Source organism: Leopardus geoffroyi, chromosome C2, assembly GCF_018350155.1.
Source record: "Leopardus geoffroyi isolate Oge1 chromosome C2, O.geoffroyi_Oge1_pat1.0, whole genome shotgun sequence".
In the NCBI taxonomy this organism is placed as follows: domain Eukaryota; kingdom Metazoa; phylum Chordata; class Mammalia; order Carnivora; family Felidae; genus Leopardus; species Leopardus geoffroyi.
In genome coordinates this window covers 6411898-6696913 of record NC_059333.1, presented here as the reverse complement: position 1 = coordinate 6696913, position 285016 = coordinate 6411898, and the positions used below count along the sequence as shown (strand labels likewise).

General features: G+C 44.4%; 2 protein-coding genes and 1 long non-coding RNA gene across 5 annotated transcripts; all 3 read right to left on the bottom strand.

The window, feature by feature from the left end:
* Nucleotides 1–115150: 115150 nt before the first annotated feature.
* Nucleotides 115151–118358, bottom strand: LOC123610575. The gene is made up of 2 exons (XR_006718207.1): nt 116766–118358; nt 115151–116558 (listed from the first exon to the last, which is right to left on the bottom strand). It is a non-coding gene; the product is annotated as an uncharacterized LOC123610575 (long non-coding RNA).
* Nucleotides 118359–119138: 780 nt separating this feature from the next.
* On the bottom strand, nt 119139–129612 carry PSMG1 (proteasome assembly chaperone 1). 3 transcript variants are annotated; one of them, XM_045501359.1, is made up of 7 exons: nt 129385–129612; nt 128083–128189; nt 126696–126847; nt 124858–124920; nt 121875–122073; nt 120861–120997; nt 119139–119354 (listed from the first exon to the last, which is right to left on the bottom strand). In XM_045501359.1, the coding sequence occupies exons 1-7, from the start codon at nt 129516–129518 to the stop codon at nt 119280–119282; spliced, it is 867 nt and encodes a 288-aa protein (XP_045357315.1). In that variant the 5' UTR covers nt 129519–129612; the 3' UTR covers nt 119139–119279. The 3 variants fall into 3 exon arrangements, with proteins under 3 accessions (XP_045357315.1, XP_045357316.1, XP_045357317.1); XM_045501360.1 differs by lacking the exon at nt 124858–124920 and having other exon boundaries at nt 129385–129570; XM_045501361.1 differs by lacking the exon at nt 128083–128189 and having other exon boundaries at nt 129385–129498.
* Nucleotides 129613–137202: 7590 nt separating this feature from the next.
* BRWD1 (bromodomain and WD repeat domain containing 1) lies at nt 137203–265887 on the bottom strand. The gene is made up of 41 exons (XM_045501358.1): nt 265551–265887; nt 265382–265440; nt 265202–265231; nt 264958–265017; nt 242088–242238; nt 239935–240033; nt 239412–239572; nt 237844–238065; nt 225040–225140; nt 223605–223675; nt 221952–222052; nt 220665–220705; nt 219718–219816; nt 216246–216396; nt 215856–215990; nt 211157–211285; nt 210487–210712; nt 202727–202912; nt 200371–200554; nt 196354–196447; nt 191979–192110; nt 182150–182244; nt 179743–179932; nt 178216–178341; nt 178013–178120; nt 175216–175340; nt 174505–174587; nt 171050–171161; nt 170391–170452; nt 169502–169657; nt 168927–169047; nt 167334–167459; nt 166085–166157; nt 164253–164294; nt 161504–161650; nt 160485–160637; nt 157243–157409; nt 151113–151339; nt 148656–148820; nt 145935–146846; nt 137203–144949 (listed from the first exon to the last, which is right to left on the bottom strand). The coding sequence occupies exons 1-41, from the start codon at nt 265597–265599 to the stop codon at nt 143808–143810; spliced, it is 6813 nt and encodes a 2270-aa protein (XP_045357314.1). The 5' UTR covers nt 265600–265887; the 3' UTR covers nt 137203–143807.
* Between the last annotated feature and the right edge of the window lie 19129 nt (nt 265888–285016).

The window sequence follows — 285016 nt, the reverse complement described above, 5'->3', positions numbered from 1 at the left end:
GGCTCCAGGCTCTGAGCCATCAGCACAGAGCCCGATGCAGGGCTCAAACTCGCAAACCGCAAGATCATGCCCTGAGCTGAAGTCGGACGCTCAACCGACTGAGCCACCCAGGTGCCTGCCTCATTAACTAAAACTTTGACCTAGGTTCACTATGCAATAGTAGTAGGAGAACCATGTGCTTTTGAAAACATTTTCAAAATGATACTTTTTTCAAGACTCGACCCTTTCCTTTCCTGCTTCGTTCGAGGCGTCTCCAGAGCCTGCACCCACCCCACACCTGCATCAAAACCTCCATCGCCTCCTTCTTCAAAGAGCTTTTGTTAATTGAAAGCCACTCCTTCCTGCCCAGGGGTTCAGGGAGGGGTGTCCTGGGGTCCAAGCTGACGATTTGCACTCAGGCACCTTCTCGAAGGAAGTTTGGCTGCTCCTGAGCCCCTCCCAAAGAGCGCGGCTCAATCCAGCCTTTCTGGGCGTTCCCTTCCTAATAATGAAGCTGGTGAGGGGTGACAAGGTGGCTGAGCTGAGCCAGAGAATGGTGACCCGGACCTGAGCCTTTCTCTATGCACCTCAGTTGCAAACCAGCAAGTCTGCTGTCTTAAGGTCATTCACCTCAGCCCTGCACTATCAGTTTATAGCGATCCAGTCCTGGTCTAGAAAGCCAAGGGGCTTCAGTGAAAAAGTTTGGGGCTGCTTTTGATCTGGGTTTTATCTTATTTATTTTAGTATTTTTAGACATAGTTAATGTAGGTAATGCAGCATTTCAGGGTCTCAGAAGGTGTAAGAAGGCGGACATGTGAGAATTTTTCCTCCTGCCCAGAGGTCCCCACTCTCAGTAGATAATTTTATATATTCTTCAAAGTCTATGATGCAAACACAAGCAAATATATATCCCCGCTTCACACAAAGGGCAGCATGCTGTAACCCTACTCCGCCCTTTCTTTTTTAAGTGAACACTCTTTCTCAGAGCCGTCCCCTTCCATACCTAGAAAACAGCCCCCTCATTGCAATTTCTTGTATGGATGTCCCATAATATACAACTAGTCTTCTCTTAGGGGACAATTATGTGGTTGCCGATGTTTGGCTGTTACAAAATTACTCAAATCTATTTTCCAAATGTGACCTGTTCGCTAGCACTGAGCACAGCGTCTGAGTCCGTCACTGGTCATCCCACGGGACCCTCATGGCTCAGTGTTGCGGTCCTGAAGAGCAGATTTCCGACAGGTAGCACTCATTTTTACCATCAGAAATTCGGACCTAAAGATTTTTCCCTCTCCACCTAAGTTCTCCCAGAAATTTTTCCCAGCTTTTGCCTTCGATCTAAGAATGTGTAACCCCCTTGTTCCCAATATACAAAAGAATCCAGGGGTCCTACAGATGAAAACAAGCTCAAAGCTATCAGACAATTAAAGAGCCCAGGAGCACCTTTGAATTTCCATTAACATTTGAGTCTTTTGACTCAAACCCTTTGTTATGCTAAAAGACACGGATTTTAGCTAGAGAAAGAGCTCAGCAAAATGAGTATCCCACAGGAAGTGCTCAGTAAATCATAGTGAAAAACACAGCCACTCCCTACAGTCAAAAAAATTAGCCCTAATGAAACACTCCAAAGATGCGAATAAACACTGAAAAGAAAATTTACTACCTGAAGCACCTCAGCTTTTCCCCACCCCCATTCCTAGGTTAATATGTGATGATGTCAGCCAGACTTCATCCCTGGATCTCTGCCCCATACTTGATGTGGGGCTCCTACAGTCAAGGATCACTGCACACACACCTTCAGAAAAGGTCAATGCCGTGGTCCTCAGTGTGACCTACCGGGGACTCCTGGGAGCCCCAGGCCCTTCAGGGACTCCATAAAGTCAAAGCCACTTCTGTAACAACCCTAAGATGTTATTTGTCTTTTTCAGTCTTGTTCTTTTGGTGTAGAGTGGGGTTTCCCAGAAGTTTTGTAACATGCACTATTACAATGTGCTAAATTCAGAGGCAGATATGAGAATCCAGATGTCCTCCATTAAGCCAGCCCAAAAGGACCTGAAAAAATGCAAAATAATGCCGCTCTTCCTATTCGACTATTTTTGTTTGGGAAAATACTGTGTTTTTTAAAAAATAACATGATATAGGGGCACCTGGGTGGCGCAGTCGGTTAAGCGTCCGACTTCAGCCAGGTCACGATCTCGCGGTCTGTGAGTTCGAGCCCCGCGTCGGGCTCTGGGCTGATGGCTCAGAGCCCGGAGCCTGTTTCCGATTCTGTGTCTCCCTCTCTCTCTGCCCCTCCCCCGTTCATGCTCTGTCTCTCTCTGTCCCAAAAAAAATAAATAAACGTTGAAAAAAAATAAATAAATAAAAAATAAAATGATATTGTTTATGCCAAAATGTAATGGGTTTATTACTTTTTTATCAGTTAATACATACTTTCGAAATTTCTGTTTTACTTTCTAATACCATAAAAGTGCTCTGCTTAGCATAATCCACAAGAACGAAAGCTTTTCAAGGTCTTCGGTAATTTCTAAGAGCGTAAAGAAATCGAAAGGTTTGAGAACTGCTGGCCTTTACGACAAAGAAAGATACTTAGATTATCAGTTCACGAACTTGACGTTCTGGAAGGTCAGCCAGCCTGTGGACTTGGTTCCCTGTCACATTCCTGGCTCGGGCAGGGTCCCAGCATGCGGTGGGCCTCCTGCGTGTGAATGAAGAAGGGAGAGAAGGACCAAGGAAGGCAGCGGGACCTTTCCACTGATTGTTAATAAATAAAGCAACTAAGTCAAATGTAGGAAAAGTCTCCAACAGTAAACGGCAAGTCATTCGGGGTGAATTGCCTAACCAGCAGAGAACAGGCAAATGGTAAAAGACGCAGGATCTATGTTGAAAGAGAAGAAGGGGAAGACGTCAATAGAATATTCGTGTCCCAGCAAGGACTGTCCAGGACATCTGGGTCCTCACCTCTGCCAGTGCTCCGCGAAGAGTTCCCTCCATGTTACCCACCCATGGGCCCCAGCAGTGGGAGGCCAGGTGTGCCCAGCTTAAGGTGACCACTCACATCCCCTATGGTCCTGATGACAACGCATTTTGAGACCTCCGCCCAGAAGTACTACTGCTCAGGGTTCCTGTCCTGGGTGTTCATCACTGAGCGTGCCTGTACCAACTTAGATTAAGTGTACATTTTGCTCTCCAGAGTATTGTACCTGTCTACACCTGCCAGGGAAGCCTGAGGGTTCCTCTCTCCACTTATCCACCAACACTTAGCGTAAGAAGGCTTCCTAATTTGCCTAATAGACTTAAAGTGATATCTTATTCTCTTGCTTTGTATTTCTCCTGCTCCTAATGAGGGTCTCCTCCTAAGCTTGAGTATGGGGTCACCTCGCCTGTAAATCGCCTGCTTATACCCTTCATCCTTTTTCCCATTAGAATTCCTTCTTTCTTTTATTGGTTTGCAGGTGTTTCTGGATATTCTCCACCGGTTTTAGTTATGGACGTATCTTTCTGCAACCCAACGCCTTCTTCAAATCTGTCATCCCCTGACTTTGTTCATGGGGTCCTCACGGGCAACAACATCTTACCCGCTATTTTTGCTTGGGATATGAGCTTTCAGAAATTTGCTTACTAATCCTTTCCCATCTCTAGGGCCGAAGAGATCCTCCTACATTGTATTCTATTGAGTCTCTGGCTTTATCTTTCACTTTAGTTGAAGTCGAAAGAGATAATGATGTATGTTTATGTTGCAAAATAAATAGGAGAGCGGACACTGTGGAAAGCCAAGAATTCCCTTGCACTGGTCAGAAGACGGTCATCTGGAGCCTGCACCGTGCATTCTCGTGGCTGAAGGCATCACAGAAGATGCTTCCCATGGAGCCACTCCATTCAGAATCCCTGGGAGGAACACCTTCCCCTTCGTCACCATGAGAAAGCCCTCTGGGAACCGGTGTATCGGACCATCTCGGTGCCAAGAGGAGCAGGTATCATCAGAGGAGTGCCTGAAATGCGTTCATGTTCTTTTCATTTTTTAAAATTTTTTTTCTTTAATGTTTATTTTTGACAGAGAGAGAGAGAGAAACAGAGCGTGAGGGGGGCAGGGGCAGAGAGAGAGGGAGACACAGAATCCGAAGCAGGCTCCAGGCTCTCAGCTAGCCACACAGAGCCCGATGCAGGGTTCGAACTCACGAACCGTGAGACCGTGACCTGAGCCGACGTCAAGAGTCGGACACGCAACGGACTGAGCCGCCCAGGCACCTGCCGTCCATGTTCTACTATCTGCCAGGAGCTGCTGTAGGCAGTTCACACAGCTGATCCCAGGATCCTGCCTGTTGTGTAAGTTCTCCCTAAAGCCTCAACGGAGACACTCCAGGAAGTGTTGAGACACGGCTGGTGAGAACTCATCGGGCCGGCTCCTGCTGTGGGACACGGAGTGACACACGACACCCCGCAGACAAATGTCCTCAGCCAACCTACTAGCATCCGCTTCAGAAAACACTAACAGCCTGTGTATCTTTTGAGGCCAGCCCTCTGCTGGAGAGTGATGGTGACAGTGTGACCTTTACACCCAAGTGGGGCAAATGGGCAGCCACGGTGAGAAATTCTCCTTGTTAAAGTTGTAATCCAATGTGGGATCGAAAAGAAAAAAAAAGTCAAATTCATAGAAACGGAGAGTAGAATGTTGTGGCCAGAAGCTGGGGATGAGGGAAGGGGGGAGGTCGACAGGAGGGTACAAACTTTCAGTTATAGGATACATGAGGTCTGGGGGTGCCCCGGGGGCTCAGTCAGTTAGGATCCAACTTGGGCTCAGGTCGTGATCTTGCCGTTCATGAGTTCGAGCCCCGCATCGGACTCCGTGCTGACAGCTCGGAGCCTGGAGCCTGCTTCGGATTCTGTGTCTCCCTCTCTCTCTGCCCCTCCCCCAGTTGCACTCTGTCTCTGTCTCTCTCAAAAATAAATAAACAGTAAAAAAAATTTTAAAGGTACATAAGGTCTGAAGATCTAATGTATAACACAGTGATTATAGCTGCTAACATTGTCTTGTGTGAGATTCGCTAAGAGAGTAGAAGCTAAGTTTACACACAAAAAGGTAAATGTGTGAGATGGTAATTAACTCAGTGGTGGGAATCTCTCACAGTGTGAACATATATCAGATCATCACGTTGCACACTTTAAATGTATCTCATAATTTTATTTGTCGACTCTACCTCAATAAAGCAGAAAAATAGATAAATTTGAAGTCCAGGCGTTAAGTGGGGTTCTCCCCACTCCCTAGACCTAGATGAAGTGAGTGTGAGTCCCCCAATTCCATGCGGGCTGCCATTTGCCATTGCCTGTGAGGCCTTTGCCACTAATTCTAAGGGTCCCTGAGGCTACGTTCTCCATAGACCAGGTGGTCTACATGGGCTGTCTCTGTCCCTCATGGTGGTAGCCAGAAGTAAGCACACCTCGCCTCACCCGTCTTACACAGAGACACGTGTATGTACAGGAGCACAGGTGCCTAGCTGGACACGTGCATGCATGTGAACACGCGTGCACACGCAAAGAGCTTGGCACAGTGAACACTGCATACGCGGACACGAGCACGTACGAATATTTGTGCGTGAAAGTGCGCATGCACAAACACATGTGAACAGGTATATGCATGTGGAGACATACATGTGCACGAACAGGTGGGCACACGCTCTCACAAAACAGACTCACACAGAGCATCTGTTAGGGTGGCTGGCATTGCTGAAGATTAGGGCCAGAGAAATATGGAAGAGGGGTTCACTCTGAAGGCTTGAAAACAATCTCCAGTTGCCAATGAGGCTCTTAGGTCGAGAGTCCTCTCAGCTCCTGTCCCACCCACCCCAACCCACCCAACACCATCGCTAACGTTTCCTGACATCTCCCTACCCCTCCCTCTTTCTTCTTCTGCCCCTTCTTGTCTCTGACAAAGCAGTTCACCTTGTTGGGTTTCATGAGCCCCCATACGACACCCCTTCTTGGGGGTCTTTCTCCTACCCCACACCTTCAAGAAGTTTTCCGAGCATCACGATGGTTTCCTCCTTGAGAAGAATTCTCCCGCCAGTTGTTGACATAATTAGTTTTTAAAATCTCTGTATAAAAAGAGGAATCTACAATTGCAAGAAATTCCTCTCCTGGGCTAGCCTTCCAGCCTTCAAGAGTAGACTCTTGAATGAGGCTCTTTGTCACCTGCCATGGAAGGTTGGGTGCCACTGAGGTGTCTCACCGGGTCAGCATGCCAGGATTCCAGCATTAGGCATGTTGTCTGCACTCTGCCCAAGAGATTTTAAAAGAACAACGCACTGAGGCATTCTCAAAGAACAGGAAGGCAATTCACACTGGTGGCTCCTAAACATTTTTAATCCCTTGGGACATTTTCCTACTGACCACCTTCTCCACACCTAGTTTAATTGCTCATGAAGTTCATCAGCCTGGAACAGCAGTTGGAAAAGTCTGTGGAGATGACACAGTACATTTGGAACCCTCAAAGGCAAATGGTTCAAGACATCTGCATCCATTGACGGGGCCTTTCAGGAAGGTGGATGAGGTAAGTGCTGAATGAAAGGTTCCATGACTAATGAGGAGGAGTAAATCAAGGGTACAGAGTCACTCTCCCCAGAAAGAAAAGGAATAAAGCTTATTTTTAATTTAAAGTGGGTTCATTGTAGGCCATCCAAACTTTTTGATGGATCAAATATCAGTATTATTTACTCCGAAATAATGGTTTAAAATAAATAAATTTCCAACTTCACATTTCGTCCCCTTTAGATTCCAATCATGAGGGAAATTCTGGATTCTTTCCACACGTTCCTCCTCTGTAAGGTGATGATTAGGACACTAGAATATGGTGCTGTGCTTGGACTCCTAGAAAGCAGTGATTCTACCATGTACACAAATTTCAAGTTCAATAGAAACTCTAAATCCAAGGATTTGGTGGATGTGGAGTGACAGTTGTTTAGACATTTGCAGACGCGACTTTAAGACTTGTCATTTAAGATCAACTTTGGCAAAGACGTCTCCACACACCCCTCCCCCAATGCACACAGAAGTTGCAGCAACTAAATATCGGTGCATTGTGGGTGTCTCAACACTCGTGATGCCTCCGTATGCAACTTAGAATTAGTATTTGGTGTCTAGTGAGCATTTTTCCTTGGAGCAAAGATGCGTTTCTCTTGACTGGGTCCAAGAGAAGGGGTTGGATCCTATTTGTAAGCTTTCAGTCCCTCAGAGCCTCGCTGGGGAGCTTGGACCAGTAACCACCTGCACACCTCCATTAATAGTGGTGTGAACTGGTTTCTTCCCAAGAGGATTCTATGCCCACGCCTTACAATGAAAGGAATCGACCTAGAAATACATACTGAATTTGCAAAAGGGTCCCCTTTGCCCTGTCAATTCCAACGACACGCATCCTCCGAGTGAGCAATTCATCTTGTGAAACAACTCATTGTTTCACAAAAACGCAAGGGCTGGACAAGGCTGGCTTTTAGGAAAGAAGTCCATTATAGGGCATCCTCTACAACTGCAGGAGACCCTGCTGAGTGCCCACCCAGTGCCAAATGTTGTCCTTAACCTGAAGGACAAAACTACCAGCACGGCGTATTAATCCTTTGTTACTTCTCAAGCTCAGAAAGATTAAATAACTTGTCTGAGTTATTCAGTCAACAAGTGGGAGACCCGGAATTTACCCTGATTTCATCGGATCCAAAACTATTAATCCGTATTAGTCTGCTCAGGCTGCTAAAACAAACTACCGCCAGCTGAGAGGTTTATACCGCAGAAATTTATTTTCTCACCATTTTGGAGGCTGGGAAGAAGTCCATGATCAAGGTACCAACATGCATGGCCAGTGTCTGATGAGAGCTCCTGCCCTGGTTTGCAGGCACCCAGGCTCCCTGGTGGCTCTTCTGATAAGGACTCTAATCCTATCAGAGCAGGACCCTACCCTTCTGACCTCGTTTAGCCTTAGTTGTTGCCTTAGAGACCCCGTTTCAGTCACACTGGGGTCAGGGCTTCAACAAAAAAATCTGGGGGACACAAACACTCAGCCCATAACATGGTCCTTCTACTCTACCTTATCATGCTGCCTTTATGTACCAATATATCTCCTAGTGATAGATATCTACTTAAATATTTTCTACCATTAAAATTTTTTCTTCCTTATTTATACAGAACAGACACTACAAACAATCAAGAGGCAAGAACGCAAGTTAGCAAGATCTTTTTCCTGATGACCTCCAAGAATGTTTTCTCTTTCATTAAGCCTCCCCTTTAATCCTCTATCTGTGTGAGATATTACGAGTATCTTCTCTGGCATGACACCTGTATGTCTGCTTTATCTGAGGTCGTTTTTATTGAGCAGCAAATCTTCATTTTAATGCGGTCAATACAACAGCATCAGCACACACACATTTGGAAGAATAGAGAACAACTTGGAATTTCGCTTTGCTGGGCTCAGAGACACGTTTCCTTGGGTTCAGTAATCAACAGGGGCTCGCCTAACCCCTCCATGCCAGCCTTGCCAAATAAATCTGTTCCTCACACAGAACGCTGTAGAATTAAGATACTCCCCTGGAGAATATTGAGCCACAAATCAATGAATGACAGGCACCAGAGAAAAATCAGATTTGTTCCCAGCTGTGAAAGACATAATCCTCCTTTAATATTTTGATCCTTAGCAGAACAGAAGTCATTTTTCTCAGAGCATCACACTCAGAGGGGTCCTCGCCGCGGGAGGGAGTTTGAAATACATGCGACATCATGCTTTCATGTCTAAGGCTCCAGGGAGTCACAGAGAGGCGGGCCTGGTGGCTGTGGATGGGACGGAGGAGGCAGGAGGCGGGGGCTCAAGTTATGTTCCAGGTACTGATTTACATACAAAGATGTGAACGACACTGACTGCCTTTGACGGCCTCTTGGTCTCACGGGGGAGGCAGGTGGGCAGACGAGTACATGAAATACAACAGGCTTTGTCCTTCAGAAGCACCAGGTGTCATGAAGACACACAAAAGGAAGCAGCTCCCAGCTCAGAAAGTGCGAGAGGCTTTCGGCGAAAGGGGAATCTGAGCTGGGTTTTGAAAACCTGAGTGGTCATAAAGAACAGTCAAGACCGTGGGCCTTAGAAGAGACGGACGAGGGTCCAGTTTCAGTTTCCAGCACTTTCTAGCTGTGTGACTTGGGAGTAATGGAGCTGACGCAGGACAGGCACAGGACTTGGAAGACGAGCAGTGACTAAACAGGCTTGCGTCAGCGCCTGCACCTGGCGAGGCCCCGAGCAACTGTCTGCGGCTGGGAGAGAAGATGAAGTGTCTTGACCTTGGGACAGAGGGCTTTGCTCCTGCTCCTGGGCTCAGCGGGGAGGGCAGAGCACCCAGGCTCAGAAGCCCGTGTCATGGTGCCCAACCCTTTGGAAAGCTGATCTCGTGTCTCTCCCGATGGGGGCAGGGAGCTTGCTCCTCACAATGGCTTTTCATTTTTTACCGTTTTTTTTTTAATTGTGGCAAGATATTCATAACATATAATTGATCATACTAACCATTTTTAATTGTCTAGGTCAGTGTCACAAAGCACATTAACACTACTGTGCAACCATCCCCACCGTCTCCAGAAACTTTTCATCCTCCCAAATGGAAACTCTATCCCCATGAAACACCCCCCAGATCCCCCCCCACCCCCGCCAGCCCCTGAAGACCCCCCCATCCCACCCTTCATCTCTATGAATTCGACTCCTCTAGGGACCTCACACAAGTGGAATCATGCAGAATCTGCCTTGTTGTGACTGGCTCATTTCCTTAGCACCGCGTCTTCAAGGTTCATCACTGCATAGCAGGTGTCAGGATTTCCTTTCTTTTGAAGACTGAATAATATTCCATTGTATGGATTGACCACATTTTGCTTATCCCTTTATCCATCTATGGACACTTGGTTTGCTTACACCTCTTGATGACTGTGAATGATGCTGCCGTGGACAGTGGTTGACAAGAACCTGTCCACGAAACTGCCGAGGACAATGGTGGACGGGAACCTGTCCACATCCCTGCCACTCCTCAGCACCCTCCCCCACTGGTCCCGGCCCTGGAGACCTTCCTCATATTCACATGCACTTCTTTGATGTTGCTGATGCCTGGACATGTCACTCCCAGGTCTCAGTAATAGCAATGCTGATGTCATGCCTTCTCTCCAGCCCTCTGTACTCATCTGATCATGTGACTATTCTAGGAAAAGTTCCAGAACAAATCTCTGGAGAATGTCATGGGACCCTGGCAGGGAAAGGAATCTAAGTCACCTCTTTCTCAGCAAGTGCAGATGACACAATATCCACCCACCACTTGAATGTTCCAGAGAAGCCACTGCTCGTCTTTTTTGTCAAACAATATTTGGGGGATCTGCCTTAGTCCCAAGTAGAGAGAATGACCTAGAATTTCCTGGACCCAAAATCAGACAACCTCCAAGCGGGGAGGCTCCATGCAAGCCTGGTTCACCAGAACACAAGGACAACCCTAGAGAGACTGTGGGTCTCAAGCTGGAACCCAGGACTCCTCTGACTGGGCGATTCACCCCCACCCCTGAGTGTGAGCAAGGATGGCTTATGTATGTGTTCCTGGAGCAGGGATTTCACCTGAAGATCTGAGGGCAGGGGTAGAAATGGGGAAGAGGGGACCAGAAAGTCAAGTGTTCAATTGGTGATTGATATGTACATTTCAAAATCAAGCAGGCTGCTGTATAATGAGGTAGAATCCAAAAATGTTCACAAACTTGTGGAGAACATGAGAAAGAGTCTGTGTAAACACCCTCCGAGGCCAGCTCCATATTGGAACCACCGAGGTAGGTCTGTCCTGTCCCTTATTCCTTCCCCTGCCCTGGCCCTGGCCCCCCTGGAGAGGTGGGAGACACCGTGGGGGAGGGGCTTAAGGAAGGAGAAGTGGAGTAAAGACAGAAGCAGCCCCCTCCCCCAGTCCTCCTTTCCCAGGTCTGGGGACTCTGAGCAAAGTGGGGGGCTGAGCACACAGGCTGGACGTGTGGTAGCTAAGCTGAGACTCTTGAGGGGGATAGGGGCCCAGAGAATGTCTAAGGATGTGAAAAAGCAGCCAGGACAGCCATGGGGCCTGCCCTGACTTCAAACAAGGTGGTGGGAAAGACGGGCTGGCACCACAGGGCGGTATGCGGAGAGGAATCAGGTTGTTGCCCACATAACCTGTGTGTCCTGCTCACATTAGCAGCTCCAACAGCTTCCAGGATTACCCTCCCTGGCTGGCGGGACAGATGACAGGTTGTTTGGCCGAGGGATCAGGAGCCTCCGGGCTGATTGGTGTCTGATTCTAGGTAGCCGAGGGGGCTAAAAATCAGCCAACGCCAGCTTCAGTGACTGTCAAAGTTATCCTCACGTGATTAAAGTGCCCTGAGAGACGGGGTCTGGGGCACCCAGTTAAATCCCTATTTCAGATAAACAGTAATTGATTTTTTTAGTATGTCCTAAATATTGTAAAAGACATACTTATCCGAAAAACTTGGCCATTATTTATCTGAAATTCAAACTGAACTTGGCATGATGTATTTTTTAACAGCAATACGTTTATTGAGATATAATGTGTATGCCATACAATTCACCCACTTAATGTGTATGATTCAATGGCTTTTAGTATGTTCACAGAGTTGTGCAACCGGCACCATTGTCAATTTCAGAATGTTTCCATCAGCCCAGAAAGGAACCCCGGTCGGAAGTTTAGCAACAGGAACAAAGTGCGGGTTCCTTTAATCTTCGGTGGCTCACGGATGATCTTTTCTAGGAAGGTGCTCATTCTCTTCTTTGTTCTCAGATGGATTCACATCCCTTGACCTGAAGCACTCGGTGGGGGCTGCAGAGGTGAGGCCACCGAGCCCAGCCTCTGGTAGCACGTCCTGACTTCCCAAAGCTGGCATGGCCCAGGCCGGATCCAGCTTCCTGGCGAGGGTTTGATGGGTTGACCTACCTTCCTGTTCTGCTGCAAATTCACAGCTCTAAATCCTGAAACAGCCCCTGAAACTCGCAAATGTCCCTTCCTCCCAGAAGCAAGCCCCCAACCCTGCGTCTCTGATAGTTTCTCCATTTTAACACAGGCGCTTTCCCAAGCAGGCGGACACCAGAAGGCCCCCCTGTCTGTCCTTTGCTCTCTCTGACCTCTGAAGTTAGTCATTCCCCCTGTCCAGTACTAGCCAGTTCCCAGAAATCCCCTTTTGGTGTGCAGGCCATTGGCCAAACCACACGAGAATTTTGTGAGCACTGAGAGATGCTGGTCGGACTGTCTCTGCAAGGGGGACAGAGGCTGCTCAGCCCGGCCGCTGTCTGTGAGAAGACCCCTGCCCAGGAGCCCGTGCCCTCTCCCTGCCTGGCACTTTGCCTGAAAGTCAACCTGCTAACTTACTTTAAGGGTCAGGCTCAACATGGCTCCTAACTTTCTCCTGAGCCCCTGAAGTCACTTCCCCAGGCTGGCTATGCCATCTCCCCACATGACTTACTCATTAGTGAGGGTGAATAATGCCTAAATGCAGTTCTGGACTTCCTCACAAAGCCATGCTAGGGGACACATGACCGGAGTAATCTCACCTGCGGAGCTGAAATTAGGCAAGCGCCCACAATGCCTTCAAGTGTCATGATTCATACCTGGGAGTCATGACTGAACATCTCCGCCAAGGCCTGGCTAGACAACCTGGGGGGGGGGGGGGCAGCCATCCACACACTTTCAAAGGGTTTGGGTTAACAGAAGCCTCAGTGTCTCTTAAATACCCCAAGGAGGAAGGCAGAAGAATCAAAAATGTCTCCACCTTCTCCATTCAAGACAGATTTTTTTTTTCTACCTTCACAATGGAAAACATACCATTAAGCTCATTTTATTAACAATATTGATTATCCCAGTTAGACCTCAGCTTTGCCCTTACCAAATGCGTCAGGGTCCTTGCAGAAAACAGAACCAGTAGTGTGTGTGTGTGTGTGTGTGTGTGTGCGCGCGCGCGCGCATGTGTGCATGTAGACAGAGATTGGTTGATGCCCAGGAAGTGGTAGTATGATTGTGGGTTCTGGGTTCTGGCTGGACAACTCTGAAGTCTGTAGGGCAGGCTGGAAACGCTCGGGCAGAGTTCGCACTTCAGTCCACAGGTGAAATTTCTTCTTACTCGGGAAAGGCTCAGATATGCTCTATGGCCTTTTCACTGACTGGTGAGGCCCAACCAGATTATGGAGGATAATCTCCTTTACTGGAAGTCAGCTGGTTGTGGATGTTTAATCAACATCACATCTCCAAAATACCTCCACAGCCACACCTAGATTAGTGTTTAATTAAATAACCGTGTGCCAGAACCAGACTAGGCTGACACGTAAAAATCACCACTGAACCATAAAACGCCTTCCGTCTTTGGGTGAGGTAACTGGTGAATAATCTGAGACACACACACACAGACACACATACACACACGCACAGGGTAAGGAATCTGCTGGTTGACCCAAGGTCACATAGACACAAGTGGCTGAACTTGGGGGGCTCTCAGGAATTACAAGCCCAGGCTTTGGACTGAACTTACAGAGGACTCAGAACACATCCAAGGGTCCTCAGGCCAAGGCCAAGCCTCAGCATCCGTATGGCAAGGGTTCGATGGACCAGGGATCCAACCCACTTCTGATGCCCCTTCTCACCATCTTGCAAATTCTGATTATGTCTGCTACCTGCTTAAACATCCTCAGTGCTCTGCAGGACCCAGATTCCTTTGCATGAAGCAGGACACCATGAATGGCTTGGTCCTGGCCTGCCTTGCCAGCCTTTACTGCCGCTGAAGTTGGCCCCCTTGATTTAGGTGGTGATATGCCAGAGCGCGTGCGGGACCCTCACATTTCGGCTCTGCCGAGTCTCAGTGCCTTTGCACGTGCCATTGGTTTTCCCTGAATCCCCTTCTGGCTTGACGTCCTGAAGCTCCTACTTTCTCCTCAAAACCCATCTCATGCACCACTACACCTGAGAAGCTCCCAGACCCTCTCCTCCCTCCAAGCCTTTTCACCCAATGGGAGTCCCAAATGTAGATTAGGTGTCCCTCCTCCATGGCCTACCAGCACGTTCTGTATTCCTCCATCCGTTCTGTTCTTCTCAGAGTGATGTAACTATGCTGGCGGAGTCAACAAGCTGAGATACTGACAAATGAAACTAGTGCTCTGCCTTTCAGTTTTTGAGCGCAGAAGCGGGCAAACCAGCCAACTGGGCAAATCTGGCTGACTACCTGTCTGTGCAAATAAAGGTTTATTGGAACACAGCTGTGTTCATTCATCTAAGTATTGTCCATGACGGCTTTCATGCTGTAATGGCAGAGTTGAGTAATTGTCCAGATGACCCACAAATCTTAAAATACCTGCTATTTGGCCCTTACAGGAGAAGTGTGATGATCACTACTATAGACTCACCAGCAAGAAGGCACTTTTCCTCCCGCCCTCCTCCACCTCCAGGAAGGCAGACATGCTCTGCAGCTCCAGAACTCCTTGAACCTAGGGGGTTAGCAATAGCTGTAGGGTCTTCAAGACTGCCAGAGAAGACGTCCCCCGACCCTGGCCTCTGTTAGGAGGAGGATGCCGGAGAAGAAGAAATGCCGCAGGAGGAGTGTCAGATTGGGGAGCAAGCCCAAAGGCTCTCGACGTCTCTGTAAACAGGGCTTAAGTGCTTGCTCAGTCCTCATCGACTTGTTGCCCACAATAAAATTCCAAGGGAAAGACTCCACACAATTACAGGATCTCTCTGAAGGACTTTGAGATTCTCAGAAATCTGATGCATGAACCAGAACACGTGACTATTTTGTGAAGCTTGAGGCTCTGGAAACGACATCAGGGACCCACTCTTCAAGGAAGAGATCGGTTCATGGAGGGTCAGGGGAGAAAGGGACAAATTCCTTCTTCCCCTCCCATCTTCAGATACCCGCATCTGTGGAGTGGGGGCCCCAGGCCCTGAAATTGACTGTATCTTTCTAGCCAGAGGCTTCACGAGCAGGTTGGTCACAAATCCAGCAACAGTAGCCAGGATCTGAAGAGCCATTCAGATGCCATTTCCCCCACTGGCAGGTGGTCTAAAGAACTTTAGATTCCTAACGAACTTTAGTGATTTCAAGTCAGAGCAAGCACCTTAGGGGAAACTTTCATTTGGATGCTCCCTTGATATAATGTCAGCTGTTTGCCAATTTTCTGAGGTCCTAGTTGTGGGGCGGAGCCACGATCATGGCGGGCAGGTCTTAGAAAGAGAGGTCAGCCACCCCACGGGCTTGGAGATGCGTCAACCAATATTTCCGTTAAGAGACGGTCAGTGTCCATTTTGGTCTGCCCTTTTGGCGACTGGCAAGAAATATTTGTGTGCTCTGGTAGGGATCTTACTCATCTCCAATATCCACTTCCCTGGGAGGGGGCACAGCCCCTGTCTTCCAGCCAACCCAGGAGAATTTCCCCAGGATTTCAAATTCTTTGCAGAGCCGTGTGGCCATTTATCATGTTGCCACCAACGACTCTGAAGTTCCACACCAGGGAACCCGGCAGAATCACACGCTGCTCAGGAAAAGGAAAAAAAATATTCCACCTTCCCCCTCCCCAAAGGAAACCAGAAACTTCACTTGTTTTCCCAAGACACTCCTACCGGTGGTTTACAAGGGACCCGGAGAGATTTCTCATCAAAGGATTTGGGCGATGACAATTTCCAACATGATCGGAATTGTGACTGCAGAAATGACGGCTTGGCGGTTCAGAAGCGTTTTAATTGCCTTGGCTGATCTCTGCCCGTGCTTCCAGTAATATTAGTATTATTATTGGGGATTTTTCTCTTTTCTTTTTTTTTTAGAAAATATCTTAGTGTGTTTTCCACGTTGTCATGGAGAGTTGGCACCACGGAGGCTCATGTCCTCAAGACAAACACACCAAAAAAAAAAAAAAAAAAAACTTTGCAGGAGAAAAATAAAGGAAGACAAAAATATTATGATACGATCCATAAATCCATTTCTCTCTCTGGCACCCATTTGTATCCTCACCATCTGCCATCACCTACAAATTATTGGCTTTTATTACAATGTTATGATTATATATGAGAGCAAATACGAAACTTTAACAAATTAACAACGCATAATTACCACAACTGATACATGATTGAAAACCAGCTGCAAATAAAAGCTCTAGTGAGAAGCAAAAGGCATGGGAGAGCAGGTCCACACACAAGAGTTTGGAAACATCTCCACATTGAGACCCTTCCTCAGCTCAAAGGCACCAGGGATTCCCAATATCAAGAGACATTCCAAAATTTCCAAGCAGTTCTACAGCAAGTGGGTACTGAGTAACCCACAGATTCACCAGGCAAGTACGTCGAGGTTCAGTAATGTTGGGTGCGAGGACAGAGCCTCTGCCTGTTCCACAAACGTATATACACACAAGACCCTTGACACTGTGTCTTTCAGCCATAAGGAATGTCTTTGGAGTCAGGTGAAAATCAGTGCACGATACAAAGGCACCGTGAGCCAAACTGTGCCACAAGGCCGTGCCACTGGAAGAAAATGTGGTCTGTGTGTTGAGACTCAGCCGTGGAAATCCCTGGAATTACCATGGAGGAGGCATGAGCAAGGGCATCATTCCACAAACTATCTGTTCTTTCTAATGCAATGAAGCTTCAAGAGAAGACATCTAACAGAAGACAAAAGATCAGAATAGAAAAATCAGAGATTGGTTTTACTGAGCCCAGTGCACCTGAGCACTAATTTTGGGCTCTCCCTTCCCTACCTTTCCCCACACGCTTCAGTACATATTCAAGGCTCTCAATAACATGGATGGGAGGCCAGCATGCTCCTTCTGGCTCCTTCCCGCCTAGTCTGGAAACCTCTTTTGAGATGCTCTAATCTCTTCCCGTGATCACCCACGAGATACTCCTTGCTCCTCTGTGCTAATGCTACAAAGGATACTTCAGGAGTGCAGCCTACCTCAGGGCCTTGGCCAGTCCCCACCAGGAGGGGATGTGCTCCTCTTTGCCAAGTGTATCAGTTGCCCACTGCTGCTGTAACAAATAACCACACACATAGTGGCTTAAGACAACAAAAACGTATTAGCTTGTATTTCTGAGGTTGAGAAATCTAAAATCTAAACGGGGCCCAAATCAGTTGTCAGCAGGGCTGAATCTTTCTGGAAGCTGGAGAGCACAACTTGTTTCCTTGCCTTCCCCAGTTTCTAGAGGTGGCCTGCATCCCATAGCTCCCTCCTCCATCTCAAAGCCAGAAATGGAAGAATTAGGTCAACATTGCACGCATAAGAACCATTTCTGAGTGGTCGGTGTTTTCATACGTGTGATGGTTTCCATTACAGTAGGGAGGGTTGAGAGTGGCTCTCGGTTTCTCGTTTGGGCAACTGAGAGGTATCTTTCCCTGAGAAAGGGGGCAAAGCGGGAGAGGGGGGCTTCATGAGAGTAGGTCAAAGTAGGTACTTATTCATTTGTTGGGCAAGTATTCATTTACATAATATTCATATGTTGGGAATCATAATGGATTGATAATAAATGAATATTCACTTATTCATTCCTTCCTTCCTACATATTATTTGAGGCTCCTCTGTGCCACGCAGTGTGCTCTAGGCACTGGGTCAACAGCAGTGAACAAGATCAGTAACATCTCTGCCCCGGGGCATCTCGGGTCTCCTGCCAGCACCCATGAAACCGGCAGCCTCAACTGTTACCTTGCACAGAGGGTAAAACCTAGGCCCCTTCACAGTTCTTGACAGTGTTTTTAACCGTGTTATTTAAGGGGTGCCTGGGTGGCTCAGTCGGTTGAGCGTCCATCTTCAGCTCAGGTTATGATCTCACTGTTCCCGAGTTCAAGCCCCACGTCAGGCTCTGTGCTGACAGCTCAGAGCCTGGAGCCTGCTTCCGATTCTGTGTCTCCTTCTCTCTCTGCCCCTCCCTCTTGCACTCTGTGTCTGTCTCTCAAAAATAAAATAAATAAACACATTAAAACGTTTTTCAACTTTTTAAAAACAGTGTTATTTAAGACCTTTGTATAGAAAATTTTAATTTGGCCTATGGAACCTGACCAAACGCTGAAGGAAACTTCATTAACAAGGTACTAATTTTTCAAAAAACTTCTCACTGAGTCAGAAAGGAACTGAATCCCCAAGAAATATGGTAGATACTAATTTACTGACCTCTGATTCATAAAAATACTATCTTCCCATTCCTGGGATGGTTCGGTTTACCAATTTACAGGTTGGCCAAGGGGACAGAGACTGCCTTGGGTCCACAAGGGGTTCTCTGCCTCCTCAGCACGTAGCTGCACCACCTCTCCAGTCTCCCTTGCAGACAGGCAGACGTGTGATAGTTCTGGCCCATCGGACGTGGGCAGATCCTTATGCGCCACTTTCCTGGCTGGGCCCGTAAGACTTCTGTGCGATGCTACACGCCCTCTTCCCACGTCTGCTGGCTGAACGGAAAGGATGTTAAGGCCCTCGAGAGTGGTGCAGCCAGAGGACAGAAAAGGTCTGGTTCCTGGAACAATGCTGTGGAGCAAACTTCCTCCCCCCGCCCCCCACCGCTGCCCCCAGATTTCCAGCACCAATTATACTTTACAAGAATAAGAAATAAATTCTATTGTATTAAGCCGCTAAAACATTGAGGTTATCTTTTACAGAGCTTAGCCTATGGTGACTGATTCAGACAGCTTCTGTATATGGATCTCAGGATTATTGCATGCGCACACACACACACACACACACACACACATCAATAAGTGACACACAGCTGTGCAGAGAGAAATGCCAGGATGCAGCAACCCCCTGCCGTCTCACTAAATCTTCTCCCCACCAATCTTGCAGGCTCCTCTAATTCAGAGAAATGTCCCAGATTCGTGTATTATATTTGCAACTGTTTTCAGCAAATGATGGAAGTTATAAAGTTATATAAATTACATGTGACCCCTTTTGCTTGTGGAAAAACACACAGAACGCTGCTTGGTTCAGAAGGAGACTCAGATTACCAACAGAGAAGACACCGGTTGTCCAGCCCTCCTGGTGACACTGAGAATTCAGGGTCCACAAGCTTTGCCTGGGGGGTTTATGCAACGGAGCCCCTGGCACTTTCTTTAGTGATCAGTTGGTCACCCTATTAGAAGCTGCTCCAAGAAACAGTCAAGGAGGGAGTGCAGCGGGCCCCCAGCTCCAAAGGAGAACGCTGAGCTGCTTTGGTGTTTATTTAACTCACGCCCTCCAGTCAAAACTGTCTGAACCTGATACTCTTCATGGGCGCAAGAGGTTGACCAAACGCCTGGTCTTTACCAGACTCCCCTTTCTCCATTTCTGACCTGTAGCTATTCGGGGAACAGTTCTAAATGGGGACAGAGAAAGAGGTGATGTGGCAAATGTTCATTGCACACACTCTACGTGGGGAGCCCACACTCAGCACTTAGCAGGGCACCAAACCACAGCCCCTGCCCATGTGTCTGGTGCCAGGACTGCGCTTTGCGCCTCTTAGACTCAGAAGCATCTCTCGCAGGCCCTCTCCTCGTCCACACCCCACAGTGCTGTGGGGCAGGAAGGCTTGCCGCCCACTGGTACAGATGAAGCGAGTGAGGTTCGGAAAAGCCCAAGGTTGCTGCTGAGGTCAGCTCCTTGTGGGTGGCAGAGCCGAGGCCTAAATGCAGTTCTGCCCTCTGCCCGCATCACTACACAAATACAGAAACCTGCTTACGATCCATCCAGTTAAGCTCGGGCAATAACAGAAAATACCTGAACTTGGAGAACCACATTCATTGTATCTCAACCACCCGGCAAAACCCAACCTAGAGGCAAGGCAGTTATCTCACACACACACACACACACACAAACACACACACACACACACACACACACCCCTCATCCCCACCCTGTGAGCTTTCTGGAAACTTGCCCCCACAGGGTTAAGTCACTGGGTGACAGTTTCCTCCCAGAGGAGATGACCCAGAGGATGACCCAGAGCTGCAATTACTTGTCGACATGTAATTGACATTGTAATTGACATTGTAATTGACAAGCACGCTTTGGCCGAAGACTTGCTGAAAGCCCTTGACAGACCATGAAGGGGCATTTGCAGAGCCTGGCACCTTTCCTGCACTGGGGGCCCAGCCTCTGCTCATTCACCCCAGTGCAGAGCAGACTATCACACCTGTCTCCACCAGGGGTGCGGGGGGGGGGGGGGGGGGGGGGGTGCTGGGGTCCAAGCCCAGAACCTTCCACCACGCCACCTGCCCCTCCAGGAAGCTCTCAAGGGACAGCCCATGGAGCCTGTGGAGGGATGGAGCCACTGCACATCGCCTGGGCCCCAGGGGCCAACCCTTCCTCTATAGCCTCATCCAACTCTCTGGATGCGTGGCCACCTGCCACCTGCCACCCACCCCAATCTGCAGCCCTGATCCCACATCCCACCAGGAAGGTTGAAGAACCTTTGATATTTTCGCACCAACAGCTGGCTTTTCCACACTGCGAAGCTCGTGGTCACTGTGCCCCCGTTGGAAACCCCACTTAAAGGCTGAATTGAAATGCATCTCTCCAGGAAGTGGGGACGGTCACCAGCTTGCACAGTGCCAGAACCAGGCAGGGACGTCCTTGAGTAGAAGATGCATCTTCCGACCCGTCTGGGGACTGCCACACGTTCAGGCAACAGGGGCCAAGGTACTATGTGGCAGAGTGAGTCACCGAGGCAGTTCAGCTGGTGCATGAGAGCAGGCAGGTGACGGAGGTCCTGGACAAGAGAAGGTGCTGCTGATGTGAGTGCTGCTCAGACTCCCCATACCAGGCATCCTATCTGACCTGGTGGACTTTCTTCTTCTTAATCCTGAGCTGACCTGAGAGAACGGCCTGACCCACAGAATGTGGTGAAAGTGACATCCTGGGACTTCTTGGGCTGGGTCCTAAGAGGCTTCTGTGAGCATGCTATCTCGGGAGCCCCAGGCCACCATATAGGAAGTCCAGCCAGCCTGAGCCCATGCTTCCGGCATCCATTGGAAGTCACCAGACGTGGGAATGAAGCCCCCTTGAGTCCTCCAGACGGGCACACCCACCAGCAGAATACCACAGAGGCACCTCGGCCCATGCCTCCTGAAACAGAGGAGTTACCCAGCCAAGCCCTGCCCAACCACAGGACATAAAATCATGTATGAGTATGAGTTTATGACGGGTTTTATCTTTAAGAAATTGCACACTGCCCACTGAGAAGACCTAGAAATAATAATCAATCCAGTAGCACTGAGCACCCACAGTACCGTATTATGGTCTCTAAATACCATTTCCCAATTAAAAAGTCCCAGGGTGCCTGGGTGGCTCAGTTGGTTGAGTGACCAACTCTTGACTTCAGCTCAGGTCATGATCTCATGGTTCATGGGATCAAGCCCCATGTCAGGCTCTGAGCTTACAGCACAGAGCCCACTTAGGCTTCTCTCTCTCTTCCCTTCCCCTACTCGCAGTCACTCTCTCTCCCTAAAATGAGTAAATAAACTTAAAAAATAAAAGAAGTCCCAGGGCTGCTCGGATGGATGGCTGATCCCAGGCCTGACCAGGAAATACACAAGATAAATCTAAAGTTCATCATCCAGAAAATAAGAAAGCTACCAGAAATTTCTAGGGATGTAACAAAAGAAATCAGGAGTCGATCTAAATGGTATAGTTTGAGCATAAATAAAATAATAACTGTAATAGATTAAATCCCCGATATTATTTCATAATCATACTGAAAAGCTCATTGGTCACAACTGGAAGACGGTATTGAACGGATCACTACTTTGAAAACTGACAAAGAAAAAGGCTCTGGCATCGATTGTGCCTTGCCTCCACAAGACAAACTGCAGAGGAACAAAAGAATTGAGAAAAAGGATTCCAAGTAATAAACAGAGAAAAAAAACTGATCTCACGACACCATCTTGAAACTCCTAGTGAAATAATGGATCTAGGCAACAATAATCACAAGAGAGGAGAAAAGCTGGCATTAAGTACATCCCAGTGGAAGGACCAACAACATCTATGAAGTCGTCGTGACCCCTCCCCAAAACGAACTTGACTCTGACCAAACCTCTGCATCTAACCACTAATGGACAGGAAAAACAAGGGATGGAGAAACATTTGAGACAAAATCTTGGGGGTTCAAACAGCGCTATCAGGCTCTAGGAAAATACGGGGCAAATGTGTTGGTTTCTTCAATAAATAAATTACAAAAAATAAAATAAAATAAGGGACACATGACCGATCTCCATGAATTGACTTTGTTTGGTTCCCAGTTTGAATAAGTTGTCAAAAATAAAACAAAACTCACAAGACGATTGGGGAAGTGTAAACATTGGATCTTTAGTGATATTAAAAAATTATTGTTTTTAGGGGCACCTGGATGGCTCGGTCAATTAAGTGGCAGACATGTGATTTCAGCTCTGGTCATGATCTCATGGTTCATGAGTTCGAGCCCTGCCATCAGGCCCTACACTAACAGTGCAGGGCCCACTTGGGATTCTCTCTCCCCCTATCGGTTCCTATCGGTCCTATCGGTTCCTCCCCTGCTTGGGCTCTCTCCCTCTCAACAATAAATAAATAAACTTTTAAAAATTATTGGTTTTAGATGAGTATATTGTGGTTTTATTAGAATTATTTATTTCTAAGTTCTTTGCCCTGTCCTTATCTTTCAGATACATACTGAAATATTTAGAGATAAAATTATATGATTCCCGGAAAATGAATAATGCAAAATAATTTTGGATGGGGGAGGGGGTTAGAGGCTTTGGAACAAACAAGAACGGCCATATACTGAGAGTTGTCCATGCTTGAGGCTTATGAGAAGCCACTCTCTAACTTGGCATATGTTTTTACATTTCCATAATAAAAGTTTTTAAATCATGCTTACAAATAATTTTCAGTGATATGGCAAAATGCTAATGACACAACATGAAGTAGAAAAAAGGTCAGGAAAAAATCAATACGGTAAGGGGCGCCTGGGTGGCTCGGTCGGTTGAGCGTCCGACTTCGGCTCAGGTCATGATCTCGCGGTCCGTGAGTTCGAGCCCCGCGTCGGGCTCTGTCCTGACAGCTCAGAGCCTGGAGCCTGCTTCAGATTCTGTGTCTCCCTCTCTCTCTGACCCTCCCCCATTCATGCTCTGTCTCTCTCTGTCTCAAAAATAAATAAACGTTAAAAAAATTAAAAAAAAAAATTAATACGGTAAGATCCAAGCTATACAAATCAATATGCTCTCTACCAAAACGTTTACAGTGGCTGTTTTGGCTGGCGGGCTTGTCATTGTAAATTTCATTCCTTACTCTATGCTCTAATTTTTCAGCTTCTCCCGGGGGCGTGGATAACTTAGATAATGAGGGAAAATGGGTTTTTAATTTTTTTTTTAATTTTTTAAAGATGTTTTTATTTATTCTTGACAGAGAGAAAAAGACAAAGCATGAGTGGGGGAGGAGCAGAGAGAGAGGGATACAGAGAATCCGAAGCAGGCTCCAGACTCTGAGCTGTCAGCACAAAGCCCGATGCAGGGCTCGAACTCACAAACTGTGAGATCATGACCTGAGCCAAAGTCAGACGCTTAACCGACTGAGCCATCCAGGTGCTCAGGGTTTTTAATTTTTAAGGGTGGACGAAATAAGGGCCGTTTGAAGTAATGCTCTTGAGTCTTCAGCCACATGTGTGGGCGCCATCCCCTCAGGAAGGGCTAGCGCATCCCATGGTGCATGTTAGCACTAAATATCCACGTCTGGTGGGCGATGGTGAGTGTGTTGGATTTAACGTGAGGCGCCATGTTGTAGAACGCAGGATCTACTTATGACTCCAGAATTCCACCACATATTACCAAAGGAATAAGAGAAGCCAATCATTTCACTATCTGGCTGCCTGGGTGTCCCCCAAAGAACAGAGTCTAGTAAATAACTTGTATTAGGTAATCATTGATCTAGAAACTTCTGTCCCAGGGATGGCTTGGATATTTATACTCTTCTACCACTTTCTCCACAGAAAATCAGACCTCAAGCCCTGGCAGCATGGCTGGGCCATGCCTGGTGGTCTTGCCCCCCGCAGCTATTTCTTCAGAGATCCTGAGTTGTTCTGCCTCCTACAAGCAGGGAATTTGTTTCCCAGTAGAGTTTTTGTGCCAGTGCCTTCTTAGGAGACTCTTTTAAAGAAACGTATAAAAGGAACACTGATTAGAGATCAGAGCAAGGTGTATGTCACCCTCCAGCCTTGAAAGTTCCAGAAGGACTCAAAATGTTAATACAGCTACCAGCAGGCCCTCTCCACTCCCATGGAGTCATTTGTGCCCTGGGAGGATCGGGCTAAAAATTTTCCCCCATAATCTCTTAGATTGCTTTATGGTTTTGTTTCCTTTTATTTTTTCCTCTTTTTTTCTCTACACTGCCTATGGATGATTTGACCTTTCTGGCTAAATGTTAACTTGGGAATCTCTTGGATTTCTTGCTTGGAGATCATCACCCCAACATTTCCATATCACATCTGCACACATGCGGTGTTCCCAGAGGCTGAACTTCATTCCTTCTCTCCCAGGTGCCTCTTACACATCTTCTCCAATCTCAACAAACCACCCTCTAGGGTTGTAAACTCCATTTCATCAGTGGGAAAATAGAGACGCCAGGAGACTGAGTGACTTGTCACCGAGGAATTTGGCTCCAAATTCGCTTGCCTTTGTCTCTAGAGCCGCAGCTGGCTCCCTTTCAAGAGAAGCACGGGGATAAAACGAGTGGCCACACTCAACACACAGGCCTGCGTGGTCCACTCTGACATCCAAAGAGGCCTCCTTTTTTTTGTTGATGTTTATTTATTTACTTTGAGAGAGGGAGATAGAGTGAGGGAGGGGCAGAGAGAAAGGGAGAGAGAATCCCAAGGCTCCGTGCTGTCAGTGCAGAGTCTGACACGGGGCTCTATCCCAAGAACCGTGAGATCATGACCTGAGCTGAAGCCAAGAGTCAGAGTCTTAACCAACTGAGCCCCCCAGGCACCTCAAGGAGGCCTCCTCTCTACACGTTCAATCCCCCCAAACCGGAGACCGTGGTACCTCCCCTCCAGGCTTCCTGCCCCAACCACAGGCACATCGGCTGTGACTACATCTACCCCAGGATCCATAGGGGAATGAGTCAAAGTCACAGCAATCAATCAGAATTTCCAATCAATTTCACAGGACGGAGTTGCAATTTATAGGAATCCCGTGTATGGGAATCTAACTGCAGATAGAAAGGAACTGCAGAGGAGAAAGGAAGAGCATCTCTTTCCAGAAAGTAGGAGAAAAGCTGAGACGACCCCCCTGCCTCCCTGACTTCACCCAGATGGACGAAAGAGTCAGTTCCCGTGACCTAGGACATAAACATGCTTTTTTACACTGTCCCTCCTGCTTCAGGGCTAACGGTGCTCAGCGACAGTCAATTCGCAGTTTGCAGTGTGCAAACCAGCTTTCCTCACCAGCCACCAGATGTGAGCGGGCGACAATTCAGGGCACCTCCCCCAGAGAGCTTGGGGAGGTGAGCCCTCCACGTGCAGGGCAGCGGGATCAGCGGGGACCCCGAGCCCAGGGCCATGAGAAGCTGGGACGGCAGAGCAGCAGCACAGGCAAAGAGACACCTTCTCGACAATCCTTTGCACAGAAGCATCCTGCCGGCAGGGACTGAAGACGTGAAGTCTACAAGGAGGTTCTCAAGGAGATGCCTGGTTAAAATGCAGCCACTGATTCCTCAGGCCTGGGGGGGTGGGCGGTGGGGGGTGAGATTCTGTATGTTAACAATTCCCAGCTGAGGGCCTATGCGTGTCTCAGTTGCTTGAGCTTCTGACTCTTGATGTTGGCTCAGGTCATGCTCTCAGGGTTCATGGGTTCAAGCCCCACGTCAGGCTCTGTGCTGACATTTCAGAGCCTGCTTGGGGGTCTCTCTCTCTCCCTCTCTGCCCCTTCCCTACTCTCTCTTTCTCTCTCTTAAAAATAAACAAATAAACTTAAAAAATAAAAAAAACAATTCCCAGTTGATGCAGATACCCCTGGTCCCCAAGGACCACACTTTTGAGTAGCAAAGGTCCAAAGCTGAGCTGTCCCCTTTTCCTCTGTGGCAGACGGCAGTAGCTACTGGGACTTGGAATCAGCTTGTCCGAACTGAGAACTGAAATGTGCCATAGGCATAAAAGACACACTGGATTTTGATTTAGATGCAAACAAAGAATGTAGACATCTCGATAATTTTTATATTGACTACATAGTGACTATAGATAGTCATATGGCAATATTTGGGCTATATTGGGCTAAACAAGCTATATTATTCAAATTAACTTCATTATTTTACATTTACATACTACCCCTACAGCAGAGAGGGCTCACACTGTATTTCTCTTGGGCAGCACTGATCTACAGGATTTCCCCCAAGCTTCAAAGCCATAAGTTTTGTAGGGATTCTTAAAGGCCATTTTATATCTGTTAGTCTCTTTGAAAATTCACACAATTTATCAGCCTGCCAAACAGTCTTGGCATCCCACCTCTTCTCACTGGGAGGCAGAAGGAAAAACACTAATGGAAACCAGATATTTATTTATCTATAAATTGTCCCCCACCCTCGCTGGGGCTTCCTTTGACTATTATCATGTTGGCCTTTGATTTAACACATCCAATCCAGATATCAGAGGCCTATTCTTGTTAAAATGATCATTAAGTCTATTTGTCAAAATATTATCTGAAGACCTGCTGTCATCGTCATGTCTTTTTTTTTTATGTTTATTTATTTATGTTTGAGAGAGAGCGACAGAGCATAAGTGGGGTTGGGGCAGAGAGAGAGGAAGACACAGAATCCGAAGCAGGCTCCAGGCTCCGAGCTGTCAGCACAGAGCCCGACGTGGGACTCGAATTCACAAACCAGGAAATCATGACCTGAGCCGAAGTTGGACGCTCAACCAACTGAGCTACCCAGGCACCCCTATCACCCTCACTTCTGATAAAAGCAACAAATGTGGCTAGACTCCCAGGCTGATACTTTACCACCATGATCTGGCCAGTGACTTCTTTTGTAATGATGACACTGTCTTTCATCCCTTTAAGCTAAAAATGTCTTTCTCATTAGCCAACGTTTTTGCAATAGGAAGGTTGTTTGTTTTAGGCTTCAAGACCCAGGCAAACATTTGTTATAAGGCTCCAAAGGATTTTGCAAACAATTTCCACCCATGATTTCCAAAGCTTGTGTAACATTCTGTGCAAAATACGTGGGCTGCTTCCATGAAGCAAGCATTTCCAGAAATGTTTACTTTGCAGAAGTAAGCGTACATGTTCGCCGTCCAGTTTGAAAACTTCCGCATGGCCACACAACCACTAGAGTGTTGAACAGACGCACACCTGCCCCTCCAGAGACGGCCTTGGCCTTCTCTGCGCCTGCCCTCTGATGAACTGCATTTCTATGACTCAACACCTCTGGATTTACCATGGCTCATTACTCACAGGTCAGGTACAGACAGGTTCTCCAGCCCTCTGAATGGAAGCCATCCAGCCAAGTTTAAGGACAGAAAGACCATGGACAGTCCTGGGGCTGTGTTATGGGTTGAACTGTGTTCCCAAAAAAAGATATGCTGAAGTTCTAAGACATGTGTTATATATAGACTGGATATTTGTGTCCTTATGACATTCCCATGTTGAAACCCTCATACCCAATGGGATGCCACTAGGAGGCGGGTCTTTGGGAGGTAATTAGGTCCTGAGGGAGGAGCCTTCCTGACAGGTGTAGTACCCTTAGAAGAAGATACCCCAGGGGCACCTGGGTGGCTCAGTGGGTTAAGTGTCCGACTCTTGGTCTCAGCTCAGATCATGATCTCACGGCTCCATGAGTCCAAGCCCTGTGTCAGGCTCTGTGCTGACAGTGCAGAGCCTGCCTGGGATTCTCTCTCTCCGCCCCTCCCCAACTCATGCTGTCTCTGTCTCCCTCAAAATAAATAAATTTAAAAACTAAAAAAAAAAGGAAGAAACCCCCAAAAGCCCTTCACCCCTTCTGTGAGGACACTGGGAGAAGGCACCCTCTGGGAACCAGAAAGTGGGTTCCCACCAAAAATCATTTCTGTTGTTTAGAGGCCACCTAGTCTGTGGTGTTCTGTGAAAGCAGCCCCAATGGACGAAGACACCCTAATATCTCCGAATGTTACCCGATTTGGAAATAGGGTCCTCCAGTGAAGATGAGGTCATTATGGTGAGACCCTAACCCGATATGACCAGTGTCCTTGCAAAAAGGGGAAATGTGGACACGGACACACAGACAGGGAAGAACCGTGTGAAGAGAGGAAGGGGGGATACCCTGGGAGGATGGGAGTTATACCGCCGTGAGCCACAGACTACCTGGGGCCTCGGGACGTGGGGACAGAGGCCCGGAACACATCCTCCCCCAGATCTTCAGTGAGGACAGGTCCCTGCCCACACCTTGGTTTCAGCCTTCTACCACCGGGCGCTGAGACAGAACACATTTCTGCCATTCTGAGCCACCCGGTTTGTGGGACTTTGTTGCAGCCGCCCCAGGAAGCTAATTCTAACCACTCCATAGTCGTTTTACTTGCCAACTCAGATGGGTCAGCCCACCCTGGACTCCAGATCCACATCAGTGATTTGGAAGCTACCACTGAAAGTCCAAGTGTCCTAAGTATGCATGAGGTACAGACTGATCAGATGGAACAAATCAAAAATACAGGACACCCAGCGAAATTTGAATTTCAGGAGGGGCGCCTGGGTGGCTCAGTCGGTTGAGCGTCTGGCTTCGGCTCAGGTCGTGATTTCGCAGTTCGTGAGTTCAGGCCCCGCGTCAGGCTCTGGGCTGACAGCTCGGAGCCTGGAGCCTGCTTCAGATTCTGTGTCTCCCTCCCTCTGCCTCTTCCCCGCTCATGCTCTGTCTCTCTCTGTCTCTCAAAAATGAATAAATGTTAAAAAAAATTTAATTTGAATTTCAGGAAAATGACAAATAGTTTTCGGCATAAGTATGTCCCATACGATACCTGGGACACACTTATCCTAAGAAGTATTTGCTGTGTATCTGAAATTCAGCTTAAGTGGGTGTCCTATATTTTCTCTGGCAACCCTAGATGGAGAGTGTCTTGGGACTATTTTAAACTCCCTGGAAAAGACATGCCCTTAGTGCCACAAGGCGGGCGGGGAGAATTTCACGAGGCCAGGCCAAATAACAGGGTCATGGTCTGGCATCAGACCGTTGATGCTCCCCTGACGAATAGCAGAAACTTAGTTACCCTGGTAAGAAAGCTCAGTTCTGGCATTTTCTAAGAAGGTAAAATATTTCTGTTGTTGCCATTTATTTAATACCTCTATTGTAGTTCAAAATGCAGAGTCTGTTTTAATGCACGTCCGTGACTGACTGACTGTCCCCCCTGCAGTGAGAATGGTTGGTCACCCTGGACTATTTAGAGCAGACAGAACCAGCTTCTCGCGTGTGGCCCACGCAGTCACACAGGGCCCCATGCACAGAAGGGCCGTGGGCTTGGTTCAGTATTATACTGCTGCCATCTTGAATCCTTGCTAACATCTGAGCAAAGGGCCCTGCACTCTTCTTTTCTCGGGCCCCACAAATTACATAGCCGGCCCCGAGGCCCGATATACCTAAAGACGGGTAAGCAGGCTACCCAAAACGCTTTCACCTCCAAAACCTGTAAGTCCCCTCGGTCTGTTCCTCGCCCGACTCACAAGCCGCCCGAGCCCTCTTCCCCCTGGAATGTCTTCTCAGCCACATGCTGGTGTTTCCAGAAATGCTTTGGCTTCACTGGCGTCTTGCTGGCTCAAAGGACTGTTGTTGACTCTCTGCGTGCTGCGTGCGCCGCGGTCGGGATCCTCACCAGACTTGGCATCGGGAACAGCAGCATACAGATCCCGCTGTCTTTGGCTCCACGGGGCCGTGGTTCCTCCAGAATAGCTGTTGGCACAGCCACTTGAAGTCTGGGCGGAGATTTTCCTGAAGCCTCCTTGAACCAGCAGATTCGGGCTGGTTGTCCCCCAGCCACTGATTCCCGTGCCGCGTCTGTGCAGAACCACGACCCGCCACGGGCTGCACTTACTTCCGGTCTCTGTTTGTCCCTCCCTTCCACTGGGCTTCAGTCTCCCTCTCCTTCTTAGCATTTCTCTTGAAATGTCCCTGGCTTGTGGGTCTCCGACACACCCTTTTCCCTGTCCTGTCCACGTTACTAACCCTTCCGTGATTCTACCAGTGCCCAGGGCTGAGCTGCTTTTTGCTCAGGTCGAGGAAAAAAGAAACAAAAGATGAAATTCAAGTTCATTGTGCTATGTGTTAATGTCCCTTTTAAAGGGAAGCCAAAGGTTAGAGGGAGAAATTTTGGAAGTTGGGTTTTCCCACTCATTCCATTTCTACATCAACCTCATCAGCAATTGCATAGAGTATCGGGAGAGGACAGAATTCTGGCTTATAGACTCTGCAGTGTGACTTTGGATAAGTCACTCAACCCTTCAGAATCTTGGTTTCTTCCTTTCTCAAATGAGAGTTAGATTAGATAGTGATCTCTGAGGCGTCTGGGTGGCTCAGTCAGTTAAGCCCCTGACTTCGGCTCAGATCTCACAGTTCACGAGTTGGACCCCATGTCGGGCTCTGTGCTGACAGCTCAGAGCCTGGAGCCTGCTTCGGATTCTGTGTCTCCCTCTCTCTCTCTGCCCCTCCTCTGCTCTCTCTCTCTTTTTCTCTCTCTCAAAAATAAACATTAACATTAATTAATTAATTTTTAAAAAGATAGTGATCTCAGATGAGTCAATAATTTGCACATCAAAGTTACAACCCTGAATTATTCCACAAAGCGGAGCAGGTATTTTATAAATCTGAGGTTTGCGATCTCCTGTATTCAGCAGCAGTTGCTAATGCCGTATAACAAACAATCCTGAATCTTAATGGCGTAGAACAGCAAACATCTTTCTCTTGCTCACAGTTCTGCAGACCGGCTGGGCCAGCCCTGCTCTGGGCTGCAGACCGGGGTCAGGTCGGCTCCCTATATCTGTCATTCTGGGACCCAGGCTAACCTGGCAGCAGCCACATGGGCCATGTGCTTCTCGCAGTAGATGGCAGGGGTGTAAGAAGTCAGGTCAAACCACCCAAACACATGCAAAGCTTCTGCTGGTGTCACATCCCCCCCCCCCAAAACATATCAGAGTCCTAACACTCCCCAGATTCTCTGAATGTGACCTTATTCAGAGATAGGGTCTTTACCGAGGTCATCCAGCTACCGAGTTGATAAAGACCTGTGTCCTTATTAAAAGGGGAAATTTGGATGCAGAGATAGACACAACAGGGCAGATGGATATGGAGTCACAGGGAGAAGGTGACCGTCACAAGCCAAAGAGAAAGCCTGGAGCACACTCTTCCTCACGGCCTCAGAAGGAGCCAACCTGCCTGCACTTTGACCTTGATTGAACTTCCAGCCTCCAGAACTGTGAGAGAATGCATTCCTGTTGTCTAACTGCCCCCCCACCCGAGTCTGTGGTACTTTGTTATAGCGGCTCTAGCAAACTAGTATACCATATGCACATTCGTCTAGGAGAGAGTTCGTAATTTTTACTAGATTTTAGAGGATCCGCGATCCACAAACGTAATGCAATTAACATCACCGTGAGTCACAGTTTGGCACAATAAAAGGGCAAGGGTTAACACACTGGCTTCCAGATTGGTCCCTGTGGACCAGAAATCTGATTCGGTCCAAGCCCATCCTAGGACAGCTCCAGAGACTCAGCCGGCCCCAAAGAAGGCATGATGGCCCGACCTCCTTCTCAGCTCTCTCCCTGCTGGAGCTGGTCAGATCTGTTCATCCCCTCGGGATTTTGATTTGTCCTGGATCAAGAAAGGTTGAGTTGGCCTGTCGGTATGGCTAAAATTAACAACTCAGGCAACAATAGATGTTGGTGAAGGTGTGGAGAAAGGGGAACGCTTTATCACTGTTGACGGGAGTGCAGACTGGGGCGGCCACTCTGGAAAACAGTGTGGATGTTCCTCAAAAAACTAAAAATAGAACTACCCTATGACCCAGCAATTGCACTACTAGGCATTTTATCCAAGGGATACAGGAGTGCTGATTCGAAGAGACACATGCACCCCAGTGTTTACAGCAGCGCTATCAACAATAGCTAAATTATGGAGAGTCCAAATGTCCATCGACTGATGAATGGATAAAGAAGATGTGGTATAGGGGTGTCTGTGGCTCAGTCGGTTAAGCGTCCCACTTTGGCTCATGATCTCATGGTTTGTGGGTTCGAGCCCCGTATTGGGCTCTGTGCTGAAAGCTCAGAGCCTGGAGCCTGCTTCAGATTCTGGGTCTCCCTCTCTCTCTGCTGCTCCCCCACTCATGCTCTCACTCTCACTCTCAAAAATAAATGAACATTAAAAATAAAAAACAAAACAAAACAGAAGATGTGGTATATATATAATGGGATGTTACTCAGTCATCAAAAAGAGTGAATCTTGCCATTTGCAACAACATGGATGGAACTAGAATGTATTATGCTAAGTGAAATAAGTCAGTCAGAGAAAGACAAATATATGATTTCACTCATATGTGGAATTTAAGAAATACAACAGATGAACACAGGGGAAAGGAAGGAAAAATAAGATGAAAACAGAGAGGGAGACAAACCATAAGAGACTCTTAAATACAGAGAACAAACTGAGGGTCGCTGGAGGGGAGGTGGGTAGAGGGATGGGCTAAATGGGGGTTGGGCATTAAAGATCATCCCTTGTTGGGATGAGCACTAGGTGTCATATATAAGCAATGAATCACTGGGTTCTACTCCTGAAACCAAGACTACTCTAGATGTTAACTAACTTGAATTTAAATAAATACATTTTAAAAAAAGAAAGGCTAACTTTGGAAAATTCTAGGCTACACCTAGAGTCTCGACTGTCCACACTCACCAACCAACGTCTTTCCCAGGGCCCCATGTTACTAGCCAAAAATCAGTTCAATGAATGGCAATTGACCAAATAACTAACATACTAAATTTGTCTTCTTAACTGACATCCATGTCTTATAGAATTGCTTAAGGACTTTAACAGAAATGTATTAACAGTGTTAATAAGAACTTAGCTTCTAATGATTAAATATACAGAAAAATATATTTCATTACCAGTAACCAAACTTTATCAGTGACCAGTGAAGCTTTTTATATTATGCTGACATGTGAACGAAATAATATTCAGGCTAATTGGTCTGGTGAATTGATTTTCACTCAAGAGACCACTGCATATAGTTGCTCAGGCTGTGCACTATGCAACCACAGGGACACCATGTTTATAGCCATGATGTAAGCATGCCTCCAAAACTGCACAAGGCAGCCAGCATGCCTTCTACAAATTACCCCACTCCAACCCGTCCCGAGAGCCTTGTTTCCATGCTAATTTCCCATAGGGACTGTGTCTCTGACCACAGTTTTCAGCCTCTCCTCCTCCTGGTGCCACGATCCTTTGCCGAACCCTGCGACAAGACCCTCTTTGTTGGTGCATTTCCATCCATTGTCTGCCATCTCTGCCTGCCCACCCCCTCCAAGAAATGTATGTATATATAAGATGGGCGCAGTGTATAAACAAGACCTCTGTCCAAGCAACTTTGCTTGTGTAGGAAACTCCAAGCAGCAGGAAGGTTGGAATGGGGAAGTTTATTGGCAGTAGACAGGACTTACACATAGGAGAGATTCTGAGGAGGGCTGAAAAGAGTCTGCCTACCTACTTAATAGAAATAGAAATGTATATAGCATTGCATCAAAGGGACTCGGGATCATCACAGACACACCATGCACAAGGGCATCAGAGAAGCAGGGAGGCTGGCGCATCTACATGTCTCAAGGCAGCAGATGCCTTTCTGGGGTGTATCGGACTGTTTAGCATCAATGGAGGTAAATCCACAAAACATAAAATTAGCCATTTGGAAGTAAACAACTCAATAGCATTTAGCACCCTCACGGCGTCGTTCAACCACTGCCTCTACCAAGCTCCACAATACTGTCATCACCCCAAAAGGACACCCCGTACCCACTAAGCAGTCACACCCTATTCTTCCTTCCCTCCAGCTCCTGGCGACCACTAATCTCATTTGTCTCTTTGGATTTACCTATTCTGGGCATTTCGTAGAAATGGAATTGTAAAATATGTGGTCTTTTGTACCTGACTTCTTTGATGAGGCGTAACATAGTCGAGGTCCATCCGTGTTACAGCACGTATCAGTGCTTCATTCTTCTCGGTTATGGCTGAACAGTGTCCTGCTGTGTGGACATACCATGTTATGTTTACCCAGTTATCTGTCAGTGGACATTTGGGTTGTTTCCGCCTTTTGGTTATCATGAATGATACTTCTGTAAACATTAGTGCACAAGTTTTGTTGAGTGCTTATTTTCAATTTTGGGGGTGTCTACCCAAAGATTCCACATCATTTGGATTGAGTGGCAAACCCTGCTGAGAGCTTTTATTTCAGGGCATTATGTGCCATATCTGCTCATATTTTCAGCATGTGTCCTGAATCTTTTTACTATAGATCAAAGACCAGCAAACTTTTCCTACAAGGGCCAGGGGGGCAGATATTTTAGGTTTGCTGAGCCTTACAGTCTCGGTTGCAACTATTCGCCTCTGCTTTTGGGGCGTGAAGCAACCCCAGACAATACATTAAAAGTGTGTGTTTCAGGAAAACTTCATTCACAAAAATTGGCGATCAGTGAGATTTGCGTCTCAGGCCATGGTTTGTCAACCCTGGCTCTGGGACAAGCACAGGATGTGGCCTTGTCCAAAGTGCTGCAATTCTGTGGGGACTGGACCTCCCCCAGCCAAGCAGGATAGGGTAGGGTGGGGCAGGAAAGGGTAGGAGAGGGTGGGGCAAGGTAGGGGAGGATAGTGTACAGTAGGGTCAGATAGGGTGGAGAAGGGTAGGTAGAATAGGGTAGAGTAGGGTAGTGCAGGGTAGGGTAGGGTAGGGTAGGATGGGGAAGAAAATAGTTGGGTGAGTAGGACAGGGTAGGGTCGGGTAGGATAGGGTTGGGTAGGGAAGAGTTGGGTAGGAGAGGGTAGGATAGTGTAGATTAGGGTCAGACAGGGCAAGACAGGCCAGCTGCATGGTACACGTGCACAAGGACAGGGGCACACTTACTCCTCTTGCCAGTGAGGATGACAAGGGAAATGGCTCTGCTCAAGCAGAACGGAGTTGAGGCAGCCCTTTAAGGCCTCCGTGGCTATGATGTATGTGAAATCCTGGGATGTCCTTACATGAGCAGGTGACTTGAGTTCTAGGAAAGTTGGCTTTGAGGATGGGGGTTAACTCACAGTCTATCCCAATATTCCCCCTTTCTGAGAGTCATTGGAGAGGAAGGGTCACCCAAGCTCCAAAACTCATTCATCCAACAAGCATTTATGGAGCCCTTACTGTATGCGGGCACTATGCTAAGTCTTGGATACTCAAAATGATAACTTCCAGGCGGTTTACTCGGGCGTGGATGGTTCCAGTAACGGGGAGCTTCTTACCTACACAGGGCAGCCTCCCCTGTGGCTCGACAGTGCTTAGCCTTCCCAGAAATACTTAACCTCACCAGCTTGACTACACCCCCACTGAGCACCTACAGGTGTCCCCACCACATACAGATACGGAGAGAAGAGGCAAGAAAACAAGGAAATAGCAGGCAAACAAAGAACACTGACTTAAGCTTTTATCGCTCCTGGTGTTAAAAAAAAAAAAAAAAATTCATATCCAGTAACTTTCTGAAAAGTTCCCTAATTCGGGCAGAGCCAACAACCGAACTCTAAGGAGCGATTTCCTGTTAACAGCAGTCTCCCTCCAAGGACATCATCAGAGCTCTTTCCTTCCACCGTGGGCTCCAAAAAAAGGGGAATGAGAGTCTGTGGACAGCACAGCACAGAGATGAAAACCCAGGCAGGTCTGGGTTTAAAAGGCCGCCCTTTCGGGATGCCTGGGTGGCTCAGCCAGTTAAGCATCCAACTTCGGCTCAGGTCATGATCTCACTGTACGTGAGTTCCAGCCCCGTGTCAGGCTCTGTGCCGACCACTCAGAGCCTGGAGCCTGCTTCAGACTCTGTGTCCCCCTCTCTCTCTGCCCCTCCCCTGCTCACACTCTGGCTCTCTCTCTCTCTCAAAAATAAATAAATATAAATATAAATATAAATATAAATATAAATATAAATATAGGGCCACCCTTTCCCCTACTTGCGGCAGGACCTGGGGCCTGTCTTCCCCCCCGGGGTGAGCAGAGTTTCCCCATCTGTGAAACCAGGTGAGGACAGCGGTGACTTAGCACAGCTGCTGAGTCACCGAATGAGACACAGCACTTGCAGTGACCACGAGGCCACCAGCTAACAGCAAGGCAGAGGGCTTTCCCACCTGGCGTCCCTCACACACAGCTGAACAGACTGGAGGGCAGCCCAAGGCAAAGGAAACCCCACAGAGACCTGCTCCGAGGAGCCACAGGGGCTAGAGAGAGAACAAAATCAGAATCAGAGGGAAACCGAGGCAGGCAGAAGGCAGAGCCAGCAGAAGACAGGAGGCACCCAAATGCTGGAGCCCCTAGAAGCAGGCCCCCCTCGCCCCACCTCTGCAAGCCTCCAAGGAAATACTCCACCGCACTGCGGGGCTCCCCGCTTCCTGTCCACACGCCTGCCAGATCCTGTTCTCCGGCAGCCGTCCAGATGGCCGCCCAACCCACCAGCATGTCATGAAATCGGTTTAGATGGTCACAGCTGGCAACTGATAAAAAAGGAATGAGAATAGCCTGTGTCAGATGCACGACCTACGGAGGGGAGGTATGTGCTCATCTTCAGCAACATGTACGCGTATGCCTGCCTGTGTCACATACATACGTGATCCGGCCGTATGTACACAGACTAGGGGAGGGAGACATCAGCCTGCACAGTGCGTGTTAAGGGTAAGCACTGTTTGGAGAAACCTTTCCAATTCCACACACACACGGACGTGTGTGTGTGTCTGTGTGTATACATATTTTGCTAAACATTTTTCAGTTACAGTCAGAAAGGATTAGATGCCTCTGTCTAAACCTTCAGGAGTGGCACCCCAGGGCTCTTGAAGCCCATGACAGGGGACAACCTGTGGTTGAATTCCATGACCCCATTATGCTGTCTGGGGAGGGCAGACAGCACAGCAGGAGCAGAAGTATTTCACGTAAATAGAGAGATGCGATACTCGTTTATTAAAGAGACAGGTGCGGGGCGCCTGGGTGGCGCAGTCGGTTAAGCGTCCGACTTCAGCCAGGTCACGATCTCACGGTCCGTGAGTTCGAGCCCCGCGTCGGGCTCTGGGCTGATAGCTCATGATGGCTCAGAGCCCGGAGCCTGTTTCCGATTCTGTGTCTCCCTCTCTCTCTCTCTGCCCCTCCCCCGTTCATGCTCTGCCTCTCTCTGTCCCAAAAATAAATAAACGTTGAAAAAAAAATTAAAAAAAAAAAAAAAAGAGACAGGTGCATGAAATTGATTCTAAATGCAACTCTTAAATTCCACAATTAAAAAATGTGAAAAAGGTGCTAATAGTTACCAACCATGACACTTTCCCGATCCCTTACGCACGAGTGATAAACAAAGCTTATAGCCGTCGAGAAAGTTCTGAACTTTCCTAAACCCGGTATCATGTGCTCGGGAAGCATCATTAGAATGCTGCCTTTTCCAGCTTTCAGACCAGCTACCAGCATGTGGGCGGGGGTATAAACTTCAACAAGTCCACTGAAATATCAGCCCAGAGGATAGAATCCTGATTTTACAACACTTAGGAAGAGATCCCAAAACATGCGGGTCTGTCAAGAAAAACTTCTAGTCACCAAACGTTGGTTGCAGCAAAAACAGCCAAGCCCCAGAATCCCACTGCTGGTCTCCACGCGAGCGGGAAGTCCAAGGTGAACTGGGGTCCCGTGAGCACGGCGCCCAAGGCCCCTCTCGCAAACCCCGTCCATTCATCATGCTGGGGTTCCGAGGCTCTGGACTTCATGTGTTCCCTTCTTTGAAGCGCTCGGTTTTTTTTTTTTTTTTGCTTTGTTTTGTTTTTAATTTTTTTTTTTCAACGTTTATTTATTTTTGGGACAGAGAGAGACACAGCATGAATGGGGGAGGGGCAGAGAGAGAGGGAGACACAGAATCGGAAACAGGCTCCAGGCTCTGAGCCATCAGCCCAGAGCCCGACGCGGGGCTCGAACTCCCGGACCGCGAGATCGTGACCTGGCTGAAGTCGGACGCTTAACCGACTGCGCCACCCAGGCGCCCCAAAGCGCTCGGTTTTTTAAGGTGGGTTCCAAAGGGAGGGTATCCTTTTGAGTCAATTGTTAAGAAAATCAAAATCCCCCCGGGCTCCCGCCCCTCAACACCAACCTCTCTCCTCTCCTCTCTGGCAGTGCTGATTACCATGGTGATGGTGGCACCTAGCGGGGTGACCACCTCAGCCCGTCTGTCTGGGACTATCAAGATTATAACATTAAACCCCCTGCAAACAGCTGGGGCCAGCTGGGCACCCTGACCATGGCCAGAGCAAGCCCCCCTTTGCCTTCGTCCCGTCACAGCTATTTTAAGCACCCCCAATTTATCGGTTCATGCAAACAGAACCACCCCCTCCCCACGGGGTGAGCATCGCTATTGTCCCCTCTTTTCCAGTGTCAAGCTGGCACACCCAGCGCTGGGGACACTGGGAGAAATTACAGTTGTGGGGTCCAGGAGAGGTGTTAGCAATGCTACAGCGTCAATCGTGTCGTGGCGTAAATGCACCCCATCAGTGTAAGGCTGCACACCTTACACTTCCATCATGCTGTGTCGATTGTGTCTCAGTAAAAAGGACACGGGGCATGCCGGTGGCGAGCTGGGATCCCGGCCAGCACGACCCGCTGCAGCCGCGTAGCCCCACGCTGGAGGAGGAGCAAGGACGGAAGCAGAGGACAAAGTGCTGAGGCCAAGGGCTGCGGGCAGCCTCCAGGTGGCACTAAAGAAGGCAAGGAAATGGACTTCTCCCCAGGAGCAACCAGAAGGCACACCGTCCTGCCGGTGACTTGACTTGAGCATCTGGGACCCTCAGGGATCTTACGATCTAGGAAAAACGCACACAGTGGAAACCAATAAGCTTTCACGGTGAAGGTGAAATCATTATTCAAGGCTCAAGCAACGTGTTCTAGCAACTGGCCACTGTCCGGCCGGCGCGTAGCTAACTGCAGGCTACAGCAGGCGATATCGTATGTTTACAAAACGCGTTCTTCTCTCTAAAACCTCTTTTACCTTCCGGAGCTGCTGATGCTCAGACCCGGCACCAACATTCCCACTTTGCTGGGTGACTTCGAAGGTCGGAGAACTCACGGGCAAAATCTAGCCCATAGATAATATTTGGTCTGGCCCATGCAAAACAAAAAAGTTTAAATTTGGAGTTAGTTGGCAATATTTAAGATTCTAAAATTTTGATAGAAAATCAAGATCTCCTTCTTCCCTTAAAAACACTGGGAGACTGGTAACATCAAACCCCAGATTCCTGCCTGGCCACCATCAGCAGGACCAGGGCCATGCCTGCCTCGTCACAATCAAATAGAGCCCAGACAGCAGCAAAAGCTGCCCTTTGCCCTCTTCCTCTGCCCTCTGACCTCTTAAATCTCCCTCTAGCCTCTAGGACTGTTCTGGAGGAATCTGCCTAAGTACTAACCACAGGATTGCATGCGGCAGAGCTGAAACGTTTTTGCTTAGGACACCAGGTCCTGAATAAACTGAACGCAGTTTTGCAAACTCCTGTGTTTTGCATAGTCAGTCTCCTGAGTGTGTGGGGCTGGGGGCGGGGGTCATGAGTCAATGAGGCAGGTCGCATAAGCTTTGCTCAGACCAGATGAGTGAGAATTCAGGAGCGCGTGTTTGCATAAACATCTTCATATCATTAGCTACTGGAGCGCATCTCTGCTTTCTTGGGAGACTCAAGGTAAGAATCCAAAATGCTACAATCAAAGTCAAGCTGAGCCTCCTCTCAAGGAAACAGTCAACAGCCGCTAACGTCGGGGTCGGAGGGGGGGGACAGGGAACGCTGTGAGGTCCAGGACCCAGTCCTGATGAGCTTGAGAAAAGGGAAACTGTTCCTCAAGAGTGCCGGGACCTCGCCGTCAAGAATACCGAATGGTGCGAGTGGTTTGCAAGATACCAGCATAAGATGATGGGCATTTGGGCACCTGCTAGACCCACGTTAGTGGCTACACTTTTGCTGTGACAGGTCCTGGCAGCGGGGGGTGGGGCGGGGGGAGACGCCAGGGATGGGCGACAGGATGACAGACACTTCCTTCCTGTGGAGGAGGAGCCCTTACCCCCACCCTCTCTCCCCCCTCCGCCCATTGTAAGAGTCATGGGGGTGCTCGTTCAAGGCGCAGGTTTGGGATCCCGCCCCAGAGCTCCAGAACTCAGCTCTCCAGCACCCCTATTCATATGCCAGTGGCTTTCAAATATCAGAATCCCGGTGACTTTGTCCAGATACGTTCATTTACCCCAAAACATGGCTGATTTACTGAATTTGAGCCTCCTGAAGCTGGGCCCAGGTGACTCTCGGGCATCCGAAGTTTGGGACCCCATCTTGGGCAAGTGGTTTTCAAAGTGGGGTCCCCAGGCAGGCAAGAACAGCATCACCTGGGAGCTTGTGGGACATGCAGATTCTTGGGCCCCGTCCCAGACCTGCTGAATCAGAATCTCCGGTGGGGGGGGGCGGGGGGGACGGTGACTCTGAAGGAGCTGAAGGCTGAGACCAGCTGGGCAGACTGTGAGCTTCTGGACAGCAGGGAGCTGGACTCAGCCTAGCCTGGCTGCTCGGGGAGCCCTCCCTGCCCCCAGGGGACGGAGCACAGCTCCCAGGGTGGGTGTGTTTGCAGAGAAGCCTGAGCTGTGAGCACAGCGACCCCTCGCTGTAGTTATTCGAACCATTTTCAGGCTCTGGTGTGGCCTGTTTTGCTCCATACTCGCCCAAGAGCCTGCCCAGAGCCTTATACACTTCGCTTCAGATCTAAGTACACCAAAATCCAGCACGGAGCGTGTTTCTCCGCTAATGTGAAGTATAGAACAAAGAGCCTCCTACGTGCATATGTCTGGCCAGGCTTCGTCACTGCTCTGAACGAGACCCGGGCCCCTTGCTGGTCCCCTGCAAGTTGACATAGGCATTTGGTTTCTGCTGCCATCCTGCCAGTTCCCTGGCGATCGAGGAACACACGGAACCCCCCCACCCCCCGCCAAGCCTTCTCCACCACTATTCCCGTCCCACACCCACCCTCCCTCGCCCTTGCAAGCCCCACTCACGCTCCCCTCACCCGTGCACCTTTTCTGGCCCTTTCCAGCCCTCCCAGCCCTGCCCACTCTCCACACGTGGAAACACAGTACGCTTGAGTGCTTGGCACTTTTGGGTCCCTTGAAACCTCTGCTTTATTTCCCCACTGAAAAGGCCGGTCTGCTGTGCCAGGGACAATAATACCCACTTACTGTTTTTCGCTTCCCTTCCCTCAAACTGCTCAGCACCTGAGAGAGTTGTCATCGAGGTGCCCAGTGACTATCTGCTGGATGGCGGTCAAAAGCAAGAACCATCATCCCCAAAAGCAAGAACCATATGTCACTATTGCTGCCTGAAAGGCTCCAGACTTGCACGCACACACACACCCTTAGAATGGTTCCAGAGCAATGGGCATTTGTGCTGAGGCCTGGGAGTGAGTTTGGGGTCCTTTACAAAGATGCGAAGGCGGCACCAGCCCTGAAAAACCACGCCTCACGGTCAAGCTGGCTCCCAGCGACTTCTGGCAGGCCCGTCACACCTGCTCCTCTTTGAGACGTGAAAAGGCTTGAACTCCACAGCCCTGTGTTCAAGTCCCGGACTCACCACTTACTGATAGTGGTAATATAACTGTTAACTTACAAGGACCTCGGCCACCTCCTCCTCCCGTCCTTGTACATCCTTCCCACATGCCCCGAGTCTGGGAGAATCTGGCTGTACACACCCAGGATGTGCCCTTCCTGCACACCCAGGAGGGGTCGTCCTACTCTGGGAGGCATTTGAGTTTGGGGGTCAAGGAGAACGTGGTGGGAAGGAGTTGAATGGCGTCCCCCACCAGCGTGGAGGTCAGAAGAAAACGACCAGAGCCGGTGAGAAGGCTGAGGGGCCCAGGAGAGGCAGAAATGAGACCCAGCTGGGAGTGGCTGTCTGGAGCCCTGTCACATCTTCCCAGAGGCAAAAATGAAAGTGGCATTTCCGGGGCGCCTGGGTGGCGCAGTCGGTTAAGCGTCCGACTTCAGCCAGGTCACGATCTCGCGGTCCGTGAGTTCGAGCCCCGCGTCGGGCTCTGGGCTGATGGCTCAGAGCCTGGAGCCTGTCTCCGATTCTGTGTCTCCCTCTCTCTCTGCCCCTCCCCCGTTCATGCTCTGTCTCTCTCTGTCCCAAAAATAAATAAACATTGAAAAAAAAAAGTAAAAAAAAAAAAAAAGAAAGTGGCATTTCCTTTACATGATCTCTGACGATCAACCGTTCTCCAAAACGTGGCAATTCTCAGGCAGTCTCAGCCTGATAACAGGTCACAACAACAACAATGCACATTTACTGGGCACTGGGGCTAAGGGTGTCACAGGAGGTGCCCCTGAGGTAAGGACCACAGTCATAAGCACATGATGAGGGTCAAGAGGCACACAGAGGTTCAGAAGTTGCCTCAGATCCCACAGCTTGTCATTGCAAAGCTGACGCTTGACCCCACCCCAGTCCCTCGTCTGCGCTCTCAGACACTCTTGTCCTGTGTTTGGGGAGAGACGTGGGTCCCAGGACCCAGCCCCCCTCCATGAAGGCTCTCACTGGACTCGTCCCCTTTCCCTGAACGTGCATCAGGTCCAGAACTGCAGGCTCCCGGCTGCCAGCCTCGGAAACTGATCCGAGGGGACGTCTGTGTCTCCAGTTCACTCTGCACCCACCCGTGGAGGAGCCGGCTGGGGTCTGAGCGGGGCAGCGGGGACAGAGCCACCGGGGGTCTGTGCCAGCGGGGCTGTGATGCAGAGGAGGGCGGAATGGAAACCAGACGGGGCTCTGCCCGTCCAGAGGGTCTGCAATTAATTAAGACCGAAGGGAGTGCTGAATAACCCTTTTGTGGATCAAAAGCGCTCAGTTGGAAACCCAGCTGACAAACTCAAGGAAACCAGCTTCATGGTTTCTCAGGAGAAACCCAGCACGTCAAGGCCTGAAGAAGCACTTTGTTCCAGACCTTCGTGTGAGCTCCGGGGATTCAGGTTACAAAGTAGCCGGCGCTGCCCGCCCCCCCCCCCCCCCGCCCCCCCGGAACAGACATCGCCTTGCTGAAGCCAAGGCCGCCCCGCTGCAGAGAGGCCAGAAATAACACATGACCGCTGAGGCCGGAGCTAGGGTGCCCACCACTGCCCTTGCACAGAAAATACATGCACACACACATCACCCGATCCAAGGAGGCACCAGGCGGGACTAGAAACTTCGCTGAGTCCTCCGCCAGCTGGACCCCCACTGGGCCTGTTTCAGTGTGGATTTTCCAGGCATATAAAAGGCAACTGAAAATACAAAGACTTCTTTTGGTTTTGCAACCAGGAGCTTTGAAAACTCCCCAGGACTGTGCCCCAGCTCCCGAAGGCTCTGGTGTAATCGACCTGCGGTGAGCCTGGTCCTCAGCACTCTTTAAAAGCCTCCAGGGAGGGGCGCCTGGGTGGCGCAGTCGGTTAAGCATCCGACTTCAGCCAGGTCACGATCTCACGGTCCGTGAGTTCGAGCCCCGCGTCAGGCTCTGGGCTGATGGCTCAGAGCCTGGAGCCTGTTTCCGATTCTGTGTCTCCCTCTCTCTCTGCCCCTCCCCCGTTCATGCTCTGTCTCTCTCTGTCCCAAAAATAAATAAACGTTGAAAAAAAAAAAAATTTAAAAGCCTCCAGGGATCATGGGTTGAACAGTGTCCCCCCAGCAGAAAATAGGTCCACCTGAATGGGGCCTGAGTGGGAATAAAGGTCTTTGCGGATGTAATTAAGGGAAGGTTCTCCAGATTGAGATCATCCCAGTTCGGGTGGCCTTGAAGCCAGTGAGTAGGGCCGCCTGGGTGGCTCAGTCGGTTAAGCCTCCGACTTCGGCTCAGGTCATGACCTCACAGTTCGTGGGTTCAAGCCCCGTGTCAGGCTCTGTGCTGACAGCTCGGAGCCTGGAGTCTGCTTTGGTTTCTGGGTCTCCCTCTCTCTCTGGCCCTCCCCACTTATGCTGTCTCTCAAAATAAATAAACATCAAAAAAAAAAAAAAAAAAAGTCCAGTGACTAGTGTCCTTATGAGAGACAGACAAGGAGGCACACAGAGACCCGGGGAGAAGGGCATGTGAGGGAGAAGGTGGGAGCCAGGCCTGGAAAAAGGTTCTCCCTCAGAGTCCCCACAAGGAACCAGCCCTGCTGACCCCACGGTATCAGCCCCCGAAATGTGAGAGAACCACTCTCTGTGCTCAGTTTGTGCTGTTCTGTTACAGCAACCCCAGGGAACGAGCCCACCAGGTAACTGTCAGGCGCAGCAAGGACAAGCCGGGCGGGGAATCTGGGACACCGGCAGGATCTAGAACACTAGACACACCTCCTGAACCGCTGTCCCCCGAGCGTGCTACGCGCTTGAATCCACTTTGTGAAACACTGACATTTGGCCCCTCCCCCAGAGATTCTGATTCATTGGTCTGTGCAGGGCTCTGTCGTGGGCACTTTTTTAAATGCTCCCAAGGTGATTCTAATGTGCAACCACGACTGCCAAAATCTCAAGGCCTTTTGGAAGCCAAGCTTGGCTGTGTCCATATGGCGGACACCAGAGATCTGGCCCTTAATCAGCCCAACACAGATCACCGCTCCAGGGCCTTTCTTTGCTGAACTCCCTGCAGCTTTGGCTGAGCTGAGCGGCCTCACCAACTGGACAGAGAGCCCCTCTACCGGCCACTTCCCCTGCCGGAACCCGGATCCACAAGGAGTCGAGCTGTTATTTCTTTGTTTGTTGCTGCTGCTCTGTGGTCGGTCGGTTTCTGTGGGGTTCTCTCTTTGGTTTTTGAGATGCTCCCGGACAAATGATGCCTGGAAGCAAACAGACATGCCGAGAAAGCAGCTCCAATAGGGTTTCCTGGGAGGCCACCCCAGGCAGGTGCCCACAGACTGAGAAGTGTACAGAGAAACTGACTATCTTGGGCTCTGGAGGCCAGAAGCCTGCGCTCAAGATATGGGCAGGGCTGGTTGCTCCCGAAGTCAGGGAAGCAGGCCCCGCTACGTCCTCTCCCCCAGCTTCTCGGGGTTGCTGGTGATCTTTGGGGTTCCTCAGCATGTAGAAGCATCACCCCATCTCTGAGTCTCCCCACGTGTCTGTGTCCACATGTCTCCTATTTATAAGGACACAGTCCTACCGGATAAGGGCCACCCTAATGAGCCCATTTGAACTCGATTAGCTCTGTAAAGACCATATTCCAAATCAAGTCCCCTTTGAGGTCCTGGGGTTAAGATTCCAACAATGCCCCCTGACGGGGCCCGAGCTCATACTCCTGTGCGGACCCCAGGGGCTGGCACTGGTCCTTTGAAGGTGGAGGGGACAGGGCACCCAGACGTCTTCCTGAGATGAACGAAGCCCTCCAGCCTGCAGCCTGCTCCTGAGATCTGCTGGGTCAGCAACACTGTTCACCATGGCAAGTGCCTCGACCTGAGACCCTGGTCCCTGGCTTTGTCTTGGGACCTTTGGCCCAAGGGTAAGGGTGGGTGGAAGAGGAGGGTCCCTGGAGGTCAAAGTGGGTGTGTCACATGTCCTCAGCAGGCATCCAGGGGCAAGGAAACTTCCAGAAGGGGCCTCTTCCAGTGGCAACTCAGGAGGGCAACGTTGTCTGTATTAAGCAACGATGTAGTCACTTACAACAGGGACTAGATTTTAGCTCCCATTAATAACAATAGCACTGCCCTCATTTTATACTGAAATAAGCTGTTCTTAGCATTTTTACCAAAAGTGGCTATTTTGATCCATAAAACGAACCAGACTCAGAGAAAGTGGGTGCTCAGTTAGAAGCCATGAGTGGTCATGTTAGACCTAAGGTCTTAGCTCTAATTAGAGACAAAGCCTTGGGTTCTAGAAGTTTCTGCACTCAGCACAACACCCACCGCGCCCCACCTTTTCAGGAAGTTGACTCATGGGTCCATACACAGCCTAGCTCAGACAGATCCACTCTCCCTTCCTCTCCTCCCTCACAGCGCGGCCTGTGGACACTGACCTCCTCCCACTCTGCCCTCCTCCTCTCCCACTCAGTCGGGGGAGGGACCAGGGAAGGCAGTTCCCCTGGCATCCGCTGGTTCCTGGGCCACAGAGGGAGTTGTCAGTGGTGACCGAATTCATTCATGAGTAGGCAACTACCCCAGCTGGTTACTTGAAAGCTTCCATTTTTATTTTAATTTTTATGTCTCATAGTTAGTATTGCCAGTAAAAAACAAAAGACTCCTGGCAATGATACTTCAGTAAAAGCAAGAAAAAGAGAGAGGGGAAGGAGAGGAGAGAGGAGGGGGGGAGGGAAGGAGGGAGGAAGGAGACTCCTTTATAGATTAAGTGACAAATCTTCTGAGCTAAATAAAAATTGATTCATGAACACAAGATGGGCATCATTTATAACAGCAGAAGAATCACTGTAGGAACCCCAGCAGGTTGAAGAACTGCATTAGGGATACAAATTAATTCCACACACTGAGAAAGTAGGTCGTATTGAAGAAATAGTGGACCAACACATGTTCTCGTGGGAAGATGCTCATAATAAACTGCTAAGCAAGAGAAGCTGGTTACAAGCAGTCCGTAGACTGAGGTCTTTTCGAGTATCCAAAGATCAACCCCAAATCTTTAGCAGCATATTCCAACAGCAGAAAGTTGTGTTGAAGTTTTGCCTCTTAATAGATCCATTTTCTACAATCAACAACGTTAATACTTTCATAACAAAATAGCTTTCTTCAAATAAAGTTAAAAAGAAAGAAAACTTCCACGCATCATGGACTCCAGGGTCTCCAGGAACGTCCCCGTGGAGGAGACTTAGGAACCCAACAATCATCAAAAAAATCAGCCCTGTTGGAATGGTCTGAGATCAAAGCACAGTGCTTGAGCAGAAACCAAAGAAAAACCAGATCTGGGCTAGACTTTCACCCAGTCCCAGGGCGCCTGGTCCCCATGCTGACCGAGCCTCAGACCCGCTAGGCCACAGGGGTGTTGCCAGCCTGGCCTGGGGGGGCGATGCCCCGACTTAATGCTGACTCCTCAGCATCCCCAGAGTTTCTGTGACAAGAGCAACATGGGTGTTGAGGCCAAAGGAAAGGGGAAGACTGTCTGTGTCCAAGCCCCTGATCTTGTGCAGCCACGTGGGGAAGCTTACGGTTCCCTTCCCAGAAGAGTGCTTTCAAATACATGAAATAAAACACATAGGATTGTGGGGCGCCTGGGTGGCTCAGTCGGTTAAGCGTCCAACTTCGGCTCAGGTCATGATCTTGAGGTTAATGGGTTCAACCCCACATGGGGCTCTGTGCTGACAGCTCGGAGCCTGGAGCCTGCTTCCGATTCTGTGTCTTCCTCTCTCTCTGCCCCTCCCCCACTCACTTGCGCGCTCTTTCTCAAAAATAAACATTAAAAAATTTTTTTAATTAAAAAAAGATCACATAGGGTTGCAAAGAAAACCAATGATAGTGGAACATTCTGGGCCATCAAAACAGTTCTTGGCATCAAAGCAGATATGCTCCTTTAACACATTGGATAACAAAGGCCAGCAGGGCATCCGAGAACGCCGACATTCTGAAGGAGTGAGGAGCCTCAGCCGTGTTTTCTAGAAGTCTGGAACTACTGTAACACAAACTACTGTCTCTGTGAAGACAATGTGACGGGAAGGACACACTGCTGTGTGCTACTTACCCTGCCCTGGAAGGGGATACTCCATTTGTCGACAGGTAGAGGTCAGCACAAATGAAGATGTGGTTTGTTCCCAGGTAAGTCTTCAAACGCTTCGACTCCAGCGGTGGTCAAGAATGGCATATCCCCAGGCACAGCAGAAGGCCCGCGAGTACTTCCTCATGGCCCCCTCCTGCCTCGTTACCTCACAGTGCCCCTTCGGCACCCACACACGGGCCCAGGCCAAGACTTGCCTATAGCCGTGACACCGTGGTGACAGCAATAGCCCCGTGTGAACGGTGTCTTTCACAAAGATTGCCACCGGCTGTGTCTCCCACAGTCAACGCCAAATGAGGCAGGACAAGGAGACGGGGCCGCCAGACAAGTGTACCCCACCTGCCAGTGCATTGGCAAATGATTTCACCCACCTTCCTGGTCACCCTGAGAAAACCCTCAGGAGCTATCAAAGGACAAAGATAGGGCCGAGATCCCTGTCCTCATCTCCCTTTCTCTTCCCCCATGTGTGTAGAAATTGACCAATATGCATTTATGAAGCGCTGTTTCTGCAGGTGAACAGGGGCCCTGTCCAGGCGAGGAGACCAGTGGGAAGGGCGGGCCCATTTCAGAAGGAGCAGAGAGCGATAGAAACAGCAGGCTGCCTGTCTTGAACCAAACTGAATAAGCAAAGCCACGACCTCATTTGAAGGCATGTACAAAGCAGACCAGCTCATGAATAAACTTACCTCCACTTCTTCTTAAAGTCAGTTGGCAAAGGGGAAAAAAGAGAGAGAGAAACCCAAAAACAGACGCTTAACTCTAGAGAACACACTGCTGGTCACCAGAGGGGAGGTGGGAGGGGAGCTGAGGGATTAGGGGGTGGGGATGGAGGGGTGCACCTGCCCTGATGAGCACCGGGTGATGTGTGGACGTGTTGAATCACCATGTTGTACACCTGAAATGAATATCACGCTGTGGGTTAACTAACAGGAATTTTGGTAAAAACTTAAAAATAGAACAAAATAAAACAAAGTCAGTTGGCCAGTGGGCAGCTTTCCAACCATGAGCCACAGGCCTTCTGTGGAGAATCCGTTCAGCAGGGGGTCATCGCCAACACAAAGAGCAAGGCCAACCCTCCACCCAAGGAACCCAGGATGACTCCTCATTTCCTCATCTCATTCTTAAAAAGCCTTCCCAGAGTCCGCTGCTGAGCACTGTCCTTAATTCAGGGGCCTATTTGCTGGAGGTGCAAGTCATATTTTCTCTAAGTATTTCTGGGGTTTTCTTCTTGAATGGAATTGTTTTGCTCATTTGTTTCACTTCCTCTTTGGGGCTACCAAGGAACATGAGTTCCCTTTTCCTGGTATTAGAAGTACGTCAGTTCGAGCATGAGTAAATGAATGGGAAGCTGGCTCTATTGTCTGACAAACGGGACTCACAGGGAATGCAGAAAGCTATGGCTTGTCACTGCTTTCTTTTCCGAAGTGCTCACAGCATGTGCATGCGTCTCTAAAAGGATGTCCGCACCAGGTGACGCACGGTGTCGACGGCAGGATGGGGGTCCCAGGGCATACCTGCCCACGAAGGCCCAGGGCCTCCCACCAAGTTCTACTGAGCAGCAGGGAGCAAGACAGAGCCAAACTCACCAGTTACAGCTCTGTGCCTTCTCTGCCCCCAAGGGACTTTGCACTTCTGGAAGCCTTGGACGTGAACAATAAATCACACATATGAAGATGGCCACTTCTGGCCTGTTCGATTAGAATCTCAGCATGATTCAACACTAGAGGAGCAAAATCATATTTACCAAAAAAAAAAAAAATGCAATGTCATCCGATGCAAAGGGCAGCGTGGATTTCTTCCCTTGCCCAAGAGAGGTGGACAGCAGCACTGTAAGGGCAGTACACGCAGCCCCAGTGTGACAGCAGGTAAGAACATTACGTCACAGGCGGCCTTAACCAATGTGAGCCATAAACGCCATCAGCACAAGGCCCACGAGGGAGCGGACACACAATGCCACACGGAACCACAAAATGGCCCTCCTGATGGCACCTCCAGGTGTCAGCCACCTCCTTCGTCAAGTCCTCATGAGTGTAAAGTAATTACATTCTTTAAATCTATCCCCTTTGGAAGTTGTCCTAAGCGCCCCCTCTCTGCTGGGAGACGTTTGTGTGTTATTCCCATGTCCTGGTTAACTTTCTCAATCTGAATTTTTTTAGTGTGTATTTATTTTTGAGAGAGAGAGAGAGAGAGCGGGGGAGGGACAGAGAGAGAGGGAGACACAGAATCCGAAGCAGGCTCCGGGCTATGAGCTGTCAGCACAGAGCCCGACGCGGGGCTTGAACTCACAAACCGTGAGATCACGACCTGAGCCAGAGTCAGACACTCAGGCGCCCCGTATCCTTTTGAATCTAAAAGCTGGGTGCCTTTTTTGTCAACCAGCAGAGCTTCTCTGGCAGGTGATTTTCCACTGCTTATCTTCGTCCTTGGCATTTATCTCTAAATAAAGCCAGCGGTATATTAACCGAGGGCGCCGGAGTCCCTCGAGCCATGGGCGCGGACCCAGCAGGGCCAGCTGTACACCTTCCTGTGTGACCCCAGGCAGTTACTCTGCTTTCTCAGATTAAAGGAGATCGTTCGTATAAAACAATGATGGCTCTTTGCAGCCTGAGTTTGGACTCGGCAAGTGAGCTGTGCCCCGTGCTGAGTATTAACAGCAGCCCAGGGAAAGGTTGAAGGTGAGATACCTCCCCAGGCCGGCCCATAGCGTGAGACCCAAGATCACTCCCCACCTGGGTGGGTTTGCAGTTGGAGGGGGTCCCAGAAGAGCGCCTTCAGAGCTCTTACTGGCCAGATCGGAAGGTACTGAGGGTTGAGCCAGATGCAGAAAAGTAACCTCAGACCTCGGTTTCCAGAGAAGTCACTGTCTTTTCCAAGCGGTGGAACCACTTACAAATGCCTTTAGAGCATGTGGAGATCCTTCAAAATCTCACTCTGTGCGAGGCCGCCAACAAAAACGCATCACATGCATTGCAGTATAAACTCCAGGAGTGAAAGGGGAGAGGTAATTTAAAGCACAGGACCACCAGTCGGGGAATGACGGCAGATTAAATGAGAATTCAAGAGACACACGGTGAGAAATGCCCGTGGGGAGACTGTCACATGCAATATTAAATTGCAAAGGATTCGAAGCCCAGATAAACACCGGGAGCTAATATCAGCCAAGGAAAGCTCGATTCGCCCGGTAGAAATAGGCGCGCTCACATTAATGCTTATAAACAGTCCTTTTAATAATTTCTCCCAAAGGAAGAAACTGGAGGGCTGATCCTTCAGTGTGGCCACCGAGGGAGGAGACGCACTTTCCAGTGATTGACTTCAAGTGTTTGGGCTCCAGTCCAGGCTCCCAACAGGGGGCTGCAGAGACCCAGCAATAGAGCCCACCCAGGTTTAATCTGGTTGGAAACAAGACAGAAACATCTGGGAAAAAATTAAAAGAGTATGTATATACATGCTTATATGTACATGTGTGTGTATGTACATGTGGGTTTATATGTGTATGTGGGCGTTTAAAATATGTTATTTTACGTATTTGTTTTCTACACACACACACACACACACGTAATCTTTTTTCCATCACAGAACGACAGCATAGATTTCCTGTTATATGAAGCACACTCTACTGCTATAGATTCAAGTGGTCCAAGAAAGTGTGGACAATGTGGCAGGAAGCATCCTACTCATTGAGAAGGAACAGTGCAGAGAGAAGGGGCTGAGTCCAGAAACCTTGGGCGACATACGGCAGCAGAAAGGGTCACCCATATTCTCCCTGCTAGAGCCACTGTTCACATTTTTTCTATTTCCTTCCAGACTTTTATTCCTCAAATACATTTATTTCAAATGCCATATACACGTTTTCACTTCATATTACATCATACTCTCATTTATATTGTGGCCTACCCATAGCGGTCATCATTTTTATGGCAGTATAACATTCCACCCAGGGATACCCTGATTCGCAGGTAGCCATTCTTTACTTTCCAAATTTTGTTTAGAATCGCTTCCTTAATAATCATTCACATGGCCATGATTATGTCTGAAGGAAAAAAAAAAAGCTGCTTCTCAAGTCTGGAATTTTGTTTTATTTGTCTTCGTATCCCCATCAGTACTTGGGGAAAATAAAGGAAAGCAGCTACATGAGTGGATGGGTGGGTAGATGAGTGGATGGGCGGGTGGGTAGGTGGGTGGGTGGGTGGATGGATGGTGGATAGATGGGTGGATGGAAGGGTGGATGGGTGGGTAGATGAGTGGATAGGCGGGTGGATGGTGGATAGATGGGTGGGTGGAAGGGTGGATGGGTGGGTAGATGAGTGGATGAGCAGGTGGGTGGGTGGGTGGGTGGGTGGATAGATGGGTGGGTGGAAGGGTGGGTGGGTGGATGGATGGTGGATAGATGGGTGGATGGAAGGGTGGATGGGTGGGTAGATGAGTGGATGGGCGGGTGGGTGGGTGGGTGGGTGGATAGATGGGTGGGTGGAAGGGTGGATGGGTGGGTAGATGAGTGGATGGGCGGGTGGGTGGGTGGGTGGGTGGATAGATGGGTGGGTGGAAGGGTGGATGGGTGGGTAGATGAGTGGATGGGCGGGTGGGTGGATGGGTGGGTGGATAGATGGGTGGGTGGAGGGGTGGATGGGTGGGTAGATGAGTGGATGGGTGGGTGGAGAAATGAATAGGTGGGTGGATGGATAGATGGATGCATGGTGATGGGTGAATTGAAGGCTTTAATTATAGGCTTCTTTGGACTCAGAATCCTCAAAACCTCATCTCTTCAGCCAGAATATGGGTCACATGCTGTTTCTGGTATTACAACTGAACCTCCTAGACATTTCTTTTTTGTCAGTCTTCAGCTACTCTTTTTTGAAGATGAACTCTTGGTTTCTTGAAAATCTGAAAGAGGATCCCACCACAAAACCCATTCATTCTTCCAACTGGCATGTATTAAACACCTGTTGTTTCCACTTGTTTGGAGGGAAGCAAAGAAGGCCCTGCTGATCTCTGGGTAGCTGGGCATCACCTGAATGCCAGGTAGATGCAAAGATCAAGGCTGGCTCATAAGTGCTCTCCTGGCAGAAGGGAAGACCATGCTCACTCTGGTGACTGGAGAACTGAGCTATGGCTCCCCCAGCGGGGGATAGGACACTGGTCTTTGGACTGTGCCCAATGAATGTGGTTGGCACTGCAGAGTGAGGAGGGAAGTGAGGGCATTCCAGACAAGGAAAAGGTGGCTACAGGGACAAGATTTATCCGGTACATGCCAGGAACCTCATCAGCTGGAGCATGGGAGCCATGGAGGGAGGAGGGAGGAAAGGGGAGGCTGGTAAATCAGGGCAACCGGTGCCTGTGAAGCCGCAGAGACATTTACAAGCTGTGGGGCTGCCCCCATTCTCCCCAGAGAGGCCCTGGCCTGTCCAAGGGAGTTCCTTTAAAAATCAGGTCAAGACATGGTCCCCAAGAGGACCGTGCTCCAAAAAGCAAGAGAAACCCTTGTTATGGGTCAGTTGGCCCACTCACTAGAGCAGTCGGAAGAGACGGGACCCACCACCTTAACCTGATGCCATCATGGTAAACATCGAGACCATCGAAATCTTTCCTGATTTCAGCATCTTCCCTCCCTGGCCCCCCTGCCCCTGCGCCTGTCTCAGGCTCTCGGTCGGCTCCGTCTTCCTCTCGGAGAACTCGGGCCCCCTCTGCCTTGTTTACACTCAGGCCTGTCCCTACTCCAACTCAAAAGTTCCCTTGGTCCACGCATTTGTCCATGGAGCCCGGGAATCCTGGTGCTTTTGAAAGCCAAAAGCGCTTTCTCAAAAGATGACCTTTGGCAAGAAACAATTTGTTCCTGTTCCTACGGCCTTGACAAGATATTAGGGAAGTGAGAAAAACAGTCGGGCGAGGAAGTGAACTTTGAGGGGACCCAAAACAGCCCCGTGAGGCCCAAATTTTAAGCAATAAACATGAATGTGCTGTTTTCCTTTCTTGCAACAGGGTCCTGGGCATGCCTGTGGGCCGGATGCCTTCCAGTACTGTAGATGTGTCCCCCTGCTGGTGTCCGAGGTCCACACGGGGACCCGTGTCCCCATGGGCTTGATAAGGCCCATCATGCCGAGGGCAAAGGCAGGAACCAGCTCTGAGCTGTCCGCTTACTGTGCCGTCCCCTCACTTCCTGAGTGAGGAAGTGTCAAACATGCAAAAGTGGCGGGCGGGGTTTCTTGAACAAAAAACTGGAGGCCTTTGTCAGCATCTCAAAGCGCTGATGAGAGAATCGTCCCCATTTAAGGACCAAACCCAGATCAAGCCTGCCTCTCCCCCAAGTGCCCTCCTGGGCAGGAGCCCCATCCTGGGCACGAGATTGCCTGCAGTTACGCGGTCACACTTGCATCTGGTTTTCATCAGAAGCCCAAGAGTCAGCCTGTTTTGCACTGGGGCCAGCTGGTCATTACGCCGGGGAGGAGAGCCGTCAGTGACAGCCCACAATCTCTCCCCTAATTACGGTGTCCGCGCTAACCGCCCGGCCCCCCGTAACTGGGGTGAAAATCTAACACAGCACTGTCTGGAGATTTTCCACATTCACCTAAGCCAGGGCTCAGGAATTAAAGTGTTTCTGACATTACACTGCCAGCGGATCTCCTGCACACCTATTTGCAGAGTGAAAATGATCCGCAGTACAAACCCTGTCTCCGTCTGAAACCTGCAAGGGAGATCAAAGGGGACAGCGTGACAGACGAGGGTTTCGGTTCAACCGTCCGGAGGGAAGAAAGGCCTCTCAGGGAGGGCACACGGGAGGCCGGCACCGTGCATCGCATGACGCACAGGTTTTAAATCCCACTTTGGCGTGCAGACTCTAGAAAGCTCGGTGGGAGACCCGTGTGGATCATACCCCCACGTTACAGTCCCCAACTTAGGTCTCAGAAATCTGCAAAGTCCTCGTGCCTGGTGGACACCAGCGTCGTTGATTAGAGGCCAACACGGCACACGTCAGCCCAAAAGTGGCCTTGGGTTTTCCAGCAGCAGGGCCCCGCCTCATCATTCTTTGTGTAAACTGACCCAGCAACCACAGAGGAAAGCCCTGCGCATCTGTAACCCCTAGGAAAGAACGGGGTCAAAAGTCACCCCAAGAGGAAATTTGGCCTCACCACCATCTCTGTCTGCAGGAAACTCGCATCTAACAAATCAGATATTCGCACCATGAACCCTGAGTGCTTCTGCTCACCCCAGGACCTTATCCAGTGACACCAGCAAACACGTGGGCTCACTTAGTCCTTGGTTACCCAAGGGTAGCCAAAAAAGCAAGAGAGTGACAGAAGGAATGGCGATCCAGGATCTCAGTGGCCATTTTACAAGGATATATCCTGGTTGGCAACTTTACAGCTTCCCCCCCAAGACAATCATTATGGGAACAGATGGCTTTGCCTTTAGCTGGTCAATAAATAAAAAGGCTTTAAAAAAATTTTTTTTTAATCTCTTTCAAGCTTCATCTCAATTATCTCAGGAAAAAAGTCTCAATTGCATTGACCGGGTCTTTTAAAATAGATTAATTGGCTGTCATAAAGTTTCCTAAGTTAGACTACAAAAATCACGAAACACATACTCCTAGCCAGAGCAAACGTCGGCTTCCTGAAAAGGAGCCTGACTTTTCCAGAAGGCGTTTTACTGGTTTGCCTTTGTAGAGATGGGAACGGCAGTCTCCTCCTGCCCATGAGAAATGATTTTCCTTGGTAACCTGGGGACGGACGCCACCTGATGAGCAGGTGGCCCACCCCTGAAGAAGTGCCCCGATTCGTCAGAACAAAGTGCCCGTCTTCCTGTGTAGAGGATGACTTAGAATCTTTCCTATGCCTACAGCGCCTAGCGAGTACCAAGCCTTCGATCATTCATTCTTTCATTCATTAATGCCTCGGACAATATTTATCGAGGCTGACTCCAGGCCAGGCACCGTGCTAAGTGCTAAGTCTGTTCAATACAGGGGCAAACAAGACAAGGTCCTGCTCTCTTGGGGCTCCCGTTCTAGTGACAGGGACCAAATAACACAGAAGCACACGTCCGATAGTGAAGAAAAAGAACACCATGGAAGCAGAGAGAGGACCATGGGCAGGCGGGCAAGGGATTCTTACAGAAGTCGGAGAAAGCCTCTCTTAAGAGGTGATGCTTGAGCAGAGACTTGGGTGATGTGAGACAAGAAGCCAGACAAATACCTGGGAAGAACTTTCTGGGCAGAGGGAACAGAAGTCCATACTTGGGAAAAACTTGTTGTGTTCAAGGAACATCTACTCGAGAAGGCTAGCAGCTCCCACCTGTCAGGACGGCTAGCACCAAAAAGACAAAAGAAAGCTAGTGTTGGTCAGGATATGGAGAAAAGGGACCTCTCCAAACCATAAGAGACTCTTAAACACTGAGAACAAACTGAGGGTTGATGGGGGGTGGGGGAGAGGGGAAAGTGGGGGATGGGCATTGTGGAGGGCACCTGTCGGGATGAGCACTGGGTATTGTATGGAAACCGATTTGACAATAAATTATATTAAAAAAAAAGAAAAAAGAAAAGGGACCCTTCTACATGGTCTAGCAATTCTACTTCTGGTTATGTATCCAAATCGCCACCTCAAAAAGACATGTGCAGTGTTCAGTGCGGTATTATTGGGGATATGGCTCAGCGGTAGAGCATTCGACTCCAATGCGGTATTATTTACAACAGCCAAGACATGGGAACAGCCTGAGTGTCCACCAATAGGTGAATGGATAAAGAAAATGTGGTGTGTGTGTGTGTGTGTGTATAATGGAATTATTATATCATATAATTTATTATATAATAATATATATAATTATATATGTAATTAATCTATAGTATGTATAACATATAATATATATAATGTATTATAATATAATGTATACAATATAATATGTAATATTAGCTGTTATATAATATCATATAATACATTATGTATGATACATTATATTATATATTTAATAATTATATAATTATATATTTAATAATTATTATATTATATATTTAATAATAATTATATAATAATTATTGTATTATATATTTTAATAATTATTATATTATATATTTAATAATTATTATTGTATAATAATTATTATATTATATACATAATGGAATATTCAGCCATAAGAAAGAAGGAAATCTTACCATTTGTGACATTAATGAGCATTGAGGGCATATACGAAGTGAAGTAAGTCAGACAAAGACAAATACTCTAGGTACTCATTTATAATGGAAACTAAATAATCGAAACTCACAGATACAGAGAACAGATCTGTTGGTTCCCAAAGGCAAGGGGTTGGAGGTGAGTATAACGGGTGAAGGGGGTCAAAAGGTAGGAACTCACAGTCGTAACAGAAATAAGTCCTGGGGTGTAGTATACAGAATGGTGGCTGTAGTTAATTATACTGTATTATATATTTAAAGTTACCAACAGAGTAGACCTTAAAAGTTTTCATACAAGAAAAAGAATTGTGACAATGGGAGGTGATGGGTATTAACTAGACGGATTGCATTTTGCAATATATGCAAATGTCAGATCATTATGTTTTGCACCTTGGACTATCACGATGCTGTAGGTCAATTGTATCTCACTGAAAGTGGAGGACAGAATACTAGAATAAACCAGGTGCCGGGTGGTGCAGGATAAGGGGGACCCACCCGTGCAGTCTTGGTTGACTGTTATAGGGAACTTGGATTTGGTTCTTCTGAGGTTTCCCTTTGTCTCTGGGGGTCAGCAGTTCTCACCATGATGCGCTTAGATGCGGTTTTCTTTCATATTTATCTGGCTTGGCGTTCAGTGTCCCTGCGGGACATGTGCTTTCCTACCTGGTTTGGAATTTGTTTTAGTTACTATCTCTTCAACTCTTACTTCTGCTTCATTTTCTTGCTTGTCTGCTTCTGGAACTTCCAGTATTTGAGTGTCAGACGTTTTCTCTACATGCTTCTGTCGCTGCCTCTCTCCTGCTTTCCTCTGTCTGCATTTCCTTCCAGATATTTTCCTTGTCCTACGTCACTAACCTTCTCCTCAGCTGCATCTAATCTGTGGATAAAGCCTTTGGGTCTTAATTTGCTATAGTATTTTTCATTTCCAAGATTCTCTTTTGTTTCTCTTTATAGCTTCTAATTCTCTGCCACAAGTTTCCACTCATATATATTTCCTTGACTATGTTAAGCATAGTTATTATCTTAAGTCTGTTTTTTTGGATTCCCTGCTGCTATGTTTCTTTCACCTCTCCTCTCTCTCTCTCTCTGTCTCTCTCTCTCTCTCTGTCTCTCTCTCTCTCTCCTGTCTGTCTCCTCTCTCTCCTCTGTCTCCTCTCTCTCCTCTCTTCTCTCTCATCTCTCTCTTCTGTCTCTCTCTCTCTCTCTCTCAATCTCTCTCTCTAGGTATTGCTGTCTTGCCTCCACATGTACCAGGAGATTTTGACTGAATGTCACACGTTGGCTATGAAAAACACAGAGATGTAGGGAAGTGTCCTTGTTGCAGAGAGAAAGTGCATTTACTTACGGCAGGCCGCTACGGATGCCGACAATCCCTAATCTCCTTAATCTGATGTGGGATTGAAACGATCCAAAGCTGGGCTTCATTTCTCACAAGGGCCAGTCTATGCATTGGCACCCCTTCCTCTTAGAGCACAGCCCCGTGTGGTTCTCCGGCACCAAGTACTCTGGGCTTGTGGGGACATCCAGGACATCCAGCTCCAGATGGGCCCTGAAGTCCAATGCTCGTCCACCCCCATCCCGTTATCTACCAAGAGCTCTGTCAGCTTCTTTCCCCTTCTGCGAAAAAGACACCTAGTGGTCCTACAAGCCGGCTTGCCTTTCTGTGTTCATCCGTCTCCCACATCTTGGCCCTAGAAGTCTTCAAGCCGTGTTAACTCTCCAGTGCCTTCAAATGTTATTCCTATTTTCTTCATTTCTGGCTGTTCTTTGGGGGAAGGAGTTGGACTTCATTCTATGTGTATGTGATAGATGGCATGCAAAAATAACCCAAATTCTCCAGCTCTCCCTCCATAGATACGTGCACGCACGCACGCACACACACAGACTCGCACACATTGTTTCTAAACACATTCTGTTTCAGTCGTATATTACGTACATTAGAACATGTACAATACATACATTATTGAATAGAACGAAGGATGGGAAACCAGCAAATATAAATAAAAGGTGTAATCATTTCTTCTCCCCCTCCCCCCCAACACTGGAGACCATTGGTCCAGGAATAGCTTGGGAGCGGGGGTTAGCTATGGGGAGCCTCGAGGACTGGCGTGGGGGGTGAGAAGTGGCTGTTGGAAGTTTTGAAGGTAGAGTTGACACTTACTGATGAATTGGGTGTGGAGTGCAATGAAGGGTCAAGGACAAATCCTATGTCCGGTCCAAGCAGCTGCTGACTGACACGGGGAGGACCAGGCTGGGGGAGGGGTGGAAAAGTCTGTTGTGCAGAGCGGCATGTTAGAGGTTCTAAAACCTGGTCGGCAACAGCTTTTCCCCCAGAGGATCCTTCCCTCTGAAGTCGAACTCAAGAAAGTGGGGCAGGGGCACCTGGGTGGCTCAGTCAGTTGAGCATCCAATTCTTGGTTTCTGCTCAGGCCATGATGTCATGATTCGTGAGTTTGGGCCCCACGTCAGACTCCACACTGGACATGGAGATTGCTTGGGATTTTCTCTCTCTCTCTCCCTTTGCCCCTCCCCTGTCACTCACACTCGAAAGAAGGAAGGAAGGAAGGAAGAAAGGAAGGAAGGAAGAAAGGAAGGAAGGAAGGAAGGAAGGAAGGAAGGAAGGAAGGAAGGAAGGAAAGAAAGGGAGGGAAGGAGGGAGGGAGGGAGAAAAAAAGAAAGAGAAAGAGAAAGGGGAAGGAGGGAGGGAGGGAGGGAGGGAGGGAGGGAGGGAGGAAGGAAGGAATTTGGGCAAACTGAAGTCCCAGATCTTCCAAAACCTTCCTTAGACTCCTTGCATTGCTTCCAAACTGTGTTCTCAACAGCTTTTGGACCTCTGGGCCAGCATTTCCCAATTTGGGATCTTCAGAATACCAGTTCTACCAGGAGTGAACACATCTTCTGTGGCAAAGAAGGAGGACGAGGAAGAGGAGGAGGAGAAAGTTTCCCATGACCAGTTTGGGAACAGCACTAAACAGCATGAACTTGTTGCACACTTTATTTACTGCAGGACTTCTCAGAGCCTTTAACATGCTAATGCGCACTGATCCTCTAAGAAGGATACCGGGTCTGTAGTGGTTCCCAGATGGATTTTCCTGCATGCCCACTAACAGCCCATGAAGTAACTCTGTTCTACTAAACAGTTCAGGAGACTGCTCCAGACCAGGGGTCGGCGACTATAGCCCACTGTCAAATCCAGCTCGATGCCCGTTCTTGTGTGGCCAATAAGCTTGTAAGCTTGGTTGCTCCTTTTTTTTTTTTAATTGTCCTGTCTCAGCTCAGTGCCTCCTCCTCCAGGAAGACCTCCCTGACACCCTAAACTGGGTCAACTGCTTCTCCCTTCACTCTCAGCACTTCCTGGAGTTGTCACATTTTTAAACAGTTGGGGAAAAAATTTTTTAAAAAAAACAATGTTGCTATAGTTTTCAGCATACAGACCTTTCGCCTCTTCAGTGACGTTTATTTCTACCCAGGTATTTTATGGGTTTTGGTGCAACTGTAAATAATCCAGCGATGAAATGGGCAGAAAACGTGAATCGACACTTTTCCAAAGAAGACATCCAGAAGGCTAACAGACACATGAAAAGATGCTCAACATCACCGACCATCAGGGAAATACAAATCAAAAACCACACTGAGATACCACCTCACACCTGTCAGAATGGCTAAAATTAACAACACAGAAAACAAAAGGTGTTGGCAAGGATGCGGAGAAACGGGAACCCTCTTGCACTGCTGGTGGGAATGCAAACTGGTGCAGCCACTCTGGAGAAGAGTATGGAGGTTCCTCAAAAAGTTAAAAATAGAACTATCCTATGACTCAGTAATTGCACTACTAGGTATTTATCCAAAGATACAAAAATGCAGATTCGAAGGGGCACAGGCACCCCCATGTTTATAGCAGCGCTATCGACAACAGCCAAAGTATGGAAAGAGCCCAATGTCCATCAGCTGATGGATGGATAAAGGAGATGTGGTTTATACATACAGTGGAGTACTACTCAGTGATCAAAAAGAATGAAATCTTGCCATGTGCAACAACGTGGATGGAACTGGAGGGTATTATACTCAGCATAAGTCCATCAGAGAAAGATAAATATCAGGTGATTTCACTATATGTAGAGTTTAAGAAACTCAACAGATGACCATAGGGGAAGGGAAGGAAAAATCAGATGAAAACAGAGAGGGAAGCGAACCATAAGAGACCCTTAAAATACAGAGAAGAAAGTGAGGGTCGCTGGAGGGGAGGTGGGTGGGGGGAGGGGCTAGATGGGGGATGGGCATTAAGGAGGGCGCCTGTCGGGATGGGCACTGGGTGTCGTATGTAAGAGATGATTCACTGGGTTCTACTCCTGAAACCACGACTACACTGTATGTGAACTAACTTGAATTGAAATTAGAAAACAAAACAAAACAAACAAACAAAAAGAAAACCAATATTTATGACAGGCTAAAATTTCATCAAATTTGAATTTCAGTGTTCATAATAAAGTTTTATTAGAACACACCTGTGCTCGGGGCGCCTGGGTGGCGCAGTCGGTTAAGCGTCCGACTTCAGCCAGGTCACGATCTCGCGGTCCGGGAGTTAGAGCCCCGCGTCGGGCTCTGGGCTGATGGCTCAGAGCCTGGAGCCTGTTTCCGACTCTGTGTCTCCCTCTCTCTATGCCCCTCCCCCGTTCATGCTCTGTCTCTCTCTGTCCCAAAAATAAATAAAACGTTGAAAAAAAAATTAAAAAAAAAAAAAAAAAAGAACACACCTGTGCTCATTCGCTTACGCATCGCCTATGGCCGCTTTCTTTCTACAGCTGCAGGGCCAAGCCGCTCTGGCAGAACCCCCATGCCCACGAAGCCCAAGCTATTTACCCTCTGGCTTTCTTAGAGTGTGCCAACCCCTGCTGTCAACTTCCCACACAATGTAGCATCAAAATACATGCCCTTTAGAGGAATTTTGGGACAGTGAAACTGTTCTGCAGGTTACTATACCATGATGGATTCCTCATTACATGTTTGTCCAAACCCCTAGCACGCACACCCCCAAGAGGGAGCTCACGTAAACTAGGAAATCTGGGTGCTGATGGTGAGCCAGTGGAAGTTCATCGATTGTAACAGATGTACCACAATGGGAGGGGGGATGCTGATGGTGGGGGGAGGCTGTGAGTGAAGGGGGCGGGGGCCATACGAAAAACCACTAAACCTTCGGCTCCATTTTGGTGTGAACCTGAAACCACTCTAAAAAATAGTCTAGGATTTTTAAAAAGGACTTATTGTGGGCCGCCTGGGTGTCAGTTGGTTGAGCGTCCAACTCTTTTTTTTTTTTTTTTAATTTTTTTTTTCAACGTTTATTTATTTTTGGGACAGAGAGAGACAGAGCATGAACAGGGGAGGGGCAGAGAGAGAGGGAGACACAGAATCGGAAACAGGCTCCAGGCTCCGAGCCATCAGCCCAGAGCCTGATGCGGGGCTCGAACTCACGGACCGCGAGATCGTGACCTGGCTGAAGTCGGACGCTTAACCGACTGCGCCACCCAGGCGCCCCAGAGCGTCCAACTCTTAATTTCAGTTCAGGTCATGATCTCATGGTCGTGGGTTGGAGCCCCGCGTCGGGCTCTGTACTGACACCTTGGAGCCTGCTTGGGATTCTCTCTGTCTCTCTGCCCCTCCCCCCGGTCTCTCTGTCTCTGCCTCTCTCTCAAAATAAATAAAGTAAAAAAAATAAATAAATAAATAAGAAGTAGCCTGGGTGGCTCTGTCAGTTAAGCCTCTGACTCCAGCTCAGGTCATGATCTCACCATCTGTGAGTTCTAGCCCCGCATCAGGCTCTGTGCTGATGGCTCAGAGCCTGCTTCGGATTCTGGGTCTCCCTCTCGCTCCCTGCCCCTCCCCTGCTCACACTCTGCCTCTGTATCTCAAAAATAAATAAACATTAAAAATTTTTTTAAAAAAGAAAGAGCCTTGGAGGCTAAAAAATAAGAGAGGACATATTGTTTTACCACGTATATAAAAGGGAGACGAAGAAGTGTGTGTGTGTACAATGCACATGTATCTGTATTGAGTTATATATGCATCAAATATCTCTGGAAGGAGTGAGTGAGACTGACTGCCTCCAGAGCAGGGAGCGGGATGGTTGGAATTCGGTAAAACCTTGGAGTAACTTGTTCTGCCAGTCTGCAAGAAGAGCAAACATTTCTAATAAATGGTGGCTTGATAAACGAGCGATGTCTCGCAATACGAGTAGCACGTGAGACCAAAGGTCACATGATCACAACTGAGCCAATGGTTCTCCTTTCTCTCTCTCTCTCTCTCTCTCTCTCTCTCTCTCTCTCTCTCTGTCTCTCTCTCTCTCGCTGCAAGATTGTGGGTGACTGTCTCCTAAGCTCAGGTGCTCAGTCTCAGGCCTCGGCGTTTGGCAGAAATCGGTGATTTTTCAGAACATTGGAAGGCGCCCCCAACAGGCACTGGTGTATTTTTTTGGTCACTTCAAAGCCCCTACGGACAGCCCTTTGCTTTTCCACACAAGAGTGGGCTTAGGAGTGCTTTGCTCCATTCTAGCTCATTGGATAATTTCCTTGTTAAAGTTGCACAAAAAGAAAAAGACTCCATTGAGGCAACAGACAGCAGTGATTCCGTTAGTGATAGTGAAAGTCGTCCTACACAATAACCCTCCTCTCTCTTGTCTCCCACACACCAGCCACAAAGGTTTTCAAAGTAATTGCAGATTAATTTATTTTTCTTTATATTTTGTACTTTATCATTTTGCATTATATCACACTATTGTAATCATTTTTTTTATTTTTTTAACATTTATTCATTTTTGAGAGAGAGAGACAGAGAGACAGAGAGCAAGCAGGGGAGGTGCTGAGAGAGGGGGAGACACAGAATCTGAAGCAGGTTCCAGGCTCTGAGCGGTCAGCACAGAGCCCGACGTGGAGCTCAAACTCAAGAACCACGAGATCATGACCTGAGCCGAAGTCAGACGCTCAACCGACTGAGCCACCCAGGCGCCCCAGTATTGTAATTATTTTTTTACGAATCATTTTATATGAATATTTCCGTTATTTCTTATGGGGAAATTCACTTTGATATACAAGTGCTCTGAATAACAAGCATGTGTCCAGAATGAGTTATGCTCGCAAACCAGGGTTTTACTGTACTTGAGTTGAGGGGAAGACATTTGTGGTTTACTGCTTTTGAACCAGCTGAATGTATTACCTACCACATATTTTAATTAAAATTGATGACAAATAAGTTTTGTTTTTTGTGGGGCCTGGAGGAGGTATTTTGGGTTTTGTTTAGGAAGAGGGAGAATACCACCCAGGCGCCCCGAGAAATAAGTTTTTTTTCAGGCAAGTGCTCTCCCACTGGGTGTTATATGCAAGCCAATTTCACAATCAATTATATTTAAAAAAAATTTTTTAGGGGCGCCTGGGTGGCGCAGTCGGTTAAGCGTCCGACTTCGGCCAGGTCACGATCTCGCGGTCCGTGAGTTCAAGCCCCGCGTCGGGCTCTGGGCTGATGGCTCAGAGCCTGGAGCCTGTTTCCGATTCTGTGTCTCCCTCTCTCTCTGCCCCTCCCCCGTTCATGCTCTGTCTCTCTCTGTCCCAAAAATAAATAAAACGTTGAAAAAAAAATTTTTTTTAAATAAAAAATAAAAAAAAAAAATTTTTTTAACGTTTATTTATTTTCGAGACAGAGAGAGACAGAGCATGAACGGGGGAGGGTCAGAGAGAGGGAGATAGAGAATCCGAAACAGGCTCCAGGCTCTGAGCCGTCAGCACAGAGCCCGACGCAGGGCTCGAACCCACGGACCGCGAGATCATGACCTGAGCCGAAGTCGGCCGCTTAACCAACTGAGCCACCCAGGCGCCCTGACAATAAATTATATTTTAAAAATAAATAAAGTGAGTGCTCTCCCATTCAGTATGTTTTTTTTTTAATATTTAGTGTTGAGAGAGAGAGAGAGAGAGAGAGCACGAGCGAGGGAGGGGCACAGAAAAGAGGGAGGCACAGAATCCGAAACAGCCTCCAGGCTCCAAGCTGTCAGTACAGAGCCCGACACGGGGCTCGAACTCGGGAACTCGTGAGATCATGACCTGAGCTGAACTCGAACTCGTGAGATCATGACCTGAGCTGAAGTTGGACGCTTAACCGGCTGAGCCACCCAGGCGCCCTTCAATGTTTTTCTTCCTCAGTTCTCCTCACTGCCCTGAGAGCAGGAACCATGCCCTACACTTTTCTGTCGGTGGCAGGACCTGGCACAGCTCCGAGCACAGATATCCCCGTAGCGATTTTCTCCCTGACTGTCCGATATTTGTTAGGAGGGGCGTGTGTCCCAGACCTTTTGGAAACACACGGAGAATGACAAGTGCAAGAACATATCCAGGGGGGGAAACAAAGCCACCGTGCTACTTAGGACAGGCAGAGACCGGCGTCCTGCACGGGGGACATGCCAGTGTGATGCATCCTGGCCCCGTGTGCATGGTGCCTGGGTCATTTCTCTTCCAGGAGAGAAATTTAAACTGCACGATTGAACTGCATGATGTATTGGCTTTAACACTTGTCAGGTGGGGATCGCAGGAATACCTGGCCTTCGGCTGCTTTGAAAGTTAAACAGGAGTAGTTGAACCATAACAATTAAAACCGCTCTGTCGATGGTTAAGGCACCATACCGCCAGCCTACCAACTACCACAGCTCAGCCCTCGGGAGGGCAGACCCTGAGAACAGTCTTGGGACAACTGGGGAGGGAATTACAGAGTCCCCGGCATGGGAGGCTGGTCTGGAGGGTCACAGGCTCCAGCCTCAGCCCCCAGACTCCTGGCCCCATGGGAAAGCCGGGGGGAGGGGCTCCGGCAGGACTGATGTGACAGGAAGCTGATATCGGCTACTTCTCCCCGAGAACTCCCTACGTGCCAGGCGCCCTTCATGTGCTTTACACACATTATTTCACTTAATAGCAAAGTCTTCCCTCAACGCTGACTGCTGAGTGGCATTTTTGTTCGCAGCTCAGCAAGACTGTCCCTTGAAAGCCTGCTGTCACCTAGAAGGACTTTCGAAGTTCTAGGCAGAGAGGAGTCAGATCCTCAAGATGCTTCCCGGGGATGGGAAGATCCCCCTTCCTATCACCTGTGGTGACCACGCCATAGGTAGGAGAAGCACATGAGGTCAAAAATAACCTTACCATGTGAGCTGTGTCTCCATGGACAGGACAAGGGAGAGCACTGACTCTTGTCCAGGACAATATCTGGAGCCCTAGAACATCCCAGGCACAAAGGAGGGAGGCTGCAAGCCCTTAGCTCAGAAAAGGAGGGGCCATGGAGATGGGAACCCGGACAAGCCTCAGGAATGGCCCCCTGGCCTGTGGATAGCATGCAGGGGACCAAGTACCCCGGTAAGGGGGTATGGACTGACTGAGTGTGCCCATGGGCTGGAAGAAACCTCGAGTATCTAGAAAACCTTTCCTCTTTGATAAAGTCAACTAAGGAGGAATCAGTCTGCCTCCAAACAGCAGTGTGTTGAGGTGATGGCTGGTACAGCAGCAACCATTTTGTGACCAGGGGAGGACAAGCCTAAGGCATTAACCCCCAAAGAGGAAAGGGACCCCAGTCCCTGATGACATCCCTGAGCCACTGAACTCCAGAAGTGCTACCTGTGGGCCTGACAATGTGGATTTGAGGGTTTAAGCCCTTTTTACTGAGATTCTTCATGGCCCACCACTCAAAACTTCCTAATGACAGCAAATCCTTTCCTGCTCAGACACAGTTTATTTCCTACCAAGAGACTTAACATGGTTGCTTTTCCTGGAGAAAGTAAAGGGAAGGCAGGCAGGTCACCAATACCACATGCCTTGAGAAGTAATTGTCTGAGCAGGGACGGTTATTTATTTATTTATTAAGTTTACTTATTTATTTTGAGAGAGTGCGCACTTAAGTTGGGGAGGGGCAGAGAGAGAACCCCAAGCAGGCTCCACACTGTCAGCGCAGAGCCCGACTAGGGGCTCGAACTCGCGAACCACGAGGTCATGACCCGAAGCAAAGTCAGACGCTCTCACCAACTGAGCCAGCCGGGCGCCCCCAGGGACGGCTCTTGTGAGAGAGAAAACCACTTGGAAGTATTTAATGAGACTGAGGGCGTCTGGTTCAACTGCCCTTTGATGGAGGCAGCGAGGGACATCAAGGAGAGGGGGCTGTCCCGAGTGATCTAGCTCCTGAGCCGAGGCTGGCGAAGACGTCCGTTTTCTTCTGGAATCCTGGCCCCAAGATGCCAAGGGAGGCCGAGAAGATCCAGGGAGCTCTCTGAGCCTCAAGGTTTTCATCTCCGTATCGGGAATAAGGACGGAACCTTATGCGGAAGGCAGGACGTGGTCAAAGCCAAGTGTCCTCAAGGCCCAGGCTCACGGAACCCCATCTGTCATCCCCAGGAGCAATCCCCACCTAGTGAGCCACTGGCCGTGCAGCACTCATGTACCAAACTGCTTTGAGGGGAACAATGAGCTGGATGAGAAAGTTCCTGAAAAACTCCTCCCCGGACACCAGCTTGAGCCACACACGGTCTCAGAGCCCATCCTCCCCAGCTAGCCAGAACCCACCCCTGCCTCTGCCCCCCAACCCCCGGCTCGGGGGCCCCTGGGGGCGCCTCACCCATCCTGTGAGCCACCCCCAGTTGTATCCTCACTTTCCTTCCTCAGCTCCTCCTCTGGGCCCAGCTCCAGAACCCACCGTGCCCACCAGGCACCACCCTCCCGACTGGTCTTTCCTTCCAGCGCAGGTCACGTGCAGCTGCCCGGGGACCCTGGACACGCAGCCCTGAGGAGGCTGAGGAGGGTTGGGTCTGGTCTAAGCTAAGAACTCATCAGTACGCACAGTGATGCACAGCATGGGGAGCGGTTAAACCAAATCCACTTAAAGTACAAACAGGAGTTGGCTGTTCACGCGGCAGTATGCTTACGAATGTTTATATACACAGTTGAGAAAAAAAGTAATCAGACTTCCCAGCCCTTGGCGGTCGAGGTAAACAAGGACACTCTCCGCTGGGTTTTGTTTTTGACTTTGCCATTAGGGTGGTAGCGATCGGAGGCACGATGGCTAAGCGCGGCTCGTATGCGGAACACTGGTTTATATTCCCCCAACTATGACTTCTGTGTGGAATCAGAAATCATCTAGGGGCGCCTGGGTGGCGCAGTCGGTTGAGCGTCCGACTTCAGCCAGGTCACGATCTCGCGGTCCGTGAGTTCGAGCCCTGCGTCGGGCTCTGGGCTGATGGCTCAGCGCCTGGAGCCTGTTTCCGATTCTGTGTCTCCCTCTCTCTCTGCCCCTCCCCCGTTCATGCTCTGTCTCTCTCTGTCCCAAAAATAAATAAACGTTGAAAAAAAGAAATCATCCACTCGGAAAATATCTCTTATTGATACAGAGAAAGAAACGGCATTGCCCACGAGATCAGAGCCTGGGCAGTGCCGGCCATAAGGATGGCACCCCAGGAAGATGCGGTAACCGGCTGATTGGCCCTTAACCCAAGGGCCCGCGGACCATGCGAGCTCCCTGGGGGCACGCGGCGCCTGCAAAAGTTAAAAATAAGTAAGTAAATAACTCAAGCTGGGGAGCCTGGGTGGCTCAGTAGGTTCAGCATCCGACTCTTGATTTCGGCTCAGGTCATGATCTCACAGTTCGAGGGTTCAAGCTCTGCATCAGGCTCTGGGCTGAAAACACGGAGCTTGTTTGGGATTCTCTCTCTCCCTCGCTCTCTCTCTCTCTCTGCCCCTCCCCCGTTTGTGTTCTCTCCCTCTCTCTGTCTCTCAAAATAAAAAATAAACTTTAAAAAATAAAATGAAATAGGGGCGCCTGGGTGGCGCAGTCGGTTAAGCGTCCGACTTCAGCCAGGTCACGATCTCGCGGTCCGTGAGTTCGAGCCCCGCGTCGGGCTCTGGGCTGATGGCTCAGAGCCTGGAGCCTGTTTCCGATTCTGTGTCTCCCTCTCTCTCTGCCCCTCCCCCGTTCATGCTCTGTCTCTCTCTGTCCCAAAAATAAATAAATGTTGAAAAAATAAATAAATAAATAAAATAAAATAAAATGAAATAAATCAGGCGAATATATGAATACAGTCAGCCAGTCTTGCCATCGTCCATCAGACACTGCAGGAAGACAGATGGGTGGGGGAAGGAACAGTGGAGCTGATTCATTTCATCCTGGGCCTCTCTTGATTTGCCATCCAAACAACACGTTCTGGACCTGCGAGCTGTACAAGCAAGCCTGAAAAGGGAAGGGGAAAAAAAGGAACCCCTTGGACAAAACTGGAACAGCCGAGTTGAGAGGCATGTCTTTGTGTGGGTTGAAATCTATTTTCTCTGGGTTCGATGGGTTATTCTAGCACCCAAAGTTTTCCAAAAAAACGTCAGACGAGTTTACCACAGCAATTAAGCTGTCTGCCATCTGCGAGAGGCTTGGCTTAAGGTTTGCTGAAGTTAAATATACTTTGAAAGAAAAAATTAAGACTTTCATGTTTTGCATATCAGTCGGGCTCAGCAGCGTTGAGACATCGGAGGCTCTTCAGGGAGAAAAGTTCTCCCTAAGGAATAGTTTAGCGTTGGCATGCTGGTATTTCAGAACCCAGGAACACACTGAAAGTGAGTTATTCCTTAAGAAACACTGGGCCTGATCTTGGGATTGGCAAACTTAAAATTTCATGGGGAAGTTCAGCCAAGCAGCTGAGATTAACACTTTATACCGTCTTCCCAAATGGCAAGTTATTTTCAGAAAACCAGACTCAGATATTAACTGAATGTCACATTCCCACCCCACAGTTTCTGGAGAGTAAACAAATGTCTAAAATGATGTTTAAACCTGTGGTTTAACATTCTGAGTGTCTGCAAAGCCTTATACTCTCCCAACAAAAGGTTCTCGATGAACTTCTTTCCCGAGAAAAGGATGTGCTGTCTACCTCAAGTTCACGTGTGCCTGGGAATGTTACGATTCTTTTCACTCGCCCATCTTTGGCCCAGAGGTATGTTTTATTCTTTTTTGAGAGGAAAAAAAAAAAAAAAAACATTCCGGAAAGCAAAAAGGCATACTTGAATTTTACCCTCTGCATATGGGGGGAAATATCAATGTGTCTCCTCATTTTTTTCCAAGAATGAATGACTGGAGCTTTCTCCCATTTTCAAGCAGTGGTGTGCTGACAAAGCAGCTCTCCAAGAGGAAACTCAAAATCTTGGTTGGTAGCACTTGCCGATCTCCATGATGTAAATATCATTTGATATTGATTTAATATTATTATTGTCCACATGTATTATTCATCCAAAAATGTAAATAACCTTACCAGCATTGATAAAATTCCAACTAAAAATACAGACAATAGAGCACCTGGGAGGCTCAGTCGGTTGAGCATCTGACTTCAGCGCAGGTCATGATCTCACAGCTCGTGAGTTCAAGCCCGATGTCAGGCTCCTCGCTGACAGCTCAGAACCTGCTTGGGATTCTCTCTCTCCCTTTCTCTCTGTCCCTTCCCCCGCATACTCTCTCTCTCAAAATAAATAAATAAACTGTTAAAAATTAATTAATAACAATAATAAATAATAATAATAATAATAATAATGTTTTAAAAATACAGACAATAGTAAAGACCTCTGCCATTAAGAACCTTACTTAGCATTTGGGGAGCCTGGGTGGTTCAGTCGGTTAAGCGTCTGACTTCAGCTCAGGTCATGATCTCGCAGTCTGTGAGTTCGGGCCCCGCGTCGGGCTCTATGCTGACAGCTCAGAGCCTGGAGCCTGCTTCAGATTCTGTGTCTCCCTCTCTCTCTGCCCCTCCCCTGCTCATGCTCTGTCTCTCTCTCCCTCAAAAATAAATAAACGTTTTTAAAAATTTTTTTTAAAACCTCACTTAGCATTTAACAATAGGAAAAGTATGCAAAGACAAAGATCTCTAAAAACACATCAGTTTGGAATATTCTTTCCCATTCTAGGCACAACTTTTTTCAGGTAGTCATAGCATACAAGACTGTCCAGGCAGTGCAACCAGGATGGTGTGAGGCATTGGAACCACGTGGTCTGGGGATGGTGGACAGGAATTAAGGGAAAGAGGAGATGTGGACAAACATGAATTGCTTTATAAATCAAGTGCTTCCAAGAGGACTGTCACTTGGAGGAGGAGTTGGGAGTGACTTCCTTTTTTCTAAAGATGCAAACCAGGTCTTTCCCAGGCATTGGATTAGGAATTTGAACCGGAGACAAGAATCCATTCGGAGCTACTTGAAGTTTCTAAGTAAGGGCAAAGTGTGAGCAAAAGAGTGTTCTCCTGGAGATGGTCATAATTTACCTACTTACATACCTGAGGCGGGGGGAGCTAAGAATCAAAGTCAATGATAATAGATGGTCCCAGAGCTTCACAGACCACCTTGGACATGCTACTCCAAGCACGAGAACCAGTGGAGTCTACCAGAGAGGGCTCGGAACAAATTTATCCCACTCCTGGGGAAATGTCCTGGTAAACATTCTATCTGCCGAGCCACCATCCACCAAAAATGAATATGTGCAAAGATTATATTACCATCATTCTAAGGAGAATGATGATTTCTCCTCTGGGCATTGTTAGGGGTCATCGCAGATGTAAGAAGTTTCCAGAACACGGCAGACATTCCTCTATCTACACTGGTCCATCTACTGCCCACCCAACCATGTGCCTCCCAAGGCTTGCACTCAACCAGGGACACAGACAGTGAGGCCACAGACTCTTGAACTTGGATCTGCTGACATTGGATTTTCTGTCACAAACAACTATCTTGCAATCCACAGATTAATCGATCGGTACGACACAGCATAGACCTTGGAATAAAACCTGAAGACCTTTCAGGCAAGTGTTTTTAAGCTCTCAAAGGCACTCTGAGTTGGAATCGTGGCACGGACACTCAACACTCCTGTGAATTGACCCTGAATTTGAGACACACCAGGCTGGCTTAGCCATGCAGTTGTTTCCACGGCCCCCCTCGCTCCCCACACTCTACTCCCCTGTGGGCTGGGAGGTACAGCTCCCCCACGGAGGGCTGACATTCCTGACCAGTGAGGGCTGACAGTCAAGCTTGCCTCCAGCGACATAGACCCCAGCAAGGGAACTGACATTCCCAAGGCCAAGCTTTGGGCCCTCTGGTGGCACTTCCCCTGCTGATCCTTCTGCTGTGAGTAGCGTCTCTACTCGGGGGTCAAGTGTTCCGTGAGCATCTTATCTTCTCCAAGACAACAGACGTGCTACCCTAAAGCTGGGGGAGCTCTGGGCCCTTTAGGAAAACAAGGGGGTGGGGGTGAAAAATGAAACCTCACTGTGAAAGTATTGAACGGCCTCCAAGGAACACAGCAGGAACCAACATAGAAAACCAGAATATTTTCTGTGCACACACAGGGGGACCCACAACCAGCCCCCGGGGGAAAATAAACCAGCACCACACTTGGCCCCTGGACAACATCCCCCATCTCCGGATTTGGGCATCTGTAGATGGTCCCTGATGGTTGCTCAGGACAGTGGTGCAGGAATGAGCCCCCTGCCCAGACAAATGGGCTATCGCTCAGGCAAATATCATCCCTACCCCGACACCCCACCAGGAATATGCAAGAGAACTGTGCAACGCTCACCAGGCTCCGGGGGAGAGCGGGCGGCTTTCCAGCAGCCCTACCCTGGCTTCGTTTCCAGCTGGGGTGTGCTACGTATGTCCCTGAGGATTCTAGAACCTCCGCCCTCAAGTCTCGAGAGCCCAGCACGGGGGCCGCTACGGATTCTGTGTGCACAGCCCCACTGCACATGAACCCGTGAGTCCTCACTCACAGCAGCAAGCCCTGGGGTCTTTCCCACCCACAACTCCTCAGTGGCCCACGCAGGAGGCACAGGTCGGAAGACCAGACGGAGGCCAGGAGCCTCCTGCAAACCTCATCTGCTCTTCCAGGCATTGCTCCCAGTCCTTGGAGAAACTGAGCCCTTGGGCCCCCATATACGAGCAGCCCAATCATGCCTTTGTTATGTTCGATTTTTTTTAAGGGGGTCTGGTTAATTTCATGCGTCAACTTGGCTGGGCCACAGTGCCCAACTGTGTGGTCTAACACCCATCTGGATGTGGCTGTGAAGGTATTTTTTCGTTGTGATTAACAGTTAAATCAGTAGACTTTGAGTAAAGCAGATGTCCCGCTGCGATGTGGGTGGGCCTCGCCCAATCAGTTGAAGGCCTTAAGCTGAAAAAAGACTGAGGTCCCTGGAGGAAGAGGGAACTGTGCCTCCAGGTTGCCTTTGGACTCTGACTGCAGTATCATTTCGTCCCTGGGTCTCCAGACTGCCTTCCCAGCAGATTTCAGATGTGCAGATTTTAGATAGAGACAGATGGTAAAAACACATCCTCTGTGTTCTGTCTCGAGAGGACCCTGACGCATGTCAGTGGACATATGGGTTTCCCAAGATGCCATCTGGAGAGCAAGTCACAAAGAGGCAGAAGCTGAGTTTCCTCAACCCCTGTGACCCCCAGCAGCATCCAGCCATGGCCCTGCCACACACAGACCCTCCACAAACACACATTGGATCGACAGAGCCCACGGCCCGGGCTGGGACACAGGGACGGGCAGGTTGCCAGCCCTGAGAGGGCCTTCCCCAAGCGTTGCACCACAGGTGCCCGGCCGGCTTCATAGGGGCTGCAGGAAGAAGTCACCGGGTCCCCGTGGACGTGGTGGCCCCACTCACCTCTGGCATCTGCACCCCACAGAGCCAGGGGGTCTGGTTGGCACTATCTGAAAATCTTGAGGCGCTCACTTGGCACGAACAAAGTCTGGGAACCATCTGCAAATTTCAGTTGACCACGCTGTCCCACAAAAACTGGGCTGGGCACCCATCTGCCCAGTGGCCGGTACTCCTTTCCAACAGCCAAGGGCAGCCCCGAGCGGGATGCAGCGGACCAGAGCGTCAGGTGCGGGTCACAGCTCAGCCGTCCCAACTTGAGACGCTTCTCCTGGACCAGTAAGGCCTTCCTGCCCTGGGGCCCCCGTATCCCTGGCAGCACTTTCCATTTCTGGCTGATCGGAGAGAGGAAATAGCCGCTCTTGGATTACTGGGCCATAAAGCTTCAAACGTGTAAAGACTCGGGTGTTGATATGAAACCCAGCACCGCCAGGGTGCAACCCAGCGCAGGGCTCGCACCCAGCCCCTGAAGCGCCTCCCTCCTCCGCTCCCTGGCTGCTCTTGGCTTCCGTCTGAAATCCCAGCAGTGGCCCCAGCTCCTTCCTGGGGCCTTGAATGTGGCAACACCCACCCTCCCTGCTGGCAGGACCCAACAGATACAAAAGGCGGTCCCTGGCTGCATCCCCACCCCCGTCAATGCCCCCTCCTCACTGGTGGGGGTCCTGCCTCCTCTCCCCTCCCTCCATCACTGCCACAAAATAGACAAGAGAGGCACAGAAGCCTTCTGCATTTCGGTGTCACACAGGCGGTAGCCAACGATCTAAGTATCTCTCAGGACACAAGAAGCCATGAATGAGAGTCTCGATGTGTTCAAAAGGCTTTGAGCCGTCCACACTAAGTGGAGAACCACAGGGGCCACTGGGCTCCTCCCGGGAACCCGCCCACTGAGACAAATCAGGTGACAGAGAAGCTGGGGGGTCGCAGAATCTCTTTGAGGCTGACAGAGCAGCTGTGGGTGAGCCCCCCGGGGAGGCGGGCCTGGTGTGTGCAGCGAGGGGCAAGTAGGAAAACCAGCCAGGTGGCTCAATGGGGCTGGAAGGTGCTTTGGGCTCATGGCCTGTTCTCTCCCCCAGGAGCCTCAGGGCAGACCCCTCCCAGGGCCCCCAGTGCACCTGGCAACAGCTCAGCTGAGGACCACAGCCTGTGCAGGGAATTCAGGGGACTCAGAACGTTGGAAATAGAGGGAAACGGCCACCGTGCACCCCCATGACCTTGGAGCCCAGAGCCCCAATATCCGCACCATCCCCGACTCGGGGAGAGGCCTTGGTGCCCAGGGGGAGCCCCTGCAAAGGATCCCCTCCCCAGTTCTCCCCAGGGCCCTTTGTGGGAGGCTGGCTTCCTTAAAAAGGGATGTGCCTGGAGGGAAGTGAGAAGGGGTGGGGAGGAGGGGGTGGGAGCCAGGGAGAAGAGGCTGATGAGCCCTGTGCACTAGAAGTTTCTGTGTTCCTAAAACTCACCCCCAAGGACCACAATCAGCGTGGCCTTGCATCCAACCCCAGCCTGATGAGAGTAGTAAGAAGGTAAGAATTAAGAAGAAGATGACCTTTCAAGTCTCCCGAAAGAAAAAGTATTCGTTCACTTGAGATGCCTTAACAACATACCACAGATTGGATGGCTTAAAACAACAGACGTTTCTTCTCTCGTTGTTCTAGAAGCCCAAGACCAGAGGGCAAGCAGGGCCGTGGTCCCTCTGGAGGCTCTAGGGGGAGAACGTTTCTGACCCTCCCGTGCCCCCAGCTTCGGGTGGCTTGCCAGAATCTTTGGCATTGCTTGGCTTAAGGACACATTGCTCACTCTGGCTGTGCCTCTGTCCTCCCGTGGCATCTCCTCTCTGTGTGTCTGTGCCTCATCTCCTTTGTTTTTTCTTTTTTTTTTTTTTAATGTTTATTTATTTTTGAGACACAGAGACAGAGCGTGAGCAGGGGAGGGGCAGAGAGAGAGGGAGACAAAGAATCCAAAGCAGGCTCCAGGCTCCGAGACATCAGCACAGAGCCCAAAGCAGGGCTCGAACTCACAAACTGAGACATCCTGACCTGAGCCGAAGTTGGACATAACCGACTGAGCCACCCAGGTGCCCCTCGTCTCCTTTTCTGATAAGGACCCCCATCACGTTGGGTTAAGAACCCCTTTTACCCCAGTCTGACCTCATTTAACTAATCACATCTGCATCGATCTATTTCCAAATAAGGTTGCATTTACAGGTACCAGGGGCTAGGACCTAAATGTATCTTTTTAGGGGGACACAGTACCTACAAAAAGACAAAAAGAAGGTTTTTATTGGCGCTTTCAATGGTAATGGATGAAAGAAACCAGTGGAGTAACAGCCGAAATATTGTGAAGGGAAAGCATGTTTAACCTAAAACAGTATACCTAATTAAATGATTGCTTGACATAAGAAAGTAACATTATTCTTGTACAAACACGGTTTCAAAGAATTTATTCCACAAAGCCTTCTTTGACAAAATTCTTGAAGGGTTTACTCTGGCAAGGAGAAAAAAAATGAATCCAGAAGAAAGCAGAAAGATTTAATAAGTAGGGATCAGTATAGAATTCAGCAAGAGAAAAAAAAAATGTTGTCAAAATTAGCAGTGAGTCTAAAATACTAGGTTCTCAGAGCCTCAGGTCAAGTTCCTGGAAGCAGAGCCTGAGACAGGGGTTCTTGTAAAGGGCGTTTACAGGGCAGCTCAGGGGAGGGAGTGTGAGGGAAGAAGACCAGGCAGGCGAGGCTGTGGGCAGCTGGAATCCAGCTCCAACCGGCTCACCAGTGGACCGTCACCGGCCAAAGGCTGCCCAGGAGGGTGACAGATGATGGGGACCAGGGAGCTGTGAGCAGGCAGCTGGCTCTTTTGAGAGACAGAAAGAAGACAAAGAATCCGAAGCAGGCTCCAGGCTGACCTGTCAGCACAGAGCCCGACGCGGGGCTCCAACTCACGAGCTGTGAGATCATGACCTGAGCCGAAGTCGGACACTTAACTGACTGAGCCACCCAGGCACCCCAGACATGATTGTTTTTTAACTGGAGACTTAAAAATATTCATGCTCTTAGACTCAACAACTCCACTTCCAGAAACAGAGCCGTGTTCAAAGATTTATGTGTACAGAATTCCATCATCACATTATTCATGAAATGAATAATGAAACCAGCCTTGGGGCACCTGGGGGGCTCAGTCGGTTAATCGTCTGACTTGATTTCGGCTCAGGTTACCATCTCGTGGTTCATGAGTTCGAGCCTCGCATCGGGCTCTGCGCTGACAGTGCAGAGCCTGCTTGGAATTCCCCCCTCCCTCTCTCTCTGCCCCTCCCCTGTGCACACATGATCTCTCTCTCTCTCTCTCTCTCTCTCTCTCTCAAAATAAATAAATAATTTTTTTTTAATTTTACAAGACCAGTGCTCTAACCCCTGAGCTATAGGGCCTCTATTTTTTTTTTTAATTTTAAAAATTTAAAATGTTTTACAAATTTTACAAAATTCGTAAATTTGGTAAATTAAAAAAAAAAAAATACCAAAAAAGGGCTTTTTACAAGAGCCTTTGTATCCAACAACAGGAGCTTGGTGAGATCAGCAACGGCGGGGCGGGGAGACTGGCCTACAAAATCACGGAGTCCATCCCGGGCTCAGTGTCCAGCAGGCCGCCTCTGACCGCTCTGGGAGTGCCTCCATCGCTAAAACGGAGACAAAACCGACACCGTCCAGCCCGAGTGCTCTCACTCCCAGTAAGTGCGGCCACAGAACCCAGACAGGATTCCGGGCAGCGGGAGGGCTCAGGAAACCAGATGGCAGCGGGTGGGCGGCCGGAGAGAAACGTCCACGTTCAGCGGCCCACCGAACAGGTGCCAAGTGTACCATTTCCCTTGCCCACGAGTGGCCTGAACCCGACGGCCCCAAAGCCAGAAGGGGCCAGCAGTGTGGACAGGGAGAGCTCGGGGAGTGGGGAAGGGGGCCGCTAATACCGGAGAGAGCGGGAGAGAGCTCTGTGGGATTCTGCCTTCTTCATCCCTACTTGTGGGCGGTCCCCAAACGATTCCTTGTGGTGACTTTGGCGGGGCTGTAGGGGCCTACTGGGGGGGGGGGGAGTAGAGCTGAAAGACACCCCCCCACCTCAGAACTTTGCAGAAGCCATTCCCCTGCCTGCAGCGCCCTTCCCCGATGTCCCATGGAATCCCCCCCAGCTCCCAGCTCCGGGCAGCTTCAGGAGCCAGTGAGCTGTACTGGAGAGGACTTCCCGGCCATCCAGTGCCAAAGCAAAGTCACCACCCCACTCCCGTCCACCCAGACATCCTCGGTCCTGGAGTTGCTCAGAGTCACCTGGGGGCTTTCACTCAGCTGGTCCCAGACTGCCCCCCTCCCCCCACCCCCACCCCGCGGGGTGTCTCTGAATCTCTTCTGGAGCTTCCCATTCAGGTTGCAAATTCCATCCCCTCCCCGCATGCCTCGGGGCATCTATCACTGGCTTCCTTAGCTTCTCTGGCTTGTTCGTGCACTATCTGTCCTCTCCTCCCAAACGTGAGGTCCTTGGAGGCAACAAGCCCTGGAGTCCCAGGGCTAGAAGAGGTCTGGGAACTCCCAGAAACAGGCGCTCAACGAATAAATCCAGGCATTGTTGGGATCTTTTAAATAAGCATTCATTGCTTTCATGATAAAAAGTGATTCCAAAATAAACATTTTTTAATATTTACTTATTTGGGGGGTGAGCACAAGCGGGGGAGGGGCAGAGAGAGGGGAAGGGAGGATCCGAAGCTGGCTCTGTGCTGACAGGCTCACAACAGTGAGCCCCACGTGACACTCAAACTCATGAACTGCAAGATCATGACCTGAGCTGAAGTCGGACCTTCAACTGACTGAGCCACCCAGGTGCCCCCAAAATAAAAAGTTTAATCTCAAGCTCGGAACAATAATTAAAATAATAAAATTCAATACTAAGAGGTACAGGAAATGAACCGAGTTCTGCATTCGAGGTGGCGCTACAAAAGAAACCTGCACGGGGCGCGCCTGGGTGCCTCAGTCACTTAAGCATCTGACTTCGGCTCAGGTCATGATCTCGCGGTCCGTGGGTTCGAGCCCCGCATCGGGCTCTGTGCTGACAACTCAGAGCCTGGAGCCTGCTTCAGATTCTGTGTCTTCCTCTCTCTCTGCCCCTCCCTGGCTTGCACTCTGTCCCTCTCTGTCTCTCAAAAATAAATAAACGTAGAAAGAAAGAAAGAAAGAAAGAAAGAAAGAAAGAAAGAAAGAAAGAGAAAGAAAAGAAACCTGCATGGCAAGCAAACTGGCAACATGTGATGACGGTTTATAAAGGTACTCATACCCTTTGCTAGGACTCCAGTGAATGACCAGTAAGGGGGAAAGAAGGTGGGTGGGAGGCAGGGGCAGCGGCCGGCACTCTGGAGCAGTGAACCATCATGGTGGACACACAACACGACACGCTTTTCAAAACCCACAGAAACTTCACACAAAGAGTGAACCCTGATGCACACTGGAAGTTGGGCTAATCACGTATGAAGGGGCGCCTGGGTGGCTCAGGCTGCTAAGCATCGGACTCTCTCGCTCTCCCGCTCTCCTCCTCTCAAAATAAATAAAGTTTAGAAAACTAAAACCAAAATCATGTATCAATATCAGCTCATCAACTGTAACAGTTGAAGCACAGCGCCTGCAAGATGTTGGTAAAGGGGGAACAGTCGGGGGAAGCCAAAAGGCATATGGGAACTCAGTGAGTTCTGCTCACTTGCCTGTAAAGTTAAAACTACTCCAAAAAATAACATCAACGGGGGCACCTGGGCGGCTCAGTCGGTTAAGCATCTGATTTCGGCTCAGGTCATGATCTCAGAGTTCATGAGCTGGAGCCCCACTTTGGGCTCTGTGCTGACAGCTCGGAGCCTGCTTGGGGATTCTCTCTCTCCCCCTCTGTCCTTCCCCTACTCTCTTTATCTCTCTCTCTCTCAAAAAAAATTTTTTTAAAATAATTTCAACTAAGGATAACAAAAACATTGCACCCTACAGCACCCTTGCCAGCTGGAAGCAGATTGAGGACCAAGCAACAGAAAAACCATGCGCAGCACGGAGAGGGAACCGCAATGGTGGCTTTGCAGAATATGTGGCCGGTTTTCTCAATCTGCTGCAGACCGATTTGAGTTTAGCCTCCAAACCCCCGAGGAGGGTGGACGAAGGTGGAGAAAGGGAGGAGCCTTGCTGGTCCCTGAAGCCTCAGGGCTCGGACCAGACCGGGTGTCTGAGTCTGTGAGTTCTGTCCAGCAGAGGTCAATAAATTAGGACTCAAGGAGAAAAATCTAATCAACGCCACAAGAGATTCTGACGTCGGAGAGTGGTTGATAAGAGTTGAATGTCTGTGGGCTGGTTGTTTGAGTTTTATGAAAGTGGCTTCGTTTATTATGGTCTTTTTTTTTTTTTAATTTTAACATTTATTTATTTTTGAGAGCGAGAGCACAAGTGGGAGAGGGCTAGAAAGAGGGAGCCAGAGGATCCCAAGGAGAGGTTCCTCGCAGTGATCTCAGAGCCCAACGCGGGGTTGGAACTCACGAACCGTGAGGTCACAACCTGAGCCGAAATCAGGAGTTGGCTGCCTAACTGACTGAGCCTCCCAGGCTCCCCAGTCATGGTCTGCTTGTAAAGAGACCCAAAGCTCAGGGTCTTGGAAGGCACTCTGGCTGAAACGCGCTGACTCCCCCAGCAACCCGGCCGCCCTGGTCCGCAGATTCAGAGTCAGGATTCGAACGCACGTACACGGGTCCACAGTACCTCCCCTCAGGGCCCCGCACTACTGCCCCTGCCGACTCAGATGAATATTGGATGATGACAGGAGTTTGCCAGTCAGGAGGGCTTGTTAAAAATGACTCAGTACCCAGCGGGAAAGCTGCCTCGTGACTCAGACATGCCTGGCTCTCCCGAACGGGTCACCTCGGCAGGCAGCACGGAGTTCCTTGGAAAATCCGAAGGAGCTGAGGGTGTGCGGCTCCTGGCACTGGCCATGCGGCTGGGTCTCTCCACTCCCCCGAGCAATCCTCGAGGGTCACCCTCCTCTTCATTTTAAAGAAGACATCTCAGCAGCTTGGGGCAGTTCAGGGAGTTCCTCAGGGCCACAGGCTTCTGTGCAGCCGCTCAGAGCCACGCCACACTCTGAGAGGCCACCAGGGGCCACCAGTCCCATCAGAGACTATGACATGAAGCTGAGAAGGGCTGGGGGGTGGGGGGGAGAGCACCAGTGGTCTACAAAGGAGTTGGGGGGGGGGGGTGCTGGAGGATAGGGATCCTCCTTCCCAGCCTTACTGGCAATGACTTGCTTCCCACCACCACCCACATCGTTCCCAGAAAACGGTATCAGACCTTTTAAAACACCCATACACGCATACACACACGCGCACACACACGCAGCCTGTGTTCCGTGGAGAGTGTGCCCAGCTTAACGCCCGTTCGTCCACACCCGACGGGGGAGGCCGGACCCCTGCCCCGCGGGCTGGCCCTCCTCCTCCTGCCGGGAAACGACAGAAAATGCTACAATGGAAACTCTAATTAAGGAAATCTGACCTTTTGTTCCTCAAATAATTTAGGGGTAAAAATATGTGCTGATTCTTTTTCTGAGTGTAGTCACGATATTTTCCCGTTTAAAAAAAAAAAAATCATCGACAAAGGAAAAGGAGACAATAGTGCAAAGGAACAATTCCATTTTCAAGGGAACGGGAATGAGGGCCCCTGCCCATACCTGTAAATAGCCAACTGTGGAATCAATGCCAAGGAAACCAGTGTGTGCTCAGGGCTGGGGAAGGACGAGCCTTCCAGAAACTCCCCCACCCTCGTGTGGCAGTGAGAAACCATCCAAGGTGTCGGGAGCCCACAGCCCCCAAGGGAGCCCCGGAGGCAGACGCTGTTTCTAAGGTGCACACAAGACCCTCTCCAACCACTGCACGCACACGAGCGTGCACACACACACACACACACACACACACAACATACATTCAGTTTCACTGTGCTTAAAAAATTTCTACTGAAGGGACAAGCAGAGGCAGGGGACAAAGTGAAAGCAACACTTGCTTTACACAGTGTATCTTTGTGACTTCTGAATTTTATACTTGAAAACGTGTGTGTGTGTGTGTGTGTGTGTGTGTGGAGCAGATGAACTGTCTTCTAAGAGATTTTGACACAACTTTTTTTTTATTACAAAAAAACACCTTTTTTATGTTTATTTAAAGAGAGAGAATATGAGTGGGGGAGGGGCAGACACAGAATCGGAAGCAGGCTCCAGGCTCTGATCCGTCAGCACAGAGCCGAAGCGGGGCTTGAACCCACAAACCATGAGATCATGACCTGAGCTGGAAGTCTGACACTTAACCAGCTGAGCCACCCAGGCCACTGACATAACTTCTTAATCTTCCGCAGGAACCTGCTCTCCTCGGGTGCACACCGTGCTCTCCCCATGCACCCACAACACACACACCACGTACAACCCCCCCCCACCCCCCCACCCCCCCCACACACACACACAGCACACCATGCACCACACACTGCATTTGTCAGGGAGCCGTCTCTCACCACCCCCGCCCACAGAGCCTTCCCGAAGCATTTCTGAACCAGGTGCGGGGCAGGTCTGCATTTGCAAAGCGGGTCAAAGTCCGGTCACCCTGCGCGCAGCTGGGCCTGGAAGGGCGCCACTTTCCTAACCTCTAGGACTCAGTGCCACCTAGAGGCTCCTTGGTGGCACTATTTCCCGACCTGAAATAAAAAGAGACTGGCGACCCGGGCCTGGGTGACTCTGTCAGGTGCACGTGTGACTCATGATATCGGCTCAGATCACGATCTCACCATCCCTAAGTTCAAGCCCTCACAGTTTGTGAGTTCAAGTCTGCTTGGGACTGTCTCCCTCTCTCTCTCTCTGCCCCTCCTCTCTCTCTCAAAAACAGATAAATAAACTTAAAAAAAAGGGGGGGGGGGGGGGGGACCGGCCAGTGGATGGCATCATGCAGAACAGAGGGCAGGGATGGAGTGTCCGAGGAAGGCCCATTTCTCACTTGGACTTGGAGAGTTGGGGCCGCCCTTGGAGCTCTGGCCAGGCACCAGCCGGCTGGGATTTTGCCACAGAACGCCTCCTTTCACACACGTACAGACGCGTGCACAGGCATCTATATGTAACGTTCGCCTAATGATCAGAGTAAAGCGCTTGAAATCGGTGGTCAGAAGATGCACCCTGAGGTCACCCCCACCCAGCAGGTGGTAACACGAGCCCCTCGAGCTGGTGAGTCCCCCCGCCCCCGCGCAGACGCGTGAGCCCATCAGCCACTGGGGAAAACCATCCCGCATCTGTTACAGCGGCGCATCCGCAGCCCTCCGCGCCGCATCCCTACTGCGCGTGCGGACACGCAGACCCCGCCCCCCGCCAGCCCACCCCCACTACACGTGCGGACGCGCAGACCGCCTGCTCGCCCAGGAGGATGACACAGGAGCCTGGGGCAGGGGCGGACTCTTTCAGGGGGTCGGAGGCTGTGGGGGGGGGTTAGAGGGGGGACACCTCCAGGTGGGTGGCGGTGCGCGGTGCCTTCCGCCCTGCCCTCACTCCAGCCTCACCCTCTGAGCACTGGTTCTCAACGGGGACGATTTGACCCCCAGAGGACATGTGGCAATGTCCGGAGACATTTTGGGGTGGCACACCTGGGGTGGGGGTGCTGCGGGCACCGAGTGGTGGAGGCGCGCCTGTGCTCAACATCCCGCCGTACGCAGGGCCACCCCCACCTCCAGCCAGGGATTATGTGGCCGAAACGGCAGTGGCGTGAGGTTGAGAAACCCTGCCTTAAATGCTCGGCTGGGACGCAGTGGTGTAAATTATTACTGCTTTTAGATAAACGGATGTTTGAAGCTAAAAGTTTAAAACAAAAAATTCTAAGAACTCTGTCGAAACGTAAACGCATTTTGCCTGTGTTGAAAAGGACAAAGCCGCTTGCCAAATAGGTCAAGGAATGAGATGGTGAGTTTTTCCGGGGCTTAAATGCATCTTTTCACACTTCCTTTATCAACATGTGGGAGCCACTCTGTCCCCAGCTAGCCCATCTCTCCTTCACTTCCTCGGATTTGTAAGTGCATCCACATGCAAATCTTTTCATGTGGATCTATTCGAGGAGATGAAAACAGGTTTCTGCGAATTCCTTTTTCCCCTGAGGGTAAGTAATGTCTTGTTCAACATTCCGTTTGCCTAATTGGGTAATTTAATTATTTTTAACTATGAGATTGATGATTATAAGGTCACCATAGTCAAAATGAACTGATCATATGATCTGTTCCAGTCGACATTGGCCATGAAAATTGTTTCTGCCCACCGTGGATTGATCAAGCATCTATTTATTGCACAGAATTTGCTGGATCCCACGGGAGGCACAGAAGAGCTAGAAGACACAGTGTCCACAAAGGAGGAATCCTGTGTATTTTTTGCCAAACGGCTTCTCGATTGTGGTGTTTTAGGAACCCCACGGGATCTTTTGATAACTTTTATTTATTAATTCAAATCATTCAAATACAACCCAACGAACTTTCTAAATGTACTCTGACTGTTCTGCTGTTGAAGAATTAAGGATTATCCTTTGGCGGGGGGGAATTTTCTAGAAAAAAACAAAACCAAACAGCTCGAAATGTCTCAGCAGAAACCGACATGGGGACACAGCACCATTCTCAGTGGCGGCCCCCGGAGGAATGTCAGGAGCCAGTGAGGGAAGAAATCCAGTGGGCTTATCAATGATTTGTTTTAAATTTTAAAAATAAGACAAATTAAAATTCCAAACCACACGGCAAGGTGTGCAACGAGAGGAGGGCTCCCCACAGTCGGTTTTCTTTGTGTTCTTTTAGAAATTCTCTACACACACAGGGATGCCTGAGTGGCCCAGTCAGTTAAGCATCTGACTTCAGCTCAGGTCATGATCTCATTGCTCGTGAGTTCGAGCCCCACGTCAGGCTCTCTGCTGTCCGTGTAGAGCCTGCTTCGGATCCTGTGTCCCCCCTCTCTCTCTCTGTCCCTCCCCTGCTTATGTTCTCTCTCTCTCAAAAGTAAACATTAAAAAAAAATGTTTTTAAGTTACTAGAAAGTAATTTTTTTTACTTTTTTTTTTTTTAATACATTTTTAGTGCACTGTTCAGGGGCACTAAGTCCATTCACACTGTGTGGCCATCAGCAACATCCGTTTCCAGGACTCTTAATCCTTCAAAACTGAAATGCTGTCCCTAGTAAACACTAACTCCCCCTCCCCCAGCCCTGGCTTCCTCCTCCTACTTTCTGCCTCGGTGGATCTGACTCCTCTCGGGACCTCACGTAAGTGGAATCACACAGTATCTGTCCTTTTGTGACTGGCTGATTTTGCCCTCAGCAGAATGTCCTCAAGTTTCATCCGTGTCGTAGCAGGTGTCAGAATTTCCTTCCTTGGGAAGCAAGAATAATATAAAAACAGGGAGGGGGACAAAACATAAGAGACTCTTAAACACAGAGAACAAACTGAGGGTTGCCAGAGGGGTTGTGGGAGGGGGGGATGGGCTGAATGGGCAAGGGGGTGTTGAGGAGGACGCTTGCTGGGATGAGCCCTGGGTGTTGTGCGTAGGGAATGGATCATTGGATTCTACTCCTGAAATCATTGTTGCACTAGATGCTATGCTAACTTGGATGTCAATTTAAAAGTTAATTAATTAATTAAAAAAAAGAATTTCCTTTCTTTTTTAGGCTGAATGATATCCCATCATCTGTGTGTTCTGCATGTTGCTTATCCACTCATCTGCTGGTCGATACGTAGGTTGCTTCCACCTTTTAACTATTCTGCATCACACTGCTGTGAACGTGGGTCTACACGTATCTCCTTAACGCCGTCTTTTCAATTCTTCTGGGTGCATACTCAGAGATGGAATTGTTGGATCATATGGTAATTCTGTGTTCGAGTTTTCTGAGGAACCGCTACGCTGTTCTCCACGGCGGCTGCACTATTTTCCGTTCCCCCCAACGGTGCACAAGGGGTCTAATTTCTGCACATCCTCACCAACACTTGTTATTATGGGTTTTTTATAGTAGCCGTGCTAATGGGTCTGAGATGGTATCTCGTCGTGGGTTCCGGTTTGCAGCTCCCTAATCGCCATTCGTATACCTTTTGTTCCCATGCCATGGGTTAGAGCTTGGTCAGATGATGACATCTAAGGAAGACTGAGAGATGAGATGCATTCGCTCACTGTTGGGCCTACCAGTGTCACTGCTGACTGAGCAAATTGAAACCAAATATTTCTGTCCCCACAGTTCCTGTAGGTCGGGAGCTTGGACAAGGCTGAGCTGGGTCCTCTGCAGGTCTGCAAGTAAGGTGTTGCCCAGAGCTGCTTCCTCAGCTGGGCACCAGTGGGGGTAAGAGCTGCCTCCAAACTCACTCTGCTTGTTGGCAGAATTCAGTTGTAGGACTGAAGACTGTGACTTCTTGCTGGCTGTCCATCAGAAGCTTCCTTCCACTTCGGTAAGTCTCCCCGAGTCGCCTGTCCCCGATGGGATTTCCTCAAAGCCAACAAAAGAGGGAGAGGGGAAAGTGGGGGATGGGCATTGAGGAGGGCACCTGTTGGGATGAGCACTGGGTGTTGTATGGAAACCAATTTGACAATAAATTATATTTAATTAAAAAATGAAAAACAACAACAACAAAAGAGAGAGAGAGCCCAGCAAGGTGGGTGCTATAATCTCACGTACATCATCACATACACACCATCACGGATTGCCCACTACCTTTGCCATACTCTATCGGTCAGAAGCAAGTCACAAGCCCTGCTCAAACCCTAGGGGAGGAGAGTACATAACAGCAGGAGCCAAGGACTGGGGCACCACCCAGGGTTCTATGGGGGTCCCCCCTCGAATTCCATGACAGTGAAAGAAAGGACATAGATTTCAGAGGACACCTATTTTTCTTAGCAGTGGGAAATTGCTAGGCTAAAGATTGGCTTCATATTTTCATTGGGTGGTTATTTCGTGGTTGGTGTTTTAAATTTGTTTATGGTATTCTTGACACACAGAAGCTTTCAATCTGTGTGAAGTGAAATTTATCAATATTTTCCTTTACCGCTCCTGAATTTTGTCGTCATTTATGCCGTGTCCCAAAAGACCTTCCCCATCCGAGGTTACATAAAATTCCATCCACAGTGTCTCCTAAGATAACTCATATTATTATGGCCCAGCATCCCATTTGGGGGGATGTTTGATTCACTACCATGGTGATTTGCTTATATAAACTTGCTGCTGACTTGCTTGAAAAGCTGTTTGTTCACAATTTTGCTAATCAGTGACTTTTTAAGGGGAAGAAGTGGGATTTCAGCAAATTATTTTCACCCTTTAATATACGATGCTTAGTATGGCTCTAAGGTAAGCAATAAAATTTCACAGAGAACTCTTTTTGTGCTGCAGAATCAGCATCATTCACGTGTAGTCAATGATACGGTTTGTTCCACTTTGTTTCGGTCTTTCTTGTATAGGGCACAACTTTTTGTGGCTTCGGATGTTTAGCCTCAGAGGTCACTTTGTTACTGTATGGTTACTTCCAAAGAGAAGATCAGGATTGTGTCAGTAGGATCTATCCACTTACAGTCACCTCCCTCTCAAGTGGAGGCTAAATCTTGGGAAATCTCAAAGAAACGCAGGGAGTTCTTTTGCTTCAGCAAATCTTCAGTGCACCCCCCACCAGCTCTGGGCCCAGCACCCTCTGCCAAGGGGGTAGCTACTAACAAAAAAGAGGGGCTCCTGGGTGGCTCAGTTGGTTAAGTGTCCAACTTCGGCTCAGGTCATGATCTCGCGGTCCGTGAATTCGAGCCCTGTGTCAGGCTCTGTGCTGACTGCTCGGAGCCTGGAGCCTGTTTCCGATTCTGTGTCTCCCTCTCTCTCTGCCCCTCCCCCGTTCATGCCCTGTCTCTCTCTGTCTCAAAAATAAATGAACGTTAAAAAAAATAATTAAAAAAAATAAAAAAGATACTTTGAAAATTTGCCAGCAGCAAAGGAATGCCTTATTTTGGTTCTAAAGATACTACACTTGTGATAATGTTATTATACGCCAGTATTTTTCGGAATGACCAAGTGGCATCGGGGCCTTCAAACGTGGCCTCCTAGGGGCCCGATGTCTGGAGCAGGGAATAGAAAGCTGGAAAGAAGAGACAGGTGTTTCATGTATCTTTGTACCTGCAACATTTTTTGAACCCGCGATGCCCTGTGTTTTGCCAGGCCCAGAACTGACGTCTGTAAATGCTGGTGTGGCAGACACAACACTCCGCCGAGAGATGCAAATGTGGGAGCGATGTGACCGTGCACTTCTCTGCCTGATTTCCACCCAGAGCCCTCCCCCTGTCAGTGGCAGAAATCAGAACTCAGTCAGACTCGGGCCCCCCACTGTTCTGAGGTGCTGCTGGGTTCCAGGGGACCCGCATAGCTTCGGGGTGTTGGGGAGGGGAGCCGTGGGGTCATCTGTCCCTGCTGCTGCGTGGGGTGGGGGGCTCACCCCAGCCATCCTGCTGCGAGGGCCCCCTTGGGGCCCCCCCACCCCCACACCTACCCCCGGCCAGATGCCTCCCTCCCACCTGCCTCTCCACACGATGTCCCGCTCAGGAGTTCTTTCAGAGCCTCTGAGGTTGCATTTAGAAAACCAAAAGCCGAGACCTGAGTCTGGCGTTTCTCTTTCTGTTGCCCCATCCCTTCCCAGAGACAAACCAGAAGCCTCCCTCAGGGAAGGGCCTGAGCACTGTAGGAGGGCGTTACCCCACATCCCGCCCCACCTGCCAGCCGGGCTGACACCTACGGAGATTCAGACTCAAGACACAAGTGACCACCATCCAGTAATAATGCAGAAAACCCCCCTTTTTTTAATGGCATATGGATGATAGTGTTATATGTTTTTTTTTAAGTTTATTTATTTTGAGAGAGAGAGGGAGAGGGAGAGTGGGGGAGGGGCAGAGAGAGAGAGAGAGAGCGAGAGAGAGAGAGAGAGAGAGAATCCCAAGCAGCTCTGCACTGTCAGCACAGAGCCCGATGTGGGGCCCAAACTCATGAAATCGTGAGATCATGACCCGAGCCCAAACCAAGAGTTGGGCACTTAACCGACTGAGCCACCCAGGCGCCCTGAAACCCCTCCTTTTTAAAAGGAAGCTATAAATAGTTCCTTAAAACGCAAGGCTATGCAAGCATTGATTCAGGTAAGTATGATTAAAGGAGCTTTCAAAAGACACTAAAAACTTATGATTACTCATTATAGCAGAGGCTCAGAGCTTTAGCGGAGCTGCTGCCACACAAATACTGGTTTAAACAAGAAAGGCTTTCTTTTCTGGCACGTGACCGTGCAGGTACAGGGGCCTCGGCCACCAAGACGGTCTCTCTCCGGCCCGGGGCCCCCCCACTCCCAGGGTGGCTTCAGCCGTGGGGCCCACAGTGGCTCAGCACCACCCAGGTCACATGCCAGGCACCGGGGAGGGGGTGGAGGGGAGGGGGGCCCCTTCTCTCAGAGGGCACAACCCAGAAGCCACATTTAACGCTTGCCTTCACCTGCCCCTGCCTCACCTCGCGGCAGGGGAAGCCTCACGGAGCCCAAACCTGGGGGGACAGTGGACCCTCGAGGGTCATGTGCGGTCGTGGGTGCTCCACACCCTGCCACGAAAATAGTCTTTTTCTTGAGCTTTGTGGTCACAGACAAACTTCCATCACCTACCCAAGGCCCGTTTTAACACGTGCACACACACACAGACGCACGCACACACTCGTGAGCTCACATACAGGCTCTCACACACTCACAAGCTCACGCACACTCTCCTACACTCAAAGCTCTCTCTCTCTCACACACACACACACACACACTCACAGGCATCTCTGCTGATGGATCCCTGATGCTTGCCCAAGCGGTGCCGGGTAAGCCTGACCTAGTGCTGATGTGACCCCAGATCGGCCTTTCCCCTTTGCCATCCAGAGACGGCCACAGGGCCCAGTTCTGGCCAATGAGATGTACAGGGATGTTCCCTGCAGGACCTTCTAGAAACCCTTCTGCTTTCCTCCTGGCAGCACCCTTCCCTCTGTGCCCCATCCCTCTTTCCCTGCCTCAGGCTGGGGGGTATTTCCTGGGGACGCGGCTGTCCCCACAGTTCCCGGGGGCTGAGGCAAGCGGCCGCAGAGGCCCGTGAACCCCTGAAGCCCAGAGCAGCCCCTGTGCCAGACCTTCCAATAAATGTGACTACTCAGGTATCAGCACAAAAGAAATAAGCTATAAGCCATGAAAAGACACAGAAGAAACTTAAATGAGTATTACAAAGTAAAAGAAGCAGATCTGAAAACGTACACACTGCTTGATTCCAACTGTTTGATATTCTGGAGAAGACAAATGTGTGGACATGAGAAAAACATCGGAGGTTTCTAGGGGGTGGGGGAGGGAGGGATGAACAGGCAGAGCACAGAGGATTTTTAGGGCAGGGAGACTCTTCTGAGGACTCGCTGGTGGATGCGTGTCGTTACACATCTGTGCAAACGCTAGAGTGTGCAACACCAACAGTGAGCCCTGATGTCAGCCGGTCAACTTCCGGGCGGTTATGTGTCAGTGCAGAGTCTTTCATTGTAACAAATGCACCACAGCGGTGGGGGTGTCGACAGTAGAGGGTCTGTGGTGTGAGAGTACAGGGGTATACGGGAAGCCTCTGTGTCTCCCACTAAATTTTGCTGTGAAACTAGAACTGTTATTGAAAGTAGTCCATTAACACTATCAACAGTAGCCCAACTATGGAGAGAGCCCAAGTGGTGTCCACCAACTGAAGAGTGGATAAAGAAGAGGTCGTGTGTACGCGCACACACACACACACTGGAATATTCCTTGGTGATGAAAAAGAATGACATCTTGCCATTTGCAACAACATGGATGGAACTAGAATATTTTATGCTAAGTGAAATAAGTAAGTCAAAGACACATACCCCATGATTTCACTCATATGTGGAATTTAAGAAACAAAACAGATGAACATAGGGGAAGGGAAGGAAAAATAAATTAAGATAAAAACAGAGAAGGAGGCAAACCATAAGAGACTCTGAATCCAGAACAAACTGAGGGCTGCTGGAGGGATGGGGGGATGGGCTACATGGGTGATGGGCATTAAGGAGGGCACCTGTTGGGATGAGCACTGGGTGTTGCACGTAAGTGATGAATCACTGGGTTCGACTCCTAAAACCAATACTATGCTGCATCTTAACTAACTAGAGGGCACCTGGGGGCGCAGTCGGTTAAGCACCCAACTTCTGACATCAGCTCAGAGCATAATCTCATGGTTCGTGAGATCGAGCCCCGCATCAGGTTCTGTGCTAACAACTCAGAGCCTGCTTGGGATTCTCTCTCTCTCTGTCCCTCCCTTGCTAACTCTTTCCCTCTCTTTCTCTCTCTCTGTCTCTAAATTAATAAATAAACTTAAAAAAAACTAACTAGAATTTAAATAAAAATTTGGAGGAAAAAAACACCCATTCCTATTTGTTTCCACCTCAGCAATCAGATGTTCTGATACCCAAACTAGACACCCTTCCAACCGCCATGATCCCAGCCTGCCTTCGGCACCTCCTCCTCCCCCCATCGTGAGCTCGCAGAACCCATCCGGTCCCCTTCCCAGGCCGAGGGTCTGGGAGGTGGCCTGCGCTGAGCCCACGAGCTCACCCGGTCCTGTGGCCACAGCACGCACAGGGTTTCATGGACAGGAGCTGGGAATGGGTTGGCCAGGCTGGCAAACTGGAACAGACCTGAGAGGCCACGGCCCTGATCTCCCATAGCCACGCTAGGCCACGATGACCCAGGAGTCACTCTGAGGCTGGAGTCTGGACTCTCCGGCCAAGTGGGCCGCCCACCCCTTGGATCCACCAGCCAGCCGGTGCCGGGCGCCCAAGCCACGCTGTGCTGGCCTTAGTTACGTAATAGGGAGCCCTGGGGACCACAGGCTCCCAGGGGACAGGGTGGCGGCCGCTGTGTCCACCTGTGGGTCCCCAGGGCTTGACACTGTGCCTGGCACTGCAGAGCGTTCACTATTATCCCCCGTTTTCCTTAAACAACGTGAAGTCCTGTTGAAATCCTGTCATGGCCTCAGCCCAAAGAAGAGCTCTCAGCAATGAAACGGCAAACACCAGAGAGAACGGTGGGGCCTGTCACCTTCCTTATCGAGTGTGGATTTGGCTCCCAGAGCCAGCAGAGGCCTTGATGGCTCTCAAGTGTGGCCAAGTGTGAGGGGGAGACGTTGCCTGAAAGAGGCCCCAATAGACCCAGACAATTTACTGTTCCCAAGAGGACACCTGGGGGGCCAGCGTCCTCAGAGGTGGCCGCCAAGGGCACGTGGGGTCACATATGGAAACCATATCAGGGGCGGAGAACCGGGCATCTGGAGACGTGGCCCAGCCGGGGGCTGCGCAGTAAACAAAGGCAGGAAGCCTCGTTAACCGTGCCCGCCCGTCCAAACAGCACATGCAGACCCGGGGATCTGTGGACCCAGCAAAATACCTCACATTCCAGCGACTTTTCAGTAAGATGCCCTTAGAAGGCACAGTGGAAAAGTCCACGCACTTCCAGTCTTGATAAATGTCACCGTCGGAGGCTCGTTCAGACTAATATGAACGAGGAAGTGACAGGGCCCAGAGCACAGAGGTACATACTTGGAACAAGGGACGGGGGACAAGGGCTGTCGTCGCATATCTGGGAGAGTCCCCCGCAGCCCCTTTAACTAGTGTTTGTTCACTCAGAAGAAATTCTGGAAACAACTGACACGCTCAAATAACACAATATTGAGTTTCTACATCAACAGGCTTCCGCACAGATCAACTTCTCAAGAATAAAACCTCCCTAACTTAAGAATTTAAAATTTTTTTTTAATGTTTATTTATTTTTTGAGAGAGCGAGACAGAGCGCTAGTGGAGGAGGGGCAGAGAGAGAGGGAGACACAGAATCCGAAGCAGGCTCCAGGCTCCGAGCTGTCAGCACAGAGCCTGACACGGGGCTTCGAACCCACAAACCCCAAGGTCATGACGTGAGCAGAAGTCGGATACTTAACCCACTGAGCCACCCAAACGGCCCCCCGAACTTAAGAATATTAATATCTGCAGGGCTGAATGTTCCCACACTGCAGATAAAAATCAGCGTCTTCCAGGAAAGGACCACTTTTTTTAATCTTTAGGAACAGTTAGCTAGGGTCGCATAAAAAACCGCAAGAGAAATACAATCCTTAACAAATATATTGTAAAACAGTCAACAGACATTTTAAAGGGTCTGATGCATACAGATTTTCTCTGGTATGTTTTTAATTGCTCACGGGTCCTGGGAGAAGGAAGAACAAACAGTATTACCCATACAGGGGGTATTTACAAAGAGCAGGTTGTAAGCACCGAGGGGTCACTGGCAACAAAGAACCTTTGCGGGGCAATACCGCCCCCTTGCGACCAATTTTCACTGACCTATTTCTGTAAGTTGACCCCTGCATAAGGACACTCTGCCTGATTGTACACCGTACAGGTACACCTGCTCTATTTTGCACACCTCCCCATTCCCTTGCCCTCCAGAAGAAAGCATGGAGGTTCAGTGCCTTCTGGGCAAGGAGAAATGTGCTGTGAAAACACTCATCAAACATTCACAGTGAAGGTTCCCAGCGGGTCTTACGAGTGCATGAGCTAATTCTATGATGAAGAAGCCCTCACTTCTATAGTCATTTTTTTTAAGTTTATTTACTTCTTTTGAGAGAGAGAGAGAGTGCGCAGAGGAAGGGCAGAGACAGAGGGAGAGAGAATCCCAAGCTGACAGCACAGAGCCCAACACAGGGCTCAAACTCATGAACCGCAAGATGGTAACCTGAGCTGAAATCAAGAGTCAGCCACTTAACCAACTGAGCCACCCAGGTGTCTCCACACCCTTTTTTTTTTTTTTTTTTTACCATTCCCTGTGAATCAGTGAACTACAAATCCCAAGAGAGGTAACACATTAAATTCCTTCCAGCCCACGTAACCTACCTGCTGGATTTTTTTGCAGTAACAAGAGACTGCTGTCCAAAAACTTCCGGTGACTTTTAAGACTGTCTATCAAGGCAAGGTCACTGGGAGAATTTCTACCCTGATTACGAGGTGTAATTGCTGGCTCCGTCCTGCTCTTCCTTTCCTCCCCATATTCACCAAATATTTATCCAATTCAAAAGGGTCTTACTGAGCACCTACTATAAGCCAAGCAATTATTACTGGGACAGTGTGCCCCCCAGTCCTCCCAGGAGCAGAGGCCACATCACCAGGGACTCTGTGAGGGATACAGGATTGCAGCACGCTCAGACCCACTGAGACTGCACCTGCCGTGTTGCCAAGATCCCCACGTGGTTTGCATTAGGGTCTGAGACGCTCTGCACCGGTTTCCAGACATGAGCGAGCATGAGCGTCATCTGGAGAGTGTGCTAAAACACACACTGCTGGGGCCCCGGCCCGGGGTGGGGGGTGAGGGGGTTCTGACTCAGTGGATCCAGGTGAGCCCGAGAATGTGCTGGTCTAACAAGTTCCCGGCTGATGCAGGCCTGAGGGCCACACTGGCTCTCAAACTTGGCTGCGTGCTAGAACCATCTGCGAGGTGTGAACAACACCGATACCTGGGCCCCACCTCCAGAAAATGGATGAAACAGCGTGGCTTTGGGCACTGAACATTTGAAAAGTGCCCTGGCTGCTTGGGGAGCGAGAAGCCGCGAAAGGCAGGGAACCGCTTTTGCGGGCGGAGAGAAGACAGAGACTGGGGAGGGGGGAGAATACAGGAAAAGCACCCCTCCGCAAAAGCAGCTGGAGAGAAAGTGGAAAATTGGAAACGGCCACAGGGACTAAACTAAAAAAGGAGAAAGGAGAGGGTTTAAATTCCATTAAGACTGTAAACGAGGGGAGCGCAAAGGCTGCAACCCCGCAGCTCCCTACCTGGCGGTGCTCTGGTGGGAAGGGCGAATCCCCAGGAGCAGAGTGGAGTCCGGGAGGTTCTCGGGCCACACGGGGAAAAGCGGTTCCACTGCTGGAAGGACATTTGGTGGAGACCGTTGAAGCCACCTGGTCCCAGCAGACCCCGGAAGGCGGCCACATTCGCTGGTGCCCGAACAAGGTCGTTAAGGGTGAAGCCTGGTGCCAGACTCATGTTGTGATTTTCCACAATCCCTCAAACGTTGCTGCTACACTGTCTCGCGAACGTTTTCTGGGACGGGCTGGCACCTGGCCACAGTCTCGGGGCACCGGCAACAGCAGGGTCCAGCGGGCGTTCCTGGCTGCAGCCGACATTCGGCCGTTGCTCGCTTGGCCATGGCTCGGTGAGACCCTCCCGCAGATGGGCGGAGCGGGTCAAAGCCAGGGTCCTTGGGAAGTAAGGGGCCGGGGAAAACAGTCGCCTCTGGGACAGAACTCAGGAGAGAGTTGCTGCCTGGGGCCTGGTCACGGAGAGTGAAAAAGCGGGGAGTGGACGAGAGCTGAAGCCAGAGGATGGGTGCGCCATTGCTGATGGGGAGAACAGACCGGGTAGCTGGCTGGCGCCATTTTTACCACAGCCGCGCAGGCGCATATGCACCTATGAGCCCCGCCAACACTCCACCCCAGTGAGCTGAGCAGCGCCATCTAGTGGAGAGCGGAGCTGTTGCACGGAGCCCCGCCCAACTGGGCCAACCTCGCTCTTCAGGAAGACAAGTCTCAACGCCTACTTAGTTTATGGGCTATAAAGAGATACATGGACTGACCTCTAGGGGAAAACGAAGCAATTTCAGTCCTACTTCAATCTGTTAGCAGGTTCATCTATTCAATTTTCTTTCTTTCTTTTTTTCCCCTTTTTCCTTTTTCTCTTTTACAATTCTTTTATTTTTCTTGAATACAGAAACAGAAAACAATTCATTTTTATTTTCAATTTTTATTAAAAGTCTTTAATTTTTATTACTATATTTTCTACTTTTGTGTAGATTTTTTCAAATTCTACTTTACTTCCATCATTTTAGTTTAGTCTACTTCAGTGTACTCACCTTTTCAAATTTTCAAACAATTTCCTTTTTTATTCTTTTTCTTTTTTCTCTTTCTCATTTCTTTTCTTTTTCTTGAATGCAGAAAGACAAAAACTTCATTTTTACTTTCAATTTCTTTTAAAAATACTTTTATTTAATTTTTATTACTATATTGTTTGTCTTTTTGTAAATTTTTCCAAATTCTAGCTTACTTCCATCATTTTATTTTAGTCTACTACAGTGTATTCACTTTTTCAAATTTTCACAAGTTTTTTTTTCTTTTCTTTTTTCTTTTTTTTTTTCTTAAATACAGAAAAAAAATTCATATTTATTTTTAACTTTTATTAAAAATATTTTTCTTTATTTTTTTTACTATATTATCTACTTTTGTGTATATTTTTTCAAATTCTATTTTAACCCCATCATCCCATTTTAGTCTACTTCAGTGTATTCATTTTTTCAAAATCTCATATGATTTCCTTTTTTTTTTTCCTGCCCCCCTTTTTTCTCTCTAATCTGTCAAACCAGTCTCAACACCCAGACCAAAACACACCTAGGATCTAGCATCAACTATTCAATTTGTATATGTGTGTGTGTTTAATTTTTAATTTTAATATTTTTTAACTTTAATTTTTTTAATTTCAATTTTTCTACCTCATTAATTCCTTTTCTCCCTTCAAAATGACAAAACAAAGGAATTCACCCCAAAAGAAAGAGCACAAAGAAACGACAGCCAGGGATTTAACCAACAAAGATACAAGCAAGATGGCTGAACCAGAATTTAGAATCATGATAATAATACTAGCTGGAGTCGAAAATAGATTAGAATCCCTTTCTGCAGAGATAAAAGAAATAAAAAATAGCCAGAATGAAATGAAAAATGCTATAACTGATCTGCAATCACGGATGGATGCAGCGGTGGAAAGGATGGATGAGGCAGAACAGAGAATCAGCGATATGGAGATTATAGAGAATAGAATACTTATAGAGAATAACGAAGCCGAGAAAAAGAGGGAGATTAAGGCAAAAGAGCACGATTTAAGAATTAGAGAAATCAGTACTCATGAAAAAGGAACAACATGAGAATAATAGGGGTCCCAGAAGAGGAAGGGAGAGAAATAGGGGTAGAAGGGTTATGTGAGCAAATCATAGCGAAAAACTTTGCTAACCTGGAGAAAGACACAGACATCAAAATCCAGGAAGCACAGAGGACCCCATTAGATTCAACAAACACCAACCATCAACAAGGCATATCATAGTCAAATTCACAAAATACTCAGGCAAGGAGAGAATCATGAAAGCAGCAAGGGAAAAGAAGTCCCTAACCTACAAGGGAAGACAGATCAGGTTTGCAGCAGACCTATCCACAGAAACTTGGCAGGCCAGAAAGGAGTGGCGGGATATATTCAGTGTGCTGAATCAGAAAAATAGGCAGCCAAGAATTCTTTATCCATCAAGGTTGTCATTCAAAATAGAAGGAGAGGTAAAAAGTTTCCCAGACAAACAAAAATTAAAGGAATTTGTGACCACTAAACCAGCCCTGAAAGAAATTTTAAGGGGGACTTTCTGAGGGGAGAAAAGATGAAAATAAATAAATATATATATATATATATATATATATATATATATATACCAAAAGCAACAAAGATTAGAAATGACCAAAGAACACCACCAGAAACTCCAACTCTACAAGCATCATAATGGCAATAAATTCATATCTTTCAGTACTCACTCTAACCATCAATGGACTCAATGCTCCAATCAAAAGACATAGGGTAACAGAATGGATAAGAAAACAAGATCCATCTATATGCTGTTTACAAGAGACCCACTGTAGACCTAAAGACACCTTTAGATTGAAAGTAAGGGGATGGAGAACTATCTATCATGCTAATGGTCAACAAAAGAAAGCTGGAGTAGCCATGCTTATAGCAGACAATCTAGACTTTAAAATAAAGACTGTATCAAGAGATGCAGAAGGGCATTATATCATAATCAAGGGATCTACCCACCAAGAAGACCTAACAATTGTAAACATTTATGTGCCAAATGTGGAAACACCCAAATATATAAATCAATCACAAACATAGAGAAACTCATTGATAGTAATACCATAATAGTAGGAGACTTCAACACCCCACTCACAGCAATGGACAGATCATCTAATCAAAAAATCAGGGGCGCCTGGGTGGCGCAGTCGGTTAAGCATCCGACTTCAGCCAGGTCACGATCTCGCGGTCCGTGAGTTCGAGCCCCGCGTCGGGCTCTGGGCTGATGGCTCAGAGCCTGGAGCCTGTTCCCGATTCTGTGTCTCCCTCTCTCTCTGCCCCTCCCCCGTTCATGCTCTGTCTCTCTCTGTCCCAAAAATAAATAAACGTTGAAAAAAAAAATTAAAAAAAAAAATCAACAAGGAAGCAACGGCTTTGAAGGACACACTGGACCAGATGGACTTAACAGATATATTCAGAACATTTCATCCTAAAGCAGCAGAATATACGTTCTCCTCCAGTGCACATGGAACGTTCTCCAGAATAGACCATATACTGGTACACAAATCAGCCCTAAGTAAGTACAAAAATATCGAGATCATACCATGCATATTTTCAGACCACAACACTATGAAACTTGAAATCAACCACAAGAAAAAATTTGGAAAGGTAACAGATACTTGGAGACTGAAGAACATCCTACTAAAGAATGAATGGGCTAACCAAGAAGTTAAAGAGGAAATTAAAAAGTATATGGAAGTCAATGAAAATGATAACACCACAACCCAAAAACTCTGGGATGCAGCAAACGTGGTCATAAGAGGAAAGTATATAGCAATCCAGACCTTCCTAAAGAAGGAAGAAAGATCTCAGATACACAACCTAACCTTACGCCTTAAGGAACTGGAAAAAGAACAGCAAATAAAACCCCAAACCAGCAGAAGACAGGAAATAATAAAGATTAGAGCAGAAATTAGTGCTATCGAAACCAAAAAAACAGTAGAACAGATCGATGAAACCAGAAGCTGGTTCTGTGAAAGAATTAACAAAATTGATAAACCACTAGCCAATTTGATCAAGAACAAAAAGGAAAGGACCCAAATAAATAAAATCAAGAATGAAAGAGGAGAGATCACAACCAACACAACAGAAATAAAAACAATAAGAGAATATTATGAGCAATTATATGCCAATAAAATGGGTAATCTGGAAGAAATGGACAAATTCCTAGAAACATATATACCACCAAAACTAAAACAGGAAGAAATAGAAAACTTGAACAGACCCATAACCAGTAAGGAAATCGAATTAGTAATCAAAAATCTGCCAAATAACAAGAGTCCAGGGCCAGATGGCTTTCCAGGGGAATTCTACCAAACATTTAAAGAAGAATTAACACCTATTCTCTTAAAACTGTTCCAAAAAATAGAAATGGAAGGAAAACTTCCAAACTCTTTCTATGAAGCCAGCATTACCCTGATTCCAAAACCAGACAGAGACCCCACTAAAAAGGACAACTATAGACCAATTTCCCTGATGAACATGGATTCAAAAATCCTCAACAAGATATTAGCCAACTGGATCCAACAATACATTAAAAAAATTATTCACGACCAAGTGGGATTTATACCTGGGATGCAGGGCTGGTTCAATATCCGCAGAACAATTAACATGATTCATCACATCAATAAAAGAAAGGACAAGAACCATATGATCCTCTCAATAGATGCAGAGGAAGCATTTGACAAAATACAGCATCCTTTCTTGATAAAAACCCTCAAGAAAGTAAGAATAGAAGGAGCATACCTCAAGATCATAAAAGCCATATATGAATGACCCAAGGCTCATAACATCCTCAGTGGGGAAAAACTGAGAGCTTTCCCCGTAAGGTCAGGAACAAGACAAGGATGTCCACTCTCGCCACTGTTATTCAAAGTAGTATTGGAAGTCTTAGCCTTTGCAATCAGACAACACAAAGAAATAAAAGGCATCCAAATCGGCCAAAAGGAGATCAAACTTTCACTCTTTGCAGATGACATGATACTCTATATGGAAAACCCAAAAGATTCCACCCAAAAACTGCTAAAATTGATTCATGAATTCAGCAGCTACAGGATATAAAATCAATGCACAGAATCGGTTGCATTCCTATACACCAACAATGAAGTGACAGAGAAATCAAGGAATCGATCCCATTTATAGTTGCACAAAAAAAAAAACATAAAATACATAGGAATAAATCTAACCAAAGAGGTGAAAAATCTATACACTGAAAACTATAGAAAGCTTATGAAAGAAATTGAAGAAGACACAAAAAAAATGGAAAAAGATTCCATGCTCCTGCATAGGAAGAACAAATATTGTTAAAATGTCGATACTACCCAAAGCAATCTACATATTCAATGCAATCCCTATCAAAGTAACACCAGCATTCTTCACAGAACTAGAACAAATAATCCTAAAATTTGTATGGAACCATAAAAGACCCTGAATAGCCAAAGCAATCTTGAAAAAGAAAACCGAAGCAGGAGGCATCACAATCCCAGACTTCAAGCTATATTACAAAGTTGTAATCATCAAGACAGGATGGCACTGGCACAAGAACAGACACTCAGATCAAATGGAACAGAATAGAGAACCTGGAAATGGACCCAGAAACATATGGCCAACTAATCTTTGACAAAGCAGGAAAGAATATCCAATGGAATAAAGACAGCCTCTTCAGCAAGTGGTGCTGGGAAAACTGGATAGCAACATGCAGAACAATGAACCTGGACCACTTTCTTACACCATACACAAAAAGAAACTCAAAAGGATGAAAGACCTCAATGTAAGACAAGAAGCCATCAAAATCATTGAGGAGAAAGCAGACAAAAACCTCTTTGATCTTGGCTGCAGCAAATTCTTACTCAACACATCTCCAGAGGTAAGGGAAACAAAAGCAAAAATGAACCATGGGGACCTCATCAAAATAAAAAGCTTCTGCACAGTGAAGGAAACAATCAGCAAAACTAAAAGGCAACCGACAGAATGGGAGAAGATATTTGCAAATGACATATCAGATAAAGGGTTAGTATCCAAAATCTATAAAGAACTTCTCAAACTCAACACCCAAAAGACAAATAATCCAATGAAGAAATGGGCAAAAGACATGAATAGACACTTCTCCAAGGAAGACATCCAGATGGCCAACTGACACATGAAAAAATGCTCAACATCACTCATCATCAGGGAAATACCAATCAAAACCACAATGAGATACCACCTCACACCTGTCAGAGTGGCTGACATTAACAACTCAGGCAACAACAGATGTTGGCGAGGATGTGGAGAAAGAGGATCTCTTTTGCCTTGTTGGTGGGAAAGCAAGCTGGTGCAGCCACTCTGGAAAACAATATGGAGGTTCCTCAAAAAATTAAAAATAGAACTACCCTACGACCCAGCAATGGCACTACTAGGCATTTATCCACAGGATACAGGTGTGCTGTTTCGAAGGGACACATGTACCCCCATGTTTAGAGCAGCGCTATCGACAATAGCCAAAGTATGGAAAGAGCCCAAATGTCCATTGATGGATGAATGGATAAAGAAGATGTGGTATATATATACAGTGGAGATATTACTCGGCAATCAAAAAGAATGAAATCTTGCCATTTGCGACTATGTGGATGGAACTGGAGGGTATTATGCTAAGTGAAATTAGTCAGTCAGAGAAAGACAAACATCATATGACTTCACTCATGAGGACTTTAAGAGACAAAACAGATGAACATAAGGGAAGGGAAACAAAAATAATATAAAAACAGGGAGGGGGACAAAACAGAAGAGACTCATAAATATGGAGAACAAACTGAGGGTTGCTGGAGGGGTTGTGGAAGGGAAGGATGGGCTAAATGGGGAAGGGGCATTAAGGAATCTACACCTGAAATCATCATTTCACTATATGCCAACTAATTTGGATGTAAATTTTAAAAAATAAAAAAGAAAATAAATTTAAAAAAAAAGAAAGAAAATTTCCCTGGCTGATGCTAACATACAGTGACGATTGGGAACCACTGTTCAAGCAATAAAAGGGGAGAAGTCAGAAGTCCTTTACCACCAAATCTCACAAAGCCATGTGGTCATTTGATGAAAATATTTTGATTCCACAGTAAGGGTTCCCCAAAAGCCTACATATACCCTCTTCGATAGACAAAATAGAACAGAAGAAGGTGTTGGCACCAGAGGGCAGCATGATGTCTGTCCAGTGGGGCAGGAGGGAGGGATGGGGAGGACAGTCAGGTTCACCTGAGCCTCAGAGAAGTCACGCTGAGGTTGGGATGTTCCAGGTCAGAAAGCAGGCTGCTGTCAGGATGTCTGCAAACCTTCACAGCCATGAGCTAGGGCTGGATTTCATACTGAGAAAAGCCATGTCCATTTCACGGAAACTACCCTTAAAACCTTCCGCTGAGCGTTTTTTTAAAGTTTATTTACCTTGGGGCACCTGGGTGGCTCAGTTGGTTAAGCAGCTGACTTCGGCTCAGGTCATGATCTCGCGGTCCGTGAGTTCGAGCCCCGCGTCGGGCTCTGTGCTAACTGCTCAGAGCCTAGAGCCTGGAGCCTGTCTCAGATTCTGTGTCTCCCTCTCTCTGACCCTCCCCGGTTCATGCTCTGTCTCTGTCTCAAAAATAAATAAACATTAAAAAAAAAAAACCTTTAGACTTTTATAAAGCAAGCAATCCTGATCGGACATGAGCCGAAGCTATAGTAGAGCCTGTTTTTGATTCGCTGGTAAGTTCGCCTAAACCGTTTTTTGTTTCTCTCTTCATGATTTCATAGCTCACACGCCCACTATCCCACGCACACGCACACACACAACCTCACACACTTAGAACTTCTGAAGTTCCAGCCACCACCATCTGTTCTTCTACTGGTGGCCAAGGTTAAGAGTGCGGGAGCTTGGCGCCCACTGAAAACAACCACGCTCATTGTTACGACCTCCGGGGAGAGTCTGCGAGCCTGCCTCCTTCCTCAATCTCAGAGCCTGTGCGGCCTTTCAGGACTGGCCTGGGGCAGGATCTGCTTCTCAGGAACCCAAGTATTTATAAGATTTCATTTGCTTTAAAGGAAACTAGGTATTGGCCACACAGCAACAGGCTCCACTCGCGTTACTGACGCATCTGCAAACCTTTTTGCGAGCCGAGCACTGGGAGACGCTGTTGTAGGCGGCCACGTCTCCTCCCTTCCTGAACCTTCAGTGCGGGAGGGAGGCTGGCAACAAACAAGAAAACAGCGATGCAAGGTATTGACGGTGTCATCAAGGAAAAGAAAGTGTGGTCGAGAATGACTGGGTGGGTGTGGGTCTTCCTCTGCTCGGGCTGCCAGTGGCTTGAACAACAGAACAAGGTTTCTCCCAGCTCCGCAGGCAAGATCAGAGTTAACAGGGCTGGTTTCTTCCATGGCGTGCAGACACAGTCTTCTCCCCGTGTCCTCACATGGTCATCCCTCTGTGCATGTCTGTGCCCTGATCTCGTCTCTTAGGGACACCAGTCAGATTGGATCAGGCCACCCTGGTGACCTTGTTGTAACTTAACCACTTCTTTATAGACCTTATCGCCAAATGCAGTCCCATTCTGAAGTACTGGCAGTCAAGTCTTCAGCCTGTGAATTTTGAAGGGACAAAGTTCAGTGCATAGCAGGGTTTGAGACGGTATCTTAGGCAGTACGGGAGGGAGAGGGGGTCGGACGAGGGATGCCCGTGGACTTACAGATGCGCCAGACTGACTTCTGAACTTAACCTCTTGCAGGTAACTTCAGAATGGAGGCCGTAGAAGGGGGACATAAAGCAGGTGCTGGGGCCTCAGCCTGGTCCCCGAGGTCAATTTCTTCATCAGCCCTGCTCCTGAGGGAGAGGGTGAGTCACTCCCCAGTGCCGCGGATGCCAGCAGTTGCCCTGCCACAGAAAGGTGCTGGAAGGATGCCTCCCAAAGCCGGGGAAACCTCGCAAAGGGCACACCCACACCCCGGGGCTGGCGGCAGAATTATCCTGCATCTTTGCAGCCTGAGGTCTAAAGAAACAGGGGTAGCCCCAAGCAATGCTTCTGTTTGCTTCCGTGTCCTTATAAAATAGCTTAATAGTTTTAATACCATCACTAGAAGTTAAAGAGAGCTTCCAGACGACCAGAGAAAGATACTGGATGTTGCCATAAGGATCAGAGAAGCACAGGAGGGAGCACAGACAGGGGATCACCAAGATGCCAAGAACCGCCTGCGGTAGCAGGCACCACAGGGTGGACCCCAACCAGACCCGTGGGGTCCCCTCCGGCACCAAGAGCTGCAACCCGGAGTAAATGCCGGGAGAGATCTCCCCAACCGAAAGAAAGGGGAGCATCAGACCCGTTGTTTTTACCATTTGGGGAAGAGGTGCCTGTTCGTGTTGCTGGTTGGAGAGGCCTTCCACAGGGTGACACCTCAGGGAGAGAGGCCCAGCCAAGCCCGTCCCAGACCCTGCAGCCCCAGCGGAGTCAGCCCAGACCAGGACAACCACCCAGCAAGTCCACAAAACCATGCTTAACCCACGAAGTCCACGGTGGTGTGTTGAGAATTAAAATCCTCCAAGTTGGCTCTTTCTTTATCTTCCAGCTGAAAGGAAGGGACTCTGAGGATCTAGAGAAAGAAGGAGGCAGAAAACGGAAGGAGCTTGGTCCCCAAGGGACCGGGTAGGGGTGAGCATTCCTGCCCCGCCCCCAACCCACGTAGGTCGGAACATGAGTGAGCTATAAACTCGTCCTGTGTCAAGACCTTGAGGTAAGATGGCCAGAGAGGTAGACAGGATCTGTTAAACTGTGATAAGTCAGACTGACTATTTCATAACAGCTTGATTAAAGTATCATTTACATACTAAAAAAAAAAAAAGTGTGTATTTCCATGAGTTTTGGTAAGTGTAGCCCTTACTGTCAGTCAACACAGTCAAGTCTTAGAACACTTTCATTACCCTCAAAATTTCTGCCGTGTGCCTTTGCCCTCAGTACAGGCTCCTACCCTGCCCTAGGCAACCACTGGTCTGTTTTCTGCCTCTATAGTTTGGCCTTTTCTAGGATTTAATACAAATCGATCTGGACAATGTGTAGTCTTTTATGTATGGCATCTTTCACTCAGCATCATACTTTTTAGATTCACTCACGTTCTTGCATGTAGCCACCATTTATTCTCTTTTGATGGCTAACTATGATTCCATTTAGGGACACGCAACGTTTTGTTCATACATCAGTCAAGGGACATTAGGGTTGTTCTCGCTTTTTGGCTATTACAAATAATGCTTCTAGAAACATTCATGTGCATGTCTTTTTGTGGCATGTTTTCACTACTATTGGACGGACACCTAGGACTGGAATTGTGGGGTCATGTGGTAAGTTTAATGCTTGGGGTGTGTTTCACTACAGAAGAAAGTACAAAACTGTTTATCCAACCATTTTCCATTCCTGCCACCAGTGTCTAAGAGTTTTAATTGCTCTCCATTTCTGCCAACGCTTAGTATTTTTATTCTTTTTTTTTTTTAATTTTAGTTATTGGGACTCAGTTGGTTAGGCGTTCGATCACAATTCTGCACTGATAGCATGGAGCTTGCTTGGGATTCTCTCTCCCCCCTCTCTGCCCCTCCCCTGTCACGTGCTCTCTCTTTTTAAATATGTCTAAAATTATATGTGCATATATGAATTTTACATATGCATTTATATATATTTTACATATATACGGTATATTCATATATACAGATATATTATTTATATATAATATATAAATCATATATTTTTTACATCTTGACACGTTTCCATTTAAGGTTTTCTTCTATCCTTTTTATGTATCTCAGTTACTATCCAAACTACTATCTGATGTCATTTCTCCTTAGCAGCTCTTTTAGCACAGGTCTGCTAGTGACAAATTCTCCGTTTTGTTTTCCCCTTTAAAAAACAAAATATCAAGGGGTGCCTGGGTGGCTCAGTTGGTTAAGAGTCCAACTTCGGCCCAGGTCACGATCTCACGGTGTGTGGGTTCGAGCCTTGCATCAGGCTCTGTGCTGACAGTGCAGAGCCTGGAGGCTGCTTCGGATTCTGTGTCTCCCTCTCTCTCTGCCCCGCCCCCGTTTACTCTCTCTCTCTCTCTCTCTCTCTCTCAAAAATAAACATCAAAAGAAATTTCTTTAATAATAAAAAAATAATTTAAAAAATTGAGAAATGGCTTTATTTTTATCTTTGGTTTTGAAAGAGTTCTTCACTGGTTATAGTTTTTTCCAGCACTTTGAATATGTCATTAAACGGAAAGGAAGCCACCGTTCTTTTACAGAAAGTGCAGTAAATTCACACTCTCTTTGGCTCTTCATGTTTCTGTGAAAAGTCAGCAATAAATCGTATTTTCCATCGTTCCCTGTACATGATGTAACATTTTCATTTTGTTCCTTTAAAAATGTTTCCTTAGGGGCGCCTGAGTGCCTCAGTCAGTTGGGCGTCCGACTTCAGCTCAGGTCATGATCTCACAGTTCGTGACTTTGAGCTCCGCGTCGGGCTCTGGGCTGACCACTCAGAGCCCGGAGCCCACTTCGGATTCTGCGTCTCCCTCTGTCTGCCCCTCCACTGCTTGCAGTCTGTTTCTCACATTGTCTCAAAAATAAATAAACATATTTTTTAAAAATGTTTCATTTACCTTTGGCTTTCAGAAATTTAACTATAAGGTGTTTTTCTCTTTGTTCTGTAGATAATGGCTGTCATTCCATCAAATTCAATTGTTCTTTCTTCTGACATCTGACTCACGCCATGAGCTTTTTATTTCAGTTAGTGTACTTCAAGCTCCAGAATTTCCATTTGCTTTTTTCCATTTCTGTTGAGATTCCTTGTGATTCATTGTGAGCATATTTTCCTTTAGTTCTTTGAACACATCTTTAATAGCTGCTTTGAAGTCCTTTGCTGCATGTCACGTCCGAGCTCTTCAGAGTCAGTTTCCGTTGACTGGTTTCCCCGTCTCCCTTCCCTGAGTTTGCGGAATACTTTAACTTTTCTTTGCAGGTCTGCCCCTTTTTTTAAAACCAGACATTGTAGGCAACATGTGGTAGCCATTCTGGATCCTGCTTTGTTCTGAGTGTTGTTCGTTTTAATAGACAATTAACTTGCTTCAACTTTGCCTGCAAATCTATGTCACTTTCAGTGGATAGCCACTGAGAGCTCTGCTTATTATTTTTATTTGTTTAAGTCTGGCTCCTGGGGTTTTCCCCCAACGTGCATAGTTTTGTAGTCAGGCAATGACTTGGGCAGAGATTATGCTAAGACACTTCAGGCCAGTAAGTCTTCCGTCTCCACTGTCTACACTGCATGTGGACTGAGGGATGTTTTCACAAGGGCGGCAAGTTTACCAGTCTCCCAGCCTTCAACTTTTGCTGGATCTCCTATGGTTCCAGTATGCCTACACAGTTTAGCCACCAGCCAAGAATGTATGTGAGATTTGTCATCCATGGTCTTCTTTGGCTCTCTCGCTTCCAAAACTTCGTTCTTAAATTTCTAGTTGCTCTGTCAATCCCCCGATTCAAATCTGTTGTATGTAGTTGGTAAAGTCGCAAGTGTTCACCACCTGAGCTGGGTGAGATGGGAATGCCAGGATGCCTCCAGGCAAGATGGCCACAAACTCACTGCTCTGCCAGAGGTGGTATCAGTTTCCATGGGCACATTCTTCTCAAGTTGTTGCCTATCTTTAGTCGTTTTCCAATGGCCTGAAATGACTATCCTTGAAATCACCTGACTTCCGCACTACATCACCAAAAGCAGTCCCTAGATTTCATCCTAAAGGAAAGAGAAAGCCACTGCAAGGTCGTGAGCTACAAAACAGTATGAATCTAGCTCTATATTCTTAAATGCCCACTCTGACTGCTGTGTGGGAAATCAGTTGGTCAGGGAAAGTTCCAGTTAGAGTGCATGTAGTAGCAAGTTAACAAGAAACACAACACAATGAGCTGCAACAACGAAAGAGATTTGTTGTGAAATAACTAAAAAGTCCTGAGGTAGGACAGCACGTTGTGAGCCTTGTATTCATGATGTCTTCAGAACTGGAGTTCTATGTCCCTGGGATGCCAATGGATCTGTCTCAAGCCCTCATGATACTGAGATGTCTCCTCCAGGCTCCATGTACCTCATTTATATCCAAGGAGAGGGATGGTGTCTTTCCCCCAACCATTTTACAAAGCTCTGAGCTTCCCTCTGATTGAACCAACATGCACACTCCTAAATTAATCACCATGACCCAAAGAATTCAACGCGTAGACTGATTTCAACTGATCAGGACAGACCTCTCCCTCCACACCCCCGCAGCCATCCACCCACCCAAACCCCATAACTGGGTATCTCTGGGACCTGTTAGAAAGGAGGAAGGACTCAGAGGAGACTGAGGAGACAGCCCACGAGAAGTGGCCCTGATTCCATTGTTCATGACCAGTCATATTAGTCAGTCTGTGCTGTCATGACAAAATATCACAGACTGTGGGGCTTAAACAACAGACATTTATTTTCCCAGAGTTCTGGAGGTTGGAAGTCCAAGATCAAGGTGTTTTCAGGGCGAGTTTCTGGGGACACCTCCCTCCTTGGCCACCTTCTCCCTGTGTCCTCACATGGCCTTTTCTCTGTGCCCATGTGTGGAGAAAGAGATTTCTGTTGTCTCCTCTTCTTCTTATAAGGACACCAATCTTGGTGGATTAGGGCCCCACCCTTACCTACTCATTTAACCTTAATGATTTTTAAAAGCCCAGTCTCCAAACACAATCACATTGGTGGTTAAGTCTTCAAGGAATGAATTGGGGTGGGAGAGAGGCATAACACCAGGCAAGGGGCAAGGATCTGGGTCTCCTCCATTCTGGCCAGCATAGCTTCAGATCAACAATGAGCCGGCACTCCAGCCTCGAGATTTTGCACTGGACTCCCTGGCCAGCCTGGTAGGGAAGGGAGGAAGGGAGAGCCATTAAAAAAAATAATAAAAATTAAAGCAATAGCTAAGATTGAAGACAGGAAAATATACCACTCATTATAATGAAGGGATTAAGGCAGTGGCTGTCAGCTGTGACGCAAATACGGTGGCCACATCCTAAGCACTAGACTTTTAAGTTCCAAACCATCCATAAGTCAGGGGGGAAATGGTAATTGAAAATGAAAAATAAAACCATATCTAAAACAAATAAGTCAATTTTGAACCCAGGGAAGAATTATAATTAGATCTGCCCTCCCGCAGTGTGTTGCTGGTGTGGTGGCCTGAGGACTGCTCTCCACACCATGGAAATATGCCTCCTCAGCTGCCTCCCACCTCCCTCCCTCTGCATTTTCTTCCCATTCTTCCCCCAGGGCTGAGCAGAGTTATCCTTCCCTGACCGCCCAGATCTCTCTCTGATTCCTTACCCAGGCTGCCCCACAGAGCAACTGTTCTCTGATTTTGCTATGGACTGAGTTATTGTCCTTCACACCATGTCTCCAAATTCATACCTTAAAACCTAACCCCCAGTGTGATGGTATTTGGGGATGGGGTCTTTGATAGGTGATAAGGTCATGAAGGCGGAGCCCTCACAATGGGATTGGCGTCCTTTATAACAGGAGACATGAGAGAGCTTGCTTCCTTTCTCTTTCCACCAGATGAGGACACAAGGAGAAAACGGCCATCTGCAAGCCAGAAAGAGTCCTCACCAGAAACTGAATCTGCCAGCATCTTGACTTTGGACTTCCCAGCCCCCAGAACTGTTAAGAGTAAGCTTCTGTTGTTTAAGGTGCCCAGGCTATGGTATATTGCTTGTTATAGCAGCCTGAGCCAACGAAGATACTCAACAGCTCTCCTCCTCCTGCCCCACACAGTCTGCCCCAGTCCTCAGGGGACAGAACTGTCACCTGGAGAGACGTCCAGCCGAGAGGAGCCTGTTTGACTGGAGACCTCTAAACCAAATACAGTTGATTCTCGTTATTCGTGGTAGTTGTAAAGTCTCCATGAACACTGGCTTGGCAAGTACTGAACCACTGCTCCTAGGGGAGATATGAACATGTATACAGTGTCCACCTATCTCAAACATTACAATCTTCAATTCTAAAAACAACTCATCCAGGGAGATTCTATTTTCTTTACTTTATGAAAGAGAAACAAGGTTTAGCAGTACTAAGTGACTTGTCTGAGGGTATAACCACCAACAGATGCCAGAGTTGGGGTTTGACATCATCCAACCGACCCCAGAGCCTCTTAGTCTACACTGCACTGTCCACTCCCGCATCCACCCTCCTGCTATCGCTGTATGAGGCAGGGACAAGAGCGCATGGCGTCCCGTCGTTCAACCTCAGTTGGAAACACGCACCAGGCGACTCATTTCGCTACTCTGTGCATGTCCACATGAATGGCCAAAGAAGTCTTAGGAATATTGACCTGGGGCTTACAAATAAATGTTAATGGAGAGGAGAATTAACAAATATGGAATCCACAAATACTGAGGACTGGCTGCACTTCTCTGCTGCTGTAACATGAATAGTCAGGAGAGAAACCAGCCTTGAGAGGACATCTGTAGATGGGGCTGTTGTGTCTGTCACTCGTCTGGGACAGTGGGGACAGATCCAGGCATCCATCAGGTAGGCTCCTTACTGACCACAAACTCCACAAGAACAGAGGCTGGGTCTACCTTGCCCACCACTCCATCTCTACGCCTTGGAAGGAAGTATGTGCTGAGTGGTGGCCAGATGGAGACGAATACTGGGGCTGAGAATTGGTGTCTTAACATGGGTCTTTATGAAGATGAAACAAAAGATTTAATGGGCATCCCTGAATACACACTCAGAAATGAGATCTGAACCAGGAGATTTAAAAGAAAAATAGTGTGGGGGCTCCTGGGTGGCTCAGCTCATTGGGCAGCTGACTTCAGCTCAGGTCATGATCTCATGGTTCATGGGTTTCAGCCCCACATCGGGCTCTTTGCTGTCAGTGCAGAGCCTGCTTCAGATTCTCTGTCTCTCTGTCTCTCTCTGCCTGTCCCACACGTACACTCTCACCCTCTCAAAAAAAAAAAAAAACAAAAACAAAAACTTTACAAGTAAAACTATAGAAATCTTATGAAAGAAATCGAAGAAGACACAAAAAAATGGAAAAAGATTCCATGCTCCTGCATAGGAAGAACAAATATTGTTAAAATGTCGATACTACCCAGAGCAATCTACATATTCAATGCAATCCCTATCAAAATAACACCAGTGTTCGTCACAGAACTAGAACAAATAATCCTAAAATTTGTATGGAACCAGAAAAGACCCTGAATAGCCAAAGCAATCTTGAAAAAGAAAACCAAAGCAGGAGGCATCACAATCCCAGACTTCAAGCTATACTAGAAAGCTGTAATCATCAAGACAGGATGGTACTGGCACAAGAACAGACTTTCAGATCAATGGCACAGAACAGAGAACCCAGAAATGGACCCACAAATGTATGGCCAACTAATCTTTGACAAAGCAGGAAAGAATATCCAGTGAAATAAAGACAGTCTCTTCAGCAAATGGTGCTGGGAAAACTGGACAGCGACATGCAGAACAATGAACCTGGACCACTTTCTTACACCATACGCAAAAATAAACTCAAAGTGGATGAAGGACCTAAACATAAGACAGGAAGCTCTCAAAATCCTAGAAGAGAAAATAGGCAACAACCTCTTTGACCTCGGCCACAGCAACTTCTTACTCAACACGTTTCTGGAGGCAAGGGAAATAAAAGCAAAAATGAACTATTGGGACATCAAGATGAAAAGCTTCTCCACAGCAAAGGAAACAATCAGCAAAACTAAAAGGCAACCGACAGAATGGGAGAAGATATTTGCAAATGACATATCAGATAAAGGGTTAGTATCCAAAATCTATAAAGAACTTCTCAAACCCAATACCCAAAAGACAAATAATCCAATGAAGAAATGGGCAAAAGACATGAATAGACACTTCTCCAAGGAAGACATCCAGATGGCCAACTGACACATGAAAAGATGCTCAACATCACTCATCATCAGGGAAATACCAATCAAAGCCACAATGAGATACCACCTCACACCTGTCAGAGTGGCTGACATTAACAACTCAGGCAACAACAGATGCTGGCGAGGATGCGGAGAAAGAGGATCTCTTTTGCCTTGTTGGTGGGAAAGCAAGCTGGTGCAGCCACTCTGGAAAACAGTGTGGAGGTTCCTCAAAAAACTAAAACTAAAAATAGAACTAGCCTACGACACAGCAATTACACTATTAGGTATTTATCCAAGGGATATAGGTGTGCTGTTTCAACCCCCATGTTCATAGCAGCACTATCAACAATAGCCAAAGTATGGAAAGAGCCCAAATGTCCATTGAAGGATGAAGGGATAAAGAAGATGTGGTATATATACACAATGGAGTATTACTCGGCAATCAAAAAGAATGAAATCTTGCCATTTGCAAGTAGGTGGATGGAACTGGAGGGTATTATGCTAAGCAAAATTAGAAAAAGACAAATATCCTATGACTTCGCTCATATGAGGACTTTAAGAGACAAAACAGATGAACATAAGGGAAGGGAAACAAAAATAATATAAAAACAGGGAGGGGGACAAAACAGAAGAGACTCTGAAATACAGAGAACAAACTGAGGGTGGCTGGAGGGGCTGTGGGTGGGGAGATGGGCTAAATGGGCAAGGGACATTAAGGAGGACACTTGTTGGGATGAGCACTGGGTGTTATACGTAGGGGATGAATCACTGGAATCTACTCCTGAAATCATTATTGCACTAGATGCTAACTTGGATGTAAACTAAAGAATCAAAATAAAAATAACAAAAATAATAAAAAAGTAAAACAGTGTGGATATTTTTAATAATTCATCGGTTTGAGGTTATTTTTTTTCCCCTAATTATAAAAATAATTCATGTTCATTGTTGGGGGAAAATTTTTTTTTTTTTAATTTTTTTTAACGTTTATTTATTTTTGAGACAGAGAGACAGAGCATGAACAGGGGAGGGGCAGAGAGAGAGGGAGACACAGAATCTGAAACAGGCTCCAGGCTCTGAGCCGTCAGCACAGAGCCCGACGCGGGGCTCGAACTCACGGACCGCGAGATCGTGACCTGAGCTGAAGTCAGACGCTTAACTGACCGAGCCACCCAGGCGCCCCGGGAAAAAATTTTTTTAAGTAAAAAGCATAAAAGTACCAACCCTCCACCACCTAAAAACAATTATGACTAAATCTGAGCCAATATTCTTCCAGTGTTTTGTCCAGTGTTTGACTACAGTTTGTTTTCCTCATAGATCCCCGCGCCCCATGCCCCTATCCAATATCCCGCTTCATGCCACAGGGAGGGGACACCCATGCAGAGCTTAGGGTACAGGAGCCAAACTCTGGACATCTCCAGTCCCCAGATGTGAGGGCTTGGCCTAAACCAGAAGGATGGAGATCCAAGACCAGTCTGAGCTGGTCCTTACCGTCCCCAGAGACGAGACTGCATGGAATTGGAGGAGGAGGGTGGGGACAGAGTGTAGATGTTGCTGGGGGTCCCCTACATGCATCTGGCTTCCCAAGCCAGGGCCGGGCAGAGGCCGGCACGACAGAACAGCAACATCATGGGGCAGAGCCGTCCCTAGGTGGGGCCTGGCAAAATGCCCGACCCCAGAATTTTACCAGAACTACAAGAGACTGAGTCCCCCAACACAGGAGCAGAAGGCATGCCCCTCTGCAGTGTCAGAGGGTGGCCCTGAAACAGCCCTCCCCATCCCCAGACACCCCAGCAAGCTGGGCACACTTGACTGCAGCCCCATGTGGCTGAGCTAACCCCTGGAGAATGGAGAACACGGACCAAGTGGAAGCCCATGTCCCCGGACACTGGCGGGAGAAGCCGGGACAGGCCTTCTCAGTGTGACCCCTGCCCTGAGGCCCAAGTCAGTGCCTCACTGTCCCCCGGGACACCCCGGGAAAAGGGCTCTCTCTGAACTGACACAGATTTAGTTCCTGTCGCTGGTGGAATGTGGGCCCAAAGGAGAAATGATAATCCAGCCACAGGAAACCTGACTTGTGTGGCCAGTCAGGTGTGGGCATGGAGTGCACTCAAGATACATAGATCTTCCTTCTCCAGCGGGGCCTGTTCTGATATTTTGCTCTGATTTCTATTCACCGAGAAACTCATGATAATCCTGAACTGCTGTGGCTAAAATCCCACTTCCCAATTGTGGGAAAGCCCTCACTGTTCTCTCGTCTCTGCTACAATGTTGGCTTCTGGCTTCAGGTCCGTAACTCTTACCTGCCGAGAACTCTTACCTGAACACGGCCACGTCTTCCAGGGCTGACTCTCCACCCTCTCATCTTCGCTCCTGCCCAGTGAGTTCCCCAAAGTCCTGACAGCGCGTCTCCCCCACCCTCGAGCTCGTCCATCCAGATGGCTCAGCTGCTAGGGAGCCAGGAACGCGTGCTGTCCGGATGTCCAGCTCCATGGACATCCAGAGGCCGAATGGACGGTTACTGACTGAGCGGGTAGGGGCAGCTTTTGGAAAAGGCAGCACGTAGCTGAGTCTTGAAAAAAGCGGGCAGGTAGGGTGGGAAAGATACATTAATCTGGATGAACAAGAAGCCTGAACAGGGATCAGCTCTTTGGAGTTGATCTGACCAACAGGAATGGCAGGATTCCCAGATCACAAGGGGACTGTCCTCTGGGGGCATGGTAACAGGGAGTGGAAGGGGGGACACGGGGGCACGGGGGCTGATGAGAAAACCAGTGTGGCACTAAAACAAGCCTTCTGTGGACCTGACAGGCTAGTCTGAGAATGGGCGAGCGAGCCATCTGAGAGCAGTTGGACCTGGTGAGCTAGGGCAGGCACACCGCACCGCGTACCAGCACAGACTGTTGTTCCAGAAGCACCGGAAGCCAGGGGGCCGGAGATGGGAAGATGGCTCCGGCTCCTTCTTCAGCAGGACCGAAAGAAGGTTCTAGAAGCGAGTTGGTTAAGCGTCTGACTCTTGGTTTCGGCTCAGAGCATGATCTCGTGGTTCGTGGGCTCAAGCCCCCCATCGGGCTCTAAGCTGGCAGCTCAGAGCCTGCTTGGGATTCTCTCTCTCTGCCCCTCCCCCATCTGTGCCATCTCTCTTTCAAAATAAACTTAAAAAAAGAGAGAGAGAAGGTTCTAGAACAGGAGAGAAGTAAGCATGTTTGTGAATGGAAATACAACATCCTAGGGAGAGAAAGAAAATGAAGATTCAATCAAAAACCCAAGCAGATCATCAGTCAAAAAGCAGAAATGCTTTTCTGGTTATAAATAACATCTAAAACTTTCTAAATAAAAAGGACTTCATATCTTAAAAGTCCCAACATTTCTGTGAACTTGCAGTAATTGCATGGCCTTTTATCCTTTCCTCAAGATACCTTTAAAGTTCACTGCAGCTATGAGGATTCAACGTAAATCATTCTGTTTCCTTTGAAATAAATACACTCTGAGCTATTTTGGTGTGGGTCATGTTTAATAACGGTTTCACAATGTGTAGACACGAATACATGAACAACCTCACATTTAATATTATGAGATTGAGCAGACAGCCAAGTTATTAATATGTGGTTTAAATCCAGCACTCTGGCCGTTTAGAACAGGCAGCGGAATTTCTGAGTAATCGCCAGCAATGCTCAGTCTGGCAGCCACATGGCAACCGAAGAGACAGGTTGTTTTGTTACAAACATCAAAGGCCCGCATTTGCCCCAGTGGAGACCCCCACCGTTCGGCGCACTCGCAGAGCAAAACCATCGCGTGGAACTCAAGAGTCCGGGGGGTGAGAAGGCCTCGGAGGCGCCCACGGACCCCACCGCAGGCCAGCAGCTCAGGGACAGGGTAGGCCAGCGTGCCCGCCAATTCTGGGGCCTTGCCCAGGCCCCGCATCTCCTGAAGTTGGAGGCATTCTGGGGTGGACGGAGGAACGCAGCCTCTTCCGGGATGAGCCTAGAAACCAGCCTGGACGGAGCTCGTCTCGGCCGGGCCGGCTGGCACCTTGCGTCCGCCACCGGGTCTACGGGCCAGGCCTAGCGGGTAGCGCTGTCTGGATTCTGACTCAGGGTGGCGGGCGGACGTGCCCTGGGACGGCCGCCCTGGCATTTCAGCAGCTCCTGGCCGGGCCTCACCAGGCTCGTCCAGAGGACTTGACATTCCAGGAAGATGCTGTCAAATGCCGTTTTGCGTCTAGGGCGCAGTTCTGCCGCCAGCTCTCAGACTTCTGGTCCGTTACGCTTAACTGAACGCCCGCAAAGATCCCTCGCCTAGCATCTTCCTGCGCCACGGCCCACATGTCCTGTGGTTTCCTTTCCAGCAGGGACTCAGACCCTCAGCTCCCCAACGGGCACAGCAGGAAACAGGTTCCCGCAGACTTCTGAACGGACAAGGGGGATGAGCGTCGGGAGAGCCACGTGGGGAGCCGAGTGCAAGACGCCCCCAGAAGCCCGCGGTGGGAGGGACCCCAGCTGCCGCTCCGTGCCCAGAGCCACACCCGGGACTTGAGATGTGGGGCTGCTGAGGTGGGGAACCTGGTTCTTTCGGATCACTTCCATCCCTGGGAGGCTGAGCCATCTCTGGTCACTGGGTTTCCAGTCTTCTGGATGGTTCCAGCGGTGAGGCCCAGGAGCCCTGCATTCCCAGCCTCGGGCGGGCAGTTTTGTAGGAAAAGCCAAGCTGCTTAAACCCAGCCCTCACCAGGGCCGGACCCCGTGGGGCCCAAACTCCAGGGGCTCTTCCTCGGCCTGTTCCAAGGACGGTATGAAATGACAACTGTAAACGTGTCCAGGCAGTGTCAGGTGCGGCACGGTCCCCCTCCCTGGGCTCAGTCGCAGGAGCTCCTCTTCCAGGATGCAGTCCGGGTTGAAGGGGACTAACAGCACCCTGAAACGGCAACGCGGACGGAGAAGGGACAGGGAGGCTTCGTAACTCTTCGGCCCCGTTTCTAAGTAAGCAAAACTGACGTTCACACAAGAAACTGCACTGACCTGGCCTCCGTGAAAACCCTCTCCTCTCTCTCCCCCAGATCTGCTTGGTGGACCCAGACGGCATAGGTGAATTCGCAGGAACCGGGGCTCACCTGTCTCTCGCGAGCCATGTCAACGACACTCAGAATGATGTGCCCTTCGCCTCCCTCCTTTCCTTTCCCAAATCAGTAATGGGGTGACCGTGTCGTGGGTCTTCACTAGGCAAAACGTAACCTGCAGAGAATACCGCGAGGCTCCCGTTTGTGGCCATAAACAGTAGATTTCAGCAACATCAGAGGGTTCCTTAAATAGGTCACCAGATCGGCGCCACTGGTGCTTTTCACACTCAAAAACGTTTGTGGCGACCGGATTTCACGTGAGGGGTGGTGGCCCGCAGCTCAGACACCCAGCACCCAGACACTCTGAAGTCGGGTAATGACATTAAGACGCCACGCCCTGCGGAAGGTACGACAGGCGACAGCGCCTCCTGTTGCTGCAGGCTCCCGAGCAAGCCTCACCTGAGCTTCCCTTGAGGGCGCCTTGTGGGGAGCGCGCCCGTGAGCGATCCGCGTGGACCCTGAACAACCAGGGCTGTGGGCAGCAGGCAGTGCGGATGCTCTCTCCTCATCGTTCCGGCAATCCTCCTCTCTGCCCCACTCCCCAGCCCAAATTAAAGATCACAGGACTTGAATACGGTTCAGAAAGGAGTGTCCGCTGGCATTAAAAAGAGAGATGTCAGCATCGTAGGTGACCATTTCGGTTCATCCTGATCACTCTTCTCCAGAAACCACCACCATTCACATCCGTGACTTACTCATATGAATAGAACGACAGATTCTAGGTCTCTGAAGAGTTACTGATCTGTTACTCTTAATGAACCTCAGTGCAAAGTAAGGAACGTTTTACAAGCCCCCCGCCCAATAGTGATGAACCCAACCACTCACCGCACACCTCCCCCAACTACACCACTCCTGGCCGTTATGTTGCCAAGAATCGTGGTTCTTGCGTTCGGCATGCAGTACTGAGAAGGGACTGGGGCGGGGGGGGGGGGGGGGGGGGGGGGGGGCAGTGCCTGTCGCTCTATCCTGGCCGCACCGGCCAGTCGGGACCCTCGGGACAGGCACACAGGCATGTGCACGCAGAAGTACCATCTTCCTGTTCATCAAAAGCCATTTTTATATGTTTATATTTACAACCACCCAACCACATGAGCAGATAGATTCTTCCTCACTGAGCAGATGAAAACGGACACCTGAAGGAAGAAACACTTACTGCACACTTCCATTAACTCATTAATTTTCCCTTCGGGTTCTATCTGCAGTTTACAGATGAGAAAACTGGGGCTCCCAAGGGCCTTACGGCATCTACCCACAGCCACCCAGCCTGTAGGGGACGGCCTGGGATTTGCTCATTTTTAAGGTCGCTCTGTGTTCGTGACCACACTAACCTGCAGTGCAAGAAAAGGCTCCAGACGAGACCCCAAAGCCACCATCGCGCTCTGCAAACACACTTCTGAACGGATGCATCCACTTCTGCAACGAGGAGGATACTTCAACGTCCCGCACGAGGGCACATTCACATGCGCCTCACGCAAGGCCAGGGGGAATGAGAGTGGGGAGCCATGTCCCCACCCCAGCCCATCTGGAAGGTACAAGTACACAGTCTAAATCTGTAACATACAAACGATTCCGTAACTAAGAAGATGAAAAAGATGGGGCGCCTGGGTGGCGCAGTCGGTTAAGCATCCGACTTCAGCCAGGTCACGATCTCGTGGTCCGTGAGTTCGAGCCCCGCGTCGGGCTCTGGGCTGATGGCTCACAGCCTGATGCCTGTTTCCGATTCTGTGTCTCCCTCTCTCTCTGCCCCTCCCCCGTTCATGCTCTGTCTCTCTCTGTCCCAAAAATAAATAATAAACGTTGAAAAAAAAAAAAAAAAGAAGATGAAAAAGAGATGAGAAGCATTTCTCAACTCCAACATTTGAAAATCTGCATTCACCAATGCAGTTTAGTGTGTGGTCTTACGTCGTGGCTCAGCTACATGGAGCTCAGGACTCCCCCCACATCCTAACGACGGCAGTCCCCACGGTGCTGGGGCCCCGGCACAGCGGGAGCTGTACCAGGCCCGGAAAAGTCTGCGCAGAGGCCACCGTCAGGTGGTACTGAAAAGTGAGGAAATGCTCATTTGTTTTGTTTCATTTTGAGCAAATACAGAACCTTGTTACCCTGTCAATTTTTACCCACAAAAAAAAAAACCATAAAATACAAACTTTTCACATACTAAGAATCACCAATCAACTTTCAAATATCACACAGAATTTTTGCACTAAAGTAACTATACCTATGTATTAATAAAACCTGTTAGCTGTGGCTTTTTTAAAAGTCTAACTATATTACTGTAAAATATTCAAATAAAAAACAACACTCCCACCTAGTGGATACAAGAAAACATCTGGCTTATATCACCAAAGAAAGGAACTAAAACTACAATGAATTTAAAATAAGTTTATTCTGTTTCAACACCCTCAAAAGACCCCCCCTTGGAAAAAAAGGAACCAACAAAACGGGACACGCAGCTCCGTTTAAAGGAACGGGTGGGTAATAACACACTGTACAAAACCACCTCTGGAATCACGTGTAAATGTTACTCTGAATCTCATTTGTTGTCATCAACTTCTTCAGTATCTCTGTGCTCTGGGGAATATTCTGGAAGAAAAGAAAAAAGTTGTTAATACAGGGAGATGGAGAACTCGGTTACAACGAACCCACCCACTCCAACCCCACAGGCTCAGGACATCAACGGAGCACCTGACCGCGGCAGCGCATGTCCGTGTTCCCGCGGAGGAAACATCTAAGCATGTCCTCCCCCTGCCCCAAACCCGCTGGGGGTGCCACATGGCCTCCACACACACCAGCCCGGCCTCTCTCCCACGGGAGCTCTCTCGCCCCTGCGCCCCCAATTCCAACTCTGCCCCGCCCTCCTCAAAGGCGCCCCGAGCCTGCCCCCTTCTGCACTCCCAGCCGCCCCCTGCACGCCCCCCTGCACGCACCCCTCCGCACACGCCCCCCTGCACACGCCACTGCCCACAGGGATCCATCCCTCTCTCAGATCCAGCCAAAGTGCCAGCCTCGCCACAAACGAGCCTCATCCCCTCCTCCTCTCCTTCCCTCCCTCCCGCTCCCCTGCCCGGCATCACAGTCGCCTGCGCTACTGCCCCCTCCGCCACCTGTGGGCCAAGGCTGGGCATGACAGCAGGGACACACCAGCCGCGGCCACTCACCAGGCAGTGGGAAGAGCCTATGCGTTCACTACAGACACGAACCGACTATTAGTATGTGCTCTGGAAGTGGTGCTAACGAGAGAACCGCTCATGACTCCCGGTAATTTGAAATTATGCTTGGATTACATTCGTTTTCCGGTTTTATTCCTAAGAATTCAACAAACGACCGGGCATCCTCCTACATGCCAGGTACATGACGGGCGGGGGCGGTACCGAAATGGAGAAACGCAGTCCATTCCCACGGAGCTGACCACCTAGCAAGCAAACTAATTTAAGAGCTAACCCCAACAGAACATGCCCGAAAAGGTGTCTTAACGCCCATGGCCATTCTAGAATAAAACAGGACTTGCACTGTGAACACTGTTGCAGTCTCTTCCCTGTAAGAGAGAAGTTCTTCACCAGGGTCCCTGCACTTTCAGCAAGCCCCTCGGGGACAGGAGGGGGGCGGGGTCCTCAACTACCAGCAACCACAGGCAAACCTGTGCACACGTCCCAGCGTGAACCTTCCTGGGGCAAGAGCCCACGACACACGCACCGAGAGCAGCCAGCCCCACGCAAAATTAAGTGAATCAACGTTGATAATCTGATCCCTGCTGTGCTCACGACTGCCTTCTTAAACATTACAACCTTCCAAACGAGTTAGTTACAGAAACTTCCTGAACGGTGAAACCATCTTTCTACATAGCCGCCTGGGATTTATATCCATACACTGCAAGGATCTACCATGAGAAAGTGGGAAAACAGTTCTCGAGTTACAGGAGCACATCTAAAAGAGGGTGACGGGCCCACTCAACGTGCCGGACTAGAAAGCTTTATTCTGAGAAAAAAGGATCTCTAAGTGTTGCTTGGGTTTTGCATTGGTACCAGAAATTTACACCTGTTACTAAGTTCGTGGCAACTCAGCTATTAAGTCAGTGAGTGAAAACCTTACCTTAACCAAACCTTTCAAGCTTCTGGAAGAAAGGACAGGCTTAAAAGCTCCAACTGTAATGAGGTCCAACTTCATCACGTCAGTATAGCACAAGTACAGAATCGCAGGGATTTTCCACACTTGGCAGTAACTCAGAACTATGAGTCATACAAGGGAAAAAACCATTGAAGTCTTCTACTATGTGATTTTTACACTAAACATGTCTATATAAAAAAGGCTACTTTTAAAAACAGTTGTCTCTGTTGCCTCCCTTAATCAAAGTGTTTACTGCCATATTAAACCCCTTACAATGCATATGTTCTTTCAAAGCTCATTTATCTTCCTAAGTAATTTCTTGCGTTTATAAACAGTTTATTTTGCATTTCCTGAAAACCCTGAGACACATCTTAAGTAACTTCAAGATTAAAATTTTGCTGAATATAATAAATTAAAAGTAAATAATAAATACATAGTGCACAATGTAAAATACTTAGCCACTTATTCTAGTAAACCTAACATTTAACGGAGGAAAAAACTTTTACTTATTAACAAATAGCAATTATATAACATATCAGCTACTGAAAAGTAACTGACAATCTCATTTTGATACGATGCTAGGGTATAATTAACAACAGGAGTAAAAAATAAAATATTGACAATACTACTACGATTCAGTTTCTGGAGACTTCCATGTCAACAATTAAAACATACTTTACCAACTTTTCGTGCACCAACAATTTACATCTAACACTGGCCTGCATGATGAGTTATCACGGACCAAAAAGAAACAGAGCAACTCTGAAGCCTAGCAGTTAATTAAGAACTCTGAGCTGCTCTCGCGTGGGAGCTGTGTGTCTGGAAAACGTTAAAACTCACATCAAACACAACCTACTAGCAACAACAGACATTAAAGATGAACAGCAGAACACTGGTATCAGTCATCATCAAAAACTACTTTAAAAAGACCTCCAACAGTCAAATAACCAATTCAACAATAATAAGCTGTAACGTAAATATTACAAATTTTAATACCACCTGCGGCAGGAAGATCATGCACAATATTTGGTTGTTCTAGCAGTGAACAGCACGGAGGCTCTTTGAAATTCTCTGTTTTTAGGGCTTTCAGGAAAGGAGAATGGAGGCTGCTGGTAGATTCTGCGGTTTTATAGTCAGTAACATGTCGACACGTGAGCACAGTCACTTGCATGTTCTTCCTTGGACAAGAGCCAAAGACCTAGCAAAAGTGACCCCAAGTTAAAAGACATCTCTAATTTTGTTACGGAATAGAAACATGCCTCTGGCTGTTTACCCAACACCATTCACCGTGCCTTGCGAGGTGGACGCGTCCACTGAAAGACAGAGTACGTGCTTTGCTGTCCCCTCACCTGGGCGTGATCTCGGTTCTGTCACGGTCTAGCTTGGTGATTTTCTACGTCACTTTCCTCATCTGCGAACTAAGAACGACAGTACTGCCCACCCACCTGAGGGAACTGCAACCTGTAGTAAATGGAAGTCAGGAACACACACGGCCAGAGCAGCTGCGGGGATAACCAGGACTGGCACCGAGAGTGGACCTGCCACTTGACTACGAGATCTCGACTAAGGGAGGTTATTTCTAAACACGGCTTTACTTGCAAGCTACCTTCAGAATAGGAGTCTATCAGCAAAAGGAAGCGATCCCCTTGCTCTAATCCATGTACTGATGTGTTCTAGAACGCTTCCTAATGAAGACGTTTCTAAGCTGCAAGTTGTATGCACAATAGTGCTGTATCAGTGCAAGTGATTAAGTTCACTATTTCCATTGTAGGCAAGTTTCAATCACTCTAGACCTTTATTTCCTCCCAAGTTTGTATTTCATGAATTTCCAAGGACCCTTCCAGCTTTTAAAACCTATGGTGATGTAAACCCAAAAAAGCAGCTATTTTTTAAAGAAAAAAAAGGAGACTTTAGGCCACTTTGGAAAATATTTTATGAAAAGAGAATGGCTTTTCAAACAATAACAACAGAACTAAAGATTCTATGTGTCATAAAGGATTTGTAAGCCTAACTTCATCATATCACAGATCTGTAAACAAACACAAAATAGTTAACACAATATACATCTGTCAGCAGGTACATCCCATGTAAGATACATTACTGGGGTGCCTGGGTGGCTCAGTTGGTTGAGCACCTGACTTCGGCACGGTCATGATCTCACGGTTCATGAGTTCGAGGCCCACGCTGGGCTCTGTGCTGACAGCTCAGAGGCTGGAATCTGCTTCAAATTCGGTGTCTCTCTCTGCCCCTCCCCTGCTTGCACTATCTGTCTCTCTCAAAAATAAATTTAAAATTTTTTTAATTAAAAAAAAAGAAAAACAACATTACTCACAAGGCCTAACTTATCATCCTCCCTGTAATACCTGTAGTCTGAATTCACACTTGAGCACTCTGTTAGACTATGTGTGATTATTAGGATTTTGTGGCTGACATGAACCAAACAGTAGGGGGACCCAAAGAGTGTCCCACAGGAAAAAAAAAAAAAAAAATACTGATTAAAAAGTTTTTTAAGTCTGGAAGAGAAAAGGTGCTCTGTAGTACAAAAATAATAAAATATTTTTGACGTAATAGTCATCCTACTTAAATCAAAAAACACGAATTAACACAGCAGTTTCCTGCCCTTCTGAGATCTGAGGAAAGCTAGGGACTCTCCCTAGAAAAATAAATATTGGTACAAAACACAAAATCACATACAGGATCATGGGAAGGGTCAAAGACCTTCTTAAATAATTCCTCATTTAATAAAATGTATTTAATAATTTTTAATAAATGTTTCTAAGTATGCCAATCTGGTCTGAAACAGGCATACATCAAGTTTCTTATTTCTAATGAATTTAATTTTAACAGCTATACAAAAATATATCTAAGATTTAAGCTGAAATGTTACTAAGATATATATGAGACCTACTTCCTTTAAAAATAATATGCAACTGGGGGCACCTGGGTGGCTCAGTTGGTTAAGCATCTGACTCTTGGTTTTGGCTCAGGTCACAATCTCAGTTTGCAGGTTCGAGCCCTGCATTGGGCTCTGCGCTGACAATGCACAGCCTGGTTGGGATTCTCTCTCTCTGCCCGCTCCTCTCTTTCAAAAATAAATTAATTATTTAAAATACCCAAATTCTCTCTCTTTCAAAAATAAATTAATTATTTAAAAATAATAATAATATGCAACTACCAGAATCATGAGTATTCTCTAAAACTCCTAAATTCTTTGCTGAAAAATGATTTTCTTTTTTAATTCTTTTTAACATTTATTTATTTTTGAGAGACAGAGCATGAACGGGGAGGAGCAGAGAGTGAGGGAGACACAGAATACCAAGCAGGCTCTAAGCTCTGAGCTGTCAGCACAGCGCCCGACGCGGGGCTCGAACCCATGAACCATGAGATCATGACCTGAGCCAAAGTCCGACGCTTAAACAACCGAGCCACCCAGGCGCTCCTGAAAAATATGTTTTATTGGGCACATACTATGTGCACAATTTTCCCACAGAATGAAGCCTCAATTAATTTATCCTAATGCTAAGAAAAATGGATGTAATATTTTGGAATTTGGAGCAAGCAGCAGCTGGGTGCCAACCCCCTGAATCCAGCTCACGCCCATTTCCTGCCTCCCAACTCGGGACATCTCCAGCCAACACTGTCAGCACTGCTGTTTTCTGCCCCTGGCCATGACCCGGTTCCATTTCTTGTCAGTAGCCTGTTTCTCTTTCGAAGGTCACAATACGGTGGATGGGAAGAATCACAAGATGCTTTAGGCTTCTATGACCCACAATCTTCAGCACATTGCTGATTACATTTGTTAAATGAGTTTTTATTCTTCGAATTTTGTAATAGATTGCTACAATATCTTTTAGAAAAAAAAGCAACAACAAAGACTTCTCCTGTTCCAGTACTTAGCTATGTAGGTTCAAGCGTCAAGATACAGAACGCCTAAGAAACGTCACTCGGTGTGACCACAGGCCAGCCTTCGCTTCTCTCTTACCTTGTCCAGCCACTGATACTGCTGGTCTTCAGCAACATAGCAGCTGCACTGACAGAGCAAGACCTGGAAAATCACATTCCAAGTATTCTGTCAGGTCAAATGACTTCTACACACACCCCAAACTATCATCATTTACATTACCATTTGAATCCTAATATAACCTTTAGACAACACGTGTCTTTCTGCACTGCTATTGGCTTATTCATTTATCTTTAAAATTTTAGAATCAAGCCACTACTGGCAGTTAGCACGAGAATAAAGTACACAGTGACAGAGTGACCGCAAGAGCTCGCACAGGAGACCCTGAAGATACTACCAGTAAATGCTACCAGCATCTTCTTTACAGCACAGGAATTATCAGTCCTGTTGCCCTTCTGGGGGGTCACACACCATGAAGACCGAATGCAAAATAAACGTAAACACTATAAAATGTAAGCATTATACAAACACTAGGAGCTATCAGAGTGAACGATAGCCTGACAGCACCTCAGCCCAAGTGGCATTCTAGAACGGTACCGGTGCCTGTGAAGATGTTATTATTTTAGAAACCAAGTTCCAAACCATATGGTCAAAATGAAGTAATTTGTAACGATCCCATGCCATAAAATGATGGATTCTTGATTATTAATACTCATGGAATGATATTATCCACTGAACTCAACAACATCCATTAAAATATTGCCAGAAATGCTGACACTTAATTACCCAAGGGAAGCACAGGAGGGGGAAACGGTGCCTGGCGACAGGGGAAAAGACAAAGACTGGATACATAATGAACTACACACGCAGGTTCTGCATAATCAAGAGAGAGCTGAGTAATAAATGGTACGACCAGACGAAGGGACAGAAATTTCTCCTACCTGACCTTCACAAGCCATTCTAAAGTGAAATATTTCCAACTAAAGATCAAATCGAAAACATGCTTAGTTTCGTTATTTCCTATAAATGCTGGATGTGTATAAAAATCCTCACATGAACTTAAATAGCTTTGGATTACGTGTTAAAAAAAAAAAACGGTTAAGTATTACAAAATCAAACTTTACATTTTAAAAGGCTAACATGTAGAACCCTTACCTTTTGAAAGAAGCCACATTCTAATATTTTGGAATTAGTGACTTCTTCCATTGTTTGGGACCCCTGCCCTGGCCCTTGTTCAAGTGTTCAGCAGCTGTGGAACGGTACTCTGTCAGACAAGCAGGTGGGGACACACGTCACCTGCCTGGCCACCTCATCTGCCTGACTCATCTCTCAAACTGCCCACTGGGCCGTGTCCTCTGAATGGACCCAAGATTAGGATTCAAATGCACAGGACACGAGGAAATTCCTTAGCATCAGCTCCAGAATGACTTTTCGGACTTAACAAATCAGGACAAATCAGGACAGGGGAGAAGCTCGATGTCCAGAGAATTGTGCTGAGAACGCATACAGCTGCCATCTGTTCAGCAAACGTTAACGGAGCTTCCGGCATGAACCAGGCATTTGCTGAACACTGGGTACACAGCAACAAAGGACAACCCCCTGCTTTCTCAGAGTGAACACGGTTTTGCACACTTAAGAGTTGCACGCTGAAAGAATTTTGTGAATGAGCGCAAGGTCTGAATGTCTACTGTTTATGGTTTTTTCCTACCAAAGCAATCTCCGAATTTCCTAGGAACTTTATCAACACACCGTATATATCCTGTTGCTATTCACGTAAAGAAAAGAGTGCTTACTGGCACTGCCTACAGGCAGAATTCCTCAGCCCAACAGGAGAGGTAAAGGAACACAGACTTCAAACGGACACCACGTGAACAATGCTAAACAACTACTTCTGAAGCATGCGAGCAATCCCCACATACCGAGGGATTCGATTTTAGATGATAAAACACACAAAAGGCATCCGTCGGGGAAAGATGTACGGTGTCCGTTGTTCTACACCATTCATTCCAGAGTTTGGCACAACCGACTTCTTCCCAGACTCCTGAATTCATAACAAATGACGACAAAAATGCTGCGAAAAACAATTCACATTGAGTTAGTGCTTGGTTCTGCAAGCTGCATTTTCTACAATAAAGAACAGTTCCAAGTTACCCTAGAATCCTAGAGCTACAAGAGCCATTAAGACCACTGACCTTACACCACCCTTTTGCAGGAAAGGAAACTGAGGCCTCAGGAAGTTAAAGGCTACTGCCCCCAAATACAGATTAGAGGCAGGAACTGAGGACACAGGTTTACCGCCGGACTTTACCGCACACTCACAATGTACCACTTGCGGGAAAATTCCAGGCCAGGAGCATTTTGCGTCAATGAGTCCGTAGTTATGTACCATGTACTTAACGATGTCCTCCAAGCACTGGGGCTACCTTATAGGGCAAGGGGTCTACTTCACTGGAGACCCCGAAGGCTCTCCCCACAGCCTGTGAACTGGCTAAAACTACACAGGTTTGTGCACGTGCACGTGTACATTGTTCTGGACGAACTCTGCTCTGTGCTAACATTAACCTATCAGATGCAGGCATCCATGAACAGGCCTTCAAACTTGAGGGCTCAAAAACGTTAGCGACAGAACGCTCAGAATTGTGAGCGATCATAGTTACTTTTAGGGTTCTCATCGTGTTATCAAGAGCCTGTTAATTCAAACACCGTGAAGAACCACTGGTGCAAGGGGGCCACGTACACATGCCACCTCTGTCCCTCCAAGTCAGCCCCACACAGACCCAGGAGTCTAAAGAAATCTGGATACCTCAACACACTATAAACCCAGTTCCCGGAATTTACAACCTCCTGGAGCTAAGAACACTTCCTTTTTCATTTTTTTTTTTTTAATACTTAAAAAAAAATTTTTTTTTTAATGTTTATTTATTTTTGAGACAGAGAGAGACAGAGCATGAACGGGGGAAGGTCAGAGAGAGAGGGAGACACAGAATCTGAAGCAGGCTCCAGGCTCCGAGCTGTCAGCACAGAGCCCAACTCGGAGCTCGAACTCACAAGACCATGAGATCATGACCTGAGCCGTAAGTGGGAAGCTCAACCGACTGAGCCACCCAGGCGCCCCAAGAACACTTCCTTTAAGTCTTATTGGTGTCACATGAGGAGGCATAGACTTTACTCAGATACAAAGTTACTCTGCTATGACTTTTTCTACAAAAGTAACAGACATTTGAAATCTTTTACGATGGAAAGCAATAAGTAACTTTGGATTTTGCTCTTTCAACAAAAGGTTCAGTCTAACACATTTCCACTCACCTACTGCATTAGTTCCTATAGCAATTATGAACTTGGAGCAAGGATATTTTTCCAGCAGAGAAACTTCCAAAGATGTTTTTGTTTGTCTTCGAAAGAGCCGCACCTCCCTAACACAAGAAACAAAAAACAAAACTAAAACAACTTAAATATACTTAGCACCATATAAGGAGAAAAAGGGTACTATAAATACGTCTTATAATAGGTAACATGCAAACTCTAATCTCATAAAGAATGTAATTACAATTGAAAGGAAACAACAGGTTGGAGCAACAATAACAGATAAAACCACCTGATGCAAAACTCACGGAGAACTCCACAATGAAGATCAGGCTGTCCACCTGACCCACTGATCAATCAATCAATCTTAGCATCCCTAAAAGTGGGACAACTGGGTCACAGTGGGCAACAAGAAACACCAAGCACCACCGCGGAAGCATTCTTGCCAGCAAAATATTGAACTTGCACCTGACCACGCCTCTAAAAGGAACATCCATTTACAGGAAAGGCAGGTAATGGACACACACGTTAGATCAGACAAATCCAGAGTGTGGGACACCCTACAGGACACGTCTCTCAGCATGGGTGAGAAGGGGCTGCTCTAAATGATGGGCATCTCAAGAGACAGAAAAGTCCAAAGGTAATGTGTGGACCTTGTCAGGATTTTGATTTACACAAACACACTGTGAACATCATGTTTGAGATTACTGAATAAATCTGATCATGCACGGACTATTAAATGGTAACAGGAATTATTAATTTTGTCAGGGGTTATAACAGCATATGCAAGAAAGTGCCTATATCTTTTGAGGTGCGTTCTGAAAAATGTCGAGGTGAAAGGCTATGGTCACTCGGGGTGGCGGGAGATAAATGCGGCAAAATCTTCATTAACTGCTGAATTTACATGACTGGGTAGGGATGAAGGGTCACTTTACTACTTTCTCCAACCTGTGTGTGTTTGGAAATAATTGTGTTTTTAAAGAGACAGATCATCCACCTGCTGCCGATACCGATGCTAACGAAGAGTGGCGCGGAGGATAAAGAGGCTTTTGAGAGAGCTGTCTTAAGTCCACGAACCAAACACGCGACGACCGCGGGGCCCAGCGACGGCACCGCAGCCCGGGAACACGTCACGAGTGCCCCCAAGTCCACGCAGAGGGAGGGCCCAGCGAGGCCGCGGGCTGGCTCTGCCGGCCGCGCCGAGGCCCCCCACTGAACCCCGGGCAGGTTGTGCCGGGCGAGCCCCAGGCAGAGCGGGGCCGCGGACCGGCCGCAAGCCCCAGGGTCCTGCGCCCAGGACCTCACCTCTTCCGCGCCAGCTGCCGCCGCACCTCCCTGTCCTCGGCCGTCTCCCTCCTCTCGTCCTCCTCTTCCTCCTGGTCTTCCGTCCCGGCTCGGCACGGCGCCTTCACCACCTCTCCGAAGAACGTGGCCGCCATACCCACCCCACCACCTTCCCAGGCTAACCGCGGCGCGCCGGCTCAGCGCATGCGCCCCCGCGCCGCCACGCCCCCTGCACCGCCCCCGCGCCCCTGAACTCCGCCCTCACGCCACGCCCCCGCGCACGCGCGCCGGGTGCCGAGGCCGCGCCAATCCCAAGCGTCTGCTCCCGCAGCTTGAGTCCTCAGGGGCACCGAGAGGCCTGATGACTGCGGGCTAGAGAGGCGAGCCGGCGGCGGGGGCGGGGCCCGCGGCGTGGGGCCTGGGCCGGTGACCGACCCGGGAGAAGCCGGCTCAGCCGCCCTTCCTTCCCTCACCCCGACTCCGTCCTCCTGGGCGCAGCTTTGCCGTATTAAGCACCGGGCTGCGGACCGAGGGCGGGAAGAAATACAGCGCTTCGTGGTGGTATAAAATGCGACTTTTACTCTGGCAATAAGAATTCACACTTCAAAAGCTGATGATTGTCAAGCCGATCTAAAAGAGTTTATGAGAATGCAAAAATAGTTACTTCTTTTTTTAAAACGTGGCCATTTCCAATACAAAATTTATTTTCGCTTTAAGTAGCCTTTCGCGAATAAGCAGAGTGTGCAGTTGCTTTCGAGCCGGTTCTCTTTCCTCGGGGCGCGGCGGAGGACCCATCGCCGGACACTGTCCCGGGCGGGCGCGAGGCGCAACTGCGGACACTTTAAGTGACGGGGTCCAGGGTGGCGAGCGACACAGACCCTTCACCTACACGTAGTCGTACTGAAAACACGTGGCACTGCTCACATTTTGGAATGCTGCCGAGAAGCACAGAGTTCAGTACTAGTTTGGGGGCAGGCGGAACCTCTGGAGGTAATCTAATCTCAGGAAGCTGCTAGAAATACCTTGTTTTAAGACGTGGAGAAATACGATCGACAAAAGCATCTACATTGAATCAGTTTTAGCGGTTTTGCACATTCCAGCAAAATAAATGCTTGGGTTTTGAAGCAAAATTTGAACATTTTAGTATAAAGAATGACCAAAGTGCTATCCCGTAGGAGCTTGGGAAAGTTTGGGTGTACTTACGGAGTAAGATTACCAATGTGGTATTTTTTTTTAATTTTTTTAAATGTTTGTTCATTTTTGAGAGAGACAGAGCATGAGCAGGGGAGGGGCAGAGAGAGAAAGGGAGACACAGAATCTGAAGCAAGCTCCAGGCTCTGAGCTGTCAGCAAGAGTCTGATGTGGGACTTGAACTCAGCCCTGAGATCAGGACCTGGGCTGAAGTCAGACGCCTAACCGACCGAGCCCCCCAGGTGCCCCACCAATGTGGTATTTTTAAGCTGCATTTATACGGGTGGGTTGTTTTAGAGAAGGACTGAATTGCAGAATAAAAAGAATGTTTGGGTATCACTGTGACTTAATCCTTTTGTCCAATAAAGTAACTTGCCATTTTTAACCAGTAAAATTTAAGCTCGATTTGCTTTTACAATTACATTATGAAGAAATCATTTCTAGAAAGCTGATTAAAATTAGGAGTAGGGTAATACATTTGGCCATGGTTTAAATTCTGCATACATTTCAGAGAGTTTTACAATAATGTTAAGTTTTAAACAAATGCTTATTTCATGCAGTTACAATAAATTTAGGCCAAGCACTTTTTAAAAAGGCAAATATATGTTCAATTTAAATACTAATTCAGCAAAGAGATTCCATTTGGAAAGATCGCTGGTGACACCGTCTCAAGTACTGGCGGAAATTAAGCCCATCAGAGAACATCATAAATTCAAAACAAATTCTTTGATTACACTGAAATTGTCAAGAAATTTTGCATAAAATAGTCTTAACTGAGACTTAAATATTTTCATATTATGGTATTTGTTAAGGATATAACATCCCCAATAAGAAATTTCCACAAAATTAAGGGTAAATATGGGAGCGGAAATAGGTTTAAACAGTTCATTAGCAATCAAAAATCAAACCCCATGCACCTAAAAATATTAGCAATTTATTAGGAATTCTTCCCTTTCTCACCTGTACTAGTAACAAGATACTGGTATCAGTATTTCTGATGAAAGTACACTATAAACAGAGAGCAAAGGACACAGACTCTGTAGGTTAGAAATATTCTGGCTTATGCTAAGAGAGAGGAAAATAAACGACAAAAAGCCTTTTTCTTAAGGAGACATGCAACCACAAACAAATTTCTCAAGTAATCTAGACACTTGGGTCTGTCTGTATAACCAAAATATATGCATTACATTAGTCTTTTAATGAAGATGGAATAGAAACCCGTAGGTTTCTATGTTTCACTTTTTCAGATTTACACATGCAAATCATATATTAATATTCACAGATATTTTTAAATGGGAAAACAACTTGCTTCTAACAATTCGCTTCTCCAATAGCATGTTACTATGTTAAGATTAACAGTGCGTTCATTTAATCTGGTGATCTTAATTTCAACAAATACCTATTAACAACAAATTAAACCTCATCGCAAAGAAATTCTTTATAGTATCAAGATCAGATTTTCTAATCCTAGCAAAGGCCACAATGAAATAGCCCACATGCTGCCAGTAAAGTTTGTTGTGATGAAACTGTAACCAATTTGCTCAAAGTGTTCACAAAGTACTGATTTTTAAGGTGCTGAAAAGAAACCTAAGAGGATGTCACTATCATCCAAAAATATGACTGTTTTGATCTTAATCTATACCTTTTATTATTAACTGGTTAAAACTAAGACCTTGCCTCATAATGAGGTACATTTTGGCATCACTGTAAATGCAGTTATGTGAAAGGAAAAGTGAGGAAAAGAAGTTGTGATAGTCACATTCATAGCCTTCATAGAAAAATATATATTCCCTGAATTAGTCACATCAAGTGGTCGCCATTCAGTACGGATTCCAAGATTCTAAACAAAATAAGACATTGATGGGTTTTTGCTAACTGCCCATTTCCAACACTCCACTTCAGAACTCGAACATCAACCTCCACATCATTCAATCCCCAGGTCCTTCCAGTTTAAGTTGTTTTAGACTTGTGAGGTTGTGAATTGCAGGGACTGGATCTTACTTAGGTATTTGGTTCACTCAAAAGTCAAATTGGCTCCATGGCACTTCCTCTTGAAACGTGCGTTAATATTTTTTCCCTCTTACTTTAGTAAACACCGTAGCTATGGTGGTCTAAATTTTTATTCTCTAATGCAAAAGGCTTAAAATTAGCATCAGGTTGTGATTTTGACATTTTTTTTTTTTTTTTCCAGTCCCTGAAGGTACAGACCCTGTACACTTTCCATTATGTTCCTCTAAGGAACCAAGAGATTTCTTCAAGACCCTTCCTTTCTGAACAGGAATAATCTTGTGACCGGCCATTTGTCCTTTTCTTTCCACCTCTCCACTACGGGCTCCACAATCTATTACACCCCCCAACCCCCGGATTCTCTGTTATGTGTCTCTGTGCAAGAGCCCACTGCAAGGAAGGTTTCCTCCCACTTTGACCCACCAGAGTATGGCTTTTATCAGAGGGGCGCCTGGGTGGCTCAATCGGTTACTTAAGCGTCCGACTTCGGCTCAGGTCATGATCTCAGGGCCTTTGAGTTCGAGCCCTGCGTCGGGCTCTGTGCTGACAGCTCTGAGCCTGGAGCCTGCTTCGGATTCTGCGTCTCCCTCTCTCTCTGCCCCTCCCCCGTTCACACTCTACCTCTCTCTCAAAAATAAACATTAAAAAGAAAAGAAATGAAAAGAAAATTCCTCAGAAAGTGCCAACAAGGGATTAACTTCAAGCTAGGAGCAGAATGCAACTGCCAGTTTATTTGTATCTGATTGTGTCCAATCAGATACAATCCCTGATTGAATCCAAATTCAAATCACTCCTACATTTTCCTAGTCATTATTGTGCTTTTTCTTTCCAGGATCTGAACGCCTTAAGAAAAGCGTGCTTTTCTTTGCCTTAATTAAAAGCTGTGCTATTAATACCTTCTGGTTCTTTTTCACTTCCTGAATTTATGCTTATATCCTCCTCTTTATAAACATTCGGTAATTTTTCCTTAGCCACAGCAGCCGCACTTCGATGGGGCAGTTTTCTGCTGCTCTTTCTAATCCAGACATTTTCTGGTTCTGAAAGCTTTTCCTTTAGATTACTCCTACTTTTATTTTATTTGCAGCCACAGTAGCACATCTACGGGGAACTTTCTCAGGTACCATTTCTGCTTTTAGAATTTCACGAGGCATTTGCACTGCATCCTGATGATGCTGCATACACGTTCTCACTTTTGTATTGGGTTCTCTGTCTCCGGGAACAGAGTCTGAAAAATGAGTGAAAGTTCACATAAATGCAAACACTTGCAACACAAGACTTTACCGCCGCTTATGTTCCTCAATAACAAATCCCCAGATCGGAAGTTTTAAAACTACTCATTGGGGCACCTGGGTGACTCAGTCGGTTGGGCGTCCGACTTCAGCTCAGTCATGATCTCGTGGTTCGTGAGTTCGAGCCTCGCGTCGGGCTCTGTGCTGACGGCTCAGAGCCTGGAGCCTGCTTCGGATTCTGTGTCTCCCTCTCTCTCTCCCCCTACCCTGCTCACACGCTGTCTCTCTCAAAAATAAACAAACGTTAAAAAAAATGTTTTTAACTATTCACACTGCCAAATAAGGAAAAAAACGTAAGTGATTATCATCAGTGATACTACTCCCACCTCCACACCTACAAAAGGAAGTCTTGAGTAGTATGCCACCAGGTATACTCTCCAATCTGGAAAGAGAACAGTCACTTAAAACAGTACCAGACTTCTGAGAAGGTACCTGTGGCATCATAAAGCACTAAATTTTTGGTATTGTTTCTAAAAGTCTATGTCGAACTAGCTTAGGCTATTCAATGAGCTTTGAAATAATTTTCCTGGAACCTAAATGAGAAAGCAATGCCATCACGACTATGACGACGCGGTTATCAGCTCTGCTTCAAGACAGTCCTGAAAGTGTTAATTCCAACACCTTTCGTCAAAAAAACATGAACCGGCAGATAAAAAGGAACTGCCTATTCATTTTAGAGAACTAAGATATGGTTTTAATCCTAGATCCATTTTTTCAACTATTTGAGCATTTTATTTAACTAATTCTTAAATCCTGGTTTCGTTTATTATTCAGATATTTTCTCAGCAAGGTATATGCCAGGCATCCAGAGGATCAGGATAAGGATTCTAAAGCAAACTAATTCTATACCTGGAACTCTAGTTGCTGTAAGGACTAAAAAGTGTTGGGAGCCATGAGGACACCTTCTAGAAAGGACAAGGAAAGCTCCCTTTGAGGAGGTGTTGCTGTAGCTGAGAGCTACAAACTGGAGGGGCCCCACTGTCAAAAGGCAAGACTAAAAGGAGAAGCAACTTGCTCGGTGTGGCTGGGGATCCATCCCAGTTGTACCAAGTCACATGATGTTATGCCCACCGCTCTGCATCTACCAGCTTAGGTGGGCTCACATCCTTTTTATTTCTGCCCGGGTCTCAAAGCTGCATTTGCAAATTTCAAATCCAGGAATGATCAGTGCACTTCTAGGGCAGAAGTACAGACACTCTCCACTTTCTGGAAGTTTGCGGGATGTCACCTCGCTTTTACAAAAGACCTGCCTGGTTTTGCTAGCCAAAAGGGGCGCCTGGGTGGCTCAGTCGTTAAGCGTCTGACTTCGGCTCAGGTCATGCTCTCACGGTTCGGTTGGTGAGTTCGAGCCCCACATCGGTGTCTGTGCTGACAGCTCGGAGCCTGGAACCTGCTTTGGATTCTGTCTCCCTCTCTCGCTCTGCCCCTCCCCCGCTCATGCTCTGTCTCTCTCTCTCTCTCAAGAATAAACACTAAGAAAGAAAGAAAAAGCCTGAAAAGCACAAACAGCGTTCGGTGTTGGCTCTGACAGCAATGTTTTCCAGAGGCGCACCACCCACCAAGCCCCCTCCCCCGCTGCCAGAGCTCTTGGAACTGTCCGAGCACCTGGACCTGACCTCTGCTGACTTTGTGCATGTTAGCGTGTCCTAAGGTATCAGAGAAGCCTGACGGGTCATTTTTCAGGGTCTGCATATGACCCCAGTTTTTTCCCATAGAAGTTAATGGCATAGTTGCATCTCTGCTTTATGCTATTTGGGCTTAGGAAAGATTCCCAGGAGCGCCCTACTTGCCAGTGGTGGGAAAACCTGTATCTCAAATGCACCTAAAGTGCATCAGCCCCTGAATGCTAGGCCTCATCAGCTGGCCATCCGGTCTTGCAGCCATTAAGTCAAACTACCTAAAACCATTGAAAAGGCACACAAGTCTTGCCTGGGGGTGAGTTTGCAGGACCGCACCTCAAGTTTCCAGACAGTCAGCAGTCGGTTAGAACAGGCTATAGATCACTGAAATTCCCCCCCTTGACATCCGCATTCTCTCCCACTGGGTCCCTTTCACTACAAAAGCCGAGAAAATGAGGGCTCATTTCGTTCTGTCGGCCATCACGCGATGCTATTATTCTATCGCAGTGAAACTTCCCAGCTTTTCCTTTATGAACGGAGAGGTTTGCCCTTCCGTCACCAAGGACAAAGGAGTTGCAGGTGAAAACGGGCTTCTGTTGACTGACACGTTCATTACTAGAGAATTGAGGAAAAGTCTTCTGCTCTCGAAAGGAAAGCCCTTCAGATTTGGCCCTAACTCTGTGACACTCATTTCAAAGATGTACTTGTGCTTTCTCCAAGACCCGTGACAGAGCTCCCCCGGAGCAGGTGAGGAGCTGCTATCCTAAAAGCAACCCCCCCACCCGCCAAGTGCAGCAGGCCCTTTGGCCAATTAGGTGCCGTATATGCGTTTCCAGTGAAATCCTATTTCTAAAGGTAACACGTTTTGTTCAACGGAAGTCACCAGGCATTGCAAAAACGGCACTTCTTGAACGGCCTGAGCTCATCCCCTCGGCCCATTGGGCAGCACCACCTGGCGGGCTCTGGGCCCTCGCTCGCACAAGCGGCCTGAAGAGCAGGGCGCTTGCCCGGAAGAGCCTCTTCTCGGGAATGCTTGGTGCGAACTACGGTCTCTGCAAAGCAACCCCCGATCCAAAATGAACCCTCGGCACATTACGTCAATGTTAGGCAAATACTAGAAGGCAAATTAACATACTACAACAGACAAATGAGGCTTTTCTAAGTGTGTAACAAAATTAAGGTGAAATTCGACTTACAGTGGGGATGAGGACACACACCAGTCACTCAACCACATCCATTTGCGCGTTGAAACATTAAAAGCAGCCAACCAGATCAATCTCGACAACACGTCGACAGTATGGAGAAAATCCTATCGCAACTAAGGATTTCTTTGGGACACAAGGACTTCAGGCGCAGCAATGAATTCCTTTTTGATGTAGATGGCAGTACCTGTATTGACCGTTTAGGAACCTGGTAAAATACTAACACGAACTCGTTTGAATAAGTGCTTATTTGTAATCCAAAATGAGGGAAAACAGTTAAGATTCTATTGAAGAAACTCTGATCAGGCTTTTAAAAGTACTTTAAGAAAATCTGAACTTCCAATAAGTTAGTGCGTCAAGACGGGGGAGAAGAGTCCGTGCTAGTGTAGACAGCCGCTCCAGCTTGATGGAGCCGTAGCTCTAGCCTCAGACCTAAAGCAGAAAGCTCACAGGGTGAAGATAAAAGCAATCTGAGGAACACAGAAGAGTGACAGTGTGGGAAAATGTTAAAAAATAATATGTACACATAAGTCGGGGTCAATTTTATTACTGAGAACTTGGCAAATTATAAAGTGCTTTACTCTCCTTGAGAAAACTACAAATCGTTTTTACAAATATATACAGGATAATTCAGGGTTAGAGAAGTCCAATCTAGAGGTCAGGGTACAAGCTTAAAAATTTTGGAGGCCACTACTCTAACAATACATACGGGACAGCATCACTTAATACTAACCAGTCAGTACAGTCCCCCAGGTCGAACTGTCCTAGACGGTCTTGGTGGGGCTTGGTGAGTCACGTGTCCTGGAGCAGTGAGAGCCTGAGGCACTGCTGCTTTCCTATAAATGACTCCCTATTGGGGGATGGCAAAAACCTCATTTGTGGAATGAAAACGTGCATGCGTAGTAGCACTCCATCACAGTTCACCTGGGGGACCACTTTAATTCTAACGCCCAGATCACTGTATTCTAAGACGCTCTGTGGTGAATAGGAACTTGGATGCAGACATCCGTTTTGAGTCAAAGCAAGCATCTCTAAGCTTCTATGTGTTAAGGACTAATCATATTCCAATTATGATACTTAATACAAAACTGTCTTCCTAAACCCAGAATAAACTTCACATCACTGCTATAGAAGCATGAAAAATTGTAATCTCATCGCATTTTAACTGCAGCATTAAAAACAAATCTGAGAATGGAAGATGATGAAAGCACGTCTGAAAATGAAAATGTGCTAGCCTATTTTACATACTTTTGAAGTACTGAGGTCAGTGGCTGCTGTGGCGGGTTATCAATCCACAGAGGAGAAACCTTTTAGTTGCAAAACACAACCACCACCCTCAAGCAAGGCTTTTGACAGAGTCAGTCTGAGATGCCCTTTCTTCACTGTCTGCCCTTCACTGATAATAAAATGATCAAAACTCAGGAAACAAACAGCATTTGTCACCGATAGTCATCCCTCCAAAAGCATAAGTTTCCAAAAAGATCCCATACACGGGAAAGTCTCTGTAGAGGATGACTGTAGACTAACTAACGTGTTCCCTGTAACTCCCAGAACAGAACACTTCTATTTTCCAGGTGAGTTGGTTAACACTGAGAAGTCAGCCTCTACACTGGGGCCACATGGGATCCTGAGCTTGTCAGAAATAATTCCCTAATCATGAGTTGTTCTTCACCAGCTTGGTCACTCTTATGGTTGAATAAATGCAGCACACTCCGTGATGGGCACCACAGAACTTGGTTTTGTTCTGCCTCTATGGCGGAGTAGCTCATCGCTATACAGCTCTCTCTCGTCTTTAGCAAACAGTTAACCAGTGACAGTCATTCTTACGATTCTCAAAGACTTGTGATGACTACTGCAAGTTTTTTCTAAAAATCTGATAAAAGTTCTATCAAGTATGAATTCAACGATCCTGTATCTATCTGTTTAGTAAACTTTAGATAGCTCTCAGAGCATTTCGAACTGTTTGGCAGGAGAGGGTATCAGAAATAAACACTGGTTTTCGACTACTTTATTACTTCACCGAAGAGAAGCAGCAGGGCACAGACAATCCCACGCCAACCCCCTTTCAAGCCCGTCTCTAGTCTCCCTTCAGTCCTCCTGGCCCATCCAACACGGTGTGGCCCCGCGTTCTGCCTGCTTGAGAAACTAATCACAAATGGACAGTAAGCTGTTTGAGAAACCGTAAAGATAAGTTGCAAGGGAAATTGGCTGCCTCCTGCAGACCTTATGGAATGAATAAGCTAGAAGGCTTGAAGTAGTTTAAAAAAGGAAAGAAAAAACCTTTTACTTGTCAGTAGGATAACATTATTATACTCTTTTAGTAACTAAAAAAAATTAAACTGGTTCCTAGATACCAACCGAGAGTCAGGCATGGTAATGAGTTTATTTAGAAAGTTAAAGTTTTGAAAGATCTTGTGTGCAAGTGGAAAATCTTCTAAAGATCTGCCTTTTTGTCTGGCTCCAGTGAAACGGTTAGAGTTTCATAGGTGAGCTGAATGTGTGTGTATGGTCCAAGGACTAAGCGAGGATCAGCACCTAGAAAATTACCTTCAATATATTAAAAATGAAAGATCACTTTCGACATTTAGACACTGATCAAAAAGGGTAATAACTTCTAAACAACATCCCCGTAGGCCAGGCTGGCCACTTGTGGTCCAGGCAAACTAGCTGGCCGTCTCGTTCCAGCTGGGTCAGTCAGAAGCCTCTTTAGGAGCCCAAATTCCCAACAGAGGTTTTAATAAATGATAAAACTTACCTTCAAATTACCTTAAAAACTAAAGTATGACCAGAAAGTATACGGAAACACTGACAATTAAATTCAGTGAAGCTATCAGTCCTGACAAACAGCCTACAGTTACTTACAGGCTGCCAAAGACAGAGAGCCTGCAGATCTGTAAGACCCCAATGTTATAACTGGCCCCAGCCAACCTCCCTACATCAGATCCACATAAGCAATCCTTGAGGAGACACCAAGAAAAGGTCTTCATATTTTTCTACCAAATTAACAATGTATTAGGAACCAGCGTGGCAGATTATCAGGAACTGGTAAAAATCTCTCAACTTTGAGAATTCCCACATCTACAGTTTAGGAAAATAGCTACGAAAAACTCAAAATGTGAGAAAAGACAAGACAGCCCTCGCCAATATAGTCTTTACACTTTAATCCTCTCCATTAATTCACAATTTTGAGCTACCAAAGTGGTATTAGCATGTGCTAATCTGGTTGGACTAGATTTTTCCACAATGTTCCATTTTCTCCCTGGCTTTGACAAATTATACTTGGGTTTGGTCTTTGTTCCCAAATACTAGAATCAAGACAGTCTTAAACAGTGAAGCTGCAAATTTCTTACGGTTTCTGCTTTATTATTTGCTGTTATCCACAGCGGGAGTTGAGAGATCGACTTAGGTAATAATGGAAAGTTCTTCCGCAGTGAAGGCGCTCTGGTGCATTCCATCATACCACGAGATAACTGAACTACAAGTTCCATACAGTGTAAGGTGCTGAAGTGTTTGTGGACAACGACAAGGTGCGTGAGAAAGTAAATACGCTGACTTAATATGGATAAAAAGGGTGGAGCTGATAGCTCAGCTATAAAGGGCAAGGCACACCCGACCTGTTCTAGCCATTTAAAAGTTACTCAAAAAAACCAATACGGTAGAGTAGGAAGGAAAACTAAAAATATCATGAGCGCCTTGAACAACACTCTTGCATTCTACTGACACACAAACCTCATTGTTTTCAAGCGGCACGATCAAGTTCAATGTGCACTGACAAAAGAGATTAAAATCCTTTCAATTTGGTTTTTTAAAGCACTACAACTTTAGTTAATACATTCTGTGTTCTGGTTATTTTACAAGGCTAGGAGAGGGACAGGGGATGTAGTAGGAACCCTTCTAAGTAGGGAGGCTTCTAAGAATGTTTTACCTAAGATGTCATTAACCAATGGAGCGTGAAGATTCAGTGACAGGTCTTATTATTTGGGGACAGTAATACTTTCAAGATGGCATTTCTTTTGGCTTCAGATCTCCTTTTCCATTTGCAATTCCAGGTTCTGAAGTGCCTTTTCCCCGAACAGAAATTCTCCCCATTTTCATATTATAAAATTAATTTGCTTTTTTAGGTACGACTCTTTACTATTTAGAAGAAACTCTTATGTTGTAACTGAGAAGCTGTGAATAAATGCTTTATCATTCTTTCCAAGCATTTCTAAATTGAGAAAGGATTTAATCAGAGATTTTCCCCTAAAATAAAAAAGGGAGAATGACCACCCTAAGAAGTATCTGAAAATGGGATACACTTTCCCTTTTATTCAGAAGTTACTACACATTGTCAGTATACCCTTTTAAAATAAGTATGATACGAAAAAAAATGCTTTTTAAACCTCAGCTATTTTTTAAATGTTTGACATCTTTTTTCCTTAATACTTTCGAAGGAATCAAAAATCAAGTCTGATAACCACAGACCTTTTTCCAACCATAAAGGAATAAAATCATAGGGCTTTGGACATACATGACCACAGTAGTTTCGTTCTGGTTTGTTTTCATGTACACCATCAAGTTACTTCAAGTGCAATGGAAAGCCAGATAGCACTTACTTCTGGATCAGTTCACATTCAATTTGCAACCTTTTGTCTTTTTCACAAGAAAATACAAACTGATCCCAAACACATTAAAGTACATCTGTGCATTAAATCCCTGCGCAATTCGCATAAAGTAGAAAAAAAGTCAAACATGTTCTAGTGCTCAATGTAAACATTTTGAACTATTAATTATTTATTAATTTTCCTTAAAGTACTTAGGAGTGTGTGTCACATATTCAAAGTTAACCTTAGGAATAGCACCATGACCAAAAAAACCCATAAAAATGATTCTCACTATAATCCCTTAGTTTTACTTCAGAACTGGAGAAGCTACCACTGTCAACCATGCCTTCAAAGTCACCAGGACAAATTCTTGGTTTTTTTTTTTCCCCAGATGAAACCAAAACACTGCTTTCTATATACAAAGGTCTAACCATTTTGGACAGAAAGAAAAATCAGTAATTGGTTGACCAGCCAATCTATGACCAGTTAACTCAGGCCAAAAGATTAAGAATAGTTCTACCGATGAAGCCTAAATGATCAAAGTATCACCTTACAAAATAATTTATAGATTTAGAATGTATTCTATATTTTTATTTATGGATTTTTTTGGTACCTTTTTGCAGATGATGGTAAACATGGAGTTATAACCCTGAGAATAGATATAAAACAGAGAAGCTTAAGAAGAGTTTAAATAAATTAATGGAAATGACATCTATCACCATTTCTTAAAACTAGGGAAGTAAAGAACATTCCATTAATTTCTTCAGGTCAATAGTCAAGGACAATTCTCCTGAATCACTCTCTGTACTATACCCTCAACACAAGCTTTGAGAAGAAGGGCATCATAGTTTTGAAGCGGCGACAGCTCTCCAAACAACCAAAGGACAGACAGGTATCCCACCTGTCTCGGTTGGTAATGTCCAAAAACATCCTTCCCCTTAGATCAGAATAGAAAGTACCTTCTACCATGTCAAATAGAATAGATGACTAAAAAGTAACAAACTTAAGAACATTCTCTAACATTGATACCAGAGTCTGATGCTTTTCCGTATCTGCCACCTTAAGCATACACAGGAGAAGAGGATTAATTTTGTCTGACATCAAACACAGGGCCAATAAATAACAGAGGTAGGAGTACTGCAACATACTCCTCAGCTACGAAATATGTAAACCATTGGAATCAAGTCCATCTTCAGGCACAAACAAGCTAGGAATGGCCACCTACACTCTACGGAGTAGCACAACCTATCAAGCAAAAATATTTGGCTCAAAAATAAGTGTACTATGGTATTTGATGATGTGATAGAAGTTTCACTTTGAATGGATTCCAAAAGTCTTCTCCCACAACACAAGACAGTTTCTTAAACTAGGGGTCACTAACAAAAGATGCACTGAGTTGCCCCCGCAAAGAATGCTCGGGATTGCACATGGCAGCAGTAAGCTAAAACAGAGAGGTGGAGAATGACATTGAACTATTTCCCTATATAGATGAGATTTGCGATTGCACTCTTAACAAAACTGAACTCTACAATCTCAATGGAAATTGGGCGGGGGGGGGGGGGGGGGGAATCTACGTATAATTTAAATACTCTCTTGGCCCTGTACACTCTATTAAAGAACACACTTTTCCTAAATCTAAGGCACACAAACTCCTCTATTTCACAGAGTAAGAATATGGAAGACCAAGATTTTGGTTAAATCCCTTACATAGAAATCAGGAGATCTTGGAAAGACAAATTATATAGCATTCTGTTAGTGCACAATTTAAAAGAAAATGCCAGGGCTATGCTTGGGGCCTTCGAGGTTTAAAATATACAATCCAAACATTTTAAAAAATAATTTACCAGCACTTTATAAATTCAAGTTTATAAAATAAAAGTGATGACATTTTCCTTAAAAATAAAGAAAAAGAGAGAAAAGACCCAACAGCATTTGGAGAGAAACCATTTGAATGAAAATGACCAAATCTGGTATAATGCATTCTGCTCAAGTAGCCAGGGAAATAAAAGAAAAGAAAAAAAAAAAAAAAAAAAAAAAAAAAAAAGTGGTAGGTACCTCGCCTACTAATCATGGTTACACCTCCCATGATCGTTCCATCAGTATGCACATAATATTTATGAAGAATCTGTAAACATAGGCCACGGGTGAAATTGTTCTACGACAACAGAACAGGGGTTAGAAACTACCACCTCTGGACGCACTCAGCAAATGACTGCATGACACTTGCTACCATGAAAGTAATGCTTATTGGTTTTGACAACCAGGATGTCTAGTGTTGAACATATTTCAAATCCTTGCTCTCTGTAGTTCAATACTGTCAAAGTAGATCTGCCCCCAAAATGAAGCATATTTTGGCACCTGTGCTGAACGCTGCTACAAAGGCAAGCAAGTGCAAATAAAAATAACAGTCATGATTTAGTCACATTCATAACTTTTCATAGAAAAATATAAATATATTCCCTGAATTGTAGGACAAAAAATAATTTCAACAGCCAGCTTTCACCATAAATTCCAGTCCATTTCCTCTTCGAATGAACTGGTTTTCTCTCAAGGTCATAAGGTGCAATCATCAAAATCTATCCCGTTCTCTAAGCTTCTGTCATCATCCCCATCGTGGTATCTCACGGTCCTTCTGCCCTGATTCCTCGTTTTTATTTTCGAGCGCCGAAGCCCTCTTTTCGACTTTGCATAGTCCAGATCTTCCCAGTCGTTATCGTCCACACTCAACCTGGGCCGTTTGCTCTGTCTCTGCCGCCGCGCGCTTCGGGACGCGGCGGCCGCACAGGCTTTACCTTTTCCGGCGGCCTTTGCTTTTCCCTTCGTTTTCCTCTTTTTGGTGTTGGCGTCGTCGGCACAGTCCCCGTCGGACTCGGTGGCGGAGGCCGGCTCGGACGCGGACCTGGGGCTGGGGCTGGGGGCGCGCGCGCCCCGGGACGCCCCCCGCGCCGCGGTTCCCGGTGCTTCCCCCGGATCCGGGCGCAGCCTCTTGCGCCCGGCCTCGGCTTCCGCCCCCGCCGCCGCCGCCGCCCCCCGCAGCGGCGCCTTCCCGTAGGTCCGGAGCCGCCGGCCGTTCCACCTGCGCAGCCCGTAACTCAGCTCCTCCTCGAAGCTGGGCTCCGCAGCCGCTTTCGGCTCCGAAGCGGCCTCCGCGGAAACCTTCTTCCTGCCCGTCTCGCCCCCTGGAATATGGCTTTTCGACTCTTCCCCTGAAGACCCGGCGGAGGAATGCCTGGCTTGGGGAGGCGCCCCGTCCGCCCTGGGGCCCCGGGCGCGCCTGCCCCCGCGCTCGGAACTGCGCGCACCTTCCGAGTCGGAGTGGCGCTCCGGACCCGCAGGGCCGCCTCCCGGCCCCCCTCCGCAAGCACACGGCTCGTCCGGCACTTCACAGCTTGCGGCTCCCTCCGAATCGCTCCCCATCTTCGGGGCCGAAGAGGCACAGGCGGCAGGGACGGGCTTCTTCCTCCTGTGTCGGCTTCTAGTGCACACGCTGCCCGAACTGCCGTCTTCCGCGTCGCTCATGAGCTTGATCTTACCGGCGGCGGCGGCGGTGCTGGCACTTCTTCGAGGAGTCCTGAGGGGTCGCGTTTTGGCTTTTGAGGACTTCTTCTTCACCTTGGAATTGCTGTCTGAGTCACTGGAGCAGACCCTTTTCCTGGAAACCTTTCTGTTTTGTCCATGGTCTTGTGATGGAGAATCTAAAAATTAAAAATGAGAAGTACTCCTTTAATCTCTACAAGTATGTGTAAAGGAACGAAATGCTCAACATTTTAAACAACTGAAGTCCAGAATCCCTACTAACTCGGAAGGAGGACGGCAGTGAATGCGCGGGGCTCTCACGTTAGAGCAGGGACCTGGGTCCAGCCTCAGCACGGGCAGGAGCAGAACACATTCCCATCAGTGACCACCACCCCCCCACCCTGCAATCGACATACACCAACAGCGACACTAAAATAGTTTCTTTACATGAGCTCAGACTAAACTCTACCAGCGCGCTAAGGTATGCAAACCATCACCGACTCTCAGCCTCTGAAACTTTTTCCACTTCACAAGTTCCAATCACACCAAATACCTTTCATCTTAGCTTTGGCTGCCTCCCGTTCAATGTTTCATCAATCCCCACCTACCAAGAGCACAATTTTACATCAGCAAGTGGTTTTCACCTCTCCCGGCTGCAGAGTTGCCCTGAGTAAAATGGGCAACAGCACTACATAGCTCATAAAAGACACAGGGACTGAACTAGTTAACAAACGTCCAGCAGAGAGACCAATCTCCTGATCCGAAGAAAGGCCGGGCTGCTGCGGCTGTTCTTACTTCCACATCGCTTCCAAACAAACAGTCCGGCCCTCTCTTCTCACCTTCTGAAACGGGCAACGCCACAGCTTGTAAATGTGCTGCCTCTGCTTTTCCAATACCCACGGCCAACACAAGCAGTGAAATCTTTACTCTGAAACAGCTGTGAAGACCAAGGCCGCCCGCTACGTGAACTAAACGTGCTGGACAACCAGTTGTGCGTGCACATGGAACATAGGGGTGCAGGGAAAAGGCTGCTGGAGAATGCCTGGGGCAGACACAAAACAACTGGCAAAGGGAAGTTTCATGGGAAACAGACACAACGTGTGCTATAGGAGAGAAGGGCAGTGAGGGCACACCAAGGAGCCAAGGCTCCATGTTTTGAATTACCTCTCACAAAACTGTTGGGTTTTTCTTTTGTTTTGTCATCATCTGAATCCAAATCGGTCTCAGATACATGATCTGAGAAACACTGGGACCCGGCAATTGGTTCACGCTTCAAACCCCCTCTGATCGGGTTCGTGTCCATTTCATGACATCGGCCTTCTTCTCGATCTCGCTCTTCGGATTCGGAGTCCTCAGAATCACTGAAGATCTTTGCTTTTTTAAGGAAAGTAAGATTCTTGCGACCTGTGTTGTACTTTCTACCAGCATACTTTCCCGGTTCGGAATCTGCTTCTTCCTCTTCCTCGGAGATGCTTTTTGCCCTAAGTTTCTGCCCAGAGGTTGACGGACCAGCAGTTCTGTTCTGTACATTATCTGAATCGTGACTTTGAGAGTCTTCCTCAGAAGACTCTATCTTAAGAAATTTTGTTTTAGACGTTGCCAGAGTATGAGACTTGTAACCATTGGCCTGCCAATTTTTTCGGGCTACTCGTAAGTCACTTTCTGACTCTGAATCCCCATTTTCAGATTCATTCACAGTATTCTGGGCAGCATGAGAATTGGACAGTGGTGATGGTCGATTGTGATCTTTTAGCTCCTCTTCTTCAATTTCTGACTTTAAGCTCTGATCATCTTCAGAATTGTGTAATAACTTTTTTCTAGCCACAGCAGAAGCATTACGGTGAGGCAGCTTCCGGCCAGAACAGACACTTTCAGAGCTAGAGTTCTCCTCGACGTCGCTCATCAGCTTGATCTTATTGGCAGCCACAGCAGCACACTTTCGTAGCACTTTCCGGTTATTTCCAGCCCTGGCTTTTAGGCTCTCACCAGCCTCCACTGAATTATTATCAGATTCACTTAAATAGACTCTCTTTCGAGTGGCTTTTCTGCCACATCCATTTTCTAAAGAAACTGGACCTAGAAATAAAGTAGCAATAAGATTAGAAAGGTCTTCCTTATTTCAACATTTTGCAATGAATTTATTATTTTAGAACTGGTGTTCCCTATTTTTTAATGCCAAAACAGGTTTCCTTTCTAAATCTAAAAAGTCCTAAATCTGGAACAGAACAGAGAGCCCAGAAATAAACCCATGCACATATGGCCAATTAATTTACAACAAAAGAGGTAAGAATATACAATGGGGAAAGGACAGTCTCTTCAACAGTGTTGGGAAAACTGGACAGCCACATGCAAAAGAATAAAGCGACATTACTATGTTACACCATACACAAAAATTAACACAAAATGGATCAAAGACTTCAACGTAAGACCTGAAACATAAACCTCCTAGAAGAAAACACAGGCCTGGTAAATAAGTTCCTTGACGTTGATCTTGCCGATGGTTTTTTTGTATCGGACACAAAAATTAGAGGCAACAAAACCAAAAATAAACAAGTGGGACTACATCAAACTAAAAGCTTCTGCAAGGCAAAAGAAATCATCAATAAGATAAAAAGGCAACTTACTGATATGTGCAAATCATGTGATTAGGGGTTAATTATCCAAAATACTTTTTTAGATGTTCATATATATGTGTGTGTGTGTACACACACACACACACACACACACATTTTTGAGAGAAAAGACAGAGAGAAAGACAGAGCATGAGCAGAGAGAGAGGGAGACACAGAATCTGAAGCAGGCTCCAGGCTCTGAGCGTGGAGCCCAACAAGGGACCCAAACCCACGAACCTGTGAGATCATGACCTGGAGCCAAAGTCGAATGCCTGACCAACTGAGCCATCCAGGTACCTCAAAATATCCAAACAATTTAAAGAACTCATACAATAGCAAAAAACAATTGATTAAAAAGTGGACAGAGGCTCTGAGTAGACATTTTTTAAAATACAGTATACAAATGGTCAACAGGAACATGGAAAGATGTTCAATATCACCATTCAGGCACTGTCAATGCAGCACCTGATGCAGGGCTTGAACTTACAGACCGTGAGATCATGACCGGAGCTGAAGAGTCGGACGCTTAACAGACTGAGCCACCCAAGCGCCCCACTCAAGCACTAATTTAAAAAGATATATGCACCCCAATTTCACTGCAGTGGTATCTACAAAAGCCAAGACACGGAAACGACCTAAGCACCCATTAATGGATGAACAGAAAAGAAGATGTGGTTTATCTATACAATGGAACGTTATTCAGTCATAAAAAGGAATGGAATCCTGCCGTCTGTAACAACACACATGGACCTTGAAGGTGTAAACGCTCAGCAAAATAAGTCAACAGAGAAAGATGGATACTGTATGATTTTACTTCTATGTGGAATCTACAAACCAAAAAACCAAGCTCACTGATACAGAGAACAGACTGGTAGGGGGAAGGGAGGTCAAAAGGTACAAACTTCCAGTTATAAGTCATAGGGATGTAATGTACAACATGATGCCCGTAGTTAATAATATTCTGTTGCATATTTGAAAGTTGCTAAGAGTAAATCTTAAGTCCTCATTACAAGAAATAAAAAATTTTATAACTATGTATAGTGACTGACAGTAACTATACTTATTGTGATCATTTTGTAGTGTATACAGATATTAAATTACCATGTTCTACACCTAAAGTATGTTATATGTCAATTATATACCAATTTTCAAAAAATCTAAAGAAGACATTTAATCATATGTAGATGCCTTAAAACAATAAGTCATTCCATGCTTGGCTTATGGATTCTCTTGATAAACATTCCTCCAAAGAACCAACCACTGAGTCTCTTACCAGTTTTTCTTTGAGCAGCTCTGGTTCTGGTCACCCGGAGATTACTGCTTCTGGCCAGCCCACTACGTAAGGAAGATTCCCGAGGTCTTGAACTCTCTTTGCTTTCCTCTGAACTATTTGAAGCTGAAGATGAAGAAGTACCTAAGGAATCTTCCATTTCACTTTCTAAGAAAAATAAAGCATCAACAGTTCATCACATACATTCTATCTTCGCACACACAAGCAGTCCTATTTCATAACAACAAGCTAAAAGCAGATTCTCAAGATACTCAAGAGAGATTATAATTGTAAAAACTGTTTCAAAGAACAGCTCATAGGGACGCCTAGGTGGCTCAGCTGGTTAAGGTCCAACTCTTGATCTCGGCTCAGGTCATGATCTCACAGTTCAGGAGTTCAAGCCCTACATCAGGCTTTGTGCTGACATCACAGATCCTGCTTAGGATTCTGTCTCTCCCTCTCTCTGCCCCTTCCCCACAGTCTCTCCCCCTCTCTCAAAAGTAAATAAACTAAAAAAAAAAAAAAAAAAAAAAAAAAAAAAAAAAAAAAAGAACAGCCCATAAATGTTTGGTATTAAAAGGTACATACACAGCATTCCAAATCAAGTTTGTTCTATTATTTCTTTTTTTCTTTTTTTTTGTTTTTAGTTTTTTTAATGTTTATTTATTTTTGAGAGAGACAGAGACAGAACGCAAGTGGGTTAGGGGCAGAGAGAGAGGGAGACACAGAAGCAGAAGCAGGCTCCAGGCTCTGAGCTATCAGCACAGAGCCCGACGCGGGGCTCGAACTCACCAACCATGAGATCATGACCTGAGCCGAAGTCGGACACTCAACTGACTGAGCCACCCAGGCGCCCCTATTATTTCTGAAAGTAACATATTAATCCTGGGTTGGATTCAGAAAATACAGTTTATATATTTGATAAACAAATTTGCATCTAAGAATGTAATCAGCCCCCCTCCACTTCCTGCTGTCCTATGAAACATGTACTTCCTGTAGGTCCTGTAGGAAGAACGGCCACTTTAAGTCCCGCATGTCAGGGGACAGACTTTCAAGCCTTTCGCAGGTAAGCCCCACAACCGCGTAGCGATACCACATGCTTTCAGCTCAAGAAGGGTCATTTTTACATGTGCCACCATAAAGGGGGGAGGGAGGTAGACGAAACAAGATAAACAATTTGAACAGTACAGGTCATTCCTTCCTACCACTCCACTGAATGAGTGCATGCTCCAGTGTGAGGCACCGCACAGGACACCCAAGTGTCCCATTTCTTTGTCCCCTCTGTTCTTACATACATGTCACGGAATGAAAGCTTCATGGAAATGAGTGGGAGCAGGTTGCCAAAAGTCAAAATTTTGCTCCACAATATGACCCAACTCCGCGTTAAAGACGGTGGCTGCGATAGAAGGACACCAGTCCCCAGGCTGTGTCTCTTCCTCTGAAACTGCTCTGCTGGTTTGCCACAGACTACTCCTGTTCTATTCCACTCCACTCCCCAGCACGCCGACTCACTTTCCAGACTCTCCCTCTTCCCTGCGTACAACTGCCGAATGGACTAATGTTCCTCAAACAATTCATCATGTGATTTCCTTACTCATCAAGAGACCCAACTAGGTAATCCAAACACTTCTGCAAGGCTTGCCATTTTGTCTAATATGTGGCAGCTTTCTACCCCTTTGATCCTATTATTTTACATTATAGTAGTAATTACCACTTGCAAGCTGCCATTGCAAAGCTACCATTGCAAGCTGCCAAAACCATTCATGGCAACCGGGAAGCATTCGCATACCACAGCCTCACTCCCACGATGCTAACAAAGGGTGAGGATCCGCAGTAGTTGTATTACCAAAGAGCAAGAACATAAACGGTATAGAATTTACTAGGCATTCCATGTAAACACACATGATTACCATGCCTTTTTTTCTTTTAAAGAAAAACCACCGGAAGTATACTTGGCACACAAAGTATGATATTTGGGGCGCCTGGGTGGATCAGTCGGTTGAGCGTCTGACTTCGGTTCAGGACACAATCTCACGGTTTGCGAGTTCGAGCCCCACATCGGGCTCTGTGCTAACAGCTCGGAGCCTGGAGCCTGCTTCGGATTCTGTGTCTCCTTGTCTCTCTGCCCCTCCCAAACTTGTGCTCTATGTCTCTCAATAAATAAATGTAAAAAAAAAAAAAAAAAAAAAAAATTCAAAGTATGGTATTTGTATCCCATTTTTTACCATTTAGAAGATTCAAATTTGCACAGAATATGGCTGCACCATTTGCAAAGAACAGCACTTATCAAACATATTTTAACCATTCCCCATTTGTTACTTTTGACTCTTCCACTAAATTGTAGGTTTCTTATATGTCAAGGCCAGTCTTCTTCATTCTCTCCTCTGAACCTGGAGTAACTAGCCGTGCTGGGGTGCTACCTGAGTGCTAGACAATTAAAGAACGATGTTCACGTCTTACCAGATAACGTGGAGCCATTTTTCAGAGTGACAGTCCTAAGTCTTCTCATTCTTTCTGACGATCCTGCCGAATCTGAGGAGTCCCCAGAAGTCACACCCGAAGAGACACTAGCACCTGTCTTACGGCCTGCAGAATAGGCACCCCTACTGGAGGGAGAGTGGGCAGGAGAACCCACCAATTCAGGAATTACTTTTGTCTGAGATTTTAACCGCTTCTGTTTGATATTTCTGGTCAAAGATATGAACAAAGGAAACAAAATTTAATTAAACAGGGAATGCCTGTATAAAAGTGTATTACTACTTAACCTGAGAAAAATTTTATGATCAAAACATTGAAATATTCATTGTTAACATCTTATTCTGACGTGGATTACTATGGATATCCTTACTCTAAGTTTGACATCATTTTGTTCCAAACTGAAGTAACAAACAAATGACCCAAGTTACAGAGTAGAAAATCATACTGAATACCTTAAATTCTTTGGATTAAATGCTAAGAGGAGCCAACATTTATGTAATACACGCATTCATTCATATTACAAATCTGAGTCTCAATAAGAAACAACTTTCTCTCTGGTCTATTTACATATATAGACATATACGTGTAACAGTATATAAGAGGAGAAATCAACAAAATCTAACCAGAAAGAACAGACGCCAAAAAAAAGATCAGAACAAGCTAGTTTTTTCTAAGACCAATCTGTTTACTTCTAAGTACCAGTTCACTGTGTTTGACCCCTGAGCCATGGATTATCAAGAAAAAGAGAGGAAGTTTAGGACAAGACAGCCTTTTGTTTTAAATTACAGATCTGGGTAATATTCATGTTGAGTAATCCTATTTTCCTTTAAAACAAAAAGATAAAAGAGCTTTGTATTTAAGGCACCTGAGCTTAAAGATAACCACAACGTTCTTTAAAGCAGTAATTGTTTATCATAATCAAGAAATTTCAAGCTTTTTTACAGCAAAATGTTAACTTCTAGAAATAAGTCAGTCCGAAAAAGACAGATGTCATGTTTTCACTCATATGTGGAATTTGAGAAACGTAACAGAAGACTATAGGGGAAGGGAAGGAAAAATAAGTTACAAACAGAGAGGAGGCAAACCATAAGAGACTCTTAAATACAGAGAACAAACTGAGGGTTGCTGAGGTGGGGGGATGGAGGGAGAGCAGGAAAACGGGAGATGGCATTGAGGAGGGCACTTGTTGGGATGAGCACTGGGTGTTGTATGTAAGTGATGAACCACAGGAACCTACTCCCAAAGCTAAGACCATGCTGTATACACTGTAAGTTAGCTAACTTGACAACAGATTAAAACGTAAAAAGTAAGAGGCGCCTGGGTGGCTCAGTCAGTCGAGCGTCTGACTTCGGCTCAGGTCATGATCTCGGGGTCTTTGAGTTTGAGCCCCGCATCGGGCTCTGTGCTGACAGCTCAGAGCCGGGAGCCTGCTTGGATTCTGTGTCTCCCTCTCTCTCTGCCCCTCCCCCGCTCATGCTCTGTCTCTCTCTCTCTCTCTCTCTCTCAAAAATAAACATTAAAAAAAAATTTTTTTAATAATAAAAAATAAAATAAAAAGTAAAAACTAAACAAAAAACTCAAAATATTAATTTCTATTAATATCAACTGGAAGGCAGACCAATGAATACAAAAGAAAACAATTACATGCTTATACTCATCATAAACTTCCTTTTAAACAGAAGACAAAAATGATAAATATCTCAGGAGTAAAACTGTTCCCTTTTTTTTACCCTATGTCCTTCTTAACTGTTAAACTCTTTATTGTTCAAAGAGAAAGAGCTTTTTTTTTAAATAATTAAAAAAATTAAAAACTCCTAAAATAACAGAAAAACCCAAACTGGGGGACATTTTAGAAAATAAATGACCCATACTCTCCAAAAATGTCAATTAAGAAGACAAAGGTAGAAAATAAAATTCCTGATTAAAACAGACTAAAGACAGGGGCGCCTGGGTGGCGCAGTCAGTTAAGCGTCCGACTTCAGCCAGGTCACGATCTCGCGGTCCGTGAGTTCGAGCCCCGCGTCGGGCTCTGGGCTGATGGCTCAGAGCCTGGAGCCTGTTTCCGATTCTGTGTCTCCCTCTCTCTCTGCCCCTCCCCCGTTCATGCTCTGTCTCTCTCTGTCCCAAAAATAAATAAAAACGTGGAAAAAAAAATTAAAAAAAAAAAAAAAAAAAACAGACTAAAGAGGAGTGCTTGGGTAGCTCAATCAATTAAGCGACCTACTCTTGATTTCAGCTCAGATCATAAACCCACGGTTTGTGAGTTCAAGCCCCACTGTCAGGCTCTAGGTTCACAGCACAGAGCCTGCTTGGGATTCTCTTCCTCCCTCTCTCTCTCTGCCCCTCCCCCGCTCATGTTGTCAGTCAATCAATCAATCTTCAAAAAAAACAAAACAAAAAAACAGAGACACCTGGGTGGCTCAGTTGGTTAAGTGCCTAGCTCTGGATTTAGGCTCAGGTCATGATCTCACAGTTCTTGAGTTTGAGCACAGAGCCTGCTTGAGATTCTCTCTCTTCCCCCTTTCTCTCTGTCCCTCCCCCACTTGTGCACATGCAAGCACTGTCTTCTCAAAATAAACTTAAAGTATAATAATGATGATGATGATGATGATGATGAAACAGACTAAAAAGGAGTGCCTGGCTGGCTCAGTCAGAACATGTGACTTGATCTCAGGGTCATGAGTTTGAGCCCTATGCTAGGCACAGAGATTACTTAAAAACTAAATAAAAATAAAAAATAAGATTGGCTGATGATTAAATGAGCTAATGTTTAAAAAAAACAAAAACAAAAAAACCCAAAAACACAGACTAAAGAGACCATGAACTATATGCAACACAAGATCCTCACTTGGGTGTAGATTAGAAAAAAAATTTGTCCTAAGGACATTATTAGGTCAACTGTAGAAATACAGTAAGATGTGGTTAGAACCTTATTTTTAGCAAATCCACACCAAATATTTAGGGGTAAAGGAGCAAGGTGTCAGATATATTCTTTTGAATGACTGAGAAGAAAAACACACAACAAAAAGATAAAGCAACAATAAAGCATATGTGACGTACTATGAAAAATTGGTGAGTCCAGGTAAAGTATAAAGGAGTTCTTTGAATTATTCTTCAACTTCTCTGTAATTCTGAAATTATTTCAAAATTAAAAGTTAAAAAAAAAAAAAAAGAGGCAGGGAGGACTCACATAGTACCTCGTAACGTATGCCCCCAAATTACGGACTGTAAAGCAGCTGAACGGGCTGAACTCATTTCCCTAAGGCTAAGGAGCACGTCTGCCCGGTTCAGTGCAGTTCTGCTGTCCTAAACACTGGGGCAGGGATGCAAGGAGGACTTTGGCAAATCCTCTCACCCAAAACGCAAAGATAAAACTGGCAAAATCATCCAAAACAATCATTTCGCAACTCTGGAAAGTAATCAAAGGCCTTTATTAAAAAAGGCCTTTATTAAAAAAGCCTTTATTCTAGAAAACCTTCTGAATCTAAGAAAAAACTTTACTGGAGTTTTGGTATTTTAACTCGGGGTTCCTCCCAGTCACACACACCCCAATTCTGTGGCACAGCCTTGAGGACCAGGATGAGGAGGCGGAAGGAGCTGGCCTGACTTGAGAGCTTCACCAAACAGCACTAAACTCACTGCTGGAAATCCAGCCAGGCCGACCGCGTAGCAGCCCAAGCCTGTGAAACCGGTCAGAGCAACAGAGTTCAGCCACAAAATTTAAAGGAGAGCTACAGAATGAGACAGTCACAGGAGTCTTTGAAAAGCTCCAAAATTGTCCTGGGGATGTGGAAGGTTCCACAAATACTCAAGAAAGACTGGGGAGAGCCCTGTTATCCAGTCGTCCCTGGATTACCTTGAGACTCTCATGCCTGGAAAAATACAGGCAGAAAGTGAACTTGGCCTCACTTCACACAAAGGCCTCCTTCAGAAAAGGGTGGAGGGCTTACTTGATGGGTTTAAGCACAAATTCTGACCACTGCGCTGTGGCAAGTCAGGGAAGACACCCAGGAACACAGGCCCCCCCCCAATTTTTTTTTTTTTTTTTTTTTTTTTTAATTTTTAAGGGGCACCTGGGTGGCTCAGTTGGTTGAGCATTCGACTCCTGATTTCAGTTCAGGTCATGATCCCAGGGTCTTGGGATCAAGTCCCGTGTCAGGCTCCACAATGAGTGTGGAACCTGCTTAAGATTCTTTGTCTCTCTCTCTCAGAAAAAATAAAATAAAATAAATTTTTAAAAAGCAGATTTCAGCGGCTTACCACTGCGGAAAAGATAAACTACAGAACTGGTCTAAGGTAACTCACTAAACAAAACCAGCAACAAGTATCATCACAGAGGGACAAGAATCAGAGTCTAGAGTTTCTACAATATGTTAACAAACAGCGACAAGAAAACCAGATTACTAAGTTTGTCCCACTTCCAACAAAACAGTACAAGACATACCAAGAATCAAGGAAGTTTGCCCATACACAGGCAAAAATGCACTCAATGGAAACTGTCTCTGAAAGGACCCAGATGCTGAGCTAAATCCACCATTATAAACACATTTGAAGAACCAAATAAAATCATGTTTACAGAATTAAAGAAAAGCACGAGGACAGAAAATATCAGTAGAGACATAGAAATTACAAAAAAAACAACCAGAGATTCTGGAGTTGGAAAGCACAGTAACTGACATAAACATTCACAAGATAGGCCCAACAGTAGACGTGAGCTGGTATGAGCTGGTATAAGAATCAGTGAACTTGGTAGGTCAATAAATTATTATCCCATCTGAAGAACAGAAAGAGAAGGGGGAAAAATGAAGAGAGCCTCAGAGGCCTGTGGGAGACCATCCATCATATCAACATATGTCTAATGGCAGCCCACAAATGAGAGGAAAGGGGCAGAAAAAAATTGAGTAATGGCTGGAAACCACCCAGATTTTATGAAAAACAGTCTTCTACAAAGCTGGAAAAATTCCTACACACATCAAAGTCAGCTGCAAAATGCAGACAGAGAACTGTGAGAGCAGCAAGAGAAAAACCATTCCACATGGACGAGGGAGGGAACCTCAGCGGCACTGAGAGCTGACTTCTCATCAGAAACAACAGAGTTCCGCAGGCAGTGGGAGAGATGCTGGGAGGAAAACAAAACACGGTCAACTAAGAATTCTATATCCAGCAAAATTAGTCCAAAAGGAAAACTGTCAGAATTAACTACTAGCACATCTGCCTTACAAGAAACACAAAAGGATCTCAAGCTGACAAGAAAGGACACCAGAGGGTAACTCAAACCCACACAAAGAAATAAGAACCACTGGGAAAGGTAATTTACATAGGTAAATATAAATAACAGTGTCAGTGATGTTTTTATTCTTTCCTTAACCAATTTGAGAGAAAACTAGATAAAACAAAGATGTAATCTGACGACAAGAGCCCAAAATGGAAGGGAGGGAGCTAAACGAGAACAAGCTTATGAGATTTAAATACTATTGATCTGAAGGAGATGGTTCTGAACAGAGATGCAGAGCACGGTCCCCAAAACATGCATGAAGACAGCCATCACGGACACGGTGCTTGTTCAAGACAAGCCTGGACACAGACGACACGAGACGGACTCCACTTTCGCGCTGCAACACTGTGAGATACCTGGAAACCTGACAGTAACGGAGGCTACACAAAGATGACAGAATACAAATTAATATCAAATTCCTGACAGAGAATAAGCCCTGCATTTTATGTCTTCTTTATAACTAATCCTCAGAAACAATAGGGCACATCGTGCCTAATCGCTATTTCTCTTAACACAATCAAATGCTCGACACCCAAAGTAATCACTTTACTCTCTGCATTATAAAAAAAAAAAAAAAGTTCTTATGTAAATACATAAATGATACTTTAATCCTTAGTAAAATTTTAAAAATCTGTAATTTTCCTTAAATGCTTAAAAATTTACCTAATTACAAATGACACAACAGCTCTATATGCACACAGTATTTTCAAGCCATTAAAAAAAAAAAAAACTTTCGGAATATACTATACTCCTAATCATTGTAGAATAATAAAATTAAAGAAGTATCACAACCTGAAACTTTTTCAATTGCATACAAAGCCTGAAATAACCAATCACCTGATACTTCTGTTGGCCTGACTGACACGGTTACAATTTTGCCGTCTCTTGAACCTCTGGCTTCTTCGAAGTTTTTCATTGAATTTTTGACCAATTTTAAAATCAGAGGAGATTTTCTTCATTTTTTCTTCAAATAAGGCAGACAATCTCAAGGTCATACTGTAAATCTGCAAGAATATGAAAGCAAAACTAGAACTACAAAATATCTTGAAAAATACTTTCACAAAAAAGAGTATAATTGCAACCTATTACATCACTGTTATAGACAATAGCTGTTACTTATTTCATCCATCCCACCCTTCCTTCAATGACATCTGCCAGAAACACACAGTACCAAACATATAACTCTCAGATGAAAAGAAAGTATTACAGCAATTGTCTAGAATCCAGGACTTACTACAGTCTATAGGTCAACGGTTCTCAACCAGCTGTTCTCATTTTCACATTTACATATACAAATCCTAAAGATGTCCCCTTCTCCTAGTTAGAGGTGGAGCTGGCTAGTTTTAGGATTGCTGTCTAGGCAGCAAGAGAGCAGTGTGTCCTTGGGGCAAGGAGACAAAGACACCTTCACCCCAGTCTCCAACTTGCAATCTGACCTCCTGTAAGGCCACTTAGATCTAAGCATGGATTCCAGACCAAAGCTTATCTTGCCACAGGAGAAGAAAACAGGCCCCAGAACTGTAACAGATATGAAAGATGGTATTTTAACAGCTTTGATAATTAAATAATACCAAATCTGTCAAAGAACCGCAACATGATATTCAGTGCTCCTATAAATAACTTTGGTACAGCTATGTATTTACAGGAAGTGCTCTTTACTCATTCACAATCATTCCTGAAAAGGAAGTATCAAAGTCTAATGTTCAATCACTCTGATGCACCAGGCAGTGGGGTGGAGAGACTTTAACATTAGAGAATCTTCAGAAAAAAGTGTGTGAGGAGCGCCTGGGTGGCTGAGTCAGTTAAGCATCCAACTTGATTTCGGCTCAGTTTATGAGCTCCCCATTCATGAACTTGATCCCTGCATCCAGCTCTGCACTGACACTGCAGGGCCTGCTTGGGAGTCTCTCTCTCAAAATAAATAAATAAACATTTAAAAAAATGTATTTTTTTTAGGTATGTGAGCTATAGCAATTTCTTATACGCTTTATAAATATGTATGCACACACACATATATATACACAATACATGTGAAATTCAAAATGCCACTTCATCTGAAACGATCATTGACATTTCCAGTATTTTGTGTATACCTTACTCTTTCCCTTCAAATGTGAATTCTAACATTAGTCACCAATTTTAACAAGTGGCTTTATTTCCTTAATCATATTAAGTTTGAAATCTGATTCTCTTAAGAATCACTTTCATATTATTTTATGTCTTCTCGTTGGGTTTTATATAAAATTCAGTTAATACACTTGAGTTGAACATAAACATTGAACAAAAATGGGTGCTAAAATTATTAGCTATTCAAAATGAAAAAAGGCATGTATGAAAAAACCCCACAGTTAACATCATACACAATGGTGAAATATGGAAAATCTTCCCCCTGCGATCAGGAAAGAGACAAGGTTGCCTGCTTCCACCACTGCTATTCAATACTGTACTTTAAATCCCAGCCAGAACAATTAGACAAAAAAAAAAAAAAAAGACCAAAAGACAGACAGACAGAAAGACAGAAAGCAAGAATATGAAGAAAGACAAAGCAAGAAAGATCATTCAGATTGTGAAGTTAGAAGTGAAACTACCGCCATTAGCAGATGGCGTGATCCATATTCATGGCAGCATTATTCATAAGAGCCAAAAAACAGAAACAATTCAACTGTCCACCAAGACATGAATGGATAAACAAAATATTATATACCCATACAATGCAATATTATTCAGGCATAAAAAGGAATAAAGTTCTCATGCATGTTATAACACGGATGCACCTTTCAGAAATTCTGCTAAGTGAAAGGAGCCAGACACAAAAGGGCAAATGTTGTATGATCCCATGTATGAAATATTTAGAACAGACAAATGCATCCAGACAAAGTAGATGAGACATTTACCAAGGGCTAGCTAAGCGGGGAGTGAATGTAGAGTTACTCCTTCATGTTAGAGTTTCTGTTTGGGGTGATTAAAGAGTTTTAGGAAAATCAGTGATCGTTGAACATTGTGAATATAATTAATGTCAATGAATCATACCCTTAAAAATGGTTAAAATAATAAAGCTTATGTTACATATATTTAACCACAATTTTGAAACTCTGATAATATATAAAAATCCAGTAAGTTGTACAGTTGATGATATATCTATCCTCAAATAGTACTTTACATAAAAGGCGAGGGAAAGCATGCATGAAATTTCTCCCTGGGAAGAAAGTCTCAATAACAGTGAATACGGACAATAGCATCAACTTGGAAAAATGTTGGACCGGATGCTGAACTGATTTAAAGTGATGTGAAATCTGCACATTGAATCCGAGGAAGCAGTTCTCAGATTGAGAAATAATTAACACAGGAGAGTCTGGGGATAATAAAGAGAAAGTGAAATTAAGGCAAAATGGTTACTTAGCAGCGATAGTTGCTGATCATAGACAAAGTGCTATAATATTAAGCAAGTGCTTTCTTTAGAGTCTTCTCAAATCATCCCTCTTTGTTAAACTACCAGCACACTGGCTACAAGGGTTTGTGATTATTCGTGAGAATTCACTGAGAGACTTATGTACACTTTTGTCTGTTCACTGTGCTTCAACAAGTTATGAGAAGTTATCCAACATGTAACATTTTAACACAACTTTAGGGGTGTACTCTCCACCTGTGTTCTCCAATAATCAGATGGCTCATGTGTCTCCTCTTTGGGTTGGAAATATTACTATGCTCTCAGGAGTCTTACCCCCACTTCCGATTTTCCTTTTCTTACTTTTAATTATCTTCCAGAATCTATCATTAAATTTCAAGTCCACTCTTCAAGATTCCTACATGTATAAAAAGATTTTTCCCATCCTATGTATCAAGCTCAAATTTGTTCATTTCTCATTGGTGGCCTCATTGCCTCCAATTCCCATTTGTTTCCATGACATTAGGAAAGGTTAGCATTAACTGTGGTGAGGGGAGAGAGACAGAGCTCTAGCCTTACCAGTGTTCTCGCCCTCCTCACTCATCCTTAATGTTCCAACACGTACCAGCAAGTGGAAAATGATCATCAACACAGACCACGCACTCTTTTCATTGAGAACCACTTTTAAAATTACCTTTGATCTTTTGTTTGGTGTATATGCTTTTGCATTGCTAAATATCAACCGGATGTCTTTGCAAAATTCCAAAGGGCTGTCATAATTTCCTGCTTCTAAAGTTTCCCTTACTGTTCCAAAATCCATTGGAGTATCTATAATATCTCGGTAGTCCTAGGTTTTAAAAACAAGAATTAGTTCAAAGATTTGATTCCTACTTTTAGAAATGTTACAAGCATCAGATCTCCAAAACATTCAAAATGAGAGAAAAGAAAAAGGTTAGAAGGACCTTAAGAATCATCAATAATTTTTAAAAAAGAGGCTCAGACATACAGAAAAAATAAGAAATATACCAAAAATGATATATCTGGTAGGATATTAAATGGTTTTCATTTCCTTCTTTATACTCTTAATGTAACTTCTAAGCTTTTACAGTAAATCTGTGCTTTGTAATCTTTTTTTTAAAGGTCATTTTCCATTCTCATATTTGGGGAATGAATACAGAGCTTTTATCCAATTTATAGTTTTCCTGGGGCTGAGCTAAGAAAACAGATAAACATGTAGGATCCTCCCATTAAGATGTAGCAGTGATTGGGGCGCCTGGGTGGCTCAGTCGGTTGAGCATCCGACTTCGGCTCAGGTCAAGATCTCGCGGTATGTGAGTTCGAGCCCCACGTCGGGCTCTGTGCTGACCGCTCAGAGCCTGGAGCCTGTTTCAGATTCTGTGTCTCCCTCTCTCTCTGCCCCTCCCCGGTTCATGCTCTGTCTCTCTCTGTCTCAAAAAATAAATAAACGTTTAAAAAAAAAAAAAAAAAAAAAAAAGATGTAGCAGTGATTAAGTCTTAGCCAAAGTTACGAGGGGTCTAGAAAATTCAAGAAAAACTGTGGAATACAACTCTTCCACAGCTGCCTTAGTGGTGAGAGACAAAGTTAACATGAAGCTCAGACATCTTACTCGTTAAAGTTTAATTTAAACACCTCCACCCCAATCTCTATACAAAACGAGAAGGCCCAAACATTCAAACAATGGCAAAACTTACTGGATATTCAACCAAATCAACAGGTTGTCTAAATGGTTCGGAATCTTCACACTGAAAAATTAAGTTCACTAGTTCCTTACACTGTTTCTTCCAGTTATTTTCAACATAGTTGGTGGCTTTGATACTCGTTTTTTTCCAATCACGGACCTAAAAATACATTCACAATATGATAAGCTTTTTCAGTCTTGGAAATGTCACACTGCGGTCTGGTATAGTACGCTGGTAAAAATGCACATGAGCTGTGGCCTTGTGTACTATAACAATGTGGCTACTTTTATTTTCTATCCACTTAGAAGAAATCCACTTTTCTGTAAAGGTCAGTAACGTCACATCCATTGCTCTGAAAACATTTTTCGTTCTACCACTTATCTCCCAAGTTTAGAACACGTTTTCACAGAAAGTGAAGACTCACATTAGACGAAGTGGTAGGCTAAAGAATGGCCCCAAAGATACCTGCATCCTAATTTAAGAACTTATGGCTGTCACTATCCATGGCAGATCTGACCACCAGTTTGAATCCTGAGATGGGAAGACTGTCCTGGATTATCAAGATGGGCCCAATGTAATCACAAAGGTGATTTAAAAAAATTTTTTTTTAAGTTTGAGAGACAGAGACAGGACAAGAAGGGAAGGGGCAGAGAGAGAGAGAGAGAGAGAGAGAGAAGCCCAAGCAGGCTCCGCACTGTCAGCACAGAGCCCAATGTGGGGCTCGAACCCACGAAGCCACAAGAACATGACCTAAGCCAAAACCAAGAGTCAGACGCTTAAACTGACTGAACCACCCAGGCGCCCCACAAAGGTCCTTTTAAAAGTGAGAGACTTCGAGACTTCAAGCTGCTGGCTTGAAGATAAAAGATGAGGGGACAAGAGCCTCTAGAAGCTAAAAAATAACAAGGAGAAGGATTCTACCCTAGGGCTTCCAGAAAGGAACACAGCTATGCCACCACCCTGATTTTAGCTCCATTGAGACCCATGTCTTGACTTCTAATCTACAGACCTAGAAGACCTTTTTTTTTTTTTAAATTGTTTAAGCCACTAGATTTGTGATTTGCTATGGCGGCCACAGCAAACAAATACTATACAGATACTAAACACCTGGGATTTTGTTTAAAAATGAAATTATTTTCCCCCCAAAATAAGAAATTATACGAAAATGACAATCAGATGACAATTCTTCAAGTCTAACTTCTCAATGTTATTTGGGGCAAGCATATTAGGAAAATTAGTATGATAAAAAGCTTAAATTTAAGCAGTATTTGGACAAAATTTAAAATATTAAGCATTTTAGGGGTGCCTGGCTGGCTCACTCAGTTGACAGTCTGACTTCGGCTCAGGTTGTGACCTTACAGTTCATGAGTTTGAACCTGACACTGGACTCTGCTGGCAGCACAGCTTCAGCTCCTCTGTCTCCCTTTCTCTCTGCCCCTCCACTGCTCATGCTCTCTCTCAAAAATAAACATTAAAAAAAAAACTTAAAAATAAAATGTTAAGCATTTTTAAATTAATAACCTTTCCTTAGGGGTGCCTCAGTGACTCAGTCTGTTTAAATGTCCGATTCTTGGTTTTGGCTCAAGTCATGATCTCATGGTTTGTGGGTTCGAGCCCCATGTCATGCTCTGCGTTGACAGTGCGGAGCCTGCTTGGGAGTGTCTCTGTCTCTCTCTCTCTCTCTCTCTGCCCCTCCCCCACTTGCACTGTCTCTGTCTCTCAAAGTAAACATTTTAAAAAATTTAATAATCTTTCCTTTAATTAATATATTACATTATAACCACAAGAGCTGCTGGTGACAATTCAAACTTAGTATCTAAAACTTATAACCAAACCCAGTATCTAAAAACTCATTACATCCATACGTCATTCTCCTTAACTCCATCTTCCCAACAGGTATCATTTAAAAAAAAGGCTTATTCACCAAACCCTAGTGAACATTCCCCTACAAGGGCTCCTCCTCTACCAGCCTTCCCACTGCACACAAGCACAGTCCCTGACGAGGCTCCGCCTTACACTCTAGTTCTTGCAACAGGTTCCTCACTTCCTTCAGTACCGATTCTGTTATCCTTCAAAAATCTCTGCATCAGGGGCGCCTGGGTGGCACAGTCGGTTAAGCGTCCGACTTCAGCCAGGTCACGATCTCGCAGTCCGTGAGTTCGAGCCCCGCGTCGGGCGCTGGGCTGATGGCTCAGAGCCTGGAGCCTGTTTCCGATTCCGTGTCTCCCTCTCTCTCTGCCCCTCCCCCGTACATGCTCTGTCTCTCTCTGTCCCAAAAATAAATAAACGTTGAAAAAAAAAAAAAATCTCTGCATCTATTATGGTGGTGAAATTGAGTCTCTCCTTTAAATTTAAATGAAATCCTTGGTTTTCAAGATCACCATCATCCACTCCCAACGTCACAGCCAGACACAGCCCTTCTGCTCACCCCAACACTCAGTTCCTACACTGGGAGGCCAGGGCTCTACCACTAGCCTAGTGGCATGCTACATGTGCCTACTTTGTGACATGGGTCCCAAATGCTCCTTATTTTGTGCACGTCCTCTTTCTCCTCCAGCTCATTCTGAAAACAAAGTTCAAGTCCCAACTCTTCCACTAAACCTTCCCTGACTACCCGCCTCTCAGTGATTTCCCATTTCTTTTAACAAATGCTCAATACCCGTATCAAGGTTAACTTTTCAGAGTAACACCTGAAATCTGAGGCTGCTTTCAAAATACAGAACAAGCAAACAACAAAGGTCAGTCGAACAGATTAACTTACTCTCCTTCTTCCAGAAGATGTTTTAGGAAGATCACTATCATCCTACGAACAAAAATCAGAGCACCGTAAGTGTTAATATTCTCATCCGAAACGTAATAACCTAAAAGTGTATCAAACACATTAGGTCTTACAAGGATTTTAACTTGTTCACAAAAATCTCAAAAGGCAGACCCTATCAGGTCTTTGTGGCACCCAGACTCCCATAAACCAATCATTCTTAATAACCGTCTGCACTCCCTAGGAAAACTAATTCCTGTAGATAGCTATAAAAAGGTGCTTTGTGCAGGACCTAAATAGGACATGCATAAGCAACTTCCAATGTGTGTTTCATCTCTATCCATAAAACCCAAGAAACCATTTCCTACTGTTCTGAATTTCATACTCCACACATTTTCTTATTCCCTAAATCAAATATTTGCATGGCCATTTTTATTCCGATAGAAATTACCAAGAGAATCAGTGAATCGCAATAAGGGTCTGTGTAGAAATTGACACTATACAGAACTCCTGTAACTTCCTGCTCGATTCTGTATGAAGTGAAATTACCCAGCATCACTGATATTTGCCTTGAACTTTGATACCACCTTGAGTGAAGAACTTGTGGGTACTGTGAGCATGGTCAAGTTCGTATTTGTAATTACAATTAAATCCAACTCTTAGAAATTGCAGAAGTAGAGGACACATTCCTCAGCTATGTTATTCACGCAGACATATGCTGTTTATTTGGTATCAATTATTGTTTAAAACAAATTCACTGAATATCTGGATAATTAAAAATATATTTTTATCAAACGGGAACCCTCTTGCACTGTTGGTGGGAATGCAAACTGGTACAGCCACTCTGGAAAACAGTGTGGAGGTTCCTCAAAAAATTAAAAATAGACCTACCCTATGACCCAGCAATAGCACTGCTAGAAATGTACCCAAGGGATACAGGAGGGCTGATGCATAGGGGCACTTGGACCCCAAGGTTTATAGCAGCACTCTCAACAATAGCCAAATGATGGAAAGAGCCTAAATGTCCACCAACTGATGAATGGATAAAGAAATTGTGGTTTATGTACACAATGGAGTACTACGTGGCAATGAGAAAGAATGAAATATGGCCCTTTGTAGCAACATGGATGGAACTGGAGAGTGTTATGCTAAGTGAAATAAGCCATACAGAGAAAGACAGATACCATATGTTTTCACTCTTATGTGGATCCTGAGAAACTTAACAGAAACCCATGGGGGAGGGGAAGAAAAAAAAAAAAAAAAAAAAGAGGTTAGAGTGGGAGAGAGCCAAAGCATAAGAGACTCTTAAAAACTGAGAACAGGGGCGCCTGGGTGGCGCAGTCGGTTAAAGCGTCCGACTTCAGCCAGGTCACGATCTCGCGGTCCGTGAGTTCGAGCCCCGCGTCAGGCTCTGGGCTGATGGCTCAGAGCCTGGAGCCTGTTTCCGATTCTGTGTCTCCCTCTCTCTCTGCCCCTCCCCCCATTCATGCTCTGTCTCTCTCTGTCCCAAAAAAAATAAATAAAAAAAGTTGAAAAAAAAAAAAAAATTAAAAAAAAAAAAAAAAAACTGAGAACAAACTGAGGGTTGATGGGGGGGGGGAGGTGATGGGTATTGAGGAGGGCACCTTTTGGGATGAGCACTGGGTGTTGTATGGAAACCAATTTGACAATAAATTTCATATATTGAAAAAAACAAAATATATATATTCTTATCAAAATAGTTTCATAGTTCATTGGAATATAGCAAGAATTGTTATTTTTCTACTTCGCTCAATATTTTTAAATTACCATTTGAAACGAACAGAAATCATTATAAAATTGACAAACTTCATTACCAAATCCTCGGCATTTTGCTCATCATTTTCGGAAGTGTTAGAAAGTTCTGAGATGTGTGTACAGTCTTGATTCCTAAAAAGCAATTTTTCACATGTTTAAGAGTATGCAGTTGTCGTGTCTGATGTCAAAGATTCAAACTACAGGTTAAGATATAAACAGTTCCCCAAGTATGCATACCTAATTTCAAGCAAAGGAATATCCAGTTTTTTAATCTTCCCTCTGAGGAAACAACTGACCATCTTAGAATATGGAAAGTAAGTTTTTGTTTCCCCAGCTAAGTATGTATAAACATTAAGCTGGCAATCCAGAAATAATCCAATTATGGCCTCAACTGGATGAATGTGAAGATGAGTGTTCCTACACATCACTAGGCATATTCGTACAGTAAGCACCAGGAACATGGATTGACTTGAGACAAAATAGAGGGGAGAAGCAGAAATCAAAGCAAATTAGATCTTAACTTCCCTGTACACACAGAAGAAAGAATGCTGAAGTAGGACTATCTAGGCATGAAGAAGATGAAAATGGGTATGCGAGTTTCCTGAAGTAGAAAAAAATGAAAGTCCTGGGGAAGAGGAAACAAGTCCAGGTCGTCCAGGCAAGAAGTGGATTCAACGCAGCAAAGCAACATAGGCCAGAACCAGTTACTTCCCAGTTTGTAGCCACGTAGTAAAAATGATGGCACAGTTTATAAATTATCTTCTCTACTACATAATTCTTTCAAACAATTTTTATGGCTATGGTAAAAAGGCATTAAGATCACATAGCACAATTCATTAATTTCAAAGGAAACAGGCTGAGCAATTTGTCCAAAGTGACAGACAACGTTCATCAGAACAGATGATGTTAAAACTCAGGTCCCACTTTCCGTCCTCCTCCTAAATGATCTCCCAATGCAAGCAAGCGTGTGCAGCCATTAGTGTTATACCAAGGGTAATTTCTTCATGTTTCATAAGGACACCACAGTCATGAAAAATGACTAAGGGAAACCCGGTGAAGGGTATATATAGGGCAACTTCTGTAGTAGAAAATTATTTCAATTTTAAAAAGCAGAAAACATTGGATTGTTCTATTTTTCATGCCTTTACTAAAAGTAATAATCACAATAAATAAGTACAGAAATGTTATTTAACATAGCATGTTAATAAAAGGGTGTAATTCAGAGAGCAAAAATTAAGAACTAGATGGCTGCCAAGAGGTACAGATATGCAAAGCCACTTTCCACATCTATAATAGGAGGTAACTTACTTGATAAATTTTAAAAGTTGGTCAGTTATCTTCTTAGCTGATCTTGCAATTACACTCTCAGGCTCATTAAATGTCCTGGCATTATGTTCTATGTATCTGACTTCCCAAACTAATGCAGATAGCCTCCTTCAAAACAAAAAAGTAGGCAATTTAGAGCTCAGAAAACAAAAACACAGAAACCAGGTTTAAAAAAAAAAAAATCCCAGCACGTTAAGCCAGCATGTATTAATATATTAAATCCTAAGTGCAAAGTTACAATGAATAACCTTCTAATGCTCTCAACCTGATCATAACCATAAGCAATTATACTGGAAGCTAAACCACAGAGAATACAATTAAAGACCAAAAATCTTAACAGTTCACTTCATCACATCCAGAGCAACCTGGAGCAACCCTCCCTTTCACAGTGTCTACAGGCACAACAGAAGCTACTGAGACTCAAAGAAGAAAAGGTGTTAAATATCATCAATCCTAAGAGAGTAACCTGGCAAAGTGGTTTCTGAACAAATGCACATTCCCATGTTTGGCTACAGAGATAAAGTACACCATCAATGTAAGAAGTCAGTTTTTTGAAACGGTAATTTCTCAAAGTAGATGAATTGTAACAAATAAAATACTATCAATTACTTAAAATTTAAAAAATAATCACTGAGAATCAGGGCACCTGGGTAGCTCAGTCGGTAAAGCGTCCGACTTCCGCTCAGGTCATGATCTCACAGTTCATGAGTTCGAGCCCATCGGGCTCTGTGCTGACAGCTCGGAGCCTGGAGCCTGCGTCTCCCTGGATTCTATGTCTCCTTCTCTCTCAGCCCCTTCCCCACAAGCTCTCTGTCTCTCTCTCTCTCTCTCTCGCTCAGAAATAAATAAGCAAGCAAGCAAGCAATAAATAAATAAATAAATAAATAAATAAATAAATATTTTTTAAAAAATTTAAAAATCACTGAGAATAGGAAATTTTAGAGTTATCAGTGCTCTAAAAGCCAAAGATAAAAAGCTGATGACTCTGGGGAATCAATCTTTCAAAGGCTAATTTTTAAAATTCAACTTTATTTTTATTTATTTATTTTTATTATTATTTTTTTTTTCAACGTTTATTTATTTTTGGGACAGAGAGAGACAGAGCATGAACGGGGGAGGGGCAGAGAGAGAGGGAGACACAGAATCGGAGACAGGCTCCAGGTTCTGAGCCATCAGCCCAGAGCCTGACGCGGGGCTCGAACTCACGGACCGTGAGATCGTGACCTGGCTGAAGTTGGACGCTTAACCAACTGCGCCACCCAGGCGCCCCTCAACTTTATTTTTAAAATCAAGCTGCTAAATAGGAATAACATGCAAATAAATATGATGTCTAACTACTTAACATAATTTGTAACAAGTACGTGGAATTTTTTTTTAATCCGACACCTCTCCAACATCGAACGGTGTCTTACCACAGAAGACCACAAGATCACTATAATGAAAGAGGGTGAAACAGAAAATAGCGTGCATCAGCCCCCACTCCACCACTGTCACGATCAACCACCACTTCCATTCACTCCACTCAAGATGACCAAACACCTTTTCAAACTATTGTGAAAGGAGGTTTCTACTAACCTGTAGAATCGATTAACGAGCCTCATTCGAATCGTGTAGAGGTCGGTTGGATAAGCTACTACGGTGCAATACTTCGGGTACGTACACAGATCAACTGGCCCTGCGAAAGCCGCTGCTATGTCTGTGAAGGCAGACACAAAACATTTTCATCGATAAGTTCATTACCCACAGGAGATTATTTCTCTGCAAATTCCTCAAAAATAGAGCCACGTTTAACAATGCAGGCCCAAACAAAAAGGAGCAAGTAGAAACTGTAGTGAAGAATGCCACCAAAGTTTGCTGCGCTTTTAAAATACTTTTGTGGAGGGGTGCCTGGGTGGCTCGGTCAACTGAGTGGCTGACTTCGGCTCAGGTCATGATCTCATGGTCCCTGGGTTCGAGACCCACGTCAGGCTCTGTGCTGACCACTCAGAGCCTGGAGACTGGAGCCTGCTTCGGATTCTATGTCTCCCTCTCTCTCTGCTCCTCCCCCACTCCTACTCTCTGTCTCTCAAAATTAAATAAACATTAAAAAAAAAAAATACCTTTGAGGAAAGGAAAACTTGAACATGAAACATTCCACACTAAAAACTTACCAAGATTCAAAAGTTGGTCTATACCACTAATAATTCGTTCGCATTCTTCATCTCTCGATTTCTGGCCCCATTCACCATCTTGAGGTTTGTAGAGTAATTTCTCTAGCTCATCGGAAGTGACAGAAATACTAGCTCCTAACTCTTCAGGTGGGTCAACTATAAATTCCATTCCAAAGAACAAGAAAAAAAAAATAATTAACCAAATATATATTATACTTAAGTTGTCAAAACTCCTAAACCAGACACTACAAAGGAAAAAGCAGTGGTTTTATAGTGGAGAAACCTGGGAAACCACCTAAGTCACATGATGAAAGTTAACACTCCCAGTAATAGGACAAATGGACATCATGTGCCTCATGATATGATGCACTGAGGACCATATACCACATCTCTAACACTAGCACCAGAAATGCAAACCCTGGATAATGAGTAAATATGAAACAAGCCCCAACGGAGAGAAATGCTACAAAACAACTAGCCAGGTTTATGTAAGAAATGATAATGGGCTATTAAAATGCAGTCAGCATCAAACTTGAAGCCTAGGATAAGAATTAATCAGCCAGATTCATATTAATTCTGTGGGGGGTTAGTAAAGCTCACAGTTACTGAAAACAGGTAAAATATTTTCATTATTTAAAAATGATATACCATGGGGCTCCTGGGTAACTCAGTCAGTTAAATATCCGACTCTTGATTTCGAATCAGATCATGATCTCATGGTTCATGAGTCTGAGTTCTGCATCAGGTTCTGCGCTCACAGCGTGGAGCCTGCTTGAGATTCTCTCCCTCTCTCTGGCCCTCCCTCTCCCTCTGTCTCTCAAAAATAAATGTTTAAAAAAAATTTTTTTAAATAGTTTCTGCTAAAACTTAAAAAAAAAAAATCATATACCATTATCAGGAATTGGTTCCATGTCCCATGGGCTAAGTTTTTCAATTTCAGTATTGTCCCACCTATTAAAAAACCAAAAGTCCAGTTAGCCTCTCATAAAAACAACTTGTGGCTAATAACTAGGTATCCACAAAAGAGTAAGCAAAAATAAAATGTGAAAACCTTATTGTAGCAATGAAAGTTTAAATATTAACCGTAAGATTTTTTTAGGAGAATACATTATGAGAAAAAGAAAGCATTAAAAATGTTCAAAGACAAAGTCAGAAGTCCTGTGTGGCCTGTACCCAGGGTAGGTGGAAAAAACTCAATAACCCTGTGAAGCCTTGAATGCCACACTTCAGAATGTGACTTTATTCCACAGCCAATGGAAAAGCAGCAACGATTTCCTTGAACAGGGGAAATGACATAATATGTGCTCCTCAACTAGGAACTATTAGGACGCTACAGAAATGGGACCAGGGAGGCAAGCAAAACCTGTCCCGAGGGGGTTCTGGTGAACGGGAAGCAGCCAGGGCGTGCGAGAGACACTGCATGGGGATGACGGACAGGACTCAATGACAGACTAAATCATGGTCTTTCACCTGAAACGTATTATTCATAAAACCACCCACCACAATGACCGAATGTCTGTAGAGAATTCATTTCAACTGCATACAGACCTAACGATGTAGCACTGGAAATGACTATCAGGGTACTGCGGCTGATATGGCTCTTGACTTAGCACTGTTCCAAACCACCAAGCATCATCAATGATAGAACGGAACCTATCACCTATAAAAGATGACCAAGTCTGAGACACATTTTTAATTTATAAAATACCATGATATAGATAAAAAAAGAAATTACTTTTTTTATCTTAAAATCAGCCATCCTTCCCCACTTTCCAGCAATCTTCAGCAATAAAATAAATGTAAAAAGATACAATGTCACACTGAGTAATTTACTGACAGTGTATAACCATACAGTGCAATAGACTAACATGCTTCTAACTGGATTCTGTTGTTTACTGGATCCAAACATTTCCCCAAAATAGGTTCGACCACATTTTACAACATGGAACAAAGAACAAAGCTTAACAAAACTCAATAATCTTCTACAACGATGTATATGATCAAAATATACTTGCTTAATAAGTATATTAAATACCTCTGAAACATGTACTTCCTGAATAAAACATATTATAAAAGTATGACTAGCATCCATGATTATTCCAAAGCTCTCCCTATATAAATATTTCCACATAAAACAGAATTTTAATTCTTAAGACTTCACATTAAAAATCAGTTCTAGATACACCCTAGGATATGCTTACATACTTTATTACTTAAAAGAATTAGGGGCGCCTGGGTGGCTCAGTCAGTTAAGCGTCCAGCGTCGGCTCAGGTCATGATCTCACAGTTTGTGAGTTCAAGCCCCTCATGGGGCTCTGACAGCTCAGAGCCTGGAGACTGCTTTGGATTCTGTGTCTCCCTCTCTCTCTGACCCTCCTCTGCTCACGCTCTCTCTCTCTCTCTCTCTCAAAAATAAACATTAAAAAAAATTTTTAATAAAAAAAGAATTAAACACCCACATATCCCTTTATCTCAAGAGGATATATAGAAGCAGGAAGTAGATCTTAGGAGGGCTCCATCCACAAACCAAAGTAACTGTACAGAATGCTCCAACTGACTCCAGTAATCGTCTGTGTACCCTACAACGGCATCCCTTCTAGAGGAACACACTGTAGGTGAGCTCGGTTTCACGTTACAAAAGGAACACAGACTGCTGTCATAACCCCACCTCTTCCCTTCCATCCATTCCACCTTTCTCAAAACAAAACCAGTAACAAAAAAAGTTGCTTAGCCACCACTAACAATTCCTTGGTAGATTAGCAATTCTGCTTTCAAGGAAGGTTTGACAGAAATGGTATCCATCAAAATTAAAGCTGTATTTCACTCCTCAGAAAGAGAATATTTACGTAATAAAATACCCACAAAGAGTACTAACAAAGTATGCTTCCACGGAATTCTCTAAAACTGAAAACAACAGCAGTATCACTACTGGAGCTGCAGGTTTTGAGGTTCTTAAAATATTTTTAAATTCACATAAACATGATTTTTATGTATATTTTATATTTTTCAAGGTCACTAGAAACCCAGGACGCCTGGGTGCTCAGTCAGACTCTTGATTTCAGCTCAGGTCATGATCCCAGGGCTGCAGGATCGAGCCCCACGTCCGGCTCCGTGCTGAGCGTGGAACCTGCTTAAGATTCTTCCTCTATCTCTGCTCCTCTCCCACTTGCTCTCTCTCTCTCTCAAAACAAATAGATAAACTTAAAAAAAAAAAGAAAGTCAGTTTTTGATACCAAGAACCAACTTTATAATACTTTCCTTCCCTATTTATCTAAAACTAGAAGAGGAACACCTGGGCGGGACGCTTGATCTCGGCTCAGGTCATGATCCCGCAGTTTGTGAGGTGGGGCCCCGCGTTGGGCTCTGCGCTGACAGCATGAAGCCTGCTTGGGATCCTCCCTCTCCCTCTCTCTCTCTGCCCCTCCCCTCACTTTCTCTCTCTTTCAAACATAAACTTTAAAAATTTTTTTTTTACCGTTTATTTATTTTTGAGATAGAGAGAGACAGAGCATGAACGAGGGAGGGTCAGAGAGAGGGAGACACAGAATCTGAAACAGGCTCCAGGCTCTGAGCTGTCAGGACAGAGCCCGACACGGGGCTCGAACTCACGGACCGCAAGATCATAACCTGAGCCGAAGTCAGACACTTAACCAACTGAGCCACCCAGGCGCCCCTCAAACATAAACTTTAAAAAAAAAAATTCAAAAACAAAACAACTAGAAGATACTTTCGGTTTAGATAAAAGTAGTTTTCACTGTAAGATAACACTTTAAATTAAAAGGAGCCTTAAGAAATCACTTTTCTGAAGGTAAAACCTGGCTTTTCCTTAAGAATTTTTTAAAAAAAAACCTGTTTTTGCCTATTCAAGAGTAGAATAAACGTGCTTAGTAAAGCTCTTCACGCAATAAAATCAGGATTAAGCAACTTCCTTTACTAACACTGGTCAAATTTCGAAAGAATCGGTCAGATTTTATGGGGGGTGGGGGGGCAAAATTGAATTAATTAAAAGATCTGGTACATTAATTTCCCAATCACAAAAATAAAACAAAGGTACTAAATTTCAAGAGGCAAGTGGGAATCCATCTCTAGAGCTCAGCTACAGAGAACGGGAGTTTAAAACAATTTCTGGATGCACATGTGGGCGGAACAAAATGAGAGCTTCCAACTTAGACGTCATGGGTGTTGGATAAACAGAACAGATGCAAAACTTTGAAGTTCTTCAGAATCTGGCTATCGACCTTAACTCCGGCACATTCCAGATGACTGGAGTTTGGTCTTGGTTGTTTCTGTGTATGGCTAGATGTTTTTCTTCAAGAAAAATTTCCTTTAGTCCCAAAACAGTCCTGACTATTTGTGTGGGTGTTACCGTTAAAAATAGTCCACTAAGAACAGCCACGTTCTCCAACAATCTTTCATTTCAAATAGGGATGACTCAGGGAATTTGTCGAAAATTCACCTATTTGTAGTACTTGTAGAAAAAAGCAGCAACAACTAGGAAAATTAATGAGGCCTTAACATCATTTACAAACGTGTACACTAGACGACAGAGCCTAAAACTTACTATTCCTAATAAGAGACCAAAACTGCTCAAAGGCGAATGAACTCTCCTAAGTGGCTGCATTATTTACAATGCAAATTAGAAGTAATTTACATTATTTTTCAATTTCCTGATTGTTTTAGATCATAAGATAACTTTGTGAATTATACCAGTCACAGTAAAGATAGAAAAAAAATGCAGACTGTGGACATGTGAAAGGATATAAAAGTGCACCTCTAACATACAGTCAACGCGTAAGAAATAATCCCCACAAGAAATGCTGCTTGGCTAACAGTCCTTATGAAGAAGCAGTAAAGCAAAAAATACTTTCCAGGCACTTCTATTTCTTTCCAGAATTCACATGTTTGCATCCACCATAACAAGCAGCACCACAACAAAAAAATAGGCCAATAAAGGGAGAGATCATTTTCTAACGGTGTATGAAACTCAGTAAGAACAGACTTACAAGACTGCCAATTCCTCTGTCTTGCTTCATCATAAAATTGACGCAGTACAAGAAAGTCAATGACATCCGGCATATCATGGTATCTAAACAGAAATAAAAGATTATTAAACTCCCTGAGCAGCAGGTTACAGTCTAAAGCAACAATGTCCAAAAGAAACAGGATGGGAGCTGCATTTCTAATTTTTTTCTGACTAGCCTTATTAAAAAAAGTAGAGAAACTAGTAAAATTAATTTATCCCATGTACCCTAAACACGGTTTCACCATGTTATCAATACAAAATAACGAGATACCTTACATTACTTTTTCTTCATACCAAGTCTTCAAAATCCAGTGTGTACATCACACTCCATTGAAATCGGCCACATTTCAAGAGCTCAAGAGCCGCATGTGGCTAAGGGCCACCATAATGGACAGCACACATTTAGCAAATCATTTATTCTAACATTTTCTCAAAAACAAAGACAGACACAAATTCCCCTACAGGCCGGAGTTCTCCACACATTAGTGGCATGGAAAAAGGTATAAACATGCCAATGCCTAATTGTTGCTACAGCATACTACTTTTACTCCCAGCTATGAGCACCTCAACTCCCGCCTTAGGCTGTCCATAGTGCTCCACTATTTACCCCGCAGTTATGAGGGACATGCTGATCAGCAAGAGGAAACATCTAAATTTAAACAATTCCATAAAAAAAAAGAGTAACACATACCTAATAGAGAAAGATTTGTCCAAAAGTTTTCCAGTTGCAGGATCTATAAATGCTAGTTTGAGGCAACAGAGCGTAGGGGGCCCAACCTCGTATCGTATTCCAACTATTTTGACCAACTCTTGATCCTTTAACAGATATTTTTTAAAGAATGCAATGTTTAAAATGGTTAAAATAAAGCAATTTCTCAAGACTATAAGTTTCCACATATTGCCACATTAAGTCAACTTATAAGTCAGGTTTCCAATTTAACAGTGATTAAATCATTTTTGCTAAAATTAATCTTCACATCTTTTTCAGAATAGACATTTAATACTGTTTCAAACATAAGGAATACACTCACTTTAGAAAACATACCACAAAGTGTTAAGAAGGAACATATAAGAGTCACTGATCAGCACAATATCTGAAGACAATTACTGCGAATAATCTGAATTTCCTTCTGGCTCTGTTCTCTTCCTAGAGATACATCATCTTGTTTTACGTGTGTCTCTGTGTAAAGACATCTCATTGAAGATGCTGTTTAGGGGCGCCTGGGTGGCGCAGTCGGTTAAGCGTCCGACTTCAGCCAGGTCACGATCTCATGGTCCGTGAGTTCGAGCCCCGCGTCGGGCTCTGTGCTGACAGCTCAGAGCCTGGAGCCTGTTTCCAATTCTGTGTCTCCCTCTCTCTCTGCCCCTCCCCCGTTCATGCTCTGTCTCTCTCTGTCCCCAAAAAAATAAACGTTGAAAAAAAAAAAAATTAAAAAAAAAAAAAGATGCTGTTGATTCATTAGCACTGAACTCAACAGCCAAAAGGACTTCTCACTCATGCCTAGACAAAGTTTATCTAACACAGGTATTCTCTCCAGAAAGCACATCATCACCTTCTTGTACTGAGTAACACAGCAGAGCACTTTAAAGCATCACACTCGGGGGCTATGTTAAACAGTAAGTCACCAACAAAAAGCATAAAAATACTAAAGTTATTTATGTTGCATTCAATAGATCGTGAGAAGGACACTTATTTATGATGTGAGAGCTCAAACAAGAAGGTATCACCTCGCTCGACCTCAGGAGGTAACAGGCCGGTCAGGGAAATCAAATTTTTTGCCACTGTGTGTGTGTTTGCAAATGACCAGAAAGCACCCTGAGCATTGATTTGGGGTTACAAATAACATGCAGCTAGTAGGCAAAATGACAAATATGGAATCTGTGAATAATGAGGATCAACTCAGTGATAAGTGAAACAGACCTAAATAAATCAGAGCATATGGTAAGCCAAATTCAAGACGGAGAGCCACTAAGTTGAAGGAGAGTTAAGAACAGCTATCTTTGGGAGTGCCTGGGTGGCTCGGTCCCTTGAATGTCCGACTCCTACTCATGATCTCACTGTTCGTGGGATTGAGCCCCACATCGGGATCTGCGCTGACAGCAGAGAACCTGCTTGGGCTTCTCTCTCTCTCCCTCTCTCAAAATCAATAAATAAACTTAAAGAAGAAGAAAAAAAACGGCTATCTTTGCTAAGATAATTGTTTTTACCTTCTAATAGTTACTAAAAGTATCAAAAACATATAAAATACAAAGAATAAAAAAAAATCAACGGCAATGCTATTCACACATAATCACCATTGACATTTTGATGTATTTATTCTGGTTGACTACATGTCTGCACGTTTTTATTACCATAACCACAAACAACATTTCACATCCCATTTTTTCTCTTAGTAATAAATTATAAAAATTTAACAGTCATTCACTCAAGTATTTTAAAAGCCTCAATTACGCAGTGGGCTTCATACCATAGTCAACTCTGCAAAAGGTACCATGATTTGATCCATTCAGTACTGTAGGATACATGGACTTTTTCTTTTTTTTTTTTTTTTAATTTTTTTTTTCAACGTTTATTTATTTTTGGGACAGAGAGAGACAGAGCACGAATGGGGGAGGGGCAGAGAGAGAGGGAGACACAGAATCGGAAACAGGCTCCAGGCTCTGAGCCGTCAGCCCAGAGCCCGACGCGGGGCTCGAACTCACGGACCGCGAGATCGTGACCTGGCTGAAGTCGGACGCTTAACCGACTGCGCCACCCAGGCGCCCCATACATGGACTTTTTCTAATTTTTGTTTTTATAAACAGGGATATGGAATTGTCTTGCTCATAAATTCACATGCACTTCCAGTTGTTTCCTAAATCACCGCAAATAAAGTCACGGATTTAAAACATCTGAATATTTTCCAGTTTCAATTCCAATCGCCAAGATAGCCTCTACAAAGCCCGGGCTGTTTCATATACCCTGTCCTGTCACCAATGTGAGTAACTGGTAACAAACCAAAATCTTTGCTACTTGCTAAAATGTGGGGTTTCTTTCTTTCACTGCTTAAAAAAAAATTTTTTTTTTTTATTTAACTGGTTAAGTATAGGGGAGCTAAAGCTTTTCCGATAGACTATTGTGCACGCGGTTCAACTTCTTTTCCAATTTGTATTTCCTCTTTTGAAAAGCTGCCACTTCTTTTGAATATATGTCCCAGATACACACATTTTAACATTAATGATATATACTACCAAGCTGCCTTCCTGAGTGACGAACACACTTATAATTTTATACACCAATCAGCAATACATGAAGACCATCCACTGACAAACACGTCTTTCTGCTGGATCCTAAGGCTTCGGAAGGTAACAGCAGAAATGTTTTTAAGTAGGCAGTCAAAAAGACAGTAATGAAATATACCTCCAGAAGGTTTATTTTTAATGGATTTATAAATAATTTAACTATACAGTGGTAGGTGTTTAATGGCTTAATAATATGATCATCTTACCCTAAGATCCATTTTTCTCCATGGCTCCTTATTAGGGTTCAGTTCATAAATGTTATTTTTTCTGACAGCCTCAATATAAGCTTCATGACCCTGTCGAAAATAGATTACCTACAAAAAGTATACATTTAAAAATAAATTAAAACCTAAGGGTAAAATACTATCTTGTGGTCCATATTCCCACTTCTAAATTTTACTACTCTCACCTCATCACCCATCTGAGGAACAAAAGGAGACTTTCGAAGTGTGGTGTCCGTTATCCACACGGGAGGGTGAAATTCATATAAATGTTCCATATTTGCAAGCTCCACCGGAGTCATCCTCCGCAAGCTCTGCCAAGGGGATGAGAACAAAGTCCAGTACAACAGAAAGGGCATGAGGGCGTGGTTTGATTGACAAACAAAAGAAACTTCACCAAGGGAGAAATGCTATGTCAAATGAGAATGGGCACGTCGCCTAGTGATCAGGTTTTAAACGGCATACGTATTTGGTTCCTTCGCACACACGGGAGCGTGTACATTGTGGGCCACTGGTGAAAGCAGTGCCGGCTCCCCCGGCACTCATCTAGCCTCTCCCGGATTTCTAATAGACTCTTCATAACACTTGACGCCCTACGGAAGGGGGCTCCTTTCCAACCCAAATCCTCTTCGACAGCCAGCCTGCTCTGCCGAGAGACCATTCTGAATTTCACCGTGGACTACTCATCACAGGGAGACTCCTCTTGATTTGAGGTCTTAAGACAGGCGACTTTAAAATGTGCCAACAAACTCTTTGATCCTCCTCATCTCTTCCACAGGTGCAGCCCACAACCGCTCCACTCAAACAGAGTAAGACAGAAGTGACAAGAGGCTTCTAAGACAAAGCTGTCACAGGCATTAAGGCTTACCCCTGCTGACACTTCTGGATCTCCTAACCTAGGGAATGTCGGCCACCATGTCATACAGATGCCCAAGCAGCTCTTTAGAGGGGCCCATGTGGTGAGTAGCTGGGTCTACAGCCAACTCCCCAACTGAAGAGGGTTCAAAGAAGATCAGCCAGCTCCAGTTATACGTTCAGACAGCTGTAGCTCCAACCAGTGTGATAACTGTGACCTTGGGAACCAAAACTCACCTAGCTTTTCAGCCCCCAGATTCTTGACCCACCAAACAGGAATACACGTTTGTTGCTGTAAGGAGCTAAGATTCAGGATGGTCTGTGACACAGCAATACGTGAGGAATACAAAGACGTGGCATCTTTAAATAATGACTGTTACTTGCACGACATGAACACTGAACATATGATAAGAAATAGGAACATCACAAGTACTCCTGCTTGTGAACGTGCCAAATGAAAGAGAACGTGGCAGATGTAACTGGGAAACAAGGCAATGACAGAGGAAACAAGAAGAAAGTGCCCTAAAATGCCCTGAAGTATAGTTCTGGTGTTGAAATTAACAGGAGAAAATAAAGAGTTGTGGGATTCCGAGCAAAATAGAGCTCCCTCCCCCTTAACGTGTCAGACTGAGGAAGGAGCCGGTGCCACCGCCAATTTGGGGCAGATTCGATAGAGAAGCCTCCAGAAGAAAGTAGCTTTTCCAAATATAAATTTGCATTTTACATTTGAGTCTTGAAGACTTAACAGTGTCAATAGTATATAAAATCTCCAATCTCCCTAAGACTTCTAATTTCTAAACATGGACAGAAACACTTGATAGAAAGCGTAAATAGATGTTTTAAAGATATACTTCTCTTACCTCTTTTTTAGGCTTATTTTCTTTCTTTCTCTTTCGTCTCCTTTTTGGAGGAGATAAATTCTCAGTAGACATTTCATCCTCTGAACTACTGCAAAAGCGGGTAACTCGTCGACGTGATGACGTTCGTAAAGGAGGCTGCAAATTGATGCCTGCATCAGCTGTCCAGTCAGAGTATCTAGATGACAAGTCACTAGGAAAGAAAAGCAGTATATGTTGTAGGGAACCAGAATCTAAGCCCTAATGGCAATTTAATCACATAATCTTAAGAGATGAAGAGGAGGGAAGGAAGGATCCTGGGAAGATTCAACTTGAACAATCTGCCTTCACCATCAGCAAATACTGAAATGACCAGAGATCATGAGGAAGAGACAGAGACACTGGAAATTAGGAAAGGATGTAAGCCTGAGGAATTTTTTAAGTATAATATAAAGGAAACCTCATGGAAGACAACATTTAGAGCCCACCAACAATTCCCCTTTCGGAAGATGGGAATGTAATTATGGAAACAGTAGAGGTCATGCAGAACCGTAAGAGTAGGCCCCCCTCCCCCAAGTGAAAGGTGACTCGGGAATAGACTAAAATTCTAACTGGAATGAAAAACCATTAGTGAACACACTGAGAATCCCAAGGAAAGTGTAGCCACAGCAGATAGAAAGCTGGAAGTGGTCAGAGTTCCTTGCCAAGAGGGGGACTTTCCTGAACAGGACGAAAGATCCAAGAGAGGAAGTGGTCCTGGCCCAGTCCAGAGCAGCAGCAGAGTCAAACAGGAAACAAGATCTAGAAAATGAGCCCCTGCCACCACCAGCTTCAGCAAATGCAGGAAAGAAAGCAAGACAAAGGGCTCCACTGAGACCACCACTGGCCAACCACACACCTCTCAGGCTCAATAAAACACACTCACGCTCACACGCACATTTCCAAGAGCAGTTTATTTAAAAAGAGCTATTTAGAAAAATTGTAAGAGCACCTGCTTTGTACAATAAAATTCAAGAGAAGCTGAATTAAAAGACAATGATGACAGAGCTAGAAAGCAGAACAGAGGTTGCCAGGGGAGGGGCGGGAAGCGGAGAATCCCTGTTTAATGCGTACACACTCTCAATTTTGCAACGAGTTCTGGAGACTGGGTGCACAACAGTATGAATGTACTTAATGTTACTGAAATATACAGTTAAAAATGGTTAAGATGGTAAATTCTGTTATGTATATTTCATATTTCACAATTAAACTTATAAAAAAAAATAGACAAGGGTTCTAAAAATCACTCCAGCCCCTCAATCATAACAGAATAAAAAAAGTCACGACAGGAAAAAGGGAGTATTGTATGGTGGTCTAGACCGGCACAGCATCCATAGGAACAGAAATAAGATTGAGTCCTATTTGGAAGGGACGTTTTTCTAGACCTGGTGATGGCTATGCTGTGAAGAGAGAAAGATGTCCAGGTTTCTGGCACGAGCATCTGCCAAGGTGAACTTGACATTTTATTTACCAAAAGGAGGAACAGATGTTAACATCTGGGTCCCATGAAATCTGGATCCCAAAACTAGAGGTCCACACATGCAATAACTGACAGTAAATAGAACGATGGTCTTACCACATACATTCTCGATACTGCTCTTTATGACTACAGCCCAAGACTACATTGTATACTGTGGGCTCAAATGTGTACAAACATACCCAAAAAACTTTCTATACACACAGCTGTTAATCCAGTTCTCTTCTTCTTTAATTTTTTTTTTTGTTTGTTTTTTTAAAGAGACAGAGAGAGAGCACAAGCAGGGAAGGAGAAAGGAGGAGGCGGGTACAAAGGATCCCAAGCAGGCTCTGCAAGGACAGCAGTGAGCCTGACATGGGGCTTGAACTCATGAACCATGACATTGTGACCTGAGCCAGAGTCAGATACTCAACCAACTGAGCCACCCAGACGCTCCCAGTTTTCTTCTCCTTTTAATTGTACGAGAAACTCAACTGCCCTTCACAGACTGGTCCATCCAAGCCTAGGACTAGGCTGCTGAGCAGATGAAAACAATGAAAAGCAGGCACCTGGAGGGGTGCCCCAGCCTACAGAGGGGTTGCTGTGTGTGACTCCTGATCCTGGGGTCTTGAGTTCAAGCCCCACGCTCGGTGTGGAGCCTACTTAAAACAAAAAAAATTTTTTTTTTTATTATTTTTTTTTAACGTTTATTTATTTTTGAGACAGATAGAGACAGAGCATGAACGGGGAGGGACAGAGAGAGAGGGAGACACAGAATCGGAAACAGGCTCCAGGCTCTGAGCCATCAGCCCAGAGCCCGACGCGGGGCTCGAACTCAGGGACCGCGAGATCGTGACCTGGCTGAAGTCGGACGCTTAACCGACTGAGCCACCCAGGCGCCCCACAACAAAAATTTTTTAAAGCAGTAGCAAGTACCTTGAACTTTCGCTGTCACTCTGACTCCTCCTGTCACTCCTCCACTCCTCTTCCTCAGAAGAGCAAGAACCTTCACTCTGATCACAGGAAGTCTCCTATGTGTCGGGGGAGAGGGGGGGATAAGATAAAAATCCTCATCTTGAAGATTAAATAACACAAGTCAAGAAAAGCCGCATTCCATTCTTACCATTTCAGGCAATCGGGCAATGAATATAATTAGATGAACTTCAAACAAAAAGTCAGTGTCTTTATCATATTCTATTTCTTAGCAAGGCACAGCGCGACAGAGACAGAGACTCAACACCACTGCCGCTGACACAGTGGGCCCTTCTCTAGTTGTGAGGCTGAGCCAAGTCCATGTACATGTTTCCAGTGCCTGGACCTGGGTCACTGCAATAGGGGCACAGGGGCGTCTCATTCTACTTTCATTCCCTAATGGCCGATGACGCTGCGCATCTTTCCATACGATTACTTGCCATCTATGTATCTTCTCTGATGACGTGTCAGACTGTCTGATTTTTAAACTGGATTTTTTATTTTCTTATGAATGCATTTTAAGAACTCATGGTATATTTTAAATAGAAGTCCTTTATCAGATAGGAGCTCTACCAATATTTTCTCCTGGTCTGTGGCTTGCGTTCTCTCCTAACAGTATCTTTCCCAGAGCAGGTTTTAATTGATGAAATCTAGCTTGTCACGTTTTCCTTTAACAGATCATGCTTTTGGTATTCTATCTAAAAAGTCACCGCCATACCCAAGGTCACCTACATTTTATTGCATGTTATCTTCTGGAAATTTTAAGTTTTGTGTTTTCCATTAAGCTTATGATCCATTTTGAGTCAATGTGTGAAAAGTACGTGTCTAGGCTTTTTTTTTAACATGTGGATGTCCAGTCATTCCAACACCATTTGTTGAAAAGACTCTGCTTTATGCATTGAGTTGTCTTTTGCTTTTTTGTCAAACACTGGTTGACCATACTTGCATTGGTCTATTTCTGGGTTTCCCTATTCTATTCCATTGATCTACTGTCTATTCTTTCACCAATACCACATTGTCTTGAAAACTACAGACTTGTTACGAACTCTCAATGTCAGGTACTATCAGTCCTCCAACTACGTTCTTCAGTACCCTGTTAGCTATTCTGGACCTTTTTCCTCTCCAAATAAACTTTAGAATCACTTCACCAATATCCACAAAATTAACTTGTTGGGATCTTGATTGGAATTATGTTGAATCTACAGATCAAGTTAGGAAGAACTGACATCTTAACAAAAACACAGAACAAGAGGGACTCTCTCCTTCGTTGTTTATGGAAAGGCAAATGTAACACAGCCACTTTGGATGACAGTTTGGAAGTTTCTTACAAAGCTAAACATAGCCTAATCATATGATCCAATAAACCTGCTCCTTGGTATTTATCCAAATGCGTTAAAAATATCCCCACAAAATCTGTACATGGAAGTTTACACCAGCTTTATTCATAATCGCCAAAACTTTGAGGCACCTGGGTGGCTCAGTCAGTTAAGCGTCTGACTTCGGCTCAGGTCATGATCTTGAGGTTTGTGAATTCGAGCCTCGCGTAGGGCTCTGTGCTGACAGCTCAAAGCCTGGAGCCTGCTTCAGATTCTGTGTTTCCCTCTCTCTCTGTCCCTCCCCTGCTCGTGCTCTCTTTCTCTCAAAAATAAATAAACAATAAAACAGAAAACAACAACAACAACAAAATAATTGCCAAAACTTAGAAGCAGCCAACATGTCCTTTAGTAAGTAAATGAAATAATCTATGGTAAATTCAGACAACGGAATATTATTCAGTTCTAAAAAGAAACAAAATATCAAGCCACGAAAAGATACAAAGGAAACTTAAACTCATATTACTAGAAAGTAGCCAATCTGAGGAGTATCTGCGTCAGACTTCAGCTCAGGTCATGATCTCATGGTTTGTGGGTTCAAGTCTCACATCGGGCTCTGTGCTGATAGCTCAGAGCCTGGAGCCTGCTTTAGACTGTGTCTCCCCCTCTCTCTGCCCCTCCCCCGCTCATATCTCTCTCCCTCTCTCTCTCTTCCCCCGCTCCTCCACCCTTCAGAAATAAACATTTAAAAAAATTGAAAGTAGCCTATCTGAAAAGGCTACATACTGTATAATCCAAATGTATGGTATTCTGGAAAAGTCTACAGAAACAGCAGAAAAATCAGTGGTGACCTACCAGTGGCTCAGGAGGAGAGAGAAAGGAATGATTAAGTGTAGCCAGGAGGTTTTCGGGCAGTGAAACTGTTATGGTAGAGACATAACATTATGCATTTGTCAAAACCCACACAAATTGTGCAACACACAGAGATCCCTAATGTAAACTAGGAAATTGAGTTCACCAGCGGCAGCAGATGCACCACACTAACCCAGAAGTTACTACCAGGAGCAACTGTGTGCAGGGAAAAGAGGATATGGGAATTCAAGGTACTCACTGGGCGGTTTTTGTGTAAACCTAAAACTGCTCTACGACAAAATTTTTTTTAAGTCAATAAAGGGAAGAGAGGGGAAGAAACAACTCTGTGATTCCCACAGCCCTAATGGTTGCAATCTACTTTAAGTTCTAGTTATGGACACCAGGCAGGTACTTTTATTTTTTAGTTTTTTTAAATGTTTATTTCTGAAGGAGAGAGAGACAGAGTGCTAGCGGGGGAGGGGCAGAGAGAGAGAGAGAGGGAGACACAGAATCGGACACAGGCTCCAGGCTCTGAGCTGTCACCACAGTCTGACGCGGGGCTTGAACTCACTAAGGAAAGGCAAGATCGTGACCTGAGCCAAAGTCTGACGCTTAACCGATCTGAGCCACCCAGGCGCCCTAGGCAGGTACTTTTAAACTGAGACATGACCTTTTACTGTAACAGCATTTACATTAGGAGCATTGAGAATGGATAATGAAAATGTCACTGAAAACCAAAACTTAAAAGACAAAATCTAAAGTCAATATCTACTTTTATCTACTTCATTTGAACAGGCAAAATGTAGACTAAGTGTATTCTTTTTTAATGTTTATTTATTTTTGAGAGAGAGAAAGAACACAAGCAGGGTAGGGGGAGAGACAGGTGGACAGAGGATCTAAAGCCAACTCTGAGCTGTTAGCACAGAGCCTGACGTGGGACCTAAACTCACGAACCGTGAGATCATGACCTAATCTGAACTCAGACGCTTAACTGACTGAGCCATCCACGTGCCCCTGAAGTCAACATATTCTCAAAACTGTTTCTCAAAATGTGAGCCTCCTCCTATTCCAGGAGTCTGGCTTTTATGTTCAAATGGACTTTTTTTTTTCATGACAGTGATAAAAGAAACTCTTAAACGCTACTACCTAGAAACCATGCATCCTCTGAAATGTCTTACATGTGTTATCCCAATTCTCAAAACACCTCTGTAAACAGAGGAGGAGTTAACAAAACTAATGACATTAAATTTCAGAAGCTTCCGATTTAACTTGACTATCAAGGCTGTGTGCATCTGCTTGTAACTCTGAGTTACTAAAAAAAAAAAAAAAAAAGTTCCTGATATTACACAAGCTTCAACCCCCACAAAGCCTGGATCTACCCTGCCTGTGTATTACCAGCTCTTCATCTATAGGGACACCCAAGACTAAGAAAAGTAAAATAACATGCGTAGGGTCACAGGAGGGTAAGTGTAGGAAGTGGAATTAGAAATCCAGCTAACTAGAAAGCCCTTACACATTTTCTACCATCAGTGCTTTCCAAACCAAAATGGAATGGAACCAACACACATATACACAACACACCCCACACACACTCTCCCCATCTCTGCCCGGCCACACCACCACCCACCCCCTCCCCCACACCAGCTCCCCCACTGCAACAACACAGGTGAATGAATTCCTACCACTGGAGGTAAAACCCACCACCAAGCCACAAGATTATGGTTTATTTTAAAAGATCAAGTGGATTTAACATTCCACATTATCTATGTTTGCATTAGTTTAAAGCGTTTCCCCATTACTTGAAAATACACCAAACTAACAGATATAGAGAAAAATCTTAAGATTGATATACCAGTGATGATTTAAAAAGAAAAAAAAAAAAAAAAAAAAAAAATCCCCCGAATAGCCAAGGCAATCCTGCAAAAGAAAACCAAAGCTGGAGGCATCACAATTCTGGACTTCAAGATGTATTACAAAGCCATAATCATCAAGATAGTACAGTACTGGCACAAAAACTAACCCATATATCAATGGAACAGAATAAAGAATCCAGAAATGGACCCACAAACATATAGCCAACTAATCTTTGACAAAGCAGGAAAGAATATCCAAGGAAAAAAAAGTGTCTTCATCAAATGGTATTGGGAAAACTAGACAGCAACATGCAGGAGAATGAACCTGGACCACTTTCTTAAGTGGCTATTTCAACTCAAAATGGATGAAAGACCTAAACAGAAGACCGGAAGCCATCAAAATCTTAGAAGAGAAAACAGGCAACAATCTCTTTGACCTCGGCCACAGCAACTTCTTACTCAACACATCTTCAGGAGCAAGGGAAACAAAAGCAAAAATGGACTATTGGGACCTCATCAACATAAAAAGCTTCTGCGTGGCAAAGGAAACAATCAGCAAAACTAAAAGGGAATTGACGGAATGGGAGAGAAGATATTTGCAAATGACATATCAGATAAAGGGTTAGTATCCAAAATCAAACTCAGCATCCAAAAAACAATCCAGTGAAGAAATGGGCAAAAGAGATGAATAGACACTTTTCCAAGGAAGACATCCAGATGGCTGACAGACACATGAAAAAATGCTCAACATCACTCATCATCAGGGAAATACAAATCAGAACCACGGTAAGATACCAGGTCACCCATCAGAATGGCTAAAACGAACAATTCAGGCAACAACAGATATTGGTGAGGATACAGAGAAGGGGGAATCCTTTTGCACTGCTGATGGGAATGCAAACTGGTGCAGCCACTCTGGAAAACAGGATGGAGGTTCCTCAAAACATTAAAAATAGAATTACCATATGATCCAGTAATTCCACTACTGGGTATTTATCCAAAGGATACAGGTGTGCTGTCTCAAAGAGGCACATGTACCCCAATGTTTATAGCAGCACTATTGACGATAGCCAAAGTATGGAAAGGGCCCAAATGTCCATGGACAGATGAATGGACAAAGAAGATGTGGAGTGTGTGTGTGTATGTACGTACGTATATATACGTGTATATATGAGTATATACGTATATATGTATATGTGTGTGTGTGTATATAGACACATATACACATACACACATACAACGAAGTATTACTCGCCAATCAGAAAGAATGAAATCTTGCCATTTGCAGCTACGTGGATAGAACTAGAGGATATTATGCTAAGCGAAATTAGACAAAGAAAGACAAATATATGACTTCACTCATGTGGAACTTAAGATACAAAACAGACAAACATAAAGGAAGGGAAACAAAAATAAGATAAAAACAGGGAAGGAGACAAACCATAAGAGACTCTTAAACAAAGAGAACAAACTGAGGGTTGCTGGAGGGGTTTGGTGGGGGAATGGGCTAAATGGGTGATGGGCATTAAGGAGGGCACTTGCTGGGTTTAGCACTGGGTGTTATACGTAAGTGATGAATCACTTGGTTCTACTCCTGAAATCAATATTACACTATATGTTAAATAACTTGGATGCAAATTTTAAAAATTTATAATAAAAAAAAAGGAAAAAAAATCTATAATCAATCCTGGTGTTTCAAAAAGAACACAACAAAATAAGCATTAGCTGATATCTTCTTAGCATAATAACATAGATATGCATACTACAGACACCTAAATTATTAAGGCGTCTCACTTAGTGTGAAAATGGTAGACATGTCTCCACCAAGAGGAAAAGGTCCACTATCTCCACCACCATTCAACACTGTGCTGAAAGAACCGAGCAATGCAATTAGATAAGAGAGAGCAATGGGAGGTATAAAAATTACCTTAGTAGGAAAACTAGTATTTTTTAAAAAATTTTTTTCTAATGTTTATTTATTTTTGAGAGAGAGACAGAGAGATATGGAGCATGAGTGGGGAAGGGGCAGAGAGAGAGGGAGACAGAATCTGAAGTGGGCTCCAGGCTCTTAGCTGTCAGCATGGAACTCAAACTCATGAACCGTGAGATTATGACCTGAGCCGAATTCAGACATTTAACCAACTGAGCCACCCAGGCACCCCAAAGGACAACTAAGTACTTGTACAAAGGAGAGGGTACCTAAATAAAAAAACCTCAGATAATTCAATGATAAAATTAACTCAAAAGTTCGGTAACACAGCAAGATGTGTAAAAAAATTCAATCTACCGAAATCAGTAGCCTTCATCTCCACCAAATAATAACCACTTAGAGGCTCTAATGGCAGAAAAAGAACGCAGCACCGTATAAACTACAGATAAAGAACTAACATATCTGGTATATAAAGAACCTTTAGAAATTGCGGTGGGCATGGAGGGGACCAAAAATGTGATAGAGAAATGACCAAAGGACATAAATACATGTGCACAAAGATGAAAAAAAAAGACACTCTAAATATATGAAAAGATGTTCAACAACTTCACACATGAGAAAGTCAAAATAAAACTATTCTGTGAAATAAACCAAAGATAAAAGGACAAATATCGTATGATTCCACTTACACGAGGTCCCTATAGTAGGCAAATTTACAGAGAGCTAGAAAGTAGGAGAGAGGCTACCACGGACGTACAGAAGGTAAAAAGGGAGTCAGTGTTTAATGAGTACAGTGTCTGGGATGATGAAAGAGTGCTAGAAACGTACAGTGGTAATGGTTGCACATACTTTAGAGGTAACATTTTTGAAGTGTACACAGGAAAATAAAGTAGTAAATTTTATAATTTTTCTCACTAAAAAAAAGCCAAAACATAAAAAAATAAAACTACACTAAGACACCATCTCTCACCCATTAAACTGGCAAAGATTATCAAGTATAAAACACTCCGTTGGCTAACGGCTAAGAAAATCCATGTTGCTGGTGGCACCACCAGCAGGAAAGCCAAGTTGGAACCTTCCTTCAGCAGCAACTTTTACCACTACTTCCTACAACTCAGAGGCATGTATCTTTAGACACTGCGATCCTATTCCCAGGATCGTACTCCCAAATGACGTCTCCATCAGCAAAAAACTACATACACAGACAAAAAGATTACTCATTGTGGCACTGTTTATAATGAAAACACTGGAAACGTCCTAAATGGCCATAGGTAAGAGACTGGTTAAATAAACTGTTACAGTCCCATAATTGTATGATGCAAGTCTTGAAAGAAAGAGAGAAAGAGAAAGAAAGAGAAAAAGAGAGAGAGAGAGAGAGAGAGAAAGAAAGAACGAACGAACGAACGAACCATGGAGGAGATATTTAAAAACGAACATGGGGGGCCGCCTGGGTGGCTCAGTCGGCTAAGCGTCCGATTTTGGCTCAGGTCATGATCTCACAGTCCGTGAGTCCGAGCCCTGCGTCAGGCTCTGTGCTGACAGCTCAGAGCCTGCAGCCTGTTTCAGATTCTGTGCCTCCCTCTCTCTCTCTGCCCCTCCCCTATTCATGCTCTGTCTCTATCTCAAAAATAAATAAACGTTTAAAAAAAATTTTTTTTTAAATAAATAAAAACGAACATGGGGGCACCTGGGTGGCTCAGCTGGTTGAGCGTCTGACTTTAGCTCAGATCATGATCTCACAGCTCTGTGAGTTTGAGCCCCCATCGGGCTCTGTGCTGACAGCTCGGAGCCTGGAGCCTGCTTCAGATTCTGTGTCTCCCTCTCTCTCCGCCCCTAACCCACTCCCATTCTGTCTCTCTCTCAAAAGTAAACAAACATTAAAAAAAAAAAAAAAAAAAACAACGGACATGGAGTTCAAGAATATTTTAAGTGGAAAAAAAAGAATACTTAGTATCAATGTAATAGATGTGTTTAATTATAAGACTTATTAAATGGAAAGCTTTCATTAAATTTATTGGGTGCACATAATTAAATGAATTGAAAAGGGCAAAGAACTGGTATTTCTAGTTAACATTTTAAGTGGACTGCTAGCTGATTATAATAAATTACACTAAAATATTAAAAAAGAAAGAAAATTTTAAGTGAAAAAAGCCACGGAGTGAAAAGTGCCAAGAGCATCTATAGTATGCTATATTTTGTGTACAAAAGGAGAAACAATAAAATGTACACATATCTGATTGAATGTATGAAGAAAAACACAGGAAGCATAAACCAGAAACTAGGGAAGATGGGTGGGAATGTTTACCATAATTATCCAAAGCTACTAATAAAGGGTTAAAACGTTCAATTCACTGTAAAAAGAAGAAAATAATGTAAAAAAGTCTCCTTACATAAAACACAATTAGTTACTTTAACAGGCTGATAACAGCAGCTAGCATTATTGGATATTAGACACTATCTTAAACACTTTACAATCAATCGAGTTCTTACATCTCTGAGGAATACACGCTACCACTGCTTTTACAGATCTGGCCAGAGACCCAGAAAGGTTAAACAACTTGTCCAAGTGGAAGAATTTAGATTTAACCTCAAACCCTCTGCTCAACTATTACCTCAATGCTTTACAGAAGAATTAAATCAATTGTTCGTCAATACAGAACATTTCAAACCTTCAAACAACAGTGATTAAAAAATGTTAACATTCTATTATTAAATTTTCAACACTCTTTACAAAAACATTGGGTTCTTACAAAAAGAAAATCAAACGAAGACCAGTAATTCCATGTGATAATCGAGAAGGGGTTAGAGAGAGGCTTAGATTGGACAGCAGCATAAGCAACAAAGTAAAAACAAATCAACTGGACTTCATCAAAATGTAGAACTTTCCTTCAAAGGAAACCATTGAAGAAGTGAAAAGCCAGTCCCTCAAATGAGAGAAAATAAATGCAAGTCCTACGGCTGACAACAGACTCACATCCAGAAAAAAGAACTTTCACAGCAATAAAAAAAGACAACAAAAGTGATAAATGGACAACAGATTGGCACAGACATTTCTCCAAAGATAGACAGGAAATAAGCACATGAAAACATGTTCCAATATCATGAATCATTAGGGAAATGTATCAAAAGCAATGAGCTACCCCTTCACACCCACCAGGACAGCTAAAATCAAAAGTACATGTAGACAACGCCAAGGGCTACCAAGGATGTGGTGAAACTGGAATCCTCCTCCATTACCGATGGGAATATAAAACAATGCAGTTGCTTTGGAAAACACTCCAGCAATTCCTCAAAAGGTTAAACACAGAGTCACCACATGACCCAGCAAACTGACTTGTAGATATACATCCAAATGAAACAAAAGCTTGTGTTCAAACAAAAACCTGTATGTTAGTAAGGTGCATTATTCGTAATAGCCAAAACGAAGTATGGATGCATGCTACACGTGGACCAGCCTTGGAAACATTATGCCAACTGCAAAAAGCTCGTCCTCCCACCATCATACTGTAGGGTTCCATTTATATACAACGCACAGAACAGGTCAATCATTCCACAGAGACAGAAAGATTAGTGATTGTCAGGAGCTGAGAGAGGTGGGCTGGGGAGTAACTGCAAATGAGTATAGGATTTCGTTTGAGAGTCCATGAGGATTTTGAAATTAAAAAGTGGTGATGACGGGACAATCCCGTTAACATATTAGAACTGCTGGGTCACACGCTTGTACGGTTCAAGTACCTCAATAGAGCCGTTCCCGATTCATCCTAGTCCCTTGGTGGACTCAAAGGAAGAGACCGAAGACAAATTATTTACCATCATTTTATACATTTTAAAGTTAGAAAACTCACGTGTCTTCCAGAGCTCGAAGATTCATTTCCAGAAGACAGCTCACGCCGCCCAACATTTCTTCGACTATAATTCAGGCGCCTGCGCCTGCACGTCCTCTGCCGGGACTGGGACAGCAGCGCCAGCGACTCACACTGAAACAGAAACGCGCACGTGGAACCAGCATCCAGTAAGTGCCATCGCCCGCAAGACACATGTTCTTTCACATTCCAAAAAGGATTTAAGGCAAAAATAACGAAGAATAATAGCTCAAAAATATACAAATATGGATGTAGTTAAATTAAACTTGGTGGTTTTACTTTTAAGGTACTTAGAAGACGTGGCTAAATGAGGCACGTTAGATCGGCATTTTCCAAACTAAATTATAAGTTAACTATTTTGCCATTAATAAGATCATAACAACAATAACCCAAGATACCACTTTAAAATATCTAATTTAGGGGCCCTGCGTGGCTCAGTCGGTTAAGCGTCCAACTCTTGGTTTTGGCTCAGGTCATGATCTCCGTTTCGTGGGTTCATGCCCCACATCGGGCTCTGCACTGACAGCATGGAGGCCACTTGGGATTCTCTGTCTCCCTCTCTCTGCTTCTCCCCCACTCGTGCTATTTCTCCCTCTCTCTCAAAACAAACTTTAATAGAAATAAAATATGTATCTTCGAAGCGAAAAGTATATATTCATGTATCATGATGCTGTCACCAACACTAATGAACATATCCCTGTTGTATACACAGAGAGAAAGATCTGAAATAATCCTCAAATATTAACCCAACTTATTTCCAGATTTTAATTTTTGGAGGATTTGTTGTTGTCAATACTTTTCAGCTCTGTGTGAATTTTTAAAATACCATATTTTACCAAAACAAAATACATATTTAAATAATCCTTAAAAATCATCCAAATAAAACAGACAACACTTCTTCTAAAGGGCGGAGGGAGCATGCTATTGCTCAGACTCAGTCGTGTGTGAAAGCATATATTCCTTGAACTGATATACAAGTTAATTTTCACATTAGTACCTTCGGTTAGATAATCAGTGGTGTGTTTTATCATTTCATTATGCCTCTGGCCGATTTTCAAATGAACTGTGCTTTCCTTAATTTGTCCATATTGCTTTTCGTTAAAGAAAAAAACACCTATTAGTGAGTTTCACGACGGAAATTTTTAAACATAGGTGGGCCAAACCTACCGTTAAGAAACTCTTGCAAAATATCCATTTTTTAAAATAAGTTTGAGGGCATTATATACCTAAACGAGCCTATAAAGAATTATAGGACCAAGATAGAAAAGTGTAAACAGTAAAAGATAACCCTACAATTTCACTCCAGAAGAGGGAGCTGAAGGGTTCAGCAGGTAAGCAAAAAACCAAGAGACTAAACTCATGAGTTAGGCTAACAAAAAATTGCAATTTAGAGTCTTCTATGTGTAGAACACTGCAGGCTTTGGCTCTTAGATCAAAGGGTACTGCCTAGACTGATCGGTAAATTGAAGATAAACAGTAATCCAAAATAATTATAGCCCCATCCTTGTTGCGATTAAGGCAATACAGGCTTGACAGTGGCCTTAGCAGCTCACCATAAGCAGATGTAAATCCTCTCTGGGGGAAGAAGTATCATCCCAGGCTTCAAATTATCTCTAGCTTTAACATTCAATCAAAACCATAGGCAACAAAGAACGTAAACAAAAAAAATGAGAAAAAAATCAACAAGCAATGGAAACAGGGGAACAAGATACTGAAATAATGAAATCAGCAGACATGGAATTTTAAAAATAACCATGGCTGATTTTCAAGAAGTTAATGAGAACTTCACCAGAAAACTGAAAGCCCCAAAAAAGGGACCAAGTAAAACTTATGAACTGAAAAATACAGTAACAAAACTAGGTTTAACAGCAGATTACACACGGCTAAAAGAACTAATGAACTGCAATATAGGTCAGGAGAAAAAAAAAAATCAGAATAACAGCTAACAACCTAACAAAAAGAAATCAATAGCAAAAGTCTAACATACATGTAACTGCAGTATCAGGAGGAAGAAGGAAACACATTCGATGCAAACACTAGCCAAAGGAAAGCTGGCATAGCTGTATAAAGAATTTGGAGAAGGGGCACCTGGGCAGCTCAGGCTGTTAAGCATACAACTCTTGACTTTGACTCAGGGCATGATCTCATGGTTCACGGGATCAAGCCATGCATCGGGCTCTGCACTGACAGTGTGGAGCCTGTTTGGGATCCTCTCTCTCTGCCCCTCCTCTGCTTGTGTGAGTGATGCTTGCACCTCTCACTCTCTCTCTCTCTCTCTCTCTCTCTCTCTCAAAATAAATAAACATTAAAAAAGAGTTTGGAGAGTAAAACATTACAAGAAATAAGGGGTGAAAATTCATACTGAGAAAAGGTTCAATTCAACAGGGAAAAATGAAATTCTACATGTGCACATACCAAATAATATAGCTGCAAACCATATTAAGAAAAACAAGCCGAAACAGAGAAATTTGTAAAGATAATGAGATTTTAACATATCTCACTACAGGTAGGGAGTGCAATCAGTTTGAAATGGCATGTGGCATTAACTAAGTGGAATATACACATATTCCATGATCTAAAAATTTCACTCCAAGGCATAGATTAAAATATACAAAGAGATACCAAGAGATACGTACAAAATGCTGACAGAATTATTACTAATAGTCAAAATATGAAAACAATCCAAATGTCTTTCAAGAACAGACTGAATAAATGGCAGTATGTTCATCAAGGGAATACTATACAACAAACAATGAAAAGAAATGAACTTCAACTACTCACAACAACACGGATAAATCTCACAAGGTCAAATGATTAAACCAGATACAAAAGAATGCAGAATGTAGGATTCCACTTAGATCAGTGTTTCTCGATGTTTTTGCATTATCATTACCGTACAGGAAACTTGGAACAGTTTCCTAATTTGCTCCCCCAGAAGATGTAATGCTGCAGATATATGTCATCAGTGTTTACACAGTGTATGTATCCAAGCTTTGTACATAAGAAGACTAAGTATAAAGTTTAGCCTTTTTACTCAATACAGGATTAAGAATAATCATAATTTTTGACTTAAAGGTAAAATTGAAAATTTTAAAGAACTTCATACATTTAACTTCATAACCATTTCTTGAATAATTTTAATATAATTTAATTACATAGATTGTAATATATCAAGTAACATATCCAAATTAGAAAACCGTGACTACATAAGGAATAGCAATGTAATCAGTTTTTAAAATCTCTCAAAACTTATTTTTTCTAGCAAAAATAAAACAATCAAAGAATCTATCAGTTACGTATAACTTATTTTAGTAAATTTAACTTTCAAATTTTTTCATGAGAAAACATCCTCAGGCCAAAGATATTCATTTAGATAGTCAACATTTTTTTCTTTTCAGTACCTGACATGATGAGTTGAATCACTTTTAAATTAAATAAAAAGGTAACAGGCGCCTGGGTGGCTCAGTCGCTTAAATACCCAACTCTTGGTTTCAGCTCAGGTCATGATCTCAGTGAGTTTGAACCTTGCATCGGGCTCTGTGCTGATAGCGCGGAGCCTGCTTGGGATCCTCTCTCTCTGCCCCTCCACCACTACTAGTTTTCTCTCTCTCTCTCTCTCTCTCTCTCTCTCTCTCTCTCTCTCAAAATAAGTAAACTTTCTAAAAATTAATTAGAATCAAGCTTCAATGACAAGGCACATAATGGCAGCCATGAGTACGTGCACAGGCCATCAGTCATGACGTTGAACGGTCAACCGCGAGCAAGTCCACAGCTTTGCAGCACTGATCTTGCATACATTTTGTGCACCTTCCATGCATCAGTGTTAACACTGCTCATGTGATGTGCATGAAAATCCAAATAGAGAAACTAAATATTATGGACAAAGATTTTCTTCAGCAGGATGAAGTTTTGGAGGGTCTAAGTTTTTTTTACAGATTTTTTGGAACTGCATCATCAGGATAAACTGAAGAAACAGACAAAGCTAACCAGCAGTTTTAGAAGTCAAACAACAGGCTAGCTGTGGATTCAGTGAGTAGGGACGGACCTGCCATGCTTGAGATAAGCCCAGAACATTCCAATTCTTGACCTGAGTGGTCACCACACAGGAATTTTCTGGAATCCTTTACCACTGGTAGCCAGCCATTGGGCTACTTACTCCTCTCAAGTTTCAGACTCCTCTTTCCCAACAGCTGTACAACTTTATGCCCCTTATTTTAAATCCCAAACAGAAGACCTTGAGCAAGAAATATTCTACTTCAGGCAAAAGGTACTAATATTCTCAAGGATCAAAAAAATAAAAGTATATTCAGTTTAATTTCCAATTTGCTTATTCCTCAGAAAACAGAATTTCAGTTACCTTCTGTGTGAGCTGGAGAGTCTTCCTTTTTCTTCCTATTATATAAAGATTTCTTTCCTCTTCACCCTTCTCTATTCTGAAGTCTTCCAATTTCCTACAAATGTAAGTATCCAGTTATACTGGTTAATGAACTGATGGATAAGTAAAGGGTATAAAGAGGAAAAACTAATCATTACGATTTGGGGCACCATAAGCTTATATGCTTTTTAAACTAATACAAAAAATCCCTAAAGTTCTAATAAAACAAGTCAAGCTATACTTTATGTTAGAAACGTAATATGGGGCACCTGGGTGGCTCAGTCAGTTGGGCATCCGACTTGAGCTCAGGTCATGATCTCACAGTTCATGGGTTCGAGCCCCGCATCGGGCTCTGTGCTGACAGCTTGGAGCCTGTTTTGGATTCTGTGTCTCCCTCTCTCTGCTTCTCTCCTGCTCATGCTGTCTCTCTCTCTCTCAAAAATAAATAAATATTTTAAAAAAAAATTAAAAAAAAAAAAAAAGAAACATAATATAATCTCAGAGGCAGTTAGGAGGTCTTATTTTTCGCACTTAATACAGAGATGTTTGTATTTTCACAGACCCCAATACAACCAACTCAAATAGAATCTTTCACATTAGCTACTCAATCTTCCTGTAAATTGGGCAAGACTACAATCCTTTTCTCTAAAGAAACAATAAAAACAGAATCCTCCTCCAAACTTATTCCAACTGCATGTTTTGTAATTGGTAGAAAACCAGAATGGCAGTGTCACTACTTCTTCTAATCACCTATGTTTCACTCACATGATACAAAACAAAGATTATGTTCCTGTGACCGATCTCAAAGCAGGGGACCTTCCACCATGAGGAATGTACTGAACGAAGTTCAGTTTCCTCCTCCGTGGTGAGAGAATCCAGGTGACTGAATGTCCCTTTTCTCCAACTTGAATGCTGCTGAAAACATATGGCTTTGTGTTTTATGTTCACTTTAAAACCCCTCTTGGGCCAGTTTCAAAACAGACATATGGGCCACGGCCCAAGACACAACTAGACGCTCAAATGAGTCTGCACGCAAATGCCGGTAAGTAAGAACTTGATTCTACAGAAATGGCTTTTTTCTCAGGATCCACCTCTGGCTCACACTCAGATGCCAACGGAAAAATGCTGCATCCACAGGGCAGCTCTAAATCAGACTCAGCCCTTCACACGTTCTCAGTTTCACCAACTGTACATATATTTAAGGAACTATGGAATTCCTACCCCATAGCTGTACGCTTCCCTTTGCTTTGAAAACGAACCACCACATACACTTCATTCTCAATCACTAACATGGCTGAGAACATGCTAGGAACATGCTAGGCCTTCGTGAGTACAGTATCATCTTCAACGGTGTGCAACTGCAATCCCACACCTAAATGAGACGTCAGTTAAGAAAAGCGGTATTAGAAAGATCATAGGATGAACAGAATTAGAATGAATACAACGGACAGAGTCTCCACTATTCCTGAATTAAGACAAGCTACGTGTCTGAGATCTAGCCCCAACCGGAACTGCGTCTACTAGGAAGCAGGACTGTGTGCTCATGGTTCTGCACGGGAGGATCATTGATTTTCTCACACTTTCATCTAACACCTAAATTTTTCACAAGGGACACATAACTACTTTTATAGCTGGGAAACAAAATTTTAATTTTCTCGATCTTCATCAAGTGCCACTCTAATTAATTAATTACAAGTTACGTAAAATTCCCATTGCTTCCACTCATAAGGACTGTCATCAAGAGCACCGACCGTTGCTAGATCGCTTAGCGCCCCATTGTAAAATCTCACGTGTATTTTAGAATACAGCACTATGAGGAGCTACGCTCTTCTTCGGGAAATTTTTATTATAGCAGACAGCTAGTTGGTGCAAAAACTGCATTCTCCTTTTCTTCCTTTGAAACAGATCTGTTTTTATCTAGGCTCTTTGCTGCCCTAAAAGAAACCATCACCTAGCCTCCTCTGTAGCTAAGTACAGCCATACGATGACAACATTCTGGTCAATGAATTATGAGCAGAAGATCTCATGTGCAACCATGACAGCTGCTTAAATCAAGTTTACTCAACAAATGTCCTTTTTGCCTCAGTCTCTCCCTTCTTCTGACCTAAACCTCGCTCTCCACCACAAAGGCAGACATGATGGCTACCATTATAAAGACCAGCTATCTTGGACATAACTGTTTCCAGTGTTTCATCTGAAGAGAATAAATAATAGAGGAATTATTGTCGGGGCGCCTGGGTGGTTGAGTCAGTTAAGCATCTGACTCCTGGTTTCGGCTCAGGTCATGATCTCAAAGTTCGTGAGTTCAAGTCCCACACCAGGAACTGTGCTGACAGCACACAATCTGCTTAGGATTCTCGGTCTCCCACTCTCTCTGCTTCTCTCTTTCTCACTCTCTCAAAATAAATAAATATTAAAAAAAAAAAAAAAAAAAAAGGAGAAAGAACTATTCTTCAGGTCTTTCACTCTTGATACTGGTTTGCTTCCCTTGATTCTGACAACAAAAAGTATCCCAAAGTAACACTTTTGGTTCTGATGACCGTGCAACTCAGACACAGTTTTAAGGATTAATGATAGCATAGTACATACATGATGGTGATTTTCTGTATTTCTCATCCCAATACCAGATTTTGCTTTCCATTATTTTATGGTGTATTTATAAACATTCTTAAATTCACCATACAGTATGTAAGTACTACATTCCTCCACCAATCACCGAAACTCTTTGGCCTAAACACATGAAGGACGCACTTTTACAAAACCATCTTCAAGGCATTAGTTACTAGGAGATATAAGATAACGGAATACTGAACATTTCAGTTATCACTGAAAAGCAGTATTTGCTATGTCCATTGCATTAACTCAAAAATCAGTTAGGTTATACTCAGTAGCAAGGAAGACCCTACTGCCCAGATTATAATTATGAAATACTTCCCACTAAAAGAAAACAGGGCTACTTAAGAGAAAAGAATGACTCTACATCCAAGACAAGAAATTCACAAGATGAACTTCAACACCTTGCCATGTCTGATAGCAGGGATGTTACAGAAAGATACTACAGTCATTTCAAAAGGACTAAAGAGCCAACTTGAAGAGGTTCCTCCTGGCTAGAGGTGGAAAAACTTAAAAATCAATAAAGATATTAGAAATAAACTAAATCGCAGCAGTGTGATTTATACAGCGAAAACCCCAAAGACAAATTGGTCAACGCTGGAGGATGAAAGGGAGTAAATCTTCGTCTTGAAGGTAAATAAAGCAAAATAAACATCTATCTTGTCTTTTCTATATGAACTTTACTATTAGATAATCAAACAGCACATCCGGCTAAATTTCTCTTTTAGAAGTACCCACTGTAACAAATGAAGACTTCAAAGAGTTGAGTGATCAGTTTTATGACCCCTAATGAATTAATGAACCTAACCAGTGAGTTCCCATGCCTGCCAGTGTCACAAAAAGAGAATACTTATTATGTGCCTTTTGACAAAATTATGCCACTTTAAGAAATAGTCTTGCAAAAAACTAAAAACATTTATGACATGAGACCATTGGAAATTTAAACACTGGACATTTGGACATTTGGTTCTACTGAGGAATTATTTTTCTAAGGTATGACAATAGCACTGAGGTAATAACTGAAAACAATCCCTGATCTTTTAGATATATATATATATCTTTTAGGCATATTTTTAAACAAAATTATATACCTGGGATTTATTTCAAAATAACAATAAAGGGACAAAAGCAGGTATTTGTAAAGATGGAACAGGAATACGAAAAACAATTTACAAAAAAAGTAACTACAGTAAAAACTTTGAGAACGATTTCAACATTTTCCTACCACAAGTAAACCAGATTCCAACCCATTACTAAAATATACTTACGTGATTATTTACACCACTAATGGGGTAAAAAAAAAAAAAAAAAAAAAAAAGGTGTAAATAACCACATAGATATATTTTTGTAAAAAGAAACAATATTAAGAGATATCCTAAAACAAACCTAAATATGCCTAGTGGTACCTCTGGTACAACCACTCTTCGTTTCCAAGCCTGCAGGTCACGCTCAGTAGCAATCTGACTGCGTGGAGCATTCTGATGCATCTGACGAACACCTTCCACTTGTCCGCTACGACGCAGACCAATATTTGGAGGGGACTGGATGTCTAAGCTCAGTCTTCTAAAACCTACAAAAAAGAAACGTCAAAACTGATTCCGAGAGAATTTTCAATCTAATATGCATTTAACACATAATAAGCATATACACTCCACCCAGTAAGACACAAACCAAAAATAAAGATACAAACCAAAACTACAAATCCAAAACGCTTTGTCAGAAAGTATCCTAATGAGACTAAGATCAATATACAGAACACAGAACAAACATCTATTCACTTCAATTTCCATTACTAGACTTTCTGGAATTTTTTAATGCATAGATATTTTCTATTATAATGCTCTATTTGCATTCGTAAAACCCTTCCTTGCCTTTTTCAGAACCATACACTAAAAACACATCTTTTTGGAAAAATTAGCATTGCAGAGAGCCTCCTCAAACTGTGGTGGCTCTATAACAAGAGCTCGAACATTACCTGTGACTTTAAGAGATAATCTGAGCCACTCAGGCAGGCTAGCTGCCAGAGTGGGTATCAAAACTTCAACAAAATGCAGAGCAGGGCAATGCTGGCCGCACCTGAATTAGAGCTAAGAGAGTGGATGACAAGGCAACCCAGATAACAAAGCTTAGTGAGCCCTAAGCCTGTGCAGAGCTGATTAGGTGGGCCACAGGAGACAGGGCAACCTCTCTCACAAGCTGGAAGTCAGCTGGATGGAGGACGGAGACCAGCGTGGTGGCAGGTGTCCCAGGTAAAGTGCTTGTTTTCTTAAAACACTGGAGGAAGGGACTTCTGCTATTAATGCAACAGAGAAACTGGGGGCTGTATCCTTGCCTGCAGGAGGCTATAACATTCTTCTTCACCTCTGCCAGCTCTCCTTGCCCAGGGCAAAATCCACGTGGCTAAACACACCCCTGCCTTCTTCTAGCTACAGCATTCTGTTTACCAATCAAATGTGAACCAATTTGCATTGCACGACACACCATACTCTGCCTAAAAGGCAGAGTGATCGTGTAAATTCAAACATTTACATTAAAACAAACTGCCATTTAAGAAACATGTTTTGAATTCAGAACCAACAATAAATTCTAAATCTGAATGCTCGAGTAATACTATTATTCTCCAACACTGTGAAGAAAACATGTGCACTGGGTCTCATATCATCACATGAGAACTAACTCAAGTGGTCATAAACAGATTCATTACAAAGACTGTTATTCCGCACCGTGGAGTACCATGATGCTACGAAAATGGATGAGGAAGCGCTATGAGTGGATATGGAGTGATTTCTAGAATATATCATCGAGGGGAAAAAGCAAAGCTGAGAAGAACGCATATGCATCAACTGTGCAGTATTCCTGCCTAAAATATTTAACCTGCCTGTTGGGAGAATTTTTCTTTTACGTAGACAGGAAGAAACATTTGGCAAAAATGATACTGAAATTTGTGGCCAAGTAACCCATGCAGGTGTGACACGGCAGGGATGATTTTTGTGGTACTCAAGGCTTCTCTAACGTTCCACAGGCATTTATCTTCCCCAGAAGGAGTTTCCATTTGCTGAACAACTGCCTGCTCCTCGAGAGGAGTTCCCCCACTGAGGAACTATATTACTATTATATGCTAGTCTCAAGAACTTCGCCCTACAAATTCATTTCAAGCCTTCCGATTCCAGAAGAAACATTTAGTGCTCTACCCAACTAATTTTTTTTTAATTAAAAGTATTGTTTATTTTCTAAATATTTATTTTTGGGAGACAGACAGAGTGTAAGCAGGGGAGGGGCAGAGAGAGGGGAGACCCAGAATCCGAGCTGTCAGCACAGAGCCTGATGTGGGGCTCCAACCCACGAAGCGTAGGATCATGACCTGGGTCGAAGTCGGACGCTTCACCGAATGAGCCACCCAGGCACCCCGTTAATGAAAAGTATTTAAAGGGAAACCTACAACTGTAGTTTTCCCTTTAAAAAAAAAAATACTTTGTCCCTTACTCATTTAATATAATTTTGTAAATACTCTTATTTAGGAGCAAAAAAAAAGTTTCAATAAACTTCCAAGTACTTGAAAATTCAATGTCCATTTGCTGGCACATCAACTTTACAAAAGCCTAGTGAAGTTCCCTCCCGGCTGCTGCTACCTAAGCTGTAAAAGCACACTGCTGAAAATTTTTCACTGCATGTACCAGACAGTGACTTCATGTCCTCTTAGATTTCAGTCATGTGAAGACGCAATAGCTCTCATCTATCCTACCTCTTCGGGGTGTTTCTTCCCCACTGGGAAGTCCACTTGGAACGGTATCGTGATCTGCTCCCAGTCTCTGATCCTGCTGCTGCTGTAACTGTCTTATCATCCCATCAAGAACACTGGACTCGGGGCTGCGTTCACCATTATCATTGGTTTGGAGGCTTATAATTTGTTCAATCACCTCTCCATCACCTGTAAATTCAATGAATGAATACAAAATCATAATATACACGAACAGGAAAACAAACTCAGTAGAGTGCAATTAAAGTTATCATTAGCAATTCTCAGATTTCTTTTCAAAAATAAGCAATTAAAGATATCCTATATATTTATAACTAATTGAGACAGACGAAAGACTCAAAACAAACAAAACCCTTCTTTATACCCAACAGCACAAAAACCTCCATAGAGCCTCTGAAACCCCTGAAGTGAGCAAACAGAAACACGCTTCTGTAGAAGCTTTATTTTGCTGTTTCACACTAATGCTACCCTACCCTCACCTTATAGAAGATAGGTTTCATTAAACTCTCATTTGCAAGGTCTCTGACAAGACCAGAGCAACAATGTGCGATTTCTCAGAGTAGAGACTCTCTTAATAAAACAAAAAGAGGGGCGCCTGGGTGGCTCAGTCTGTTAAGCAGCCGACTTCGGCTCAGGTCATGATCTCGCGGTCCGTGAGTTCGAGCCCCGCATCGGGCTCTGTGCTGACAGCTCAGAGCCTGGAGCCTGTTTCGGATTCTGTGTCTCCCTCTCTCTGACCCTCCCCCGTTCATGCTCTGTCTCTCTCTGTCTCAAATATAAATAAACGTTAAAAAAAATTTTTTTTTAAATAAAACAAAAAGAGTAATACTATTCAACAAACTGCAGCTATACTACACCTGCCTCTCCCACTAAGCTCAAGTTGCTCTTTTAGGTGCCAGTACACGTAATTCTTCAACTACAAAATCAGATTTTTTTAAGTGTCTTTGCTTCTCTATTTTTTCTCTTTTTTTATGTTTTTATTTATTTTTGAGAGAGAGACAGAGCACAAGCAGGGGAGGGGCAGAGACAGAGGGAGACACCTCTGAGCTGTCAGCACAGAGCCCAACAAGGGGCTCAAACCCGTGAAACGTGAGATCGTGACCTGAGCCGAAGTTGGAGGCTCAACTGACGAGCCACCCAGATGCCCCTTTGCTTATTTTTCACCTAACAGGTTCAGTTAGTATTAATGGATAAAAAGTGTAAGATGGTTGTGGGATCTGGCAATTTATTTGCATCCTACTACCTGAGTTAGATTCCCTTATATCTCATGGATAACATCTTCATTTACCATGGCAATCAATAAAGAACTTACAAGAGTTAAATACCGTAACTAAGACTGTCTTAAAACCACTAACATTTTTTAATAGTTTCAAAACATGAGCTAGAAAGGAAAAAGAGGAGCCCTAATCTAAAAAGATAAAAAGATTTTAATTTGAATTGGGAACAAAGATTCCTAAGACCACAACACGGAACCAAAGGGAAAACAGTAGAAAAGGAGACTTCTAGTCCTCTCCTCCTCCCTGCAAAATCCCATAGTCTACATAACTTTTCTTTCACAGCACAGAATATTTATATATAACTTGGCAAATATCATCAGAATAACTGTTTCTAGCTGGCATAATGCTATTCAAACACTGAAATATTAACATGAAAGCTTATGTGCTACAGGAACTGCCCTCCCACTGGAAAGTACAACAACCCTGGAAAAACAAGGGTTTTCAGAAACTGGACAACAGATACACAGGACTGCAATCCCCAAGAGAAGACAAACAATGGAGTCTAGCCTTTTGATTACTCCGGGGAACAGCCTCGAAGCAGCTTCCAGAAGAGGAAACCCAAACAGCATCCAGAGGTCTCACTGAGTGAAGGAAGACAGAGATCAGAGCTTGGGAGCAGAGGGAAAGACAACAATATGCAGGGCTGAACATCAGAGAAGAATGAATTCTACAGAAAGCTCAGAGATGTACAGTGAGGTTCAATCGATTATTTGACTAAATAATGGTATGTGCATACACTGGGTAAAACTCTACCATACTAGGGGAAAAACATGAAAAAGCAGTATCCCCAAAAATTCCCAGAGCTCTCACTGAGCTGGAAATAGTCCATGTTCCCAACAGCCTGAATAAAGAAACTTCAGAATACACAGCAGAATTGTTTAATGCATACTTCCAATTTTAAAACTCAGAATATTTAAACGTGTGTTCAACACAATGAAGAATACAATGACTGCTAGTGCTTTGGTGCCAGAAGTTTTACACACCATTGCCTCTGTATCATCAGTGCAAATATCAACACTATAAAAAAAGGTAACTGATATTTCCATATTATTATGAAAATAGTTGTGAACTTGAAGAACCCACAAAAAAGGTCATGGATAGAACTACAGGTCTGCAAATCACACACTGGCAATTCTTGTCCTACAGCAATCATTAAAAATAACTAAAACAAACAAGTATTGCCAGTAAGCCATTAATTAGTGAAGATAATATGAAATACTAAAAAGTAATCAATTTCAAACAAGGCGGGAAAAAAAGAAGAATGGCATAAAGAACAGAAAGGATAAAGAGAAAAAAACAGCAAAATGGTAGAGAATTAACCCTGACCATGCTAATAGTTATATTAAACGTAAATGGTCTACATTTTTCAATTAACAGATAGGTTGTCAGATTGGATTGGTGCCTACAAGAAATCGGTTTTAATACAAAGAAACAAACTGGCTATAAAAACTGAAAAGACACACCATGACAATACTAATCAAAATTGGTTGGATTAGTATATTGATACAAAACAAAGAAATAGGGGCGCCTGGGTGGCTCAGTCAGTTGAGCATCTGACTCTTGATTTCAACTTAGGTCATGATCCCATGGTTCATGGGTTTGAGCCCCTATCAGGCTCTGTACTGACAGTATGGATCCTGCTTGCAATTCTCTCTCTCCCTCTCTCTCTGTCCCTCCCTGGCTCATGAGCACGTGCTCTCGCTCTCTCTCTCTCTCTCTCTCTCTCTCAAAATAAATAAATAAACATTAAAAACAAAACAAAACCAGAAACAGAAAAATAGTCTTCAAAAGAAGAAATACTACCAAGGAAAAAGGAACAATTCATAATGATAAAGGAATTAATTCACCAAGAGGACAATCTGAAATGTGTCTGCCCCTAATAAAAGAACTTTAAAATATATATAAAATAGAACCAAAAAGAGAAATAAGACGAACCCACATGATAGATATTTTAGCACTCCTTATTAATAACCCCGAATGGAAAAAAGTCACGTCTGTCAAACGTTAGTAAAGGGATAAGTGAGGGTATATGCATACAGTGGTGTACTATCAACAAACAGGAACAAACAACTGATATGTGCAACAACAAAAATGAATCTCAAAAGCACCATGCTGCGCAGCCTAGGTGGCTCAGTCGGTCGAGCAGTTCAGCATCAGAATCTTGATTTCCACTCAGGTCATGATACCAGGGTTGTGGCATTGAGCCCTGTGTCAGGCTCCATGCTAAGCTTGGAGCCTGCTTAAGATACTCTCTTCCCCCTCTCTCTCTGCCCCTTCCCCACTCACATGCACACATTCTCTCTCCCCACCCCAAAAATATTAATAATAATAATGATAATAATAATAATAATAAAGATAAGGGGCGCCTGGGTGGCTCAGTCGGTTAAGCGGCCGACTTCAGCTCAGGTCATGATCCGCGGTCCGTGAGTTCGAGCCCCGCGTCGGGCTCTGTGCTGACAGCTCGGAGCCTGGAACCTGTTTCAGATTCTGTGTGTCCGTCTCTCTGACCCTCCCCCGTTCATGCTCTGTCTCTCTCTGTCTCAAAAATAAACGTTAAAAAAAAAAATTAAAAAAAAAATAATAATAAAGATAAAATTTTTAAATTAAAAATTTTTTTTACATTTGTTTATTTTTGAGAGAGAGATCGTGCACAAGTGGGGGAGGGGCAGAGAGAGAAAGAGACAGAGAATCCAAAGCAGGTGCCAGGCTCTGAGCTGTCAGCACAGAGCCTGACGAGGGGCTTGAACTCACAAACCGTGAGATCGTGACCTAAGCCGGACACTAGACCGAGGCACCCAGGTGCCTCAAATTTTAAAAATTTTTAAAAAGGCACCATGCTGGGGTGCCTGGGTGGCTGAGTCGGTTTCGTGTCCGACTTCGGCTCAGGTCATGATTTCATGAGTTCGAGCTCTGCACTGGGCTCTGTGCTGACAGCTTAGAGCCTGGAGCCTGCTTTGGATTCTGTGTCTGCCTCTCTCTCTCTGCCCCTACCTCACTCATGCTCTCTCTCTCTCCCTCTCAAAAATAAACATTAAAGGGGCGCCTGGGTGGCGCAGTCGGTTAAGCGTCCGACTTCAGCCAGGTCACGATCTCGCGGTCCGGGAGTTCAAGCCCCGCGTCAGACTCTGGGCTGATGGCTCAGAGCCTGGAGCCTGTTTCCGATTCTGTGTCTCCCTCTCTCTCTGTCCCTCCCCCGTTCATGCTCTGTCTCTCTCTGTCCCAAAAATAAATAAACGTTGAAAAAAAAAAAATTAAAAAAAAATAAATAAATAAACATTAAAAAAAAAAAAAATGGCGGGGCGGGGGTGCCTGGGTGGCTCAGTCGGGTAAGCATCCAACTTCAGCTCAGGTCATGATCTCACAGTTCCTGAGTTCAAGCTCCGCATCGGGCTCTGGGCTGACAGCTCAGAGCCTGGAGCCTGCTTCGGATTCTGTGTCTCCCTCTCTCTCTGCCCCTCCCCCCTCGTGCTCTCTCTCTCCCTCAAAATAAATATTGAAAAAAAATTTTTTTTTAATTTTTAAAAAGGCACCATGCTAAATTAAAGAAGCCAGATACAAAAGATTTCATATCGCACAATTCCATTTATATAAAATTCCTTAAAAAGACAAAATTAAAGTGACAAAATAGAACAGTCATTACAAAGGACAAGAAGACTCCAAATAAGTTCAACAGAACTTTTGGGGACCCTGATTGTAGTGGTGGTTACGTGACTGCTTAACATCTGCCAAAACTCACTTGACTTGTACACTTGAAACTGGTGAATTTTATTGTATGTAAACTATACTTCAATTAAACTAACAAAAAATAAACATTTGAAACAGTAAACATATAGCGATCTACATTAAGTCTTAGCCTTAACTATAACTGGTGATTAACTTTTAGTAAATCAATCCTCATCCAAACAAAACATAAGCATTTTTTTCTTTGCTTAATAACATCTGTATGGAGACACTGCTGGGAACAGATACAAAAAAACAAAAAACAAAAAACAAAAAACAAAATAAAAACTCTGCCCTTGATGAGGACAGGCAAAGTACAAGATGGGACTCAAACATCTTGTGCCAGAAAGTAAGGAAGTGTTCAAGGGACTCAGAAAGGGAACAACACTCAGCCTGAGACTCTGACACTCAAATCTAAAATTACTATGAACAACAAAATAATGGCCATTATGGATTATAATCCACTATATAACAACCCCTAAGTCCATATTAAAACTTAATGAACTATGTAAATATATAAAAGGAAGGCTAATAAAATGTAGATGCAATGACGACAGAGTTAGGAAACAACCATTCTGCAACCTTCATAACAACAACTGATTCAGGCAGAAACCATCAGTGGATCCTAAAACTTACGGGTAAAGTTTAGTACAGACCTGATTATTTGTCTCCTACCTCCCCACACATTTCTTCTTTATAGTGGAGAAAGTGCACTCGGCAGGCACCACCTTAACCAAGTTTTCAAAGACAACATTACCCCAACATTTGGACAAAACACAATCAGAAGCAAGCATCCTGACGTGATGCTCCAGGAAGGCTACAACATCATTTATTCTATTCTGTATTCTGCCCAAAACTGTACAACCTGAACGTTATCAATGACAAATTTAACGTGCAGTCCCATACTGAAATCCACATCAGGGGAGAACAGTAAAAGCTTTAAGAGATATTAGAATAACAGACAGATGGCACAAAAACAGACACATAGACCAATGGAATAGAATAGAAACCCCAGAACTAGACCCACAAACGTATGGTCAACTCATCTTTGACAAAGCAGGAAAGAACATCCAATGGAAAAAAGACAGCCTCTTTAACAAATGGTGCTGGGAGAACTGGACAGCAACATGCAGAAGGTTGAAACTAGACCACTTTCTCACACCATTCACAAAAATAAACTCAAAATGGATAAAGGACCTGAATGTGAGACAGGAAACCATCAAAACCTTAGAGGAGAAAGCAGGAAAAGACCTCTCTGACCTCAGCCGTAGCAATCTCTTACTCGACACATCCCCAAAGGCAAGGGAATTAAAAGCAAAAGTGAATTACTGGGACCTTATGAAGATAAAAAGCTTCTGCACAGCAAAGGAAACAACCAACAAAACTAAAAGGCAACCAACGGAATGGGAAAAGATATTTGCAAATGACATATCGGACAAAGGGCTAGTATCCAGAATCTATAAAGAGCTCACCAAACTCCACACCCGAAAAACAAATAACCCAGTGAAGAAATGGGCAGAAAACATGAATAGACACTTCTCTAAAGAAGACATCCGGATGGCCAACAGGCACATGAAAAGATGTTCAGCGTCGCTCCTTATCAGGGAAATACAAATTAAAACCACACTCAGGTATCACCTCACGCCAGTCAGAGTGGCCAAAATGAACAAATCAGGAGACTATAGATGCTGGCGAGGATGTGGAGAAACGGGAACCCTCTTGCACTGTTGGTGGGAATGCAAATTGGTGCAGCCGCTCTGGAAAACAGTGTGGAGGTTCCTCAGAAAATTAAAAATAGACCTACCCTATGACCCAGCAATAGCACTGCTGGGAATTTATCCAAGGGATACAGGAGTACTGATGCATAGGGGCACTTGTACCCCAATGTTCATAGCAGCACTCTCAACAATAGCCAAATTATGGAAAGAGCCTAACTGTCCATCAACTGATGAATGGATAAAGAAATTGTGGTTTATATACACAATGGAATACTACGTGGCAATGAGGAAAAATGAAATATGGCCTTTTGTAGCAACGTGGATAGAACTGGAGAGTGTGATGCTAAGTGAAATAAGCCATACAGAGAAAGACAGATACCATATGGTTTCACTCTTATGTGGACCCTGAGAAACGTAACAGGAACCCATGGGGGAGGGGGAGGAAAAAAGGAAAAAAAAAAAAAAAAAAAGAGGTTAGAGTGGGAGAGAGCCAAAGCATAAGAGACTGTTAAAAACTGAGAACAAACTGAGGGTTGATGGGGGGTGGGAGGGAGGAGAGGGTGGGTGATGGGTATTGAGGAGGGCACCTTTTGGGATGAGCACTGGGTGTTTTATGGAAACCAATTTGGACAATAAATTTCATATATATATAAAAAGTAAAAAAAAAATAAAAAAAAATAAAAAAAAATAAAAAAAAAAAAGAATAACAGACAGAATTTGATTACAGACAATAGATTTGTGTATATGTATTTAATACTGTACCAGTGTTAAATATCCTGCTTTTGGTAACTCTCTATGGTTACATACGAGAATACCTGTGTTCTCAGAAAACACATATTGACAATTTAGAGATAAATGAACATGCAGTCCACTACTTAAGTCTCAAATGGTTAAAAACAGTTATATGTATCTAGAGATAGAATGATAAAATATTGCAAAATAGTAACTTGTGAATCTGAAAGTACATGAGTTCTGTATACTATTTTTTACATTTAAAAAAAAAAAAAAAAAAAAAAGACTTTGCACTTACTTGTAGCCACATAGCCTAGCTGTGGAACCAAATGTTCATCTGCGGAATTTTCTCGGCCTGGCACTAATCTCTGATACTTAGTTGGATGAGGATTTCCATCTACATCTACCAAGAACGGTGGAGGCATAAGGTGAGGAGCCTGCTGAGTTTGCTCATCTAAGACATAATTATTAGAATCTCTAATCAGTGGTCGATAGTCGGTATGGAAGAACATCTGATCAGGAATCTGAAAAAAGAAGTTTACAGATTGACATTTTGGGGTTTATATATGTTAAAGAATACGAATATTAAACATTTATAATCTGAAAAAACAATTTATAATTGGAAACCAAATCAATACACCTAACCCATTTTCAAAATACCGTTACTACTTATTTTACTACTATAAGAAAGTATTAAGAATGACCTTTTCAAGACACACCAAAAAATGGACTCTTGATATAGAGAACAAACAGATAATTACCAGAGGGGAGGTGGGTGGGGGATGAGGGAAGTAAGTGAATGGGATTAAGAGTCCACTTCTCTTGATGAGCACGTAACAGACAGAACTGCTGAGTCACTACTCTGTGTACCTGAAGCTAATGTAGCCGACACTGTATGTTAACTACACTGCAATGAAAACATTTTTTAAGTGGTTAAAAATGCTACCAAAAAATAAAAAATAAAAGACCTTTTCATATGGCTTGCTGCATCCAAACCCAAATATCAGAAGGTGTCCGTGAGAATCTGTACAGGCAAAATGCTGTCCATCCTGTGAAAATTTACAGTCAAAAACAGCTCCGTGTCCTTGTCCTTCAATCTGGGAAGCAGAGAGAAAAGGTTATAACCAATTCTGTACAAGCGCTTTTGCTTTATCAACTGTTTGCTGCCAATTTCCTGCTACAAACACATCACTTCTCAAAATCTTTAAAAACAAATTTTGCATTAAGCACATGTATTTTCAGAAAATAAAATTCACTTCTGATTCCACTAGCCTAGAAAAATATCTCAAAAGGTATTCCAAGGAGTTCTCAAAATGACAGAATGAAAGATCATAAGCCAATTTGAAGTAAAGGCTTTAATTTCCTAGAAGTGAAAATGACAAGCAATTTCATAAACTTCTGTTTCAATACATAGCAAAAGGCTACTGACTAATAACCCACAAGATAAATGATTAAAGATCAATGAAGTATGGTATTCATGAACTAAAATCAGTACTTCTCTGGAGTTTAAACTTTCCCCTAAGATGTCTGACCACTGTATGCAAAAGTGTAATCCTACCAAGTCACAAAGGTGCACATATAAATGCCTAAACCTACTTCATTTCAAACTACCACAAATTTCAGGAAGGGTGCTCCAATTACATCATGAATATTGCCTTAAACAGACTGCTTTTAAATTTTTATTCTTGCTCTTCAACTGTAATTATATTAGGTTAGCACTACCAATTTATAGTTAGAGGAGTTGTTTCACTGACAGCATATCGCTATTGCATGCATGGTTGTTGTCTGAGCCTGTAACTTTCTAATAAGTAAACTTTATGCCAGGTTTGATCAGTGTCGGAAGATGAACCATCCACCCACTGACTGCCAAAACAAACTTACATCATGCCCAAATACCTGCTTGAAAATCAGAAGCACTTTACAACTGCTATACCACGCACAAATGGGCACCGATTAACAAACTTAAAAATTAAGTTCCCGGGCTATTGAGGGCACTGCCCTATTATGTATTCACATAATACATATACAAATTTGTGTTGTCTCATAACATAAAAAGGAACAAATGGTATAGAAATACTTTTCTATTAATTTTTTGTGAAAACACAGGAATAGAGATCCACCCACACAGTCCTTCGAGGAGACACCTCTACAGCCCAACCCACACCCTGGCACCACTTCGCATCGTGGCCTGGAAACTCCAAGTCTAAGTAGAGGTAGGGACCCTGGCTTATAGGTCAAAGATGTTGGCAGCTACTCTCCTGTCATACGCGGAGACCTAAGTGCACCAAAAGTTTTGCTAAGGTACCTGCTGAAAAGGAAGTTTTCCTGAGCAGGCCAACCTACCTAAGCAGAGTAAGCCAGACTTGGGTTTCTACCTGTAGTTTGAAGAATCCTCCAGTGATTCCTGACAAAATGCAACCTGCATTTTGCAATTCAATGTAATTCAATTGTACAGCAATTCAATGTCACATTAAAGATTATTATCTATTTCATGAAATCTTGTAATGTCAGTAATTTACAATCCTAAGTAATCTAACAGAGAATTGGGAGCTCTCAGCTGAGCAGTGAAGGTAAGAAGAACTCTGTATACACAGCAAAGTCTGGGTGTCTCACCAAAAGTAAGATCATTGTTGCGCACTTGAGACTTCTTTGGCTCACAAATTGTTCAGCTTATATTCTGCTTAAAACCTGAATTAGTGTAGTTTTCTGTTCTGATGAGTTAAATGCAGGGAGTAATGTTTTTTGGGTTTTTTTCTTTAAATCTTTATTTATTTTTGAGAGAGAGACAGCATGTTAGCAGGGAAAGAACAGAGAGAGAGGGAGACACAGAATCTGAAGCAGGCTCCAGGCTCTGAGCTGTCAGCACAGAGCCTGACGTGGGGCTCGAACTCACAAACTGAGATCATGGCCTGAGCCGAAGTCAGACACTCAACCGACTGAGCCACCCAGGTGCCCCTCAGGGAGTAATGTTCTTAATGAGTTTTAAAGAATAATTAAGAAAATAGAGCCACCTATAAATTTTAAGACCACAGAAAAACTGCTGGAAAGACTTATTTTTCCAGTAATTCAAACCCACAGAGATGTAATTTTCAGAGATGCCTAGTAACACATGTTCAGTTTGACCATACTGTTTGAGTTTTTTAAGTGCATTTTATGGTAATAAATATAATAATGCATATAACTGTTTGTCAAGAATTATCCAAAATAAAACATACTGAAATAAAATTTTAAGGTTAAAAAACACAAAACACATGGACTCAGATGGCCTTCAATCAAAGGTCTAAGAACCACTCATCTATCTACCCTGCTACTAGACTGCCTCCAAAATGAATTACAATTTGAACTGAAACTCAATATGAATTGTACAGTAATTTTATAAAACATCTCACATGTGTATCAGTCAATAGTCTTAACAACACAGAAACTCTTTTACACAATAACTCCCTCAGAATTTACCCTAAGGAAATAATCACGGATCTACATAAGCAGCCATGGACCAGGATATTCAAAAACCACTTAAACACTCAACAACAGTTAAGTTCACTACATACGGAACTTTCTGAGAAAGGCTGAAGTTAGAGTCAAAAATACAACTGCAAATTCTTTAAATACATTTAAGATTTTGGAAAACATTCTCTGTAAAATGAAAAAAGACTACAAAACTATGCAAGAATGCCAACTAATAAATATGGAAAGAATAATGCCATTAAAAACCATCACTCGGGGGTGCCAGGGTGGCTCAGTTGGTTGAGCGTCTGACTTCGGCTAAGGTCATGATCTCTCGGTCCATGAGTTCGAGCCCCGCATCGGGCTCTGTGCTGACAGCTCAGAGCCTGGAGCCTACTTCAGATTCTGTGTCTCCCTCTCTCTCTACCCCTCCCTTGCTCACACTCTGTCTCCTGTCTCTCGAAAATAAATAAATGTAAAAAACAAAACACCATCACTCATGGCGTGGCTATTCCTGCAGGACCCCGGACAGCCTTACTGATCTAAGGGCCCTCACTTACCCTCAACAACTGAACCAGTTTTCACTTTTCACAATGAGGAAAGCACAGCTCGTTCATCATCTGTTTACTGACTCGTTTATGCATTTGTTCATGCTAACGTTACTCAGAGTCTGGTAAGAGCAACGGATATTTGGTCAATTAATTATTTCTGTTCAGGGATTCACAATACTTATTTTCATGTTCCAAATCACGCAGTAACTTGCCATGGTTTCTCCTAATCCAATAAATGTTATGTTGGTTATATTAAAAAAAAATAGCACTGGATACTAATGTTTGTAAGTGAAAATTTAATGAGGAATAGGATATTTACAGAGTCCCAAAATACCTCCTGAAAAAATAAGTTTAATAGTTACAAAGAGGAAAAACAACTATTTTATAGTGGGGGAAACCTGGCAACTACCACCTCACCAAATATTTAAAATTATCACCACCAAGGGGCACCTGAGTGGCTCAGTCAGTTGAGTGTCCGACTTAGGCTCAGGTCATGATCTCACGGTTTGTGGGTTCGAGCTCAGTGTTGGGCTCTGTGCTGACAGCTCAGAGCCTGGAGCCTGCCTTGGATTCTGTATCTTCCTCTCTCTGCCCCTCCCCCATTCGCGTTCTGTCTCTCTCAAAAATGAGTAAATGTTAAAAAAAACTTTTTTAATTATCACCACCAAAAAGAAGTATTAACAGAATCAAATCATGACGAAACATCAGACAAAAAAATAGATGTTCTGTAACATTACTTGCCTGTACTCATCAAAAAAGTTACAACGTGGGAAATAGAAAAAAAGAAGGAAGAATTGTTGAAGAATAAAGAAATCTAGAAATAGGGGCACCTGGGTGGCTCAGTCAGTTGAGCGTCCAACTTTGGCTCAGGTCATGATTTCACAGCTTATGAGTTCCAGCCCCGCACTGGGCTCTGTGCTAACAGCTCAGAGCCTGGAGCCTGCTTTGGATTCTGTGTCTCCCTCTCTCTCTCTGTCCCTCCCCCACTCATGCTCTGTCTCTCAAAAATAAACATTAAAAAAAAAAGTTTAAAAACAAAAAGAAACCTAGAAACATACAGCCACTTAATATAATTCATGATCCTGAACTATTTAAACACTGTTTCAAGGGGCAAAATATAACTAAAAAGACATTACTAGGACAACTGATAAAATTTGAATATGGATTATATAATGCTACTTTATCAATGTTAAATTTGCTGGTTTTGGTAACTATCTTGTGGTTGTAGATGAGAAATTCTAAAAAATATGTAATAGGATCCTAATTTGGTTTTAGAATATTCCATGTGCAAAAAGAAAAAAGGCTGGAAAAACCCAACAATGTTTGTGATTTCCTAGATGACTTTACTATTATTTTTATTACAAAGTATTCAATAAATTTAGTGAAAAAGTTATATACAATGAACGCAACTTTGCCAATTTAAACAAATTCAAACACATTCACACATACAGAGAGCTAAATTAATAGCTTTTGAAAATCTTTCCTTCATGTGACCCAGCCAGTTACACAGAGTGTAAGTACATATGGCTGTCGGATATTTATTAGTCTTTAAGTATCCTGACTGCTAGAAATATAAACTGCCGAAACACACAGATCAGTTTCTGGCCAACCATCATAATCCAGACACGTGAAAGCAATGCAAGCGTACGTGAAGATACACCTCGCTTACCATATTAAAATAATGTTTCATCTTGGTGCCTTTTGTAATATCCCATATAAATATGCTGCCATCGTGTCCTGCAGATAACATAATTCTGGAATCAAAGGGATGTGTCTCCAAGACAAAGACTTCATCAGCATGTCCCTTTATTCAACAAAATCATATAGTTAAGGAGAGTTCGCAAGCTTGAACTTTCAAATTAAAAACCCGTATTGCCGTAGTACGTAAGGGCTTTTAAAAATGTGTTAATGACAGTGATTTATACATTAGTATAAACACAAATTTCTACTCATTTAATAATATCAATGGAACATACTGTGTATTAATTTTATACTTTCAAAAATCAAATTACAGTTCAAAAAAAATCTTGATTTGTTATATTGTATAAAAACTATTTACCAGTAAGTTATGAAGCAGCTGTCCAGTGTAAGAATTCCACACTTTAAGGACATGATCATTCACGGCTGTGACAACAATGCTATCATTCTGATTCCAAGCTATCATTGTTACTTTGGGTTTCATAAACCTTTCCTCTTCCAAAGATAAGTCCCTATGAAAAACCACACAATGTGTAAATTCATTTGAATGGTACAATCAATACGAAAATAGCAAAAAGTAATCTAGTTCATGTATATACATCATTATATGTCTGATACACATCTGACCCACAGCAGATTATCTATAAACAGATTATGGCAAAAATGGGACAGGGAGGGGATAATTTAGAAACAGTTGAGTCTGAATGAAGGCAGATGTTAGGACACCACCACTGCTCATAAAGGCAAAGCTTTTTCTCTCTCCCCCTTTTCTATTATTCCCTTCCCCTGACATCAAGTCCTATCAGCAATAAAGTTGTTTCTCTCTCCAGAGAAGATGACAAGAAATTTTAGGAAAACAGAAAGAAGGAAAGCATCTTCACATCCCCGGCACCTAGAAAAGTGCCTGACATACAGATATTCAATCTGTTTAACTGTACGTAAAACTGTACTCATCCCTTTACAGTGCCCTACAGGCGGTTCCTACAGGCTCTCTTGGCAAGAAAGGCCTGGACACAAACACCTGCAATGATTTGCAGCCTTTATGAACATGACATGCAAAGTCTCTCTGTAAAATATACTCGTAATACACAGAGATAGGGTAAGGCCTAGCTGCGTTTGAAATCAGAGAATACATCCCAAGAAATTATAAACATAACATTTTTTTGTTTTTTTTTTTCCATTTACATCCAAATTAGTTAGCATATAGTGCAACAATGATTTCAAGGGTAGACTCCTTAATTCTACCCTTACCCATTTAGCCCACCGCCCCTCCCACAACCCCTCCAGCAACCCTCAGTTTGTTTTCCATATTTAAGAGTCTCTTATGTTTTGTACCCCTCTGTTTTTATATTACTTTTGCTTCCCTTCCCTTGTGCTCATCTGTTTTGTCTCTTAAAGTCCTCATGAGTGAAGTCATATGATGTTTATCTTTCTCTAATTTCACTTAGCAGAATACCCTCCAGTTCCATCCACATAGTTGCAAATGGCAAGGTTTCATCCTTTTTGATTGCCGAGTAATACTCCATTGTATATATACACATCTTCTTTATCCATTCATCCATCGATGGACATTTGGGCTCTTTCCACACTTCGGCTATTGTCAATCGTGCTGCTATAAACATGGGGGTGCATGTGTCCCTTTGAAACAGCACACCTGTATCACTTGGATAAATGCCTAGTAGTGCAATTGCTGGGTCGTAGGGTAGTTCTTTTTTTTAGCTTCTTGAGGAACCTCCATAGTTTTCCAGAGTGGCTGCACCAGCTTGCATTCCCACCAGCAGTGCAAGAGATCCTCTTTCTCCACATCCTCGCCAACATCTGTTGTGCCTGAGTTGTTCATGTTAGCCATTCTGACAGGTATAAAGTGGTATCTCGTTGTGGTTTTGATTTGTATTTCCCTGATGATGAGTGATGCTCACCATTTTTTCATATGTCAGATGGCCATCTGGATGTCTTCTTTGGAGATGTGTCTATTCATGTCATCTGCCCATTTCTTCACTGGATTATTTGTCTTTTGGGTGTTGAGTTGGAGAAGTTCTTTAAATTTTAGATACTAACCCTTTATCTTATATGGCACTTGCAAATATCTTCTCCCATTCTGTCGGTTGCCTTTTAGTTTTGCTGATTGTTTCCTTTGCTGTGCAGAAGCTTTTTACTTTGATGATCCCAGTAGTGCATTTTTGCTTTTGTTTCTTTTGCCTCTGAAGACGAGTAAGAAGTTGCTGCGGCCGAGGTCAAAGAGGTTTTTACCTGCTTTCTCCTCAAGGATTCTGATGGCTTCCTGTCTTACAGTTGGGTCTTTCATCCATTTTGAGTTTCTTTTTGTGTATGGTGTAAGAAAGTGGTCCAGGTTCACTGTTCTGCATGTCGCTATCCAGTTTTCCCAGCACCACTTGCTGAAGAGGCTGTCTTTATTCCATTGGATATTCTTTCCTACTTTGTCAAAGCTTAGTTGGCCATACCTTTGTGGGTCCATTTCTGGGTTCTCTATTCTGTTCCAATGATCTGAGTGTCTGTTCTTGTGCCACAAACATACATTGTAATTAAAGAAAACCACCATAAGAATATGGAAGAAGTATCCCATAGTATCTCTGTATATAAGCACAATGGAACACAGACAAGAGAATAATCCTAACTAGATTGGTTAGGGAAAAGTGTAACATAAGAGGCAAAATGAAGTAAAGGCAAAGACTCCATGCTTCACTTTATTTTTTAAGTTTATTTATTTATTTTGGGGGGAGGGGGGGGAGAGGCAGAGAGAGAGGAAAAGAGAGAATCCCAAGCAGGCTCTGCACTGTCAGCACAGAGCCTGATGCCAAGCTTGATCCCATGAACCATGAGATCAGGACCTGAGCAGAAACCAAGAATGGGACGCTCAACCGAGCCACCCGGGCTCCCCATCCATGCTTCACTTTAAACTAAAAGGCATTCACCTGTTAATAGCTTTGAACCAACAGACATTTTGTCCTTCACCAAGTTGATCACCCAAGATTAGAACACTAAAACGAATATACCCATTAATTCTTACATACAGAAAACTCTGTTTTTCAAGACTGGAAAGAGGTAAAACTTTAAATGAGAAAAGACAATCCCCACCATGGGGGGGGATTTCAGGCAAAGTGCTCTCCAAGGCAACAAGAAAACTGAGCAGTTTTCTGTCTCAGTAAAACTTTCTATATTGAAGTTTTTACATCAATGTTCATATTTTGCTTAATAATTTTTCATAGGTGAGTGTGATTTCAAGTTATCCTCTTAATAGTGAAATAACCTTCACTATTTCAACCAATCAAGGACTAACAGTATTCACTCCCACACTAAGGTGCTTTTGAGTATCCAGACAGATCATTTTTCAATCATGGTAATGGTGTGATTTGTTTGTGAACAAGGATTATCAGATTTCCAGTACATCTTGCTTCCATTCCCTACCACAGATCATTTCACAAAAATGTTAAGATCTCATTTATTTTGAAACCAAATTAGAACTGTTTGAGACACAGCAGAGAATGAGTTAATTTCCCCTACAATTACTAAAAGTAAAGCAGACATGAGGATTTCCAAAGGACTAAATGTGAAACATTTCTCAGAAAAACTGGTAAAACCTTTGACATGGCTACCCTACAGCAGGCAGTGTACTAGAAACATAAACATAAGGATCAATTCTTCGGGAAAAATGAGATTTACAAATCTTATGTATCTATCAGATATGCAGGAAGTAGCCATTCATTTAGATCACTGCTCTTCCTAACAGGAAGTGGCTCCAATCCCCTGAACACAGCAGTCAACCACCAGGGAGAGAAGGACCAAGTAATTACAATGCACCTGCTTCCACTTACCCTGAGACTCTGGTCGCCATATCCAATAAAATGCTCCTCCATTCCAACTGCTCGAATCTCCAAATCCGTGCTGTTCCGTCTCTGCTACCACTTAAGAACCTTAAAATATTCAGAAAAAGATCTTATGCTCACAAACATGCCACTAAGAACTACAGACAAAATCACAAGCCAGAACACTTTTAATGTAGCTATTCTGACTGCAAGTAAATGCAGAGGTGTTATCTCGAAAGACAGGGATTCAGAGCTTATCTGAATGGGAAAAATTGGTTTGCTGTAATTTGCCTGGCCCTATGGAGTTAATGCACATTTCAAACTCATTCAACAGCTTGTCAAATCGATGGAGTTTTGAGAAGACAATGTGCAAGAAGTACCTGGACAAGGAAAAATAACTAGGAAGAATTAAAGGTGTGTGTGTGGGAAAATCAGTAAGAGCAAAAGCTCCATTTTAGCATCTTTACACTCAAGCTAATTCACGTTGGCCACTATGTAAAAATACGTCAATCTTTTAACAAGAGAAAGTATTAAAAACTGCAGTTTAGGAAAGGCACCTGAAAGACACTTGGGACCATAAGAGAGTATATAGTTTAAGTGACAATTCTGTCACATGACACATCACAGTGGTTGATTAGAAGAGTTTTTTTTTTTTTTTTAACTACTCAAACATCAGGAATTTTACTATCTTTACATCTAATTTTCCTACAAATCAAACATTTAGCCAGTAGTGAGTTAAGGAAAGCTACTTTCAGTCATAGGAGCTGGTAGAAGCTACAATTCTAAACACTTGCATTTAATATGTCCCTCCCCGCCCCCCACAGACACATTTCATTCAATTCATACAATTACTACTAAGTACCTGCAATTTGCAAGGCAATGTATTAGCTGCACTACTATGCAGCACAGTATGTTTGCCTAAAAACCCACTCACAAACACAAAAACCCTTACTCACCGATCACCATTGTTACAAAATTGGATGCTATCAACTTTATCCTAAAGGAGGGGAGGGGGGCACAAAACAAACAGAAAAGTGATCAACCCTCTTATTTGTAAACAAAGCAAAAAAAACCCCTCCATTTTAGAGCTAGAAACACATCTGGTTTAGCACAAGAACGAGAATCTGTGCTGCTTAGCTTCATCATTCAAACACGTATCTTACACTTAGGTGCAAAAACCTAACGTGAATCTAACGAGACTATTAAAAAAAGAAGACTTCATTCTAAATTTAAAACTGTATTTACAATGAATTACATCTGTGTAAAAATTCACATGTGGAAAGTGATCAAAACATAAAGGTTTTAACAGTTGAAAACAAGTCCTATTCACTTTGATGATTATTTAGGTTCAAAATGTTTTTCCCTTTAAAGTAATCTGGATCTGTTTATCAAATAACTTCACAGAACTTCCTACAGGAAAAAAAGATAACCTGACCACTGACCAGTATTCTAGAATCCTGAGAGCTATCTTACTATACATTAATAAAAGAGCATTCTGATTTAATTAGTGTGATTAAGAGGAGTAGTCCCCTTGAAACTAACCCCACCCAAACTCACACTTAAAGCTGAAATAACCACCACAAAATATTAGCACTGTCACATACTTGCAATATCCTTCACCTTTATACATGCAATCCCTCCTATATCTAAAATTAAAATCAACTGGGGCGCCTGGGTGGCGCAGTCGGTTAAGCGTCCGACTTCAGCCAGGTCACGATCTCGCGGTCCGTGAGTTCGAGCCCCGCGTCGAACTCTGAGCTGATGGCTCAGAGCCTGGAGCCTGTTTCCAATTCTGTGTCTCCCTCTCTCTGCCCCTCCCCCGTTCATGCTCTGTCTCTCTCTGTCCCAAAATTAAAATAAACGTTGAAAAAAAATTTTTTTTTTTTTAAATAAAAAAATTAAAAAAAATAAAATTAAAATCAAGAACAATTTCGTTAGCAATATTTGACCATGTACCAACAGGAATATTAACGATTGGGGCGCCTGGGTGGCTCAGTCGGCTAAGCGTCCGACTTCAGCTCACGTCACGATCTCGCAGTTCGTGGGTTCGAGCCCCGCGTCAGGCTCTGCGCTGACAGCTCAGAACCTGGAGCCTGTTTCAGATTCTGTGTCTCCCTCTCTCTCTGACCCTCCCCCGTTCATGCTCTCTCTCTGTCTCAAAAATAAATAAACGTTAAAAAAATTTTTTTTTAAAAAGGAATATTAACAATTAATCTACAGAATTTTATAACATGAGTACTTACCGTGTGGCTTTCAAGTTCCGCGATTTTTTCAGGTGCTTCAAAACCCAAAAAATACATTCTGATTACATGATCAGTACTACCTGTGGCTAAAAACATACCACCTGCAATAAAAACGTCAGGGTTAAAAAACTTGGGTTTGTAACAAATACCCAAACAAACCAAATCTCTGTATCAAATTAATCAAAATCTCTTATTCCAAAACTAAGTTTATCTCAATAGATCCATTTTATAACTCATTACATAAAGACTTTAAAATTAATATAATGCAGAGCGATGTTGCAATTTATAATAAAAAATACATACTGGGTCTTCATCCCTATTTCTGGCACAGAGCTCCTAAAACCCTTGGAATTTCCTAAGTGACAACACTGATAAAAGTATCTTGATATTCATAACAAACCCATTTCAACCACACCAGAGCTCACATTAACAAAGTTCACATTAATGGGGGTGCTGACTGCCGGAAGTACCAACTGTGTGATCAGAGGGCTCCCCTGACCTCCGAGAAGTGGGGGGGAGGGGGAGTTGAATCGATCACAAATGATTTAATCAACTGTACCTATGTAATAGAGCCTCCGTAAAAACCCAAAAGGAAAGAGTTCAGAAAGCTTCCAGGTTGGTGAACACGTGAAGATTTGGGGACATGGGGCATGCTTAGAGAGTGCCCCATCCCACACACTTTATCCTCTGTGTCTCTTCCATTTGGCTGTTCCTGAATTATATCCTTTTATAATAAGCTGGAAATCTAGTAAGTAAAATGTTTGGGTTCTGTGAGCTGTTCTAGCAGAATAATCAGACCCAAGGAGGGTGTTGTGGGAACCTCCGATCTTTAGCCCATGAGTCTGAGCACAGGTGACATAATTTGGGACAGGGGGAGTCTTGTAGGACTGAGCTCTTCACCCGTGGGATCCCACACTATTCTTTAGGTAGATAGTGTCAGAACGGTACTGAATGAACTGTAGGACACCCAGCTGGTGCTAGATACAGAATTGTTTGGTGGTGTTGAAAACAAAACAAAACAAAACAAAAAACACATAAATCAGATGGGACTTTAATTTAAAAAGTAATTCAACCCGGAAATATTCACTATCTCCCACTGCCTTACAAACTCTGGGCAATGACCCTATGTGCTACTCGTCTAAAGATGAATGACAAAAGGGGCTCTGCTTTCGAAAGAACCTCACACACCCACACCTTGCTTCAGAATACAAGTTCACTCATTCAAGTTTCCAGACTCATGGGGGGAAGTCTTTGACGTCGCCTAAAAAGAAAAACTACTACCCAAGTTCACTGCGTAAGAAAAGAAAATGCGGAAATGATTTCACCAAGATGTGTGGAAAACAAATTCAAACTATCAAAGTACACAGTGCAGCCTGTTAAAGAGAATCAGTTTTGGTGTATCTCACCACGGACACATGGATGCCTTAAGCCTCCTTCTGCCAGCTCGTCTATCACAGACTCTGATGGCCATTAAAAATCAGAGAGTGGCAGAATGGGACAGTGAAAGACAAGAAAAAAGTTAATTAAATAAACATCATAGATTAAACCTAAGTCATCTACTATCCATCTGAGAAAGGCTCTAAGCAATACTGTGGCCATTCAATAAAGGCTAAAATAAAACTAAGAAAAAAAGAATGACTAAAGTTATCTTACCAACACTAAAAGAAGAACAAAGCATCTGAACACCTGGTCTAGGCTTCTCCGTGAACTTCAGGGGACGTGGACTTGAAAAGAAGAAGATGTCGTTTTAGAACTCATTAGTTTAACACATTAAAAGGGTTCAGAATACTGGTTTGAATCTAGCACATTTAAATAGTATGACCTTATTTATGAAGCACCTCACAGTATGTCAAGTATCTCTGCATATAATATTACAGCTGGATGGGTTCTGGAAGACCGTTCAATCCCTATGTTCACAAGAACGCTACCACACAGCAAGAGCAGACCTACCAGCCCTGGTCTTGTAGCTGAGGGGACTAAAACCCAGAATGCAAGTGAACCCGCCATCAAGGCTGTAGGACAGGGAACACAACCACCAGGGGACAGCGCCACTCGGCAGAAACAATGCAAGCCCCAGGTGTAACTCTGCATTTTTATCGGAGCCACATTAAATGTAAAAAGATTAGTTTTCTTTCATTTAACCCAATATATCCAAAATATCACATCGATATTAATAAAAACATTAATAAGAACTTTAGATTCTTTTCATGTCACATCTCTGAAGTCTTCCAGAACATATGGCACGCATACTGTATCTCTTCACCAAAGACACCGGATCTGTATTCAGATTTCATAAAACCTTAATTCACATACTCAAGTTGTTTGAAATACGCTTAAAGGTTTTATAATACCTGAATCAAGTATCAGGTTTTAAACTGAAATTAATAATTCAGCTCCTCGATTGCACCAGACACACGCGAAGTGCTCACCAATCATATGCGGCTGGCGGGTACTGTCCTGGACAGCACAGATCTACAACCCAGGTCTTCTGACTCTTAAGTAATCCTGCCTAAATTTCTGACTACACGTCCAATTATACACTTCTAACATTTTTCAAGATGTTTCGCATATGATCTCACTTTTTCCCCCATAGAATGTGCCCTCTAAGATAGAAGAACATGATTCTTTTATCTATCCAACCATCCAAACAGTACATTGCAAACAGTACACAGTCAATAAGGCACTAATGCTGTAAATAGTAAAAAGTAAAAAGGCAACCACAATACACAACTTCACTTTATAATCAGACTTCATCTCATTAGACCAAACTGTAACATTAGAAAAAGAAAACTTGGGGCGCCTGGGTGGCTCAGTCTGTTGAGCGTCCGACTTCAGCTCAGGTCCTGATCTCACAATTCGTAGGTTCGAGCCCCGCATCAGGCTCTGTGCTGATGGCTCGGAGCCTGCTTCGGAATGTGTGTGTGTGTGTGTGTGTGTGTGTGTGTGTGTGTTTGTGTGTGTGTGTGTGTGTGTGTGTGTTTCTCTCCCCCGCGCTTGCGTGCACACGCGCACTCTCTCTCTCAAAAATGAATAAACGTTAAAAAAAAAAGTTGAAAAGAAAACTTATTACACTATTAGAGCCACCTACCTGAATTTCAGGGATTCTAAATCCCACTGCCAGAAACAAACTGTCCCATCAGCACCAGTAGAGACCATGTATCTTTGGGAGCCTTTGGCCATTGGGCTAAACTGAAAAAGAACAACACATACAATTCAGTTTCCTAAGTGCCTACTAAAGTCATAGTTTAATGGTTTTTCAAAGTTAATTTCAACTCACAAATTTAAGTAAAACATAACCATTGCAAAATACAGGTGACAGTATAGTGAAAAATCATAACCTACAAAAATAAGGTCTATCTCTCATTTGTAAATGTCATACAATCTCAATAAAAGATTACTGTCAAAACTAACAAACAAGAATAAAGAGAAAAACTTTTGCAAAGAGAAAGTGAAGAGCGTGAAGAGTTGGTCCTACCAATATGAAAGCTTATCACAAAGCCTCAATAATTAAAACTATGGGGCATGGTAGGTACAGGGTCAGAATGACCAATGGAAAAATAGATTATCAACTCCAAAATGGCCCTTAATAGAAGAGTTAAGATAAAGGGTTGTCTCAAAACAGTTGGGGAAACGATGGATCAAAGCATAAATGATTTACCAATCATAGAGCAATCTGGAAGCTATTCTTCGGACTATAGACCAGGATAAATTCCAAGTGGATCAATTATCCAAATATTTAAAAAACAAAACTATGAAAGTATTCTAAGGAAACACAACAATTATACTGTTAACTTCAGAACTGGGCATTCAACTGTGCTACACAAACAAAGCTAGATAACGTAAGATCAATTTGGACCAGAGACATCCAATAAGGCTTAACAGATGGAAAGGAAGGTACGAAGAAAACAAGAAAAACACACTAGGCAAAAGAATATGAACCAAAGTACAAAAGTGAGAGGGACTATGGTATATGACAGCAATGGAAATATCTATAGGACTACTGTGTTCGTTTGTGGAAGTGGTGGGGAAATGGGTTAAATGGTAGAGACTCTGGACCCAGTAAGAGCAAGAGGTAAATGCTGTTCTCAAGTAAAATGCAAAGATTTGTCAGACAACAGTGTACAATATTTACTGAAAGGAAACAGATAAGACAAACCACCAAGAATCAACCCAGTTAAATCCAAGAACCTTCACTGCAAGGAAGTAGTCCCTTCCTTCCCCCCAGGGTGGGGGAGGAGAGCCATGCAGAAGGAAACACACCTGCTGACTCACCAGGCATTCAACACAAAGGAGCTTAGCAAACAAAGTACAGCCATTAACAGGAAAGAAGAGTTGAGAAGCAATTTTTTTAGGTTATTCACATAATTATTCACCATTATAACATCCCAGAGAGATACGGTTTATTATGTTTTATGATATTTCCCAAGATTATACACTTTATAAGGGAGGTAGGATTTGAATCTAAGACTTCTTCAAAGAAGCTTTTTCCAAGTTCCTTCTCTTCAAGTATAGAAAAGGAAGGGTTTTCCGGGGCGCCTGGGTGGCGCAGTCGGTTAAGCGTCCGACTTCAGCCAGGTCACGATCTCGCGGTCCGTGAGTTCGAGCCCCGCGTCAGGCTCTGGGCTGATGGCTCAGAGCCTGGAGCCTGTTTCCCATTCTGTGTCTCCCTCTCTCTCTGCCCCTCCCCCGTTCATGCTCTGTCTCTCTCTGTCCCAAAAATAAAATAAAAAACGTTGAAAAAAAAAAAAAAGAAAAGAAAAGGAAGGGTTTTTTAAAATGTTGAAAGTGATCATTTACATCTAAGCAGGTATGTTCCAGAAGGCAGACTAAAACTGAGTTCTGGGGAATATCTCATTAAAAGTAATAACTAGGGGCGCCTGGGTGGCTCAGTTGGTTGAACACCCGACTTCAGCTCAGGTCATGAACTCGCAGTCTGTGAGTTCGAGCCCCGCGTCAGGCTCTATGCTGACAACTCAGAGCCTGGAGCCTGCTTCGGAGTCTGTGTCTCCATCTCTCTCTACTTCTCCCCTGCTCATTCTCTGCCTCTCTCTCTGTCAAAAATAAATAAACTTTAGGGGCGCCTGGGTGGCGCAGTCGGTTAAGCGTCCGACTTCAGCCAGGTCACGATCTCGCGGTCCGTGAGTTCGAGCCCCGCGTCAGGCTCTGGGCTGATGGCTCAGAGCCTGGAGCCTGTTTCCGATTCTGTGTCTCCCTCTCTCTCTGCCCCTCCCCCGTTCATGCTCTGTCTCTCTCTGCCCAAAAAATAAATAAACGCTGAAAAAAAAAAAAAAAATTTTTTAAAAAAAATAAATAAACTTTAAAATAAATAAATAAATTAAAAATAAAAGTAATAACTAAAGGTATATTAACAGCTGAATATTCTCATAATTAAAATTAAAACGTCACAGTAAAATTTGCAACTCTGCATAGGGTATTTTAAGAATTCCAAACCCGAATGTCTACAGAAAAGTAACTGCACCTGAAGTCTCCTATGTTCTAACTAAATCAAAGTCTTAGGTACACAAGTGGTGTTGCTGTCTAGTTCATCTCACTGACAACTCTGTCCCTAGCTTGACACAATACTTCACAATACTCTCTGTAACACTTCAAAAATATTTTTAAATACCTAGCATGGCAAAAGTTGCCAGGTTTGTTTGGGTTAGGTTGGAGGCGGGGCTATTTGCGCTTATCTTCTCTCCTAAATGAACTTGATGGCACGCTAAATTCCATTAAAACAAAGCAACTGGGATTTCAAATATAAACACACTAACCTTATACCATGATTTGGAGAGATATGACATCTTTACAGCACTGAATCTTCTGATTCAGGAGTATACTATACTAGACATTTTCACTAAAACGGACTATTCCCTCGCCACCCAATGCCAAGGCTGTCGTTATTTTTTAAGACCTCTCTTCATGAAGAGTTTTCTAATTTCCTGGTAAAGTTTACTCCTATGTGTATGAAGGCTTTTGTTGCTATTGTGATTTATGTTCTTCTGTTATATTTGCTAATTAGTTATTGATGGTTTATAACCAAGTTTTGGTTTTAGGACATAGGTTCTGTATTTATCTGGTTTACTAAGCTCTCAACAATTCTGTAAGTTTTAACAGAAGTCACGAGAGAGTCCTCTCAGCTTTGGAGTTTTCTTTTTAGGAGATTTTTTTTAATGCCCAACAGGCATATTTTTAACCTTTCAAGCTTTCCCTTTTGTAAGAGCAACATTCCTCAAATACAATATACTGACAGCCATGTTTCATTAATCATCCTCAAAGCTACTCATCAATGACCATAACATGTACCTCTGGATATTGAAAATAAGAGTCTCATTTTTCCAAGGAAAATCCTTATGCATAAAGGAAACATAAGAAGTATGATTTCTCAAAGTCCCTGGCAGCTTTATGACTCTGTACTACAATCTCGTGTAGCTACTTCCAAAGTCAAAATCGTTTTCCTGAAATCTACACATTTTTTTTTAATAAAGTCTATTATTTATTTTGAGAGAGTGAGAGAGAGCAGGGGGAAGGGCAGAGAGAAAGGCAGAGAGAGAGAATCCCAAGCAGGCTCTGCACTGTCATCGCAGAGCCCAAGGCAGGGCTCGAACTCACGAACCACGAGATCATGACCCAAGCCAAAAATCAAGAATCCGACACTTAACCAACTGAGCCACTGAGGAGCCCCCAAATCTACAAATTCTGAGTATTCAGTATATAACATATGCCTGGAACACAACTTCTACAACTTGTCTGGTGGCAAAGTTTAATGTATGCTGAGCCTCTATGTTGCTTTTATTTTTTTTTTAATTTTTTTTTAATGTTTATTTTTGAAGGAGAGAGTGAGTGAGTGAGTGAGTGTGTGTGTGTGTGTGTTTGTGAGTGGGGAGCGGCAGAGAGAGAGGGAGACACAGAATCTGAAGCAGGCTCCCCCGGCTCTGAGCTGTCAGCACAGAGCCCGACACGGGGCTCGAACTCACAAACTGCTAATTCATGACCTGAGCCGAAGTCGGACGCTTAACCGACTGAGCCACCCAGGCGCCCCTATGTTGCTTTTAAAGAATGCATTCGTCAAAGGTAGCTAGTGACCCTTATTAAAATACTGCCAAAAATGCAAATCTTTCCTGTGTGTTTATTACATGTGCATTTTAGACAGATTTATGGAAAGGGGGAATTTGCACAACATAAAACTCACCGTTTGAACCATTTTAAAATGTGTAACTCAGCAGCATTTACTACTTTCACATGCAGTGCAGCCATTACCACTATCTGGTCCCAGAGCTATCATTTTATAAGACAAATTGTAACCTGTCAAAGCATTTTCAGTGGATTCTCTTGGTATAGCATACATGTAATATGGTGCCATACTTGTCTCTTGCTGTAAGTAGACGTGAACCATGTGAACCTGAATCATGACACTACAGCCCAAGATCCTCAGCATGAGTCTCCTAAGAATATTGAATTTCTAATCCTTAAATGCAACAAATGTGTCAACACTCAAGAAATTTACTATCAATATAATACTGTTATGTAATATAGAATTCATACTGAAATTTCTCCTAATTTCTCAAATCTGCTTTATAGATTTTCTTGACTCCTAAAGCCGGGATCCAAATCAAGGCTCACATATCACATTTATACTTGTACTATTTTCTTAGTTTCCTTGTAACTTTATTTACTTATTGACTTAGCCTTTGTTGAAACTAAATGATTGAAGGATATGGATTTACTTCACAGACTGTTTCTTAATTTGAATTTGACTACTTCCTCATGAGATTCAGGTTAAACTTTTTTTAACAGAAATACTAACAGGAAAATAAGGAAATTTCACTGTAGAGTCAATGCATTTACAGTTACAGGTCTATTCAGATTTTCTTCTTCTCTGTGCCAGTCTTCATAAGTGTTTTTTCTGAGTATTTACCTGTTGCATCTTTATTTTCAAATTTCTCATATGGTCATTTAAGATATCCCCTTTTTAATGTCTGAAGAGTCTATAGAGATGCCCCCTTAAAGCTGATAATGGTTACTTTTGACGTTTTTTTTTCTTCCTTCCTCAATCTTATACCAACATTTTCAGTCTTTCAAAGAACTTTTGGCTTTGCTGATCCTGTTATGCTTATGTTTTCTATCCTTAATTTTTGTACTTATCTCCCTAATTCATCCTCTATGGTTTCCTGTTATTCTTCTAACTTCCTAGAAATACATCGGATCACTGAATTTCACCTTTTTAAAATATATGCATTGTGGGGCGCCTGGGTGGCTCGATCGGTTAAGCATCCGACTTCGGCTCAGGTCACGATGTCACGGTCCATGAGTTCGAGCCCCGCGTCAGGCTCTGGGCTGACCGCTCAGAGTCTGGAGCCTGTTTCAGATTCTGTGTCTCCCTCTCTCTCTGCTCCTCCCCTGTTCATGCTCTGTCTCTCTCTGTCTCAAAAATAAATAAACGTTAAAAAAATTTTTAAAAATAAAAATAAAAAATAAAATAAAATATATGCATTGAGAGTTATAAATTTCCCTTTCTGCACAGCTTCAGCTGTGTATTAGTAATCCAATGCCATGTAACAAATTACCCCAAAACGTAGCTGCCAAAATCAATATATATTATCTCCCAGTCTCTTAAGGGTCAAGAATTCAGAGAAGCTTAGCTAGGTGGTTCCAGCTCAGGGTCTCACGAGGCTGCAGGAGACGTCCGACCAGCTTCCAAAAGGGCAGACTCCCTTGCCTCTGGCAGGAGACTTCAGGTGTTTGCCATGAAGACCTGTCCTTAAGGTTGTGAGTATCCTATCCAAACGACAGCTGACCTCCCTCAAGATAAGTGAGTCAAGAGAGTAAGGTCAACCCAGGGCGCCTGGGTGGCTCAGTCGGTTAAGCATCCAACTCTTGATTTCAGCTCATGATCTCATGGTTGTGAGCTCGAGCCCCACATCAGGCTCTCTGCTGAGTGCAGAGCCTGCTTGGGGGTCTCTCTCTCCCCTTCTCTCTCTGCCCCTCCCCTGCTCACACTCTTCCAGTCTCTCTCAAAATAAATAAACTTAAAAAAAAGAAAAAAGACATGTCCACGCTATTCGACATGGGGACTTATCAAGGGGCATGAGTCCAGGGAGGCAAAAATCACCAAGCACCATCTTGGTGGCTGGCTATCGAATTCTACATTCCATGATAGATAAGAACCTAATATTTTCATTAATAATTAGTTAAGTGTTCCCAAATTCTTATTGTGGTTTCTCCTTTGACACATGGGTTATTTAAAAGTATATTGCTTGGGGCACCTGGGTGGGTGAGTCAGGTAAACATCTGACTTTGGCTCAGGTCATGATCTCACGGTTCGTGGGTTCGAGCCCCAGATCAGGCTCTCTGCTGACAGCTCAGAGCCTGGATCCTGCTTCAGATTCTGTGTCTCCCTCTCTCTCTCTGCCCCTCCCCCACTCATGCTCTCTCTCTCTCTCTCTCTCAAAAATAAACATTAAAAAATTTTTTTTACTAAAATAAAAGAAATAAAAGAATATTGCTTAATGTGAGGATTACTCGGCTATTAATTCTGGCTGTTAATAATTTCAGGCTTAATTCCACTACTGTCAGAGAATATATACTTAGGATTATTTCAGTATTTTCAAATTTGTTGAGAACTTGCTTAAAGGGTCAGAATGAGGACAGTAGTTATACAATAAACACCCCACTTACAGTTGTAAAGAAATGATGCTGATATTATACACAATGTTTCGATGTGGCATCCAAGTCATTATTTGTGTTGTTCAAAGCTGTGTTTCTTTTTTTTATAATTTTTTAAATGTTTATTTGTTTTTGAGAGAGAGAGAGAGAGACATAGTACGAGCAGGGGAGGGACAGAGAGAGAGGGAGACACAGAATCCAAAGCAGGCTCCAGGCTGTCAGCACAGAGCCTGAGGTGGGGCTCAAGCTCATCAACCTCAAGATCATGACCTCAGCGAAAGTTGGACACTCAACCAACTGAGCCACCCAGGCGCCTCTATGTTTCTTAAGTTCATTCAATTACTGAGAGAGACAGAGATGTTTTAATCTCCCACTGTGATTATGAAGATCTACTTTTCCCCATGAATTCTATTTTTGCTTTACGTATTTTGACTCCATGTTACTAAATTTAGAACTCAATCTTCTGTTTTTATCATTACAAATTGCCCCTGTTTACCTCTAAAAATAGTAATTTCCTTAAAGCCTATTACCTAATATTAGCATACTGTATCAGCATTCTTACAGTTAATGTTTATAACAGTTTCCCATCCTTTACTTCCAGCCTCCCCTTAGCCTCACAGCGCAGGCGGGGTTTTGTTTCTTAGTTATGTCTGAAGTCTGTCTCTCACTGGAACCACCTAATGCACTTGTACGTGAAGTGCTCGTGAACACACTGCTGTCTGCTGACAGCCTGGTAACATTCCAGCACTTCCCAACTTTCTTTTGCCCTCCTTTCTTGCCCTTTTTTATTACTATTATTCCTTATTTCCCCCCTATTGCTTGCTATACACCCTCTTACATTTCTTTTGCTATTTTAGAGATTACTAAATCCACCTTCATCTTATTAAGTCTTATGTAAACTTGTATTTTTCACTTCTCGATGCAAAGATGTCAGAATACTACGGGTACCTCCTGCTGACATACAAGCCCTATCACTATTATTTGCTAGTTCGGCTGTCTCTATATTTCTAAATTTTTTTTAAATGTTTATTCATTTTTGAGAGAGAGCGAGCGAGCACGCGCGCAAGTGCGCGCACAAGCCGGGGAAGGGCAGAGAGAGAGAGACAGAATCCGAAGCAGGCTCCAGGCTCTGAGCTGTCAGCACAGAGCCCAATGCGGGGCTCAAACCCACGAACTTTGAGATCATGACCTGAGCTCAAGTTGGACACCCAACCGACTGAGCCACCCAGGCGCCCCAATTGTTTCTAGATTTTTAAACCCATAAACCCTTAAACCCATATACTTGTTGTATACAGTTGGTGCTTTTTTCCATTTGTCTGCACTTTTTTTTTTTTTTTAAACTCTTCATTCGTCCTTGCATCTCCAAGCCTAGGATCACATTTCCCTCTCAGCCTAAAGAAGACTATTTAGAAATCCCCTGTTCCACTGCTGGGAGACTTCTCAAAATGTGTTTAGAGAGCTTCAGTGACAGATTTGATGGGTTCAGAACCCTTGATGGATAGTCACTGTCAATGATCACTTTATTAATTTTAAATAAACCCAAATATAAGATTATTTTTATGTCTTTATTTCATTAAAGCTCTCCACCCAATGTGGGGCTTGAACGCATGACCCCGAGACCAAGTTGCACACTCTACCAACAGAGCCAGCTTGGCACCCCCAACAGCACTTCAGAAAGATCACTTCTTGAGGCACCTGGATGGCTCAGTCAGTCAAGCATCTGACTTCGGCTCAGGTCGTGATCCTGCGGTTTGTGTGTTTGAGCCCCACATTGGGCTCTGTGCTGACAGCTCAGAGCCCGGAGCCTGCTTCACACTGTGTCTCCCTCTCTCTCTCTGCACCCCCCCTGCTCACGCTCTGTCTCTCAAAAATGAATAAACATTTAAAAAAAAAAAAAAATAGAGCACGTCTTTGGGGTCACCAGAGTAGCTCAGTCGGTTGAGCATCCAACTCTTGGTTTCAGCTCAGGTCATGATCCCAGGGTCACGGGATCGAGCCCTGCATCAGGCTCCAGCGCTGAGCACGGAGCCTGCCTGGGATTCATTCCCTCTCTCCCCCCACTGCCACTGGTGTGTTCTCTCCCTCTCTAAGATAAAAAAAATAATAATAAAAAATAATAAAGAGCATTTTTTTTTTGCCTATCGACTCCCACTGTCTACTGAAAAGCTAATCATCAGCCTTACTGCTTATTTTTCCTTTGGGTTACCTTAAGATTTCTCTTTGGCTTTAAAAGGTTTATTGTGATGAAAGGGCACCTGGGTGGCTCAGCTGGTTAAGCGAACGACCCTTGGTTTCAGTTCAGGTCATGATCACATGGTTTGTGACTTCGAGCCCCACGGGGTTCCGCACAGACAGTGCAGAGCCTGCTTGGAATTCTGTCTCTCTCCCTCTCTCTCCGCCCTTCCCCTGCTTGTGCTCTCTCTCTCTCTCCCTCAAAAAATAAACTAAGTTAATTAATTAAACCAAACACAAGTTTTCTGGCCACGTTCACTAGCTGCAGTTTTCTGTATGTTTATTCTGCTCAGGGTCCTTGGTGCTTCTTCAATCTGTGGCTCTATTTCTTCAGCGCATTTTGCAAACTTCGCAGCTCTTATCGCTTCAAGTGCAGCTCTGCTCCACTCTCATCCTCTTGTTCAGGAATTCCAAGTACACATGGAATTTCCAGTTGCTGTAATTTTTTTCTATTCTAATTAGTTGCAAACGCAGCTACACATAAATTGTGTAGGTATTTCCAAAATATTTCCTCTCCAATCTTACCAGTGTGTCAAATACTCTACTAAGCTTTTCAGGCACCCCCAGTGGAATTGGCGAATGCCTTACAACTCAAGGCTCCTCTCTCTGCCCTTTCCTTACCTACCATATCTTGACGTTCTAAATTCTTATTAGCGCCTCACGTATTTCTTCGCGAAAGCCACGGGCACCTGGGTGGCCCATTCCGTTGAGTATCCAACTCTTCATTTCAGCTCAGGTCATGATCCCAGGATTGTGAGACTGAGGCTTGCTTTGGGCCGGGCATGGAACCCACTTAAGATTCTCTCATTCTCCCTCTGCCACGCTTTCCTGCTCACACACTCTCGCTCCCCAATAAAATAATTTTTAAAATAAAAATAAACAGGGGCGCCTGGGTGGCTCAGTTGGTCAGGTGTCCAACTTCAGCTGAGGTCATCATCTCATGGTTTGTGACTTCGAGCCCTGCGTCAGGCTCTGTGCTGACAGCTCAGAGACTGGAGCCTGCTTCGGATTCTGCGTCTCCCTCTCCTTCTGCCCCTCCCCTGCTCACGCTCTGACTCTGTCTTTCAGTAATAAATAAACGTTAAAAAAAATTTTTTTTTTAATAAAAATAAGTAAATAAGTAAAAGAAAGCTAATCCAAACCAGCTATACATTATGTCTTTTCACTCCTGCGGAATGTTCATTTACTGTTCTTTCAGACAGACAAAAGGTTCTACCTCTGGTTCTACTAATACTAATGTTTTTGAGAATGTAAGTTATATCCAATGACACTACATGATGCTACCCTTAAGTGTGTACACCAAAATACTGACAGTGACTACTTCTAGATGGTAAGATCATGGAGGCTTATTTTCTTATATGCTCATTTTTCTGCAAACGATATTACTTGTACATATTTTCAATATAAATTGGAAAAAAAAAAACCTTTACTAAAATTAAAAATGTTTTCTATATGCCAGTAACAACAGAGCAAAGAACATGAAAAAGATTAATAACTAAAACCGTGTACCTGTTTGACTGTGAACTTTGGTAACCACTGGCAAGCACAGATGACCTCTGATGTATAAAAGCTTACTACCACCCAGACTTCTCAGGTATATTCAGTAGATGATAACCACACGTGGCCCCATTACCAAAGAATGGGCCTCAGGAAAGACCAGAGCTCCACTTTCACAGTGCGGGACTCCATAATGGTTTTAGGACAGACACCAGCACAGAGTACTAGAAGTTTTCTCATTTGCTGCTATACTGCCTATAAATTCCTATGAAATAACAAAACATTAACTGTGAAACACAGTCTTCTAGAAAACATTACACTCCTTGCCTTAAAATAAATAGGTCCACCAAAATCTCGCTTAAATTTTCAAAATATAACACTATCCCGATTACGGTTGTCTTCATTCAAAAATAAGTTTCTTGTCTCTATCCTTCAAGAAAACTGACCGGAAGAGTTTAGGAAAAAATCTCTCTTGTCACAAGACTTCACACCAAATCTCTCTGGAGACCACTTAGCACAGAGCCTGGGTGAATTCATACCTGAAAATGGAACCAATCCCCCAGTTTTATCCAAATTCAAATCAGAAGCACCAATGTACCTTAAAAGGCCTCACAAGTCATTATCTCCTAACAAAATGTGATTTTCGAAATAATGACCCAAATGCACCATTTTCAGTTCCGAATGAACTAATGGAGCTAAGGCAGTATCGTCGATGGCTACTACAGAGAGACTCCCAGACATTTCACGCCTAGAAGAGCGAACACCTCAAGGTGATCAAGCCTTTGGATCAATGATCCTGAAAGTGTAGCCTGAGGAGGAGGAGGAGGAGGAGGAGGAGAACCTGGGAACTTATTAGGAATGCCAATTCTCAGGCTCCACCTCCACCATTTTCAGTCAGGATCTCTGGCAGTGAGGCCTAGCGATCTGTGCTTGAAACAAGGCCTCCACGTGATCCAGGCCTACATTAAACAGAATTACTGCTCTGGATCCAACATCCAACTTACAGGATACAGGGACATATTGAGCTGCTCTACAAGGATATAAGCAGTAACAGCCAAACTGTGGGAACCCAACTCTTTCAGCAGAGACACTTACTGTAAAGGGTTTTAGAAGTTGGGCAAGGGAATGCAATTTGTTTTAAGCTTCTTTTTATCGACAGTAACCAATTGTAAGGTATAGGTTTTGTCCGGTTGCTCAAAGTAACTCTATTTATGAGACAAATGGAAATCTGCACATGAAAAAAAGAAGTATGATGATGTTTTGGTTGCTTTTTTTTTTTTTAACGTTTATTTATTTTTGAGACAGAGAGAGAGAGAGGGAGAGAAAGCAAGCATGAGTGCGGGAGGAGCAGAGAGAGAGACAGGGAGACACAGACTCTGAAGCAGGCTCCAGGCTCTGAGCTGTCAGCACAGAGCCCAACACGGGGCTCGAACTCACGAACCACAAGATCATGACCTGAGCCGAAGTCAGATGCTTAACCGACTGAGCCACCCAGATGCCCCTGGTTGTGTTTTTTAAAAAGAAATCCTCAGGGGCACCTGGGTGGCGCAGTCGGTTAAGCATCCGACTTCAGCCAGGTCACGATCTCACGGTCCGTGAGTTCGAGCCCCGCGTCAGGCTCTGGGCTGATGGCTCAGAGCCTGGAGCCTGTTTCCGATTCTGTGTCTCCCTCTCTCTCTGCCCCTCCCCTGTTCATGCTCTGTCTCTCTCTGTCCCAAAAATAAAAAAACGTTGGAAAAAAAAAATTAAAAAAAAAAAAAAAAAAAAGAAATCCTCATCTTTTAGAAAGACATATTGAACTACTTACAGAAGATAGGATATGAAATCTAGGATCTGCTTTAGGTACAAAGTGAAGTGGTTGGGGAACAACTAGCCATGGGCACCTAGGGATTCATTATATGAGTCTACTTTGTATGTGTGCAAAATTAGCTTCCACAATAAAGTGAAAAAATTGTTTAAATGTACTTCAACAAATTTAATCAACTCAGCAAAATCCACAGGTTTTGAAGTAGAAAAATCAGGGTGCCCAGGTAGCTCAGTTGGTTGAGCATCCAACTCTTGATTTCAGCTCAGGTAATGATCCTAAGGTCATGAGATCGAGCCCCACATCGGGCTCTGCAATGAGCATGGAGCCTGCTTAAGATTCTTTCTCTCTCTCCCTTCGTGCCTCTCCCCCACTCACACACTCTCTCGAAGAATAAAAAATAAAGTAGGAAAATCATTAATGTAGCCTCAGGTTTGTAAGCGACACTCCCCCAGTTCAATAGTAAGCCTAAAAGAAGCAATACGTCATCCATCAAGCCTTCCTGTAAAGCTCTAACTGCATTAGACATTACATCACCCTTCCAAGAGTCATGGAGGTATGATTAATTACATTTCTCTTGGTTACTAAAACAGATCACACAATTGCTAAGCATCTTACTATTTGTCACCTCTGAGGAGAAAGAGTGTCAAAGGAAAAGGAGATCATATACATATATGCACACTGAACCTAGTTTACCTGTAAAGATGTGATTGACCCCGTGTGTCCTTGGAGCACAGCGACCGGGGCACAAGTTCTCAAGCACCACACTCTGATGATCTTATCACAGCTCCCTGCAGCGATCATCGTATTCTCATAGTTGACCGCCATATCTGAAATTTCTGCAGAATGACCTCTTAATGTGGATAATAGGCGGCCATTGTGTGTTGACCAAATCTTCACCAAACAATCATCTGAACCCTAAGAAAAAATATACCCCAAAATAAATGTTAACACAGCAAGTCCTTTACAGCAGTTTTAAAAATACCATTTATATGTCACTTAAATTAAGTATCTATAACTCCTCTTTCCAACTGTAGAATACTCTATAAATTATGAATCTTACAGTCAGAACACTTACGGAACAATAGTTCTTTTCCTCCTCAAATCACATCTACATAAAAAAACTGTGAAGTTTTCATTTCTGTGGACGAGACCACATTATAAATACTATTTTCCCAAAATTGCCTGCCAAATAATGAGCCCAACCAAAAGTTCACCACTCACATATTTCACTTAACAATGGTTAAATGTCAGTTTAGCTCACATCAAGCTAAATAATTTGACACACGTTAGGACAGATATACGGATCACAGGCTGAGTGGAAATCCCAAAAACAACTAAAAAATAATGGGACTAGCACCCTCATTCTAAATAACCAGACAACAGAGTCTCAAATCTGTACCACCAGCCAACACCCATCTAACTCAGCCCACTTTTCAGTCTCTACTCCGAATCTCGCAACTGAAAAAGGAAACTTAAATTTGTGACCCCTTATAATTTTCCCTTAAAATATTAAAATGGTAAATTAAATTACAAATATTTATGTATAGTTTTATAATAATTGTAAAATAATCTTGCAGTATTCAAGTAATCAATTTCTCTGTATCAATGAGTAATCGATGTGAGTATGAATCACCTGTAGAGATTTAGATTTTTATGGAAGTTTTTTGGTTTGTTCTGGTTATTAGACATACTAGAAACATCATTAGCAGGTCTAGAATAGGCTGGAGGGGAAGTATGAGGCGTGTATTTTTTTTTTTTTTTAATTTTTTTTTTTTTTCAACGTTTATTTATTTTTGGGACAGAGAGAGACAGAGCATGAACGGGGGAGGGGCAGAGAGAGAGGGAGACACAGAATCGGAAACAGGCTCCAGGCTCTGAGCCATCAGCCCAGAGCCTGACGAAGGGCTCGAACTCACGGACCGCGAGATCGTGACCTGGCTGAAGTCGGACGCTTAACCGACTGCGCCACCCAGGCGCCCCAGGCGTGTATATTTTTAAGATCCTTGACAATCAGGCCCATGAACCACGGCTCTACATCAATGTCTCACCAACACCTTAAAGGCCTAGCTACCTGCATCTGAGTCACTTGGGCTACTTAATAAAAATGCAAATTCATGGGCCCCGCATCAGACCCATGGAGTCAAAATCCCTGAGAATAGGAAGCATAGAACCTACATGTTTTAGAAGATTGCCTAGATGATTCTAACCCACACGCAAGTGCTCCAGATTGATACCAAATTGAGTTTAAAACATTAACTCACTGTAAAGATTCTATGTCCTGTCCTATCAAATGCTACACAGTAAACAGCAGACAGATGTCCGAGAATCCTTCTGTGCATTTTGATGTGCTGATACATGGTTCCTGGAAATGCTGTGCTAAAAGTGGAACACCCTGTGAGTTGTCTTCCTCGATGTATCTCCACTAGGAAATAAAAACAATGAAAATGGTTAAGGAAGAGCCAATACGTAAAAAAACGAAAAACTCCACAACAATTTCTAGAGGTCACAGAACCTATGTTCCAGAAATCCTAAGGACAGACACACGTTTCTCCCCAATTCTGTTTTACTATAATCACTATTAAGGGCTTATTGCAACAAGATTGTCTTTCATTAATTTTTATTGCGTTTAGGAATAACTTCAGGAAAACCACTTTGGAAACTGGTACTCATCACTACTGAACACTACTACCAGTATTTCCTTTTAAATTTTAATAGAGCAGTTACAAAACTGGTCAAGAAAGTAAAAAGACTGTTTCGCTCATCTGAAAAGGCAAGCTCACTCACCAAGACTTGGTGGGGAACCATAATTCACCGGCATTTCGGGAGGTCTTCCTCTGTGAAGAGCAGCAAAGGCAGAGCCCTTCCAAACTGTGTGCCTGCAGTCTTTAAAACGAATTTTAGATACACATAAAATCTTGAAAGTTAACCCCAAGAAAGATTTTATAGAATACTTACGTATATTGTAATAAACTGTTTATTCAAAGTTGTACCAACTAATATACTTTAACAGAAAAGCCCTAGAGGTTTATTAGACTATTTCTGAAGGGAAAAAAAATGAAGACATCTCAGATACAACAACAACAACTAACATCAGCGTAGCACTTTACAATTTACAAAGTGCGTTCCACGTACATGATCTCATTGAATCCTCACAACAACCCTGTGAGGTAGGTATGATCGCCAATGTACAAGTGAGGTAACTGAGGCTCAAAGGTTCCAGGACCTTGAAAGAGATCCGCTGCAAGTGGTTAAGTCTACATGGACCATACAACCAGATCACTGGACTTCCGAGTCCTATTCAATGCCAAGTAAGTTTTTATTTTGCCATGCAGAATCATACCACACAGTATTAGTGATACGAGATCTTAATCACAACTGATCCAACTTTCCAAAAATGGAAATTTTTGTAAGAAAAATTTGATCTATATGAAAATCCTTAAAACATTAACGGAGTTTTAAAATTAATTTTGGCCAATATTACCATGACTTTAATCTCCCTAGGAAATACGGACAAAATCAAATGCCTTTCCTCTTGTTTTGGGATCATGGATAATCCTTTACACAAGAGCACGCATGTAGGATCTGGGAGTCTGAACACTCATTCTCAAGTCCCGTCCCTCTTTGACCTATCGGCAAATACATACGAAGAAACATCATCTGCCCCCCCTAGAGGAGAGAGCAGCAGAGCACAGATTACGCTGGGCCAGAAATCAGCTTCTTCACAAGTGAAAGAGGAAGGGAAGGAAGGCATCACAGAAACCTCTACTGAGCCTCGGGTGCCCCAACCTAACACGCATGTTACGTTTTACATGAATGGATTCATCGCCACCATCATGACCAAAGAGCGGTTACAAGGCATCCTCTCGTGACACTAGTACAAAACAGAGAGATACGGACCCTACCCTAGGGCAGCTGGCTCAAGTCTCTTCTAAGGTCTGCCGGTTCTAAAGCAGTGCTCATCACAAAACAACACGGAGCTTGACACAAGTAAAGAAAACAGAGGGAAACAGGCCATTTGGGGCAACTACTACATAACAGCCTAAAATAGAATAATTACAAGGTGAATAGGAACACAGAGAAGGGAGAGTAAGAACAGTTTCCTGAGCCAAGCCACAGTGTGGCAGGGCCACAGAGCACTAAGAAATGACTAAGGGCGACAAAGCGGTCTGGCATGGAACCAAGAAGGAGGGTTGTTCTTTCTCAGTCAAGCTTTGTACTGGTGGCACACCTAAGAGGTGGCATCACATCAGCAACAGATCTTAAAGATAATCACGGGGGACGAACTGGACGGATGCTCAGGATCCGAAGAGCCAACATTCTTGCCCATCAGCAGTTAGGCCACGTTGTATACATAGATCATATCACATACATGTACTTAGTCTAAGTGATTTATACCAAGCTAACAGGAGAAGAACAACAATTCCAAACATTTTGCTACCACATAACTTTGCAAAAAAATTAAATTGGTGAAAAAAGAACCATGCAATTGTACATTTTTGGTGCTTGTTTTCAAACTGCTCCCAAATTTAGAAAATCACTTCCCCTTATAACAAAGGGCTTTCGGAATCTAAATACCAAATAAAATACTTCTAGCATTTAAAGAGTTTATTAGACACATACAATTACATTCAGTAAAGTTATAAGTGAGCTACAAAGTAGAAAATTAAGAACTCACATCAAGAAAACCTCAAACACATCTCAGAATAAATTCAAGCTTTTTCGCTTAACATCTATACCTTTGTCATTTTTTTTAATGCAGAAGGACCCATTAAACACTTACGTAGTAAAATTCAATGTCTATGCTAAATGCAGAGAATTTTATAGTCCACAGCATGGTTTATAGTTACATATCGCCTTTCTTCCACAATGCTTACATTACTTCACAATTATAATTATCATTAAGCTACAAAGCAGAACACTTCTTCAAATTAAGGTACCTTTTGCTGTACGTAGCAAAGACTGCCTTCCTGCACCAAGTAAAGAAGTGACTCTTGAAATACTGGGTGGAATTTCTTTATCCAACATGGGACCAATGCGCTGGCAGATTTGCAACAGATGATCAGGAGCCACATGCTTATTGGACAAGACCTAATTGGAGAGCAAGTTTTTTAAACATTATTTACAATAGCATCAAAAAACATTAAACAGCCAGGGGTAAGTGTGACAAAACATGTGAGAAACATGTACAACGAAAACTATAAATCACTGCTGAGAGACATTAAATAAAGAGCAAACTCATCTATAGGTTCAAAGCCATCCCAATCAAAATCCAAGCAGGCTGTCTTGTAGAAACTGATTAATTTTATTCTAAAATTCACATTGAAATGTAAGGCGCCTACAAAAGCCAAAGCAGCTTTAAAAAAATACAAAGTTGAGTTATGAAAATAATATCTGACTTCGGGAATCGTTATATAAGGACAACTGATTTCTGACAAAAGCACAAAGGAGAAAAGATCATCTTCTCAACAAATGGTGCTGGAACCACTGGATATCCATTTGCCAAAAAGGTTTCTCTTTTAATTAACTTTGATCCATACATCACACCATAAACAAAAACTATCTTAAGACAGATCACGTACCTAAATGTATAATCTAAAACTGCAGAACTTATCACAGAAAACCCTGGAGAAAATCATGGCCTGAGGTTAGACAAAGATTTCTCATATGACAACAGTCGTACAATCCGCACAGCAACCAGCCCATACACTAGACCTCATCAAAATTAACAGCTTCCGTTTTCGTCAAAAGAGCGTGAATACAACAACCCACAGACTGAAGGAAAATGTTTGCAAAGCATATTATCTGATAAACGACTTGCATCTAGAATCTAAAAAAACTCTCAACACTCAATTATAAAAAAAAAACAAAAACTAACTTTTAAAAACAGGAGAAAGATTTACACAGACCATCAAACACACATACACACACTCTAAAGATGCACAGCACCATTCATTGGTAACAAATTGAAACCATAATGAGATATTACTACACACCTGTTAGAATAGCTAAAATCAAAAGGACCAGACCAAGATTGGCAAGAACGTGGAGAAACTGCTGGTGGGAACGTACAATAGCACAACCACTTTGGAAAACAGTTGGCCACTCTTCCCATAGGCAGCCTGGGGTGATCTTTGAAAATGGTTCGCTATTCACTTGACCCAGGAAACCCTACATAATCACACAAATCAAGAGGCTCAAATCCCTGTGTTCACTTCAAGGACCCAGGGGAAACTGCCCAGGCCATCGAGGGTATGCGTATCCAAAGGACACCACCTTAGAGAAGCAATGTATGCCCTTCCATCACTGCCATGGTAGAGCTGATAGGTGCACCCAGGCCACACAGTGGGGCTGGACACAGAATCAGTGGTCCAAAAAGAGCGCTCAATTTTTAGTGAACATGCTTAAAAATGCAGAGTCATGCTGAACCTAAGGATGTAGATGATCCTCTGGTCATTGAGCACATCCAGGTAAACAAAGCCTGCAGGGCGCAGTATAGAGCTTACAGGGCTCATGGTCAGATTAACCCATAGATGAGCTCTCCCTGCCACACTGAGACAATCCTTACTAAAAGGGCAGACTGCTCCTAAGCTGGAAGAGGAAGCTGCAAAGACAGAAAAGATATCCCAGAAGAAAATGAAGAAACAAAACTTACAGCCTGGGAGTAAATTCTATATAAAATAAATGCAAATAAAAGTTAAAAAAAAAAAAAAAGAGAGAGAGAGAGATAGAAAGAAAACAGTTGGGCAGTTTAATAGCACATATACCTACCGTATTAACCAGCTATTCTATTCCTAGGTATTTACTCAAGAAAAAGAAAAGCACATGTTCATACTAGAAGTCTGTACGTGCACATGGCCCTGCTACATCTGGCCGCGGGAACAAAGGGCTGTTCTCTATAAACGTCTAAGAGAGTGCCTCCTGCAATTAACCGGTTCACCCATGCCTGGGATGGGCAAATGGCTACTCAAATGCTTAAACTGGCCCCCAAGTACAGCCCAGAGACAAAGCAAGAGAAGGAGAAGAGACTGTTAGTCCAGGCTGAGAAGAGAGCGATCAGGAAAGGGGATGTCCCCTCCAAGAGGCTGCCTGTCCTTCGAGCTGGGGTTAATAACTGTCGCCGCCCTGGTGGAAAGCAAGAAGGCTTGGCAGGTAGCGACTGCACACGAGGTGGATCCCAGTGAGTGGGCTGTCTCCCTGCCTGCCCTGTGTCCGAAGACGGGGGTCCCTTACCGCATTATCAAGAGGAAGGCCAGGCTGGGGTGTCTGGTCCCCAGGAAGACCGGCACCACTGTCACCTTCCCACAGGTTAACTCAGAAGAAAAAGGAGCTCTGGCTAAGCTGCTGGAAGCTATCGGGACCAATGACAATGACAGATACGATGAGACCCGCAGTCACTGGGGAGGCAACATCCCAGGTCCAAAGTCAGTGGCTCGCATCGCCAAGGTGAAAAAGGCGAAGCCTAAAAAAACTGGCCCCCAAACTGGGCTAAGTGGACACCATTATATTTTCTGTACAGAAAAGTAATTAAAAGTTCTTTAAAAAAAAGTTTGCACATGACTGAAACATCTTTCTTGTTAAAATCCCAAAAGTGGACACACCCAAATGGCCACTAACAGGTCACTGGATATACACGTTACGGTGCATCTGTAAAATGGAACACTATCCAGTAATAAAAAAAGAAACATATGTGACACATTAATAACACGTGATGACATGGATGAAATCTCAAAATTATGCTGAAAGAAGCCAGAAAAAGAGTCCATGTTGTATGGTTTTATTTACACAAAACTCTAGAAAATGCACATTAATCTACAGTGACAGAAAACAGACCAGACGTTGCTGGGGGCAGGGAGCAAAGAAAAGCAGGAGGTATTACAGATGGGTTCTTCAGTGTCACACGCATTCGAAGTCATCAACCTGAACCTTTATAAATGTGTGCAGTTTAAGTCAATTATACTTCAAAACAATAAAAACACAAAAGCTACCGTGTAAGTTAAACTCATGAAGAGGCCTCATGACACCTGATCTGAATGTATCTGTCCTAAACTTTAACACTGCATTAAGGTTCCTCAATCACGAGATGAGGTTTCTCAACTGTGACATCACCAACGTGTGAGCAAAGACAAAGTGCTGCTCTGGACAGTGCATATGCGCAGAACACACAGTACTCCTGGCTCCCTTCCGTCCGTGCCGACAGCACTCCCCATGCCACACAACACCAGCAATGCCCCATACATTTTCAAACTCCTAAGAAACGCTGCCCCAAAGAAAACCTGAAACATAGTTCAAGATCTCACTTCTGGTTCTTATGCATTAACTCAAATATAAAACAAGCCTGGATTCGGGGCGCCTGGCAGGCTCAGCCAACAGAGCATGTGACTCTTGAGTTCAAGCCCCGCAGTGGGTGCAGAAATTACTTACAAATAAATATTTTTTTAAAAAAAAGCCCAGATTCAATATAAAGTTTTTGTTCATAAGCACTAGTGACAGAAGAGGCTAAATAAAATATCTTCAACTTTTCAACATGACTTTTGTTTCCTACCTTGACAGATATCCCAAGGCAAAACCCCAAAGACCTATCAAAGCTCAGGTAGACATCAAAGTGTTTCATAATACTAATTAGCACTCTTGTGCTTCAAAGTGTCAGCATGTACAAGTTCCAAATCTATTATAGATAATTAGCTCATCATGGGAAGGGAAAGAAAGATAGGAGGAACTAGAAGGTAACTCCAACAGGGCCAAGAAAATCACAGATCTAAGAACCTGTCAGGAATGCAAATCTGAAAACAAAACCCCACCGAAGTACTCTGCACTGATCAACCTAAATAATGTGTCCACGAGGCTTAAGAAAGATAAAAGGACTTGGGCAATGGCAACATGGCTTCTTATACAGTAGACAATCACTCTAATAGCTTTAAGATTTTGACTATTCAGGTAGATAGAGAACTGACATAATTGGCTTTCAGGTTTTTTTAATATAATTTATTGTCAAATTGGTTAACAGCATGTACAGTACGCTCTTGATTTTGGGGGTAGATTCCCATGGTTCATCGTTTACATACAACACCCGGTGCTCATCCCAACAAGTGCCCTCCTCAATGTCCCTCACCCATTTGCCCCTCCCCCCGAATCAACCCTCAGTTTGTTCTCTGTTATTTAAAAGTCTCTTATGGTTTGCTACCCTCCCTCCATTTGTAACTATTTTTCCCCCCTTTCTTTCCCCCATGGTCTTCTGTTAAGTTTCTCAAGTTCCACATATGAGTGAAAGCATTTATCTGTCCTTCTCAATTGGCTTTGTTTTGAGGTTACACACTCAAGCCTGTCTCCTGAGTGGACACCTGCTCTTGAAGACAAGCTGTAACACACAAAGGCAAAAACAACTTCTCTAGATAGAAAAGACAGAGACAGAAAAGTTTAGACAGAGTGCTTCCCAGTGTTGGATATGATTTTATTCTCTCTCTTAAATGATCTAGAAGGGAAACTTTATAGGACTAAACTCACTGCCTGAATTGAAGAAGCAGTAAAACTCATCATTAAAATAACAGGAAGTTTCAACATAGGCAAGTAAACTTAGGCCAAGTCCAGGCATTAATAGGAACATGGATTCCATGCAGCAGCTGTGATTCCCATAAAGGGATTTATAGATTCGTTACATTTCTAAGGATTCCAGCATAACTATCAAAGATGGGGGGAGGAGAGACTGTTACTCTATATTTGTATAAGACAAAGTGTTTCTGGAGAGTAATGCAGTTCTAGTCCCAAAAATAACAGAAAATGGTTCTAGATTATTAAAGATATACTGACCAAATCAATATGATAGATAACGTTCCTTCATTACTTTCAAGTCCTATACCTGAATGTTAGTAACAATCTCTACCAGCAACTTCAATGAGTAAGCCAGTTATACGATGTCCTCGGAAATCAGGCCAGAACTAAGTCCCTTCCAACAGTCAAACAGCCACTCTCCGTACCATCTTATTTTGGGTAGCCATACTTAGTCTCAGGAAGGTTTTCAGCCGCAATCATAGGATCACTGTATTACCACCACTATTACCAAATAATGCGGTGACCATGAGCTTCTTCAAGCCCAGGGAAGCAGCTGTAAAGTGGTAGTAGAGTCTAGAGAACGTAACTGCAAAGTTATGGGAGAAACGAGCTTTTTCTGTCAAGTTTGGGATACTGTCATGTAACGAGGATCTAGAATGAGTATTTAATATATTTTTTTTTTTCCGTTTATTTGAGAGAGAGAAGAAGAGAAACACAGAGCGTGCACACGAGTGGGGGAGGGGCAGAGAGAGAGGGAGACAGAATGTGAAGCAGAATGTGAATCTGTCAGCACAGAGCCCAGTGCGGGGTTCGATCTCATGAACAGCCAGTTCATGACCTGAGCCGAAGTCAGACACTTTAACCAAGTGAGCCACCCAGGCACCCCAATATTTAATATCTTTAATATATACCTATGTGATCGCTTCTCGGCCTTTTGGCTAAGATCAAGTGTAACATATACCCATCTGACCTTTAGTTTTTCCCTGATCATTTTAAACTACATCTAGAAACTTACAAGGGAAAATGCCTAAGTAAACTACCACAGCACATCACAACTCTTATACAATGAGCATACAACAATGAAACAAGAAGGAATACGGAGCATGATCTTTCACACAAAAATTAAAAATTGGCGTCTTCCTTAAGTAAGTCCCCTCAGCCTCTGGTTGATACAAGTTCTCGGCCTCTTTTCTAAGCTTTATAAAGAAATACAAGTTTGGGGCACCTGGGTAGCTTAGTCGGTTAAACATCCGACTCTTGATCTCAGCTCAGGATCGTGAGTTCAAGCCCCACTGTGGGCTCCACACTAGGCATGAGGCATATTTTTAAAAATAAGTGAATTTTTAAAAATTAAAAAAAAAATGCAAGCTTAGTAGTCAATGGCAGGATAAATATCGTTATAGAAATAAGAGGGGAAAAGAGCTTAACCCTCGGTTTATACAAAAGTACCTAGGCAGAGAAACGTTCTAATGTTAGCATGAAAATCCTTCATTCAAAAGCATTTATTCTGGGGCACCTGGCTGGCTCAGTTGGTAGAGAGTGAGACTCTTGATCTCAGGACTGTGGGTTCAAGCCCTACACTGGGTGTAGAGATTAAAAATAAAATCTTAAAAGAAAAAAAGGAAAAAAAAGCTTTTATTTTAATTCAGAAAAGAGTTTATTAGCTTCCCAGAGCAGACCATGTTTGCTTATCCAATAGCCACTACCTCCCCAACTTCAGCAGAGCCTCGCTTTTCTAAACTCTTTCCTAACTAGGCAGCCATTGATCTAGTTCTGGCCAATGAAACAGAGAAGAAATCTTCTAGGGCAGGAGAATGTTCCTGAAAAATTCTGCTCCCTAATAAAAGAACCACAGCAGGGGGTTAAAAAAAAAAAAAAAAAAAAAAAACCTTCTTTCCCATTATTTCTAGGATATGATGGTAACAATAAAACGAAAAGTTTGAGAAGGAAAAAACCAAATGTCAATCTGCCCTATCCAAGAGACAGAGACTATCTTTAATGAAACCATTAAATGAAAGAAAGCATTATATATCTTTATGATTTAGGCCACTGCTTCTAAGGAAATGAAGTATTTCATGAGGCTGTTATCACATGCAGTGCAATCACACAAATCATAACAGCATTGTCCACCAACCTGCAAATCTGAAGCAAAGTCACCTACCAGCCATCCTATAAAGTGAGGCTTGCCTGGAAAATACTATTAATGCTTAAGCCAATACTAATTGAAGATATATCCTTAGTTAGCATTTCTATGCAATCTATTCATTTCATTTTCTTCTTCCCTTAGCAAAACAATGACCCCAACTTCTAGACTATAAAAGCTTTTCCAAATTATAAATTATTCAGAAGAAATCTAAGATTTTTTATACTTTTTGATTTCTGATATCCTTCTTAAATGTTTAGAGAGAGAAAGAGAAAACGCACAGAGGAGGAACAGAGAGACAGAGGGGGAGAGAGAGAATCCCAGGCAGGCCCCGTGCTGTCAGTGAAGAGTCCAATGCCAGGGGCTTAATCTCACAACCCTGAGATCATGACCTGAATAAAAATCAAAAGTCGGACCCTTAAATGACTGAGCCATCCAGGTGCGCCCAACTTCTAATATTCCTTGACAGGGAGTTCAGACCATCAAATAGAGTAAGATCATCTGAAAAGAACAAAATTCAAAAAGCAAAATACTCAAGGCTTTATCCTTAAATCAACTGAGTTCTGAAAAGAAACCATTAAACTTGAGATTATTCTGTTGTACCATGTGAAAATAACTAAATTTTCTAAGCAGAACATAATTAAAATAAGCCTGTGTGAAGACTAATTAAAAGTCTGCATCCTACATGGAACTTAATGAAGAGACAAATACTTCCCAAAAGCCAAACCTTTCTTTTTTTTTTTTAAATATTGCTTCACAAGATGTATTAAAACAAGAGGCACACTTCAAAATGTATGGATTTTAAACATGCAACAGCCTACAGAAGATATGAAATAGTAAAGTACTGATCAAGTAACAATTCCAGCCGCATGAACATAGTAAAGATCACAGATTTCAAGATTAATGCAAAACATCTTCTAGTCAGACTTAGTTCATCATTTCGTTGAGAAGTCTGTCATATTCCAAACGACCAACAGAAATAAAACCTAGTCAGGAGTGCCTGAGTGGCTCAGTTGGTTAAGCGTCCGACTTTGGCTCAAGTCATGTCTCCCTCAAATAAATAAACATTTAAAGAATTTTAATATATATATAAAATTTGACCACTAAAATAGAACTGGATATTATAGGAACAGAAAAGTCCAGATGCAAGTCAGCAAGAACGTAGTAAATGATGACAGCGCTCCCTGTAGAGAAAGGAGACAAGACTCAAACAGTACTTGCAAACTGACAATTTGCAAAAGGCTAGATTCATACCTCACATCAACCACATGCTCAAATAAACTGAACATGGAGACATCACAGAGAAACTACAAACAGACTAGAAAAAGTATTGAGGAATAAATACATAACACTGCCTTTTAAAATATTAATCTTGGAGTACAGAAGGGCTTTAAGGACAGCCCTAAAGACAAAATAAAGATTCACAGATATAACAAAAGTAAAAATCTTAAACCTCTGGAAAAACAAAACCTCCCAGCGAAACTAAAAAGCAGCCTGCAAGCTGGGAAAGGAACCTAGAACTCAGCAGACTAAAGAATAACCTAGAGATGAAGAATTCTTACAAAATGGCTTAAGACAGCAGTGGAAAAGCAAGTAAAAGATATAAAAAGGTAATTCAGAAAAGATGAATTGTCAAGTCACAAAACAAACTTCCTTCAAAAACGTCTTAAGCCTGTAACTGGTGGGTCAGAGGTCACGCAGGTTTTTAAGACGGATTGCAACCACTCTTTCCACCCGTCCTCTCTCAGGGCTCCACATTTCCTTTCCGCCCTCCAGGTCAAAGGTTACCCCATCAATAAGCGCTTTTCCTCCCCACCCACCTAAAATATTCTGCCCCCCCTTTCCCGATCCCTAACACCTCTGCGAATCTGTATTACAGTAGCTTGTCTGCTGCTTCAGGTCAGTTTTACCCCGAGGGTGTAAAGCCCCATGAGAACAGAAGCCTTGTCCATCTCATCCACACTGGTCTCCCCGGAACTCTGACTACAGCAGGCATTCATTTACTGAACAAATGCATCAGACGTTCATGAATAAGTATCACACAAAGCGGCCTTCAGCTGGACCTGCCCCTTAGGAATAGAACCTCACTGAAGTTACTTGTTCCTTCCCGACTCATCTCAAACTGGGAAATCACAATACATACAAGGTGATAGGATTGCTAAAAGGATACGAGATTACATAGGTTAAATCTCCTAACTTGTGTGCGGTACTTGGCAAAAAAAAATGACTCAAACATTAGCTACTGAGGGCCGCCTAACTGGTTCAGTCAGAAGACCATTAGACTTTTGATCCTGGGGTGGTGAGTTTGAGCCTCACTGTGGGTGTAGAGCTTACATAAATAAATAAACAAACTTAAAAAAAAAAAAAAAAAAAAAAGGTAAACCATTTTACTCAATGATTAAGTTTCTAGAAGTTTATGACAAGTGACAATTATGTATAAATGCAAAGACACAGATCTTACTTTGATATTCATGGAATCACTAATAGAAAAAAAACTAGAAACCAACCAAATGTACAACAAATAGATAAAATTTTCCAGAGAAATTGAAAGGAATTCACAAAATAGTATCTTTTTAAAGATCCTATTTTTGTTAGAGTCTAGCATGAAGAAAAATAAACACCTCTCACTTTCATGATTTTTTTCTCACTTTCGCATTTTCTAAATATTCTACAATAAACGTTAGAAATTTTTATTCATTTAATTTATTTTTTAACGTTTATTCATCTTTGCGAGACAGAGACAGAACACGAGGGGGAAAGGGGCAGAGAAAGGGAGACACGACACAGAATCCGAAGCAGGCCCCAGGCTCCAAGCTGTCAGCACAGAGCCGGATGTGGGGCTCGAACTCACGAACTACGAGATCATGACCTGAGCCAAAGTTGGATGCTCAACCAACTGAGCCACCCAGGCGCCCCAGAAATTTTTATTTAATATTAGGACAATTTTTGGTCAGATTACAGAGAAAAGACTAATGAACTAATTACATCACTTTTTAGTTACACCCCTATAGAAAGACCACTATCAACATCTTCGAACATTTACATATAAATAGAAGCTAAATTTAATAGAGACAAAACTTAAGACTTTAAATTGAGGCTCTAACGATCTCTTTTGCACTGCTGGTAGGAATGCAAACTGGTGCAGCCACTCTGGAAAACAGTATGGAGATTCCCCCAAAAAATTAAAAATAGAACCACCCTACGACCCAGCAATTGCACTACTAGGTATTTATCCAAGGGATACAGGTGTGCTGTTTCAAAGGGACACATGCACCCCAATGTTTATAGCAGCGCTATCGACAATAGCCAAAGTATGGAGAGAGCCCAAATGTCCATCGATGGATGAATGGATAAAGAAGATGCGGTACATATATAAAATGGAGTATTACTCGGCAATCAAAAAGAATGAAATCTTGCCACTGGCGACTACGTGGATGGAACTGGAGGGTATTATGCTAAGTGAAATTAGTCAGAGAAAGACAAATATCACATGACTTCACTCATATGAGGAATTTAAGACACAAAACAGATGAACACAAGGGAAGGGGAGCAAAAATAATATAAAAACAAGGAAGGGGGACAAAACATAAGAGACTCTTAAAAACAGAACAAACAGAGGGTTGCTGGAGGGGTTGTTGGTGAGGGGATGGGCTAAATGGGTAAGGGGCATTAAGGAAGACACTTGTTGGGATGAGCAACTCGTATGGGTGTTACACATAGGGGGTGAATCACTGGGATCTACTCCTGAAATTATAGCACTATATATACTAACTAACTTGGATGTAAATTAAAAAATAAACATTAAAAATAATAATAGAAAACAAACTGAGGCTCTACCACAAAGTCTTTCTCAAGCAAAAGTCTCTCAATGTGGAATCCAGCCTCAAACATACCAATGAGAGTTTAACAAATACTGGAATAAGAAGGGTGCTAGACTCTTCTGACCCTGAGGAAATGTGGCTAACAGCCCTACCTAACTAGTTATGGGACCTGGGACAAGGTACTTTCTAAGCAAAAACAATAGGTAATACTACAGACTTGTAACGTACAAGGTACACTTCTAAGTATTTTAAGGTTTTGACTGATTCAGTTCTTCGTTACTGACAATAGTTAACACTTACACGGTGATTACTACCTGATGCTGTTCTAAGAACTTTATATACGCTCACTTACTATACCTCCAAACTATTCACCTTCATTTTACAGGTGAGAAAACACAAGCACAGACACCAAAGAACCTGCCCAGAACCAAAGAGCTGATAAACGGCAAAGCTAAAAGTAAGAACCCAGGCTGTCTAGGGTCACAACTCCCCGCATCACTGCATCACTGCAATCGGCTATCCTGCATCCTAAGAAAAATGCCAAGTAACAAGATAATTAAGGAGCATCACAAGTCTTAGAGCCAAAGTGGCCTCTGGAAGTTTTTAAAGCCAAATATATGCAAACCGATTAAAATCAACATAGAGAGAGGTGCCCAGGTGGCTCAGTCGGTTAAGTATCCAACTTCAGGTCACGATCTTGTGGTTCAGCGAGTTCGAGCCCACATCAGGCTGTCTGCTTTCAGCACAGAGCCCGCTTCGGATCCTTCTGTCTCCCTCCCTCTCCCCTTCCACCACACGCGCGTGCGATCTCACTCTCAAAAATAAAAAAAAATCAACATAGAGAATTTTTTCTAAGTAGCTAGAGTCTAACATCCAAATGTCATTCACCCACCCCATTACCAATAACAAGCAAAGTCAAAGCCTCCGCCAAATTCTGAATACCCCACGCATAATTCATCCTATGCTGCTATGGTTATTACATAACATTAACACAAAAGTTTTGTGCTCAACATGCCACTTTCCCACTTCTACATAATAAAGGAAAGACAGTAAATAATCACTGAATGATTCTATTTTGTACACTCCTAATGAAATGGTTTAAAGAGCTTTAAAAAAAAAAAAAAAAGACATATAACTTCCATGTTTCACAGCCATCCTGGTGCCGTAAGTTGCTCTGACCTACAAATGAAGCGCAGACCTGAGAGATTTAAAGAAATAAAAGATCGTACCAAAAAAAATCATTTAATAACCAAATTAGTGATGATTGGTTCTTAGAAAGAAAACACACCTTAAGCATTAAGCCACCTTAACTCCTTCAATAAACACTGAGAACCCACTACTGCCAGGAAGGACAGGTGCACCCCCAGAAGACTGCAGTTACATGCCCCGCATGTAGTCACATATTCCAACCATTAACAAGAGATAATGTCTGAAGCTACTGCCCTCACTTGAACAATGAGAACAGGTTGGTTTAGCTTAAAAATAACGTTTTAACCCATCACTGAGCTGAGAAAACACGTCTGCATCAACTCCACCCCAGAAACTGGTGAGCCCGTCTGTGACCAGAAAAAGATTCACAGCTGCTTTGATCTGTAGCAGAGAGACAGGAAAAACCGAATAAGGAAAAACCTGCCAACCTTTTAAACTTCACGGCCACCTGCCGGCTATCATGCCTGATGCCTGAGGAGGAGAATGCTTGGGGCCTCGGGACAGAGTCACCAACTGCACGGGGCGAAAGACGGGATGCGGAACAGCTGGGGGAGCCCCCTGTCCACTGCAAGTGCACTCCAGAGACCCTCTGAACGCGAGGGATGCGACAGCAGAGTAGAAAGCCGACGGCAGAACTGGAAAGCAAAGAGATCTCAGCAACTCAAAAAAGTCGGCAACTGGGCTATAAAACAGAGCAAGATCTTACAAAGTTTGGGAAGCTGGCAACTTGGCTATGAAACAGACATCCCAGGAATCTCACCTGTGCCCAAACCCCAAACTCTGCTGGAGAGGCAAGTCCTGGTCCCATCCTTAAACCGTGGGATGCCAATGAACTGACTGCAACTACAGCTGCCACAAAGCCCAGAGACCACCAAACACGACACAACGTAGATAACTCAGCCCCCAGCACTAAGAACTTGAGAGAAAAGGGGGCATCCTTTACCGAGACCGATTACATTACCTAAACCTCTACTCTTTTCACACAAAACAGCCCAGCATACTTCAAAAGAGGAGGAGATACAGATGAGATACACAACAAAGCAAAACATGATCCATAACCAAGAGAGGAAGTAGTCAACAGTGGTCCCAGAGAAGACCCCAGATGTTAAAAATGCTCAACCATTATCTCTTCAAAATACTTCTTCTGCCTCATTCTTCCATTCTTTTCATTTGGGACTTTTTTTTTTTTTAGGTTTATTTATTTTTGAGAGAGAGAAAGAGCGCAAGCAGGCAAGGGACAGAGTAGAAGGGGACAAAGGATCCGAAGCAGGCTCTGTACTGACAGCAGCGAGCCTGATACAAGGCTTGAACCACGAACGGTGAGATCACAACCTGAGGTGAAGCTGAACACTCAATCAACTGAGCCACCCAGGTGCCCCCCCCCCCATTTTGAACTTTACACACGAGACTATTTGATATCCTATAGGTTCAAGAAGTTCGGACAACCTCAAGCAGAATAAATGCAAAGAAAACTACCTACATGCCTGGAGGAGGCAACTTCTGACGTGGCCTCCAATGACCCCCACTTCCTGGTACTGCCAACCTTATGAAATCCCCTCCCCTTGAGTAGGTTACTTACAACTGACAGAATCCAGCTAACGTGGAGGGCATCGATACCACTTCCCCTGTAAGGTTACAGAAGACTATGACTTCTGTCTTAACTAGCAGACTATTATTGCCTATTCCGCTTTCACCTTTTGATGAATCAAGCTGCCATTTTGGACAAGTGGCAAGAAGCTGAGAGTGGCCAACAGACAAGGAGGAACTGAGACTTCTCAGCCCAACCCCCTCCAAGAACTGAATCCAGCCAAAAACTATGTGAGCTTGGAAACAGACCCTTCCAGTCAGGTCTTCAGTTGAAACCCCAGATCTGGCCAACACCTGGATTACAGCCTTGAGAGGGATTGAGAGGACTCAGTTCAGCTGAGCCTGCAAGTCTGATTTACAGAAACCGTGGGATAAAGACAATCTGCGTTGTTTTAAGCCACTATATTTTGGGGTAGCCAGTTATGCAGCAATAGGTAACAACTACAGTATATCACAGTAAAACTGCTGAAAACCAAAGGCAAAATGAAAATCTTAAAAAGCAACCAGGAAAAAAAAGCATTATCTTGAAAGGCGAAATAGTAAGAATGCCAGTTTTTTAATATGGAGTGCTACAAGGAAAAAAAAAACACACCAATCAGAATTTCACCTTTAAAACAAGCTTTAAGGGGCACCATAGGTGGCTCTGTCTGTTAAGCGTTAGGACTCCTGATTTCAGCTCAGGTCTTGAACTCACGGTTCATGAATTCAAGCCCTGCATCTGGCTCCACACTGCAGAGCCTGCTCAGGATGCTTCCTCTCCATCTCCCTCTCTCTCTTTCCCCTGCTTGCATGCTGTACTCTCTCTCAAAATAAATAAATAAATCTTAAAAAATAAATAAAACAATCTTTAAAAATAAACACATAACAGAGCATCTGGGTTCAGTTGCTTGAGCGTCCCAACTTCAGCTCAGGTCACGATCTCATAGTCTGTGAGTTCGAGCCCCGCGTCAGGCTCTGTGCTGACAGCTCAGAGCATGGAGCCTGCTTCAGATCCTGTGTCTCCCTCTCTCTCTGCCCCTCCCCCACTCACTCTGTCTCTCTCTGTCTCTCAAAAATGAATAAATGTTAAAAAAAATTTTTAAAATAAAAACAAAAATGTTTTCAGACCAAGAAAATTAAAAGGAAAAATTAGAGGAAAACCAAAGTCATTGCCAACAAAACTTCATTAAAAGAAATAACAGAGTAAGTTGTGCAGACTGAAGAAAAATAATCACAGATAAGACAAATGGGAAGACAAGAACGAACTAAAAATACCAGGAAAGGTATACAGGGGGGTAAGCAAATGAATATCAACTTTAAAACTACAGCAATAATATCTGGAAAATTCATAACATACATAAAATACCATAATAGTCCAAAGGACAAAAGGGTATCAACTAACAGTTTTAACTTTATTGATTTGGGAAGTGGTGAAGTAACTTGTAACCTCTAGAGTAACCACTAAAATAATAATAAAAGGGTATATAGCTAGAAAGCAATAAAGAACAGTGTAATAATCCAAAAGAGAGCAGTACTAAAGAGATGGAACACATATAAAAACAGGTACCTGGTAGACTTCACACAATTTTAAGTAATTACATAAGTTAACTAAATTGCAAATAGTTTGAAGACTCTAACTAAAAGACTGAATAATAAAACCATATGTTGTTTACAGGAACCATACCTAGAAGTGAGCACATGGGGAAACGGCTTTACTAAAAGGAGAGAAAACAAAAAATGATGTGCTATACCATCACTAATGGAAAGAAAGCTGGGCAGGCTGTAGTAAAGTGAGGCCAAGTCAGACTTGGGGGTGAGAAGCTTTTATGAGATAAAGAACATTTCCCAATTAAAAAAAAAAAAGTCAAATTCTGGAAAACACAAAACTATGGAAACAGGAACAAGATCAGTGGTTGAGAGGGCGGGAGGGATAATCAGGCAGAGCACAGAGGATTTTTAGGGCAGAATTACTCTGTATGATACTCTATTAGTGGGTACGTGTCTTTTGTCTAAACCTACAAAAGGTACAACACTAAGAGTACCTAATGTAAACATAGGAGAGTCGTGATGGAAACTAAGGACTTGGGGGATTATGATGGGTCAATATAGCTCCATCGACTGCAACAAACATACCATTCTGAGGGATGCGGATAACGAGGGAGACTATGCGCTTACAGGGGGAAATCTCTACCTTCTGCTCAATTTTGCTGTGAACTGAAACTGCTCTAAAAAATGAAGTCTACTTAAAAAAAAAAAAAAAGAGGGGAAGTCAATTCAAGAGAAAGATAACAATTATATATTTGTATATACCTAACAACATATGTAAATAAAAAACTGGAAAAAGAAAAAAGACAACTCTACAGTCACACTTGGAGATTATCCACAATCTTTCTCAGAAACCAACAGAACTAGCTGGCAACAATCTGTAGTATTTAGAAGATCTGAAACGAAAAAAGTCATGTGACTTGTCCCTTAAATGCAAATAAATGTTATGATTAGGTGAGCCTCTGAAAACAAAGTAATAACTATTCTTTCAAAGTAGCACAGTTGGAGTGCTTGGCTGGGTCAGTCAGTAGAGCATGCTCTTGATCTCGGGATACTGAGTACAAGCCCCATGTTGGGAGTAGGGCTTAAAATAAAGGAGCACAGTCAAGGCTGGGTGACTCACATGTAGCAACAGCACTACCATTATTCAGCACTGAGCTACAAAGTACCATCAGTGCCCCATCCCACATTGTGTTCATCCATAAAGGGGTAAGTGGCAGGTATCATTCATTTAGACATAAGAGTTCAGAGAGACTGTATTTTATTATCTCATTAAGACCCTACCAATATAAATTAAGGGAAGGGGCAGGCTACACAATCATGACTTTTGTTCTACCAGCATTACTTGTAAATGCTGATTATTACTGTGTGCCGGGCACTGAAGGCCATTTTTTTCCCATGTTTACCAATGCTTTGATACAATTATTATCATCTTTGTTGCACAGCTCAAGAAACTGAGGTAGAGATTAAATAAACTGCCTAATGGTGCAGCCACTCTGGAAAACAGTGTGGAGGTTCCTCAAAAAATTAAAATTAGATCTACCCTATGACCCAGCAATAGCACTGCTAGGAATTTACCCAAGGGATACAGGAGTGCTGATGCATAGGGGCACTTGTACCCCAATGTTTACAGCGGCACTTTCAACAATAGCCAAATTATGGAAGAGCCTAAGTGTCCATCAACTGATGAATGCATAAAGAAATTGTGGTTTATATACACAATGGAATACTACTTGGCAATGATAAAGAATGAAATCTGGCCTTTTGTAGCAACGTGGATGGAACTGGAGAGTGTTATGCTAAGTGAAATAAGTCATACAGAGAAAGACAGATACCATATGTTTTCACTCTTAGGTGGATCCTGAGAAACTTAACAGAAGACCATGGAGGCGGGGAAGGGAAAAAACAAAAAAGGTTAGAGAGGAAGGGAGCCAAAACATAAGAGACTCTTAAAACCTGAGAACAAACTGAGGGTTGATGGGGGGTGGGAGGGAGGGGAGGGTGGGTGATGGGTATTGAGGAGGGCACCTGTTGGGATGAGCACTGGGTGTTGTATGGAAACCAATTTGACAATAAATTTCACATTAAAAAATAAATAAGGGGCGCCTGGGTGGCTTGGTCGGTTAAGCGTCCGACTTCGGCTCAGGTCATGATCTCACGATCCGTGAGTTCGAGCCCCGCGTCCGGCTCTGTGCTGACCGCTCAGAGCCTGGAGCCTGTTTCAGATTCTGTGTCTCCCTCTCTCTCTGCCCCTCCCCTGTTCATGCTCTGCCTCTCTCTCAAAAATAAATAAACGTTAAAAAAAATTTTTAAATAAATAAATAAGTAAATAATAAACAAACTGCGTAAGATTAAACACCTGCTAGGCAGCACAAATCAGGATTACAGCCCATATACCCGGCACAAAAACCCAAGTTTCTAATGTCTATAACGTTACATTGCTAGGCGGTAACTTGTCATCATATTGCCATGATCATCAAGTGTTCCCAAATTATCAATGAAATGCCTATAGAATAAATCGCTATAGTCAACTACAAAGGAAATGCAGAATCCCCAGAGGAAAGAGGTTAGTGCTAGAATCCCACAATGAAAACAAAATAGTGGAGTCAGTTACAATACAGTTATCCAAAAAAGTTGTTTTTGTTTTAAAAAAAATTTTTTTTTCAACGTTTATTTATTTTTGGGACAGAGAGAGACATAGCATGAACAGGGGAGGGGCAGAGAGAGAGGGAGACACAGAATCGGAAACAGGGTCCAGGCTCTGAGCCATCAGCCCAGAGCCCGACGCGGGGCTCGAACTCACGGACCACAAGATCGTGACCTGGCTGAAGTCAGACGCTTAACCGACTGCGCCACTCAGGCGCCCCAAGTTGTTTTTGTTTTAAATAGGTAAATAAGGAAGTTTGCCATTAAAAAGGATCAACCCGACACTCGAGTACAGTCTATCTAACTAGGCACCCAAATTCCAAGTCTAGCCTTATGATCTACCTTAAGCCTGATTCCCTAATCCAGTAGGGAGTTCACGATGGTAATACTGCTTCCCCACCCCCGCCTTGATTTGGGGAGTTAATTCATAACCCAAGAAGATCGACAACTAAGAAATGAAAAAAAGAAGAAAGTATTGATATATTGGTGCCAATTAGTTATTCTGATATAGTAACAAGTTTTGTAATGACTGAACTATTTTTAATGTTTGGCAGAGCAAAAAAGAATAATTTACTACAGTAAATTTAAAATATATTTACAAAAGTTAAATTTTAGAAAGATTACACTTAGGGGTACCTGGATGGCTCAGTCAGCTAAGCATACAACTCTTGATTTCTTGCCCAGTCAGGGCATGATCTCACAGTTCGGGAGTTCAAGCCCCACACTGCATTCTGCACGGACAATGCAGAGAGCCTGCTTGGGAATCTCTCTCTCAAAATAAATAAATAAACTTAAAAAAAAAAAAAAGGTAACACATTTGACAAAGTTAGCCATCTTGAGGGGACTGAAATAATCATAGATTTGTAACATAGTGTGAAATGCCCAAGGAAATTTAAGACAATTAAGCGGTGTTAAATATCTTAAGATTAAATTCTCATTACAAATTAAACAATAAAAAATAAAATAAACTTGTTTCTAGAAATATCACTAAATTTATAAGATTTGTAACTTAAAGACAAGAAAAATTACTACTTATAACTCTAATAAACTGCATATTTAAATAAAAATAACTTTTAAGTCTTCATTGTGCTATAGGGCTACTCAAACATTATTTTTTTTTTTTTTCAATGTTTATTTATTTTTGGGACAGAGAGAGACAGAGCATGAACGGGGGAGGTGCAGAGAGAGAGGGAGACACAGAATCGGAAACAGGCTCCAGGCTCTGAGCCATCAGCCCAGAGCCCGACGCGGGGCTCGAACTCACGGAGCGCGAGATCGTGACCTGGCTGAAGTCGGACGCTTAACCGACTGCGCCACCCAGGCGCCCCAAACATTATTTTTTTTAAAAAAGCATGACAATAAATCCCCTAATGATAAACTCCAATAGAAGGACTTTCAGATTTTATTTACTGGTTAAGGAAGACAGTGGCCTATAAAACTGCACACTACTAAATTACGAAGTCTATGGAATCACATTCGCCTCATTTAAACATGCTCCTCTACAAATCGAGTCCTTCCTCACTCCCGGGCCCCACTCTATAGCTCCATTTCCTTCTTCCTCTCTTGTGTTCACCACCTATAAATCATAAAAATCTGAACTACATTTTATGAATTCACAAGCCCAACTGCTAACGCAGGGCTAGGTATTGAGAGATAAAGAATCTCAATTGTCTTAAGTATCAAAAATACTCTTGCTTCCAAAGTACAGGTTGGAATGATAACATAGTCCCAAGTCTAAGATAAACTATAACTCTGTCAACAGTGACAATGGAATCACCTGAAAGGTTTCAAACTATAGTGATAACCAGTCTCACCACAAAAATTCTGATTTAACTGGTGTGGAACATGGCCCGGGCATCCAGATTTTGTAAAGCTCCCCAGATGACTCTGATCCAAGAATGAGGACTATTATTGAGAAAAAGGAGTAAACTAAACAACACAAAGAAACAAATAGCATAAGGAAACTATCAGACAAAACCCGAATGTGAAACATTCTACAGGCTATCTCAAATGTCTTCAGAATACCAATGGCACAGGAACAAAAACTCTGGAAGATAAAAAGAGATGGAAAGTAACTTCAGTACAACACGTGGACCTTGCCTGAAACCAATTTGAACTAAATATAAAAAGAAATGCGAGGAGGGGCACCTGGATGGCTCAGTTGGTTAAGCGTCCAATTCTTTCAGCTCAGGTCATGATCTCATAGTTCATGGATTTGAGCCTTGAGTTGGGTTCTGCACGGAGAGATTCTCTCTCTCAAAATAAATAAACTTAAAAAAAAAAAACAAAAGAAAAGAAATCCAAGGAACAAAAGAAAAATCTGAGCAGGGACTAGATATATAAATGTAATGTCCAGATATATAGATCTAGACACATATAGACATATATAGATCTACACTTATAGATATATAAATGTAATGTCTACATGTACACATTATCAAAGAACATTATTCTTTGGATTGTGTGTGATGCTGGCACTGCAGTGGTCTAAGAAATAGCCCTTCGATTTTTTCAAGACGCTCTATGCAGAATTTAGAGAAGACATGTAAGATCTGGGATTTACTTTAAAATACTTCAGCATATTAACTAATAAAATAAAGGAATGTCTGGTATTTGCTTTAAAACAATACAGCCCAGGGGAGTGAGGTAACAGATGCAACATTCTTTGCTAATCACAAGGTTGATAAGTAGTATAGTTCATTTCACTATTTTTCTGTTTGAAGATTTGCACTGGTAATTTATAAAAAAATACTTCAAATAGAAGCCAAAGTAAAGAGAGCAAAAATGGTTCATGACATTATTATTTGTGTATATCTGAAATACTTCTTAATTAAATGAAAAGCAGGGGCGCCTGGGTGGTTCCACTCAGATCACGATCTCAGAGTTCATGGGGTTCAAGCCCCATACCGGACTCTGCACTGAATGTGTGGAGCCTGCTTGGGATTCTCTCTCCCCCTCTCCCCTGCTCATGCTTTCTCTCTCAAATAAATAAACTTTAAAAAAAAAAAAAAAAAAAAGAGCAGACTCTGGAGAACTAGCAGCTACTCACGTACTCTGACAAAAGACTAACTCTCCTATACACAAGAAGTTCATCCTTCGTACTTAATGCTAGGAATGGGTGGAGGCGGGAGAAGGTAAAGGACAAAAAGGACATTATCCACCAGACCCTATGAGCCAGGTGATGAGACATGACCCAGGGCATTGCACATCACAGGGAGATACCACAGAGAACTAGGATAATTTTAAACAGAATTTTAAAAGTGGGGTTTTAAGCACCTCTAACAAAGAAGCCAAAAACATACACAAATTTTAAAAGTGCATTTTCCAGGGGCGCCTGGGTGGCGCAGTCGGTTAAGCGTCCGACTTCAGCCAGGTCACGATCTCGCGGTCCGGGAGTTCGAGCCCCACATCGGGCTCTGGGCTGATGGCTCAGAGCCTGGAGCCTGTTTCCGATTCTGTGTCTCCCTCTCTCTCTGCCCCTCCCCCATTCATGCTCTGTCTCTCTCTGTCCCAAAAATACATAAACGTTGAAAAAAAAAATTTTTTTTAAATAAATAAATAAAAAAATAAATAAAAGTGCATTTTCCAGTAGTTACAGCATCTCAAGATTTAAGCGATTTTCTCTTATCGATAGAAGTAAAACAATGAATAGTCCTTTAAACGTTTCCTAGACTTAAATATCAAAATAAGAAATTCAAGAAAACAAAACCTCTGCCATGATGCTGAATTTTTTAAATCTTCCTTGGAAATATTCAATTTTAAGTGCTTGCTTTTAAAAAATCTAAACCAGGGGCGCCTAAGTGGCTCAGTCAGTTAAACATCCAACTTCGGCTGAGGTCATGATCTTGCAGTTGTTGAGTTGGAGACCTGCATCCCGCTCTGTGCTGACAGCTCAGAACCTGGAGCCTGCTTCGGATTCTGTGTCTCCCTCTCTCTCTGCCTGTCCCCTGCTTACACACTCTCGCTCTCAAAAAACACGAACATTAAAAAAAAAATTATAAAAAGTCCACACCAGTAAACATTAAAATTGACAACTGAAACAGAATCCTTTGTTACTCCAGACTTTAAGTGTCAACAATACTTAACCGTTCATATGCAGATGATAAACCCCTTGTTTACTTTTTGTCCTTTTGTTTAATCCAAGAATGGTGACCATATCCTACCAAATTCCGTTACAGATAATATGACTGTCACAAGTAAAAGATCTTTCAAGAGTTTTTGTTTGGTCATCAGTAATATGGCTCATACAAGATGCCGATATTGCTTGGCAACTAAGAAACACTTTTTCCTAATACACCAATTGGCAAAAATATTTTTCTGAAAAAACGTTTTATTTCACTAAGGGCAAATGAGTGGATAAAACCGAAGCTAGGGGCACCTCAATGGTTCAGTCTGTTAAGCGTCCAACTCTTGATTTCCGCTCAGGTCATGATCTCACAGTTCCTGGGATGGAGCCCAAACTGGGCTCTGCGCTGACAGCACAGAGCCTGTTTGGGATTCTCTCTCCTTCTCTCTCTCTGCCCCTCCCCACCAACCCCACTCGCAAGCACGCGAGTTCTCTCTCTCTCAACTAAATAACATTTTAAAAAAAGGACTCTATATCGTGAGCACAACTAAAAAAGTTGACAAAGCACAATAAAAAGAAAACTGAAATCTATGCCAATGCTGCTCTAAAACGAGAAACTGCATAGAGCCTACATTAAGTACAGCAAGGTCAATATAAAAACTCAAAAGTTTTCTAAGGCATTCAACAAGTGTACAGTTCAGAGAGGCAAAAGTACTGGAGGAGTTGCATACTGTCACAGCAGCAAGATTTTTATTAACGCTGCTGAAGGAAAAGAAAAACACGCTAAACAGAAGAACACTTCACCTTTCAGACACCAAGGATTCTATTCCTAGGGAACAAGTGGTAGAGGAGCTGGGCGGGGCAAAGGAGGGAAGACCAATCAGAGGTCGAGTTACAAGTCGGGTACGAAAACAGAAGGATGAGAGCAGCTCACTGAATGGCTGGCGCACCGCCCCCCACCCCAGCACGCGCGCACGCGCGCCCCCGGCTCTCACCATAGGCAGCCGCACCTGGGGACCCACCCCACCGCAAACCGCGGTGCAGGGTCGCCCCCACCTTCCACCCGCCCCCCCCCCCCGGGGCCGTTTCCTACCAAAACAAACCCACCACCCCAAAACAAAACAAAACCTCCCGAGGGAGTCCTGCTATCCCGGGACGCCCCCCGAGCACGGCTCGATCGCTTCACCCCAAGAGCCAGAGCCCCGACAAGGGGGCGGGGGAGCGGATGTTCGGAAACACGGGGATAGAAATGTCAAAAATCTCACCAATTCCTCGTAGCTCCTGTTGTGCTCGTTGCCCTCCCAGTCCAACCTCTTCGGCAGCAACTGCAAAGACACCAGACGCACACGAGTGACCACCGCGCGGGGCCGGGCTGGGGGCCGCGGGGCCGGGCGGGGGGCCGCGGGGTGGGCTGGGGTGGGGAGTTGGGCGAGTGGCCCCGGCAGGGTAGGGAGGGAGCACGGAGGGGACGCGGCGGGGCGGGCGCGGCGGGCGCCACGAAGCACAGACCTGGTACTGCTCCAGCTCCTGCACCAGCACCTGCAGCCGACGAGACGCGCAGTTAGGGAGGCGGGGGGCACCCGGGTCCACCCGACGCCCTCCACCCGCGACCCCAGGCGGCGGCAGCGGGGCCGGGGCTGGGACGCGGCCGCCGCCGCCGCCGCCGCCGCCCGCGGGGCCCGCACTCACCTGGGCGGCTCTCCGACACGGGCCGGCCGATAGGTACCGGGCGATGAGGAAGTACAGCTCTGCGGGAAGACGGAGAGTCGGGTCAAGAGCGGGCAGGGCGGCGGGGAGGGGGCCGCGGCCGGGGCCGGGCCGGGGGCGCCGCGGGGAGGGCGCAGGCGGCGCGTCTTACCCGACTCGATGAGGGGCACCGGGCGTCGGGCGGGCGAGGGCTCCGCCATGGCCGGGCGCGGGGCGCGGGGCGCGGGGCGGGAGCGAGCGAGCGAAGCGTGTAGGCCGCGCCGAGGCCTGAGCGGGCCGGCGTCCCTCTACCTCTGGCGCGCCGCCGCCGCCGCCATGCCGTGCGCGCCGCCACGCCGATGCCTCCGCGAAGTAGTCCCTCCGCGAGAGGGAAAGTAGTCCCCGCGCGGCGACCGCCCTGCGCCCCCGTCCGACCGACTATGGGGCCGTGACTAGAGCGGCGAGCCGTGCCTCTTTCTCCTTCGTCTCAGGGGCGCCGCGAGGGGAACGTGGAGGGTGGGCGAAGGCCGGGGCCCGGGCGGGCGGTCGGTGGGGGCGGGGAGCGCGCGTGGCTGGGATCCTTGCGCGCGGTGAGGCGGTCCCCGGCCATTGTGAGGCGGCAGCGCGGCGGCCGGGCTCGCGGCGGGGCGGGCGCCGGGGCGGAGGTCGGGAGGCGCGCCGGTCGGGAGGCGCGCCGGGGCGGGGGCCGGCCGGGGGCGCGGTGGGGGTGGGGACAGGTTCCCGCGCCCCCCGGGCGGAACGAAGCCTCTCCACGCGGATACCCAGAAGCCCGGGACGCGCAGCGGGGTCCGGCGGGGTCGCCCTCTTCGGGCTCACGGAAGGGACGTTTCTCGAACGGTCCTGTGGGGCCGGTGTGCCGGCCCCCCACGAAAGATCGCTCTCTTCGAGGACGCGAAACCCTTAAAACTGAGAGTCGCGCCATCCGCAGAGAGGAGAACGTCGGCCAGCCGAAGCTTTCCCAGGGGGGTCGGGGGGCGGGGGAGGACGAATGCGGGGAAGCCACAGGTTGGGGGGGGGGGGCGGCGCGAGGCCGAGGGTCCTCGGACACGGACACTCCGGCTTGGAGGGCACAGCAAGCGTCCACCGAGACGGCAGATTGGATACATAAGACCGAGCCGCAGCCCTGGGAGAACCCAGCAGGCAGAAATGGTTCAGGAAAATGCAGAACATCGCAGAAGATGTAAACCTCGCTAGTCCGGGAAAGCGGCCCGGAGCCGGCGATGACTTAGCCGGATAGGAAAAGGGGTGGGAGGAAGCGGGCAGTACCGACAGGCAGCAGCCCATTCCGAGGAAGAGAAGCAAGAAACTTGGGGCGACACAAAAGGGGAACCTCGTGTAATTAGGATTCGAGGTTAAAGCGGTGGACTAGGGCTTTCGCCTCTTAATTGCCGCCTCTTAATTGCCGTGCTTGGCTTCTGGCCTAACTGGATTCATCAGCATATCCAGGGCATCCTATTCTAAGCCCGAAAGAAACAGCAACGAGCAAAACCAATATCCCTACCCTCAGTGGGGTGTACATTGTCATTCTAATGTCCACTCAGCGTTACACCTGCCCCCTGCGTATGGAGGTTAAATGTAGTGGTTCAGATAAGGTTCAAGTGGTGGGGCTGACCCTGGGTCTTGTGCAGCTGTTAGATGTGTGAGTAAATCACTTAACCTCCGAGCCTGTTTCTCTCACACATAAACTGTAAATAATATTTGTGCCTTCTTTGTAGGGTGGTGAGCATTTACGACCCTTTGGGTTAGTGTGTGTTCCTAATGTGTAGTCAGCACTGTGTCCTGCTGGTTTTCGTAATTATTTACACCAAATAGCAAAAGTTTTACATATGTTTGTAGACGAACAACCCAAACATGTTTAGACAAGTGCATCGGTAGTGTGCTCCGTTAATTCAGCAAACACTATCGAGTGATGGAGACAAACATGATAGAATAAGCCATATCTTTGCCATCAAAGATTTCAGTGTCTTTTAGGAGAAACAGATGTAAGCAAATCATGACAAAATTTAGGGCAGAGATAGGAAACCAACCTGCCTATGGGGGGGGGAGAGGAGGTGGGGGGGATGTTAGAGAGGTTTGAGTCTTCCCAGCCTCTGTGTGGGAAGGGATTCCAGGCATCTGAACAACAAAAGGCCAAGACATAAGAAACATTTCAAGTTTAAGGAACTCAAGTTTAGTAGGACTACTTGGGTTGACTTTGGAGGTGTGGATGGGACCCATGATGTCAGAAGTTAACATGGCGAAGGATGTTCACAAAAAAAAAAGTTAAAATTGGGAGCAATTGAAAGGTTCTAAGCCAGGAAGGGTGCTTTTTAATTTTAGGATAGATTTGAGACTAAAGACCAAGAGGCAGGAAAACCACTTAGATAACCCTTTAAATAGGAAAGAAATGAAGATGCATCCGGGCAATGATTATAAGGACCTAGAGGCAAAGACAGGATGAGGAATATGTTGGAGATTAAGTCAGCAAGATGAGGAATCAGAAGTCAGAAGTCTCAAGTTTGGGGCTGAGTAGATCAAGGTTGTGCCGCACAGATAGGGCATACAGGCTGTAGCTCGATTGTTAACGTAAATAATTGCTTTGCACAACTTGATGATTTGAAGTTACAGCACATACATTCCTGTAGGACAGAATGACCAAGACTACCAGTTAGCAAGTGACAAAGACATAAAGAACATTAAGCTTTCAAAGATTGCCCAAGGAGTTGCATATTTCACTTTGGGGGGGGGGGTGTTTGTTTTTGTTTCAAGGATTTTCTTTTTAAGCAATCTCTACACCCAACGTGGGGCTCAAACTCACAACACCGAGATCAAGAGTCCCCCACTCGCTCCACCATCTGAGCCCCAACATATTTCCCTTTGTAACAATATCATAAAAGTAAAAGTTTAAAAAAAAAAAAAAGGAAAAGATAGCCCCCAAAACGTATAATAAGAATGTATATCCCAAGTACTGGTTATTGTCCAAAACTACAATTCTGGTGTGGGCGGCCTGGTAAACCATTACGAGGCATCAGAAGCGAGGACAGTTTTCCTTTGCAAAGGCCCTGCTAGTCCTTTTACAACCTACTCTGATGTCCATGACAAATACTGTTGGTATATTTGAAAGGGAGACACAAAGATTCTGACAAGAGGCAGAATATCTCCCCTGTTTAACTCTCAAGTGATAGAGACCCAGATTTGACTCCCACTTCAGCCAGTGACGAGGAGGAAAAGGGAATATACTCTCCATTGTCAGCTCTGCAGTGGGGACCTGCCAGGAGTCTCCAAACAAGGCATGTATGCATCCCTCACCCCCACACACACACAACTAAACCCAAGCCACTCCCAATGCAAACACGAAGATTTGCTTTTGGGCAAATGGAAATAGCTTGAGTTTCAGCACAGGAAAGCTATATGGAGGGCTAAATTCTAGAAAAGTTGCTAGATAAGCATGGGCTGGAAGACCCGAACAGCTAGTGACATCAGCTATAATGCTGTCACCCATCTCTGCTCTAGGAAAACTGCAACGTTTTAGTCACTGGCAAGCAACCCCTCTCCTGGATGAACATCACTGATCCTTAGGTACCATTAGTACTCACTTCCCAGCTGAGAAAGCGGAGGCCTAGAGAGACTGAGAAGGTCCCCAGGGCACATAGCCAGGCTGCAATCCCAGCTGGGACAGAACTACCTTAGACCAAAGCCAAGCTCTGCAGAATTCTCATTCCCCTCGCCACATTTCACCAGGGAGGAATCAGAGCCTGAATAAGAGGGGACTCGCGCAAGATCACACAGGTTATGCACGAGAGAGCTGAGCTTGGAAATCCGCAAGTACACGCACGATCTCATTTATCACAAGCAGCTCTGAGGTGGATTCTGATCTCATTTTAAGTATGAGGAAACTGAGGCTTAGAAAATTCAACTCTTTGCCTAAGGATGTAGAATCTTACAAAAGAAAAAAAAAAAAAGAATCCAGCCGGACCTTCCAAGTTACCACTTGGGAGTCGCAAAAGCATTAAGTGTAAAAAGCATATCTGGAAAATGGTGAACAAACCAGAGTCAGGGCCAACTTTGAAAGAATAAAAAAAGTGAGATCAGTGGACATCGCACAAAGAAAATTGTATACCTGCTTCAAATTCTAATATCCATATATTTATGCAAATATACGTTAACAGCGATTGTTTCAGCCAGCAGGCACTGTTAATGTATGCACAATAGCACAGTTCTGAGGGACGTAGTAGGATAGGTGACACTGGACCTACAGAAGAGTGACTCCGCAACACTACATCAGGACCCAGAAGTGAAAGCAAGTGCACGCAGAAACTTGTGTCATTTTATTCATTTCACAAAAATGGTGTATTGAAAGGCTTCTCTAAGGCAGGCAGTATCTGGTAATCGTTGGTTCCCGAGCTTCTGTGAGCTACATACCTCAGAAGTAGGAGAGTTAATATCTTGATAGGTTTCCAGAGGACTTTGGGGGGAAAAAAAAAGAACAAAGGTATCTGGTTTTTGATAAGCCCCCAGTCACCAGCAGACCTTGCATCTGATTCCTGACACTCCTCCTCCATTTCTTCCCAGTGTCCAGTCTTCCCTCGGGACCACTTCCTCCCTTTAAATCTGAACCAACCAGCTGTCCCCTTAATGCTACTTGTCCCTGCCTCCTTCAGCAAATTGCTTCCACACTTATCCTCCCCTCCCCGGCTTCTGCCTCTCCCCTGTCACTGGCTTCTGTCCCTACGTGTTCCCACGTTGCAGGCACTGGCCCGTGTCTGTGTCTAAGTCTTACCAGTTCTTTTGAAATGTTTCTCAGGTTGTTAGAACACAGAGTGATTGGACAAGACCTTGGGAACATGGGAGCTGGAATCAGAATATGTCTGTGTTTGAGCTTAGTAGTTGAGCAAACTCTGTGGCTCAGTGTTCATTTGGTGTTTTTTTAATCACCTTTAAAATGGGGATAACAACAATAGATAACATTAATTGAAGGTTTCTATATCCGGAACACTGCACTAACCCATGCACGTGTATTATTTAATGCTATGGGATAGCTAGAAAACATGAGTAGTTTGTGAGCATTTTAGCAAGAACTGGCTATAAAGCTCTCTAAACAATGCCTCGCTCTCCATGTGATACTATTAACGTAAAAATTATTTTTCTCTCCATTCCCTCAGTCACCAACGAGTCTCCTCAAAGGTCTCCTCCTTGACTCCCTGCCCAATTCATCCTATCACAACTTTTACACTTCCTTAAGTACAACATAACATATTCTCCCTGCTTTCTACCCTCTTCCCCTCGGTCGTGTCCCCAGGAAAGCTGACTGCACCACTCGGGGAGGGGGGGGGGCTCAGCCATCCTCCCAATGGGCCTCGTGTCCCCAGGGAAGCTGACTGCACCACTCGGGGGGGGGGGGGCTCAGCCATCCTCCCAATGGGCCGTCAAGTAGAAGACCCCAGTAGGAGACAGCCGAGCAGGAGGAGGGTGAGGGCAGGCTTCTATTTTCCCAGTGACTTTCCTGCCAAGCCCCAGGTTGGTGGTGGCTGCAGTTTCTGTAACGAAAGCCACAGTACATGTGGGACAGCCCTAGCTCCATACAGCCACCCCCTCTGGGTTTTAATACCTCTGCCTCCCCCGAGCCTTTAGGACTTGGGCTGCCCTTCCCAGCCAGATAGGAGCCACTGGAGGGGGCCCAGCAAGCTTTCGTGTCCCTTACTAAAGCTCCCTCTACTTCCCTATCTCTTCCTTCTCTGTGCATCTTGTCCTATAGCTTGAAAGGATCTACCTAGATCCCTAACTCTTCCTTCACAAAGCCTTTCTGGAGTAATTTTGGTCCTTGTTAATCTCTTTTCAAAAGTCCTAGAATTATCTCTTTTAAAATCACACACGCAGGGGTGCCTGGGTGGCTCAGTCAGTTGAGCGTCTGTCTGACTTCAGCTTAGTTCATGAACTCGGGGGTTTGTGAGTTCGAGCCCCGCGTCGGGTTCTCTGCTGTCAGCACAGAGCCCGCTTCAGATCCTCTGTCCCCCTCTCTCCCTGCCCCTCCCTTGCTCATCCTTTCTTTCTCTCTCAAAATAAACATGGAGAAAAAAAAAAAAAAAAAAACATGCACAAGGAATCCATCGGTAACCCTGATGAGCCCACCTTCAAAACCTATCTAGGATATAAGCACTTCTCACCTAGGTGAGCTCAACAGCTTTCTAAGTGTCTTCCTGCTTCTCTGTTTATCCTGTAGCAGCTTAAAACCTAAGGCAGTTATGTCTTCCTTTTTCAAAACCCCAGATGGCTCCCATCTGACCCAGAGGAGAGGCCCAAGACCTACAAGGCCTCCACGATCCGGCCTGTCTGGTGCTTCTGTGACTTCTTGTCTCGCTACGGTTCCCTCTGGTTCCCTCTTCTCACTCTGCGGCAGCCACACTGGCCTCCCCTTCCCGAGACTTGCCAGGCACGCCCTTGCCCCGGGGCCTTTGAACTTGCTGTTCTTCCGGCCAGGAACATTCTTCCCCTAGAAAACCAGCGGCTCAGTTCCTCACCTCCTCTAATAGCTCAAAGGTTACATTTTCTGTGAGCCCTCCCCTGACTACCCTAAATAAAATACAACTTACCCCCACTCTGTACTCCCACTTCCCTTCTGTCCTGCCTGCTTCCTTTGTCTCTGCAGCAGCGCTTTTGACCTTCTACCCTGCTGTAAAAGGTGCTCATCATTGGCGCTGATCACCTGTCTCCTCCCACTTTCTGAAGGCAGGCAGATTTGCTGTCTGTCTTGCTCTCTGGTGTATCTCTACAGCTACAACAAAGCCTGATGTAGGGTAGGTACACACGAAATTTAAAAAAAAAAATTGCTCAACTAGACAGTCCCTCAAATATGAGATACTTCTGCTGTCAACATTCCCTCATAAATCTTTTCGGATGGTGTGGTGGTTTGGTCGGTGGAGAGCCCACCAACCACCTGTTGGCTCATGACATACCTGGAGACGGGGCTTTGAAGTCAAGGCCAGCAGAAATAGAGCTCGCTCAAGACCAGAGACGCTTTCTTCCTCTCTGCAATCTCTCCCCACAGGGGCCCTACGGAACGTGGGCCTCCTGCCTTCTCTCAAAAGCAGAGAGAAGTCATCAGAGCCTGGAGAGAGGAAGGGCGTGTGGAAAGAGCATGTTCAGGAGCAGGAAGGGAGGCTCCTGTAGAGAGACCTCCAGACCACCGGATGGGACGATGGGACGCCCCGTCCAGGGAAGCAGCCTGGCCTCCGCCTCCTCCCTGGCCACCCAGTGCCCCCATGCCCTCGGGGGGGGGGGCTAGCCCAAGCCCCCACAGGAGAGAGCAGAGCACACAGCCGTGGCTTTCCCACCTCCCCCTTAAGCAAGCACAACCGGGATCACAGAGAGGAGGAGACCAGGAAAACTGGCCCTGCCTATGGGGGAGGTGGGCGGGCCCAAGAGGAAATCTACAAGAAAGAACAAAGGATGGAGGGAAATTCCAAGAAGGCGGGGCTGGGTGAGAAGGTAGCACTCCAAGGTCACTGGGCCATCTCACTAGGGATTATTCCCCTGTGACTAGTTATGCAACAGCTAAGTGCCTACCTCAAGGCCTTCCCATTTTCTGTGATGACATTTGACACCTAACTGCAGAAATAACCCCCCTGTTTGCAAGCTGGAGAGAGCTTCCTGGTCCCTGTTTTTTACTGATAGGCAAGTCTGCCCTAGGGTAGGATAAAAAATAAAAACAAATAAAAAACAAATAAATAAAAACACAGTTTAACGCAAAATAATCTTCACTTTAAAAATTAGAGCCACCTGGGGCGCCTGGGTGGCGCAGTCGGTTAAGCGTCCAACTTCAGCCAGGTCACGATCTCGCGGTCCGTGAGTTCGAGCCCCGCGTCGGGCTCTGGGCTGATGGCTCAGAGCCTGGAGCCTGTTTCTGATTCTGTGTCTCCCTCTCTCTCTGCCCCTCCCCCGTTCATGCTCTGTCTCTCTCTGTCCCCAAAAAAAATAAATAAATGTTTAAAAAATTAAAAAAAAAAAATTAGAGCCACCAAAGGTTTAAGATAGGAATATTGGTAATGAGGTGAAATTCAGATGATGTTTCAGTTAAGAACCCAGAATCCCACGGCGCCTGGGTGGCTCAGTCGGATGAGCCTCCGACTTTGGCTTGGGTCATGATCTCATGGTTCATGAGTTTGAGCCCCATATCGGGCTCTGCGCTGACAGTGTGGAGCCTGCTTGTGATTTTCTCTTTCCCTTTCTCTTTCTGCCCCTCACTTGTGCACTCTCTCTCAAAGAAAGAAAGAAAGAAAGAACCCAGAATCCCAAATCTTGCCTTTAACCAGCCACTTCCACAAGGTCTCCAAGGAGAGGACATTAGCTGTAAAGGTACTGTATTAACCCTGACCTCATCCCCTGGTGATCTAGGCTAAATGGCATGGAGAGTGGAGAGTATGTTCAGGCCAGGCAGTCTTGGGAAACTAACACAAAGCCACCCACAAGCCTCTAGGCAGAGCTGGGGGGAAAGGGGTACTAATAGCAAACATGTGCCCTCAAAGCTCATAGAGACCCGTTTCTGCCAAGGCTAGGGCTCCTGCACCCAACAGATCTTTCCAGCTGCGGGACAGCGAAAGACGTGACCAACCCCTCTTGTCATAGGACCCAGCCTGTAGTCTGGAAGAACTGGGCTTTGAGTGGGTTGGACATGTGTTGGTTTCCAATTGGCCTTTAAGACAGCAGACACCAGCACATTGAGCAGGCCAGGTATTCATATTACTTACACAGAAGACATACCACGAAATTAACACAATCACAAGTAGCACGAGAATTATCACAAAGTGGGCACGTTCATTACAGTTTTTTGTGAGTAGCTTCATTTTCCGTAACAACAACGGCTAAAGGATACAATTGCTTGCAACAAGCCCATAGCGGGAGCTCTGCCAAAATCTAACCTTGCAAAGGGCACACACTCCACAAAATTTAATTATAAAGGCTTTGCAGAGAGCAGAACATGACAGGAGAACATCTTGCACTTTGCAGTAAATAATCCGGAAACTCAATTTCATGATGACAAGATAAATAAAATATGTAGTTTACCTTGAACCAGATCTTGGTCCCAAATGGCTAATGCTTTCTAATAATAACTGTGGAACTGCTGGTATATACATTCTTTAGCTTTCTCTTTTATCTTTACAAAAAAAAGAGTAATGACCAGCCTACTACTTTGAATTCTCTCGATAGAACTCCCCAAGTGTTCTAATTGCATGGTTGTCTCATTAAGATGGGGACAGTTTGAGGCACCTGGGTGGCTCAGTCGGTTAAGCGTCCAACTCTTGATCTCAGCTCAGGTCATGATCTCATAGTTCGTGGGTTCGAGTCCTGCATCGGGCTCCATGCTGACAGTGCAGAGCCTGCTTGGGATTCTCTCTCTGTCTCTCTCAAAATAAATAAATAAACTTAGAAAAATGTTTAATTAAAAAAAAAAAAGATGGGGATGGTTTGACCCATAGGTAAGAAGTTTTCTGAGTGACAAAGTACCCGGAAGTAAACTTTGACAGCTGCAGAAAGCAGGAGACAGATATCTGCTGCTTGATCCCAGTCAAGCATGGCTTTCCAGAACTTTCTACACTCCCCACAAGAACCCATGGCTGCAGACTGTACTATCCACAGCCAGCAAAGATTCCAACAGATGGAAGAAGCTCTTTTTTTGGCCGGTCTCTGGGGATTTTTTTTTTTTTTTAAGCTTCCTGGTCCTCTTTCCCACCTGACTCTTCTAGAGGCTTTATTGTCCTGCCACCAAGTACAAAGCACCCCAATATTTTTCTGAATGCATCCTGCGATACCGCCATTTTGGTACAGCCTTGAACTTAACACCCCACTTTGACCTAAGGGACATTACAAATACATCGTCTTAAAAATCAACCAAGTCACGTATGAGGCAGACATATTCATCGGATCCTCAGCCTCATTCGGTACTGAACTTCACCCCATCACCAGCTCCGGCATAGGATGGGCAGAATAACAGGCAGGCCCAGGAGAAGGGATGGGCTCAGGAATGGCTTTAGAATGGGAGGGATCCATGAGGCGCCTGGCCGGTTTAGTTGGTAAAGCATGTGTCTCTGGATCTCGGGTTGTGAGTTTGAGCCCCATGTTGGGTGTAGAGATTACTTTAAAATAAAATCTTCAGGGGAGCCTGGGTGGCTCAGTCGATGAAGCGTCCGACTTCGACTCAGGTCACAATTTCACGGTTTGTGAGTTTGGAGCCCCACATCAGGCTCTGTGCTGACAGCTCAGAGCCTGGAGCCTGCCTCACTTTCTGTGTCTCCCTCTTTCTCTGTTCCTTCCCCGCTTTCACTGTCTCTCTGTCTCTGTCTCTGTCTCAAAAATAAACATACATTAAAAAAAAATGTTTTTTAAAGAATAATGGCTCCCCAGAGATGTCCACATCTTAACCGCTAGAATTTGTGAATACATTATGTCGCAAGGCAAAAAGGACTTTGTAGATGTGCTTTACTTAGGGATCTCCAGATGGGGAGACTGTCCTGGACTATTCAGGTAGGCCCAATGGTATCACACAGGCTCTTATAAGAAGAAAACAACCTGGTACACAGTGTCTTTTGTAGCCCACCCTAACTAATGCATACAGTGGGAGAATTCTGGAAAAAGGAAGTTCAGTTCACCAAGATGGCTGGGTTACAAAGCCACCTCATGACCGTACCCTTACTAGCTGGTGTACCTTTGGGGAATTGTGCTTCACTCCATCCGAGAAATTAAAATGATAATAATTACATATGGATTTGCACAAGAATTAAGTGAAATAGTATATGTCCTAGGCACTAGGCCTAGAGTATAAGACCTCAAATTTTTGGTTGAATTAGTTCATTGATCCCATTACTAACTTAGATGTTTAAAGAGTGTGTTTTGGTGTAACTGTGTTACTCACAAAGATAATTAGCTCCTTGAAGTGGTAAAAGAACTATTACATACAAATTTCAAATTAGTGATAACGTCATTAGTTTTGTATCCATTTCTGTAGAACAAAGAGCCCTACACCTTAAATACACATACTGTACTTAAATTTTATCTTCCCTTCTATTGGGCTGTTTTTTAAAAAAGCAATTTTTAAAAACAATATTCAATGTATGTCTCCCTTTTAATCAAACATTTGAAGCATTGTTGTTGTTTTTTTAATGTTTTTTTTTTTTAACGTTTATTTATTTTTGAGACAGAGAGAGACAGAGCGTGAATGGGGGAGGGTCAGCGAGAGGGAGACCCAGAATCTGAAACAGGCTCCAGGCTCTGGGCTGTCAGCACAGAGCCCGACGCGGGGCTCGAACTCACGGACCGCGAGATCATGACCCGAGCGGGAATCGGCCGCTTAACCGACTGAGCCACCCAGGCGCCCCAAACATTTGAAGCATTGTATACAAAATGGCTGCGTGGTCAGAGGACACGGACGTGACTCTGGCCCCACCTCCTATCAGTTGTGTGGGCAAGTTAGGTGAACGTAGGGCTGTGTCGTGCATACCAGAGGAGAACAGTCCTCACGTTCCCCCAGAGAACTCAGGAGCACTGACCAAGAAAACACGGGTTACTGCTTAAAGCAGTACCTGGCACACAGCAAGTGCATCATCGTCACCATCATTGTTATTCCTGTGCAGAAAACAATCTGGAAGTATACAGAGACCTACATGCTAACTGTGCGGCCGGATGCTGGGTCATTAGTTTTCTTCCTTGAGCTCTTCCGTCTTCCGAATCATTGACAATGAACTTACACGTTATTTTTGAAGCCTCCTCGGGGGCCAAAAATCCCTTTGTTTTTCTTCCAAGCCCTTTCTTTTGACTCCATTCATTCCGTCCTCATTCTACCTTCTGCTGTTACGTCTACAAATAAGTGTTTATGAGTTAGATGCTTTCTGTGTCCCCAAGGCCGAGCTTACATCTCACTGTCTGTAGGATTTCCTGCCATTATTCCTGACCTTTGGCCCCTGCACACTCTTCCATTCCAGAAGAGTGACAGCGTCTGTCCTAACTGCTGTTAGGTAAGCAAGAAAGGCATCTTGAATAGCTGTACTGTAAAATTCAAGCATGGTTAGCATAGGGAAAACATGTTCTTCTGGCCAGTAGCAGGAAAGGTATACCCTGCCAAGCAAAACTCTTACCTTTTCAATGTCTGATTCAAGGGGCAAATATTTCTCCATGCTACCCCGTCCTCTAAATTTAGATGCCTCAGCAAAATTATCCACATTTTAAAAATATCTGTTTCAAGACGCCAAATAAATGCAGTGCGAGTTTAGCAAGGCCAGAGCACCAGAATAACAGGGTTTTGTTAACTAATGCTCCTCTTCTTTTTCTGTTGTTTTGATTGTTCCCCCTCAACTTTTTATTTTGAACATTCTCAAGCCTGTAGGAAAGTTGAAAGAGTGATACCAGAAAAAGCGATGTATCTTTCACGTAGTTCATCCATTGCTAACTTTTTGCCACATTTGTTTATTTTTATTTTTGCTTTTTGTTTTTTAAGTTTACTTATTATTTTTGAGACTGAGAGCGAGAGCAGGGGAGGGGCAGGGAGCGAGGAAGAGAGAATCCCAAGCAGGCTCCGCACTGTCAGTGCAGAGCCCAACTCAAGATTTGAACCCACGAACCATGAGATCATGACCTGAGCCGACGTCGGACGCTTCACCAACTGAGCCACCCAGGCCCCCCTGCTTATTTTTATGTATTTATTTTACTGGACCATTTGAGATTAAATCATACACATCATGACTTAACACCACAAATAATTCAATATGTATAGACAAAGGATAAGGACATTGTCCTACATGATCACAATACCATAACCACACCCAGGAAGATAAAAAAATCTTTCAAGGTTATCTACTATGCAGCATATATTCAGATTTCTCCAATTGTCTAAAATTGTCAAGTATAGCATATGTGTGTGTATTTTACTTTTAAGTAATCTCTACACCCAACAAGGGGCTAGAACATACAACCCTGAGATCAAGAATCACACACTCCACCAACTGAGCCAGCCAGGCGCCCCAAGTACAGCATATATATATATATATATATATATATATATATATATATATATATTTTTTTTTTTTTTTTTTTTTTAATCTGGGATCCAGTCTCGTCTCACATACTCCATTTGGTTTTATCTCTTTGGTCTCTAGAACAAGTCCTCTCAACCCTCTCCCCTTTTCCTTAGACATTGATTTTTGTGTAAGAGTCCTCTTTTATGTTCTTAAACTGTTTTATAATTTGAGGTTGTCCAATTATTCTTCATGACTAGATTCAGTTCAAACATTTGGGACACGGATATCTCATAGGTGACACAACTTAGTTCTCGTTGCTTCACGTTAGGACGTGTGCAATAATCAGTTCAGATAGTTTTGGGTGATGCCAAGTTTGATAACTTGGTTTTTTACCGTAAATTAAGTGATGTGACAATGCGCTCGTTTCTCTCAATGAATTTTGAAAATCTTCCTACGTTAGTAGATCCACCATGTTTTTCATTTTCAAAGTGTCACTTAATATTCCATAGGGTGGTGTATTAAATGCTTGCCAAAATCCGGGATGACTACTAATATAGACTGAATGTTTGTGTTCCCCCCACCCCGCCCCGGAATCCATATGTTGAACCCTAATCCCCAATGTGATGTTATTTAGAAATCGGGTCCTTGGGAGGTGATTAGGTCACGAGGGAGGAGCCCTCATGAATGTGATTAGTGCCCTTATAGAAGAAGAAATCTCAGGGAGTTCCCTCACCCTTCCCACCAGGTGAGGATACAGCAAGAAAATGGCTGTCTATGAAGTAGGAAGCAGGTCCTCACCAGGCACCAGCTCTGCCAGTACCCAGATCTGGACTTCTCAACTTCCAGAATTGTGGGAAATAAATATTTGTGTATAAGCCACCCAGTGTATGGTATTTTTGTTATAGCCCCCCAGATGGACTGAGACATCTACCTTCTCACGACTTGGCCCACATTTTGCTTAGTCAAAATCCCAGTGGGAGAATGGGAGAAAATTTTGAAAATCATAGATCTGATAAGGGGTTAATGTCCAGAATACAGAGAGAGACCTCCTGGAACTCAACAATAAAAAATAAGCAATGCAGGGCACTGGGGTGACTTAGTTAAGCATCCGGCTCTTGATTGCAGCTCTGGGCATGAACTCATGGTCGTGGGATTGAGCCCCATGTGAGGCTCTACGCTGACAGCACGGAGCCTGCTTGGGATTATCTCTCTCCCTCTCTCTCTGCCCCTCCCCTCTGCACGCACACTTGCTCTCTCTCTCTAAAAAAAATTTCTTTAAACCCCAAAACAACCCAATTCAAAAATAGGCAAAGGACTTGAACAGACATTTTCCCAAAGAAGACACACGAATGGCCAATGAGCACATGAAAAGATGCTGAACGTCAATGATCATTAGAGAAACGCAAACCAAACCTCCAGTGAAATTGGGGCGCCTGGCTGGCTCAGTTGGTAGAGCATGAGACTCTTGATCTCAGGGTTGTGAGATCAAGGCCCGCAGTGGGTGTGGAGCCTACTTTAAAAAAAAAAAGAAAAAACTACAATGAAATAACCACCTCGTATCCATTAGGATGGCTACTATAAAAACAATCAGAAAATAACAGGTGTTGACAAGGATGTAGAGAAATTGGGACCCTTGTGCCCTGGTGGTGGGAATGTAAATTGGTGCAGCGGCTATGGAAAACAGTATGGGGGGTTCCTCAAAAAACTAAATGTAGAATTGCCATGTGATTCAGCAATTCCACAGCTGGGTGTCTATCCAAAATAATTGAAAGCAAGGATGTGAAAAGACATTTGTATACTTATGTTCACAGCAGCAGTAGTGAAAACATGAGAGCAACCCAAGTGTCCACGAACAGATGAACAGATAAACCGAATGTATATTCTTACCATGGAATATTATTCACCCTCAGAAATGAAGGACATTTCTGACACCTGCTACGATAAGGATAAACCTTGAAGACGTTCTGCTGAGTGAAGTAAGCCAGGTGCAGAAGAATCAACTGTCCTTATGACCCCACTCATGGGAGATACTTAGAGTAGTCACGGTCATAGAGACAGAAAGAATTGTGGTTGCCAGGGGCTGGGAGTAAGGGCAATGGGAAGTTATTGTTTAATGGGTACAACTTTTTAAAAATTAAGTTTATTTATTTATTTTGAAAGAGAGAGAGCACATGTGCTTGAACGGGAGAGGAGCAGAGAGAGAGAGAGAGAGAGACAGAGAGAGAGAGAATCACAAGCAGGCCCCATGCTCAGTGCAGAGCCTGATGTGGGGCCCTGTCTCATGAACCATGAGATCATGACCGTAGGAGAAACTAAGAGTCAGATGCCTAACCAACTGAGCCACCCAGGTGCCCCCAAAGTTTCAGGGATTTTTTAATGAAAAAAATTATGGAGATTGACTGTGTTGGTGGTTGTACAACATTAGGAAAGGAACACCACCAAGCTGTATACTTAAAATGGCTTAGATGGTAAAATTTCTTTTATGTATATTTTGCGATAAAATAATCCAGTGGGATTAAAAAAATTTTTTTTGAATATTTATTTATTTTTGAAGGAGAGAGACAAAGAGAGTGAGCGGGGGAGGAGCAGAGACAGAGGAAGACACAGAATCCGAAGCAGGTTCCAGGCTCTGAGCTGTCAGCACAGAACCTGATGTGGGACTCGAACTCACAAACCGTGAGATCATGACCTGAGCCAAAGTCAGATGCTCAACTGAGCCACCCAGGCGCCCAACTCAGTGGGCTTTTTTATAGAAATTGAAAAATTGATTCTAAAATTTTTTTAATGTTCATTTATTTCTGAGAGAGCAACAGACACAGACACAGAATGTGAGCGGGGAAGGAGCAGAGAGAGAGGGAGACACAGAATCCGAAGCAGGCTCCAGGCGCCAAGCTGTCAGCACAGAGCCCGACGCGGGGCTGGAACCCATGAACCGTGAGATCATGACCTGAGCTGAAGTTGGATGCTTCACTGAGCCACCCAGGCGCCCCGAAAAATTGAGTCTAAAATGTTTATGTAAAAGCAAAGGAACCAAAATAACCAAAACAATTTTGAAAAAGAATGAAGTTGGGGATTGATATTACCTGATTTCAAAGCTCTGTGAAATAAATTGTAATAATTGAGACAGTCTGGGACTGGTGAAAGGATAGACACATAGATCAGTGAAACAGAATAGAGTCTAGAAACAGGTGTATGTAAATACAGCCCGTTGGCTTTTGACAAAGATGCATAGGAAATTCAGTGGAGAAAGGATAGTCTTCGAGAACAGTCCGTTAGCAACTGGACATCCCTCACTCCATATATGAAAACTAACACAGAATGGAGACGAGAGCTAAGTAGAAACCTAAAACTATAAACATCCTAGGAGGAAATCTTTATATTTTTCAGTTAGGCAAAGATTTCACGAACATAAAACAAAAAGGATTATCCATAAAATAAAAACTTGATGGGGTGCCTGGGTGACTCAGTCAGTTAAGCGTCTGACTCTTGACTGACTGAGCCACCCAGGTGCCCCCAAACTTTTTATTATTTATTTCTGCATAACAAATTATCTCGATACTTAGTGGCTTAAAGCAATGCAGATTTATTATCTCACCAGTGTCTGTAGATCAGAAATCCAGGTCTGGCTTATCTGGATCCTGTCTCAGAGTCTCTCTCTTTCAAGGCTCCAAAGTGTGGGCCAGGGCTGGGGGGCTCATCTGAAGGTGCAACTGGGGAAGAACCCATTCCAGGCACATGTGCTTTTGGGCAGAATTCAGTTCCCGGAGGGTTTCTTGTCTGAGGGTGTCAGACCCTAGCAGCTATTGGCCAGAGGCTGGCCTCAGTCTCTTCACACATGGGTCTCCAACACAGCTGCTTGCTTCCCCAAATTGTACATGCCAAGAAGGCAATTGAGTCTGCATTAGAGTCTAGCAAGGCAGACATGACAATCTTATGTTACATAATCCCAAAGTTCTATCCCATCACCGTTGCTGCCTTCTATTGGTTAGAGGCAAGTAAGAGATCCTGCCCAGTCTCAAGGACAGAAGATTACACAAGACCATGACTATCAAGAAACCATGATCACTGGGGCCATCTTAATGTCTGTCCACCCCAGACTTTACCAAATTAAAAAGCTCTGCTCTTTGAAATACACTGTGAACCAAATGAAAAGACAAGCCACAGGTTGAGAGGAAATATTTGTGAAACACCTGTCTGATACAGGATTTGTATCCTGACTGTAGAAAGAACACTTGAAACTCAACGATAAATACACAGCCATTTGTTTGAAACAAAGGGTGAATAGTTACATTACCCAGAGGGAGAGAGAAGTAGATAAAGAGATGTTCAGCATCACTGATCATTAAGAAAATTTCAACCACAGGGCACCTGGGTGGCTCAGTTGGTTAAGTGACTGACTTCAGCTCAGGTCACGATCTCTCAGTTCATGGGTTTGAGCCCCACGTCAGGCTCTGTGCTGACAGCTCAGAGCCTGGAGCCTGCTTCGGATTCTGTGTGTGTGTGTCTCTCTCTCTGCTCCCTCCCTCCATTCCTGTTCTGTCTCTCTCTCTCTCAAAAGTAAATAAACATTTAAAAAATCTTATTTTAGAAATAATTTTTTTTAAAGGAAATTTGAACTTTAGTTCCCCCACAAGGGGATATTGCTGCACTCATAGTATAGTATGGCTGAAATTTTTTTTAAAAAAACCAATTATAGAAAATGCCAGCAAGGATGTAGCACAGCTGAAATTCTCACATATTGATGATGGGTATGCAAAATGATGCAGCCGTTTTGAAAAGCAGTTTGGCAATTTATTTTTTTTAATATTTTTTAAAATTCTATTTTAGAGAGACAGAGAGGGGGTGGGGGGAGAGAGAGCTCCCATGAGCAGGGGAGAGGGGCAGAAGGAGAGAGGGAAAATCTTCATCAGGCTCCACACTCAGCATGGAGTCCAACGTGGGACTCAGTCCCACAACCCTGGGATCATGACCTGAGCTGAAATCAAGAGTCTGATGCTCAACCAACTGAGCCACCCAGGCACCCCTGGAAACTTCTATAAAGTTAAACACAGATTTACATTCTATTCAGGAAAGGGTTAACTCAGCAGGCCTGGGCTGATCAGACCTTTCCTATTTCCAAGGTCTCTGAGACTGGCCCTTGGTCAAGCACTTGGGAGATGACTTCTGAGTCTTTGGAATGTCCTGCTTGATGAGAGTGTATTTTCATGCTGCGGCTGTGGACCACACCAGGTAGTTTACGCTAATAATGTGATTTATGATGAACGCTCATTTTTGTGTGCCTGAGGCTTTGGCCAAATTGTATCAGTTTGACTTCTGGGAGACGGGGCTCTGAGAAGGTGAGGTCAGTCAAATGGGTGCCGCATGTCTACGGGACTGACCCCCAATAAAACTCCTGGACGTCCAGGCTTGGGTGAGCTTCCCTGGTTGGGAACACTTTGTATGTGTTGTCACACAGCATTGCTGCAAGAATTAAGCGCTCTCTGTGCGACTCTGCTGGAGAATCCACTGGGAAAGGACCACTGGAAGCTTGAGCCTAGTTCCCCCCAGACTCCACCCTATATCCGTTTTCTGTTGCTGATTTGAATCTATCTTTTGCTGTAATAAAATCTAACCATGAGTATAAGAGCTTTTCTGAATCCTGTGGGTCCTTCTAGTGACTCATCAAGCCTGAGGGTTGTTTTGGGGAGCACCAAGGTCTCGGGGACCGTGGGATCCAGCTATTTCATACCTAGTTCAAAAACATGAAAATGTATCTTCTCACAAAAACCTATACGTGAGAATTTATAAGGGCCTTGGTGATGAAATTTTTTTAGATGCTTATTCATCTATTTTGAGAGACACAAGAGCAGGGGGAGGGGCAGAAAGAGAGGAAAAAGAGAATCCCGAGTAGGCTCCATGCTGTCAGTGCAGAGCCCCACGCGGGGCTTGATCTCATGAACTGTGAGACCATGACCTGAGCCAAAATCAAGAGTTGAATGCTCAACCGACTGAGCCACCCAGGCGCCCCAGTGATGAAATCTTTAAAAACTGGAAAAAACCAATGAAAATGTCCTTCAGCTTGTGAACGGATGAACAAATTATGGTACAGCCATATAATGTAATACGACTCAGTGACAAAGAGGACCAAACTGGTGATCCACTCAACGACCTAGATGAAGTTCAAGAGCATTGTGCTGAGTGAAAGAAACCAGACTCAACAGGCTACATACTCAGTGATTCCATATACAGTATATGACTTTTTTGCATAGGCAAAACTATAGGGACAGAGAACAGATCAGTGGTTGCCAGGAACTAAGGGTGGGAGGAGGGCTTGTCTACAAAGTGGCACACGGGGACTTTCTAAATATTCTGTGTCTTCAGTGATTACATGCCTGCATGTGTTTGTCAAAACTCATCAAACCAGAGGTGCTTGGCTGGCTCAGTCAGTAGAGTCTATGACTCGATCCTGGGGTTATAAGTTCAAGTTCCTTATTGGGTATAGAGATTACTTAAAATATCTTTTTTGGGGCACTTGGGTGGCTCGGTCAGTTAAGCATCCGACTTTGGCTCAGGTCACAATCTGATGGGTTGTGGGTTCAAGCCCGGAATCTGGCTCTGTGCTGACAGCTCAGCCCCTCCCCTGCTCACACTCTCT

Excerpts from the sequence above, each read along its gene's own strand:
- PSMG1 (XM_045501359.1), bottom strand. The coding sequence starts at position 129,518 with ATGGCGGCCACGTTCTTCGGAGAGGTGGTGAAGGCGCCGTGCCGAGCC. Across the intron at positions 128,190-129,384 it reads CGGCAGCTGGCGCGGAAGAG|GGAGGTGCGGCTCTTTCGAA; the intron begins GTGAGGTCCTGG and ends TTCTTGTGTTAG. Across the intron at positions 122,074-124,857 it reads AGTATCAGTGGCTGGACAAG|GTCTTTGGCTCTTGTCCAAG; the intron begins GTAAGAGAGAAG and ends CACTTTTGCTAG.
- BRWD1 (XM_045501358.1), bottom strand. The coding sequence starts at position 265,599 with ATGGCGGAGCCCTCGCCCGCCCGACGCCCGGTGCCCCTCATCGAGTCG. Across the intron at positions 222,053-223,604 it reads TTGTTCTTCTTTTAGTGTTG|GTGGTATGTTTTTAGCCACA; the intron begins GTAAGATAACTT and ends TTTTTATTGCAG. Across the intron at positions 182,245-191,978 it reads CTTCGAGCTCTGGAAGACAC|GAGACTTCCTGTGATCAGAG; the intron begins GTGAGTTTTCTA and ends CCCGACACATAG.